This window comes from Pseudonaja textilis, chromosome 5 (genome assembly GCF_049901715.1).
Source record: "Pseudonaja textilis isolate UNSWEBS1 chromosome 5, rPseTex1.2, whole genome shotgun sequence".
Lineage (NCBI taxonomy): Eukaryota > Metazoa > Chordata > Lepidosauria > Squamata > Elapidae > Pseudonaja > Pseudonaja textilis.
Genome location: NC_141994.1, coordinates 250178 through 538535, shown reverse-complemented (window position 1 = coordinate 538535; position 288358 = coordinate 250178). Strand labels below are relative to the sequence as shown.

The following is a 288358-nucleotide window of genomic DNA, read 5'->3' as shown; positions in this document are numbered from 1 at the left end:
TGTTTTTTTAAAATTATTATTTGTAAGTAAAAAGCTGGCTGGTGAAAGTTTTGTGACAAGAGCACAGTCTGTACCGACTCAGACTGGATTCGTTCCAGTGGAACTCCTGGGCCTTAACCCATTCAATTTCCCCACCATTTAGCGAACTTGTATGACTGGATTCCTTACTTTAAGAGCCTGCATCTAAATCTTCTTTCAGAGGTAGCAGTTACCCTCTAGTAACCTCTTAACAAACTCATCATTTTCTCTGTCTTTGTCCTCATTGGAGCTTCAGAATTGGATATGTAGCTCGTTAATTTGCAGTTGTCAAATCTGCTGTCATATCCAACCATTGCTTAAAATGAAACCTTTTGAAGAAACATTGCTCTTAAATTTTCACATATCCCACATTTTCACGTTTATATATGTATATGTATATGTATATGTATATGTATATGTATGTGTATGTGTATGTGTGTATATATATATATATATATATATATATATATATATATATTATATATATATGTATATGTATATGTATATGTATATGTATATATGTGTGTGTGTGTGTGTGTGTTTTCTTAAGTTTTCGCGGGTATTTATATGTATGGTATTCAGCTTGTCTTGATTGGCTGGCAACATTGTGTTCCTGTATTGGAGGCTTTTAGTGCAGCTTGGCTCCGAGTAAATGGACAGCTATCATTTATTAGGAAGCTAGGTTTCATCTGGGTGCCTGGTTGGAGTGTGTTTGAGCTGGAGGTATCAGGGGGAGTCTGTCTGTGCCCAGGTGTTTGCCTGGCTTGTGGTGTGGAGATTTTGTTTGTTTGTGAGTGCAGGCTTCCAGATAATTGACAGTCTGGTGGAGTCATCTCTTCTATTCATGATTTCAGGTCTTTTTTCAATCTCTATGGCTTCTCTGATAATTCTGTAGCTGGAGTTTTCTATAGTGGCTAGGGTTTTTCCTCCAATACAGAAAACACAATGTTGCCAGCCAATCAAGACAAAAAAAGCCACAAAACAGACAGAAGATATTAGAAACACCAATCAAGCAGAACACAGCAAACTCCAAGACCAATAAACACAGACCAAGACTCCCAACCAATCAGGATGAAGAAAAAACCATTCTGGCACAGCAGTAGGCGAGCCCCAAATTTAAAACAGAAATGGCTGTGAAAGTCTGACTCACAGACGAACACAATACAGAAGCCTGATGATGGCAGATGAGATTCTGCCGAAACGTTGCTACAATTTTAAAAGCACAACTATAATGACGTGGGAAAATACCCGAATAAAACTGATATATATATATTGAAAAGAAGCTTAAAGAAGTCTGCTGTAAAATATATATAAATATATACATATACATATACATATACATATACATATACATATACATATACATATACATATACATATACATATACATATATGTTGTGATTGGAAGGTCCAATCCTGTTAGGAACTTTGAATCTGATGACTGTTAGATCGTGGATTGACGTCAGAACCAGGGAACGTTACTCCCTTTAGTTTGATTTGATTGTGAAATGACTGTTGAATTTCAAAAGGGAATCTTAACAGTTTTGCTTGCAGTTTTGAATGAGAATGTTACAAGGGAGGACATTTGATTTGCAGGACCGGCCTGAACCTTCAACCTCCTCGGCTTCTCAATCAGGTTATCAGCCGGGAAGTCTTCAGGTGAAAGTAATAATTTAGATAATCGCTGGGTGGATGTCAGAAGCAGGCGTCTCCTGACAAGAAGAAACCAACGGGAGCACAGGAGGAGGGCAGATCAGTAATTAGACTAATTAGCTGCTGCTCTATAAAAGGAAGAGGGATGACTCTGCACTCTTGTCGGGAACAAATTGTTTGCAAAGAGAACCGAAGACTTTGGCTTGGAGGATTTAAACCTGAAATATCTTGTTGGGACTTGGATTTATTGGGACTGTTAACTTGGACTATCTTGTGGAGGCTGGCTGCGGCTGTTATCAGTGAAGATTCCTGGTTGCTGCCTTTATTTGCGAGGACTGCTGCTTTCAGCCTTATCTGTTTATTTTTGGAAGGTGGGACATAACACATATATATACATACATACATATACATATACATATACATATACATATACATATACATATACATATACATATACATATACATACATACATACATACATACATACATACATACATATATATATATATATATATATATATATATATATATATATATATTTGTTTTCTGAGGTTCTCGCGGGTATTTGTATGTGGATCTTTGTTGTTGGGTTTTCTCCGCGTAAGATTCGAAGTATCTAGGCAACGTTTCGATGAAGTCTCATTCATCATCTTCAGGCTTCTGTCTTTGGCTCTTGCTTCTCAGAGTGATGTGAGATTGCAGCTGCTTCTTCCTTTTAACTGCTAGTGGGGTGGGACTTGATTGGGTGGGGGCTTGGCTGTGTTCTGATTGGGTGGGGTGTGTTCTCATTGGTAGGGGTTTGGCTGTGTTCTGATTGGTTGGGGGTTGGCCGTGTTCTGATTGGTTGGAGCGTGTTCTGTTCAGGTGGGGCTTGGTTATGCTCAGGTTAGTCTTAGTTGCTGGGGATTTGAGTTGGTGAGCTGTGATCTTGCTGTTTGGCTTGAGTTCGTAGTCGTGCTGCATCTTCATAGTGGGTGTCGGTTTGCTTCATGTAAGGCTCGGAGGGGTTTGAAGTGGGTAGTGATGCAGCTGCTGAGACACAACCATGGACCAGAAGCTGCACTGCAGCTGCATCACTACCCACTTCAAACCCCTCCGAGCCTTACATGAAGCAAACCGACACCCACTATGAAGATGCAGCACGACCACGAACTCGAAGCCAAACAGCAAGATCACAGCTCACCAACTCAAATCCCCAGCAACTAAGACTAACCTGAGCACAACCAAGCCCCACCTGAACAGAACACGCCTCCAACCAATCAGAACACGGCCAACCCCAACCAATCAGAACACAGCCAAACCCCTACCAATGAGAACACACCCCCACCCAATCAGAACACAGCCAAGCCCCCACCCAATCAAGTCCCACCCCACTAGCAGTTAAAAGGAAGAAGCAGCTGCAATCTCACATCACTCTGAGAAGCAAGAGCCGAAGACAGAAGCCTGAAGATGATGAATGAGACTTCATCGAAACGTTGCCTAGATACTTGAATCTTACGCGGGAGAAAACCCGAACAACCAAAGATCCATATATATATATATATATATATATATATATATATATATATATATATATATATATATATATTACAGCAAACTTCTTTAAGCTTCTTTTCAAGATGGGATTTCACAGAAAGGAAGGAAGTTATCTAAAGGTTGCAAATACACAGGGAGTAGAATAGGGAACATTCTGTAAGCTTAAGGAGTCTTGGTGAATGCTTTTCTTTTCCCTTAGGTACTCTGTGCTTGCCCGACTGACTCTTAACTAAGAAGTTAAGAAGGGCTAGATCTAAGTAGGAACAGAACAGAACAGAAGAATAGAATCTTGAACCAGAACCAGAATCAACCAGAACCAGAGCCAGAAGTTGAAAGCTCCAACACTGGAAGTTTTAAGAAAGAGATTGGATGACCCTTTGTTTGAAATTCTATAGGGTCTCCTGCCTGAGCAGTGGGTTGGACTAGAAGACCTCCAAGGTTCCTTCCAGCTCTGTTATTCTGTTCCATTCTGTTCTGTCTGTCCTGTTTCATTTAGAACAAGAAGACTAGATTAGAGATTTTAGGCTTGGGCATTGGAACTGGAATTGGATGGAACTAGAACTAGAATGGAACCAAAGTTAGAGCTAGAACTAGAAGACTAGTCATTAGCCTTCAATGTTTCAAGAATCATTTGGAATCTTAAAAGCTACGTTTGGGGTTTTCTGGTGGACAGGTAGAGAAGATAAGTGGTGTTGGAGTGTGTTGGAACTGGAATTCCTCCTCCTCCACTTCTTTTGCCTTCTACCTTTCCCAGCCTGAGAGCCTTTTCCAGAGAGCTCTTTACATCAGGTATCTAATTGGGATAATTTGAACCCGGACCTTTGACCATGGGTGAAAGGCACAAATGCTGCAATGCAGATATTGCAAAATATCAAGTCTTAGCATCAAATCCTAGTTACTCATTTTGATGGTGGAGCTCAGGAGGTTTAGAGGAACATTTAGAAAAACAAAAACATTCTCTTGTACAACTCCAGGAGCTGCTGCTTTACACATAGCTATGTAGTTACTCATGACAGAGGTATGATATACAGTGTTTTGTATCCAAATAGGCACCCAAGAATATATGATTTATTTTGCTTTCAATCTGGAAAACACGGTTTTTATTCATAAATGAAATATATTGTTTTTCTATTTTTATTCTGTTGTTTCTTTCACCTCTTATCCCAACCAGCTCCAGGAGTGTATCTTTACCTAAAATCACCACAGTAATGTATTTGTAACAGAGCACCCCAGCTTGTAGAATCTTTGTATTCCATTTTTTATTTATTTTTTATTAATGAAACTCTGGCAACACATTTATCTTTTAGACAGGAAAAATCATCTACGTGCTCATTCTTTGCTTACTGCATATTGGGGAACCTTCAGAAAAACAGTTCAGGGTATAAAGGTGTCGCATAAAAAGCAAACTTCCTACTACAATCATGACTGAGAATTACTGGTTTCTGAACTGATGACACCACCAGTTATTACTCGGTGGGACAAGGAGCCCAGAAGATTCTTCAGTGTGTCTAGAGTGCATGTTTCCTAGGATGTCGGCAAAGCGTAGTAAAAGGCAACAACAAGAAAATGTCAGCTACAAGCAGTATGATTATAGTTCTGTCTGCTTTATGCATGTCATGTAAAGTTGGTCTGTTCTTACGTGCAATTCAGATATAAAACCAGGTGAGTTTTGATTGTGCCCTGGTGACTGCCAACATGATTTGTTCAAGCATGCCTACATCTTCATGTAGACATAAGCTTCCCCATGATTCAGAATCCTACTTTGCTATCCTACATTTGAGCCAGCAATTATAGACCTCTCTGATAAATTCTAATTGGGATGTTCAGTAGAGTTGGGATTTGAAGGCCAAACTGGACCCATCCAAGGTAAAACCTCTTAACTTCACACCAAGAGTCAAAGTGTTTCTCAACCTTAGCAACTTTAAGATGTCTGGACTTGAACTTTCAGAATACCATCAGGGGAATTCTGGGAGTTGAAGTCCACACATCTTAATGTTGCTAAAGTTGAAAAATGTGAGTCTTGCGGTTCCACAACGTTGGGAATGATAGTGTTGATAGTATAGTTACAAGTTGAGTCCTACGTGTTCTCCAATTTGATTATTTCAGAAATGATGGCCTTGCTAGAGCTTTACTTTAAGAATTTCCCATTGTCAGTGGCCTCTGAATATAGGAACCATGTGGAATGTAGGACCATGTTTTCTCTCTGCTTATCGCTCACCAAGAGCCACGGGGTTCATGCAGAGTTCTGCCTTGGAGGGACGGAAGTCCTGCAGCAAAAAGGCTTCGTGCTGCCTGTTGGAGCGATGTGGCTCTCCAGGCCTGACCTAATTTCTGAAGGAAGAGAATTGCCCATGACAACTGCAGTCAAGCTGCAAGGGCACACATAAACCAGGAAATTGGTTAATGCCCATTGGGAAGTTTAAAGCAGATGTCCGAAGAACATATGGACAATCGTGTGTGGAATGGCCAGGATCAAATATGGCCGGCCCTGGCATGCACAAGTTCTGCCTGCTGGGTTCCATCTGGTTTTTCTGAATACATATATGGGGGGGGGATTAGCCCCAAAGGGCTGCCCACAGGCAGGGCATCACGTGGGTGAGGAGTGAGGAGGGTGGGAAGTGAGGATTCCTCAGTATGAGTCTCACCTAGGCATTCCCACCCCACAGCCGTCTGGCTTAGCAGCTGGCCAATAGCTCCAGTCCTCCTTCAGCCTCCATTTTGCATCTATGTTTTTAAAAATGGGGGAGAAATTAATTTGATACTCATGTTCTTATAAATCAGAGCACATTTTTCATTTAGCTGTTACATTTCTTTTATGTTAAGATGCAGTTCCCACATACAAGATCCTGTGCACTAAGGAAAAAGAAACATAGATTTGTTGCCCACAACTGATATTTTTGTTTAAAAAAACATATGACCTTTGAAACAGATATTATGCTATTTATATTTGTGTGGGTATGTGTGCATGCATGTCTTTATAGGTATGTGTGTATATATATATATATATATGTATGTGGATCTTTGGTTATTCGGGTTTTCTCCCATGTAAAATTGGAAGTATCTAGGTGACATTTCGATGAAGTCTCATTCATCATCTTCAGGCTTGTGTCTTCGGCTTTGTGCTTCTCGGAGTAATGTGAGCTTGCAGCTGCTTCTTCCTTTTAACTGCTAGTGGGGTATGTGACTTGATTGGGTGGGGGCTTGGCTGTGTTCTGATTGGGTGGGGGGTGTTCTCATTGGTTGGGGGTTTGGCTGTGTTCTGATTGGTAGGGAGGTTGGCTGTGTTCTGATTGGCTGGGGGTGTGTTCTGTTCAGGTGGGGGCTTGGTTGTGTTCAGGTTAGTCTTAATTGCTGGGGGATTTGAGCTGGTGAGCTGTGATCCTGTTGTTTGGCTTCACGTTCGTGGTCGTGCCACATCTTCATGTTGGGTGTCAGGTCGCTTCATGTATGGGTCGGAGGGGTTTGAAGTGGGTAGTGATGCAGCTGCGGTACGGCTTCTGGTCCGTGGTCGTGTCTCATCTTCTGTGTGGGTGTGAGTCTGCTTTCTATATGGAAGTGTGGTGGTAGCATCTTGTGTGGCCCTTGTGGGTGTGGGTCTGGTGTCATTCTTCATGTTAGGTACTCGTTTGTTAATGAGGGTGGGTTTCCAAATGGCTGATAGGTGGGAGGTATCATACCGTTTATTCATGCTGTGTGGGCATTTTTCTATCTCTATGGCTTCTCTGATTATTCTGTTGTTGAAGTGTTCGGTTTTGGTGATTGTTCTGGTATTTTTAAAGTCAATCTCATGTCCTGTAGCTCTGAGGTGTTGGACCAGGGAAGAAGTTGGTTCTTCTTTTTTGATTGAGTTCTTGTGTTCTTCAATGCGTGCACTAATTCTTCTGTTAGTTTGTCCGGTGTATGTGGTGGGACAGGCTGTGCAAGGGATTTTGTATACTCCTTGGTTTTCTAACTTGATTTTGTCTTTAGGGTTTCTTAGGATGGTGGATATTTTTCTGTTTGTGCAGAATGCTGTTTTAATGTTGTGTTTTTGGAGGATCTTGCTGACTTTGTCTGTAGTGCCTTTTATATATGGGAGGAGGGCTTTGCCATTCTCTTGTTCTCTGTCTTGGATTTTGGTTGGGGTTTCTTTTTGGATTAGGTGGATAATCTTCTTTCTTTGGAATCCATTGGCTGTTAGTACGTTAGTGAGAGTGTGTAGTTTGATTTTTAGGTGTTGTTCGTCAGCTAAGCATTTTGTTCTGGAGATGAGTGTCTCGGCTATGGAATTGATCTGTGCTGGGTGGTGGTGTGAGAGTGCATGTAGATAGCAGTTTGTATGTGTTTTCTTCTGGTAGATGGTGTGTCCTAGGGAGCCATTGGATTGTTTGTATACTAAGACATCTAGGAAGGGAAGTTGATTGTTAGCTTCTGTTTCCATGGTGAATTGTATTTTGGGGTGTAGGCTGTTGAGGTGTGTGAGGAAGTTGTTCAGCTTTTCTTTCCCATGTGGCCAGATTATGAAGGTGTCATCTACGTATCTGAGCCAGAGTTTGGGTTTGTGATCATATTTTTCTAGAGCTTGTGTTTCAAAGTGTTCCATGTAGAGGTTTGCGATGACAGATGAGAGGGGTGATCCCATGGGTGCTCCTTCTATTTGTTTGTATTTTTGTCCATTGTAGGTGAAGTATGCATTGAATAGGCAGTGGTTGGTCAGATCTAGGATGTGCTTGGGGGGTGTGTATTTGTTTTGGATGGCTGTCAAGGCTTCTTTTATAGGCACTTGGGTGAAGAGGGATATGACATCGAAGCCCACTGGTAGGTCGCTGGGTTGTAAGTTTTGTTTCTTTGTGATCTCAATGAACTGGAATGAGTTTCTTACGTGTGAGTTGATGGATTCTGTAGTTGTTTGGCAAGAAATTTGGCTAGGTTTTGTAGAGGTGAGCCTATGGAGCTGACTATTGGTCTAAGTGGGGTTCCTTCTTTGTGTATCTTGGGGAGACCATAAAGCCTAGGGCATCTGGATGATTTCTCTCTGGGTATGATTCTTTGCTGGATTTCTTCGCTGATGGGGGAGGCTTTTATTTTGGATCTGGTGGTTTTTTCTAGGTAGGTGGTGGGGGCTGTGTTTAGGGGTTTGTATATGGGGTCTTGGAGTAGGTTGGTTAACTTGGTTTGGTAGTCAAATGTGTTCATAACCACTGTCACGTTGCCCTTGTCTGCTGGTAGGATTATTATGCTGGTGTCTTCTTTCAGGTTAAGTAGTGCAGTTTGTTCTTCTTTGGATAAGTTGCTTTTGGGTGGTTTGCTAGTGCAGAGGATGTTGGTGATTTTGAGTCTGATTCTGTTAGCATCATCAGGGTTGGTTTTGGTCAGGCTGGTTTCAACTCCGCATATGATGGTTTCTGTGGGGATGTGTTTGGGAGCGACAGCAAAGTTGAATCCTTTCGAAAGGGCCTTGGTTTCGGCTTCGGTGAGGATCTTGTCTGAGATGTTGTGCACTGTTTGTTTCATGTGTGGCTGTGAGGGGGGAGGAGTTTGTTTCTGGCGTTGTTGTAGTTTTCTGAGTTTGTTGGTGTGTGTGTCTGTCTTGAGGGTGGTCTGTGTTTCGGCTCTCCAGACAGCGAGCTGTTTGGATTTGTCCCAAAGTGCGGGGTGAATCTTGTTGCTGAGTCTGAGGTGAAGTGTGAGGAGATCTTTGTTGATTTGGTCTAGGAGGAATCTTTTTGTGTGAAGCTCATTTCTAATTAGGGCCAATTCCGTTCTTTTTAGGATGCGTTTGGTGGCTGCTGTGTTGGTGTGGAATTTCAATTGGAAGCTTATGGGGATTAAATTTTGATCTCGGCAGTTGCATAGGAATGAGAGGTCACATAAAATGGAAGCTCTTTGGACTTCAAGTTTTTCATAAGTCCAGGTCAGATGGTGGGTTTCCTCCCCGTAGAGGTGCAATATTAGTTTTCTGAGGTTTTCGCGGGTATTTGTATGTGGATCTTTGGTTATTCGGGTTTTCTCCCACGTAAAAGTATCTTTTACTCCCACGTTGGAAGTATCTAGGCAATGTTTCGATGAAGTCTCATTCATCATCTTCAGGCTTGTGTCTTCGGCTTTGTGCTTCTTGGAGTAATGTGAGCTTGCAGCTGCTTCTTCCTTTTAACTGCTAGTGGGTGTGTGACTTGATATTGATATATATATATATATGTATATATAATGTCTTTATATATACAGTACATTTTATCTATACAAATGTATCTATGTCTCTTTATGTGTGTTTGTGTGATCTATATCCACATATCTATACATTTTTATCTCAGAATGAGCTAGAAAAATTGTGCTTGAAGCTTGAAAAAGAAGGCAAGCTAAAGAAAATAAAGTGGAGAGGCCTACACAAACTGTGACAATAATAATCCATCACACTGAAGAGAACAGCTGGCCTTAAACTCTTTCTCCACTCAACATCTGGATCCAACTCTCCTTTGGCATATTTGCTTTGAGGAAACATTATCCATAAGTAATAATATCAATAAAAATAACTTTTATTAAGCTAAAGTTAAGCAGCATGTTTATAGTAACAGCAGCAAAAAAAAAAAGTCTAGTTTGAGAGTGGCTAAATTATTTATGTTCTCTTGTCACTGGGCCTGAAGAATGTATAGAGAGTAACAATTATTTGTAAACAGGATGGATGATAAATTCTTTGTTAAAAAGAGAGAGAGTGGAGAGAGAAAAAGAAGACTTAAGAAACTTTTCTCATGCAATTCCCACTTGGCCTTTCCTTGGTACTAAGTAAAGTTTACAAATATTTATGGATTAAAGAATCAAAAATCCATTTAGGTACCCAGGAATAATGTAGGAGAGAGCATCAGTCCAGTGGTGGGTTGAATGCACGCTGAACACCCATTATATCGGAAGAGGGGGCATCCGGAGTTAGAGACTCTAGAAATATGACTAGAATTATTAAATTAAATGAGACATCTGAAGACCTTTGATTCTGTCACAAATGACTAATCAAATATATCCCAGTTATGCCATTAACAATCACAAATATGATTGACATTTTCAGCCCACCCTTCTAGCTGCCCCTCATTATATAGGGAGAGCTTTCTGCCATTATGCACAATATAGTTTCTTATAAGATCTCACATAAAATAATCAAGTAAGATAAGAAAAAGAATATATACTGGCCAGTTTATCCATTTTGACGTACAGAATCAATAGGCCTACCTAAGACACTGACAAAGCTCTGGCTTGCTTAAAAGGTTTTTCCCAAGTTTGAAAACTGCCTTGTTGAAGCTGCACTAATTAGTTTTGTGCAGCTCAAAACTAGACTGCTGATTATCTCATAATGTTGACTTGCTGTGATTTGAAGTGACTTGTTTAGATGAAAACCAGTGGCAGTTCAATGAATCCAGACTGCGGCATTTAGAACACCAGTGCCTAATTATGTCTCTCAGAAGTAAGAAGGACCCAGGACATTGCTTGCTCTGAACTGGGAAAGTTTTCTTACCGGATGCAGAACGAATGCATATTTTCTAGAGCCTGGAAATATTTTAATCTTGTATTTTTCTAATAGAATTTCCTGTTGAAGAAAGAGAGGAAAGTTTTATATGTTTCTGCCACGTCAAGTAAGGAACACATTGCAGAAAATTGGAAAATAACATTTATTCTAACCTTTATCCGAGAGGTCAAATTAAAGCCATGGCACAAAATATGATCTATAATATTCTAACCAGAACCAGATAGTAATAAAACAGGCATGTTTATAGCTGTCTGATGTGGAAAAAAAATCCTTCACCTTTTCTGTAAAACCCTATAAAGCATGATTATGCAAACGGAAAGATTTATAGACCACCATAAAGCTTGCACACATATAAGTAACTTTAACACTTGTAAATTTGTTTAAAATTCTTGCCGTAAAGTTTTGATGATTACTGTCTTTACACCATAGATACTATTGTGTGGGGATTAAGGTTTGGAAAAATGAGGGTCAGTGTAGTTTTATTCCTCACAGTCAACTTGATGTTGTCATTATTGATTTACAAATTGTGATCTGGTTATTATTAAATTATTCATTATATTTGTTTGCCACCCATCTCAACTCAGGTTATGCAGCCTGCCTGTGTCGGATCCCATTGGCTGGCCATGGGGAGGGGTTACAAACACCAGTACAGGTGGTGGTGGGGGTCTTGTAAAAAGCCAAAAGGTGAAATGAAAATTTAAAAAATCAGAGCAGATTACAAGAATGAAAATGGCAGCCAACTTGATAGTTTTATCCCTGCCCTCATGGGCCACTGCCCCTTCTTCAGCTGGTCTATCATCCCCCAGAACCTGGGAAATTTTTCACCTTGCTGGAATCTTCATTCAGCCATGTGGATGAGCAAATTTAATTTTCTGCCTCTTGCATTTAATTTAAGTGGCAAAACCTTAATGACCTGCAGTGGCTTATCCGTCATAATTGTCTACCATACAGGAACTGACAGGCCAAACAAGGATAAAAGGAAGTTCAATTCTCTCCCTTCAGACTCCTTTACTCCTCGCTTTTGAGTAAAATCTTTGTTTTGATAACAAGCAAGGGAGAGAAATAATAAAACTTCATACAGGAAAGGTTGCAACATTTGGGAGCCAACGGCTTTCCCGTGTTTCATCCCTCACAGTGTAGGATGGACTCCTCTCCCCTGGGATTAACACACAAACTGATGTTTTCTCATTCTATGGGGAGGCTATGTCCACTTCCCTTCTTTAAAAAAAATCAACCTATACGCTGAATTGGTTCTGCCAAAAATGTAAAGGATCTGCAATAAATGACTAAAATTAAGATTCTCATTCATCCAGATCAAGGTGCTTCTTTGCTTCTTGGAGAAGCAAAATGTCTTCAAGGAAAAAACGAAGCCCAGTTGCCTTTTGAGAAAAGCTCCTTTGGGACTAATGATGGCAGGTGAAACAAGCAGTTTTAGAATTGATAAGGAAGATACTGAAGGGGTGACAGGCAGATGAGACAGGAGAGGATGACCAGCTGCAGGGTGGATGGACACATTTAGAGGGCAGAGAAGACCATTGGAAGACCTGAAATACCAGTTAGGGGCATCCATCTATGGAGGAAATCTATCTATGAGGTCTATTATGATGGCACATAGCCCATTAATCAGACTGTCATGCAATAAAAAGAAGATAAATCTTGTGCTTTCAGATCTTAGAGAAAAACATATTTTGAACAAGTCCTAAATCTGCTCATGTTATAGATATTAACGACTTCATTCACTGAATTTCTCTAATTCATTACTTGTCTACTCATAGTTTACAACCTATGTCAAGAGTTTTATGTTTGTTTGTTCATTTAATGTAGTTCTATACCATCTGTTGTGCTATGTCATTGGATAAGTTCACATATAGCGCTAAGGCAGTAAAGCAAGATTTATGAACCACAGTGTTGTCTTCACACAAGATATTATGTCAAAGTCAAATAAACTGTAAATGGCTTAGCATGATGTATAAACCCAGTTAATGGATTCATACCTTAATAATGCAAAACTATAAACCATGGTTTACAGACCATAACAGTAGAAATACTAGTTTAAATCCAACCTAAAAAATATTATATTATTATATCTTTAGTTGTAACTATACTCCCTTTCTAATCTAAGACCATGAATTTCAACATAATTTTGTTTGGGTTTGTCTGTAAAGTTGGGCCACTGTTCCCAATAACCACTCAAATGAGCATTTTGAGTATTTCTTTGCTGCTGCTGAACAATCGTTTGGATTTTGCATACTCTAAATGGAATATAGAAACGGGAATATCTCCTTTGAAAGAGAAGGCTGGGTTTGTGTCTTATGGCAGAAGGCGGGGCTGTTTCTCTTTAGGAAATAATAAATTAGCTACACTGAACTCAGTCCAAAATCTCCCCTACCCCCCCAGCCCCCCCCCCCCCAAATAAATCACTTGCTATTTTTAGAGAGGATAAAGCCGTGTATGTTTGTCTTTGGAACAAGGCCTAGCAAATGCACTGGAAATCATAAGCCTTCCTAGCAAGCAGATAAAGAGACATTGCTCGCAAAGAAACGTAGATAATTTTCGAATTACATTAGGATTGTGTGACTTGATTTGACTTTCTTCTGCTTGTCCTTCTCTTTCAAAACAATAGAAGTTCAGTGCCCTTTTAAGTATCTTAACTTTATTCCCTTTAGAATGGAATGGAATGGAATGGAAAATAGGATAGGATAGGATAGGATAGGATAGGATAGGATAGGATAGGATAGGATAGGATAGGATAGGAATACTTTATTTGGCCAAGTGTTATTAGACGCGCAAGGAATTGGTCTGGTGCAGAAGCTCTCACTGTTCAAGCAAAGCAACAGAGTAATAATACTCACAATAATGATACCAATAAGAAAAGGTAGTTGAAAAGATGTGAAGGAGGATAATAATAATAATAATAATAATAATAATAATAATAATAATACACTACAGCCATACCATCATGTGGGTAAATGTACTTTAAGGGAGGAGCTAAGCACACAGGGAGAAAGCGAAGGATGCAAAGTTATGCCTCCAACTGGGGATTTCCCCTTCGTTTCTCATGGGCTCCTTTGAGCAAAACCTCCCTTCAGATAATCCAGGGTGAGTTCCTGGCTTGAGGGGGATTTCTAAGCCACGCCATTGTTCTGAAGGAATCGTCTGAGAAGGCAGAACCAACCTCCCTCCCTGATTTCATCTGCAGTTCCTTGTTTGCAAACTCTCACCCCGGATTGGATTCCTGCCTTTTAGCCGAGGGCTGGCTGGGCACCCCTCCCGTAGCCCTTGAAGATCCAGGTGGGTGGTGGGTATAATTAGGGGTCTTGGGCGAGAGGAATGGCGAGGAAAGTCACTGTGCAAGTCGCTGTAACAAAAGTGACCCCGGATGATCTGGCGTGTTGGGGAAGAGCAGTTGGTCTCCTTCCATGATCCACGCCTGTAGTAGCTGCTCAGCCTCTCCCCTCACCGTTCTTTTCATCGCTGGGCTTTTAAAACCATTAACTCCCTTTGTAATCCTAGCGAGATGCACATTTTTTGACCTATCCCAAACTGAAATCTTAGAAGATGCCTTTCAACATTTGCCAGGAACAGTTGACGGGAGGTGGGGGCTGAGGGAAAAGGGACTATTATGGTTTAAAGGTAGATGGCAGGGGTGGGGGAGACATTCAAGGCAAAATGGGGCAGATTTTGTGGAATGCGAGAAGCCTAAGAAAAAAGCCTAATTCTATAATGGGAAGGTTTGTTGCAAACTAGACAGGACGGTGTTAGGTTGCAAGGCTTCACAGGGTAAGCGTTTGGCTTGCAACTGAATTAAGCCAATCCATACATACTGCAAGACAATCTCTCTGAACTCAGTAAAAAGTAAGGCTAAGTAAATAGAGCTCAGGGGTTGCCCCAGAAAGGTAAGTACTCCCAAACTCACAGGCAGTCCAAGTGCATGCAACTGAGCCCACAAATAATTCAATAATTCAAATCCAGTGCCTGAGAATGCAGATTTTAGTACAGATGTTCATCCTTTGAAAAATGTCCATAATTTATGAGATAATCTCCTCTCTCTCCCTCTCTTTCTCTCTCTTGTCTTTTACATGAGCATGGAAACAGATGCAGCTACTTGAAGAAGTTGCTTTAAAGATGCAGTTGCTGTAACAATTCAGCTCCTTTTAAAGCAACCATATTTTTCCAGCCTCAAAAAAGCCACAGCTGCTTTAAACATCTCCTACAACTATATCTATTTCTAGTATTATGTACTGTATTTTAAAAAGGTCCTGCCCTCCCAAGCCTTTCCAAATCATTTTTAAGCCTTTTTTTAAATCTAGAACCCTCTTCATGTAAAACTTTGTCCTGTTTGTGCTTTCTGTAAACCCTATTGAGGGTTGAGAATTGAGAATTTAATAGCGATTGGTTCAAGATGAAGAGGTCTGAAAGCAATCAAATTTTTGTAAGATACACTATATAGTTTCCTATAACACAGAATTCTTGAGGGTTTTTTATGTATTTGGATTGTAGAGCAATATTGTAAAAGTTAGGAACAGGGGGTTTCAATGCACATTTTTTGTTTGAAAATATAAAGAGAGACTGTCTGGGGCAGAGGTGGTGAATTCAGCCGGTTCTGACCAGTCCTGGAGAACCGATGTTGAGTCGTTCAGAGAACCAGCCAATCCCACCTCTGACTGGGGATTTTGCAGTCTCCTTCCCCTGCCACGCCCACCAAGCCATGCCCACAGAACCGGTAGTAAAAAAACAGCAACATTGAAATCCCACCACTGGGACTCTGGGGACTGGTTGACGTCCACCCACATCTTAAAATTGTCAGAGGTAAGCAGCATGTGCTATGATATCTGGGGAAATTGCCAACACGCTTGGGTGAGTGGGGCATCCCATGGAGAAGCCAGGATGCCTCTGGTGGGGGGGGGGTGGCTTCTCCTCTGGGGCAGGATAGAGCAGCTTCCTATATTCCTAAAACACTTCTCAGATATTCTGGTGTGGCTACCAACGGGCTCTTCCTATTAGAGCTCTTTCTCTTGGAGATCATGGAAAACATTGGTAACTCAGGTGGCAGATGGTGCTGGTGGCTTGTTCTCCGAGCCAGATGTTTGGCTTCCAAACGTTTCGTCCCTTGGTTAGATAACATCACCATCAGTGGTGGGATTCCAATGGCTTTTTTAACCACCGGTTCTGTGGCTTGGTGGGCGTGGCAGGGGAAGGAGACTGCAAACTCTCTAACCAGAGGTGGGATTGGCCGGTTCTCCAAACTACTCAAAATTTCCGCTACCGGTTCTCCAGAACGGGTCAGAACCTGCTGAAGGCCACCTCTGATCACCAGGGGGACTTCAGTTGACTCATCTTCTTTCAGTTCTCCTCTGCTTTTTATGGCCATTTAGGTGGCTCGGTGGTCAGTTGGCCCTGTGGTCAGCAGGTCATGTGACGCAAAGATCATGCTGATTGGTGAGTCTGGGTCATCTTTCTGTTCCTAAACATTTGTTTAAAGGAATGTTTCTTCTTCTTTATTTCTGCTTTTGTCTCATTAACCATCATTTTTACCTGATGATAAAATCTGATGAACTTTCTTGGCCATCTGCTCACAGTTATATACAACTTCCTGGCCGATGCTTGCATGGATTTAATTAATTGTTTTGTTTGTAGGTTTCTTCTCTTTCTATTTAAGTTATGGCTAGACTTAAAATTAGCACAAGCTGATAGGAAAAGAACATGCACGAAGAGCTTTCCCGCTGTGATTATTTCTATAAGAGTAAACATGAGGTAGGGAGGCTAAATAAGAATTTGGAACATTTTCCCCTGGTTTCTATTGGATGTGTATTTACAGGTTCTACTCAAAGACCTTTATGACCAGGGGGATGACTCCCTTCATCCAAGTGACAAGAAAGGTTAGTGTAGGTGCAACGTAGAGAGTTGTAGCCAATCATGATGATTAATTTTGAACATTTTGGTGCGATGTTATGCGATGTGACTCCAGCAGAAACTCAATAGGGACTTTCAAAGTTTGCTCAGAACATTTAACCCTCCAGAAGCTTAACCTGCAAGGAGGGGAGGCTGGAGCCCCCTTTCCCCCCGAAATCCTATCCAAGCCCTTAAGCCCACCTGTCACCTCCCAAACTCTCAGAAAGTGGCTGAGCTTGAAAGGGGGCTTGTCCTGAAAGCGTTTTCCTACCAGCTTCTGCTAATGGTAAGTCTAGCCATGACTTGCAGGAGGGGGCCGGGGGAAGGACAAAAGAAAAGAAGCAAAGAACAGCTTTAAAAAAAGAAAGAAAGAAAGCTGGGGCACAAAAATGCTGTACATTATTTTTTTTAAGCAAATGTAATTGTGGGTCTGCAGTTAGCCTTAGGAAAACAATCCTTTCTATGACGTCTGGCCTTGGCATTATTCCTCTGCCTGCACAGGTGGCACCTACCTCTCTCTTCCACCACCCTCATTCTCTTTCTCTCTTTCTTTCTCTCTCTCTCTTTTTCTCTTTCTCTCTCTCTCTTTCTTTCTCTCTTTCTTTCTCTCTCTCTCTTTTTCTCTTTCTCTGTCTCTCTCTCTCCCCCCTTGTGAGTCTTGGCAAACAGCATGTAATGGTGTCATTAAACTGACGGTGTGCATGGGGGGAGGGGGGGTGGGGGCTGGCAGGGGCATGCTTTCTCTCAGCCCGTATGCATTTGGATGGTTGGTTATGATCAAAACCAGGAGGGTTCAGAGTTCTGTTTGCAAGAAGATCGCTTTCCCTGCAGAGCCTGGGTAGCAGCTATAAAAGAGCCAGAGGATGGATCGGATCTCGGGGCTGCCCTTGCTCCCCTTGAGTGGACCTGGGCTCCCCACACACACACACCCGTCTTCCTCCAGACCTTCCCTGTGTGCGTTGCATCGAGTGTCACTCGCAGAAAACACCCAGCAAGCCCAGCAGAGGCAGGGAAATACACAGCGCTTGGCAGCTGCTGTGTGTAATGTCTATGCAGGCCCATCTGATGGCCTTTGGGTCTCATCTATAAAGGTTTCTCTTTGTTTACAGACTAACTGACGGCCTCCCAGGGATTGTTTACTCTGCCCTGGTGAAATGACATCGCCCTGGATAATGTCGCCCTTCAGACGACCAGGCACCCATTTACGTCCATTTCTTCTTCCAACCGAGCCCTGGGAATCCTAACCCAAGGCCGGCTTGCCTTCTAAGGCACTCCAGACGTGCTTTCCCCAAAAGGATGCTGGGCTTTCTTTGTTTCTCCTTGAAGGCATTTCACTTCTCGTCCAAGAAGCTTCTTCAGTTCAGTGTTTGGGGCAACCATGACTGGGGATGACTGAGAATCTCCACAGACCTCTAAGGAGCCCTTCCCCAGCCTGGGGCTCTCAAGGGGTTTGGGATCCCCATTCTCAAAATTCCTCATCTCGAGTTCCTCATCTGTTGTCCTTGGACTGAAGAAGACCGACTAGACTTCCAGTGACCCTTGACCTGTTGGAGATGCAACTCAGGACGTAAAATGGAAACTTAGATGGCTTCGACTGAAATCAAGAGGATTTATTGATCTGAATCTGCATATGTATCACTGGGTGTTCATAGTATCCCTAGAATCTATGCATTTTTCTGGTCATTTCCATAATTATTTGTGATGAGGCTGCATGGTATCATTAACCTCACAGGCATATAGATAATCTTCATTTTGCAATTGTCAAGCTCAAAGAGCCCCAGAACGCCAACATTCAACTCAGGGCTACAAATATTCTTTTCCATCAGAACATTTTAAATTCACAACGAAGAAAAGCCAATAAGCCAACCTTAAGAACGAAGCAGGAGCTCGAGTTTTCTCCAGCGCTTAGGATGCTGGACCAGGAGTGGAGCAACTTCGACTCCGATCCTCACTTAGGCAGAGAAGCCAAGTTTTTCCAGAAAGGGACGATGACTAACCGCTCCCAAAACCGTTGCCAAGAAAACTTCCAAAGGGCAAGGGAAACAAAGTGGCAGAGAATATTTATAAAGACGGCTTGCTACGAAGTTTGGCACCCAGGGAGAAATATTGAAAAATTTTCCATTTCATTTTCCTGATTATGGTACAAATTCTTTTTTGTTTCTTTCCATTTGTCTATATTTAGATTCGGAGGATGAAAAGGATGGTTTGAAACATTCTTGCGCACTTCAAGATATCTTATAGAAAGTAATGCCTTATAGCTTATATTAATACGTATATACCTTATAGGGACTAATATGGGAAAGATGCCACAGCCAATGGGGGTCTTTTAAAAGTAAATAAATAAAGGAAGTGTGTTCATACAAGAGGACCTGAACACATGTGTCATTTCTGATCTCAGAAGTCATTGTTGGAAGCAATGACAGACTATACATTTGTGCCAGATCATAGGTTATATAAATCAGGGGTCTCCAACCTTTGCTGGCTGAGGAATTCTGGGAGTTGAAGTCCACAAGTCTTAGAGTTGCCAAGGTTGGAGACCCCTGATATAAATTGTTTTGTAGCCACTAAGTTTTTAGATGTATAAAACTGACTTGGAATACTTCCCAATCTCGTGGAATGGCCCCTCCTTGGGACCAGCGAAGACCACCATTCAGTACATTCTTACAGTGTCCTAAATTCTGCTCCCTGAAATCAGCTGTCACTAAACTCGACGAACTGCCTGCTACCCATGCTACATGTTGGGTACTCCAGTTTGTTAGCACTGTTGGAAAACAGTGGTTGGGCAAAGCTTGTTACTAGATTCAGCCTCGTGCTTCTCTTGGATATGCAGTGGGGGGGTGGGGTGGGGACTAGGAAGGCCGGGCAGATGTAGCAGGGTTGGCCCTACTGCTCCCTCCCTCCCAATTAAACAAAAGCTCATTTAAAGCTGAGTTTTGTCCCAGCTCTTCTGCGACTGCTTTTTCTTTCATTGATTTTTGCTCTGCCTGATAAATATTTATATTATGTTGCCCATAAATGTTTATTGCTGGCACATTGTCATTCTTATTAATATTGTCAAGGTTGCATGAATTCTATCATAGCCAGGAAGGGCAACTTCTGTGCAGAGAGAAGGAGTGGATGAGAGTAAATGTCAGAATGACTTTAACCTCCACCCTGGAGTGGAAACTGAGTAGCAGCCTGGCCTTTAGTTGATCAATTGTTTAATTAAACAGCTTTCAGCCACTCAGCTGAAAGATTATTTAAGTGGATGTTATTCTTATGTATAAATTTTATTAAAAGTTTTAAGGATTAAAAACTAACGAACTAATTCAGAATAAAGAAAACAAAGACAAAAGGCAGAAAGAAATAGAAGAAGCTTCCAACTTCCTTTGCAGCAAATACAAGCATGATTACCAAGTTATCTCTTATTCTATAGTTGTTTTTTCTATTTTCTATTTTTTTTCTCTAATCATCAGAACTCCAAGTTCTAAGGACATTCTTTCTGTGTCATGCAAAAAATCCATAGGAGGTTTCCAGTCACCCATAAGTGTAGTCGGTGTTTTGTCTTCAGTCAAGGGGTTAGTTAATTCAGCCGTCTCTGCAATTCTCTCATCTTCCCCAACTATTCCTCCATTGTGGAGTGAGAAGAACCTTTCCATGTTGGGAGTATAATAATCTTGCTACAGTTGTTGTATATAAAAACAAAATTCCACATGCTTTTTTCTAGCTGTCTGTCCATTAGTTCCGAAAGAAAAGCCTCTGGTTTCAATTGTGTATTAGGCTTTTAAATCATCTGAATTAGTCTATGTGTTTGGGTCCAACGTTTTTTGGCTTTTTTACACATCTGCTAGACATGGTAAAATGTCCAGTCCAGGTTGCTCACATTTTCAACATAAATTTGATTTTATAAAAAGTTACGTGAGTTGATCTTGATCTACAAATAATATTATTAGCACACAGCACAAATCTGGTCTATATTTGAAAATAATTTTAATTAATACCCTCATCTGAATGGCAAACGAGCAGTTAAATGGCCAAGAATCAATTTCTGCATTATCTTTTAATAATTCTTACTTCATGCTCTGAATATTGTTCCTCTTGCTTCATTTCATGTACTTTGCTCTCACTGGTCCATGCAAAGGAATCAGAAAAAGCCAAAACTTTAAAAAGTATTCATTGTCCAATGAACTCCTTTAATTGAATTCAGAACATTTCTTCCTGGTGTTATCGCTACTTTTAATTAAAATTATATTCACTAGGGCAAAATGGCTTTTGAGGTGATTAAGATAAACTACCTCTGGCCAATTCACAGATTTCTAGCAGTTTTATGTGCTTTAAAGTCGGCCTGTTAGAGTGCAGAGAGGCCACCTCTCAAGGGAGAAAGACTTTCTAGAACAATGTGTACGTTTGGGATACCATCGTCCACTTCACCGGATGCATGAAATGGATCCATTATTTGAAGCCCATACAGGTAACCCTCAACTTAAATCCTCCTGCTGCTAAGCAAGACAGTTGTGTTACGTGAGTTGTGCCGACCAACTTTATTATTTTTTTTGGCTACTGTGGTTAAGCAAATCAGTGGAGTTTTTAAGTGAATTAAGAGTCATTAAGAGAATCCAGCTTCTCCAACTAATCTTGCGGTCGGAAGCCAGCTGGGAAGTTTGCAAATGACAATCACGCAGACGGTAAGCTGGTTGCCAGGCACCTGAAATTTGATCATACAACCATGAGGATGTTGCGACAGTTTTTTGGGGGACCGATCATAAATCACCTTTTTCAATGTTGTTGGAGCTTTGAATGGTCACTAAACAAATGATTGTAAGTCAAGGACTACCTGTACTGTATATTTTTTCCTTGAAGTAAAACCATACATTCATGGGGGAAATAGCCGAAATGAAGATGTTTAAGCAGCTCCTCTGCTCAAGGCAGCAGGTTTATGGCCGCATTGGTAAACAATAATAATGAAAACAAAATGGCTTGTGGAAAAATACATATTGTTCATACTTATTATTTTGGCCTAAAGCCAAAAGGTTTGTTTGAACAAGCAAAACATTCCCAACTGTTTTCTCTCTAGACCAAAAAGGGAATCTTGATCCCATTAAAAAATTGGGATGACATCATTGTTGTTAAGTGTTTTCCTTATTTCCTGATGTCAGAAGCAACCTGTGTGTCCATCTTATCATTAGACTAAAAGCTGAGGGCCAAATATAGATGGAAATGGCAATGTGTTTATGTCAGTGAATAGGCTCTGGAGCTCTGGCCTGCCCAGAACCTGGCAACCCTTGTATCAACTGAGGCTGGGTTGCTTTATAGCCTTTTAGCCCTAATTCCATGCAAAAAAAAAAAAAAAATGGGTTCGGTTTCCAAGTTTGTATACAACTAATAATGATAAAACCTGCTAGGTTTTACAATGTGCAGTAAACAATGTGCAGTAAATGTAACATTAAAAGCAGACAACTGGAGTGGAAGAGACTTAAATTAAATAACTGTCGGTGCTATTAATTCCAGGCACACACACTGAGAGTCATGAGAATTACATTCGCAAAGGGAACAAAGCAAACACATACTTTCTGAATTAACAGTGCGCATGAGCAAGCCATTTGAAAGCTGATTGTTTTCATGGTCAAATCAGAAGTGTTAATGTTAGTGTTAAATGCCATTAAACAAATCAGCCCCATTTAAACACTTGCTCCATTAAACTTGACAAGGTCCCAGTTAGTGTGTCTGTCTCCTTTTTTGTTATCAACCCTGTAAAATGTCTTAAGGCCAACATTCCTGTTGTGTTATTTGACAACATAGACTGAAAACAATGTAGTGGTTTCTCTTTAATTCCCCGAAAAAGCCGCCAACTTATTGTTCTGGTTACAAAGCCAAAATCTTGCTGGATAATATAGTGATACCTTATGATTCTTGACTCTTGACGAATGTATCTTTTCTTTTATGTACACTGAGAACATTTGCACCAAGACAAATTCGTTGTGTGTCCAGGCACACTTGGCCAATAAAAAGAATTCTATTCTATTCTATACCAGGTGCTACTTTATTTTGATTGTGCAGGAAGGAACCTTATAGTTCTCTGGCACAAACCACCTTGCTTTGAGTGTTGAAGCAATTACGGCACAAGAGTTTATTCACCGTCATAAGCAAACCATAATTTAGATTTTAAATTTTTATTCTAGTTCTTATAAAATTGATTTGATTAAATTTACACCTTCATCTGGCCTTCAACTTTAGTCATGGAAAGTTTCTGTCTTGCAAGGATGCCATGAAAGACATACCAATGTGGGATCAGGTGGGATCAGTAAACTTGTGTGGTGGGACTTGCTGGAGAGAGATGAAAAAAGAAAAGAGATAATTATTTCCCAAACACCAAATAAGTCTAAAGTTTGATGTCTCCATGTTAACACTTTGTTATCTAAAGTGAAAGTCTGGCTAGAAAATTATATATGATGCTTCATTCCATCTTATGGAAGCCATTAAGCGGCTTCTTTCAGGTATATTATTTAGACAATATAAGTTTTATCTACAGTATCTGCAAGAAAGTGTAAATGAGGCCAATTTCAGGGACTAAGCCATAAATCTTCTCCTTCCTAGCATTATTTCCGCACTAACACAACATTCCTTTTTGATGCGACCCATCCACCTCTCCTTGGGTCTGTCCTGGGGTCGCTGGCCTTCAGGGCCCAGACAGGTGGCGGTCCTTGCCACCGATGGTAGGTCTCCGTGCCATCTAAGTCTTCCTTCCCACATTTTTGCCATGATTGACACGACTCCCCACCGATGTTGGATGTGGCCGAAGTGCATAGTCCATGGCACCATCGGAGCATTCACATTTCCATCACATGTGTGGCCTGCTCGTGCTTTGCCATCGCTGGCCAGCACTTTGGTCCGCAGAGGGCGACTGGGCGCACTTCCGTTCTGCAAAGTCCTTGATCCGAGGCATGGGGGCAACCAAGGGTCACACAGGACTCAGGCGCCACTCCATCCAGGTGGCATTGAGAGTGGCGCTGGCATCCGGAAAGCTATTGCCCTTGCTGCCTACGAGGGAGACGAAGTGCTTGAATTGGGGACTAAGCCACAAATATTGCCGTAACTTGTCCTGGTATCACTTTTACACAAAAGTATGCTGGAACTGACGTTTATTAAGCAAACCCGTACAACAGATTCCTAAGAAAAGGTTCATCCATGTGTAAGTTTCCATTCTTATTAGTAAACATGTTTAAAAAGAAAAGTTTCCATTCTTATGAGTTAAGTATGATTATTTGTGCTGCAGCTCCAAACTAGGCCCAAGTACAATCTAAGTGTCTTTTTACAACTTTTACAACTAGCACTGGTCCAAGGAAGCGTTTTTCCATTTTACTTGTTTTTTTTCCTATTTGATCAAATGGAATTTGCCTTGGGAATTCTTTCCAAGGAGAAGAGAAGTTTGGAGAAATTCCAGCACTTGTTTAGGTAGCAGATGGCCAAGAACTGTGTGTGACTGTCCTATTTTTCATTATTCTCATCTTTCCAGCAGACTGAATTCTTCCTGGCTTCCAAGACTTTAATTCAATCCTATCATGCATGAACTGCTGCTCTTCTCATTAGGAGCCTTTTCTTTTCTACAAAATAAAGATAGTGATATTATTATCGCTGCTAAGAGGGAAGAAAAAAAATCTATCTGGAGAAATTATGCACCCCATATCCCCACCCACAACCTTGGGGGTGAATTTCAAAAGCTTTGTTTAAAGTTTACCCTGCCACATTTGTCCACCACTTTGAGTTTTCTTGGGAAAATGACCAGATGAAAATTCCCGCACATTTATATTCCCCCACCCCTGGTTATGCACAGAGTAATATTTACACACTGTTACAGGCCATTTCCCCCAGTGTGCACATTTTAGTGCAGATATGTGTGCAACTCCTCTTCAAATGTATGTATTTGGCCTGAGATCAGCACAGAAAACTATTCATTCCTGAGAATACAATTTTATAATCAAGGATATATGACAGAGCCTATGCATTTATGAAGGGGCTGCTCTGTTTCTCCCCCTCTTTTTAAAACAAAGGAAACCCTCCAGAGAGACTCACCCACAAATGGGCGCACGCTTGTTTGTTTTCGCACGCTTGTTTGTTTTCTCACGCATCACGTGGTTTACACAGCAGGAGATGTGAGATCCCAGAACTTTTTTGTATGTTTGGAATTTGGGTACATCCATCATCTTAATTTCTTGGGTAGCTCTTCATTAGCGCTGGAATGTTTGCAAATCAGACGGATATTTCCAGTTGTTTTGAAACTCGTATGAGATCATGCATGGAAAATCTTGCTCAGATACTATAACAGAAGAAAAAAACCAACACAGGGGAAGTAAGCCAAGATGCAGCATTAATATTTTTAAATAAATCCATAACTGTTTTCCAACTTAGATGGCTCTTTGTCAGGAAAATCTCAATGCCAAGACAGTCTTTCCTTGCACATAAGTTGCCACCAGCCTCATATGGGGGAAATGACCCTAGAAGTGGATGTCCTTGACTGATCTGGATATGCCAATGGATGTTTTATGTTCTAGAACATAATAGAGTTCCTTATGAGGAACAATATTTTCCCCACATCCATATTTTTCTCCACATTAAAGTGGTTTTCAATGCCAATTCTCCATGCAAGCAGCTGGTCTTCACATGCTCCACAGATGACTGAATATGCCCCATTTCAAGAATGATTTATGAAGTCCCGGTTCATTTTTAATGCCACCTGTACCTGAGAAAGTTTCTTCAGCTCAATTGGCGAGCAAGGAATATGCAGGCACTTCCAAAGGCTTTGGAGGATCTTGCCCACACAAGACGTTGGCACTTGGCATGCAGTTGAAATAATATTTTTGCAGGATTTCACTGCCATTTTGTCTCCTTGAATGATCCTTTTCAATATCCACAGAACTGGCTGTGTTTTCCTTAGCTGAATGGCAATCAAGGCCGGACTGTACATCTGATTTGAGTAACAGTGAGATATTTTTCAGTGGATCTAAATTAAATTTGCACAAGGTTGGTACACAAATCAAAGGACAGCAATAAAGAACTTCTGGCATCAGCAAAAAAGAGTTAATTTGTTAAAGAAACATTGGTGCACAGCTGCAGATCCTGTCTTTTTCTCCTCTTTTGTAGCCTGAATGAGTGTGGATCTTCTTTGAGATTCTCTCATTTTTATAAAAGTTTCCAGTCTCCGTTTCATTTGTCAAAGAAAGACAGCGAAGTAAGAAAGGACTTCAACAGTTGTCCTAAGTACAAAGAAGAGATTGATAACGTTTCCTTTCCAAACCTTCACTCTCCTGTATTTCTTCTCCTTAAACCTACCCCGGCCAGAATATAAGCAGAGATTTTTGCCTTGATAATGCCTTTAGCATTGCATAAATATGGATTGCTCTCTTTATAAGTGAAGATTTTGTGTAATAATCTGTATCATTTGGGACGATTACTTGGTGATGTTGAACCGTCTCCTAATCAGGACTCCGTCCAAAGCTGCACTTGTGGTTTTTATTTTGGCTGCTGCTCGTGGAGGCCTGACAGGCTGCCATTAATCAGTACCTCATATATTACGAGAGAATTCAGAAAGATGGAATGGCTTTGGATGACCAGAAGGGAAACTCTGGGCTTATGTCTTTCTGTTTGCCTTGGCCAACATGGAAGGACAGGATGAGAGGCCTGCTTCTACTTTACTTCAACTGAACACCAGCAGATGTTACACTGGAATAAAACATTTTTCTGAGAGAATTATTCACCTACAGTATGTCAGTGTTTCTCAGCCTTGGCAACTTGAGGATTTTGAACTTCAGCTTAAACTTTCTAAGGTTGAGCAACATTAATCTGTGTGTTTCAATTGTTTTTTTTTTTTTAAAGGCAACGTTTCCTTCAACTTCTGGTGGCTTCGTGGACGTTCCCATGTAGTTTTCCTGGCAATAATGTTGTAGCAGAGGCCTTTACCTTCCTTCAGAATGACTTTTTTGGCTTTCGTGTCTAATCAGGCAACCAGTGACCAGGTCACTTATCTGAATTTGCTGTTTGCTTTTGCATCTGGATTTTCCCAAGACAAGGAAAATAACCCAGGTAAAGCAATGACTTTTGTTTTCATGCAAATAACACAACAGGAATAACTTTTCTGCAGCACTTTGTTCCATGGAAATTATTAACTATTTCTAAGTAATTTTCAAACAACACACACACACACACACACACACACACACACATATTCATTCCCCATCAGAGACCTGCTTTTCAGCACAGAAGAAAAATACAAATATTAGGTAACACACAAGTTCAGTTTTTTTTCCCCATGTATATATGGCCAAAAATAAATAAAATAACTTTTTAAATAAAATAAATAAATTAATGGATCTTCTCCCTTATTCCATAAGCCCAGCTTTTCTTTGGTTTTCTTAACCTATTTGTCCTCCAGGGCTTCTTTCTGTATCGTCATTTCACCTTTCGGCTTCTCCTGCATTTGTCCTCCCTCCCAATCTGGGTTGTCCTCAGAATGCACCGATTCTTCCTTTGTGAATCTGCAATCTGCTCCCAGCAACCCTTGGACTCTGCTGTGGTTCCTCTGTCGTTTCTCCTTTCCTGGCCTCCAGGCATCTCACCTTTTCAGGTCCTTTCTGGAAGGCACAAGTCCCTGTCAGGCCAATGGGGTTTTATCTGACTGTTTTTGTCCCCCACAAATAAAGCCAAATCTACGTGAATAATGCAGAATAATGTTGCAGGATCCAGTCTCGGTTGGTCATTGGCACCAAAGGTTTTATCTTCCCAAGTTTTGGACTGGTGCTGGAGCCTATCCTCAGGGAACAGCTCTCTACTGGAATATGTGCTTCAGGATCTTCTCTGCATGGTATTTATACGGTGCCTTATCCGAGAAATTGAATGTATGCCCTTCTCCATTGCAGTGTGAGGCCACCAATTAGTTCGGGTCTCCTCGTCTGGCCGCTCACTTGTGTTCTTGCAATCTGGTGCTTAGCTTCGTATCCATCTGCCCTACATAGTCACAGGGACAATCCAATGCAGGAGATCCAGTAGATTACATTGGAAGTATCTCCCACCTCCAAGTGATCTTTGCAATGCATAATTTGTCCTTGTATGGTAGCCTCTGGTCGGTGTGCCATGCCCACTTGCAGATCTCGGAAGCTGCGTTCTACTGATTCCGGAATGTTTTGGATATATGGCAGGGTGTGCCACATGGTTGGTCTATTATTAGTAGTAGTAGTAGTATTAGTATTAGCATTAGTATTATTAGTATTAGTATTACTACTACTACTACTACTACCCCGGACACAACCAAGCTTTTTATCATGAAAAATGATAGCCTGGAACTTAACCCTGTGCATCCCAGAAGATGTTGAAGCTCCACTAGATGCTCCGTAGGCCGTAGCTGTTCTACCCAATTGAGACCAAGGATGCGTCCCATCCATCCGGCCATCTCTGTCTCCTGGAGCAATGAGTTTAATCACCCCGGGAGAAGGTGTTTTGCTGGCATTTGAGGCGGAATATCCCACCTCTTTTTGCGTGGGAAAATATATTTTGGGGGAATGTAGGGGACAATTTCACTCCACAACTAAGTGATTAGCTACTTTGGTTAATATCCATTAAATGATGATGTTGAAATATTGAGCAAAATGCTGGAGAAAACAGCTGTTCCACATTAGGAATCCCTCTCTCTCTTTTTCCTTCTCTTTCACTGTCCCAGTTAACTCAAATAGAAATAACAGCCGCCAACATGTTAACAATATAGGGGAGTGGGGCGGGGGGGGGGGGGCAGAATTTTCCAAACAAGTGTATCCGTGGCTTTCAGAGCTGCGATGGTGCAGCTATTTCAAAGCTCATATATACATTCTAGATGAGGGAACTGATACAAAGTGATGCATTCGCATACAAAACTCACAGACACATACGTAATGGGGTCCCAAACAGGTAAATTTAGAAGGCAAATTAAATTAGTACAGAATTTCAGTCCGGCTAAAGTTTACTTAACTCAAAGCCAGTTCAATATACAATACCAATTAAACTTTCTTGTCGTCGTATTTAAAATAACAAATGCTCTCTCTTCTCTGGGGAAAACCCTGTGATTTCCTACTCCTATGCAATCCACCTAAATGAATTTTTGCTTTCACGATCTACTATAAGAGCAGGTACACTTGAACTATTTCAATATCAAACAGCTTATGAAATAAATGAAAAGCTGTGAGATCAACTATTTTCGATGGTCTCTTACAAACCAGCCTCTGTAAATTTTTACACTCGTCTCTTATAACATTCTTCAGTTGAACCACCCATTTTCCTCCACTCTGTACATTGCTATAACCTTCTCTTTCTAATTTCTTCCATATTTGTTCCGTAGATTCAGCAGATGCATTTTATGATCTTAAAACATCCTCATTAACATTTAACAAGAGGAAAGGGAAGGAAAACATCTCTATAATCCTTGTTTGTCTGCCAGCCTCATCTACGCAATCTAACGGTGTAACTGTGTAAAAGGAATCTCAATTTTCATACTTTTTTTAAAACTACTTAATGGTCCTAGATGAACAAGATACATAGAACCTGTATTTATGAAATGCTTTTGAAAAGGCACCGTCTGTTTCAATCCATTAAATACAGGCATCAATATAATTGTGGGCTCTTTATGCACATATATATAGATCTTGAAAATGTAGCAACCTTATACAAATATTTTAAAATACATGGAGACCAAAAATTTTAATTTTGCTTTTGAGCCAAGAGTCGGGTTGCTTGCTATCCTTCAAACAATTTGGACATCAATACTTTCAGTCTTCAACAGTTGCCAAAAATTGGGGAACTGTAGATATAAAACATCTGGATTACCCACCATGCTTTTTATCTATGGCTTTCCTCCACAGATGATGACTGTCTTTGTTGGCTCATCGTTGGGGAGGTGTTGGCACCGGGGTGGGGTAGAAGCCAGGCTATGTCCCAGGGGGATTATTTTAGGATGCAATGAAAGGTCAGGTTGCTCTTTTTACCATCTATTTTTATGTACTGCAGATGTTGGGCTGTGTGGTTTAGCTTTTCGGAGTTTTCTTTCCAGAGTGGGGGTTTCCAACCATGACTGACCACAACCTGACATCCAGGATCTGTTGACAGGAGCTAGTGGCACTTGCGTCTGTATCATAGATATTGTCCCGTTGTCCCTGGTCTTGCAAATCTTAGCCCATATTTTCAGGTCTGGTTCCAATCATGAAGTACATCATTGTCTTGCATTTCACTTATCCAGTGAAACTCATGATCCTTATCCAGGGGAAATTACGACAACCTTCTGAGTTAAACAAATGTATCAGCTATGATGGTAGAACCATTTCACACCCTTTTGTATCTGGAAACCAAGTCATCTTTTTTTTCAGGTTCTTTCTGATAAAATAGACGTATGCTTACATTTCCACATGTGTGACATAAATATACTGTATTTGTATCCAGAAAGGTAATGAGATGTTTGCCTAAGTGCCTTATGGTGGTGTCTGACTCATCTATATGAAATTGAAACAAGGAGTAATCTTCTGAAAAAGACAGTATAGAACTTTACTTCTGGCTATTTGTTCAGCTTTCTGATTTCAAGGCATTTAATATTCAGAATATGCAGAAGTTCACTGCAGAAAGATGGATGAATGTGAAAAGCGCCCACAGTCCTGAACCCCTGAACAAATGCACCCAGGCCTCTAGGAGCTTCGAAGGTTTTTAAGAAGAGGTGGAAGAACCATCGGTTTGAAATGGCAGGGGGTTTCCTGCTTGAGCAAAGAGCTGGGCTAGAAGATCTCTGAGGTCCTTTCCAACTATATTATTCTGTATTTATTTATTTGTTTGTTTGTTTATTTATTTATTCAGCCATCCATCCATTCATCTATCCATCCATCTATTCATTCATTCATTCATGGGAAATGGAAGGATTTACACTCCTTGTAGACAGTTGGTCATCTGCGTTCTTTTTAGAGTCATTGAGGCCACCTGGGGATTTATGTCAGGGCCACCTGAGTAGTGCAAATGGACTTGGAACCTTCTGGAACTGCTGAAAGGACCCTGTTGTAGACTGGCGATAGATGATGCCGTATCACTCCCCCTATGTTGAGGGAGGACTGTTCAGTTTGGACCTAGAGTGCCTCTTTGACCCTCCTTCAAACCACTGGTCCTCTCTGTCCAAACTGGGGGCTTCAAATGCAGGTGGACTGCTGAATCTCATCCTGATGGGTTTGTCCTCCCATTATGTTGTGCCCTGTGTTTGTGAAGTGGTTGTTTTGTACAGATCTGTCCGGTTGCTTCTTGATATAAGTTCCAACCTTCACTGAATTTTTCCACCTCTTCAATCGTATCCGATTCTTAGAGACTGCTAGATAAGTCTCTATAATTTTCTTGGCAAGATTTTTCAAAAGTGATTTGCTATTGCTTCCTTCTTAGGGCTGAGAGAAAGGGACTGGCCCAAGGTCACCCAGCTGGCGTCCTGGACTAGAACTCCCAGGCTCCCAGTTTCCAGCCTGATGCCTTAACCACCACACCAAACGGGCTCTATACCATTGGATATAAATGTTTTGGGCTGACCCTACCTATTGATGGAAAAGGAATTACAGGGTGACAAACGTGCCTGTGAGATCTAATAAAATTTCAATTTTATTAATAATACAGTGCTAAATAAGTTTATTATGCTTTCAATCACAACATGATTTAATAAAGTTTACTTCCAGGCAAATTTAAAATGATTTTCATTATTCCAATTGTGCTTTATGAATTATGCATGAAATCAACTTTTGTTTTTCTGAGTAGTTTTACAAACAGTGACATGATCTTGCATATCACTTCTGCTACAGATACATACATATACACATACGCATACATACATAGATACATATATACATATATATATATATATATATATATTCCTTGGTGAACGAGTAGCTGGGCAACGATTGCATAGCATTTTCCCTGGCTTAGTTTCACTCTTCTTTTTGTGGTGAATAAATCACTTTTATTTTTTTCATTTTTTTCCAATGGTTATTATCTGTCTAATCAGGAAAATCCAAGCATTGATTTATAAATATGGACACACTTGATACGGAGGTTCCGTGGTTTTTCAGAGGTTAATAAATGATTAACAGATGTTGCATTCATGTTGAATAGCCTGCTGTTGCTCTTACAACTTGACAGGCTGTTGCAGAGAATGTTATGGATGGGAATAACATCTGTCTGCAGTCATGTGACCACCAGCAGAAAGCCTTACCTGGGTATACTTGACATAAGTGAAGATGTCAGTAATTTTGTGAACTCAAAAACTCATCTGGCTCCCTTTAAAGAGGAGGGGAGGCTTAGGACTCCCTGGCTTCTCCTTTTCACCTCTTTATCCACGAGAACCTAACAGGAAGAAGTCAGAGCATAAATCTGGCTGATCCCAACACAATCAACCACACAACCAGCTCCATCCGTGACCCCCTCCTTTTAAAAGAGAAAGAATACAGAAACTCTTCCAAGGTAGACTTAGAGGTAACATCCATCTCATAGTTCAGGCAATAATCACAAACACAGACAGTCACAGAATCTCATGCTTTTCCCCTTCAGATCAAACCTTTGAAAGTAGAGTGCTAGTTTTAAAAAACAAGGTAACGTTCCAGTGATTCCCACCGTATTGGCTCAGGGTCAGAAGAGCCCCTCAGTCCTAGTCAACGGAATGAGCCTCTTCTCAAAGGAAGAGGCTTCCCTGGGAGGACTCTGCACTCCTACCAGCCACTTCCTTGGTTGTGTAGCCTGACAAAGCCAACTGCTTCGTCTCAATGCCATGTTAACCAAATGTGATGTGGGTAAATAGCCTTACATTGCATTTCTCACTTAAATTAAACCATCCAACTCTTCTTCGGCTAACAGGTAATCATATTGTAGCATAGTAATTGCCATGCAGTCCTAGGAAAGCTGCCTTTTGAGAGCTAAAAAACAAGGAATGAGGAAAACCAGGCCATTCTGGCAGTGCCGTAATTAAATAAAGTCATCCACATAGCCAGGCTCAGAAAAAGCTGAGCCTGAAACTTTCATAAGAGAAATAAATTTAGGGGAAATTGCTTTCCAGGGGAGGTTCATGCTAACCTTTGTCCGCCCTTGGACTTGTGCGCCCTGCTGGAATTGAAGACTTGGTCCCGCTTTGCTCTCTGACCACCTGGAGTGACAATAAGACTTCGGCTTCTGCATTACAAAGAGCATCCTTGCAAGATGCCTTGTGCAGCACCAGGATCTGGGGCATTGTAAGTGCTAACTCTGAATATTTCGACCCTTCTTCATCTGCACTGAGACAGCCAGATGTCCTCAGTGGCAAAGCATTCAAAGTCTGGGCCACAGGTACGAGAAAAGACTTAATCAACATTTCTTCCTGAGAGACACCCCCCCGCCCTTTGTCTAAGCCCATGAAGGTTGTTGAACTGACACCTTCCTTCATTGCTATGTTCCACATGAATATTTCTCCACTTTAGCCATCTTAAGATGTGTGGACTTCAACTTTCCCAGAATGGTGGACTGGCTATGCTCACTTGTTATGTTGAAGAATCTTAGATCGTGCCTACCAATCTACCTGGATTGTGATAATTGGAATTGACTGGGTTTTCCATCTTTATCAGACAGAATAGGAAGAGTAATTTATATATTAAATAAGATGGCCGGCTTATTCTGTAGCTCCAGATTTCAACGTTTGTTTGCTTTCTGCTGTCTATGAACAGCAGGCTACCAAAATCAAAGTAACCGAGTGCCATGATGTACAGAGCTTCACAACTTTCCACTTTTATTTCAATTGTCTACTGGTGCTAACTCTACTGTGTGAGACCCGACTTGCTTCATGCACACACTTCCGCGTGACATTCAAAGCAGGCATGTGTTACGCAGCTTTTCTCAATCGTTTCTGAAATATCAATTATTTGCCTTTTGTCATAATGCTAGAAAAGGAGGCCTAGCAGCCTGCTGGGGTAATTTCCTTTTCCTGTTGCTGATAGTGCCGAATAAGATTACAATCTGTTCTTGGAACAAATCCATGAACACAAACACACAACCACATGCCGGTGATGTTGTGAGCTGCTCTCCAGAAGGACGGATCTTCTGAATTGTGATGTTCAGGAAACAAAAACAACCCCTGAGTTGATCCGAGTCCTCTCAATTTCCCCTCCGTTGACGTGTGGTTTTTCTCCATCTATTTCTCATGTGCGAGTCCCTCTGCGCTGACGTCAGTCCTTTGTTTAGTTTCTCTCAGCAAATAAATGTTTGGATATCAGGTTTATCACACAGCTCATGTGGTCACCATCAATGGCGTTCTTTGCCTGGAAAACGCCTTCATTTGCAGAGTGTGCTTTTTGATCTACACACACCGAAGGGAGAGCCGTTGTTCTGAGCAGCTGGAAGCTGAGGGCAGCCCCTGGTAGGAGGGTTTTGGGCTGGTAGAAGGGTCATGGGCTGATCTACTTTTGCACACTGTGTGAGATCCCATCTCTGAAATCTTACCCATCCAGACAAATCTCTGGAATGGGCAAGGAGCACTTTATCAAATCTGACCCTAAAGTGGTTTTCAAGTTCCATATACATTACAAATTGGAAGGATAAGTAATTGCTAGTTATTGAGATGTTTTATACTCCAGATTTGGCACACGATTTGGCTCACAAAATGCCGGCTTGCTGTCCTCCATTGTTGTAATTCCTGTCACTCATTTTTTAAGCAACTTCACAAAATCAGCTTTAGATCAAGAGCAATACAAACAGGGGCAGGATATATTTGCATGTCCCATCTATGGGTGGGATTACAAATGGGGAAAACTGAGCGTGCCTAGATTAGTTTCCAGACCATCCAAGGGTAAGGCTGCCTTTGGGATAGGATGGAAAAGTCAAGGTGGCGGCATTGCACATTAAAAAGAACAGGAGGCGCTTCGATTGCAACATCACGGCTGCCCTCTTAACTTATCTCACCACATCCAGCAGACAATTCTGCCCAGCAGATTCCCGCACAATTAACCCAACATTTCTAGTAGAACTGTCAATAGAATAGTTCAAGGCAAGGGAAGAACTTTATATTGAGTTATGCACGTTTCTTAGCCTTCATAAATCAAGAAACCTTGTTGTGGGATACCAGATGACTGGGTTGTTGTTTTTAAATCAAGTAGAGTTTGGCAATTACACTTTGTGCAAATGTTTCATTTTTGTTGTGGCGGTTAACTCTACAATATTGTTCATCCTCAATAGCTTATTAATGGGATTTGCATGCCACCTCCTGTCCATCAGCCCCCACCCCACCCCCGGGCCTTGCTGAACGGTGCTCCTGAATCAGATACTGAGCAGGCCTGCAGCATATCTAGGAAGAAAGAAGACCTGATGGAGTGCCTACTTTGTGGAAACACCCCCTGTGAGGAATAGTTGTCAGGACAGGAGATTTAGCAGTCAGTTCTTGAGATCTCCAAATGAAAAGTTGTTTTATAGGACAAGGGAAGGGAATGCGGGAAAAGAGAGCAAGGAGCTCTTGCTCTACAGGTAGTCCTTGACTTACGACCACCATTGAGCTCAACATTTTTGTTGCTAAGTGAGACAATATGTTAAGTGAATTTTGCCCCGTTTTATCCTCTTTCTTGCCACTGTTGTTAAGTGAGTAACCCGGTTGTTAAGTGAATCTGGCTTCCCCATTGATTTTGTCAGAAGGTCACAGAAGGTCACAAAAGTGGGACACCGCAGCCGTCGTAAATACTGACCAGTTGCCAAGGATCTGAATTTTGATCCCGTGACCAGGGGGGTGCTGCAACACTTGTGAGCGTGGAAAATAAGTCGCTTTATTCAACGCCATTGAACGGTCACTACATGAACCCTTGTAGGTCGAGGACTGCCTGTGCTGGCCCAGAGTCAGTAGCTCCTTGAGGCAACTGAAGGAAAGGAAGAATCAAGAGGGAAACGGGCTTGGATCCGGAACTTGCTTCTTGATGTTTCTTCGGGGTCAAAGCAAAAGGGAGACGCGATGTCTCTTTCTTCTCTCGGTGCCTCGTGTTTTATTTAGGAAAAAAATCTCTGCTGGAATATGCACCAGAAGGTAAAAGGGGCAAAGCCCAACCAGTCAGCTCTTTGGGAATAATGTTCTTCACCAAGTAACGAAAGGCATGTTATCCGAGGCCATTACCCGTGCTTTCCGAGGGGCCAGGGGCACATCAGAACGGCTGCAGGAAATCTGCTTCGCTGCGCAGTTTCTGGAGAGCCTCCGGAGTGTCCAAATGTCCCTTCCATGCATGGCCCTTCCCCCTTCATAGGCTCATCTCCGTGGGAAGGAACGCGGAAACTGAGGGCTCTCCAGGAGAATAAAGGCCCCTCTTCCTTTCATTCTGCAGAAAGCAAACGCCAGCCTCGGTTTTATTGGGCTCATAAAAAATAGATTGCAATAGAAGGTGGAAGCAGCAGCCTGGAGTCTCTCCTATTAGACGTTGAAGGAGGACAGGGAAAACGCAGGCTTCGTGTGCCGGGGGTCAGAGGAGAACCCTTAACCAAGGACAAGGTTAAGAGAGATCAAATTTTAGTGTTTGAAAAGTTATTTCCTCCTTCTAGCCCTGATCTATCCGCTGCGCGGTGAAGGCCTCCTCCTCCTGTTTCCACCCCAGACGCTCCTGAGCTTTCTTTTGTCAAGACTTGCTGATGTGGCCGATCCCCCTCATTTTAGGTCTCTTTCGTGGATGCTTTTGATCCAGTGGGATCCATTCTGTGACTGCCTTGGTCCCCACCTCTTCTCGCTCTGCAACCAGCCTGTTTCCATCTCAATTCTTTGACTCTCTTGACGGCATCGTGTATTTCCGTTTGTCCTCTAATCCATCTGCAGGTTTTTCTCTCTTGCCTCGTGATGCTGAGCATGCATCTTTCTGTGGCTCTTGGAGCCTCTCGTAGCTTTTGTACCGACTGTGAGGTTAGGGTCCATGTTTCACCAGCATGTGCTAGAGCAGGTAGCACACAGGGATTGAAAACCTTTCTCTTCAGGCGTAGTGGGAGGAAGGTTGTTCTTGAAGATTAGGCTATACGTAGTGGCCTGCTATGTCTAGTTCTTCTCCAGATATGAACGTTTCTCTTTCTTTGGCGAATTTATTAAACAAAGTTATTTAATTTACATTTTTGAACCATCATGCAGAGACTATTTGAAGCAACCGTTCTACTACAGGCATTTTTTTTTAATTTAAGCTGGCCAGCATGGTTGAATCTCTGTGTAGAGCGTTTGTTTCTTGCTTCCAAGGCTGTGGAGTCATCCATGACATCATTGTCATTTATTTCCTTTGCAAGTATCAGGAGGAATGAATAGTTCAGCCTATTCTCCAGTCTCTGACCACAAGCACTTCTTAATAGGCTCACATTTCCTAAAATTGCATTCCCTTCATGCCACAGATATTCAAAGTACAAGTGCGTATTTGAGACAAAAGACAGATCCTTGTAGGCAAAAACATAGCTAAGAAGCTGATTTTTAAGCAATTCTTGCAACTCCTGGTTGAGTTTCTGCTCTATGTGGTGGACAGAGACTTCACAAATGGTTCAACTACTTCCTCTGTGACTGCTGAGGACTCAAAAATAACGGAATTTTTTTAATGGTCCCAGGTAGAGTTTTCAAATTTGAGAACAGCATGCTCATGGCTGCATGAACATATAGGCTGTAAATTTATTCTCAAGGGATGATATGTTCTGGGCAGCTGGACTATAATGGTGATCCTTCCTCCTTTGGCTTTCCTACCTGTTTCCTTGACCTTTCCTTCCCTGTCCACAAACTGCTAATCATCTGGGATTCTTCTTCTGTAGTTCCCACCTTCATCCACAATCACCTTGACAAACTTGTTTTGAGTACCAACAGATTATCTCACGCCAAGAGCCAGTTTGATGTAGGAGTTAAAAGGCTCTGTACTAGAAACTAGAAGACTGTGAGTTCTAGTCCTGCTTAGTGCACAAAGCTAGCTGGTGATACCAAATCAATCCCTCTCTGAAGAACCCTTGGAAGAAACAGGGAAGACTTGATAGAGGCCATAGCATCAGCAGAAGGTTGCAAATACGTGGGAATTTTGAAAGCTTCCAATTTATTATAGAACCAAGTAAAAAAAATATTTCTGTCAAATGTATCGTGTGAGTTTAGATTTCCTTGATATCTCAAAATATTGGATTGGTCTTTGGATTGGATTGAATACTCAAATTTTACAAATAAATCACCCTGGTTGGAACTGCCTATATTCTTAGAGGCTGCCTTAATAATTTTTGGTTATGACTTGAATTATTAAGTTTCTGCAAGTCTTAGATGCTGAACCTAACTGTAGATTAGCTAACTGCAGAGTAAAACCAGTTCAAAAATGCCTCATTCCCACAATTAGGCAGGCATCTCCTTCTCAGAGGTGTTTCAGCAACTTCCAGTATTCGTGGCTGTGTTCAAGGGATGTCTGATGGCTTCATTACGAGATATCAGATTGCACTCTGCCCATGATACAAACTGGTCGTGTAATTGCAGACCAAACAGTAATTATATATGCTTTCCTGGGGAAAAGATCTACTTTGGTGCACTAACAAATGTTGAGGAGGAATGCTGAACCCTCTTCTGTTGAGGCTGCAGCCAGGCCTTCCTTGTTCTTTATCTTCCATGGCTCTTCAGGCACAATGGCTTCTTGTTTTCCAATGTTCATTGGATCTGGCAGATAATGGAATTCCAAGGGAGTCTCTGAATGTCCTTTATAACCGTAGCTAATGTCAGATCTGAGTTCTACCTAATAGAAATGTTGGAGAACAGCATGCTAATCATGTCTGCATGCCAGCTGTGGCTAATCGTAACAGGCCTAGTCAGATCAGCCTTGTCGATCTGTTTCCCGCTTCCCAAAGATTTGTCTTATGTGAGCGGCCATCCCGGGGAGAGCTCCTGTCCCCTGGTGCAAGTCAAAAGGGGACGTCAAGGTTTAACAACCAGGGTTCGTACCCTGCGATCTCACTGGTGGAGACCAAGATTCAACACAAATATTTTCTAAACTCCAAAAATGACTACAGCAACATAAGTGCACCATCTTCTCTTTTAATAAGTATCTCTCTGAAGGAGTTGGGTGAGCATGACAAAAAACATGGCTACTTTCATGAGTTGACTCATTAACTTACCTTTGTCCTTAACTCCTTAAGACTCCAAGGTGTTTACCCCCCCCCCCCCCATCAGAAACTCCAGAACAAACCTGAGAGTCAGCATAGCTGTGCCCAATCCAGAAAGTCCTTGGAAGATCTCCCGAGACCCCACATGCACACAGCATCCCTCTGCTCTTTGTTAAAGCAAGCACGACTTTTTTAAAGGCTCCTGAACATTAACTTTCATGTTCTGAATCCCTGAAACAGCTGCACTTTTTTCAGCCTTGCCCAGAAATCTGAAGAAAGTGGGGCTCCTATAATGAATACCAGAGAAGTTGTGTACTTGCATTTGTGTGAGGTCTAAAGCACTTCCTCCAAGTCATTTTTAAGCATGTGTAGCTCTACTAGTCTGTGTAAATACACTGCCACTACTCTGTCCCCTGTCCCATGATCCTTCAGTCTTTAAAAATAAACCATACACCCAGGCACACACACACTCACACAGAGACCAGTTGTCTGCTCTATCCAAAAAGGAGATCAGGTTGGTTTGGCATGACTTGTTCTTGATAAATTCAAGCTGGCTGCAGCCAAACAACAGCCTTTCTCCCCCAAATGTTCACAGCCCAAGTGTTTAGTAATCTGTTCTACTTTTGCTCAGTATAGATGGCAAACTGACCACTCTGTAGTTAGGCGTGTCTTCTTTTTTTTATAAAAGTTGAGCAACCTTTGCTCCTTATCAGTCCCTGGCATTATTCCCACCCTCCGAGATCCCTCAAAGATTACAGAAAGTTGTATTTTCTAGGCTGCTGGATGATGGAGGTGACTTACAATACTAATCTTTAGGAAAATGTCAGGATTCATCATTCTTTTATCACAGGGAGATAAACAGCCCACAAAGTTAACCGAAATAAGGTTAAATTACAACACAGAACGATCCCATAGAATCTTTAATGAACAAACAGATGGTTTCATCTACCATTCTGCACTTAAATTAAATAACTCTCACGCTGCGACCATCGCTTCACCTGAGTTGTCTTTATGATTATGAACCCTTGAATTTTCTAAGTCCTTTTATGGATCAGCTATCCATGGCAAGAAGCCATGAGGGATCTTCATTCTTTTTTCTTGAGTCCATCAAATTGATGGCATTTGTTCCCTTGAAGAAACTTGTTAAAAGCAACAAGTTCTTGTTGCTTTTAAACAGGAATCTGATATTCGGGGATTTTGACAGATTGTTTGCTGTACAAACAAGGAGATTTCCCAAGAAAGATGTCCAGAGAGAGGGATGTTGTGTGTGTTGATCATCAAGTGGTTGCCCAGGAGACCATCCAAAAGCCCAGGCTTTTAAGCCGGACTGAAAAGCTTCCATCAGTTGGCCATGGCGAGCCCCTTCCACATCACGGCCTAGAGAATTCCACCTGAGAAGCGAAACTTAATTCATGGGCCTTTCCCTTCCAACAGTGCAACCTGAAGAGCTTGAAGATAGAAACCCTCTAAGTACAATCAAGATTTTCTCAACTTGCATTAATTAAAAGAATAAGAGGAGCACCCGTGGTGAAGGGGAACAAAATCAGGGAAAATACACTACAATTACAAAGCCGCTAAAGGCCCCTGCTAAAAATGAAGAGTGTCACCTGGAGACTAAAGGGGAAGACGCCCCCGGCAGGCATCCCCAGCGGGGCCTGGCCCACCAAGCCTCCACAGGGGCTTTTCCTAGAGACTCCCAGCAGAGTCCCTGGTCTCCCTCGCCCGCTGGGCAAAGAGGGGAAATCTGTCCAGTTACCTTTTCTTTCTCCATCTCTGAGTCTTGGAGGAGTTTTTCCAACGCCTTGAAAGTTGAAGGGATTTGAAGACAAGGCAACTCGCCTCTGTCTCATAGAGTTCCTTCTTGTCAATCACACAGAAAAGACCACACGTAGACACAAGAATTGGCCTTCGCTACTACAGTAATAAATAGCTTTTGTTAATAAATAGCTTTTCTTACAGCGGAGGGAGATAGATAGATAGATAGATATATTACAAGCAACAGTACTTCCAACAATAAGCTAGAAATCTGGATGGACGCCAAGAAGTACATTTGGTGCAGTTGAAAGAAGAGTGAAAATTTTTAAGCACAGACATACTTTTCTTTTTCTTTTACTTTCCTAGTTTTTGGTCAAATAGGTTATGATACATTTAAAACTTTTTACAAACGTGTTTAACAGAGACACAAATAGATGAGGGATCTCCCTGCACACGGCAGCTGTCCTTTCTGATAAGACTGTGCAAAGCATTTGAAAGAGGAGAGGGCTACCAGGGTTAGCATGAATTGGACATCTCTCTCTAACTCTGGAAACTAGCTGTGTCTCTGCAAGGCTTGGAAGCAGCTCCTCTCCATTTCTTAAGCGCGGATGGGTGTGCACAAATGACCCTTCCCTATGCAGAAGAGAGTGAAGAGCTGCGAGTCCCTGAACCTGGCTGAAATCATGGATGTTTTAATAATTTAGAGATTTAACTTAGTTTCATTGTGGTCATTGACCAACACAACAGAATTAGTATTCAAGTATTCAAAAGATCCAACTGACAAAGCCAGAAAGACCGTGTTGAGTCAGAGATGCAAAAGGGTTGTTCAGGCTTGAACAAGAAGGAACTAAAATTAGTAATCTGGATAACACAAAGAAATGGGACTGGCTCAGCATTAAGCATTGGCCTAGGACGGAGCAGGCGGCCTCGCCATTGTATGATATTCTATGATTCTCAGATTTGACAGGAGCGTCTGTAAGGGAAGTTTGTAATTCTTAAATCCCTTTTGGATAACGCTAGTCTTTTATTTACATACATACACATATTTTTGTATGCACATATGTCTCTGCGTGTATGTATATATGTATATGTATTTCTTTTTTTACTGGTATCGCAAGTTTATTTATTTTTATCCATATTTGATTTGATATTGTCTTTTAGCCAAAATGTTTTGTCTGTAAGTACATTTCTTAGCCATCCTGACATTGTTAATTTATTTTTGGGTTTTTTGGAATATCTGAATACCAATTCTCTTGTGCTGGTTACTGGCTGCCATGAAGTCCACAATCACTTGGAGGCAGGTGCTTTATTTGTGCAGAGATTGATGTTCTGATTGCCTTCCGTTTTGAGCCCATTCCAAGGCCATGTAAAAAAAGACGAGACAGAATTTATAAACCTAAATTGATTGGGGCAACATTTCTAAGGGGGAGAGGAGGAAAGACAAATGCAGTGGTGGCCTCCCCAGTAAACTATGAGGGTATCAGGCTGCCAATGCATGTATGGTGTCCAACTCAAGGCCTGCAGGCTGGTCCTGGCCTGTGGGAAGCTCAGATCCAGCCCGAGGGGCCACCTTGGAAACAGTGAAGGACCAGGCCAGGTTTGGTGACTCTGCCAACAAAAACAGAGTTTGGGAGTGCCACACGCAGCCCACCCCCCAGCGCCATTTTTGTTGGCAGAGGGTGTCAGGAGGCCATTGCAGCTGAAAATGGACTTTGGGAGCCTGTTTTCGCTGGCAGAGTTCTCAGCCACCACAGACGCCCTGACACGAGTGACATCGAGCTGGCCACGCCCACTCCGGCCCCCGAGGTCAAACACAACCCTGATGTGGCCCTCAACAAAATCAAGTTTGACACCCCTGGTGGCAACTTGGAAACAAGTGTAGGAACAACAACTCAGCACAGGACAAGATTTACACTAATATGAAGAAATAGTGGAATAGAATCATTAAAAAACAGATGCCAAAGGAAGGACAAAACAAAATGTGAATGACAATGATTAAAATAGTTTTTTAACTATTTTAAAACAATTAAGTTGATTTAATTGAGTTGGCCATGGTGAGTTGCTTCCATTTGATCGAGTACATAAATCACACTGTGGCATCCCTTCACACATTTTGTGGTTTGTGCCCATGTGGGCACCGGTGTTTTTGTTTCCAAATTCCCAGGCTGACTGACAGGCGTAAGGAGTCCTGATAGTTTGTTCACCATCTGCTTAGTTTGGAGATCTGTCAGATTTAAGCTGATCCCAGGGGGTATTGGGAGGGGGGAGGGGAGGAATAAAAACCCGAGGATGGTGATTATGACTGAGAATCAAAGCCCTGGATCCGTTTACTGAGGCTTCGAAAGTCAACTCGTTGCTTTCTCCAGCCCTTCGCTGGCTGAAAACAACTTTCCAACTCAGGTTCGCTTTTGAAACTAAAACTTAATCTGGAGAATACTTCTACAGTTCTGAAACAGGAGCTTGCTAAGAATGGGAGAATTTTTTAAAATATGTATGTATGTCAATTTTCACCATCCAAAGGTCACCCAGCAGGGTAATAAGTGCAGCTGTAAAGTCAGAAAGAATCAGCAAATACAGCTATCTGCAGGACATGCCTAATCCAGCATTCAGGTCAACGTTGTCCAGTATTATTAGCAAAATATTGTCAGGATCATTCAAACGTCAAACCCAGAACCATGTCAGATTATCGTAAAAATTATTTCAACCTTTAATTATGCTCAGGTAAAGGCAGAAGAAAGAAAACCTTCTGGTCTTCATTTGAATACATCTGGTGTGGCTCAAAATTAATTACTGGATCTGGAATGCATGAGTATAATACTCTACTCCCATGAAGTTCACTACCCTGAGTAGACCAAGAATGCAAGTAGTCCCACATTCTGTCTCTGTGCTGCCTGGTTCGTGGCGTAGGCATGTCCACACATTCCCAGGGGTTCGGATGAGCCCTTGAGATCCAGGACAGGTTCAGACTCCAGGAATAGAGCTAGAACCCTGAGAGGAATTTGCAGACCTTTTAGTGCTAACCCTGGCACTAAAATGGTTGTGTTGTTTACCCCAGAAACTTAGAAGAGGCCTTAGAACCATCCTAACAACAGCCAAGGAATTGTACATTTTAATATGACAGATTTTAATAATAATAATAATAATAATAATAATAATAATAATAATAATAATAATAATAATATAAGGGGCATCCTTAAGTATAAATCAATCTAATATATCCCACTCCATTATGCGTATCGTTCAAAAGTGAAATACAACGCTCTGCGCCTATCAAGCCCTGTGGCACTTGGCTAAAGCAACCAGTTTTCAGACTTACTGCAGGGTTGACTGGATCAGACTAAACAGGCCAGAATCCACTGTGGCAGATACAAGACCAGCAAATTTATTGTGGCATAAATTCTCATGCAACAAACCCCCACTCTATTCTCAATAGAAAATTGAAAATATGGGAAACCTGTACTTAAAACTAAGATCAGCTTCTCTTTCTGACTTTGCTACTTTGCTTCAAAATGTTCCAGTTTATTGTCTTCTGCTCAGCGACTCTCACTGTTGAAACACTCTTTTTTGACCCCTGTAATGCTCTTCAAACCCTCTACAGAGATTCTCGGTTATCCAGGTCAGGGCTGTCCCAGAGGTGCTTTCTCAAAAGGCAGCTGGACTTTGTTTTGTCTTGAAGACATTTTGTTTCTTTTCCAAGAAACTGTCTTACTTCAGAACCGAAGAAGCTTCTTGGATGAGAATGAAATGTCTTCAAGGACAAACAAAGAGAGTCCAGCTGCCTTTTAGAAAAGCACCTTTGGGCTCTTCAAACCACTGAATTCCTTTAAAACTTATGGCTGAGCCCAGAAGTGTTCCATATTAGCCGGCTTGTAGACCTGCATTCTTATTGGTCCAGAAAAGCCGGACTGTCATTGGATGCTTTAAACACCCCTGATTGGCTCATGTAGGGTTTGCCGCGATTGGCTACAACCAAGCGCGGCAAACTCAAAGAACTGTCATTGGCTGCCTAGCCGCAGCCGGCTCTATAAAAAGAGCTGCCGCGGCTAGGGTTTTTGTCTCAGAATTCTTCCTCTTAAATAAAGAGCTGTTTGTTCACTATTCAAGCCTCGTTCTTATGGGACCCACCGACCAGACTTAACAAGAAGTGTCTAATTTTTGTATCATCTGGGAATTTTAGGAGCCCTTTCTAAGCTCCCATTCTACTGTAGCCATTAATTATCATGAGGAACTGGAGGGGCCAAGGGCAAACGTCGACCTTATTTTATCTTCCGCTTGCTTTGACAATCAGTCATTAATAATAATTAATCTCTTTGCCATGCAGCTCTTCATGGCAGCCCCTTGACAATAATTGTCACTTTGTTGTTTCATCTCCGAAGCAGATTTTTCTTAACGATTTCGCCATGTGTGTTTCCTGCTTCAGCGTCAGTCCTCACCAATAGTTCAGTCCGATGGGTTTGTTTACTTTTCACATTCATGAACCATTTATGAGCCTCCCACCCCGCTCAAAGGCTATGCCATTATTATTTATTAAATGGCAGCCTCGCCCGTTTCAGAAAACCCTCGAGGAAGCAAATTATTTGGCCCCATAGCAGCTGGGACACAACATGGAAGCTATCTTAGTTGTGCTTGTAGATGATCTACAGAGAGATCCATGAGAGAGGGAGACAGAGACGGAGACAGAGACCAAGAGTGCAATCTTCCTGGTCCTCCAATTCTCTGAAGCTTTCAGGACCATCAGTCATGGTGCTTTTCTGGACCTCTTCCATGGAAAGGTGGCTTCCCATTGGTTCTCCTCTTTCTAGAGGAGAAGATTCCAATCGGTGTGAATCTTCACAAATCTCCCTTCTTTCCTCTATAATATCTAAATTAAACTATCGCATGTCCTTCAGCACAGGGTCTGTCATTATGAACCTCTGGAGACGTGCAGTTATGCAGCTCAGGCGGAAATGGGAATTAAATAGGAGATTGATAGGAAAACTGGCCTGCGCGGAGGGGAAGAGAGGAATAGGATGGACTTCTTCCAAGACAGAAAGGTTTGGGTTTGAATGCCTGGGGATTCCAGAGAAACGCTGAGTGGATTCATATCCTCCTGCTCTGAGGTGGTCCACTACTCAGGGGTTCTCCCAGACTCACAACTCCTGCTCAGTGGGCAGGTGGCAGCTGTGCCTGAAGGAGTTCGAAGGGCCAATCGTCTGAGATGGCTTCCGGATTCCCGCCTTGGGGAGGAGGTCAGACTAGAAGGCCTTCAAGGTCCCCTCCAACTCTATGGTTCTTTTCCCTGCCAGCTCAGTCCTTGCTGGGCCTTAGGAGATGTTTCAGGGCCCACCTGCCCTGCCCAGCAGAGGAGAAAGGAAAAGAAGGCCCCGATTGGAAGCGGCTCCATGAGTGCACCACGTTCCTAGTTTTATCTTTCCATTTCCATTTCTCTGAGCAATGTGTCATATATATTTGCTTACTTTCCTTTTTTTTTTTTAATGCATGCTTTTATCTCACAGAGTGCTTCGTAGCTGCAGAGAGCCCTGGGGATTAGGCAGCATAGAGATGAAATGAACGAATGGATCAATAACGATGACACTCATTAAGTGAGCAGAGCCTCTGTTTAAGCCTTGTGGCCTGTTTATCCCGGCTCCGGGAGAGGCCTCCTGCGCTAAGGAAACTGAGATGAAAGGCTGAGGGCCATCCATGCTTGCTTCAGAGCACTGATGGGGAGCATTGCTTCTCCCCCACTTGACTTCCTTCAGCTGTGACATCTTACAGGGCGAATAAGGTGCGGGAGCCCCATGGCAGCACATGCAGCAGCCTTCTGCATGCCAAGATGGTGTCATTAGGCAGCAACGCACCCAGGGTGTCCCTGAAGGCTCTCCAGGTTGGGTCAAGAATGCCTGTGCTGTTGGAATGTCGAATGGTCACTAAATGAATGATTGTAAGTCAAGGACTACCTATACTATCTCATGTTGAAACATAGTTGGAAGCCACAGCTCTTCCTGAGGGATTCTCTCCTTCATTTGTGACACAAACTCATATCGCATCTTAATAAGGATGCAAACGATCCATTTCTGAATAAGTTTGGAGACTGAATGCATTTTCTCTACCTGGTTGAAACTTTCCATACCTCACAACCCTTTTAAACTCTTAACTTGCCTCCAGAATTTGTGGTGCTCCAACACTGGAGGTTTTTTTTTAAAAGATATTGGACGACGATTTGTTGGAAATGGCATAATAGGGGGTTAGACTAGAAGTCCTCCAAGATCCCTTCCAACTCTGTTATGCTGTTAACCTGCCGCTGCTTTCGTTCAAGGGATTGGCATAGAGAAAGCTGGCAGCCTCAAGTCCACGTCGCTAGAGTCCCAGCGTCCTTTTGCCAGCCCCTTCCCTTCTCTGCTTCCACCCACCCATCACGTCAGACTCCCTGCCCACTGAGCATGCTCAGATCTCCTTGGGAATTAGTCAGGTGGTGGACAGGCTCCCCTTCGGGCTGGGTTTATTTTGTTGATTAAGTTATGTCTACAAAGGAAACTTCCCCAGGGCAGGTTGGCATGCTAGAGACTGAAAATAAACCCGCCAGCATAGGGAGCCATTGTACAAATCTGTAGTGAATTTGCATTTGGAATTCAGAATGCAGTTAGAATTGCTCCAGATGAGGAAGGACTTAGCAGGGCTGGGGAAAAGTGCATAAGAGGGCTTTGTGCCTTGTGGCTCCTGCAGACCTTCAGGAAGTTTGAAGCTGCTGCCCTTCGAAATCCATCAAGACTTTTGCATGAAGCTGCCTAACAGTTTCAAGCCGTCTCCTCCAACCTCAGAAGACAGAAGGCCATTTGTTCTCCATCCATCTCTTATTGTGGCAGAAATGAAGACGTAACATGGATGCTTTTAGTTAGGGCTACAAAATTATCTGGACTGGTTTCTTTGCGTGCCTAACGTCCCAATCAGAAAAAGTCTACCAGGTGCTTTTCTGCCTTCCTGTTCAAAGACACAGAAATGTTGAAACACTAGGCTACAGTTTTCAGGGACTTTTGAAAATCACAATGATATAATTAAGATGATTGTCAGAAGAATATATTTGGTCTGCAAGAAACTGCAAGTAGTAATGTGTGAATATTGTTTTAGTGCCATCTTGACTAGGAACTATTAAGAAGCTATTAAGAATGCAGAGAAGTCATAAAATTATTTCTGTGTAACCCTGAGGTTAATAGCCTGCAGTTCTCATTCTATTGGTGAATTTAAAAATCCCAAAGATTGGCCTATAATGTTTACAATAGGAGTATCTTGCAAGGATCCTACTTATGCTGCTTCCACACTGAATCGGAAGTGCTCGATGAGCTTTCATTGCAAGACGCTTTCGATCCCACACAGGACTCACGAATGTGGGATGGTGAACATTCTACACAAATTTAATGTGTGCTCTTCATGTGGATTAAATGATGCCTCTTTCACTAACCCCTATTAGTCCATCAGGGAATGAACTGGCGGGATTGAAGCAGACCTTAAATCCAAGGCAATTCCTTTCAGAGTCAGGCAGGGATAGCTTTCTAACCACATGAGAAGATGCAACTTTTTAAGGATTTCTCTGACAGAAGAGCCCCTCCCCCATCGCCCCCCCCCCCGCCGTCCCCTTGAATTTGGATTGTCACACAGCCCATGGAAGAGCTCCGGGAGGAAACAGGCTCCCATCCTCACCGTGGACATAAAAAAACTTGACTTTTGAGGGTTGGTAGAGAAACAAACTCAATCTCCAGAGCAAACACCTTTCTTAATTACTAAAATTAAATTAGCCTTGTAAAAACTGACTGGTTCACCAAACAGTGACCTCTGGTTTGGAGAGTAAAGCCCACAGTTCACCCGACAGCACAAAACAATCCTTCAAAGATAACTTCGAAAGTCTTGGATAACTCAAAGTAATACTTTTGGAAAATGAAAAATGGTTCTGAGGTCACCTGGGCCTTTGGGTTCATGCTACAGTCGCCACTTATTTCGGTAGGGGTTCAAATGTTTTGGAACCTGATTTGGACACTGAAGCCGGCTAAGGAGCAGAAAGGAAAATAAACTCTGCCTTATCCCATTTCCTGAACATTCTCATTATTTTTCCCCCAGCCTTTCATCCATGGACTTGATTTGGAAAGACATACAGCCCTGGTAGGGAACACACATGATTTTATTATTATTATTTTTTTTTGCCTGACAGCCAGTTTATTTCTCCCTTAACCTGTCAGGGGTTACAGGCCTTTCAGAGTCCCCAAAAGCAACTGTGGATGCAATCAAAGAAGCCTTTGGATTCTGGAGGTGTAAAACTGTGAAAAAGAAATAAATAAAACGTAATAAATGATGAGTGCTCAACTTTTTCCCTTTCTGTTTTTCTTTCCTCCTCCTCCTCCCTCTTTTTTTCCTCTGCATTTCACTTCTGTGTACCAAAGATGAGATATTATTAGTAGTAGTAGTAGTAGTAGTAGTAGTATTGTTGTTGTTGTTATTGTTATCGTTATCGTTATCATTATTATTATTTACTTAATAGTATAAAGTACAAGCACCAGGTGGGTGTAGTGGCAAAGGCGTTGGGCTAGAGAACAGTTGACAGTGTTGTTATCCTGCCTGAGACATGTAGCCACCTGGGTGACCTTGGGCCAGTCATTCTCTTTCAGCCCCAGAAAGGAGGCAATGGCAAACCACTTCCAAAACAAATTGGCCAGGAAAACAGGAGGACGTGTGCTCTTTGTTGCCATGATTTGAAGGTGCTGGAGAAGCTCCAGCTCTTCCTACTTTTTAGCGTGGGACCAGAATTCAACTGTACATGAAAAAGAGGGAAGTGCCACTAATCCCAAGAATTATGGCTAGTCTGCTGACATTTGGACCCTGGTTAGTTGAATAGCTGAGCCCAACGCCCTCTGGGCCACCAAAAATCAAACAAACCAATAAAACCACCATTTTTATCACCCCCACACTGAAGGGTAAACAGGTGCTAAACATAGGTTTCATTTGAGTGCCAAGCAAAGATCTAGCGGTTTAATCCAAGCTTTTGGATTTTAGTTACCATTTCTTCAAACTCACCTATATGAAGATTTTAGGCTTCACTGCCTACGTCTACAATCAGGCGGTTTTGGAGAAAAGATTGGGCGGTCACTTGTCTGAGATGGTACGGGGTTTCCTGATTGAGCAGGGGGGCTGGACTAGAAGACCTCCAAGGTCCCTTCCAGCTCTATTCTGACTCATGGCTTGGATTTAGCATTCTTTGTGTTTTGTTTTTCCTGCTTGTTCTTTGGCCTGGTTCAGTTTATCAGTAATGTAACTGAACAATGAGGATCTGCTTTTGAAGAAAAACGTCTAAACATTCTCCAGATTCTGGCCATTGTGTTTGTGTTCTCATTATGTAGACATGAAATTATGTTTAACCAAGAAACAGAAATATTCCTGACCTCCTGGATAAATTGAGTTTAAATATTTTGTAACTCGAGACTGTCAATGGGGAATAAACTAATTAAGGTTGTTACTATGCCCAATAGTTGCTTTTGTAGTTCTTCCTAACAAGTTGGGCCCAGGACGGAACTGATAAGAAGAGAACCTTTTGAGCAAAGTCAGTTCGTTTAAGCCATTTTTGATCTGAACTTGATGCCAAAGGATATCTCACCAGGAACATGTTTGAAGTTCTTTCTCCTGCTAATTCTAATCAAAATGGAAAAGGCTTGAAATACTCCAGGCCTGGTTGGTTTATATCCTGTATACAAGCCAATTTTCTTGATGTCAAAACTCCATGAACCGGCCGGGAAGGATTCGGCAGCCCTGCAATTTTTCATTTGTGGTCAGTTCCACGGCCGCCAGACAGTAGAAGCAAGGCGCGATTTAGCCAAGGGCGAGAACACACTCTTTGCTCCCCGATAAAGCCCACAACTTTTGGAGTAGGCATTTAAAACAACAACAGCACTAAACAACATACACAACTAGGGCAGAAGTTTATGACATGTTCAAGCTGCCTCTTTTTGCATAATTGGAATGCTTTTCATGTTGTTGTGTTTTGTTGTGTTTACTTATTTATGTCACAGGGGAACGTCACTTTATGAGGCTCTCTAGCAGATGTGGTACGTTGTGGAGTAGCGTGAGAGATTTTCATTCAGGCTGTGGAAATGATAGGATGTTCCATGTGGTACAAGAATATTCTACCCCCCACCCCACCCTGACATGACCCCACCCTGTACAAACCCCTGCAGCTTGGAGGGAAAGAAGACTGTTTCATCCCCGAAATGGTCTTTCGCAAATCTTCTCAACTTCACAATCTTCAGTCTATTACTTCTGTGTAGCAAGCCCTTGTTCTGAGAGGGGGCTTCCAGAGAGACCCCTCCTCACTGCTTCCCTACTTTTAGGGGAGTTGGAGAGAATCTGGGGAGCCCTCTGGGGCAGGGACCTTTGGCTTCCTTGAGGGTGGCAGGGTTGCTGCCTTCTCTGCAGTCATTCTCACTTCTGGATGGCGGCCATGGTAGCAGCCCATGGTAGCCATCCATTTTAATGGGGGGGGGGGGTAAAGGAGAAGAAATGATGGCACTCAGCCCCCCCGATCCACCACCCAAGGGAAGCATCTCACTTCATCTATGGAGGAAAAACATCTTCACTGATGACATTCTTTGCACTTCCGTAAACCTCCTGAGTGTAGAAGTTGACCCCATCCACATGCAGAGCTGCTTGGGTTGAGTTCTGTTTTCCATGGATTTGGTCCCACCAGGCTAAAATAGGCATCAGGGCTGGAAATATATGTAGGATCTAGTTTTCTGGTGCATATTTCAGTTCATCTGTGAATATTTTGAGGTCGACATCTCGCTTTTGATCCCTGCCACAAACGCTCTACAAATTGTCTTCTTTCCTTTTCATTTTGCCTTCAGCCTCAGCCACCCACCCACCCACCACGTTCCATTCAACCACGTTTCTATTTTTTCTTGGTCTTCTTCCTCGGATTTGGCTTCTGATAGGAGAGAATAATGCCAGCCCCTCCCCCCCCTTTTTTTAAATTGAATTCTAACTGAGATGCTTTGGGGGTGGAGGGGGTAGCCAGTGCCCAGTTTTGCAGCTTGCAATGAGAAAATAGGTTCAGCTGAGGTGCTTGGCAGGATATTGGCGAGGTGGGGAGGCTGAAATACTGTATAAACCCCAAGTTGTTGTTGCTATTTATTAATTTACAGTTCGACAGCAAACCAACAAACATTGGGATACAGCCAGCAGTTTAAACAATTGAGAGAAAGTGAGTGGCTCAAGGTAATCCAGCTGGCTTTGTGCCTAAGGCAGGACTAGAACTCACCGTCTCCTGGTCTCTAGCCAGATAAATAAACCAAATAAACAAGCCAATCAATACATAAAATTCACCGGCTGGTTCCTCTGGGCTAAGGTTACAGGGAGAGGAGAGTTGCCCCTATAAAATACTTGGTGTTGCGTCTTGTTTCTGATTTGAAACTCTGCCCAGGTACCTTATGAATTCCCTGCAGCCTCCAGTGAGGTGGCTGTTTTCCAGCCTTTCCCTCCGCTGGAATTGAGGTGCATTAAAGCAAATTAAAGCAGCCTTCATTTTGCTGATGAAGCTCGACATCCAAAGTGTAGCAGCGGAGAAGGTTACCAAGGACACCCTGAAAGGATTAAAATAAAAAGTGCCAAGTGAAAGGCAAGAAAGATCGATCTCTCTGCCTTGATTAAGTGATGCAGGTGGGAAAGCGGACTGGGCAGTGAGGTCACCCATCAGAATTGGAGAGTAATTTGAAAATAGATCAGTCTGAGGTTGCCGTACCTGTGGCCCTGTGGGCGTCTCACAAATGAGATCCAGGACTGCTAAGGAGCCCACAATCTGGGGGAGATTCTGGGGTTCGCCTGAAGTGCCACTATCTACTGACCGCTGACGGCAATGCATTTATTCCTGCCTGTCTTCTTTACTCTTTGGAGCTCCTTTTTATTCATTCATCTACCTCCATCAGACCAGTCTGAAGACATGGATTCTCAGACGTTTTGGTCTTTCAAATTAATCCCTTTCAAACCGGATTAATTCCAGCCTCGGTCTTGTGCAAATCAATGGAGTTAATGTATCAGTTGCTTGTAAGTATGGAACTGTGGTGTCTCTGTTTATTTTTATTTATTCCCTTATATAGATTGCCTTTCCATTCTGGTAGGAACCCAAGTGGCGAATGAAATTTTTTTTAAAAAGCAGTATGAAAAGTTAACGTCACAAAGTTAATACCAAAGTTGAGCCGATGTGTGTTTGTTGGCGTTGTTGAGAAGAGAGGTCAAATGCAGCTCCCCTAGGAATGGCTCTGTCAATAAATAACTGTTCTTACAACTGTATTAATTGAAACCCAAGCCCAACACTTCAGAAACCTTTCAGATCCAACCTTGTAGGAATGGCAGCAGTAGACACTACTCGCAAAGGCAAGCTTTAACCCATTGGCCATTTACTTTCGGGAAGCACTCCAGGTACAATAGGTGAGTTTTGCAAATCTCTTTTGCAGGCAGCTTAAGAGGGAAACTGCAGAGAGAGAGCAGTGTAAATGTGTCTACTGCAATTCGGGGGTGAGACATGATACATTAACCAAAGACATTTCAGCCTAAGCTATCTTTGCAAGATGGATGAAAATGCAAACGCTCTCTTTAGCCGTATTACTGCATATACATCATCCTTACAGATCCTACCAGAGGGATAGCGTGAGATAAATTTCAGAGAAAGGGGGAAAACACAACGGGGGTAAATAAGGGCTATCGGACTGGGATTTCACTTAGTGCATCCTGATCGGAGTTCTTTATCTCTAGCCCCGTCCGCCCAGTTCAGGTGCAAAAGTATTTCACGGCCCGCCCATCCGTCCCTGAGAGATAAAAGCCAGGCCTCCAAGTGAAACTTGTCCCCGGAATTAAGTGATGGCCTTTCTGCAGCTGAGAGCCTGCAAGTCTCTCACCTGTGCAGGGAAAAACTTCTGGTTTGGAGCAAACTTAGGCAGGGGGTGGGAAAGTGTTACAAATAGAACTATTTTCTTGTGTACCTTTTCAGGTGCAGAAGGCAAAGGAACGCGTGTGCAAGTAGTCCTTGACTGACCACAGTTCATTTAGTGACTGAAATTACAACAACACTGAAAAAAGGGGCTTATTTTTCCCACTTACAACCGTTGCAGCAACCGTTGCAGCTCCAGCATCTGAATTCAGGAGCTTGGCAACTGATTCACATTTATGACGGCCACAACATCCCTTGGGGTCACCTGATCCCCTTTTGTGACCTCCTGACTAGCAAAGTCAACGGGGAAGCTGGATTCACTTAATGACCATGGTACTCACTTAACAACTGCAGCGAATCGCTTAGCAACTATCCTAAGAAAGGTCATAAAATGGGACGAGGTTCACTTAGCAAGGGTCTCGCTTAGCAAGAGACATTCTGGGCTCAATTGTGAGCCAAGTGTTAGGAATGTAAGTCACCTAACAGGTATTTGGGTTAGAAATATATAAACCAGGATAGATATTTTAATACTGTCTCTTTAAGAGCATGCTAAAAACTGCAATTGGGTGTGGTTTCTCAAACGGCCATAAGATGGAGCCAGAAACCTGGGTTGTCTTAGTCTGAGTCTCAGAAGAGAGTGTGAGTCAGTCTCTGTTTCCTTCTGTTGGAGAGTATTGCTGTTCCTCCACTTTTCCTAATTGACTGCTATTCATGGATTTAATGTAAGTCTGATACTGAACTGTTTTTGACACTGGACTTGGTTACTGGATTATCCCTGGACTAAAAACTGACTGATCCTACCTGTGAATGACTTTTGGACTGCTTATCTTGAACTTTGCTTAAAACCTTTATTGGAAGTAAAAACCAACATTTAGTGTACAGTGTATCTGTGTGCTGTGTGTGTATTATTCCAACACTCCTCTCAAATACGTCTCCCTGTATGTGCTCGTTCTCCTAACGGGGAATTACCTCAACACCAAGGATGACCTGCATTAGGGGACGTCCCTCCTCTCCTTGGACCTTCATTAGGTTGCTCATTTATTAGACTGCCACGTACCTGTGCAAAAGACAATCATTCCCGAAGGTTGACAGAGCATGGGAAGGGACCTTGGAGGTCTTCTAGTCCAGCCCTCCACCCAAGCAGTTCAGGTTCAGGTGCAAAATGCCGCCAACGTCGACCTTCCTGAGAGCCATAAACATGAGCCTTAAGCGGCCCCAGAGGAGGCCCAAGAGTGTGAAATAAGAGGAAGGAGCTCTTCGTACGTCCTTGGAGAAGATTCTGATTTAACGGAGGGCGAATCAGAGGGACATCCAGCCGCTGCCCAGATGGGTCTCTGTAGCTCCAGGCAGCAGCCCAATTCCATGGCTGCCCACCTGTTGCTCTGCAGGCCCTTCTGCCCTCTAAGTGGACGTCGGCCTTTGGGGCTTTGCAGCCTCCTTTCAGAGCCCCTCCCCAAAGGTCAACACCTGGTTAACAAAGATAAGACTTTATGGTTATTACTCTGCAAATGAGGGACAGGTGTAATTTCCTGTCTTCAAGTTAACAAAAAGAAGAAAAGGGAAAAGAGGCAGCAGGCCAGTATCTTCATTAGGCCCCCTAATCCTCCTCTTGGAATTCCTGGTGTTGGTGGCACCAGCTCTTCAGATCTTGGGAGGTACAAGCTGAACGCAAAGGGACTTTAGCCTAAAAGCAACCACTGTGATACCTTTGGCTCTGTCCATTATGGCTTTGCAACCACCTGGGGGCATCTGTCTCCTTCACCCTGCAAGGTGTTACTGTCCAAGCTCCCCTTCATGACAGGTGTTTTTTGTTTGTTTTTCCATTTAAATTGCCATCTGGGCACTTTCAGCCGAGCACTTTCCCTGTCCAGGAACCTCTCAAGAATGGAATAATCATTATTTTCTTGCACTCACACACAGAGTTAAAGGGACACAGTTCAGTCATGACTAATCAATACCCTATAAATCCAAGCCCCTCCATCTTCTTCCATTTCCAGCAGCTGAAGGAGCCAAGGTGACCCTCCTTTAGAAGTGCTGGTGGTTCAGCACTTAGGAAGAGCCCAGGGCAACTAGGTGCTTTATGGAAAGCCTGTTGCATTCTCTGCTCACAAATGTAATACATAATAGGTTTTTTTCTAGGAATAGGTTGAAGGAGCCATTTGCCTTTACAGTCCAACAGTAAGTGAAACAGCTGCCTAAATGCCACCCCTGCCCTGCGAATCTCCCCCTGCTACAAGGTCTTCAGGAACGGCAGGAGACAGATTGGAAAAAAGGCCTTCCCAGTGGGAACTTGATGGGAAATTTAAAGAAGCCCATCCTGATTTCCAATTTAGGCCTTGGATGGAGGAGTTAATATCCCTCTTCATGTAAAAAGGCAGGTCAGTTAAGGCCATTCCTGAAAGAAAGAGAGACTTTCCCCTGTCTCCTCAACTGAGATGTTTAAGGCAGGTCTTGTTATATCATGATTAACGCAGAAGGGATTTTCACATATGAGTTGGGTGAAAACTGGCTTTGAAGTGAGTTTGCTGTGGCAAAAGGGGGAAGAACCGTAGAGTCCCTTTTATGGCACAGGGTACAGAGTGAGGGGGAGCCCCTCAGTCCATTGTGTTGTATAGATGTGCAGGAATCTGTAGTAGCAAAGATGATCCTGGTGGAAATAGGCAGAACCCATTACCTTGGCCAAAGGGGACGAAACATTGACGACCAATCTCCATCAAAAGCTCCATTGAGCCTTCTGGAGGAGTTGATTTCCTGCCCTGGTCTGTCCAATGGGATTGCATCAACCTGAAGTCTCCCCTCCTCCTAACTTGGAGTGTACAATATAAATATTGGGATCTCTCGGTAGCCTTTCCTCTCAAAATAAGAATAATAACAATCAGAATCTGTAATATAAGAGTTAATCTCTCACCGGACCCAGTGGAGATAGCACCATAGTATTATTCTGGTTTTTAATTTAGTCATGAATATTGCAAGAATGGAACTGTGGGAATTACAGAACTTCTGTAAATTAGAAACCTCCGGCAGCACTTATTAACTCAATAGATAGCTTCGGGGCACCTTGGAAGAAGCTTTTTTTAAAAAAACGCAGATATGATACAGAATTGAAGAAACGTTCACTGAGGGTTATTTCAGCTTAATTGCATAATATCAAATGGATCCAAATGTCCAAGACGGGTCCTGGGAGTATCACCTTATCCTAAATTGCATATTGATTGGATGTTGTGCATCTCACAAGCTACTTAATAAATCCCATCCCAGTTCAGGTTTACTTTTCCCCCTAAGATCTCTGATGAGCAGAGAGAGAAAATTGGGGGTGTGAATTTATTCCAGATAGCTCTTTTTTATTTTTTCTATAAAAAAAATATGTCCTTGGGTCACAGTGAGCTGATCATCCTGGGCACTAGATATTTAGAACAGGGAACGAAAAAGAACGTTTTGGGAAGCAGAGCTTTGCGTTTTGGCTTCTGATGCAAGAGGCTGCTCCATTTATAACGTGGAAACTTTTAACTTCAGTTGTGTATATTTAATTTCAGCACATGAAATGTGGTTTCTGGGTCGTCATGTTCATCTTCTCTGGCATCAAAACCTTGAGGTTCTGAAAACTGCTAGAAAATTGGTGAATTCTGACAAAATTCATAGAGAATATCAAAGGTATCAAACTCTGTCTAGTTTTCACTCTATTACAATCCCAACTTCAAGCTCTAAATTGATCTAAAGTAACTTGGCAGGAAATGTAAGATATTAAAACATTGTTCCTTTAACATTTGCAATCAGTTACCAAGCGCAATCAAGACAACTGGAAAGAATTTGCTTCAGTGGAGATTAATCTCCCCACCCGCTAGTTAAAAAAAAGAAATCAGCAAAAACTAGTAAAATATGATAACATTTTTCATGGAGAAATATAGCTTCCTACTGCCTTATAAGCAACAGGACTGGGCCACCATGTCTTTGCCTGCAAAATGAGACCTTGTTAATATTTAGAAAGAGGGGGAATCTATCAAGAATTTTTAACACTGTAGTAGACTTTGAAAAATCTCAGAAGAAGACAAATAGCAAAGCATTTCCCTATTATTGCCAAGAAAATTGCACGGAAATGTCCCTGGCATTGACCTCAGCTTAGGAGTATCTTCAGGTTTGCTTGGTAGCCACTGGAAAGACTGGGGGCACCCAGATGCCCACACGGCTGCTTTCTGTCTCTTATGTGACCGCTGATTTGCTCCAAGACTAAGAGCTCTGTTTGTGGTAAATCGATACCACGAATGCCAATGGCTTTGATAGCTATGTCTAAAAGTACATGAGGTTCTCTCTTCTTTTTAGTATTGCAAGAATATTGCCTGCACTTCAGGATCTGGGCCATCTGTTTGGAAAAGAGCGCTTATCCAAATGTTTGACTTTCAGACTTTGTGTCTGTAGGTGTACTGATACATTGTGTGGGTGTCAGTGGTGGGGTTCAATTTTTTTTTACTACCAGTTCTGTGGGTGTGGCTTGGTGGGCCTGGCAGGGAAAGGACACTGTAAAATCTCCAGTCGGAGATGGGATTTGCCGGGTCTCTGAACTACTCAAAATTTCCACTACCGGTTCTCCAGAACTGGTCAGAACCTGCTGAACGCCGCCTCTGGTGTGTGTGAATGTGCCTTTGAGTTAGGGTTTTGGTTTTTTTTAATTCTTGGCAATTGCCTAGAAAAATCCCTGCAGTTTTTAGGGGGAAAGTTTTTCAGAAATGGTTTGCCGTTGCCTCCTTTCTAGGGTGGAGGGAAAGTGACTGGTCCAAGGTCATCCACATTACTTCCGAATGCACAACATTATTTTAACTTTTGTATTTCTGGATTGACTTTCTTAATTTTATTATTTTTGGCCACCGTTGCATTGAAATTAATTTCACCTTTTATTTGTTGAATTGTCCCACAAGTTGTCCCACGGCGAGTTGCCTGTGGTGAATTGGCCACAGTGAGTTGTCCCAATCCATCCCTGTGCAGCGTAATTCAAAGTTGGGATTTGATTCATTAGCACCGCAACTCAAAGTGATGAACTTGTAATTCACTTCAAAGTTTTGATTCAATAAACCCGTCCATGAGCAAAAGTCCACTGAACGAAGTCAAGGGCATTGATTCAGTCCAACAAATCAGTTCAGCTCTAGACTCAAAGGCTCCGTTGGAATTACCTTCAAAAGAAATCTTGAAAGATTCACACACCCATACCATCTTGGGCTTGTTTTCCGTTCAAAAGAAGAATCATCCAGAAATTTGAACCACCATCATGCTTTTTACATGGTGATGGTGGGGAAGGGAAGAACACACGTTGAACCTTTGGTTCCATTAATTCTGAGTCCTTCTCTAAGAACCCCCCTGCCCCAACAGTTCTGTATGACTCTGCGTATCTGCTGGAAAGTGTTTGAATATCTGATGCCTTGCCTGGCTGTTTCCTTCCCACTTTCAGATGGCAATCAAGACTTTTTGGCAGTCTCATTTGGATGGTTCACAGAAATGCACGGAACAAATTTAGCCCACCCAGGATGAATGAAAGAGTCCTCATCCAGCTCCTCTGTCACTTCTTGGTTGTTCGCATTCCTGCAGGAACACGTTAGAAGAATGTGAAACAGCTTGGAAATACGTCCAGATTAATTTTATGGGTGTTTGAAGGAGAGAGAACGAGATGATTTAGACAGCAAATCGCCATGCAGATGGACCGTGGAATACCCAGCTTGTCTTCGTGAAACCCTGTTTGTTTTCTTATACAATTCTTGGTCAGTCTTTAGCAAGGCATGGAGAGGTCAAAGGACCCTCAGATACTGAGAGCATTTGCACCAAGACAAATTCCTTGTGTGTCCAATCATACTTGGCCAATAAAGAATTCTATCCTATTCTATTTCTATTCTATATTCTATATTCTATATTCTATTCTATTCCCCATGTCTACTGGTAGGGCCTGTTGGTTCTTCTGATCACTGATCTACTCCACCACATTGTTAAACATCCTCAGCTGAATTGAAGAGTCATCTCCCCATATTATGAAGAACTAAAGGAGATTAAAAGATGGCTTACCAATTTCTTACATCAGCTATTGATGTGTTTCTGAGCCTGTAACGTTTAAACAATAACAATCTGAAAGGATTGGGATATACGTTCTAAATGTCTTCTCAGTGGAGTTGTCTCTCTACATAGGGAGAGATAGGGTTGGTGACATTTTAATTTAGGTTTTCAAATGCTTTCTGTGATGTTTACTTTATGACATTCTTTGATTCTGTGACTGAAAAATCTGCTTTTGATCTTCTCCTTTTGGATTTAGGTAGTTACACTGGTTTTAATCAACGGCTGTTGACTATATGCTTTTTTTTTTTTCCAAATCTTGAAAAGCAAAATTTTATAGCATAAGCTGCATTGGAAGAAAACAGTCCTGGAAAACAGCTAGGAAATACCCAAAATAGAAGTCAAATGGTTGATCACTGTTTATTTGATTATGCTTATTTATAAATAAAAAGTGAAATGCTATTTTTTAATGCAAGTTTTGAAGTAAGGGAATATTTCTTCCTTACTGCATTAATTTCCACAGAGATCAGCAAAGAATAGTCTGCAAATGGTTCTCAGAAATATTTCACATGAGGGAAAAGAAGTATTTTGGGTTTATTGACATAGAAGCCAAGACTGAACCCCGTTGCACTTAACTTATAATACTTCTGTTGACAGCCTACCCAGAAGCTCTGAATCTATGGCCCTGACCCTTCCGACTGCTTTCCAAAAAGACACGGAATTGCCCTTTCAGCAATAAAAAAGAAGAACTCGGCTCCTAGATTATAATTGGCCTTTGTCACCTTTTGGAATTTCTCCGGCTACTGGTCAGGACTTCTAAAGAAATACGGTCGCATTTTATGGAGATTTTCAGCCAGGGGATGTGTTTGTTATTGACTTCTGCACAATCCATTTTCTTGACATCTTCATGTGCCTTTTTCAGGGAGGATGTTTGTGAAGACGAAGTCACAAGATGATTGCCTTTTTTTGCTCCGTGAAGCAGAACCAGGATTTGTAGAATGATTCACTCACCAAGAATAGGAGGGTTGAGTTTTCCACTTATAAAACAATATCAGCTGACACAGAACACCCAGCCTCCTCTGGGCCTTCCATGAAATGTAAGAGTTGGGCTTCTGGCATGTAATATATTTTCACAGAAATATACTGGAAACATAGTGATCAGTTTCCTCACCAGGAATTTGGCAATCACTGGCTCAATCTTGCAAGGAGAAACAAATTCCACAACAGAAGCTGGACTTTGTGGTCCTCATGCTAACCTTCTCCATACTGCAGAAACTGGAAATCCCCTTGTGATACAAAGCCTGGAGAAGCGCTTCATTTAGGACATGTCCACACACTGCAGCTGTGGTGCTCCTCTCCTGCTTCCAGGAAATCTTGGTGCCCTGGATCTTCCTGCTCTTCCAGAGCTCCCTTCACCCACATCTGAAACATGCTTGTGCAGGGCTGCTGCCCGCATAGCTTTAAGGTGCAAAGTGATAGGTGGAATTCCAGCCTCTTCCGATTGGCATGAACGACGCACCAACAGGAGCGTATAACTAGGAGGCTGCCAGAACATCTAGGCAGGTCTATTTATAGTAGTTCAAATGCTCAGCAGATGAGGGAATCTGACTTTGAACTCACTAGTTAACACAACTTCTCTGGAAAGCCAGTTTGGGGTTGTGGATGAGGGCCAAGCTAGAAACCAGGAGATGGTGAATTCTAGTCTTACCTTAACCAGGGAAGCCGATTGAGTGGCTTTAGACCACTTACTCTAAACTAGCTCATGAGACCCATTGAGTGACCAAGAGGTCAACCAATTCCTGTTGCAACCAATGGATCAACACTTGGTCAATCCACAAAAGTGGACCCTGCCCTTGTGGGAAAACAGGAGGAAGGAAAATAAAGTTAACACGACTTCTCTAGTTCTCTATCGAAGTTTAATTAAAGAATTGTGTTGAATAGTAAGATCCTGGGATGCCCAACATACTAGACAGATCAATAGAGGGTCAAACCACCTCATCCCTCTGCTTTGAACTCTTGCGAGGGGGCGAGAAGGACGGAGGGCAGCCAGAGTCTCTGGTGGAAAGCATCCATCACCAAAAGTCCATTTTGTCAGGAAATCCAAGGGCCTGTCACAACATAACAGGGCTGCGCACGCTGCACCTGACCCTTAAGGAGAAAGGTGAGGCGATGGCCTAAACTTCTGAGTGGGTCATCTGCCGTTTCCTGCCCACAGGAGGTGCCCTGAGCAAATGAAGTGCTACATACAAGTCCGCACGATAAGGGAGGCGAGCGCGATTCCTCCGTGGCTCTCGGTGAAGGAGTGCTGACAGGCAGGACCCAGAGCCAGGCTTTTGAAAGGAGGCTCAGGCCAACATATCTCTCCGTCAAGATGGAGGCAGCTGCTCTGCCTCTCAAGCAGCAGCAGCAGCAGCAGCAGGAAAATAGCAGGCTTGCTGTGGCAGCCAAGTCCCAGCACGGGACATGCCAGGAGGGGAGCTGAAGTGTCTCCAAAATGGGGGACAGCCGTCCAAATGTTGTGTCAGAGGTGCTGACATGAGGAGACTCTCCACCTCCTCCAGGGACCTTCATCAGGTGACAAGCATCGCCTGTGTTCAGTTGTCCAGGCCACACGTGCGATCCCTTTCCTGGCAACGGGTTCAGGACTTGGAACATCACCCAGACCTCCAGGCAGGAGCTCCTGCAAGGCTCTTCTCCACTCAGGACTTACACAGCAGCAGGCTTTCCAAGGCTTTTCAGACAACCCTACTTTTATTTTTTAACTGTCTTGTGAGGCTGGGCCTTCTCTAAAATGCCTCTCTCTGTGAATGGGGGCAAAGTCTCCCCTCCACATTTGGTAACTCAGTAGGCAATTTTCTTTTTTTCCAATTTCTGTTTTCTAACCTCCCAAATTTTGTTAGTGTTATTGATGCCATTTGTATTACATCTGAATGGGATTAATCTCTAACTTATTTAGCTTTCATTTGGCTTTAATTCATTTCCAAAATCTTTTCCTGCCTCTTTCCCGCTTCCTCACTTTTTACTTTGTCTACAGAGAGCAAATTTTGATTAGTAGTTCAAAACCGCAGAGTCCAGAATTCAAATTTACCATCAAATTTATAATAATCCTGATTTTTCTGTGAAAGATGTTTTTTTCAAAATCAGCCAGTGTTATTAACTTTCTAACTCTGAAATATTGATTTCATAGAGGCACTAATATGCTAGCGAGTATCAGGCTCTATCAGATCGAGCCCCTTTCTCACAATTTGCGAAAAAGACTGAACAGGTTAGAAGGAATATCATCGTATAGCATAGGGGTGGAAGGGTCCTTTGAAGGTCTTCTAGTCCAACCCATTGGACTCAGGGCCCTTAATTTCCAAGCAGGATGGCAGGATGGCAGAAGACAGTGGGGGTGATGTTGGTTTCACTTTTGTCTCCTCAAGCTACATTTAAAACAAAACCCCTTTAGGCCGTGATTCCACCTATGACAGAGACCAGGGAGGGTTCTCCGCATGAAGAAGGAAACCTGAGGCTGAAAAGCTTGTTCTGCTATTGGGAGAGACTCCGATTTGAGAACAATGTCTCAACGTTGATGTCCTCCTGTTGCTGCTTAGTTCATCCATATTGCAGGAGCCACAGATGCAAGTAACCATGAAAGGCTAAACATCCTGTTTGTGCTTGGCCGGCTGGGCCTTGGGGGACGCAGCAGCAGCCGCCGAGAGGAAAGGGAAGGGAAAGGCAGCTCAGCCGTATGTTTGGGCCCTTTGGAAACCCCGCTCTCCAATTCCTTTGTGCCAAAAGAGCGATTCTCTCAAGGCTCCAATTTAGTTATGCTCCAGTTCAGGCATACTTATGCGTTTACTTAATGCTCAGTTGTTACCAAGAATGTCCCCTTGAATCAAGGCTTAAAAAGAAAACGCAAAGCCTACAAGACTTCAGCTAATTTGAGCCCAGCAGAGGCAAAGAGGGTGCAATTTGGGGAGGGCCTTTTCTCAGAAACGTCGGGGATAGGAAACATTTCCATGGTGCTCATTAGTCCTTTACCACCAAGGGCTTGCAAACCACGGAATAAACAATGCAAACAAAAATCCTGCAAGCGTGCGGATGATTCATACAGATCACAAACCCCTGCAGCCCTTCCGGTTCTCCTGCGGCATCACTTGCAAGGGGATCGTTGTATTTTGTGCAATGCGCAGGGACAAATCATCTGAGCGCTGGAGCATGTTTGCACGCAAATCTTTCTGTGTCAACTGGATCAGCCCAGCGATTCTGTTTCAAGAAGAATCCTTGGAAAACCTGCCGAGATTTTATGCGTAGCAATACCTGGATAGGGAGGCCACCTTTGCTCTACAGAACCTGTTCTCCCTTCTTTAAAATGAACCCATGCAACCATTCAATGTCCAGTGTTTTATTTCTGACAGCCGTTCATCAGGAACGCGTCATAAGATCGTAAAAAGAAGGATATGAAGATGAGTGCTGCTCCTCTCCTTCGGCCACATGGACAAGTGCCTGTCTCCAGTGCCCTGCTCTCTCTCTCTCTCTCTCTCTCTCTCTCTCTCTCTCTCCCTCCCTCCCTCCCTCCCTCCCTCTCTCTCTCTCTTTTGCATTAGCGGAGCCATGCGAACCTCGCCCACGTCTCTCTACAGCCTGGTCACATTCCTAAACATTCCGTCAGCCGAGGCTCTCGATGTGACCCTTTCTTTAACTGAGATGCAAAAGGGGGAAGCGGGCTCCCAGGCCTTTGGTGGCTTCTGTAGAGCAACCCAGCTGGGAAGAAAATGAAGGGTGGAATTGGCCCTACGTCAACCTTGCAGAAGGCTGTGGAAGCTTTTCAGCCTTGTATTTCAAGTTCTCCCCCCTCTGCCCCCCACCCCCGTTCCACCCTTTCTCTAGAGTTTGGTCTCTGAGTGCCAGGCAGTGCCTCTTAAGGAGATGGACTCTCCTTCAGATCTCGAAACTTCGTCTTCTGTATGAAGCTCTTCCACTCCGTAAGGGCCGAGGGAAATCATGTCTTGGTATAGCTCAGGAGACAGAATAGTTTGGACAGCCCTGCTGGAATCCTGGATGCACCCACCGAGGCCATCCAGTCCCACCTCCCCTTCTGAGCAAAGATCTAAATTAAACGCTTGGGGGGTGGAGATGCTTTACTTCCCCTTGAAGAGATTCAGTGAAGAAGCCCAACATCTTTCTGCATCAATAATTCTACAGTCAAACACCTGTTTTCTCTTAGGGAGCTTTTTAGATTCTTTGGGGATCCCCTTTCCTGAACCTCAGGCCCCGATTCCCTGCCCTGCACCCTGGAGCCAAAGAGAAGAGGGAGAGATCTCTGGGTCGCATCCTGCCCAGGGTCTGACGTGGGCTTCCTCAACCGTGGCAAGTTGAAGATGCCTGGACTTCCATCCCCAGACAGCTGGTTGGGGAATTCTGGGCGTCGGGGTTATTCTATCACATCACCCATCTGTCTTTTATTCCCAACTGATTCTCAAGCTGTATATTTTTAAATTTGTACATTTTACAGAGTTCAGACTATTGTGCTTATGTGTTGCTATGTCTAAAACCGTCGCCCAAAGAGGTTCACCCCCTGTCATCATCCAGTCGGTGGTTTCAAGGCTGTTGTGGTTACCGGGATCCTTTGAGGTGGAAAGCAGCATTTTGCCTGCTGCTGCTGGGACGAAGCCCTCACTGCAATGCTGCCGTGATGCAGAAGATGGGGCTGCGCCAGATGCAGGCCATGCACGGGGGCAGAAAACGGCACTTCCATGACAGCCGCGAGGGTGAGTGCCCATCAAACAGAGGTTTCGTTCTGGGGGGGTCAAGTGTTTTTTCCAATACACATCTGTGTAAATTCCCTCTCTTTATTTGGGTTAGTCGTGTTCATTATTCATCCAGAAATGTAATAATCAATCAGAATAGAGCTGGAAGGAACCATGGAGGTCTTCTAGTCCATCCCCTTGCTCAAGCAGGAGAACCTATCCAATCTCAGACAAGTGACTGTCCAATCTCTTCTTAAGAGCCTCCAGTGATGGAGCCGCCACAATTTCTGGAGGCAATTTCTGTTCCACTGGTGAATTGTCCTCCCTGTTAGGAAATTTCTCTTTAGTTCTAGATTTCTTCTCTCCTTGATTAGGTTTCCATCCGTTGCTTCTTGTCCTGCTTTCAGATGCTTTGGAGAATAGCTTGACTCCCTCTCTTCTTTGGGGCAGCCCCTCAAATACTGGAAGACGGCTATCCTGTCCCCCCTCGTCCTTCTTTTCTCTAGACTGGCCCTACCCAATTCCTGCAACTGTCCTTTGTAATGTTTTAGTCTCCAGGGGCCTTTGATCCTCTTCATTGGTCTTCTCTGCACTTTTCCCACTTGTGTTTGGGAAGGGGTGCCCAGCCATCTCAATGCAATGTGAGCCTCTGGGCCCTTCCAGATCTGCCTTGTTTACATCTCCTCTCATCCCAGCTGAGGCCTGTAGGAGCTGCCAAGCAGGAGTCATTTCCCCTAAAGGTGCCCTCTCTGTTTGTTCTGCCCAACCCTCGGTTTAACCCTGCCTGGAGACCCCCCATTCATCTCTCAAGTGTTGACGGCCCACCCTCTGTTCATGCAGGAGAAGATTCGTGCTGCCTATTTTCCATCACAAAAGGAAAACCACCTTGCAAGGGCCCTCAATATTCTGTCTTGAAAGGGAAGAAGATTAAAACACCAACCGTGTTTATTGCCATCCAAGCAACAGGAAGGATTTTCAAAGACTCCTTTTGTCTCTGCTGCACACAGTAGGTGGAGGGTTCAAAAGAGGTTAAGTGGTATTAACATGTTTGCAAGGAGTTGGACTCTTGCAAGGAACATTGTCCTGTGCCTGAGTGTCACCCGGGCAGAATGGTGTACTCTCTGACAACCCATTAAAATTGATCGGGCAGGGTTCAAATTCTTCTTCTTCTTCCTCTTAACTCTGTATTTTTTATCATTGATGAAATTAAAACATTGGAATTCATTTTTGAATGAGCTAGCTTAAAGTTTCTTATAATAAGGAAATAAATAAATCCAACTATTTGTAGTCATAGGCTAGATTAGAAGAGGTTAAGTGCAGGGATTAACTAAAACATTAGATATCTAAACTCCAAGTCTAGGATGCTTTTGCTCCATGGTGGCCAAGATTTAATTTAGCCTATTTAGATGGTGGCATTTCAAATGGCAAGAAGACAGAAAGTTCCTCCAGACAGCTCGAGAGAAAACTAAAGGGGAGGGAGGAGAAGTCTTCTTTGGTCTTCTCCTGACAGCTGCTTTTCTCTGGACGGGCCATCCCGGAAGAGCTTACTGTCACTTGTGTCCAATGAGACAACGTGGAAGAAGAGAGCTGAGGCAGAGGTGCCCGATCGATGCTAGGCATCGATCTTCTATGTTCCTGCAGTATGCAATGTCGGGTGGCCAGTATCAGGAGGAATCAGGAGGAACTGCATTTGTGGACAGAGAGGTGTGCCTGTATCTTTGCTTGTGTGTGCACGTACGCGTTTACATCATTTATTCACTTCCTGGTGACAACGCTGTTTTAACAGCATTGAAGTTATTTTTGAATATATTAGATTCATAGCCAGCTAAGTCAACATGATGATTTGGCCAGTATTTGATTTAGTGAGGAGGCCCCAGGATTAGCCAAGAAGAGTTGTGATGGCCCCACATCACAAGGATTTCCTATGCAGGTCCTCGTTGCTTCACAGAATTTTAAAATTGTTGGAGCCATCTGCATTTCAGGGAGTGGCATATTCCAGATGTGTGGACTCCAACTCCCAGAATTCCTTGCTGGAGGGAATTCTGATTGAAAGTCTCAAAATTGCCACGGCTGAGAAAGACATCTTCTGTTCAGCCCAGAGTATATCGTATCACCAGAGTTGGCTGGCTTCACCCGGTCATTTCATCCAACCAACTCCCAATCTGACCTCCTCGAATTCAATTTAAACTTGTTTCCTGCAGTCTGGAGCTGCACAGCATCTAGACACAATGTTGAGGCTTCCACATCGCTGGAATGTCCAGGGTGATGACAGCAGGCTGAATACCATCGGCCTAGGCCCTGCTCCAGACTCATGGAAGACCTCTTTCAACAGCCTCTCGTAGACATGATAGAGTAGGGGGGAAAGAACTAGCCCTTCAAGTGAGCAGCCACTCAGCTGGCTTCTTCTCCTCCATAACCATAAATTGAGACTTCCCACCAAGTAAGGGGCAGAACAATTCCCCCCATCTGTAACTGGCTTAGGAAGACACCAGGGATGGTATCCAAGGCTTTTGAGAGGCCCAGGAAGCCACAAGGGGTGCCATCCACTGTCCAGCTCCCAACAGGGGGCCTTCCCCAGAAACCCAAACTCTTTCTGCCCAACTCCACAGACTGGATGGGATCCAGACCCTTGGCTTCTTCTAAGACAGCCTGTAACAGACTCCTCACTACCCCCTTCACAAACTTCCCCCAAAACTTCTCATGTGCAGCCAGACCCAAGGAGGCTCCGGAGGCCTGGAGAACATTACAGCTCAAACCTGGAGAGCAGTTTAGGGCTGGGTGTGTTTTTTTGTGAAGGAGGAGGAGATTGGCAAGCCTGTAATGACTCTTTCAAGTTAACTGGCCTGGATGGGAATTGACAAAGAAAATGAAAGCTTCAAAAAAGCCGAGGGGTTTTGGACCCAAAATTGCTTGAGCATCCGTTCGCCCCGCTACCTCTGCATCCTACAGATGGCAGTGATTCTACCTAATGATAAAATTGAACATGGAAGCCTTGAGCCCAAGAGTTATCTCTGGAGAAGCTGCAGTCCTGCTTCAGATAGACAAGTTTCAATAAACACCCTGTCAGGTACTGTTTATAGAATTGAAAGAATGTCCATTTTATTCCCCCTTTAAACGTCCCACTTTCTGCATCAAAGCCCTTTGATGTCTCCCTCCACCACCTCCGACCGTCCCCTCTGCCAAGCAGCGAAGGCCTTGGAGGGAATTCAGCAAAACCTCCTTTTGGGACCACAAGGCAGCAACGTTCCAACTTCAAATAAAAGCTACTTCCATTTCTAGCTAGGAAGGAGAGAAAAAAAAGGGGGCGGGATAAATTCTATGGGGGAAGAAAGAAAAAAAAAAAACCCTCATCCCAGAATATGATCTAGGTCACTCAAGGGGCTGGCCTTGAGAGAGAGAGAGAGAGAGAGAGAGATAGGGGGGGTTTGTAGAATTTCTGTCCTTTGATACAGCCATTTTTGCCTTTCTTTTTTCCCTGAACTTCCAGGGAAAGAAACGGGACCAAAGATTCTGCCACATTGTCCAGCTCAGCCGGAGGAAGAGGAAGAGGAAGATCGGCTCAAAGGTGGAAACCCCACCACCCCTTAGACAGGGTGCAAGCAAAGGGGCCTTCAACAAGCCAGAACGTGGAAGGTTTCTCCTTCCAAGCAAAACGCCGCCCCGTTTCCTGGCCGTCATGAGTGGACGCTTCCTCATCACAAACTCCCCGGAACTTCCTCTTTCCTTTTCCTTACATTTTTCAAAGAAGAAAATGGCTTTAAATGTTTTTTTTTTGGGGGGGTTAAATCTGTTTTAAGGAGACATTGGACAAGCACTTGCCTGGGGTGGCTTAGGGTCTCCTGCTTGAGCAGGGGCTGGACTAGAAGACCTCCAAGGTCCCTTCCATCCCTGTTACTCGGTTCGGTTTAAATTTGAAAATAAAGGCCACGGCCTTTCAGCGGGGGCTCCAGATAGCCTGGAAAGGCGCTCCCGAAGAAAGCCTCCCAGGCAGGGCTGCTCCGTGGCTTTGGGAGGCGAGAGGAGAACCTTCTTCGGTGCAGAAACTCACAGGCGGCAGAGTTCCTTCGGCCGGCCAGAGAAGGGAGCTCAGGGAGGAGGAGGAGAACGGGGTCGGCCGTGTCCTGGAGGGAGGCTAAGCAACCGGCATGAAATAGGCAGCCTCATGGACCCTGGGAGGAGGCCTCCGAGACAAGGAAGCCAAAATAAAAAGGAGAGAGGCATGCATGATGGGAGGTTTCATTCAGGGACGGAAGGAAAGTCCAAGATATGCTTCAGACGTGCTTTAAATGGAGGAAAGACAAATGTGAGAAATTATATACAAGGAAGGGCTTAAATGCCCCACAACTTAATGAACCATTCTGAGGGATTGGTGATAGGCCAGGGAGTGTTTTCATACGAGGGGGATCTGATGAATTCTTTTCCGTATTTTCCTTATCTTGCTACGATTTCTACACAGTTCCAGGGTCTGCACTGTTTTTTAAAAGGTGTTCTAGCATTAGAGGCTACCGTGTATACATTAGCTTGCTAAGGCACTTTCTTTTTTCTTTCTTTTTCATCCTTAAGAATGTGCTAGTTGGCTGTTTGCTTGTTTTGATATACATCCTGGAGATTTTTCAGTGATTTTTCTGCTTTTCTCCTCCCTCCAGCCTTAATTATAATTTGAGTATATATTATTGCATTATATATTATAAGCTTTTAACATGTATTAAACTTCTTATGCATTGAACTTCTTGCTTATTTTTTGAAAGCAATTATAATTCCAAAACCAAGATTATTTCCAGAAAAGCTGATCTCTTGAGTGTTGTAATATATTTCTTTTAGAAATGATGTAAAATGATTTATCCTCTTGTAAATCTTTCTGCAATCCAGGAAGTAATATATAATTTGGGTGTTTTTTTTTTCCAGAAATGAAGTGAATTCCTAAATGTGTCTCCCCACCTCTGGAGTTTCAGTGACCACCACAAGGCTCTCCGTGTATCCCTTAATATGAGGCGGATCTTCGCTATTTTTAAGCCTCTTAGTCAGGGAAACTATCCGTTCTGACACATTCTGTCCAACAACCACATTAGATTTAGATTCAATCCTGAGATGGACCCATGATTGCAAAGTCAGTAACAAATGCACTTTGGGGGGTCAATGATGGGATGAACAGATCCAGGATCTGGTCTAGAGTCCTGCCTGTTGCCGTTTCAAAAGGATACCGCTGGAAGAAAAAAAGATCCAGATAAGAAAACTCAAAATGGCTAAAAGAGTGAGTGGTGAGGTAAGCATGTGTTTATCCAAGAATATTAACCTCAACTGGATACGAGATGAAACTAGCACATTAGCAAAGTCATCACTGACAGGTTTCTAAGAAATGTGTCGGCTTAAAATCTTTTTTTTGCTGGTGTCAACATATGTTTCTCATTTACAGAATGTCACATATTTTCAGTGATCATCCCTTACATCCAAATTCTGCAGACTGGGAGGATAAACCGGCCACTTTTGTTTTGTTTTAAACAGCCACTTCAGCTCTAGAAAATTCATGGAGGAATGCTTTTATCTTTATTTCTTTATTTTGAAATGTGGGCCTGGCAAGGCTAATCTGTGCTGAGAAAGTCACCATAAACGGAGGTGGTTCGCCATAATAAATATTCATCTTAATAATGAGATGCTTTGCTTTCTGTTTTCAGCACAGCGTCTGGCCAGGCATTTCAGATTGCGGATGCATTCCTTCATTTATATATAGCTATCTATTCTGCCTCAAGAAAATGTGTATTTATTTTGGGAAATCTGAACAGTGATTTCAATGAGGAAAAAATAATTTCTCTCTCTGCAGTTCATCATTTTCTTGTTAACATATGCCTTAACTTGATTTTAACACTGATCTAATTACATGAGTCCAAAGAATAAGAGTGTAACAGACACTACGTTTAAAAAGATAATTGTTGCCAATATTTTTTTCCTTTCTTGATGAGCAAATGTAGCCTTCTCTAGGGAGTATTGTGCAAATGCACACACACACTCACACAATTTGCATGCTAATTTGGTAACCTGTATTTCAATTTGCTTTAAACAAACAATTTTTATTTTCTGAAGTGTCTATTTCAAAAATAATATTAATCATATCATTATTTCACGAGTGATCATATTCTTAAATAACAAGTTCAGTTCTAGAACAGTTGAAATTCAACTCTAGAATCATTCAGTCATTTTCTGATGGATATCATTTTGCATGGACTCATTTATAAAGTTTCATTAATTTTCATGTCTTTTGCAAACATTTTACAAAAATGTGTTTTATTTTTAGCGTGAAGTATCACTTCATGCGCCCTTTAATTTATAATGTACCATTTGGGGCAGTTTTGCAGTGCTTTTAATTTAAAGACAGCGACTTCAGAGAAGCGTGAAATCAAAAAGATAAGGCTTCCCGATTGCAAATCACTTTGAAAGGTAATGATCGGTTCCCTGTACCAGGAAAAAAGAATTCAGCCTTCCTAAAGATTTCTGCATGGGATCCAGTCATAAGGTGGGCAGATCACAAGTCAATTAAAGCTTTCTGAAAGGGAGACCGTCCTTTTCAAATGAAATGCAAATGCCTGCGTTCCCTTAAGAGCCGTATTTTTTTTCAGATGAAGTTGTCTGGGACCAGGACTTTTAGGATTCAAGGGCCGAAGTTATTGTTTGAGTCTTGCTTTCACAAGAATAGTCAGAATCTCAGGGAAACTCTAACAAGATTGCCTCTTTCAACTTCTCTAAAGGATGACTGAGTTGGATGCCCCAAAGGTGCTTTTCTCAAGAGGCAACGGGACTTTCTTTGTTTTTCCTTGAAGACACTTTGCCTCTCATCCAAGAAGCTTCTTCAGTTCTTCAAGAGGCAACTGGATTTCAGAAGGTCCAGTTGCCTCTTGAAAAAGCACCTTTGGTACAACCCTGACCTGAATGACTGAGAGTCTCCACGTGTTGGATGATTTCAGAATTTTATGGGTGGGATGGGAAATAACCAGAACACTGACAAAAGTTTATTCCCTTTTGTCTCTTTTTTTTTTTTTGCTCCTTCAATTTAATGAGAGAGGCAAAAATCTATTGCCCCGAAAAAGAAACTCCAGAAGGCTCCCTTCCTGTTTGGAGGACTGTTGGGATCATAACCGCAAGGCTTCTGGATCAACTTGGTCCAGCGTAGGAAGCGCTTCAGCATCTTCCATTGCCAGAGGCTGTTCAGAGGTGGGCAGATCTATGAATGGAGCCCCTCCTTTCCCATCCTCCATCCAGGGCGGACGCCATGACAAAAAGCCTGCCGGAAGGCTGCAAAATGAAAATTGCCTTTGTGACTCTGGGTTCCAGCCTTGCCTTCTTCATGAATTAGCATTGTGTGCTCGCTTATTCTTGTCAGTTCTATGAAACGCTGGCTGAGGTGTAGGGATGTGGTAAAGGTTGGGATTTCTGATCCTCTTGGATGCGGAAAGCCAAGGCCCACCGTAGCCGCCCAGCCTTTCCACTTAATTCCTGCTCAGTGGACACATGTGGACCTTAGCTGCAAAATCATCTATCCTTGGGTTCAAGAGGAGCCTCTTCTCGGCTCCCCCTGTTATAACCTTAAGACTCTCTGTTTGTGTATATTTGACCTAAAGCTGCCCTTGACGCACATTTTTTGCCTACAAGGAAAATATATGAGCAGAAGTAACCACAGCAAAATGACAGAGTACTGTTAAAACCCTGAGTGGAGTCCACAACCCTTGGCTTGAAGTGTCTTCCTTATTGTGCAGTTTAAATTCACATCCCCTTATTTCCCATCTCTTTCCTGCTCTGCGTTTGGCAAGGGAGATATTGAAAAAAAAAAACCTTTCCCATTTTCTGACTGAACCTGGCCCTGGATCTGGTTCTCCCGCCATGACCTACAGCTCCTCTGCAAATGGAAACCAGGAATGTAACGGGGAAAGAAATCTAGTCAGTGGGTTGCATAGTCCAACATTCATAAGTGAGGCCATGCTTCTGTTGGCATTAAGGTGGGGGGGGGATAATTTCCCCCCTCTTGGAGGACAGACACTCTCCCGGGACCCTCAGGGCATTGCAAATTCTCTTCCCTTCCCGCTTCCTTGAAAAGGAACTGAGTTCCCGATTCCCACCTTTAGCAGGACAGAGAGCCTTGCATTTTATTATAACCTCCTGTTTCCAGAAAAGAAATGTTTATGCAGAAAAACTTCTCTGGCAAACCCACTCCTAGGGAATGGCTACTGGAAGGGCCGTAAGTGGAATTTGTCATAATCCAATCCTAATTTGAAATGGAAGCTGTGCAACTGTGGGTCTTATTTTCACAAATTTGCCTCTAATTAATCGTGGAACAAAGTAGAGTTTGTGACAAGCAACATGGAGTTTGTGGTGTCAAGTGTCTCATTGCTTTCTGTCTCTTCAGTAGGACTTCTTATTTCTGCTTCCTCTGACTTTTCTAATCAGCATTTATTTATCTTTGGTTTTGAATTAGATGGTTGTTCATTTGGACCACTTCACCAGGGGGTTTTGTTTTTAAGAAAGCTTTTCAGTTACTGTTTCTTTAATGGTCAAGAAGATAACAAGGACTCAGATGAACTTTAGACCGGCAAGAAAGCTCTGAAATGGGTAAGGATCCATGAACTCATCCCTGGATCTGACTTTACACCAGGAAACATAGACGGTTATTGTAATGAGCCCATTTGAGCCTTTTAGTGCCTCTGAAGGAACTGTGGAGCAGGGACTGTGGAGAGCCCCTGACGGTCTTTTCAAGAGAATCCCACTATAAATCAGCAGGCAAAAATTCAGGTTCCTCCAGCAGCCCTTCCCAGATGGGCTTACTGGCAAATCAAGGCCTATTAACAGCTGACATGACGTCTTTAAAAGGCCTGGATATAAACACAATTACTGAGAAATTGGACATCATCACATAAATGCTAACCAGGTGTGTTTGTGTCCTAACATCTCATATAAGTAGAGAGCTGGGATGTTTGTGTGACAATGTTGACCGGCATGTGACGTTTGCCCCACAAGCTCACAAGTACAAGTAGTCTTGCCATGTTTTTAACCTTTGGCCCTGGAAGCATCAGAATCAGGGCATCTCAAGTGGATCTATGTCACTTTTCCCAGGGATTTCTGAAAAGAAGGAAGGAAGGAAGGAAGGAAGGAAGGAAGGAAGGAAGGAAGGAAGGAAGGAAGGAAGGAAGGAAGGAAGGAAGGAAGGAAGATTAGGATAAGCTCCTTCCTTCCTTCCTTTCCTCTGACCATCCTTCTTTCTTTCAATTTTTTTTTCTATTCTCCTTCCATGCTCTGATCTTCCTTCCTTCCTTCTAGTTTTAAACTTCTTTAATTAGAAGCAAAGTGCCTGTAGATAACACAAATTAAGAAGGTGAGAGCTTTGATTACACCATTGTCTCTGCCCTCGGTTTCAGCACTCAATACAGGACTAAACATTTGATCTGCAGCTGGACAAAACAAAAACAAAAACAAACCCATGAGTTGAAAATAAGTGGGAGAACATACTAATCCAAAAAAAAAAAAAAAATTTCTCGACCTGAGAAAACCTCTTGTACGACCCATAAACTGAAATGTCTCCAGCCACAACCAAAGAAACCAGCCAGGAAAACCGCCTACAAACCCACAAACAGTTTCTGAACAAGCCAGAATTTCCAGGATCTGACGGTGGTCGTTGTCTGAATCCATTACACGCCTCCCTCTCCCGACTGCAGGGGGGAGGAGGGGGCTGCGAATCCCTCTCTTGTTTGGGTGGGGGGAAGCACTGCAGATGGATGGCAGTGCCGTGACTATGCATGAGGAAGGGTCTTGTTTGGGAAATTATGTCAGTGCCCCCCCCCCCGCCCCCCCAAGATCTCATCTGGACTTTGGGGAGCACGGCTGACAAAACCCTCATCCGGTGAATGAAATGTGTTTGCACTGGCCTTGGCTAAACATGTTGGTTTAGCTCTTTTGGGTGCAGTCAGTCTATTATAAACAATTTGCACACACACCGGGCAGGATTCAGAGCGAATTAAGGCTGATCAAAGCTCGTGTTCGCCTCTCTTGTCTCCTGGCATTGTGGAGAAAAGCCGAGAGGGCTGAAGGCGGAGGCTGCCGTGGCATCGGAATTCCTCGTTTCCTGTCTTGGGCTTGTATTACAACATGTAATTTTCATTACAGCTTTTGATTTGTAAATGCTTTCCTTTGGGGATTTACTCTAATGATAGCTTCCATGAAATACTTCCTGGAATGCTCTGGATGTATATTTAAGATCTGATTCTGTAAAATGTGTGTCTCGTTTTTAGGTGGGCAATTCCACATGTCTTCACTAATAATTCAAATTTGTACAACAATTCACCCCTTTCTCCCCCGCCCCCCCCCTTTCTAATAACCAGCGTGTTGCGCTATTCGCTAATACCCACTTCGTATCCAGGATTATTTTCATTTTGCTCTGCCATTTCTGGATACAACAAATCATGACTTCTGGACTAAAAAGACACCCACACCCTGCGGGGCGAGTTCAGAGGAGTATAAAGTGCTATATAAGTATAAAGGTGGTTGGGAGTCCAGACACCAAATGGATGAGCTTAGTCTACAGAAAAGAAGACTGGGAGAAGGTCTCATAGAGGCATAGACTATGGTTAACAGAAGCCAACATAGCATCTGCTTTTTTAGCAGCTGCATCACACTGTTGGCTCGGTTGGCTCTCCTCTGCTGTCTAGATTGTTTTCACAGATACTCTCAAATGTTTATCCGCATTTAATCAAAATGTTGAACAGCACCATCATCTGTTCAGTAATATTTTCCAAGCCAACATGCAGCCATTCATGAGCGCTATTGGGATGAGGCTGCTTAGCCAATTATGAACCAATCTAATCACTGGATTCTCTAGTTACCATTTTAGTTACCATTTCATTAATGAGGATATTATTAGAGACTTTATGAAATCTTTGCAAAGATCAGAGTTCACTGTGACCATGATATCGTCTCAGTCTTGCGGGCGGGGGAGGAAAGAGAGAGAGAGAGAGAGAGAGAGAGACAGAATGAGAGAGCGAGGGAATGAGAGAGAGAATGAGAAGCTTCATCTAGCATGACTTGTTGATGACAAACACATGCTTGGCTCTTGTTAATTGCATTCCTATCCATATTCCATTCAATGAATTCTGTTTAATCATCTGTTTGGGGTCCCTGCTCACCCAGTATACATGTCAAGAGATCCAGAATTCTCCTGTTCCCCTGATTTGAAGACAGGGATGGCATTTACTCTCCTCTCACTTTCTTTGGAGGGCCAATCAATCCAGGACAGGGCCCAACTGGCACACAGGATGGATCTGTGCAAAGGCCTTCTTGAGCACAACTGCAATCCCCTCCCCAAGCAGAAGCTGAGGATCTCCAACCCAGGAGTAAAGATAGTTTTGGGCTGTCCCAAGAGCCACAGGCACTCAAGATGTATACATGATGTACAATGACAATAAAGGCTTTGAACATTGAACATTTATTGAAATGGATTTTTCCCTGTCCAAACCCACCCAATCTCCAGACATTGGGGCAAGGCTTCAATGGTGTCATTTGGACAGGCTGGAGTCAAAACAGCATAGGATAGGACGTTGTTAGACTGGAGATACTTCTGGCTGTTGACAAGAGGAACTTACAAGCTTGAATGAGCTCTGCCTCCTTCCTTGTCTGGAGACTTCCTTTGCCCAGGTCCCAACACTGTAAACATTCCCAAGCCATCAGATGCCCACACTCCGAGTTCCTGATTCCCTTTGACACGCCAGGCTTTACCTTGCAGAACTCAGGACTTTCCCTGAGCCAATTTCCATCTTCTTCTGTCTTCCTTTAGCAGCGTGTTCCGAGGAGTTCCCGGCCTGGCTAACTCAGGGTGCTTGGCAGAGCCGCCGTTGTTTGTGGCTGAAAACTCCTTGATTATTTGCATGCAATGAAGCTGCTGCTGACATATTTGCAATATGGTGCAGACAGATATTTTCATTTGTCTTGCTTGACTTTGCTGCCCGGGACTGTGCATAGTTAACTGGAAGTATTTTCCCATAATAGGAAAGTGGCTTCTGACCAAGAGAATGTTTTAAGTGCAGGAATTAAGGAAAAAGCATACACCCTCTGGGCTGGGCTTATCCAATGCCTGAGTTATGTGAGATATGGAAGTGTTAAAGTCATTACTTGGATTCGTTTGGGGTAATCTATAAAAGCAGCCCAATCTTCAGCCTGACAAGAGAATCAGAAAGTACCTCAAGTGATATCGCCAAGATCAAAGGACTGATTGAACAGCCAGATTCTCTTCATCTTTCACTTAGACTTTGGGTTACATTAAGCACCTGGGGATGGAGGGGGGGGGGGTTTGCATGAAATACAACGCAGCAAAAGGTTGGATTTCAATAAAGGTGGATTCGTTGGACAAGAGAACAGGAGTCCGTGAGATTATGCGCCATTTGCATTGGGGGTTTAAGAAGAATGCAGATTTGCTAGCTCATTTTCAAAACTACTTATTTTCTTGCTGAGTTCTTCACCAATAAACTAGTTTTTCCTGTTAAATTTCATTCTTTTCCATCAATTAAAAAAAATTCAGAGGTTATTGTAGTTACTACAATTCAGTATATTTTCAATTATATTTTATATTCTAGCTGAAGAACTCACAATATATTAGTTCCTACGTAGGGTAATAATTCCTGAGTCCATCCTCTTATATATGCGTCTTGGAACCATTTCTAATTCATTTATGTAAGGGGGAGAGGTAAATCTCATAAAATCTGTTTTTTTAAAAAAAAAAATCTATTAAAGTAACCCAAAAGTGCCTATCAGCATTGTAAGGTGCTTTGGGTTACTCTAAATGCCCAGTATTTTTAAATAAATAGAGTATTACTAAGCTGGATATCAATTAGTTGCCAGAATTTTGAAAGAAATAGTAGAAATATCTCATATTCATACATTGATATCTAAAACTCTTAAAGGATATAAAGTATATTTCTCCAAACTTAAACTGGACTTATATGTTTATTAGGTGATTTTTATCCCACCTTCATTACTTTATAAGTAACTCAAGCATACCTAAAACTCCGCCCTCCTTCTATTTTCCCCACAACAACACCCCTGTGAGGTGGGCTGGGCTGACCCAACATCACCCACGGCTTTCATGCTCGAGGCAGGAGTCGAACTCCCTGGTTGCCAGGCCAGCACCTTCAACCACGAGGCCAAAATTGGCTTTGCAATTCAATTCCGCAACGTCCCATCCAGAGAAAATCTCATTTCTCAGGAAAGGATAGAAAACTTCTGGCCAGCAGCCTCATTATTTTGCAAGGGTGAAATGGATGATGGGATTCACATGGACCTTATTATTGTCCCATCTGGGCTTAAATTGGCTTAATGTGGCATTGCAAAGATCGATATATTTTAAAGACGTGATTATGTACCCAACATTTGGAATTTATTGCTAGACGGAGGATTATAAATGTGTCGAACATGCAGGCAGGCAGCAAAAACAGCCTCAAGGCTACCTTAGATTTACAGTCTTGAATTGCCAAGAGTTGCTCCCTCTGAGCTGCTTCTCTGTCAGCGCAACAGACGGGCTGGCCCATGTTTTGCCAGGCTGACAAGATGTGCTTGAAAGTGAAGCTGAGTGATATATACCACACTATGTTTTTGTGATTTCTCTTGTCCCATCTTCCTTTGTTTTTGTGAGGTCCTTTTTCTTTCCTTTCTTTTCTTTTTTCTTTTCTTCTATATATTATATATCATCTCATATTGATTATATCATTATATTATTATATTAAGCGATAAAGTAAGGCATGTGTGACTGGATGAACTGGCCATCCATTCAGTGTTTATATTTGTTCTTATAAGACTTTGTTATTTCATTATTATTCTTATCATTCATTATGTTCAATATCTCTATCCTGATTATAAGAGCTGTGGTGGCACAGTGGTGAGAGTGCAGCATTGCAGGCTGACTCTGCCCACTGCCAGCAGTTCGATCCTGACCGGCTCGAGGTTGACTCCTCCTTCCGTCCTACCGAGGTGGGCAAAATGAGGACCCAGATTGTTGGGGGCCAGAGACTGGCCCTGTAGACCCCTTTAGAGAGGGCTGTAAAAGCTCTGTGAAACAGTATATACAGTAAGTCTAAGTGCTATTTCTATCTGGCAGTCGTAACACACATGAACCAGGCCTAAAAATCACCTTCTGCTTAACTCCATCACTTTAAAGTAGAAATGGCAGAATTCTTCGCTTTCTTCGCTTTTCGTTTTTCTCTTGCCCAGTTTATATTTTGGCTCAGTATGTACAGAATGCAGTATAAATGTCAGCTGCACTTAAGCAAAATATTATTTTATCAATACTATTGTTTTGCCAGACAAAACACCAAACAACCCAAAATCTGTCATTAAAAATATCGAAAGATAAAATAATATCAATTATTTATAGTTTGCTACAATATTTGGCAGGCAGTCTACATTGCCCATAAATGAACCGTTTTATCTGGCCAGAATTTGTGGAAGAAAACCAGTATTAACATTCACTGAATATATACAGTATATGCAGAGAAAGCATTGCAAATCAAATGTTACAGAAGTCAGAACAATGAAAGAAAGACCCTCCTTGCTTACAGTTCTGAATTTCTGAAAGACTCACAACCTGAAGCCAAGGAATTTCTTATTTACAGCAGAAGGAATTTGGTAGCCTCTTTTTCAACTTAAAAAAAGAACAGAAAATTAAAAGCTTTTGTGAGTTTCAGTCCATCCACTTCATTCAATGGAATGATTAAATCCACTCCAATGCAGGAGTTACCAGATTCCTTCTGAATTTTGGCTGATTGTGTTATCCACTGAGTTGTGCCTGACTTTTGGCGATTCTCTGGGCCAGGGCTGTCCACCTCTTTCGATCTTGCTCTTCTTCCTTGAGTTGTCCTATGCTCTGGCTGGTGTCAGCTCTGATGGTGGCCTTTTGGCTACCATAGCCTAACATACAGAGGTGGTATATTCAGCCGGTTCTGACCAGTTCTGGAGAACCAGTAGCAGAAATTTTCAGCAGTTTGGAGAACCGGCCAATCCCACCTCTGACTGGAGATTTTGCAGTCTCCTTCCCCTGCCACGCCCACCAAGCCACGCCCACAGAACCGGTGGTAAAAAACAACAACATTGGAATCTCACCACTGCTAACCTTGTTCTCCTCCTACATAGCTTACGGCAGAAGCTCTTGGTGGCTGTGCTAAACGTGGGCAGGCTCGCTACCTGTTAAAACCTGTTACTCCGAGGGGGTCCTTGCTTTCACATTGTAACCCCCCCGTCTCATTAATTCACTTCTTTGCTTGAATGGGGCCGGAGAATCGGATCAGAAGATTTGGAAACGGTGGGCCTTGCTTCCATACTTCCAGACGCTGGCTGTAACCGCCCACTGCATGGAGAAACAAAGTTCATTATTCAATATTTCTCAGACGTTGGCTTATGGTAGTTAACAGAAGGAGGTCACAAGTCTAATATTTTCCCTGAATTTACTGACAAAGACTCCTGGGAGAAAGCACAGTTTAGATCAATCCAGAGCACTAAAAATAATGTTGCTATTATCATTTTCTTTTAATTTAGACCTTTCTTTTCCTGTCAGTGTTAGTCATCTTGACATTGTTCTGAACAGCTGTTCACTTGTTTATTTTTTGTTCTTTCTTTTTCCTTCTTGGTGCCTTTGAGTTAGTCTTGAATCTTGGTGGGTGCAGAGACAAGCCCTTGAGGCTCTCTTGGCAGTCATTTCCGAAGTGCTTCATGGGCTGGACAGAAAAGACCAAAGCCACATCATGGGACCCTGATGTCCACCCAGAGGTTGTCCTGGAGTGAGATGAACTTGGTCTGTGTTGGCCTTGTCATTTTCTCTTGACACCACGTGCTGGTGGTCCGTTGAAACTGGCGTCTCCGCCCTTTCAGCTCATGTTCCTCCTTTGTCAGTTACTCCGACAATGCAATCATGGCCTGTGTTTATCTCACAAATGACCTCAAAGCTCTTAATCTTGCCAGCACACTTAACACAAGATGGATTATAAGTGAATTCCAGACTTTGTGCCATCAAAGAAACTCTGCTTCGCCACCTCATTATGGTCTCTTTTTGTGCAAGTGGAAATTCAATGCAGCTGCAGCCATTTCTGTTGCAATATTTCAAAAGGCCCCCATCGTTTTCTTTGTGAATATAGCAAATAGTTTGGCGTTTATGTCACTGCTCTTCTGACATAACGAAATATGAATCAGATGCTTAATCGCGAATGTGAAAATTTGTATTTCTTCCATTGTCTCATCAGAAAACGCAATGAGGGTTAATATGACCAGACTCATAAAGACCATTATCATGACTTGCTTGTGGCCATTGTTTTTGCACACAATATGTTTTGTATTTTTGCTGGATGGAGTGGGCTGCCCAGAGGCACCTGACAGTCAGATGGTTGGCACATAAATTTAAAACATAAACTTACGCATAAGCATCCTTAAGTTCCCAGCATATGTAAAGCAAAGCTTTCATTAATACCAAGTAACCACCATTGCTGATCTTAGTCAACGTAGCCCTGGAACGCATGTTTGATTTCAGTTTTAGGAGGTTACTTAAATCATAGCCACACTGGACCATTTTTTGCCCTGTTTATTAAAAAACAAACAAAAACCTCAGAATTTTTCGTTACTTACATTTTGAATCGAGTCTTGGTATTTTGTTTTCAAATATATTGTCAATTTTCTAATACATCCTGACACAGTCAAACTTCTAGCAAAAGGAGCCCACTTGTCTTTGTTTTCAGCTAACCACTGGATCAGAGGAAGATACCCCATGTAGTCAGGACACACACACACACACACACACTTGCTGGGCCTCTCTTTCTCTGTGCATCTGTAAGAAAGAAAAACTGAAGGGAAAATGGGCAGCCCTCTTTGTCCAGCGGCAAAAGTCTGCTTAACCCAGAATTAAGTTTTCTAACAATGGTCAGTCAGAGTTGGGGGGTGTTTGGTCTTCTGATCTGGGCCTTCAAAGGCAGGTGACTCCTAAGCTCCTTCAGAGAGGCCCATTCCAATCCACTTCATTAGAAGAGCTTGGCTCATTCAGGAGCTTTTCTTGGGAGATGCCACAGACTTTCCCCTGTTAAGAGCTCAGCAAAGCTCCCATCTTATTGATTGATTGATTGATTGATTGATTGATTTGATTTGTCAAGCAATTATAAGATAACAGGTATAAGTAAAAACATAGTTATGAATACATGGATACATATAAGAAAATAAAAAGAAACAATAGGACAGGGATGGTAGGCACGATTGGTGCGCTTATGCACGCCCCCTACAGACCTCTTAGGAAAGGAGTGAGGTCAATAGTAGACAGTCTAAGGTTAAAGTTTTTGGGGTTTGAGGAAGAAACCACAGAGTCAGGTAGAGTATTCCAGACATTGACTACTCTGTTGCTGAAGTCGTATTTCCTGCAATTAAGTTTGGTGTGGTTAACCTTGAGTTTGTATCTATTGTTTGCTCTTGTGTTGTTATGGTTGAAGCTGAAGTATTCATTGACAGGTAGGACATTGCAAAGTATGATTTTATATACCATACTTAGATCAGACCGAAGACGGCGTAATTCAAGGTTTTCTAGGTCTAGAATTTCAAGTCTGGTGGCATAAGGTATTCTGTAACGAGTAGAGGAGTGGAGAACTCTTCTTGTGAAATATTTCTGGACTTTCTCAACTGTGTTAATATCAGATACGTAATGTGGTTTCCAGACTGATGAGCTGTATACGAGTATTGGTCTAGCAAATGTTTTGTATGCTCTAGTTAGTAGTATGATATTACCAGAGAAAAAGCTACATAAGGTTAGGTTAACAACTCTTAACACCTTTTTGGCTATGTAGTTACAGTGGGCTCTAGCACTTAGATCATTAGAGATGAATACTCCAAGATCCTTGACAGAGTTTGGATCATCAACAAGGTTTTGACTATTCAGCCTGTATTTTATTTTCTGATTTTTTTTTGCCAATATGTAAGACAGAGCATTTATTTGTTGAAATTTGAAGTTGCCATTTGTTTGACCATTCTGATACATAGTCAAGATCTTTTTGAAGGGTAGCAGGATTGTCTGTGGTGTTGAATAGCTTTACATCATCAGCGAAGAGAATGCAGTTGCTCTTAATATGATCACAGAGGTCATTTATGTAGAGTATGAAGAGAGTTGGTCCTAAAAAACTGCCTTGGGCGACCCCCACTGTTGACAGGTACAGAATCTGATAGGACGCTCCCAGTTTTGACCATTTGTTGTCTGTTTGACAGGAATGCTTCTATCCAGTTATGCAGGTGTCCAGAGATACCGTAAGATTTTAGTTTTAGGAGTAGTTTGTCATGTACAAAGGCTTTACAGAAGTCTATGTAGATTGCGTCTATTGCTTTGCCCTTATTGAGTTGTGTTGTCCATATGTTTTTGCAGTGTAAGAGTTGCAGATTGCAGGATATATTTTTTTCTGAAACCATCTTTTTCAAGCCGAGCTCAGCCCTGGGTGACTTCATGGCCCCCTCTGACAGCAGAGGAGTGGCAACGATGGTTTCCAAGGACTTTGATCCCCCGTCACCTGTCAGTCTTTGGGAGGGTCACCAGTGACTAAAGTCCTTGAAATAACAAATGGGTTTGCCAAAGGCCACTGACAGCACTGATCAGCCTTAGAGGGATGGGTGTCATGCCAGCCATTTAAAATGATGCCATCGACAAGACGGAGCGATTGGTTAAATTTATATCCAAACTAGCAGCTGCATCTTACAAAAAGAGACTGAGAGACTGTGGGCCTCTTTAGCCTCTGAGAAGATGAAGGACAATGTCAAACCTCGGAGGCGGGGGGCGCATAGTAGGGGTTCTCCTGTTCTCCTCCATCAGATTGCAGGATAATGGAGGGCAGGTTGCAGAAAATGCTGGGAAGATTCTTCACAGCACAAGCAGTTTGAGGTTTTGGGGCTAAAGTGCCCAAAGAGATGCGGGGGGATGACGTGGTGTAACAGAATGACCTCGGGGGGAGGGGGATGACGGGGAAGAGGTGTTGCCTAGGGTGCCCCAAAGACAGTCAGAGAAAGCGGCTCAGGAAGGACCCTCCGAAACAGAGCAAGCAGTTAAAAGCAATGGAGGATGTCCGTACCTTCAGGCTTGCAGAGATCTCTGTTCATGGAGCCTCACAATAAAGTAGCATTAGTCTAACTACTCGTGGTTCCCGCCTGGTTTACCCTAGAGAGCTGACACTCCTTGGGTGTCCTCAGGCGAAGGAGAGCCTCCTGTTAAAGGTAAAGGCAAAGGTTCCCCTCGCACATCCGTGCTAGTCCTTTCCGGCTCTCAGCTCATCTCCGTCAAAAGAGCCAAAGAGCCAGTGCTGTCCGAAGACGTCTCTGTGGTCATGTGACCGGCAGGACTGAACACCTTCAAGGCGCACGGAATGTTGTTGCTCCCTTCCCACCAAAGGGCCCCCTGTTTTTCTACTTGCATTTTTTTTTATGTGCTTTTGAACTGCTAGGTTGGCAGAAGCTGCTGGGACAAGGAATGGGAGCTCCCTCCATTATGTGGCGCAAGGGATTCGAACCACTGAACTGCCAACGTTTCTGACTGACCAGCTCAGCATCTTAGGCACTGAGCCTCCACGTCCCTGAGCTACCTGTTAGCCCTGCTGTATTTTGTCTCCTGAAGTGAGCAGAAGATTGGATCCAGTAGCCCAAATGGACTTTCCCAAGGTTAGGATTCTAGGTCATGCATTGAAGACAGAGATTGGGGGCTGATTACGCATAAGGGCTGGATAGCCAGATATTAGCAAACTTTAATTATTTTCATGTTTTAACACTTGCACAACTATTGCCTTGGTTTCTGGTATCGTCTGCATTTCAACCTGGCAAGCTCCCCAGAGTCAGCTATGGCGGGTGGGCAGCTATGTAAATCAAACAAATAAACAAAGCGATTGAGCCAGATTACACAGAACCAGGCACTGGAGACACTGGCCGAAGGGTCTCCTTACAACATCCTACCAAATGTTGTTTTGGGAGGGTGGAGTGGGGGGCAGACAGGAGGCCCATGCAGCCTCCTGTTTCGGGGAGGATAAAGACCTCCCCACTAGAAGGTGGATAGGCTGCATTTGCCTGTACAGATCACAAACTATGATGGGATGGGATCTAGTGAAGTGCGACGGCCAGGGCCCGGGGTCCGTTGCTTCTCTTTAGATCCAAACCAGGGGCGGCTGTGCAGCTGGACTGAGGAACGGAGGAGGGGGGCGGTTAACATCCAGTTTAACCATGAAATGATATTTGAAATTTATGATGACCTCAACCAGGATTCTGTTTCTGAAATCATGTTCTCTGGTGATGATAAAGGATAGTTAATTAGATCTGATCCTTTGGGCCACATTTTTCATATATTTAAAATTATTATTAGGCACGTAGACGTCTCTCTACTGTGGGCAACATTTTCCTCTAATATAAGTTAGCCCTTGTATTTTTTCCTGTCCAAAGCTCTCCACTGAAGTGCATCTCTTCTTAAGGGATTCTTTAAAAAAATATTGAAGGTGATTTAAACATCCTGAAAATTAAATAAAGTGGGGAGGGGATGGAGAAGCCCCACCATGTCTGGGGAGGTTTCAGATTTATTATATTACTGTGTGGGGAGGGGACGGTTCCATTTCTGCAGAGAAACTAAAACACGGCTGGTTCTTATTACACCCTTTTCTATTGCAAAAGTGCCTTTGTGTTTCTGCTCCTGCACTTGGAGCCAACTGACCGGTGGATCTACCTATATCTGCTGGAGAGTGGACTGCACTGCATACCATCCAAGGTCTAAAGCTGCTGCTTTTCCAAGGTGCCTGTTTATAATTCAGACTCTTTGCTTTCGTTCCTGCCTGGATAGACTGATGGTAGTTCTAAGGTGGCTGGGTTTGGAAAAGACAGGCGTTGAGACTCTAGAAAGAGTGCAGAGAAGAGCAACCAGGATGATGAGTGGATGGCTGGAGGCTAAAACATTTGAAGAACATTTGCTGGAATTGGGTCTGCCAAGTCTAGTGAAAAGAAGGACTAGGGGAGACATGATAGCAGTGTTCCAATATCTCAGGGGATGCCACAAAGAAGAAGAGGGGGTCAAACTATTCTCCAAAGCACCTGAGGGCAGGACAAGAAGCAATGGGTGGAAAATACCTCAAACTAAGGAGAAATGTCCTGATAATTAGAACAATTAATCAGTGGAAAAGCTTTCAAATTGTGGGTGCTCCAAGAAGAGATTGGACAGCCATTTGTCTGAAATGGTATGGGGTTTCTTGCCTGAGCAGTGGTTGGACTAGAAGACCTCCAAGGTCCCTTCCCACTCTGCTATTGTGTTAAATGTTTTGATTCCTTATCCCCATTTCTCAGGGAGAGGGAAGCTATCCAAGGACCTAACAAGAGAAGACTCGGTTCTTAGGATGGGCAGTTATTAAAGAAAAGCACTGCCGGTTAGCTCACTGCAGAATCTCTATGCCCTCACGTCAAGCTGCCAGATGATGGCCTGTGGCATCCTAGTGGCTTCTTAGGTAGGCCTGGAGCAACCTTGGATGGAAGTCATGAGTTGTAAGGTGCTCAGAGAAAATTTGTGTTTTGCAGGGGCTCAGTTGCAGTCCTTCCTCTGTTTCTGAAGTAGCAACAAAACAATTGTGCCTCTTACTATATTCTGCATGGATTTCTATCCCATAAGGGTAGCTGTAGCAAAATACGAATAACTCAGTTTCTGTAGGTGTTGGTGCACACAAGAGCTGTGCAAAGAGGCAAGAAATACAACAGTATGTGTAGTTTTTGATACAGCAAGATCTATCAGAAGATACATCTTTATAGTAAAGTTACTAAATTTAGTGAATACTAAAATTATACTTTATAGTACTCAACTATCAAATATAAAGAAGCAATAAAATAATAGGAGAGCTGCAGAATTACAAAAAGGTAGATTAGAATGACTATATCCCGTATATATGAATTCTAATAATAAACAAGGATTCTCATTGTTGAACATCACATTTGGATGCAAAAATTCACTTCATTCAATATGCTCTGCTAATAATACAACTAATAATGTCTGACATTTTTAATGCAATAAAAATGCTGTTGCAGTTTTTGGCAATCATCATTGAGGGGGTTCAGTGTAAACTTTGCCATAATCTGAATAGTATTTCTGCAGATGTATTTTTATTTTAAAAAAAAAACAATCTGGAAAAAATGGAATTTGTAAGGAAATTGGTACTCAATTTTTATATTTAGAGAGTCTGTCCAGATAACAACTAGCAGGAGCAAATAAGTATAATCAGCAATTAGATGTACATAAAACTCAGAGGAAGCAGATCATGGCCATTTAAAAAAAAAAATTAACTCAAAAAGCACATGAGCCTGAACTCTGACTCTAAAAGTTGTTTTTTTTCTTATGGAAGCAAATTAGTTCAAGACCTCTTATTTTAGCACTAACGATGCATAACTATTGTCAGCTGCATAAGTGAAGAGAGGAAAAGGGGTACCTGCTATGGCTTGAGTGGTAATTGTACATCACCGCAACATTTATCCTCAACATTTTACTCTCCTATTTCAAACCGTTTGGTCTGCATTATTTATTTGAATGACAGCGATTTTAGGTAAATGTTGCTGTTTCCCCCTAAAATGGATTCCAGAAAGCCCCTCCCAGAGCGTCTCCCAGGCATCCAGGCGAACAAAGGGATGAACCACAGAAGTGGGGGAAGGCGGAAGCCCCCAAACAGTGGTGGGAATGAGGCGCTTATCGCGGGAAAGGTTCGATTGGACAGAAATGGGCATGGAAGCTCCAAACAACAACGACAATGACACCGTCTTTCATTCTGTCCATCCTTCAAGGCTGGCCAGTCAGAAGACAAGAGGCCACATGAAATGTTCTCCTTTACTGAACAGGGGCTCCAAGAGCAGAAATCTGGAAGTGTTTCCCCTTCCGTCCCTCTCAGCCAGTAAACTAGACAGGCCACATGACCAGATGCACTAAATTCACTTTATTTATTATAAATTTTTATTGGTTTTTAAGACAAACAAAACATAAAAACATCAAGCCATCTTCCATATATATATACATACAGTGTGTCAGTTGGTTTACAAATTGTTTTGTGCTTCCATTTCATAGTCTTCAATTACAATTACATTGTATATATTCTCATATTTTCAATCAAATATTAAATACATTAATATCATTGTTAATCAATCATTTGACTATACTTTTATTCATCCATGTTTTACGAAATAATCCATATTTCACTTAATTTGACAGTTTATGACAGTTCATATTATCATCTCAAATCCATCCTAAAATCATTTTGTAGATATAATAAGAAAAGAATACATCTTTATATATTTATTATTTTCTAAGAATCTACATATTTCATTACCATGTTTTATTGTCTTACCATTGATGGAATAGATCCCAAATTTTATAAAATTGTTTATCATCTTGTTCTCTGATTTCAAATGTCAATCTACTCATTTCAGTACAATCCAATATTTTCTTAATGATTTCCTCCTGTAATGGTATTTTCTCATTTTTACAGTTTTTGGCAAATACAATCCTAGTCGCTGTTAATACATTTACAATCCGGTATTTCAATTCTTTACTATATATTTCAAGTAAAATTCCCAATAAAAATATCTCTGGTTTCAAGTCTATATGCATTTTTGTCATTTTTTTTCCAACCAAGTGTGGATTTTAGTCCAATATTTTTAGCATCCGCACAAGTCCACCACATATGGTAATATGAGGCAGGTGTCTGATGACATTTCCAACATTGTTCCGATTTGTTCTTGAACATTCTTGCTATTCTTGTTTGGGGAAAATGCCACCTGTAAAACATCTTATACAAATTTTCTTTATATGCTGTTGACATTGTCATTTTATAATTTTGAAACCACAATTTTTGCCATTTCTCTAGATCAATCCCATATCCAAAATTCTTCCCCCAAGCAATCATTGTTTCTCTAACTTGTTCTTCTTCTAGTTTAATTTCTAATAAATATCCATATAATTTTTTAATCACCTTTTCATCAGTACCTGTCAAAATCTTATCTAAATCAGTCAGTTTATCATAGAAACCTTCTGTTTTAGAATCTTTATCATACCTTGAATGTATTTGCGCATATGAAAACCAATTCATCTTTATACCTTGTTCCTCTAATTTTTGCATAGATTTAAGTTCACCCTTTTCATTCAATATTTCACCATATCTAACTGTTTTTTTCTTTTTTATATATTATAGGATAAGAAAATGCTTCAATAGTCGATAGCCAGACTGGAATTTTCAAATAACATTGTCTTTTAGTCTTCTCCCAGTTTAACCACAGAGACTCCCGTATATAATGTCTTCTAAAATACCCCTGTGTTTTAGTTCCTTTACACCATAGAAATATGGTATATAGCTTATGATATATAGCTTCTATTGCTTGAATAATTTTTTTACCAAAGACCATCTGTTCCAGTTGTAATAACATGAATTGCCAATTCACATTATCAAATGCCTTCTGTGCATCTAGAAATATCAAAGCCATTTGTTTTTCAGGGCGTGCCTCGTAGTATTCCAAAGTGTCCAATATTACTCTCATATTGTCTTTAATTTATCTCTTTGGCAGAAATCCATTTTGATCAGGATGGATAAAATTGTTTAAGTATTTTTTAAGTCTTTCTGCCAATATTGAAGCAAAATTTTTATAATCTGTATTCAGTAAGGAAATAGGTCTATAGTTCTTGATTTGTAATGGATCAGCCTCCTCTTTTGGGACAAGTGTAATATAAGCTTCTGACCATGATTTGGGTATCTTCTTCTTTAAAATAACTTCATTCATAACTTCTAGCAATGGAAGGTTCAATGATTCTTGTAGCATTTTATAAAATTCTGCCGGGAGTCCATCTGGGCCTGGTGCCTTTCCATTGTTTTGCTTCTTAAGTGCTTCAGTTAACTCCATCATCATTATATTGCTTTCTAACATTGTTGCAATCTCTTTAGGTATCTGCGGTAAATTAGCATTCTGCAAATACTGTTTAACTCTTTCCTCATCAATATTCTCTTGTGTGTATAGTTTCCCGTAATAGTCTCATACGATTTCCTTCTTCTCTTTACTACCATAGCAAACTTGGTCTTGGTCATCTGTTAATTGCAATATTTTCCTTGATTCTTTCTCCTTTCTCAATTTATATGCTAAGAATCTACCTGGTTTATTTGCATCTTCAAAATAGTTCTGTTTAGCACCTCTGATTTTCTGTGCTAATTCTTCTTTTTCTATTAGACCCATTTTATGTTTGATTATACCCATTTTTAACTTCATGTCCTTTTTCTGTGGCATTTTCTGTAGCTCTTTTTCAAGTCCTTTATACTCATCCTCTAAGGCCTTAGAGGCTAATCTTTTCATGGTATTTCTTTTCCTTGTATAGTCTATTATCAAGACTCTGGCAAATGCCTTCATTGTATCCCATACATTTTGGATTGATGTATCTTCCCTTTTGTTTTCTCTAAAGAAGAAAGCCAGTTCTTTCTCCATCCACTGTGTGAAGTCTTTTTCCTTTAATATAGTATTATTTAACGTCCATCTAGATCTTCTTTTTGTCCTTTCCATTTAATTGTCATTGGATTGTGATTTGGCCAAGTATTTGTTTCAATATTTATTTCTTAAATATTAGCTAACAATTCTGTTGACATCCATATCATATCTATTCTGGACCATGATAAATGTCTATTTGAAAGGTGTATTGAATAGAAGGTGTATTGTTTAGTCTTAGCATTTCTTTCTCTCCATGTATCTTTTAAATTTATTTCATCTAGGAGGCTTTGATCCATGCTCACCACTGGAGCGCCCCGAGCTGGCTGGTTTTGGGGCTAAGCCACCCTGTAGAGGTGGTGAAGAGGGGGGAGACTGCCTGCAGGGTTGAGGAGAGCCGCATCTCTCCTCCCCCGCTGGTCATTACTCCCTTTCCCGAAGGCGGTTGTAGCATTGGTCAGAAATGGCCACCACAAAGAAGAACTCGACCAGAAAAGAATGTGCAGGAGGAAGAAAAGAAGAAAAGGTTTTGGTTGGCCAGGTCAAACAGCAAAAGCAACAAATAAGGTACCCTGGAATTTAAACTTAACAACATTGTTCCCAAAGAAGATTTTGAAGCTGCGAAGGAGAGAGAGAAGGGAAAGGATTAGGGTTTTTTTTCTTCCCTTCCTTATACTGACAGCTAAGAGACTTAAGCAAGATACTGAAAAAAAAATCCACTTTGACATTAATAGGCATCTAAGCTGAAAATAAAAGTCAAAGGGATACATAAAGATTTCTGGACATTTAAAAGTTTTTAAAAGCTGGAAAGGAAAAAAAAAAAGAATAGAAGGGCAGGATCTGGAAAAATGGAGGAGACTGCCTGGAATTAAGGAATGGAACTGTAATTAAAAGGAACTTACAGTGAAATTTTAACAAGATTCCTCAAAGATACATTTTAATGGAAACTTGGTAACAAAATAACAGAACCCCAGGAAGAGAAAGTGGAAAAAAGAAGCAAGTAGAAACAGCCTTGGATTATTTGGATTACTTGGTGATTTTTGGTTTTTGCATCTAGATGACTAAAATTAACTGGGTGGTTGTTTAAAAGTTTTTAAAATGGTATCACTCTTAGAAGAACTGAAAATGGAACTTTAAAAATGGAAAGAAGACGCACAAGAAGGGAGAAGTTCTTTTGGCTTTGTGTTTCAATTCTAAGAAATGGAGATCTGGAACTGTGAGAAGCAACAAGAAACGCTTGCAGAACAAGAAGATTGGGACAAAGAAGAAGCCATCTGTAATGATCAAATAATTTTAAGTGGGGCGGAAAAAGAAAAGGGGGGAAAGAGAGTGAAAGGTTTAAGATTAGAAAAAACAACCAAAAAGAAGAGGAACAATTTGAAAGATAAGTATAATATTAGAAAGCAACAGAAGAGGGGATTACAGATGAGAGAGTCAGAAGTAGAGAGACAAGGGGGTAAAAAGTGGAGGGAGAAGAAGAGGGGGAAGAAGGCAAGGAAAAGAAGTTGTAAAAGACTGAAACAAGAAATGGAGAAACAGGGAAAAGATATGAGGATTGTAACTATAGGTTTGTTTAGAAATAATGGGTGAAAATTTAATTGTAAAAGGGATTCTGCAAAGTTATATAAGATAGCTTTGTTATATTACAAATAGAAATAACTTTAGAAAATATGATGATGGATAAAATATTTATTGTAATGCAGTGGGATGTTTGTTAATAAATAAATGAATTAAAATGATTGAGAGAATTAAAAGGGAACATTTTTAATTATTAGTAATGATTTATAAAAATATAAGTAAGAAATATGGGGGAAAAAAGAATTAACTATGGAAAGTTTATAAGTGTTCCCAAGGAAATATGATATTCAATTGAAAAGAAATGTTAAAGATGTTAAGATTTTAATGTATATTAATGATAGAATTGAATTGGAATGGAATGTGTTTTATTTACATATATATATATATATATATATATATATATATATATATATATATATATATATATATATATATATATATATGTGGATCTTTGGTTGTTCGGGTTTTCTCCGCGTAAGATTCGAAGTATCTAGGCAACGTTTCGATGAAGTCTCATTCATCATCTTCAGGCTTCTGTCTCCGGCTCTGTGCTTCTCAGAGTAATGTGAGATTGCAGCTGCTTCCTCCTTTTAACTGCCAGTGGGGTGGGACTTGATTGGGTGGGGGCTTGGCTGTGTTCTGATTGGGTGGGGGTGTGTTCTCATTGGTAGGGGTTTGGCTGTGTTCTGATTGGTTGGGGGTTAGCCGTGTTCTGATTGGTTGGAGGCGTGTTCTGTTCAGGTGGGGGCTTGGTTGTGCTCAGGTTAGTCTTAGTTGCTGGGGATTTGAGCTGGTGAGTTGTGATCTTGCTGTTTGGCTTCGAGTTCGTGGTCCTTCTGCATCTTCATAGTGGGTGTCGGTTTGCTTCATGTATGGCTCGGAGGGGTTTGAAGTGGGTAGTGATGCAGCTGCCGTGCAGCTTCTGGTCCATGGTCGTGTCTCATCTTCTGAGTGGGTGGGAGTCTGTTTTCTACATGGAAGTGTGGTGGTGGCATCTTGTGTGGCTCTCATGGGTGTGGGTCTGGTGTCCTTCTTCATGTTAGGTACTCGTCTGTTCATGAGGGCGGGTTTCCAAATGGCTGGAAGGCGGGAGGTGTCATCTCGTTTGTTCATGCTGTGTGGGCGTTTTTTCTATCTCTATGGCTTCTCTGATTATTCTGCTGTTGAAGTGTTCGGTTTTGGCGATAGTTCTAGTATTTTTAAAATCAATTTCATGTCCTGTGGCTTTGAGGTGTTGGACCAGGGAAGAGGTCGTTTCTTCTTTTTTGATTGAGTTCTTATGTTCTTCAATGCGTGCACTTATTCTTCTGTTAGTTTGTCCAATGTATGTGGTAGGGCAGGCAGTGCAGGGGATTTCATATACTCCTTGGTTTTCTAATTCGATTTTGTCTTTGGGGTTTCTTAGGATAGTGGATATTTTTCTGTTTGTGCAGAATGCTGTTTTGATGTTGTGTTTTTGGAGGATCTTGCTAATTTTGTCTGTAGTGCCTTTTATATATGGGAGGAGGGCTTTGCCGTTTTCTTGTTCTCTGTCTTGGATTTTGGTTGGGGTTTCTTTTTGGATTAGATGGGTAATCTTCTTTCTTTGGAATCCATTGGCTGCAAGTACGTTGGTGAGAGTGTGTAGTTCGGTTTTTTGGTGTTGTTCATCGGCTAAGCATTTTGTTCTGGAGATGAGTGTCTTGGCTACGGAATTGATCTGTGCTGGGTGGTGGTGTGAGAGTGCATGTAGATAGCGGTTAGTATGTGTTTTCTTCTGGTAGATGGTGTGTCCTAGGGAGCCATTGGATCTTTTGTATACCAAGACATCTAGGAAGGGAAGTTGGTTGTTGGCTTCTGTTTCCATGGTGAATTGTATTTTGGGGTGTAGGCTGTTGAGGTGTGTGAGGAAGTTGTTCAGTTTTTCTTTCCCATGTGGCCAGATTATGAAGGTGTCATCTACGTATCTGAGCCAGAGTTTGGGTTTGTGGTCGTATTTTTCTAGAGCTTGTGTTTCAAAGTGTTCCATGTAGAGGTTTGCGATGAACCAAGCCCCCACCTGAACAGAACACGCCTCCAACCAATCAGAACACGGCTAACCCCCCCAACCAATCAGAACACAGCCAAACCCCCTACCAATGAGAACACACCCCCACCCAATCAGAACACAGCCAAGCCCCCACCCAATCAAGTCCCACCCCCACTGGCAGTTAAAAGGAGGAAGCAGCTGCAATCTCACATTACTCTGAGAAGCACAGAGCCGGAGACAGAAGCCTGAAGATGATGAATGAGACTTCATCGAAACGTTGCCTAGATACTTCGAATCTTACGCGGGAGAAAACCCGAACAACCAAAAATCCACATACAAATACCCTGAGAACCTCAGAAAACATATATATATATATATATATGTATGTATGTATGTATATATATATATATATATATATATATATATATATATATATATATATATATATGTATGTATGTATATATATATATATATAAAACTTTTTCTTTTTAAGAATATAGTGTCTATTTTAAGAATGTACCAAGCAGAATTCGATTGGAAGTTATGTATTGTATTGAATGCTATAATCTTAAAGCTATACATTGAAGCTTAAATAAGAGCTTGAATGGATAAAATTAAAGGATATAAAGGTGTCACACTCTAATTGGTAACTACAGGGAAAAATTTGTTTAATAAGAAAAGATAATGTGAAATTGTAACAGGACAGACAAAAGTATAAATATAATGGTTTGAATTGAGATAATCAAAACAAAGTTGAGAAAATTAGAAGAGGGGAAAATCTATGTAGAAAATATAAAGTGGTAATAAGATATGGAATAGAATATAAAAAGGAGCATGAAATTGAGTTTTGTGTCTGTATGAAGAAGTGATAACCTGGGACCATGCTATTTTCAAAAAAGATGTTTTATTTGTATTTTGTTTTTGTGAAAACCCAAATAAAATTTTCAAAAAAAAAATTATTTCATCTATCATTTAAAAAAAAGATTTAGGGAGAGTCTTTCTGTTATGCTTTGTTGTTTTCTGTGTTCTATAGTCCAGTTTATTATCTACAATTCCATTAAAATCTCCCTCATAACTATATTAGCATAGTCCAGTTCAATTATTTTCATATGTAATTTTTTATAAAATTCTTCTTGATTGTCATTCGGGGCATAGATTGCAATCAGGAGTGTTTTCATATTATTGTCCATTGTTTCCACCATTAGTATTCTTCCATCGTCATCAGTATAGATCAATTTTGCTGGGATAATATCTTTAATGTATAAAACCACTCCTCTTTTCTTGCATTGTGTCAAAGAAGTAAATATTTTCCCTAATTTTGGCTGTATCAGCAATTGTTCATGTTGCTTTTTGATATGTACTTCTTGTAGGCAGATTATATCAAATTTTAATTTCTCTAATTTATGGAAAGTTTTCCTTCTTTTAACAGCTGAGTTAAGTCCATTTATGTTAATTGTAATCAGCTTTTTCTCTTCCATGATTATATTTTGTAGTTAGGTTTAGCAGATCTCGTGGATCTTGGTTCATGTTCTTCTTTGACTTCCACCTTTCTGCCTATTGCACCTTCTTCTTTTTCAGTCACCATTTGGCAATCCTCTTGGAATTCAATTAGTGACTTTTCTTTTTCTTCCTCCTCCTCTTTCCCTCCAAATATTCTGTGTAATATTCTGTGTAAAATAATTCCAAAATATTCTGTGTAAAATAATTCAGCTTTCTCAATTGAGTCAATTCTATGTCTCTGTTCTTGCCATGCGAACATTAAACCTTCTGGAATCAGCCATCTATAATTCACCTCTTTTTTAAGTAGAATTTTGGTCAGAAATCTCCTTGTCTTTATATTTCAATGTTTTCTCTCTTGCCACTTGCAATATTTGCATTTTAATGGCTTTCTTTGTAAATCTGATGTGAACTTCTCTTGGTAAGCTATTTCTCATTGCATATCTTGTGAAGACTCGATAAATCTCATCTATTCCATCCATCATCTTCTCTTTAGTTATTTCCAAAGCTTCAGCCAAAATTTCTATCATCGTCCCAGCTAGGTTTTGTCCCTTTTCTTCCTCTAGTCTATGTATTGGAATCAGATAAAATTCTGATCTGTCCATCTTCCATCTCAACATCCCACTTTTATCTTGTTCAACCACAGTTAATCTGCTATCAATATCTCCAATCTTCTTGTCTCTTTGTTTATCTTCTTCAATTTTTTGGAATCTCTCATCATACTTCATCATCATTTGTTGAATGTTCTCCACCTTTTCATCAGTTGTTCCTGTTCTTTGTTCAATGTTCTCTGTTCTCTTTTCAATATTCTCTGTTCTTATTTGAATATGTTGAATTCTTTGCATAATCATCAGCAGGGTCACTTTTTCCTGTTCTTTTTGCTGTAACATTGTTTGTATTGAGCGTTCACAAAAAAGAAAAAAGTGTTAATCCTGGAAAAGGCGGAAAAGTAGAAAATAAAAAACTAAAGAAGATAAAAAAAAGTTCTTCAAGTTCTTCAACACCTTAATCCAATTAAAAAGTCTCAGGTATAAAAGAATGCATAAGAAAAAAAGAAAGCCACAAAAAAAAAACACCCCAATGTGGAAGATAAATAGAAAAAAAATACAAGGGAGGGAGAGAGAAAAAAGAGACTACTCCCTTAAAAAGAAGAAAAAAAGGAAGATAATCATTAATACTAAAGCTTTTCCTTTAAAATAAAATAAAAACATAAAAATTAGACTTAAAAACCAAAAACAAGTTCCAAAAATCCAAAAATCCAAACAGCTATTACAAAAAGTAAGCTAGTAAGGCGGGGCTTTTTTAAAGTAAAAAATAGCCCAGCTTAAAAAAAAGTAGAAAGAGCACACTGCACCTTCTTTGGTTATCCAAGGCTTTTGTTAAAGTTTATAACTCTCTTCTCCAGAGTCTTATCACCTTTTTTTTTTCTATAAACTTCAACACCAGACTCCAGCTGTTGATAGAAACCCAGAAGAGTACCTGCAATAATACTCTCCCATGCTCTTCCCTCTATCTTATCAAACAGGCTCAAAGTCCTTGAAAAGAAGTCTCAGTTCTTTCTCAGCTTTGTCTGGTCAAAAAAAAAAGAAATTGAATATTTCCAAGCCTCTAGTTGGCAGTGTTACAAAGTTTCTTCTGCTTTCACTTCCCCCCTCCTTTTCCAAACAAGATATAATAAAAATTAATTAAAAAGGGAAAAAGATATTTAAAAAGATGACTAAAAGGGAGTCTCTAGCATAAAATATTATAAAGTCAAAAAGGAGAGAAAGAATAGGTGGAAGAAGAAGAAAAAAACCAGTCCAGTTTCAAAATGTAAAATCATGTGTAGAAAATCCAGCAATGAGAAAAATAAATAAATAAAAATATTACTTTGACTTACTGTTTAAAATTGCCGCTTAATCACTTCTGTCAAAACTTTTACAGATTCTTTCTTTTCCTTAGGGTGTCCTTTCAAATCTTAAAGTAAAGAAAAAGTTCTCACCAAACCGACACACTTTCTCTTTCCGTTCTCTTTTGTTTCGGAGCTGTTCCAACTTCAGCAGCTTTTATGGCTGCCTCTTTGCTGCTGGCAAAAAGAGCTTCTCCTGGATCTACCAGGGACTTTGTGGTGTCCCTGGGATTGACAGGATGTGCTCTTTACATTCACCAACTCTTCGGGATGGTTTAGATCCATTTGGCCTGTCCAGGAGCAAAGATGTCGGCAGCGATCTCAGATCTCCAAGATCACATGCCGTATTGTCGCGACGCCAGCTCCACCCTCCACTAAATTCACTTTATTGTAAGGCTACATTTACAGAATTTTGCAAGGCGTACAGACTGGCAACTGTCACATTAAACACCTGACTCCTTAGGGCGGGTCCTTTCTACACACCTCCTTCTGGCCATGGATGCTTTGGGGGCTCCTTCCTCTCTTTTCAGATTGTTTCCTAGGACAGGACCTCTTCCCCTCCATCCCCAAGGCCAGGGGTCCCCAACCACTGGGCCCTGAACCGATACCGGTCCGTGGATCATTTTATACTGGGCCACTGGTTTGCTGGGCACCGCCATCTTGTTTCGACGAGAAAGTGCTTCCGGGTGAGCTTTTCTGGTTGGAAAGCGGCGTTTGGGTCCTGAAGGAATCCTCGTGCCTTAGTTTCATCGAAGGGTGGGGCGGCTTCGAACGAAGAGCCATCCCGATGGCGGAGGAGATTAAGAAAGCACAAAAAAGGTACAAAGGAGGAGTTGAAGGTGGCGGGGAGAAGCGGGGGATGGCTGGTCACTTGGCTCGCCTTGCCTTGTCATGCGTGCTGATGCTGGTACCGGGCCACGGATCATTTTGTGATGCCGGTACCGGGCCGTGGCACAAAAAAGGTTGGGGGCCACTGCCCAAGGCCATTCACACATTACCTTGCACTTCTATAGATAACCCTAACCAGAGGGGGCCTTCAGTAGGTTCTAACCAATTCTGGAGAACTGGTAGCGGAAATTTTGAGTAGTTCAGAGAACTGGTGGTAACCTTCCCCTGGAGTGAGAAGGGAATGGTGACTTTACAATATCCTTTCCCTGCCACGTCCACCAAGCCACACCCACCAAGTCATGCCATGCCCACCAAGCCACACCCACAGAACCAGTAGTAAAAAAATTTGAATCCCACTATTGACCCTAACCAAAGATAGGTGAGGTGGGGAAATCTTGCAGTTTTTCCTCATGCTTTATTCTCTATCCAGATTCTTTATTGCTTCTCTGAAAAGTATTCTGGTATTCCCCCCACCCTCCCTCCCTCCCTCTCTCTCTCTCTCTCTCTCTCTCTGTGTGTGTGTCTGGTCAGAATATGTAACATTTGAAATGGCCTTTGGACACCAACAGCCAATCTGTTTTCAATTTTTGATGAAGAAATGTCTCCCTCACTTCACTGTGGATGTCACCTTCTTCAAGCCCCTGATGAATCATTTATTCTGGCCCCCATCCTTGGTAACTCTTCAAATGGTGTCCCACAGCACCTTCCTCTTTAGGTGATGGGATCAACCAGTCCATTTGTATCTCATGCATAATACAAACACGGCTAGCTGGATGAATGAATTTAAAGTAAGTCAAGTCCATTGGGATGGCCCTTGAGAAATCTCCTCAAAACACGATTCAATTTTTTCTTGTCTGCATCCCAGACTGGATTGCAAGAGGCTGTTTTTGCAAGATGGAGTTGCTGTCCCGTTTCTTTAGCCTGGCTTCATCGGGACTACTTGCACAGAACGCTAGTTTGTGATTTGCAGGGAAAGTTTCAACCTCTGATTCTCTTTCAGCCTTTTCCCTAGATGTTTTGGGAATTCAACACGTATCAAAAGCAGCATGTTGGGGAAAATGAATCCAGTTGGGATAAATTTAAGGGCCGCATGGAAAACATTCTGTTTTACACCATAACTACACAGCCACTAATGATTTGGTTGAGCTTGGACTGGATGGCTTTGCTCTTTTTTACTTTCAGTCCCTAAGGCAGGGAAAGCCATAAAGACAGGGCTGCTTTCTCCGACTCTGATGGTTTTCACATTCCCTGTAATTTGTGACCAGTAAGCCTTATTATGGTGGTTTCCCTGGGATAACTTTGTGGGGCAAGCAGAACAAGTAGCTCTAATGCTCTCTTCAGTTCCAGGCCTGTGTAATCTAATATGATTCGATCGTATCTCCTGGTATTATCTATGAAACGAGTTTAAAGAAACCTAGGTTGATGGCCAACATATGCAGATTAAGATCTTGGTCTATGGCTGCGGAAATCCTTTTTGGTTTTTCTTAGAAATGACCCTTCACAGTTCTCGATCAAAAACAATCAAAAGTTTAACGCAGAGAGAGAATGCTAATCAAATGACTGAAAATTGCCTTCAGCCTGGAGAAACCCAGTTAAAGGGTATGACTGTGGAAGAGAAACACTTCAAAAGATTATTTCATAGGAATATATGTTTAACGTTTGCCTCTGAATTGATCAGGGCTTGGATGGGAGACCATCAACATATTCCAGGTGAGAAAGTTAGGAAACCAGAGAACACCCTAGAAATAGGTGAGAGCAGACCCAAATCAGCATGGTTGGTTGCCAGGAAACCAGTTGCTATGGAGTCAGTCTACACACACACACACAAAGACTCTACCTTTTCAGGTAAAACATCTACACCTGTAGAGTATCCTTATGTATTGTGGACGTGTTGCACACAAACTGAATCCCCAAACCATTGTTTTTGTACTCACATGTTGTGATGTCCATCTGGGCAAGAGAAAATAGGAAAAGTTAAAAAGCGATAATTTTAGGTGTTTGAAGGATCTGTGAAATTCCTTCCTGAGTTCTCTCAACTCAACAGAAAGGACTCTGCCAAGGTCAGGAGAATGCTAACTAGGAACTATAATTCACCTATGTCTGGGCAATTCTACAAGTATTCTGAATCACCTCTACCCCGGATAACTTTCATTCCTAAGAATTGTTTCCTAATGTTTCCCAAAATTCCATTTTTTTGATAATTCTGCTCACGCTATTCCCAGCCAGGGACCACGGTTTTTAGACTGAGGGAGTTTCTTCTCCATGGCAGTCCTTCTGAATTTTGAAAGTAACTCTTGGCCTCCGTCTTAAATAATCTCCACTTCTCACTCTGCTTATCTCATTGTTCTAGAATTCGGTTACCAAACGATCTGCCACCTAAGTTGCCCTTTTCTGGATCGCTTTGAGTTCTTTGGGCTCTTTCCTGAAATGAACACTCTCAATATTCCAGAGGCTGTCATAAACTCTGGGTAGCATTTGGTACCCCTAGTAAAAGGGCCCCCCACAGAGAGCCAGCTAAGAGTGTTGGAGAAGCCAAAAATGTCCAGATGGTGACCAAACCATGTGGACCAAGCTCTGCTCTTTTGCAGTTCTACGGTAATATATATTTTTAAAAGGAAAAGCTTTAGTTGCATGATGGTGGCCACCCATCTTGACTTTCTCTTTGTGGACATCCCTGGTCCCCTTAAACCAAATGTGTCTTATCGCAAAATTCGGCTGCAGATCCCTATTTTTGGCTTCTGGGTGGGGAAAATAGATGCTTCGTGGTATGGTGGATGGGCAGATCATTCAACCTGAAGTTCTCTGGAGCATCTACATGCCTTGGCATCCAAAACCTCAACCAACCCCAAGGTGGAAATAATGAGCTGTTCTTTAAATGCCTCCTCAGATGTTTTGGGGGGCTCCAACTTTTAAAAGTTAAAGCTATTCAGCTGTGATCCTCACTGACCTCAAAGCCCTAAGAGTAAACTGTCTATTGCCTTCCTGATGAAGATGTTAGTTCCAAGTTGTAGCCTCACTGTTACCCCTTTTGGGTAGTGTAATTGCAAAACACTACACAACAGTGACTGGTCTGATACAAAGCTTCTACGTCCTTTGCATTGTCGTCATTTTATGACTAATTCAGCCCATCCACCTGTTCCCCTTGCTGCTATACAACTTCTCTGGAGAGGCTTCCATCCTCCTGCCTTGGTTTCCCTTGAAAACCTCCATTTCACAGGTTGTTTGGAGACGAAGGAACAGAAGGTCTCTCTCCCCCAGTTGGTTGCAGAAACTGTTCAGCACGGAGGATTTTTTTTTTTAAAAAAAGCTTCTGATAAAGAGATAGGATAAGATGGAAATATGTATAGAAATATCATTTCCGTCTAAAGTTTTTTTTTAATGACACCTCACACTGCCAACCTACACATTTTTTTTGTTTAAACTGGCTCAAGAAAACCTCACGTTATTAAAAGTTTGCTCTGAACAATTTTCCTGAACAAACTCCCTTTACTCCCCACACCTGTTCCTACCAGGTTCCCCCACCTCAATTAGGGACCGATCAGTTTGGGGACCTCAGATTAATTTATGCCAATTACCTGCCTTTAGCTCATTGTGTGGCCTCCTTTGGTTGGCACACTCTTGTGCCCCCCCCCCCCACACACACACACACAATTAAAGTGACAGAATCCCTCCTTCCAATACTCCACACCCGAAAAGGCCTCATTAACCAGATTTTCTCCCTCGCCATCATGCCTAGGAAAGAGATCAGCTACAGAAAGCACTTGTGGTAACGACAAGCTGTTATATAATTTTTCTGCGGAATTTTTCCAAGATGCTCACCATGAACCAGCCGTCTGAGAGCAGCTGGAGGAGGCCGGAGCGGAGGGGGGAGGCACCCGGTGAAGTGCAGCTGTTGGGCTGAGCCTGGAGGAGGGAAGTGATGGGGGCAACTTCGCTCCGGGCCCCCCTTGGCCCTTTCCAAGGCTCTTCCCCGCAATCCTCTCGGCCAACGAGCTTAACCGTGAGGAATGGAGAATGGAGCTGATTAGGTGGCTAAGCCTGGCTAGAGCAGGTCTTTCTCTGTGGGTGTCTCCGTATGTTGCGCAAGTCCAGCCTGTGGTTCCAAATATTCCCGTCAGTCCAGAAAATGGACTCATTCAGAAACAACGTTGAGCATTTCGCTATTATTTAGTTCAGCTGGTAGATTTCTTATCCTGCCTTTATTACTTCCTATATAACACAAGGCACCAAACATACCTAGACCCCCTCCGCCTCCACCTCCTCCTCCTGCTGCTCCTTTTCCCCACAACAACAACCCTGTGAGGTGTGTTGGGCTGGGAGAGAGGGGCTGTCCAAAGCCACCCAGCCCCTTCCATGCCTAAAGTGGGACTAGAACTCACAGCTCCTGGTTTCTGGGCCAAGATCTTAACCGCTTGTCACACAGTGATGGACTGCACACCCATTGGTGATTCTCCATCTTCCCAAGTATTTAAGATAAAGAGATATTTGGGAAACTGGGAACGAAATTTCTTGCTACCGGAAACAAGCTAAAAGCTGAGGCAGGACCTGGGCAAGAGGGATTACTCAGAGGCCATTTAGACATCCCCAGCAACCAGGGTTTCCGTTCTCTAGTTTCTAGCAAGAGCAGGGGTGTAAGAAGGGGAGACGCTCACGGGGGCTGCAGATTAACCACAGCAGGTTGAACCCGTTCTTCAAAAGGGACCCTGCCCCCCCGCCCCCCCTCCTGCTGTCAAGCTGATCTTGATGCTAATGGAAACGGGGGGGGGGGGGGCGGGGGGGGTTGGATCCGCAGCTGAGAAGGAAAGGGATTATTAATCTTTCATCCCCCTGGTCCTCATGAAAATCCACGTTGATTGTATGTTCCCAGGAAGGGGAAAGAGGGTTGGAACAGCCCTTTCATTAAATAATCCGCAGGCATCGATGTGTCCGTATTTCAAAGACTTCCGCTCCCTGGTGAAGATGGTGGGTGGATCCTCCCAGAACTCCTGGAATAAGTTCTACCCAGGTCTTTATTTTCGGAGGCAAAGCGAATGTAATTATTTCAGTGCTGGCAGCCGAGCCAGAGGGGACTTTAATTTCAATGAACTTCAACCTGCAACGTCCGTCTTCCCTGAACGTCCCAGGGCCAGCCCGGTCCCTGCTCTGCTCACTAGGCCTTCCTTCCACCGGTTGGTGGTTTCCTCTTGTGTCCCGTTCCAAAGTGGATCCATGGCCAGGCTTCCCTTCCTCCCTCTCTGCCCTTCGCTCAATCGGTCACCTTGGGAAACGCTTCGCAGCTGAAGGGCCCTTGCCTGGTTTTGAATGCCAAGCATCTGCTTAAGTACTTCGCTGACGCGGGGCAGAAGGAAGGGAACTTTCTGCCCCCCTGTGGTCTAAATTATTTAAAGCTAAGTGAGCGGCTGCCTTCGTTCTCTTTTGAGGAGGTTCGGTCATTGGAGCACTGAGCTTCTTTCCGTTCGTGAGATCGCCAGAGCTTCTTTTCAGACACGGTTGCCATCTGAAAACAGAGACTGTGAGCAAGGCTTTTAAAAGAATTCCGACTTCTTCCTTTAAAAACAATTATGATCTCAAACCCACTGGCTTCAGCGGGTGGGGTGGGGGGAACAATAAAAACATTGTCTGGCTTAAGTTGCTTAGAACCATCAGGATTAGGAGCCAAAACGACTTACAGCTACTTGTCTGGTTGCTGAAACTGGATAGAAATTGTGTCCAGATGACACAGGCAAGAAAGCTTCCCCTCCCCCCCCCTTTTTTTTTTTCTTTCTTCTTATGTTGTGTCCCATAGAAGATCAAATGATTGCAAGGAGGCAGTAACTTGCTTGCAAGGAGAGCGAAGAGCCCTTGGAACACGGGGGGAGGAGAGGCTGAGGTTTACCCAGGGGGCTTCTACAGTTCCTTTGTTGAGGCAAATGAACCCCAATCTCCAGGTGTGTGGAAGGGCTGTATCGCAACCAGGGACTTCAGTCCTGCACAGAAGGAGGCTATTTATATCTCAAAGGGGGTGGGGGGGATTCTGCTTCATATACTATGTTTCCCAGGAATCCAGTGGGTGGTTTTAGGCATTTTCTCCGTGCTTAACTCCCCCCCCCCCCATCAGGTGTGAGAGACGCCTGTACAGAATAGCCAGAGAGGTGTGTCAACTGTGGGGTGCTTTGGAGCTCTCTCTCTCTCTCTCTCTCTCTCTCTCTTTTGGGTGGGGTTCAGGTTATTCCTTTTTCAAGGAAGGCTTAACTTAAAGAACACGTAAAAACTTCAGCCTTTTGTAGGGAAGAGGAACAAAAAGTGAAAGAGGCATAAATAGGGTTGTGCTGTTGCCCCGAATGCCTTGGAGCCAAATGGGTTCAGTCTGGCCTAAGAAATTCTCCCCTGACTTGGTCTCCTCAGCATCCATTGGACCCAAAGCGGAAGCCGGTTCTTGGAGTCAGTCTCCCTCCCGGCGGATTCACCGTCAGGTCGCTCTAGTTTCTCAGCCACAATTTCCTGTCACGTTTTTCCTTCTGGGTTTCTCTGTTTTGACTTCCCAATCTAGTCTGGTGCCCCGAATGTCCTCCTGGCCTGCGAAAGAGGCCTGATCCTGCTTAGCTTCCTGAGATTAGCCAAAGTCGGCGGTTGGTTGCCTGGCTGCAGCACCCATCAATCCTCCTCACCCCAAAGAAGATGACGAGGGGCAATTGGAGGGCCACGAGGAGGCGAGTTGTGGAGAAAACCCTTCATGCCTGGGCGGCTCTCCCACTGAAGATGCCCCGGGTCTTCCTTTTCTCTCCAGTCAGCAAAATTCCCTCTGCCCCTCCCCCACCAACAGAGAGGCTGAAGTCTCCCTTGGACTTTTCTTGGAAGGATGATCCGCTGGGTCAGAGAGCGGCTCCCTCAAGCCAAGGCCTGCCTGCGTCCCCGGCAGAGAAGGGGGCAGCGCCTCTGGTCACTTGCCAGGGCTAAAGCCCGGCCGCAGGACGAGCGCGGAAGCCCAGAAATGGAAATGGCCGAGAGTAACATGTTTGGGCCCCCTGGGGATCTTGTTTGCTCAACAGGGACACCCATCGCCCTGCCCAGTGTCTCAGCTGGGAATTCGGCTGGGGGGGCAGGAGGTCTGAGGGGCCCCTGGTGCTCTCTGAGCCTGGTCGTTTCCTGGCAGACGTTTTGTCGCCCAAACTAGGTAACATCACCAGTGCCCGAAAAGAGGCGGAAGCGCCCAGGTGCCTCCTGCCTGCCCTGAGCTGCCGATATGCTCCTTTATTAGAAGGGGGCTGCAGGGGGGCTTTGGGCCCTTTGGGCCATGCTTGGGGGTGCCCGGTTAGAGAGTTCAAGTGTCAGGGGGGAAATGCTTTGCAAATGTTGCTTCCTAAATCAACCATTAAGTCCTTGCTGGGAAATTGAGAAAGCTGCTCCATCTTTGTTTGGCCTCCAGATGAAAGTAAACCGGAGCGGACAGACTTTTACATGGTAAGAACCAGGGACGCTTTTAAAGAGCAGTGAGCATCCCCCCCCCCCCATTCTGGGCACAATCTGCTCCTCCTCCGCTTTGGCCGTTCCCTTCTGCCTGGCATCCACAGAAGATAAAACAGGGATCGAGCAGAAGACAGGCGTCCTTTAGGATGGGGCAAAACAGCCCAAGTCGGACTGGCATCCCCCGTAATCCCCAGCCGGACTGAATAGCCACGGGGCATTAACCCGGTTGGCCTGCCGATGTCGAAGGCCAACCTCTGGGAGGCCCCAGGTGGGTGACGGTTGAAGGCTTCCAGGTTGTGAGCCTTCAGAGCACCGGGGCCATTGGGCGACAGGTGGCTGCAAGAGAGGCGGGTGCTTTGTGTTGCAAATCTTTCGAGAGTGGGCACCCCAATCTCTTCATGAGCTGGATTGCTGCTGCATCATTTCTTCCTGGGACCCCATCGATATTTGCCTCTTTCTAAACCCAGATGCCTTGTGGGCTGCCAAGCTTTAGACGAGGCTGGTCACAATGTCCTCCTTGTTGTGTAGGCTTTTCTTTAAGAAAAATCAAATGGTTTGTACAGCTTTGCAACCTTGAGAAGGGAAGCTGAAAAAAAATGTTTTCAATCAGGAGAAGTTGCCTGCTTCTATCAGTGACCTTCTGCCCAATGGAATCGCTACGTCACTAGAGTAAAACATGTGAGGATTTTGGAACAATAAAGATGTTTAGAAGAAAATAGTCTTCTCGCAGACTTGATGATGCTGTGTATCGTTTAGAAAAACTGGGGATCCAAAAGTAGAAAATTCTGCATTCGACCTGATGCTCTTTTCCTGGGAGTCCCTCCGGCAGAATTTCCCCATTTGGGCAGCTTTAAGCTGTGTGGACTTCAACTCCCAGAATCCCCCAGCTTAATTGTTTAATGTTGCCAAGATCAAGAAACCCAGCTAGACCTTCATCCTCCTCCTCCTCCTCCTCCTCCTCCTCCCTTTTGACATCCCCACTTCAGCTGTGAGATTTCCCCCCCCCTCCCCCCCCCCAATAACCAGTCCCAACTGGCCTGTCTGGGCCCAGGTGAGGCCAGCCCAGTGCTGCCACCTAGTGAGAGGAGGGGAACACACAACCAGGAGTCCCTAAACAGTCCAGGGAGTGCCATGAAAAGCGGTTGCCTTGTCTTAAAAGGTTGGGGTGTTTGCTGTGGTGCTTTAACACAATTCTTGTCTTATGAAACCAAAAATAGTAAAGGAACCCACTCCCCCCCACTGGAGCAATGAGGTGCCTCGCAAGTGCAACAGGTGGCAAGGAAGCCTGGGTCTGCTAGTGCACCACAGCCCACCCTCTCCACCACCCCAGCAAGACCCCCAGCAGCCCCTCTTCCTGCACCTGTGGGTGTGCCTGGGCCTCTGCCTGGAGGAGGCGATTGGCTCTGCCTTTCCTGCTTGGAGCCAAGGATGCGGGGAGAGGGGCCTGAACGGGGCAGGGGAAGAACTTGGAGGCTTCCCTGGCCAACTTATTAGACCAACTGGATTCCTCCTCTCTCTTGGCGGGGCTTTTGGCCAGGAAGGCTGGCTGAGACTTCAGGAAAGGAGCAGCGGCTTCACTCAGCTCACCCTCCGATTGTCCCTGCTGGAGTTTGCAGCCTCCTTTAAAAGTCGTGTGCCTTTTAAGAGATGGGAGATAGATGATAGATGGATAGAATAGATGATAGATGGATGGATGGATGGATGGATGGATGGATGGATGGATGGATGGATGGATGGATGGATGGAACAGATAGATAGATGATAGATAGATAGATAGATAGATAGATAGATAGATAGATAGATAGATAGATAGATAGATAGATAGATAGATAGATAGATAGATAGATAGATAGATAGATAGATAGATAGATAGATAGATAGATAGATAGATGGATAGGATAGATAGATGATAGATAGGTAGATAGATAGTTGGATGGATGGATGGATGGATGGATGGATAGATGATAGTAGATAGATAGATAGATAGATAGATAGATAGATAGATAGATAGATAGATAGATAGATAGATAGATAGACTGATAGATAGATAAAGAGAGGGATAGATCGATGGATACCACGGAAGAGCGGCTCATCTTCTAGAGGAGAGAAGCCCCCACCGTTTTAAAGGGGAGAGACGGGGTGGGGAGGAGGAGGGGAAAGGAGGGCAGAGCAAGGCCGGGTCCCCGCCGGTCCACCCACCGCCGAGGTGCCCGCCTGCCTCCCCGCGCGGTCCCTGCTCTGCGCTGCCAGCTGCGCTCGGCATCTGCTCGGGGAGAGCCGGGGAAGGAGCCGCGGGGCTGCGCTCCGCCCGCCGTCCTAGCGAGCCGCGAGCGGGGCTGCAGGCGACGGGAGGGCGCGCGGCGAAGGGGCCGGAGCCGAAGCAGCGAGGCGGGGAAACTCCGCGCTTCCTCGCGCCTGCCCGTCTCTCCGCGGGGCTGCAGCTCTGCCGGCCCGACGCGCCTCGCCTCGCCAGCCCGGCTCGGCTCTGCGCCGCCACCCAAGCCGGAGAGGAGGAGGAGGAGAGGCGTCTTTAAGCCCGGCGAGCCCCGGCGGAGAGGAGCCCCGGAGCGCCAAGCCAGCGAGCCTCGAGCGAGGCGGGCGGTGGAGCCCCGGGCGAGCTGCGCTCCTTCCCCGCTGGGCACCGGGGCTCCTCGCCCTCCGCCACGGCGCGCCCCGCTCCGCTCGCCCGCCGCCGCCGGGGAGGAGACGGGCGGGAGCCCCTCCGGGTGGGGCGCTGAGCCTCGCTCCGGGACTGCGCGGAAGGCGGGCGGCGGCGGCGATGGGCCGGCCCTGAGCGCCTCCGTCCTCCCGCGCTCACCTGGCGGCTCACCTGTTCCCGGCCGCCTTCGGGGCTCTGGGCAGAAGTTGTGGGCGGCGGCACCGGCTTTTGGCACCGGCCCGACGGACAGCAGCAGCCGCCGCCTCACCATGGGCCGGGCCGCCCAGGTGGCCTCGCTGCTGCTGGGACTCTTCATGCTGGCCGGCAGGGAGCGCGGCCAGGCGGCCAAGAAGACCGGGCCGCGGCTGAGATTGTCCTACAAAGGTAAGCCCGGTGGGTCCCCGCCCCCCCCGCATCCCCAGGGGCGAGTCTCCCGGGGCTGCTCTTCGCCAGGCGCCCGGTCCGGCTTCGGCGCTGGCGGGTCCCTGCCGGGAGGCGGCGAGCAGCGCGCACCCGGGGCAGACAAAGGAGCCGCCGCCTGCCTGGCATCCCGGCGCGTCTCGGGCCAGGCTCGTATGCCCAGCCGGAGCAACTCCACGCGGCTTCCCGCACCGGGCCAAGCTCGGCCGCTCCCGGGAGCCAAGCAGGGCGGGGGCTGATGAGCACTGGGATGGGAGGCCACCAAGAGAGGCCGGGGCTGGAAGCCGCCAGGAGGGAGGGGGCCTCCCTGCTCTTTTGTCCCTGCGGCTCCGTCCCCCCCGCCCAGCCGGCCTTCCCCGCGGGGGTCCCGATCGACGACGGTTGCGGTGCGAGGGGGGAGTTGGTGGGGAAGGGGCGCCGATGGGGACGGCGCGAGCCTTCGGTCAGAGACCCAAGAGAAGCGCTGGACCCCCAACTCCCAAAGGGCGAAGGACAGGCGGGCGCGGGGGCTGCGCGCTCGCCAACTTCGTCGGACGGAGCGGCGCGGTGTGTGTGTATGTGAACTGCGCCGAAGTTGCGGGGAGCGGGCGGGGAAAGAGGAGGGGAGGGAGGGGAAGGGGCTGCAGCCTGCAGTCAACTTGACGCGGCGCCGTTGCACAAGTTCCCCGCTCGGGGCTCACCCACTTGTGCCCGCCCTCCTTGCTGGGCTGAAAAGGCTGGGTGCTGGCTGTCCCTGCCCCCCCCACACCGCCCCCCTTGTCTGCGCGAGCACCTGGGGGTCGCCCCAGGGAGTAGAGAGGGGGTGTTGGTTTAAGGGCGACCTTTTTATCTGCCCCCCCGGGTCCAGGCGAGGGGAGCCGGCTGAGGCTGGGGTCGCCCCTCTCTGCTTCGGCTTTCGGGAGCCGCCTTCCCCATTCTTCCGCCGTTGCTTTCCCCGCCGCCTTTTTACGGGGGCGGCGTGGTGGGGGGGGGGGGGCTGTGCACGTGGGCGTGCTTTTCCTAGGGTGCGGGAGGGGCGACGCTCCAGTCCCGGCTGTGCAAAAAGGGCGCCGGGGCTGCCGGTGAGAAGGCAGCGCGAAGGGCGCGTGGTCGCTGCGTGTGAGCGGGGGAAAAGCGCGTGGATCGTGCCCGACTTGAGGAACGGCGGTTAGCGGGAGTGTGTCGCCGCGTTACACGCGAACGTCTCTGCGTAAAACGGCCTCCTGTTCTTGCTGGAAGAAGGAGAATTAAAGTGCCACGAAGAGGCGGCTAAGTATAGCCTAGACAGGAATTCAGCAAGTTACCCTTTGCTGCCCGATGTTCAAACTCCTAAGTTCCTCTAAAGAGACACTTAATTGCTTCTCATCTAATTAACTTTCATGTTCCTATTGAAATGCAATTACACAGACAGGGGATTAAAGTTGCCGATTTAAAAACAATCTGTTAACAAGAACCGCGGCTGCTGCGGAGCTGCCGCCTCTGTTTAACGCCGCCGCCGCCGCCGCCGCAGTGCGATTCCGCCCAAGCGCTTCGGGCAGGTGGAGGAAGGGGCGGCCTTCCCGGGTGAGGGGATGCAGGAGCCGCTCTCTGGGATTAAGGCCCACTGAAAGCGGACCAGGGTTGCTCTGCTGCGATTTAAGCTCGGTTTTCATGCCCCTCACAATAGCGCTCGTTTTTATTACTTTTTGAAGACTTTTTAAACGACTTTTTATAGTGGCTTCCGCCATTATATTTTAATATTGATCAACTTCTACATCTAGCTGGAAGTGTGCAGTCTGCTGCTAACCACATTCCAGTTGAAACAGTTGAGTTACATCCAGTTGGATTTGCTCCCTCAAATATGAGTTTACAATTACATTACCTGGTTTACTTATTTTCCCTTTTTTCAATCTTTTAAGTCCTCCCAGCTGTGCTTTTATTTTAAACCACTTCAAAGTTCTTGGAAAGAAGCGCATACAAAATATTTTAAATGGAATAAACTGGACCCGGCACGTTCCTCCTTAGTATTGGACGGTCAACAACATCCCTTTGAGGTAGATTAAAACTAGATGACCACCAGTTGGGTACCCCTCCCACCCACCGCAAGCAGTGAGCTCAATAATGGTGGCAGCGTTAGAAGTCTACTGGTGCCTGCTGAGCTTCCAGGCTGACTCTAACTCTGCCCAACCTCTTCAGTCTGACTCTGTCACAGCACAAACGAGATCCCGGGCTCTACCTGATCCCTTGATCGAGTCCCCAAACAAAAGCTTTAACTGTACACAGGTTAGTAGAAGACCGTGGGACCTTCCGCTTCCCTGGGACCTTTCTGGAGGAGAGAGGCATCCGTCATTATCAAGCAGGATGGCCAGCCGGGGCTTGTAATGGCACCTGCCTGGGAGCACACCTGGTCTGCGCAGGTTCAGATCCAGCGCAAGAGAGGCTTCGGCAAGGAGGGCGCCGGGGGGGAGGGGGGGCTAATGCTAAGCGTGTGGTGGTTTGATTAGCGCATCACATCCCGTTGTCCTAGTTTTGTTATCTGAAGAGGAGGTTGGGTGCCCAGGGGAGCCGTGTCAAAGGGCCATAAATAGGGAGATCCTGCGGGATGAGAATCTAAGCAACGTTGGCTAATAAAACGGGGTAATGAATAGTCCTCATGCTTCGCACTGTGAACACTTTCTGTGTGGAACAAGCCCAGCCTCCTCTCCGCCTCTCTCTCTCTCTCTCTCTCTCTCTCTTTCTCTGAGCAGCCTGCAGGTTAGCCGAGAGATGCTGAGCAACAGATTCATGTGCTGAAGGCATCGTGGTGAGTTTTAGCACGACAGCTCGGCCAAGTGGGCTCCCACCCCTGGGGACAACGGTGGCACTTGGCTTCCTGAGTTGCTACTCACAGTAGGGAAACGCGGCCCTTTGGCCTGTGGGTTTCATGAACAGTGAATCTAACGCGTGTATGTGTGGGCACATCCATGTGCTGTACATGTGTATGCTAGAACTATGCCAAACCAGCATTATCTCGGTTACTGCTTTCTTACTACAGCATTTTATATGCAGTCAAGTATTTTGGGTGAGGGTTCCCAATAGTTTGGGGTTTCTGCCAAGAAAACCCCGGGGGACGTCTGTGAAGGCATCAGCATGAGCTTCACTTGAAGGGGGGTTTAGCATTTTTGCTTTTAACCCACTGAGGTGAAGGCTGGAATTGTGAACCTGCAGCTATAATAGAAGGGAAGAAATGAGGGAACCATAATTATCACCATCCTCCCCTCCAGGAAACGAGGTCATGGCGGAACAATCAGGTGGGATTCAAATTTTTTAACAACTGGTTCTGTGGCTGTGGCTTAGGTGGTGGGCATGGCTTGGTGGTCATGTGACTGGCTGGGCGTGGCCAACTCAATATCACTCACATTGAGGCACGCATCTCCTCGCCTGGCCTCTCATGACTGGGGATGCTGCAAAGTCGTAAGTGTGAAAAATGGTCATAAGTCACTTTTTTCAGTGCCATTGTAATTTTCAATGGTCACTCCACACAAGCAAAGTACCAGCAAAGGAGGGGAAAAAACTCCAGAGAAGTTCCTGAGAGAGGAAGTCTAGTCCTGCCAAGAACGTAATAAGGGTTAACAGAGAGGCAGTTTCTGTAAGCAACACCAGAATGTTTCCTTCCTGCCTTCCTTGCAGGATTAGGCCAGTAATTTCTTCTAACAACCGGTTCTCCAAACTGCTTAGAATGTGAACAACCGGTTCTAGCGAATAGGTACAAACTGGTAGAATTCCACCCTGGGAGCAATGGAGTTGGAATGGAGCTTAGGAGAAGCTTCCGAGGAAGGATTCCACCTGAGCATCACTGACACTTGACTGGACACTCTTAGAAACCCCTGGCCTTTTCATCCGATCGCTTGTAGAGTTGGGAAGTTCTTGACATCCAACCTGAACTTCCTTCCTTGTAGTTTGAAGCTCTTGGTGCTGGTCCTGCCCTCCAGGGGAAGCCAGAGACAAGCCACCTTCCTCCCCTGGGTGGCTGCCCTTCGGCTGTCCTGCTCCTCTTGCCCGTTCTCCAGAGCGCCTGATTCCCTCGCCCTCCTGGCAGCCCCTTCTGAAGCTGCTGCGCTTTCGTCTCCGTCCCATTTGGACTCCGGTGACCAGAAATGCACCCAGCCCTCCAAGGAGGGTCAGACAAGGCAGAGGAGAAGGGGACTGTCAGTGGCCTGGGATCGGCACTCTGTGTTCCTGACAAGGCATCCCAAAATGCTGTTTCTGCTACTTTATAGCCTGATTAATTTTGGTCCACAAGGACACCAGATTTCTTTCCCCACCCCCCACCCACCATATTTTCTCCTATCAAGCCAGGTCTCCTCTGCTCCACACTTGTGCCGTTCAGTTTTCTGCCTCAGGTGCAGAATGGCCTCCCTGCTGAAGGGCAGCCCATCTTCCTCGTTGCCCAGTAGGAAACGACATTCTCTGGGCAGCTTCCATGGTTATTTAAGGCATTAGAAACAAATCTGGGTAACCAGCATGGCAAAAATGCCATCAGGCGCTCAAAGGCCCCCCGGGAAGCTTGCAAGATGTGGCTCTGTGGGCGGCTAAGCAGCTACGATGGAAAGCAAAGGAGGAGGCGTGTTCCCAGGCGCCTCTGTTAATCCTCACCCCTTAACCATGGCTCGATGGGAGCTACAGGAAGCCCTTTCCTTTCCCGCTGGAGCTCTCTCCCTCTCCCTCCCCCTCTCCCTCCCCCTCTCCCTCCCCCCCTCACGCAGTTGCTGCCTGAAGCAGTCGCCAGACCACCATTGTCCCGTAACCATTAGCCCGTCTTGTTGTGACGGAGGCCTTCCTTTGGGGGGAGGGTTCCGGTCAGATTAGCCGGGGCCCAAGTGGGACGGCACACACACAGAGACACACACACACACAGAGAGAGAGACACACACAAAGACACACTGCTGCATCTGATCTCATCCTGGCTTTGCAAACTCCCGTCCCCGGTGGTGCCCAGCCCAGCCCAGCCCCAGTGGCAGCAGGACTGGAGTTCTGTCCACAGCCGGCCAGGGAGAACCGCCTGCCTGCTCCCCCTCCCTTTTTCCCTCAGGACGGAAAGGGGCCAAGTGGGAGGCATCCCCTTCAGATGATTTCGGTTGAAATCCCCCTGCCTTCCCCCCCGAGAATATTTCTGGTCCTTTTAAAAAAACTTTTGCTCAGATTCTCTAGGTATAAAGAAAAAGCTTCCTCACGTCTGCCTGACTCAACTGGGTGTTTTTTTTTTAATTTCTTGTGTATTTTATCCTGTGTTTTATGTATGATTGAGAATAGCCATCTTGTGGCTCTGATTGCCCAGTTGCTGGACCGCTGACTGGAAAACGGTGGCAGGGAGGCCTCCTTTCCATCCCCGCTGCCTTTCGTTCGCCTCTCCTGGTGTTTCCTCAGAGCAAGAGCAGGGAGAGGCACCGGAGGCCCCTGAAAATAACGCAAGCTCCCTGAACAAGAGCTGTTACTTCGTTTACAGGGCCTGTCATAAAGCCGCAGGTTTCATTGATCTAATTTTGGGTTCTTCCTTTCCAGAAAAGCTTCCTGCCTACACGGTTGTCAGAATCCCGTTGCTCACTGAATTGGGTGTTTTTGCGAAGACGAGGGGCAGCTTGTCCCGTCTCTCTTGGTCAGGGTGGTGGTTGTGATTCCTGTGACTCTTTCTGGCTGGGCCAGCCGCCACCTGTAAAGCCAGCAGCCCCTCCTCTCCTCTGGGTCAAAGCCCTGGCCACTTTAGCTGGTTTGGCAATGTCCCCGAGGTGCCTTTTCAGGAGGCGACTGGACTTCCTGGTTTTTCTTCGAAGACCTTTCGCTTCTCATCCAAGGAGGTTCTTCGGGTCCAACTGGACGGTGGGAATGGAAGGATTTATACTCCTAGTAGGCAGCTGGTCATTTGCATCCTTTCTAGGGGTCCTTGGGGTCTCTTGGAAGTCAACAAGTCTCTAAAAGCTCCGCAAGTAATATCAACCCTTCCATTCCCCACCACCCAGTCAGAGGTGAGGAAGCTCCTTGGATGAGAAGCAAAACGTCTTCAAAGAAAAACCAGAAAGTCCAGTTGCCTCTTGAAAAAAGCACCTTGGGACAAGCAGGCCCTGAAGGACAGAGAGACTCCACAGAGTTTTAGTCTGGCAATGAAACATTTGTAAGCTCAACAAATGCACCTGTTCACCCCAACATTTCATCCCAATAGAGGGATGCCCATATTCTCCACGATTGCTGCCTACCCAACAGGATCCGTGCATCCTGCAGAGCTGGGGCAGCCTTAACCCTTCCGGGGAGGCCCTGCTTGGCTGTTGAGTAATATCCGCACCCCCACAGCAGGGGGCAGCAGGAGGAGCCCATCAGGAGCTTATTTATTGATCTATTATTTGATTTGTCAATCGCTTACAAGATAATAGATATAAGTATAAGCATGAGTAAGAATACAGGAAATGGGTATGAATAAATGGGGACAGGGACAGTAGAGCTTGGCTGGGGGACCACCAGAGTTGAGGCTAAACTACAAAATGGGGGGAGGGGGAAATAATCCCCAGAGAAACCCCGGGGGGGGGGCTCTTCCATTGAGTCGCCCTTTGGGAAGCGGCAGCCCTGGTCCAACCCGTCCATGGAGGGAGAGGCTTCCTCTGCCAGCAGGCGGACAGATCCTCGTTTAGGGAGAGCGCCAAGCCTGCAAGGTCTCTCCCACAGTTGGGTTGGATGCTTGACTGGAAGGGGTGGGAGGACCAGGGAAACGCTGCCTTTCCTAGCGGGTTCCGCCTTGTAGATGGAAGGAGGGAGTAAATGGCAAGTGGGACATACAGCCCAGGGGAGGATGCTGAGTAGCCAGGTGCTCCACAGGGCTCCCAATGGCATCCCCCCGAGCACTTCCTGCCCTCTCCGGCAGAGCCCCAGAGACTGGCACTGGGGGCTTTGCCAGCCTCCCCAAGCAGGAGGTGGAGGGTCGGGCAGGTGAAGAGGCAGCTGGATGGACTCTCTCTTCCTTTCCCAAAGGCTGATAGGGGGGAGAAGGTTGCCACAGGCTTTCCTGTAGCTGCTGGGGGCCGTCTCCCTATTTAGACATTGACAGCTTGTTTTGAGCATTCCCGATCTTTAAATAGGAAGGCAGCATATGCTGGTTGAGTACCAAATCAGTTTTCTTTCTTTCTTTCTTTCTTTCTTTCTTTCTTTCTTTCTTTCTTTCTTTCTTTCTTTCTTTCTTTCTTTCTTTTTTTCTTTCCTTCCTTCCTTCCTTCATACACACACACACACACACACACACACATACATGCGTACATACATACGAAAAAGCTACATATATATATATGTATGTATATAAATGAAAAAGCTACAAAAGCATGTGTGTGTGTGTGTGTGTTGTTTGTTTTCTGAGGTTTTTGCGGGTATTTGTATGTGGATCTTTGGTTATTTGGGTTTTCTCCCACGTAAAATTGGAAATATCTAGGCGACGTTTCGACGAAGTCTCATTCATCATCTTCAGGCTTGTGTCTTCAGCTTTGTGCTTCTTGGAGTAATGTGAGCTTGCAGCTGCTTCTTCCTTTTAGCTGCTATTGGTGTGACTTGATTGGGTGGGGGCTTGGCTGTGTTCTGATTGGCTGGGGTGTGTTCTGTTCAGGTGGGGGCTTGGTTGTGCTCAGGTTAGTCTTAGTTGCCAGGGGATTTGAGCTGGTGAGCTGTGATCCTGTTGTTTGGCTTCGTGGTGGTGCCACATCTTCATGTTGGGCATCAGGTCGCTTCATGTATGGGTCGGAGGGGTTTGAAGCGGGTAGTGATGCAGCTGCAGTACGGCTTCTGGTCTGTGGTCGTGTCTCATCATCTGTGTGGTTGTGAATCTGCTTTCTACGTGGATGTGTGGTGGTAGCATCTTGTGTGGCCCTCGTGGGTGTGGGTCCAGTGTCATTCTTCATGTTAGGTACTCATTTGTTAATGAGGGCGGGTTTCCAAATGGCTGGTAGGCGGGAGGTGTCATCTTGTTTATTCATGCTGTGTGGGCATTTTTCTTTTCTTTTTCCAAGCCCCCACCCAATCAAGTCACACCCCAACTAGCAGTTAAAAGGAAGAAGCAGCTGCAAGCTCACATTACTCCGAGAAGCACAAAGCCAAAGACACAAGCCTGAAGATGATGAATGAGACTTCATCAAAACGTCACCCAGATACTTCCAATTTTACGCGGGAGAAAACCCAAATAACCAAAGACACACACACACACACGCACGCATATATATATATCCCCATATACCCAAAAGATTCTTGGTACTTAAAGAATATTAATGAGATAGAAGTCAAACCAATGTGACTGTTTTCTGCAGCAAACCTATTTTGACAGATGTTTTCCAGGACATGTACACCGCTAGGTTTATTGCTTTAAGATGTGACTGGGCCAAAGGTATATATACACGTATATATTATTAATACCAGAACATTTGGATAGAAATATAATCTGGGGGGGTGGGGGGCTTCAGCTCCAAATGGAAAGCATACTTGGCATGTTGAAGGCCCTGAGACAGAGAGCCAAGAGGTCCATTTTGCAGAAATCCAGGCGACCAGCGGACGGCAGCGAAGAATCGTAGAAGACTCGAACTCTCACCCTGCCATCTAAGGAGTTATGTACCCCTATTTTTGTACCCCAAATATGAATGTACATATGTGGCCATTATACTGCTCGCTTTGGGGGTAAACAAAGCTAAATGCAGAAAAAGAGTAAAGTAAAAAGCCAAAAGAACTAAGATTAAAAGAAAACATCCTTTGAAGTTTACCCTCCTGTCCTTGTGAATTTTTTTTTTTAGAATAGAATTTTTTATTGGCCAAGTGTGGTTGGACACACAAGGAATTTGTCTTGGTGCAAAGACTCTCAATATATATAAAAGACACATTCGTCAAGAATCATCAGGTGCAACACTCAATGATAGTCATGGGGAACAATAAGACATCGAATCATACTAGGAAACAGTCCACATAAATCTTAAGGAGACAAGGGACAAATTTACAGTCCTACAGTCACAAGTGGGAGGGAAGGGGTGATAACAAGAAGATTAATAGTAATAGTATGCAGACTTAGTAAATAGTTGGACAGTGTTGAGGGAATTAGTTGTTTAGCAGAGTGATGGCTTTTGGGGAAAAACTGTCCTTGTGTCTAGTTGTTCTGGTGCGCAGGGCTCTATAGCGTCGTTTCGAGGGAAGGAGTTGGAACAGTTTATGTCCGGGATGTGAGGGGTCTGTAGATATTTTCACAGCCCTCTTTTGGACTCGTGCAGGATACAGGTCCTCGATTAAAGACAGGTTGGTAGTAATTGTTTTTTTCTGCAGTCCTAATTCTCCTCTGAAGTCTGTGTCTGTCGTGTTGGGTTGCAGAACCAAACCCGACAGTTATAGAGGTGCAGATGACAGACTCCATCCTTCCTCTGTAGAACTGGATCAGGGGCTCCTTGGGCAGTTTGAGCTTCCTGAGTTGGTGCAGAAAGAACATTCTTGGTTGTCCCTTTTTGATGACGTTTTTGATGTTAGGTGTCCATTTTAGGTCATGTGATATAGTAGAACCTAGAAATTTGAAGGTCTCTACTGTTGACACGGTGTTGTCTAGTGTTGTAAGAGGGGGTGGTATTGTGGGAGGGTTTCTCCCAGAGTATTCCAAAGAAGGAAGAATTGTCCTTCCTTCTGCTCTTCTTCACCATGTTGCCCTTCCTTCAAACCTCCGAATGCTCTTTTTTTTTTTCCCCCCTTCCAGGATCTCGTCAGCCCCGATTTTCTCAGCCTCCCCCTTCCTCCCGTTTGTTCTTTCCCCATGGACAGGTTTTGTAATTCAGTCGTCATTCATTCCTTCTGTATAATCAAATCATCTTTTTTTCATACAAGTCAGTCACTTTTATATTCAGTTCAGACTCTGCATAAAATATAATTTTGGTAAGAATAAAAAATATTTTAAACCCTATGATTTATTATGCTAATACTTTCAAAAGATTTATAAATTGCCAACATTATCAGCAATGCTGCCAATATGCAGCCAGGACAATTTTGTGAGCTATGAGTACACCCTACTTAGGGATATTCAAAAGGATCCATGAGGACATGACAACCATTCAGTATAAAATTATACATTAGCTTCTTTCTTGAGCATGTAAAATATTGGTGGGTTTTTTTTCATTTTCCCAGCTGCTCTTTTCTATTTTATCTCTTTTGTATGTGTTTTAATCCTGTGAAATGCTTCTCACACCAAGGGAAGGAAGGAAAGAAGGGAGGGAGGGAGGGAGGGAGGGAGATGCAGAGGAAGGAAGGAAGGAAGGAAGGAAGGAAGGGAGAGAGAGAGGGAGGGAGGGAGGGAGATGCAGAGGAAGGAAGGAAGCTCAGCATGATGCATAATCCCACGAATTCCATAGTTTATGGCTTCATTCGGTGTGAGAATTAGCTAATATGGTTTATTCAGTGCTTGAAGTTCTGATCTTTAGAAGAAAACCCACAACTCGCATTGCGCTCCATTTCTGCCTGTGATGTCTAATTATGCTTTCTTACCACCCCAAATGCTGGCATAGCTGTCGTTGAGTTCCATGCTGAAGCCATTGGTGCTCTGCTTTGCCTCTTTGGTGTTGACCCAGAACCAGTTCTAGCTTCCAGGTCACCAGCACCATTGAAGTGGGTGACAAGTGATTGACATGTGTCAGTAAGCCCAGCCCTGGGCCCCCTGCATGTTCCTCCCCGTGGCTTACCAGGGGAGCCGGGGGGGGGGGAAAGGTCTGTGCGGTTTCCTGGTCAGCACGAGGTCCCTCCTGCCTCTTGGGTTGCTCTTACGGTGCTCTCCCCAGAGGCCTGGGGCAAAGGCAGCTCCCCCCTCAAGGAGCAAAGGGCGGGAGACCCACGGACACCCTCCACCAACAAGGCCATCGGGGAGGGGGCTGTGGGGGGGTCCTTCTTTGCAAAGGGTCCTGAACGGCTGTACTTTTTGCCTGCTTCCAGTCCATCACGGCCAGGTGGCGTTTGTTATAGGCTGGGAGGACCAGAGGCATGTTCGGCTTTAGAGGCACATTTGTGTGTGTGTGTGTGTGCATGCGTGTGCTCATGCAATACAACTCAGTGGCTGTTAATAATATGTTTGATATAGTATGCATTATTAATAATAGAGCACTTTTGCACAGTCGGACATCCGCAGGGCAGAAGGCAGAGGTGCCTTAGATGCAATCCAGATGCGACCCAAAAAAAGGATAATGGGAGTGGCAAGGTGCCTTTGGGCCAGGTAGGATTGCCCCGATTTCATGTTTCCACTTTTACAAAACTTGGTCCACCGCTCTCTGTGTAGGTACAGCTTATTCTTTTATCTGGGGCCACAAGAGCTGAAACTTGAGGGAAACCGCTTGCAGCCGCCAAAGGATAACTTCCCTGGGGGACCTTCTCTCTGAGGCGGTCTTCTTCGGCGCCTGAGGGATCCCAGAAGTCCCTGGAACAGGTTAAAAATGGACAAATGCTCTCTGAATGCGAACATGGAAAATCCACCCACCCGCTAAGGTTTCCCACATGAGGCCCTGGTCCTGGAGCTCTCCAGGCCTGAGGCAGGCAGGCTCCCTCAGGGCATCCCCCCAGCAGATGTGGTGAAGTGGAGGCCCAGAGGAAATGCCAGCGGGAGGAAGGTGAGGTACAGGAGGGCCATTCAGCTGCATTCACCTTGAGGAGGGTCTCCCTTTCGGGGATGGCAGGGCCGTAAATCTAGGCACAGCCTCCTTCTCTGCATGTGGGAGACCCGGCAGTGCCTTGTTTCCGTCAGGTGAAGTGGGGGAAGGTGGGAGGAGTGTCCGAGGGATGCCTGCCTGCTTCCACTGAGGCTTCCTCGATTCCTTGGCAAGCCACCAGTGCACAATTATCTGCTTGTCCTTCTGGCACAGGTTGCTAATAGAGCCAGTAAGCGTCTTCTCACCTATATTGGGCTGATCTGAGCTTCTTCTTCTTCTTCTTCTTCTTCTTCTTCTTCTTCTTCTTCTTCTTCTTCTTCTTCTTCTTCTTCTTCTTCTTCTTCTTCTTCTTCTTCTTCTTCTTCTCCTCCTCCTCCTCCTCCTCCTCCTCCTCCTCCTCCTTCTCCTTCTCCTTCTCCTTCTCTTCTCCTTCTTCTTCTTCTTCTTCTTCTTCTTCTTCAACAGACAGGCCCCCGACACCCCAGACTTAGCAACCCTTGATAAGGAAGGCAGAAACTCTGGGCAATGGGTGTGGCTGTGCCTGGAGATGGCGGAGTAGAAGAGAGAGAACCGGAGAAGATATCCATGGAGGTTCTCCATCATCCAGGTCAGGGTTGCCCCAAAGGTGCCTTTTCTAAAGACACCTGGACTTCAATTTTCCTTGAAGATGTTTCGCTTGTCATCGGAGAAACTTCTTCAGGTGAATTGTGTTGTCTTCTCTGAAAGACCTGCAAATAGAAGGATAAAGAGTAACCGACAGTCATGGGCGCTCTGGGTGCAACCCTGGAGCAACTGGAGCTCCTCTTGAACACCCATCGGCATTGACAAAATCAAAGTCAATTGCAAAAGGCAGTTTTGGTTGCCGCAGCTTACATCCTGTAACAATACTTTTAACACCATCAGATGGTAACGGCTGCCTGTCCCCAACATTTCCAGGGTAACAACCGATGTCATTGTGAACAAATCCATTAACCCAAAACGCTGCCAATGGACCCAGAAATTTCATACACGCAAAGCATGTGGTTTACTACTGAGGAATGGCGTACATACACACATACACGCACACTCATTTACTTATTTATCCTATTTAAGAACCTCCCATCTGCCTCACAGGGTGGTATGCAAAGAAACATTAGACACATAAAAAGAGTATGAAACATGTCAAAGAGGCAAGGTATGTTCAAATTAATTAAAATATTAAAAGTCACTCATTGAGAGGCTTCCGGGCTGTGCCTTTAGCAAGTATTTCCCATTTATAAATAGTCCACACTTTCAAATCTGAGGGGATCCTTGATGATCTCTGAGCTGGGTTCTTTTCTTTTCTTTTCTAAGCAACACTGGTCCTAGCACTGATGATGTTACCTAGTTGGTTCATGAAACGTCTGCAAGGGAACAACCCAGCTCAGAGAGCACCAAGGACCCCTCATGTCAGCCCTGAGCTGCAGATCTTCTTCTTGATTGGTACTTTCAAATCTGAAAGGTCTTCTTCAATATTGCGACAGCTTCTTCAAGACATTACTCTGACATATGTGCAAAAAGATGGGAGCACATCTGACAGTCAAGTCCTTTGGGATGAGCAGCAAAATTTAGAATTGGCTCTAAGTCATGTTTGTTTTACTTAAAAGGCAATGTTGGTTTCCAGCTGATACTGGTGAGACCGTTTGTGTGAAGAAATTGTTTGCTCTTTTTTGTTTTCTGAGTTTTCTTTTCGGTTTCGTAGTCAACTCTCTATCTCTGGGATTATTTTCTAATCGGGTATCAGCCAGGGCTGATCTTGAGTCTCAACTGTTGAGATGACTCAATGGAATAAAACCGTTCTCGTGTGCAGCTCTGTATTTCTTTAAGTGATGAAGGTCACACCAAGATTTGATCTGGAGAATCATTTTGAAGGAGAGCATCCAGACTGATTTGACCATTCAGATGAGGCTTTGCATTGAATCCACTTTCCAAGTTGATTCAACCCAGTTTGACGAATTGACTTGAAATGTTTGAATTATTGAATCTAGGAAGAGGCATTGTCTGCAATAGATCAGGCTATCTCCATCCTATCATCTCTGTTTCGAATAAATAAATTTGTTTTCACTGAAGCTGCACCTGACCAAGACTAGTTTCAACTCGTTATTGTGATTGTAGAAAATGACATCTATCATTTTCTTAACCCTGGAAGTCACTCACTTCAATTATAGCAGTTTAAATGGTTAAAAATGTCATGGACCTTTATATGGAGTCAAACATATTTTCCCCCTCTCCTTTCAGATGTGGCTTCCAGATGTCACAGAGATCAGGTGCAGAGCAAGTATGTGTCTTATGCAGGTTTAGGTTGTGGCTCATTTGGGTCCCCATACCTAGTGGACAACATTCTTTTCATGTCATGTCATCCTTTGGAGCTCTACCTACCATAAAACCTGATTGTTTTATGACCCATCAAACTTAATATTGCAAGAGATCTGTTGTGGTTCACTCCTGTGTGAAATCAATGGTAATAAACCTGTAACTCATAGAAATGTCTGTGCAAAGAGACCCGAGTCTAAATGGCTTAGAAATGGGACAGGTTTCTCTCTCTCTCTCTCTCTCTCTCTCTCTCTCTCTCTCTCTCTCCTGATTTTCCAGCACGATCACCTCTAATGTTTGAAAGAAGAATGCAGAATGTCCCCGTCTGCCTACTTAGAAGTTATTTCTTAAAAAAGGAAAAAAGATATCCATGGAATCTCAGAGAAGCTGGTGTTGGCTCTATGAAGGGCACACCTGAGTTATCTGAAGATTTTGCAATGGTGACATTAAAATGTCATGGACAATAATGGCTTTGCTAAGCAGGTGTGCAGGGTGGAGGCATCAAAACACAAAGTGGAACAGGTACTGAAACAAATGTCTCATTCTGCTAGTTTTGCCAGTGAGATATAAACATACACTTACACACATACACACACACACACACACACACACACACACATGATTGCATGCATGTTCACATAGCAGGATCCAATCTGGGACGGTCACTGGGACCAGAGAGGTTCAGTCTTCCAAACTTTCAGACTTGTTCCGGAGCCGATCCTCAGAGAACTTCTCTCTAGCAAAGTGTGTGCTTTGAGCTATTCTGGGTGTGGCATTTATACGGTGTCTGTTGCGTGTGGCTTTTTAGTTCTGGTTTGGGATGTTGATGGCTGTTGTTTCCTTGTGCTGCCAAGCCTTTGCTTCCTAAGTAGGAACTTGATAGGCTGGTGGTAAATCATCAGCACTCCTGTTGACTGACTGTTGAGGGACCCGTTTCCCAGGCTTCAATGACGTCCCTGGCTGTTTTTGTCCCTGCTCATCCGACAATATTAGTAGCTGCAAAATTGAATGTATGTCCTTGTTCATTGCAGTGTGAGGCTACCAATGAGTTCGGGTCTTCTTGTCTGACCACTCGCTTGTGTCCTTGCAATCTGGCGGTTAGTTTCCGCCTCATCTGTCCTACATAGTCACAAGGACAATCCTTGCAGGGGATCCAGTAGATTACATTGGAAGTATCTCCCATCTGTTTTCTTATAAAGGTCTGCATGTATATTAAAATCCTTCCACAGAAGGAAAATTAGTTTACGGAACACTAAGTTGGGCGGGGCAGAGTAGCAGAAACTGTCCCATGGGAAAATGTGCTAGCCTGCAACCAACATTATACACCTTGGAAGATTCTGGCAAAAGGTCTCATTCCAGGCAGGACTTTCTTAAACCGGTTTAGGCTTAAACTGCCATGAAGCCACAGCACCAGAACAGCTCAAACAGCAGCTGTGAGTATCTTCTAAATGCCAGGGTTAAAGGAAGTAATGGCAGTTAATCTTGTTTTAAACTACTTTCTCCTCTGTATTTTGGTGACATGATCATATTAAAAATCCTTTAGCAAAGCCATTCCTATTTCTCTGGCCTTTTTGATGTTTTAATCAACTTTTCATTTTTCTATAAAATAACAAGGAAACCTGCCAACATGCTCAAATAACTACATTTTAGACGTTTGGATGAGTTTGGAAATTCAATTACCGAGTGAAATATGGCGTGTTCTCTTTCAAACAAGTAGTAGAACACTTTTCATTAAAGCATGACGTGTAGCAGTATCAAAGGCCTTGACACTCAGCTTTCTGGCAGAATAATAAATACCTACAGAACTGTGGCTCTCCGCCATGCGTACATCCATCTGTCCAACTATAAATCAGTGCAGAAAACCAAGACACGGTGGTTGGAGAAGTGGCTGTGGGAACGTTTTGAGTAAACTGAGGCTGCAAAGCTTCAGTTCAAAGCTCCGATGCGAAGACAATTCAAGTGAATCATCAAATTGAGTCTGCTGCCTTTGCACTAATTCCACCAATTAGTGGACTTTTGTTCAGATGCATGCATATTTTTATGAGATTAACCATTCAAATGGATTCCAAAATGTGAATCGGTTCAATGCTTAGAACAGAAACAATAATAGAAATCCAATGGACTTGACATTACATCAAACAAACAATTCAAATCAGATGTTGGATGATTCAGACACTCATCATAACTGGTACATTCCACCCAAGAGGTCATCTAGAGGCCAGGATCTGACATGCATGATTTTTAAATGCTCTTTTAGTAATTTTACAGCTAGACTACTAGAATGTCCTATTTTAATATATGAGTCTGCTTCTAAGAATCCATCATTTGGAAGGTACAATTCAAAACGTAGTTTCCAGAAAACAGAAGGTTGGGGTTATCTGGAGAAAATCCTAATTCTTTTTAGGGTGTTCTTCAAAATGTCATTTAATTCAGTTCTCCACATTTTCCAGGCAAGCAAAGATGTTGGGGGGGAGAGGAACCCCACTGTTTCCTAAAACAGAGCCTGTAGCTCCCTTGGTTCAGGGGTGCAGGCTGTGACACACAGGCATCAGACAGGCACACCAATAGGAATCATCCTGTAAAACTCACATCCCCTGTGAGCTGTGTGAGCGGCTGCATGTGAAGCCACACCTGCTTGTTCCAGTGCATCTAACCTTTTCCAGGAGTTGAGGCTGGAACAATGCACCTGGGCTAGGAAATATTTCCTTCAGGTGGGCCACCTGGCCCAGCTGAGACTTGCTTTCCCCCTTCCGAAATGCCTGCGTTCGTCCATTGGTCTCCTTCCCTGATACGCAGAGCCTCGCAGTGACGGTAAGTGGCAAGCCGTGTGTTGCTCGGAAGGAAGCTGCGTGTTCTGTGTGTTCACCGCAGCCTTCAGAGACCCAAACGGGGTGTCCCTCCCAACGCGTGGAAATAAAAGGCGGCGTATGAAGCTTGAAGCCTTGCCAAGGAGAACCCCAAACTATCCGGAGTAGAAATCTCTTCGGCTTCTCCCCGGTGAGAAACGTTTGTTGGGGAACCGGTGGACGGGGGTGGGGGAACCACTAAGAGGGAAAGGAAAAAATGACCTGAGATCAATTAAATGCTTCTGACACGGAATGTCAGAATGAAAGACGGGACGAGGGAGATTTTGAGGGCTTGAAGTGTAAAGTCTGTATTTCTCCTCTCTGCTTCAGCCTTTTTGGGCAGCTTAGGTTTGTCCTGCTGGGATGAGGGTTTCCAGGAATGGAAACGGCTCGTGGGCATTTTCAGCTGGAACAATGGCTCTTCTGGAAGAGCTGATGATGCAGGCGGCGGGCAAAACTTCAAACAGGCGCTTTGCTTCAAGAGGATCCTTCCTTTGAAGCAGCTTTGCCAAGCCCCCCACCCCCAACACCCACCCCAGGGGCAGATCAAGGCTGCCTCGGCGCTTGGGTCCTGCCTCCCTCGGGTGGCTCTTTGCTCTCTCTCCCTCCCGGTAGGAAGTGGCTGCACACGGGAGCTGCCAGAGGAGGAAACGGGGCACAGTATCCTAAAATAAAGCAAAATGTGGCGACATCAAGCTCCTTGTCAAGGCAATGCCTGGCCACTTCACAGCGGAGTAACTTCTAATGGGATAAATCATCAAGGGAGGCTTGATCTTGCCATACAGTAGCCATATTCCATCAGAACAGAGTTGGAAGGGACCTGGGAGGTCTTCTAGTCCAGCCCCCTGCTCGAGCAAGAGTCCCTATGCCATTCCAGACAAACGCTTGTCCAGCCTCTTCTTAAAAGCCTCCAGTGTTGGAGCAGCCCCACCTTCTGGAGGCACCTTCCATCCCACTGGTTGATTGTCCTCACTGTCAGAAAGTTTCTCCTTAGTTCCAGGTTGCTTCTCTCCTTGGTTAGTTTCCATCCGTGGTTTCTTGTCCTGCCCTCAGGGGCTCTGGAGAATAGATTGACCTCCCCCTTCTTTGGGGCTGCCCCTCAAATACTGCTACCATGTCATCCTTAGTCTGGGTGACATTATAAATAGGGAGAATGTTTATGGAGACTTCAGGTCCTGCATAGGTACATGAATATGATATGGAGGCGACCTCCTAGTGTTGAAGTCTTCTGCGAAACAAAACAAGTGAGGCCATTGCCTCGAACTGGTGTCTCTGACTTCATGTGGGACACTTTTTTCCTGTATAACAACAACAACAACAACAACAACAACAACAACAACAACAACAACAAATGTAGACCAAGGGCTCATTAAGGAAGGTTGCACATTCAGGCAAAATACCTCTGAGGTTGGGCATAATATGATGCATTTTAAATACTCCCATGTGCCTGTTAACTTCGATCTGGGGAAAAAAAACAGAGGGCATCCCATTGTGAATTCTCTTCATGGATGCACAAATAACTAAAAACTGCCTTAAATCTGAGGGGGCCCTGAACTCATGGCAAGTTTCTTGGCTTTCCAGAAGTTGGTTCATTCAAAAGGCATTCGGGACTTGAGGGATGTGAAGCTCCTACCGCCAGGAATATCGTGCGAGTTAGAATTTGTGTCGTGCTTGGCTACTGCATTTCTTTTGTTTAGAAATGGTGGCGTGCGCCTGTTATTCCTGCATTGCAAGATCATTGCACACAACCTTTGATTGACCTTTCAGGTTTCTTATCCAGGCAACCCGGCACAAACAAATGCAAAATATTCTACTGTATTTCCAAGATCGGAATGATCATCTGTATTAAACTTCTAACACAAGGATAATAATTTGAAGGGAAGATCTCACATAAATTAATCAGTTGCCAAGGCAATTTTTTTAGCCGCCTTCCCTTAATTAAGCCATAGGTGTAAAAACCAGAGTTTTAAGACGACTGGAATATTTCCCCATTTTTTTTAATGCAATCCACACTCAGAGGTGTTTGCCAGGCACACTTTTTGGTGAACAAAAGTTACAGTCTGAGTAGGATTCATCTTCAGAACTGTAAGACATGGTATTTTGGAAAAGCTGTGGTGGTTTTCTGCTCCATTTGGTAAGCCAGATGTTACAAGAAGCTTGGTTCCATCTTTCAGACCGGAATCTTGCTCATCAGAGGAAAGGAGACCTCAGCTACGGGCCTTATGCAGTTTCCCCTCTATTTGGTCCAGGGGAATCTTTCTGCTTGGCTGGCAGGCCAATGAGTAATTATCCCAGAGAATCCACAATGCTACTTTAGTTGGGATGAAGGGACCTGGTTATGGCTAGATCCTTCCTGCCCTACATGCCAGTCGACATTTTTTTAGAGAAGCAACTGAAGTCTTCCTTCCCGGAGTGCTTCTGCCTTCTCTCTGACTAAACAGATATTCTAGATAGTTTCCTGAAACTAGAATCCTCTTCTGTCGCCTCGTAGATAAAGACAGGTTCCATTGGCTATAAATGTCATCTTTTTCTTCACTCATTTAATGTTCAAATAAAAGAATAACTGGACAAAGTGACCCAGTAAAATTCTAGCTGGCTTCAAATCAAACCAAGTCTCTTTTTGTCACTGGATTGCAATTTTATGTTATTGCATTACTTTACAAGTTGAACCAGCAAGAAAAAAAAACTCCCATAAAGAGAAAAAGGAAAATCTTACATCCTAATTTGAGAATATATAGTGTGCAAAAGCAGACTGCAATCTTACTTTACTCGTTGAATAATATCAGTGGATATGGATGACTCCCCAAAATCATAGTTTGGTACCCAAGATAACCCTCTGTGTGTTCAGGTTGTACTTCTAGTTTTTCTAGTTTTTAGTAACTCCAGGAAAATTTGCAGATGGACCTGAAGGAGGAAACTTTCTGTGACAACTTAGCTTTGTGGTTCTGCCTTCAAACATTTGTGGTTATGCTTTTTCTTGGCGTTGGCTCTCAGAATTCTTCTTGTGTTTGTAAAAATTGTGTGGTGTGGGGACTGACTACAGTTAATTGTTTTGGCTTTCATTAATGGAGAGCCATGTGGTCATTGAAGTCCATTGTGCACACAGAATGGATGTGTTCTCTTTGAAGTCCCTCGCCCACCTCTAGGTCTCTCCACTCACTGTGACATTCCCGGGCACCTTCATTGGGTGTAAATAAAAAGTCCATTAAGTGAATGGGAGTTTATGTCACTGTGGCTCTTCCACAGACGCTGGAATCTGGCAGGTTTTTTTAAAAATAAATTTTATTGATTTTACAATTAAAACAGACCAACAACATATACATAAATGTAAGAGAGAAAAAGAAAAGAAGAAAAGAAGAAGAAAATAAAAAAGATAGAAAACAATTAAAAGTATTTTCATCTTCAACAGTTTGTGAGACCTCCTTTTTATCCTTATTTCATGCCATATACACACTTAATCCTTACATATATCTGTATATCACTACTACGATTCTATCCTATCCTCTTGCCTTTTAGTGTGAAATCTATCTTTGGTCTATCCATTTGTACCAGCAGTTCCAGCTGTTGTAGTATATTGAAGTGTCTTTATCTTTTAACGCCAAGGTTAATTTTTTCCGTTTCTGCACAACTTGAAATTTTTTGAATAATCATCTCCTCTGATGGAACATAAGGCTGTTTCCAACATTGTGTAAAAGCCAATCTGGCCGCTGTCAAAATTTGTATTATTATATATTTCACTTTTGGGGGGATTTGTTTATTACAGATCCCTAATAGAAAGGACTCTGGTCTGAATTCGATCTGTTCTCTTGTCATTTCCTCCAGCCAATTTCTAATTTTCTGCCAATATTTTTGAGCTTCTGTACAGGACCACCACATATGGAAGAAAGTTCCCTCTTTTTTTTGCATTTCCAGCAATTCGGACTCATATTGGGGTGCATCTTTGCTAATCTCGAAGGAGGAAGGTGCCATCTATGAAACATTTTATAAGCATTTTCTTTGTATGCTACCAATTTTGTAATTTTATTATTTCTACCCCAGACCTTTTCCCATTCAGTTATGGTGATACTACGTCCTATATTCCTACTCCAGGCTATCATGTTCCCTTTTACAATTTCTTCTTCTAATTCTACTTCTAATAAATAATTATAAAATTTTGTTATTTTTTTTTGCCTGATCCTAATAAATTTTTATCTAATTGCTGGAGTTTATTGTTAATTCCAAATTCTTTCTTGTCCTGTTTATATCTACTTTGAATTTGAAGATATGCCCACTGATCAATTTTTAATCCCTGATCTTGAAGGTCTTGCCACGATTTCAGATTTCCTTGCGTATCCAATAGGTCCTTATATTTAATCATTTTAGTAATATCCAGATTATTTGGATGAATCATCGCCTCCATTGTTGAGATCCAAATTGGTATTTTTAAATAATGTTTTTTCCGTATTTTCTTCCAAGTAGTCAATAATGAATCTCTGATTAGGTGTCTGTGAAAATATTTCTGGCTAGTTTTCCCAACACCCCGTAAAAAAGCATGCCACCCCCTCTGTAAGTCATGGCCTTCTAAGAATAATGTTCTCTTATTGGTTAAATTCACCCATTCCTTCACCCATACTAAAGAGGCTGCACTATAATACAACTCCCAATTTGGAAGTGCCAGCTTTCCACTGCTCTTCATATCCTGCATTGCCTTTAAGCTTATTCTAGGTTTTTTCCCTTGCCAGATGAATTTTACAGTTATTTTATTAAGTTCTTTAAAAAAAAAAAGTGTACTTGGATAGGGATCGTCTGAAATATATAGAGGAATTGTAGAAGAATATTCATTTTAATAGCAGTGATCCTGCCTAATAATGAAAGTTGCAGCTTGCCCCATGTTTCTTTACCTGTTGCATCAATTTATCATAATTATTTTCCTTAAGTGTCTTACAACGTGCTGTCAACCATATTCCTAAGTATTTAACTTTCTTTATCACTTGTATTCCCATAAGTTCTTCTAGTTCTAATTTCTGTTTTTCTGTTAAATTTTTGGTCATTAATTTTGTTTTCTTCCTATTAATTTTTAGTCCTGCTACTGCTCCAAATTGTTCTAATTCATTCATCAATTTTTGTCCTCTTTCTATTGATTCTTCAATGAAAAAAATCATATCATCCGCAAACACTTGCAACTTATATTCTTCTTTCTTAACCTTTAATCCTTTTATGTCTGGGTTCTGTCTAATTCGCGTTAATAATGCTTCTAGTGATAAGAAGAAGAGCAGGGGTGAGAGTGGGCAGCCCTGTCTGGGAGTCTGGCTGTTTTTGTCTGGAATAGAATTTGGCTCAAAGGCTCAGAGAAGCAGCAAAGAAACCGCACAGGAGAAGTTCAATATTACCAGGGGAAAAGAGGATGGCACAACCAAGCGCAGGGCTCGGGGTGGGGGGATGGGGGGGTGGGGGGGGTGTTATTGAAAAGCCTCCGTCCTTTCACCGTTTGGGACTTGACCGTCTCCTGAAACTGGCAGCTGGGTTGTTCCTTGGGCCATCCGGTCTGTGGAGGAGCGAGGAGCAGTGGGGGTGGAATCGTTCCAATAAGGCCGAGCTATCTTGGAAGGAGCAGCTTTTATTTGGGGCAGCTGTTTAGGGAAGGAGCAAGCTCTTCCTTCCAAGGGAGCTTTCACCACAGCTTTAGCCCAGCTCTCACAGGCACAATACTTTGGCTTATTTATTTCTTTTTTTTTGTTCAATCTTGAATGCTGCATCTACGTTTGCTCTTTTTCTGCACTGATTTGCAAAATTTTTTAAAAAATAAATAAGAGCATTTATTTGGGTTTAATGCATATCTTTATTGTTTCCTGACATGAATGGGACTTTTTTTTTTTTTTTTTTGCAAATGATGCTTCCTTGGCATTATAAATTTTTGTTCATAATTTGACCTAACAGCTTCTGAATGCACTTTTTCTTAATATGTGCATTTTTAAGCTCTTGTGTCTAAAAAAAACCCCATGAATTTAATCATATCTTTAAAAAAAAATAGAAAAGTGCATTCTAGGTTACATTGAGAAGTATAAATTAAATATCAAGCTATGAGCACAACTGGCCCCCTCATCACACAAGCCAACCTTCTTTCTGCCACATATGCTTCTTTTTAGCTGCAGATTGATAATCACATTGAGCTCCACAAAGCTGGTCAACGTTTTATAAACTTAAGGAAACCCTTTTCATTACTGGCAGCCAGGCTGAGGAAACCCTGTTTGCTTTCTTTCACTCTCCTGAATGGCTTTTAGGTACTAATCTAAAATAACATCACTTTCTTTCACTCCGTGTTCTGCATTTTTTTAAAAATTACAGCTCCGTTTCTTGTTTCTGTCTATCTGATAGTGGGTGCTGTTATTCTACTGAGAGGCTGACCAAGGCAGCCCAGGGAAGCTTTGCAGATCTGGCAAGAAAAACAAAAGTGTTAGAAAAAGTCACCCTTGTCCTGGAACTGGAACCAGAGTTAGCTAATGCAGAAGATGTCACTGAGCGGTTTTAAACGTGCCTCTCGGAGTGGGCAAGGGGGGTTTTAATGGCTTTATTTGAAGTCCGCTCTGGTTGCAATCGGGAGAGGCCGTTAGTCACATGTGGGGAACACATAAAGTGCAGTTGGGTGCATGGCACAGTTCGCACTTTGCAGGCATGGATGGGAAGCTGCCAAGACAGTCTCTGTTTCTCCAGCTTCTTGTGACTGGAAGCACCCAAGAAATATGGCCTGGCTTTGTTGTTGGTTCCTTGCAACAAAACAGATACTCTGAGGATCCTTTGAAGTTTCCCAGTCGCAAGCTCACCTGTTGCATGTCTGGCCTCCCTGAATCATTCATTGTGACAAGTCCGGGGGTCAGAGCTGCAACTAACGTTGCCAGATCAGGATTTTTGTTTTTATATATACAGTATATATATATATAGATACACTGTAAATATATATATAAAACAAAGAGCAATCCTGGGCATCCAACCAAAGTTACTATAGAAATACAATGCTTACAGAAATGTTGTGGTTGCAAAGCAGAGGCCCACCATTTGAGCAGAGGCCCACCAAGTGCCTCCTCCTCTTCTGGCTCCTCTTCTTCAGGTGGCATTTCCCAGTAATTTGGCCCCAGGCGATCCCTTTGGCCTCCTGCTTGTGGGTCCTTTGATTGTTCCCAGTGAGAACTCGATTGCAAGCAGATGTGGCAGCCTTGCACAAGAGTCCTTTCCTGCCTGCAGCTCTCCTTGCCAGAGGTGAAGAGAGGAGAAGCTTCCACGTGTGCTCCATGGGAAATGGCAGAGAAATGGCAGGCTGGGAAGGCCAACAGCTTTAGCTGGAGGTACCGAAGACCAGGGCCAGGGCCCTCGATTGATCGGTTGGGCTCGTCAAGTCAGGGTCAAATACATGGATAGATCCTCTCCAGGAATAAAAGTCCCTTGACCTCCTGGGCCCGAAACGGAGCCCCTTCCCTCTGCTCCTGGTTGCCCTGCCCTCCTTCTTCTTTTTCCTTCCAGCTTTCCCAGCGTTAGCACCTTTTCCAGATCTTTGCCTAAACATCCAAAGTAGGTTAATTTGGGCCTGATGGTTTTGATATTTATGGAATGATATGAAAAAGGTTCCTATGGAAATACTTTTATTTAAAGAGATGTCTGTGTGTGTGTGTGTGTGTGTGTGTGTGTGTGTGTGTGTGTGTTTTCTTAAGTTTTCGTGGGTATTTATATGTATGGTATTCAGCTTTGTTCAGGTATTTTCCCACGTCATTATAGTTGTGCTTTTAAAGTTGTAGCGACATTTCGGCAGAATCTCATCTGCCATCATCAGGCTTCTGTATTGTGTTCGTCTGTGAATCAGGCTTTCACAGCCGTTTCTGTTTTAAATTTGGGGCTAGCCTACTGCTGTGCCAGAATGGTTTTTTCTTCATCCTGATTGGTTGGGAGTCTTGGTCTGTGTTTATTGGTCTTGGAGTTTGCTGTGTTCTGCTTGATTGGTGTTTCTAATATCTTCTGTCTGTTTTGTGGCTTTTTTTGTGTCTTGATTGGCTGGCAACATTGTGTTTGCTGTATTGGAGGCTTTTAGTGCAGCTTGGCTCTGAGTAAATGGACGGCTATCATTTATTAGGAAGCTAGGTTTCATCTGGGTGCCTGCTTGGGGTGTGTTTGAGCTGGAGGTATCAGGGGGGTCTGTTTGTGCCCATGTGTTCGCCTGGCTTGTGCTGTGGAGATTTTTTTGTTTGAGAGTACAAGCTTCCAGATAATTGACAGTCTGGTGGAGTCATCTCTTCTATTCATGCTTTCAGGTCTTTTTCAATCTCTATGGCTTCTCTGATAATTCTGTAGCTGGGGTTTTCTATAGGGGCTAGGGTTTTGGTGCCATTGAAGTCAATGCTATGATCTGTGGCTTTCATGTTTTGGACTAGTGAGGAAGTGTGTTCCAGCTTTTTTACTGCATTTTTGTGTTCATCCAGGTGGGTACTTATTCTTCTATTGGTCTGTCCAGTGTATGTGGCTGGGCATGATGCACAGGGGACTTCATATATGCCTTGGTTTTCCAGGTCAATTTTATCTTTGGGGTTTCTTAGGATGGCTGCTATTTTTCTGTCTGTTTTGAAGGCAGTCTTGATGTGATGCCTGTGTAGTATCTTACTGATTTTGTCTGTAGTACGTCTTATGTAGGGCAGGACAGCTGTTCCATAGGTCTGTTCATCTTCTAGGTCTCCATTATGTCTCAGTGTGTTTTTGTGGATCAGGCCTGTGATTTTGCTTTTGTGGAAGCCATTAAAAGGTCTAGAATAGGTGTTGAAAGAATAACTGTCGGTATGAGCTCCTTTCAAAATCCAAGAAAGAAATACTCAGACTCCATGGTTCAGACAAAGTTCTTCTTTTACTGGAAGATGAAAAGAAGCTACAAATGGAATTCGAAAGTGAGAATTTGGCGCAGATCACACATACAAAGAAATGGAATTGTTCCCACCCCCAAAGTCCAGAAGTCTCTGCCAATTAAAAGTTCCGAATATGATCATGTGAGCATCTTCAGGTAGTGATGAGGCCTCTGTCCGTTGACCTTGACATATTTTGATAAGACCTCGCAGCTGCGCAAAAAGGATAGAGGCTAGCAAGGAAATGGAAAGTTGGAAAGAAGAAATCCCCCTTCTTCTGCCCACAGTAAAAGAATGCAAAACACCTCCAGCTCTCTTCCCCCACAATTACCCCTCCCCCGTTGCTAATGACAGCCGAAAGAAGTAAGCCTAGTAGTAGAGATACTAAGGGAGAAATAAAGGATAATAGTTGGGGTACCGAAGAGATCTTGAGGCTGACATTCGGACCCCCTAGAAAAAGGACATTAGTCCCTGTAAAAGAAAATAAAAAGATATGTTAAGCATTGCATACATTCTTATGGTTTATCAGGATACTTAGTATAAAATTTCTTTAGCAGGTCAGGAGCCCTAACGTCTTTTCGTTCACCCACTCAGCATGAGAGGGGAAATGTTTCAGGCTACAAGATATTGTGGCGACCCTCCTTTTCGAGAGTCTAAAATCTCTTTAACTTCAAAATGTTGTTCACCCTCAATCAACAATGGGACGGGGATCAGTCTGGGTCGGTCTCAATGTACAGGTGTGCTCGGGTTTTAGCAGGCTGACATGGAAAACAGGATGAATGCGACGAAGAGTCTTTGGTAGCGTCACTTGAACTGTCACGGGATTCACAATTCGCTCAATAGGAAGGGCCCCACATACTTAGGGCCTAACTTCTTTGATCTCTGAGTGGTTTGCAGATACTTGGTTGAGAGGAATACTTTGTCGCCTACTTGATACGACTGTTGTGGGGCTCTTTTCTTGTCTGCAAACTTCTTATGGGATTGATGCGCTTCGTCCAGAGCTTTGCGAGCGACTGGCCAATTGAGTTGTAGTTGAGATATCCAGTCATCCAATGACTGGATATTGGGTTTCTCGAGGAAGTTCAGGTATGGGTACAAAATCTTGTCCCGTGGCCACTTTGAGCGGGTAAAACCAGTGCTGCTGTGAGCGGAGTTGTTATACGCTACTTGGCAAAAGGTAGCAGGTCCACCCAGTTGTCTTGCTGATAATTTATGTAACATCGGAGATATTGCTCTAGCACCCGTTAGTCCTCTCTGCAGGCCCCATTAGTTTGGGGTGGTGGGCGGAGCTTAACCCTTGGGTGGAGCCTATCAACTTCAAAAATTCCCTCCAGAAGTTCGAGGTAAATTGAACTCCTCGATCTGATATTATACGTTCAGGAACACCATGCAGTCTGTAGGCGTGTATAATGAACAGTTTGGCTAACGACTTCGCCGAGGAATCTTGGTGCAAGGTATGAAATGTGCCTGTTTGGAAAACAAGTCGGTCACCACCCAGATCACCGTGTGCCCAGCACTCTCAGGTAAATCTACTATAAAGTCCATAGAGATTTCCTTCCAAGGGGCAGTTGGCCTGGCCACATTTTGCAACAGACCTGGCGGCTTACCGGGAGGTCTCTTAGCTGAGGCGCAAACTGGGCAGCTTGCTACATAAGTTTCAATGTCTTTTTTCAAAGAGGGCCACCAGAACTGCCGTTTCACTAGGTGTAAGGTCTTCACGAAACCAAAGTGACCCGCTGCCTTGGAATCATGAGTTTGTTGTAATACTTGGCTCCTCAGTGTTTTAGGTACATACAGCTTCGCTCCCATCCAGGCTAACCCATCTCTAACAGTGCAGTTATTTGCATTTGCCTGGAACCATTCATCTGTTTTCAAAGCTTCTTTAAATTGTTCGATCAGATCATTGGACAGATCTGCCTCTTGTTTCTTCTTTTGCGCCCTGGTGACCACTGGTGCTGCCAGCTGTGTGGTGGGCACAATCGGACTTATCACTTCTTTTCGAACACTGTTGTATTGTGGCATCCTAGATAAAGCATCCGCCATAAAATTCTTTCCTCCTGGGATGTACTTCAGAAAGAAATTGAATCGTTTGAAGTACTGGGCCCACCTAACTTGCTTAGGAGATAGTTTCCGAGGCGTTTTTAAGGCCTCCAGGTTTTTATGATCAGTCCAAACCTCAAATGGGTACCTCGCGCCTTCCAGAAAATGCCTCCAGGTCATTAGAGCCCAGCAGACTGCAAAAGCTTCTTTCTCCCAGACAGCCCATCTACGTTCAGTGTCAGTTAATTTACGGGATGTGTAGGCACACGGTTGTAGTGTCCCCTTCTCGTTTAATTGAAGTAAGACCGCTCCTACCGCTACATCACTTGCATCAGCTTGGATCACGAAGGGGACATCCATGTCCGGATGCTTTAGCACTGGCTCGGCAGCAAATAGTCTTTTTAGCTTCTCAAAAGCGGCTTGGCACTCCATAGACCAATTCAACGGCTGGCTAGGCTTTGGTTTCGCTTCTCCCTTTGTTTTTAGGAGGTTGGTGATAGGCATGGCTATTTTAGCAAAACATGGGATGAATTGCCGGTAAAAGTTAGCAAATCCAAGGAAACTTTGAAGTTGTTTTCGGGTTCTTGGTGGGGCCCACTCTAATACGGCTCGTACCTTCTCCGGGTCCATCTCAAGACCCTCGGGTGAGATACGATATCCCAGGTAGTCAATCTTTTCTTGATGGAACTCACATTTGGACAATTTGGCGTACAATTTGGCAGCGCGCAATTTGTGCAGCACGGACCGTACCAGTTTCACATGTTGGTCTCTGGTCTCCGAGTAGATAAGGATATCGTCAAGGTAGACCAAAACCCCTTGTATAAATGTTCGTGGAGCACTTGGTTGATCAATTGCATGAAGACAGCTGGTGCCCCTGTAGGCCAAACGGGAGAACATTGAATTGGAAGCAACCTATTGGGCAATTGAATGCAGTTTTCCACTCGTCTCCCTCTTTAATTCGGATTCGGTAATAGGCCTCCCTCAAGTCCAGTTTCGTGAAGATCTTCCCCTTGGCCAGGTGAGCCAACATGTCCTTCATTAGAGGGAGGGGGTACACATTTTCCACGGATACCGCGTTCAAATTTCGGTAGTCCACCACCAAGCGCTTGGAGCCATCTTTCTTCTCGCGGAACATCACAGGGCCGCCACTCGAGGTCTGGCAGGTTGGATGAACCCTCGTTTCAAATTCTTGTCGATAAACGATCTCAATTCCTCTAACTCCTTTGGGGTCATCGAATACATCTTTGGTTTCGGTAGTGTCACCCCGGTAGAAATTCAATGCTGCAATCGGTTGACCGATGGGGAGGGAGCTCATCGGAGGCCTCTTCGCTAAAAACTTCTCTTAGGTCCCAGTACTCTTCGGGATTTTCTCCTCCCCTTCTATGCGTTCGGCCCCTGTGGAAGCTGTCTCAGCAGGGGTTTGGGGCTTGGGATGGGGATTCTCCCCGGTTTAAGGGGGTTTGCTCCTCCCTTCCTGGAGGTTGGTCAGTACGAATCCGTATCCACCCTTTCTCCAGTTTACTTGGGGATTCCATTTCCGAAGCCAGGGCAATCCCAAGATTAGGGAGTGTTCCATCCCGGGAGCCACAATAAAGCACAAGGTCTCGCTGTGGGTTCCCATGGTCATCTCTAAGGGCTCCGTTATAAACCGTGCAGGGCAACCCCCGCTTCAGACCCATCTAATTGGTAAAAGGATATGGGCGTTTTCAAATTTCTCAGTCCAATGCCCATGCCTTTAACTACTTTCATGCTAATTAGGCACCTCGTGCACCCGAGTCCAATAAGGCCAGCATTTCTCCCTCAGTACCCGAGGTGGGCACCCTTAATTTAATTGGAATGGTAAGGGGCCCCGGTTAGGACTTACCGGGACGTCATCTTCCGAGTCGGTCTCACTCTCGTCGGGAGGAGTCGGGGTCCCAGCTCTTTTCCGCTGGGGAGTGACTTCTCGACCTCCCCTATTGTTAGCCCGGTTTGCGAGGCCTGGTTGGGGAGGATTCGGGCTTCCTTCCAGGGCCCGTCCTTTTTTGGATCTGGTTTGACTCGACAATCCGCAATTCGGTGGCCCTCCTTCCCACAACGGAAACAGGCAGTGGATTTGGCCCTTGTCATCACCCCTCCCTTCCGGGGCTTAGGGATCTCTCGGAGCCGAGGAGGGAGCATGGTGCTCCATGCGGAGCCTCCTCTGCGTCTACTTGGGCTAGATCTATTTCCACCTCTTCCGCTAACAGGTACCACAACTGCAAGTCATGGGGATCCCTTCTGGAGATGCACATGTGGTATACCTCTTCATTTAGGCCATCTTTGTAGGCTTCTATTAGAGCTTCCTGGGACCAGCCTCGAATGCGATATGCCAACTGTCTGAACTCTTGGGTGTAGTCAGCAACTGATCTTCCCCCTTGAGTTATGGTTTTCATCCTGATCCTGGCCCTTCTCTCTGCCAGAGGGTCTTCAAACCTCCTCCTCAAGGCAGTCATAAAAACATCAAGGCTTCGCAGTTGGGGGAGTTATCATTATACAGAGTCACCACCCAGTCAGCTGCCATCCCCTCCAGGGTTCTGGTAACACATCTTACTTTGGCTGCTTCAGAGGTGAACTCCCTTTCATATTCTGCCATATAGCTTCCAACCTGCACCAGGAAAAACCCCAAGTCCTTGGGATTTCCTCCAAACTTCACATCTAAGGAGGGCAGGTGGCGTCTTCTAGGCATTACCCCGTTGCTGGGGCTCCCAGACGGGAGCTGGTGGTTGCGCCGGCGTGGGATGGGCCAGGGGGTGGTGGCAGCCCGACTTCCCAGGCTGAACTCGCTCTCTCTTCCCCTCATATGTTGGAGCCCTGCCGGGTTTCTCAGAAGCATCCTTAAAGCTTTTCCCGGCTTGATCCAGCCTGCATTCCATCTCCTCCCCCCTGCCACAGCCGTTCCTCGCACCTCTTCGACTTACAGTGATTCCAGGAGGGGGTCTTCCGGATTTTCCATCCAACTCCTAACGACCATCTGGGCATCTCGGTTGGAGTTTCTTCCAGTGTAAGGTCAGCTAACAAATCAGTGGCTGGCATCTCTGGTAACAGCATTTGCTGCCCCCACAGCTCCCTGCTCATCCTCCTCGCTGGCTGGAGATGACATGATGTGAAAACCCCTCGGAAGAAAAATTGGTGTTTTCTCCGGGTGGGCTGATGGTGACTTTCGAATAATGTCGGTATGAGCTCCTTTCAAAATCCAAGAAAGAAATACTCAGACTCCATGGTTCAGAGCAAAGTTCTTCTTTTACTGGAAGATGAAAAGGAAGCTACAAATGGAATTCGAAAGTGAGAATTTGCGCAGATCACACATACAAAGAAATGGAATTGTTCCCACCCCCAAAGTCCAGAAGTCTCTGCCAATTAAAAGTTCCGAATATGATCATGTGAGCATCTTCAGGTAGTGATGAGGCCTCTGTCCGTTGACCTTGACATATTTTGATAAGACCTCGCAGCTGCGCAAAAAAGGATAGAGGCTAGCAAGGAAATGGAAAGTTGGAAAGAAGAAATCCCCCTTCTTCTGCCCACAGTAAAAGAATGCAAAACACCTCCAGCTCTCTTCCCCCCACAATTACCCCCCCCCCGTTGCTAATGACAGCCGAAAGAAGTAAGCCTAGTAGTAGAGATACTAAGGGAGAAATAAAGGATAATAGTTGGGGTACCCGAAGAGATCTTGAGGCTGACAATAACTCTGTAGAAGGATAGTCTACGCAGTCTTTCAGATTCATTCTCAACTGGTGCTTCAGAGCATGTGGGAACAGCTGCTAGAAGGCCAAGTTGCAGACAAGCGTCACCCATTCATGTGCTCTGATATATCTTTTGAAAACCACCATCCAAAACAGGGCTTAGCATTCCACCTTGAGCCATCATTTTCATCCAGACTGTGGTCACACGGAAGGTGGTATTTTAATTTCCAAAAATACATGTTCCATCACTATACCATGACCAAAATTGGCAGCCCCCTTTGTCATACGCTCTTATTCTTCTTCCGTTTTAAATTTTAATAAAAGTTTATACATTTTAGCAATTATAGGATCATCATTAGCACACAATTTACTTTCAAATTCTGACTTAATGTAGTTCAATTCCAAATGTTCTTTTGACTACTTTAATTTTTTTTTTCCAACTCTAACCGGTTCTAATCTGATCTTTTCACAAGTGGCCATGGTTGACTAACAGCACACTCCACTCCATAGAATCCTGTTCCTCCTTGGCTTCAGACTGAGGGTAGATTGTCCCCTCTGCAATTGCCACCTGTTCTTGATTGAGTGCCATGGGTTTTCTCTAGGATCTACAACTGCCAGAAGGAAGGAGGTACTCCGTGTGTGTGTGTGTGTGTGTGTGTGTGTGTGTGTGTGTGTGTGTGTGTGTTAATGAACCGGCCCTAAATTACTGCCCTCCCGATGAGGTTCCCAAGATGATGTGCGTCTGTCATCATCATGTGTGTCCTTTGGAAGCCTCTCCATCATGACAGAGTTACCTGATAAGATGAGCTTCGGTGTCTTTCTGAAAGGCCAGATAGATGTCAGGGAAACTGTGGGGCAACATTAATTATGAAATGTAATAGCTTTTCTGGACTTGCCAGGATCAGAGGGATTTTTATAGGGCTGCCTATTTATGAATCTGAGGCACAAAGCAGGAGAGTTTTCTTGACTTTTCTTCATAGGCTAAATTTAATTTAATCGAGGTCAGTTTACAAAGCATACAAACTTCTGAAAGCTTCTTGACATGAAGGCAAGCCTGACCTGGAGCTCACTTTCATCAAGAGGGCTCCAAGTGCCCCTTGCCAAGAGGTTTTGTGTTTCTTTTCTCTCTCTTTCTTTTAAATTTGTTTTATTACGTTGTTATAAGACGTGCATAATATATCATGGTAGTTTGATACAGTGGGATTTATACAGTGTTGACTAGAGGTTATTAATGATCTAATGTTTAGATAATTTAGACTGTGGAAAGATTGGTTAAAAGGATGATATCATGGTTACTGTAACTATGATTTTAAAATGTCAGTTTTAATCAGCACAAGAAGATTTAGCTTTTAAATTCAGCGCTAATTATTACATGAAGAAAGGGTAACGTTGGGTGCCCTGGACAGAGTCTCTGCAGAGTTTCTAAAACCCGGTAGTGAACAACAGGCAACCCAGTGGCCCTTCACAGGCCTTCAGAAGCAGGTGGCAGGACCATCTCTCTCTCTCTCTCTCTCTCTCTCTCTCTCTCTCTCTCTCTCTCTGCAGGCTTATTCTAGCATTTTTAGTCCATTGTTTCAGGGAGAAGTAAGAAGAAAGTCCTCTTGCCTGGTGTCCTTCAAATATATTGGATTTGGATGATGAATATCCAACAGACCAAAAGAGCACCAACTCAAAATACCCTGCCGTGGATTGTCTTTCTCCTCTCCCTCCTTCCTTCAAAGTTTTTCTACTTTGAAGTTTGGAGCCTGTGCAAAATAGCTTCAGTTGTCCTACCTAGACTCCATGATGGGCGCCTAGAACCAGGATGTGCCACTTGAAGACTTGGCTGACCTGGGTTTCTTCTCCTGGGCCCAAAATTGCAAGAAACACTATTCAGTGGCAACATTCGTATCCACACATAACCCAGTTACCCATTTTCTAGATTCCCGCAGTACAGACTGGGTTTGTAAACGTGTTAAGCCACGGAAAAACTGAAAAAAAGTAACTTAAACCAAGACTAGAGGCATAGTTAGCAAGGATTCAGCGGCTGTGCTAGTAGAAATATCCAGAGGTACAAAATGGCTGTTATGACTGTGCAGTTCAGGGACCAAAGGATGGCTGGCCCCTTGACAGTCATTTAATCTGGGTGGCAAAACATGCAAGAGTTATTTAACAACTCCTTAGCTGATAGACAATGAGATATTTAGAATAGTGAAAAGCAATTTTTTTTAAAAAGTTGCCCTGAAAATAAAAAGATTGGAACACACATTGTGGGTGCTGAAAACACTTTTATCACACCTTGCAATGTGTAACATTATTTTTGCTCAACTTCGTTTAACAAGTTTTGCACAAAATCTGGAAATGAAACTTTTATTCAGGCCTACAGTTAAATAATCACCGGTGAAAAACGAGTCCTTCTTGTAACAGTGAGTTAACAATTTGTATCTCTGGCATATGCTGGGATATATTTAATTATAAAGGTGATGATAAACCCAGGTTGCAACATGTACCTGGCAGAGAGCTGAATAGCTATTTATGTTTGCACCTGGAAATGCCTCTTTCTGTTTCCAAAAGGTGTTTGGGCTCCAGTCGTGCTTTGCAAGTGCAGGGATTCATGCAGAAATACGAAGTTATGCAAAAGTGTGTCAAGCTCAATACACCCAGACAAAGTCCAGGGGTTAAATGGAAGGTCTGGGTTCCTTGTGTCAAAATAATATTTGCTAGTCCCTGAAACAGCTGGTAGCACTTAATGGGGAATTGGATGATAGAAATGTCCGTGTAATCAGATGATCCGTAGGGAAATGATTTCATGCGGAGCTCTTAATGAGCTTTCTCTTTTCTGTCATATTCGTGTTATCCCACAGTCTCGCTTCAAACAATGAAGGTAATGAGCATTAGGAGCGTGTCTCTGATTATTCCTCCACGGGAATCTAATCCCAGTGTCAATATTTGCACGAAACTAAAAGCATGCATTTGAAATGTATTTTTTTCCCTTCGCCTTAGTCTTCCTGCGATCCTTTGATGGGACCCAAGCAGCATTCCTTGTTGTCTTTGTACCGTTTGGAAAACCGCGTTTTATGAGCATCTTTCCTTCCTTAAGCGATGGGAAATGGATGGGGAGAATGCAGAATGTTTTCCTTCCGAGCAGATGTATAGGCTGAGTCCAGCTGAGCTTGGCCCATTGGGACAGATCCGTGGCGGTTTTGTGGAAGACTCACAGAAGTGGCTGGCCTTGCCACTTCTTTTAGGGAAGGAGGCCTTTCTTTAAACAAAACTGTTTAAACTTCACGATCTAACCTGTAGTTCTGGAATTCCCTGGTAAATACTTAATAGGTCCTTACTGTAGGTTTTTGAGATTAGTCAAGGTTCACAAGATATGGTCACCTAGTTTGAGACTCCATCAAAGTCTAAGGAAGTCCATGTCAAATTAACTTATTCTGGTAGAATATTATCACTCTTCTCTTCTATCCTGACTGTCAAAAATACCAATAATACACTTAAGTAAAACACTACTAGCTGGTCTCTTCTGCAAATCCACTGCCTGAAGTAGACCTTAGAGGCACTCTGCGAATTAGATCCCATTTCCTCCTTGGCTGTAACATTTACTTTGTGAGCAGAAACTTGCTACGTTTATAGACTAGGGAGGTCAGCTAAAAATCCATTACACTAAGAAGTTCGAGGTATTATGTAAAGGGGATGAAGGTATCTGAACATTGAACTTTGTGTTTAGTATATATGTATTTCATTACTGTGTTTTCTTTAACCTAGTTTATCTTGAAAATAGACCTTGCATTTCACCTTTAATTCGTTTTTTTTCATATGGCCATGAGAACAATCAATCAGTAAACTAGCTACCCAAGGCTGCCTGAGGTAACACTTTCACTCCATCACTCCAACTCCAGTTATAAGTTTCATGCCTCTTAATGACTCTTTCCATGCCTTCAGGCTATACAAACTGAAAAATGTCCATTATAACTGGACAGGCCATGAGACTCCATTCTGGTTGGTGCAGAACTGGGCGACTTGAAAGGAAAGTTTCAAGCAAAAGTAACCCGGAGTTTCATGCCCACAGGCCAAACTGCAGTCAGCCTTTTGACAGCCTGGAAAGGTTCCTTTGGACTTCTCTGTGTCCCCGCAGTGGTAGCAGAATATAAATTTGCACCACCATCCCTTCTGTGGTGTTAAATCTCAGGCCTCATCAGGGACCTAAATCAGGGAGCACAGCTAAATGTTGAGGAGCAGCTAAAGAAGCAGAACCCAACAGGGGTCTCCAGACAGGCCAGAAGCAAACCAAGAAAGCAGCTGTCCTTATTCCTTCACACGTTCTCAGGCCAACCTCCCTCAGTTGAGCTCAGCTCTTGGGTATATCGTGGGCTTTGCCGTCTAGCTCACAAACCTGATGCTCAATAGGCAGCCAGAAGACAGATAAGCTTTTCTCTATGTTGGGTTCACCTATGGTTGGCTAAAGTGTCACTCAAAAGTGAAGTGATGGCCCTTTGTATTTGTTGCTGCAAACAACCACACTACTTCGCTCCAATCATCCACGAGCCCCTGTGCTTGGAGAGGGGGGGGGTGCAGAAACCTCAGTGAGCCCCATGTGCTCAGCAGCAAACTGGCTTCCCCATGAAACTTCACCGAGGCCAAACGAGGCGTTTCACCGCGCTCACCGATCAGTTTGGGCCTCCTAGGCCTCGTTAGTCTCTTTAAAGCAGCATGAATTTGGACAATGTCGCTGTCACAGAAGGTATTCTTGATAGCCAGAAATTATTCTAATCATCTTTTTTTCCAATGAATCCTAAATACCTCACATCCAGGAGTGTTAGGACTGCCCCAAGGGCTGTGGGAAATGTCCAGTTTCTGGGACAGGAAGGGAATTCTATGTTTCTGACCAACATAGTTCTGATCCAGCTGTTCTGTGTGATCCAGAGTCTTCCAGAAGTGAACATTCCAGAACCAGAAGCAGTTCAGGATGTTTCAGACATGATCTGACTCCAAGAACAGATGGTCTGGAATGAAAATGGGTTTATTCTACATTCCCTGTAATGTTCTGTCCCTCAAATGACGGGTTGTACTTCCAACAGTGAAGCTTTAACTGCCCACCTTGGTGTGACTAAAATTCCAGTAGTTAAAACTCAATAATATGCAGAATCACTTTGATTAATACTATCCATAAAGAGGCAGAGAGATTACCTACCTAGAAAGTAAATTCACAGTTATAAATTCAGGTGATTCTTCTCTTGTTAATTGTAGGAGGTTCATTGTATCTATTATCTGAGGTTACTAATCTCAGCACACCTAGAGAGGCCCCACATTAGGAGCAACTGAGGATAGGGTTCAGCATCGGTAACTAAATCTTTCTCGAAAATAAATGAGCTGCACATAAATAGAAGAAAGAGAGCTAAGTTGCCTTTTCAGGTGTAAGAAATAAAAAATAAGCACTTATAATAGAATACAACTTTATCTAACAGCCTGTCCATTATCTTCTTCAGTGACACCTTCCCTATCTAAGGTATCTTGGCTGGGGTTCAGTTGTAAGGCATCCCTGCTAAGTGTAGATGTATCCACAACTCCACAAGTCACAATTCTTCTGGCATTTGAGTAGCATTTATGCCCAAGTAATGGGACCCATCCCCTGGCTGGTTCTCACAGAACGAGGCAAAGCTGTCCTCTCTGGCGCCTCTTTGACTCTGCTCTTCTCCTGCATGAATTGCCCTTTCATACATTGCAATGAGAATAACCTTGGGACTAGGCAGGAAGAAGAGGCCTCCAACCAAGAGAAGAGGAGAGGAGAGGAGAGGAGAAGAGAAGAGAAGGCCCCAAAGGAGGATCAGGGTCGGGGGGGGGGGTCCCTAGTTTTTTGGAAAGTAAAGGTGGGGGGAGGGGCATTACAGCTTTCAGGCTTGCAAGGTTCTTTTGCTGTAAACTTACCAAAACCCAGGTAGCATGAGTGAATACTGTTTTACTTCCCTGCCTGGATTGTCTCAAAGGGCTGGCATAAATACTGAATTCGCTTTTCTTTCCAGTTGTGTGTTAGTGACAGGGCCCTTTTTTGGTACAGAGCTATTAACAAACATAAAGAAGATAAATTCTCCTTTGAATTAAACTGCTGGTGCCTTCAAGGATACCTCCAAGCAATTTCCTGTCAGCAGCAGAGAAGAAGGTTGCCTTTGACAGGCTTCCATGGTTTTTTCTACTCTCTAAGGCAGCCCTGAGCCCGGGCATTTCCTGGGGGAGCTCCATGCAAGAACTGGCCAGGCTGGTAGCCAAAGCCAAGACAGGTGAGCCCAGGTCCTGCCCTCTTCTGAAAATAGCAGATAGCTGAGATAATTGATATGTTCATGGCCAAATATGCAGAAGAGGGGCCAAGTAATGGTGGTAGCAGAAGAAATGCAAGACATATGAGTCAATACAACTTTAGGTCTTGATAACCTCACCTATTACATAAATATGTCCCTTTAATGTACGTTACAGCATCCACACAAACATTTAACCAATGAGCAGCCTCCCTCTGTTGGGAAAGGCCAGCCACAATTTCTTGGGATTATAACTGTGAAGGGGAAGGGATTTTCCCTTTGAGAAGGACACGAGTCTCCTTGGTCCCGTGTTCAGGCCTTGGGCCTCCACTGAATTTCATGGTGCAAAACAAACAATTAAGGAGGAATATTTGATGCTCATTCCTAGGAGTTTGATACCAAACTCCACTGGGTATGCTTAAAGAGGGACTATTTGACAACTGGGGAGGGGAGCGGGGGAACCTTGGTGACAACTTCAAAGAATTGGACTGACAAGGAGAAGAATGAGACCAAGAGAAAGGACCAGCTATTGGAAACATCTTCATTCTCTGGCTTTCTGGTTCAAGGATGGCAGCTTTGGCAAACATCCTTTTGTGTCTGTGGCCTGTAGAAAGAGGTAGTCCATAGTCGGTTATAGCATGAATTTAATCCAAAGTATGAAGAGCAGGAAATGGCAATTTTCACCTCACTGGTAAAATATAGTGAAGCTGAGTTGGAGGAAAGTTGCTTCAACATATAAACTTGTTGTAGAATCCAGTGTGACATTGTTCCAGCTCTAGCTACTGAAATTATCAAAGGAAAGTTGATTACATGATGAGAAGTTAAGTAAGGTGCATAAATTGGATGCTGGATTAGTCAAAATATTGCTGGGTATTATTCTCAGTGTTGGAGAAGGCAACTTTTTTATCCTGAGCTTGGAAATGAATCCAGTGTGTTTGCTTCTTTGTCTAGCAGTTTATTTGGCTGCCACGTAGATTTTCAAGAGTTATTTTGACCACTTGCATCTTCTGAAAGGTCTTGTCATATTAAAGCTAAAGCCAGAACAACTGTGCCTACTTTCTTTTGAGGAGAGTCACGTCAGTCAAGCCGCTGTCCTGCTTTTTCTAGAGTATCTTGAACTGATTTTGGAAGTTGCTCTGGATCCAAAAAAAGATGCAAAACCTTCTTGCTTCCAATGGAATGAAAAGGTGTTTGAAAAGTATGTGTGCATAATTAACGGCAGTGGAATCCTGATATGCCAAGGAAGAAGATGTTTAATATTCACTGATACTTGCTTTTCTATTCTTGTACTGACACTGTGATTTATAACCTTTTTTTTTTTTTTTTTGCAGTGCATTGGATTACCTATTTTAACAGCTAATTCTCTCCTCTCCCTGGCTGTTTCTTTGCTTCTTCCTCTAATAGCTTTCTAAAAGTACTTCTAAAGCCACTTCTGTGATCCCTTCTAAACAGCCGGGAGAGCCCTTAGGGGGTGGTTATAACCTGAGACAGACCTGGGTTCAGCCCTGGAATCTCATTGGCTGATTTTGAGACAATCTCTCTCTCTCTCTCTCCCAACCCAAAATCTACATTGCAAGCTGTTATTGTTGGGGGGAGGATGAGCTTCAGGTTCTGGAGGAGATCTAGACATAAAGTGCAATAAACAAATAAATAAACAAGAAAAATGGCAGCAATCCCAGGGAAACTAGAGAACTTGGGAAAGTCAGTAATAGTTGGTCAATTATTGTATTATTTTCAGCAAGTGTTAGAATTTTTTATCTGCGCAGATAGAATTTATATTTTAAAATTGGATTATATTTATATTTGCAATTTTAAATATTTGATTGTTTCAAGCATTTTGGTTGGCTTTAGATTTTCTGTTTTCTTTTGATATTGAATATACATTTTGTATGAATGAAACTTTTGTTCCAAGGTGAATGTACAATGTACAAATTTGTAAAATAATCATAATCAACTTAATAACCTGAAATATATTTCTTTAGTAAAATGCTAGTTTGAATTCCTTGTTGGATGGTGGTCATCTTGCTTCTTTCTAGTCTTACATTCACCCTGTGTTGTTTCTGTGCCCTTCTATCTGCCGGGCCAGGGGAGGAAGGTTGGTTTTTTAATCTTAATGGTGCCCATTTTCTGGTGATTGAGAGATACTCCTTATCTTTATTACGATTTTGTCATTGTTACCAAAAGTGAAGTTTTATTAAAAGGGGGGGAGAGCTTTGGTAGGGCGGTCTTGACTTTTTTGACTCCTATCCTTTTCAGACAGCCGTGTCCGACTAAGCATGGCTACACGGTGAGTTCGAGGGGCTGAGATCGCATGCGTTCAAAATTCAAGCTGCTTTCTTGAGAGGAACTAGGTGATTATGGCCAGTAACGCAATTCGTATCTTAAGGCAGAGCCTGTTTACTGGAAGGAGCAACAACGTTGTGTGACAGTGAAGCTTTTAAAGCCTGCGTGGAAAGGTGAGAACCAATGGTGGGAGCGTCTCGTATCCTGAAGCTGTGCGTAATGATTCTGTGGATCACGTAAAGATTGCAAAGGTTAGCTGGGATGATAATCTTTCATTATAATATTCCAGGCACTTTAGGGTAGTGGTTGAATTTCCTCTTGAGCCCTTAAGCAGCTTTTGTGGACACTTAAAGACTTAAGTGTGAAATGAGGTTTAAGTGACTGTTCTGAATATTTCTTTTCAGAATTCCTCACAACCCTTGAAGAGAATTGCAGGTGTGCCTGACTCAATTTTGAGTCAAATTAGACATAATGGTTTCAAATTAGGAAGTGAGGAAGAGATTCAAATTGGAGCAGGAGATGAATTGATTCAGGAATATTCAACCTATAATTTCTGTGAATAATTGTTTATTTATTTGCAGGGCTTCTATACCACTCAGTGGAAATTGGCTAACTGTGGCTTACATTACATATGAATGAGATTAAAAAGCGCATACTCTAAAATGGAAAGCATTGCGCCAGATGTGAAAATACCTCTGCATTTGCAAATCTCCAGATTACAGGAAAGAGCAACCCAACATCTCTATCCCCAAAATGTGTAAAAAAAGAACCCTCTTTCTGAAAGCCAGCAAAAAGATGCATCCAAATCAACTTGAAAAAACAGGCTGTGCCCCAAAGTTGCTTTTGCAGGTGTACTTAATATCTTTTTATACTTGTAATAAAATATAAAAAATATCCAAAGGGATACTTTGGAGAAGTTATTTGGACCTTAGTTGGAGATGGAACATTTTGCAAGATAGGTTCCAAAATCTAGCAAGCATTTGGATTGCCTTTGTGATATTAGGAGTAAAATAGTAGGATAAAAAATAAAAAACATCCCCAAGGAACAATATTCCAAAATGATTACAGAAGTGCTGCTTACCTGGATTGCTATAATTATCATTATCTTCTGTCCAAATGAGCCTTCTTACCCTTAGCTCATTTTTGGATTACAAGTCCCATCCTGTCAGGAGTTGTGCTCTGTAGCAACTGTAGAAATGAAATGTGGAAAAGGTTTGCACTAAAAAAACATCTTTAGTGTTAAAGTATCCCCTTTAGTTTATTAATTAATTGATATGTATTAGATACGTCATTCTCTGTTGCTGGTGTGACAGCATTAAAATCCAATCTAATTTAGGTTTAAATCATTTTAAATAGCATGGAGTGAAGGAGAGGTGAAGAGAGAGAAAACTACCGTATCTGTAATTCAGTTCCCAATAAGAGGGGCACAACAAGGGTCAGGTAGACATAACTGTAATGACCCTGTCAATCAACAGAGTAACAGTGTTGGAATTGTTCGTGTAAATCTGATAGGAAAGGTTTCTCCACTTCAGTTCACGAACGAAAACCCTGCAGTTGTCCCATCTGATTCCCATCTCCTTTGACTGCACTGATGTTCCAGGTGTTTGTAGGGTGGGTGTGCCAGTAATGTGTCTGCCTAGGCTACAGTTGCTGACATGTTAATGGTGCAGTCGTGACTTGGCCTGTGTGGCAGGCAAGCCCCTTCTTCAAAACAGCTGCAGAGACTAGCTAGGTGGGTCCAGCCTTCATGTGGTGTGTGAATGGGACCTCGGAGCATTGGAAATAGGAACCACACATTTCCTATTGGATTCCTTTGGTGGGGGCCTGATCCAGAAAAGGCCCCAGAGTGTCCTTTTGAAAGAGGAGATTGGCAAGAACCTCCAAACAGGAAAACTGGTTTGTTTCACTGTAATTCGCAACCCCCTTTGGAACTTGTCTAGACGTTAGTGAGGCCGAACTTTTGGAGGAGTTGGCCCTCAACATTTCAGTTGCCGCTCTTCAGATGGGCCGAGTCTCCATCCATCTCCAATTCAGACAGACCCCTCACATCCTGGACATAAACGGTTTGAACTTCTCCCCTCAAGAAGAAGCCACTTATAGGGCGAGACACCAAGAGAGTTTTCCCCTGTGCCAACACTCTGCTAAACAGCTCGTTCCCACAGGGTTGTCTTATGCCTAAAGATATTTACCCACGTAGTAGAGCTATATTGCTACTATCCTTCTCATCTTCTCATCTTTCTCGCCTTCTCAGTGTCCTACTGGTATGTTATGATTACCACTTGTTTGTATCTTGTGATTTATGATCCATGACTTATCACTTTGTTGTTTATATGTACACTGAGAGCTTTTGCAGCTGGAAACAAATTTATTTGCATGTCCAATCACACTTGGCCAATACAGAATTCTGTTCTGTTCTGTTCTGTCCTTACCCTATTCTACTCTACTCTACTCTACATTGGCCTTTCAGTTTCACAAAATATCTTCCTCACTTGTTTCAATGTCTGGTTGGGCACTATACCCCATCATAAGGTATTTATAAAGATCATACATGTGTTAAAATAAATTTGTTTTTTAATTTCTCATTGTTACATTTTTCACTCATTTTATTTGTCCTTTAAAATACTTCTTTTTCATCAACATTTGTAACCGTTCACAGTAATTAGCAGCAGCAATAAAATTCCTCTGGATTCATAAGAGATGATACATGTTGTGCTTTTTTTTAATATATGTCTTTCCGTGAACTCTTGGGTCAGTTTAATGGCTGGGAGGTCAAAGCTGGCAGCCAATTTGCAGAACAAGTCATGTTTTGAAAATTATTTCAGTAAATCCGTATCCTCTAGATAACTGGAAAAGGAATCCTGGAGTTGCCCCACACACACACACACACACACCCAACGTTTGTCCACTTGTTGCTCTTTGAAACTTGTGCTGATATTCTTCTGCTGGTGGCCATCACACCTGGAGCCTGAGAGCCCGAGAGGAGGGTGGGGGGGCTTTCAAAGGGGGGCTGCAGGGCTAATGCGAATAAGCCCTACCAAGCTGTGCATCTGGAAATTTGATTAAAACATAGTTCGGCAGAGTGTCCAAACCCAGTCACGTTTTTAGTCAGGCTGGCAATCAGCTTCTTCAGGTCAGGTAGTCCCAGGTGACAAACTACTTTGTAAACTTCCCCCTGACCTAGTTTTTCTGAATCAAATAGATGCACAGCAGATGGACTCAACCCAAAGGTGCTTTTTTCAAAAGGAAACTGGACTTTATTTAGGGAAAACAAAGAAAGTCCAGCTCCCTTTTGAAAAAAATCCCCTTTGGGAAAACCCTTTGGGACCTGGAGGACTGAGAACCTCCATAGACAGATTGAGTCAACAAACGAATCTTAGCCCATTTGCCAGCATCTCAGTTTGTTCCTAAATCCACAATCTGAGATTGGACCTGGCCATCTTCCTTTCAAGTACCCACTCCCGCTTCGTGCCCCAGAGGGAATGTAGCCTGCCTAATAAATTGGAGCCCCCCCCCTTTCCAAAAAGCCTGAAGGTGGAATGAGGAGGAAGGAAGAGGGAGGGAAGCCCACCTTCCATAAGAGTCACGCAAAATGCAGAACGGAGGTATTTTTTTAAAAAGCTAAGTAAGTGGATTAGCTTTCATGAAGGCATGGGAGAGGCTGAGACAGGAATAAATGTTTTTATTTAGCTTGTTTCTCTTCCAATATACAAATTCACCCAATTATGAAAGCTTATCTCATTGGATTAAGGTGGAATGTGATGACAAAGCTGCAATTCTTTGACTCTGAATCTAACTGCTACTGTCATCACATTTCACCTTAATCCTATAATATAAACTTTTTATACATGTATATTCCTTTAGTATTATTTACCTTTACTCTGTTTAGCCATTTTTCCCTCCTGGCTATACATAAGTGCTGTTAGATTGGCACAAGTTCTCTAGTTGTACCATGTTCCTGGAACAATTTCTGGAAACAAATGAAGTATTGTTGTAACTCTGCAACCCTCTTAAGGATATTTTTATTCCAAACTGCATCGCGGTAGCTTTAATAGGACATTTAAAAATTAGGATCAATAACCGAGTCCATTATTACTAAATCCTGGATATTTCAGTTGGAGGCAATGGGCTTGAGGTGGAGGAGAAAATCTTTATAGAGAATGGAATTGATGGAAGAGATGCTAAGCTTTCCTACAAACGGTATGGACATGTTTTAGACATGACATTGAATGTATCTTCTCTTGCCACCCCAAACTGAATGCTGGAACCCTCCAAATTAAATATTGGTTTTTGGATTCTCTGCTACCTTATTCTATATCATTCAGTATATAAAAAAGGAGACAATGTTTAAATTGCTTAGATAACTTGTAATAGCAGTTAAAATGTTCCATTTTTTATGCTCAGCTTTGTGTAAAGTTGAGGTACATTTATAGATTGAGAAAATCAGGTTGTTGTTTCAGATACAATTAATGCTTTGAACATCAGAAAGATTTGCATATTTTCAACATCCTAAGAACTTTAGATTACTTATTCTCAGTGCATTATTGTGCATGTGGTTGAAACATTGATCAACCTTATTTCATACTGAGTAAAAGCTCTGTACGTTCTTTAAGTAAGTTTTGGTTGATGGATCTTTTAATAGAGAGGAAAGGGGAGAAAGAGAAAAGTTAGTATTTCAACTGGAAGAAATTTGTTTTAAACATTTTTTGTGTGGGGGGCAGACCCAAAAGATATTTATCCCCAAATGGACAACTGGCTTTCGGGTCAGTTTCCAAGGAGAATGAAGGAAACACAGTGCTTTTCTTCAAGAGGCAAACTGGACTTCCTTTGTTCTTCCTTGAAGACGTTTTGCTTCTCATCCAAGAAGCTGCTTCAGTTATTGGATGAAGCTTCTGGGAGAAGAAGCAAAACGTCTTCAGGGAAAGAAGAAAGGAAGTCCAGTGGCCTTTTGAAAAGCCCCTTTGTGGCAACTGGGACCTGAAAGGCTGAGAACCTCCATAGACAAAGCATTTGACTTTTCTTCTTCCACCCAATGGAAGTACAGGTTGAAGTGAATGCTCAGTCAAAGGAAAAACTCTGCAAGGTGCATCCTTTGATAAAGGCGTAACCGCTTCTGGAGAATATATTTGGTAACTCAGATCACTGGAGAGACACATGGAAGGGGTGGGGGGCACTTAATATCCTCTTTAAAAGGCACCGAGAGGAAACTGAAGATCCTCTCGTGGTCTTCTCATTGCACTTTAACAGAAGATCACTGGAAGGAAATATTGAAGACCCTTCTCGATAAAGACATCTCCAATGTGCCATCAGAGAGGCAATAGAGTTATCCTAGTGTTTGTTTTATGGAAAACCCTGGCGGATGACTTGTGGAGGTGGAAGGGTTTAACCATTTGTTGCTTCTACAAAGCTCCCAACCGCCTACGTAAAACCTTTAGACCTAGTCCCCTAATGATGTTAGAAGAATGTGAAATGTTCTGAGTTCAAAATGTATGCTCAAAACTCATTTTTCAATCTCAAAACAGCTGCTTCATCATACAGAAAATGAGCTGCTGCCATCACTTCAGAATTGTTCTGAACTCGAAACAGCTCCATTTTGACCTCAGGATATACCTTTCTCCAAAGCCTCAAAACCTCCCCAAATCAGCAGAGTTATTCTGAGTTTGAGGAATGTAGAATCCAGACGTCCCTAATCTGCTCAGGTGATTTGCAGATCCACGATATCAGACCTATATTTTGTCAACAATATGAGTATGTTATATTTAGCCTTGGACTTGGAAAACATAATTATCTAAATATTCCACACCCAACCTAATTATGTAAACTAGACAAGGAAATTGTATAATTAAAGCTTGTCTGGAAGCAAAGTTGTCTGAAGAAGGCTCGTTTTCTCACTTCTGGGTGTGCAAGAATAATTTCAGGAGTGTGAAACGAAAGTTTCAAATTGCTATTCTGGAAGGTTTATTACTGTTTAGAACAAAACATATTCAGATCAGTGGGATGACACATATATTTCCTCATGCCCTGGTACAAATTGTTTTCTGCAAATATACAGCTTTCACTGGAACCTTAGCAGTGATTTAAAGTTGATCAATACGATTCAGTGGATGGAGGTGATTGAGTTATATGTGGGCTCTGCCTCACCTGACTGTAGACATGGAAATGGATTGAGCAATAAAAAGATCCTGTGTAATGGTTGAATGATGAAATATTAAAATATAAAAGTTAGATAATAAGGAATAATAATGTCTTTATTTTCTCTTTCTTTTTATTGGTTTTTGATACTATATCTATATAATAGTTTTCTTTGTTTCTTTTTTTTCATATTTGGGATAGAATTGGTATGATTATAAGATTTGTTTTAGAATAGGATACTTAAAATATAGTTATCTCACAAAGGCATGATCGAATAAAAGTTTAGTCAAATTTTTCTTTTTTTTTTTTAATGGCGATACTAGGATTTATAAATTTGTATTGATAAGAGTGTTATGTGAAGTGACTGTAATTGTGACTATGAGGTGAATGCACAAAACCGATGGACCAACCGACTTACTGTGTGTACAAAAATATGGGGGAGCTGATACTTTTATGTTTTGTTGTTGTGTTTTTCATGTCAAAAAAAAACAATAAAAATTTATATATATATAAAAAAAAAAAGATCCTGTGTATACTAAACAAAATCCAACATGTTATAGCAAATAATAACTTAGAATGTACTAGTTTCCTGTGTGAAGAGCTTTTAAAAATATGGGAAAGCAATCAAAGATTTGATTCCTTTTCATTCTGAAGTGGTGCAGGCCAAGAACAGATGTATTGTAGGAGTCTATTTATCATATGGTTTGGCTTTTACATGTCTATGAAAAAAGAAGGAAAAAAGTCCAGATGTTAGTAATATTTGATGTATATGTAGCCTGATGAATGTTGATCGCATACAGATCCAGAAAGAAACAAAAGCTTTCAGCCGAAACCTCTTTAAAAGCCACGATGTACACAAGGCAGGAAGTATGCGGTTAACACTATGTGGCAGAAAATCACCACAAATAGGCGATTACCATAATTGTCCTTCGGCCTTGATCCTTTTTACATCCAGTTGTGTGTCCCTGGTTTTCTTTACTGTCCATCTGGTGCACCAACCAAGAAGGAAGGAAACGGGGTCACCCTGACCAACTCCAGAGATGTTTAGGAGGAAGTATTCCAATAAATGAAAATAGAATTCCATAAATTGCAAGTAAAATAAATTAGTAGAGGGGGTTGATTTAGAAAGAACTATCTCAACGTTAGCCATAACTCTCGGTCTCTTCCCAGTGGACCTTCATTCTTCTTTTTTTCTCTTTCTGCTGCAATGGAGAATATAATAAAAGCCTCTGAAGAGATCTGTCTCATCTGGCCTTTGGGGGTAATTAAGTAATTCCTGGTGGGTAGGTGAGAGAGGAGTTTGCTGAAGAAGATACCAACCTGAAAAAGGGTGTTGCTACTGAAGTCTTGAAGATGTATGAGGTCTCAGGCAGAGAGAGAGAGAGAGAGAGGCAGACAGACAGACAAGATTGGCTGCTATGTCCCATGACTGACAGCTATTGTCTTTGCATGAATTCTGTTGTAGAGCAGCGGAAGGAAGAGGCAAGAGCCAGAGTGAACAACGAACAGGCTTTATTACAGGGAATAAAGGGTTGCCGCGTCTGCCTTCTAACTAGCAGGTTAGCTGGCGGCAACGGGCTGGCTCTGCTCGACAGCCGGCTTTTATAGCCGGCTGTCAAACGGAGCCAGCCAATGGGAGCGGCTGGTGCTCCCGCTCAAACAGCGGACCTGGTTGGGGACTCTAACCAGTTCCAAAGACATAACAAATTCTTTGATGCCCAAGCATTGTTACGCACCTGTATCTGATCCTTTGCTTTAAAAATAAAGGAAACCATAATTTCTGAGTGAAAGGTGAAAAATCCATTCTTAAATCCATGGAAAGTAAAGGAATGGTTGAACTCTGAAGGCATGATTAAGATTCCAGAGAGATTCCAGTGTATTTACTCATTAAGTAAATAATACAAGCTTTAGGCAAACGTTATTAAATTGTCTACTCAATATGGAAACACCACCTGGTTCCCCCATTGTGCTAAGTGAAATATGGTTTGTTTATTCTGGCTTAGTGTACTTCACCAAATTCAGTCCTTGTGGCTTGCAAATCATAATTTATGGTTTGGCAGATTATGTGACTTAGTTTACTCAGCAAACCTTGGGATCTTAGCACATCTGCTCATTGTGTGCTAAACTATTATTTATGTAACATAAGGTCTGGTTCGTGAAGATGGCTTAGCAGCTTGAATAAATCTCAGCCCTGTCTTGTAAACTATGGCCGATGGCTAAGCATGTTGTGAAAACCTCACCCTTTGTGTTCTCTTCAAGAAGTTATGATTACACAACCATGGCCTAATGAAATATATGAATGCAGTCATTGTTTAACGTCATGTGTTTATTACCACCTTCCAGGGGCACATTGAGGGTGTGCCTCATAGTGTAACATAGGCCTGTTGTTACTTGAGATTGGTGTGGACGAGAAGTTCATTAGAGTCAAGAAAGATGGGGCTCCGGTGTCTGTAAGCATCTAACAGATCTTGCATGGGATGGCTACTTCTAATTTCTGCTTATTGTTTTAGAGGTCTTCAGATTTTGTGTCCTTGCATTTATTTAAAATACACTTTGAAGCAGATCCATGCTGGCTTATCCTGATAGACACCAGTCCCCTTTCCTCCTTTTTTCCCTCTATCTTTACACTATGAGTAGGAAGTTGATCCCCGTGTTATATTTCCTGCTACATACATACATATGTACAGTCAACATCTAGCTGACTTGAACTGATCTTGAAATGAGCCAGACCTGAATGGGAGCCCACCAAATCCCAGAGTTAGCTTGGGAAACTGGGGGGGAAAGCATTTTCCTTTTATTGCAAAAAACCATAATCTAGACATGTTCTTCTAATGACCAGAAGTTGAAGAGAAGCCCAGAAAGAATTACATTTTGCCTTGAAGTATATAGCCAGTGGGAAAAACAGCAGTTCAGGCCCTGAGAGTCATCGAATTCAGGAGCTGATGTCAAAATGGAAGCCAGTTCTTGAACGGTGCCATCGTTGTTGGATTTGACATTGAAGAGAAACGTAACTTCTCTGTCCAAAGGGATTTTATGATGCACACCTTGGACTCAGCATCGTTTCTAACAAGCAGCTCGAAATAAAGCAGAGCTTGGACAGGGGGTAGAACCCATTTTTTATAGGACAAGGCAATCGGAGGGGAGCGTTAGAAACCCACGAAAGCAGCTGTGACCAGGTGATGGAAGCCCCTCCCACAACAAAAGGGGCGGGGCTTCAATAGCACAATTGATCTCGGTGTCTTTGAACCCCTCCCGGAAGAGGGAGTTGTCCATGAATACTTCCCCAGCCCTGCCAAACAGCATCCTTTGTTCCTGATCCAACAGATGCTTGAAACATGAATTCGTTGCTCTCTGTTTAGTTCCTTGCGGTCTATGGGACTTTTACTAAGATTAAATTTTGTGGATTTTTTTTAAATAATTGCATTCTCTTTGGGAAATTACTGTGGCTTGGAAAATGACTATATGGTACATAGTTTTTTTCTGAGCATCAATGGCAAAACTCCTTTTTTTTTGGCACTTGCTAGATGCAAATTCCGGGGCCTGATGACATCCTTCCTGATTTTCTACTTTGGCTTAAAATTCCTGCTCACATTTTGCAGTTCTGTCTTTATTTTTTTCGAGGCTGGGTCTGGCTAAGCAGAGGAAAGGTGTGTTTTATGTTGATATTACATGTATTTCTTTCAACAAAACTTACCTGTTTATAACTTTGCATGATTTCTCAGATCAGTATTGAGGTATGTTATTTTACCTATATTTTTACCAACACCAAAAATTATTCTTGTGCTAATATCAATGATAAATGAATTTTTAAAGCATGGTTGCCTGTCTCAAAAGTTAAAAAGCAAATTTACATATCAATTTGGTCCGGTGCAGATGTGAGCTTTTTTTTTCTTTTCTACTTTTCAGTTATTCATGATTGGCAGTTGTGATGATAAGGTGGGATGAAAGCAGGGGTGGATTGAACAGCTGCAAAAGGTCTTTCCCCTGCTTGCATTTATTAGATGAGTGATGAGATGATTATCCCGAATGAACAATAGAGCCCACCGAGGGGAGAGACGGGAAGAGCATCAGTTGCTTGTTCTCAGGGTTTGCCTGATGTTACGTCATTTTAGTTATCTCAGGATATTCAGGGGAGACTTAAGTATTGCTAAGAATTTGTAAAGTTGGGAGGGATTCTGGCTCGGATCCATGGTTTTGGCCATTGAGTCTGCTATCGGAGGTGTTTGCACCATTTTCCAGAAGGAGGGTCACGCGCCAAAGACGAGTTTCTCTAGTCTCAAGTCTTCAGTTGAAGCCCTGCCCCGATTGGGATCAGGTTGCCTCCAATATCCCGGTCGTGAGATGGGATCAGAGGCCCTGAAATTATGATGCCCTGATCCAACGGCCTCTATTTGACAAGCATCGGTTTGGTTCTGATTTTCTAATCTGCTTTTAAGCCATGAACTGGTATGCAGGTGAGATTTTTTTGAATCATAATGAATGGTAAACTGTAGCTGATATGCTGTATATAAATACACAGATCTGAAATGTGTTCCTATTCCCTTCCCTCATTTTCACAGTTTTTACAGCGCTTTTTAGATCAAAACTTCCTTTTTCAAAAATATCAGCCTGGTGGACCAGCTTTCTCTTTATTGACAGTTGGAGTCAATGAGGAGACAAAAAATCTGGGATTTGTGCATGGTAGAATTAGTCTTAAAATATACTATAGCTTCACCTTCCCTTCTACCTTTCTCCAGCCCCCCCTGCTGAAATGGCACAGAATCTCCACCCTCCCTCAGTCCTAATAAATGCCAGAGATCGCCAGATTCCTCAGGTGGTCCTTGACTTACAATCACAGCTGGGAGCAGAGTCTGTAACATCGACCATTGTAAGTCATTGTGGACATAAGTTGAGTCATGTAGTGGTAAGTTGACTCATGCTGCCCTAAGTTGAGTCGTGCCATTGAAAGTGCAAATTCAGCTTAAACCATTGTAATATTTTTTGCTGGAAATTGCCAAAAAGTGTCACAAATTACAATCACATGACCTTGGAATGCTGCAAACATGTTTAGTCTACAAAAGAGACAACTGAGAGGAGATACGACAGAACTTTTCCAATATCCAGAAGGTTGTTCCAGGAAGTGGACAGAGAACAAAACCAGTGGGTTAAAACCAGAAGGAAGGAAGTTGCTGTCAGGAAGAATTTCCTTACTCTACAACTTACCACTCCATGAAATAGGCTGCTTCGTGACATATTTTTTTTTGCTGGAAGCCTACAGACAGGCTGGATGGTTATTTCCAGAGACCTCTAATGGATTTTGCACTCTACAGAGGGTTAAACTCTACGGTTGCTTCCAACACTGGGATTTCATTGCATAGTGGGGATTTATATGATCCTGTTTAGGTGACAAATTCATAAGGGAGAAGGTTTTCTCTTGAATGAGGGCCAGTCAATGAAACTGAATTATGGAAAAATAAGAGTAGATAAAAGGAAACATTTGTTCACCTGGTGCATAATTAACTTATTCTTTCACCATCCTAGGATTCAGCAGTGCTCCCAATTGGATCAATGTTCAAAGAATAATAAAATAAATACGTAGCACTAAGACAATTTAAAGCTATGATCCTTGAGGGCTATCTAATCCATCCAACCACGGAGGCCGGCGGTTCTGACCACCAGGGCAAGTAGGAAGAGACCATGAAAATCTATATTCTGCATATGGATGCTCACCTTAGATGGGTCCGGGGGGGTGGGGCTGGATTGGCTGGATTATGTGGGATTAGGATAGGGATAGATTTAGGTTTCCACCATGGAGTTCACCAAACGTCTCTATACTAGAGTATTTTCCTTAGCTCAAGCTGCTTCACAAGGATAATTGTGAAGCTATACTTGGAGATATTTTACAAATGCACATTATTACTGTTTTAATTTTGCCTTTATTTGCTTGAGCCGTATTTGGACTGAACAGAATACAGGAAAAAAAATGACACAGGAACTTTACCAAGCAACAACAACAACAACAGTAGCCATTTAGAACATTATTTAGAATGAGGTATTCACTTTTTTCAGCTTCCTAGCATGATTGGATAGTTTGACTCAAGGGACATTCAGTTAAATCCCATCTTCAGATCCATTCGATGCATCAAATGTAGGTTTGAAATATCGTTGTAACCTGTTTTCTGTAAATGGCAAAACTGGGAGGGATGGCTACTCCGTGCATGGTTGGATGCTGTACGCGGGATTCATTCAGGCAATTATATATCATCTCTACAAATCTTGTGGTTGTGTGTTCATGTCTCACACTTTTGCTAAAATGTGCTTAAGCAGGCTCATTTGGGAGAAGAGTTGCAGGTAACATGTTTTTTTCCCCAAAGAGACTAAGAGATTAAATCTTCAGGTGTGCTGGACTCCTTGATATTTAGTAAGAACTTACTCTGGAAATATTTTTTAACTGTTACTATTTACAAGATGGAGTAAAAGTGCTATGCTGTTCTCCCCCCCCGCCCCCCCAATTGTACTATGTGTCTTGGTTTGGTTCAGGGAGAGTGTTTTAAAATATATATATATATATACAGTTGTGCAATGAAACCTTGGGTGTTATCCATCTGAAAAGTTCTCTATTGCCTTCAAATGAATCCACCATCTGTGTTGTTCTCCCATTCGTCTCAAGGGTGAGACAGATAGGTGTTTTGGTATTTCTGTATTACAACAATGCCCATGTTTTGGTTGCATTAAATCTATTTGATCAAATTTATCTTGTCTTTGAATCTCACATTTCAAGTGAAATTTGACTTTTTAGTAGTCACTAGACGTGCTTGCTTTGGCAGAATACCTGGCTACAGGGGATGGAGGAGAGCCTTCCGACTTTTGTAACAGTGGATGAAAAAAGCATTAGGGAAAGGATTGTTTTTAAAAAGATTCAGAAATTGTCAACACACAAGCAAATTTCTTTCTGCATTAGCTTGACCGAAAGAAGATTTATTTTTATACCTGCTTGTCTTTTGGAAACGGTCCCTCGGATGAATTAAAGAAATGTTCAGAGAGATGGTGACAATCAAATTTACATGGACAGAAACAAGATTGAAACTTGAAGCAAAAGAGCAGCCTGTCATTCAATGAAGCATCAACAGGTAGAAAGGCTGCACCTATATTGTAGTTTAAGTAATATAAACCCTGAACATTTCAAAAAGAGTACATGTTGTGAAAGAATCGTTTCAGAAAACCCCATTGCAGTTTCATAATCGTATTTATTGAGAAGTATTATATCTTGAGGCAAAGCAATGATGATGGAAAAATTAATGTGACTGGCAGTTACCACTTGCTGGTATTAAGCAAGTTCTAACACAGGCATCTAATATTGGCTCCTGTTATTCTAAGTAGTTGGAATTATTCCAGTTCTTGTTTCAAAACAAAACATGTAAGTGGCATTGGTTCATGATCTGTGACTGTGCGCCCTACTTTGCTAGGTATGTGTGTGGGGTGTGTGTGGATGTGGAGTTTACAGAGACCAAAACGTACAGGAAATAAGAAGACTGTAGATCTTTGCACTTTGCTTAGATGGGCGTTTGAATGGAAGCGGCCTCTCAAGGCTTCTTCGTGATCTTCTCTTCTGGAAGTGAAGAGGTTCTTGTGCTTATTTGCTGCTCATTTGTGCATTTGCATAAATCTGTGCTGTGGCATTCTGGGTCTTTCCTATGTCCCAATGGCAGAAGAGACTGAGGATCCTCTGTCGTTGAGGTGAACAGCAGTTGATGATCCATCTCTGGGTCAGAAGGAAACTGTATAGGCAGGACCCTTGCAGACTTCTATACCAGTGGTGGGATTCCACTTTTTTTTTTTTTACTACCAGTTCTGCGGGTGTGGCTTGGTAGGCGTGGCTTGGTGGGCGTGGCTGGGGAAGGATACTGTGAAATTTCCAGTCAGAGGTGGGATTTACTGGTTTTCCAAATTACTCAAAATTTCCACTACCGGTTCCCCAGAACTGGTCAGAACCTGCTGGATACCACCTCTGATATATACCAAATTTGTGGTGCTTCTATTGTTGGCATCACTGATGCAATGATATGTGGGAAAGACTTTGAGAAACCAGGTGAGGAAATGCTGCTTAGGGAATGGTCAGTCGGCCAGTCAGTCAGTCAGAATAGAGCTGGAAGGGGGCTTGGAGATCTTCTAGTCCAGCCTCCCTAGACCATTTCGGACAAGGGATGAGTGAAATGACAGCATTTCAAACAGTCTGGAAGAGGTAGCAGAGCCCAGAACTGAACAACAGGTGGAAAAAGAGGCTGAGAAGGGACACAGAGAGAGAGAGAGAGAGAGAGAGGGAGAGAGACCGCGCCTCGGCCTGTAAAAGAGGCAGGTGGGAGATTTGTCCTTGCAAGATCCCATGAATGTATTCTCACAATGAGATAGAATTAGGACATCCGGTCATGTTTCTTCTCTGATTTACCTGGGAAGGCTAACAACTGCAAAGGATTCGGCAGTGTATCCTCCTCTTTTTCCACCGTTTCTTCATTTTAAATAAATAATCGTTCATTTTAATAAAGAATTCTGTTTTCGATTTGGCATGCATTTCCCTGCCCTCCTAGATGGGCAAGTGGAGAATGTTTCTATCCCATTAGCAGTAGTTTAAGTTGCATCAAAGGATAATTGTAAATTGGGTGCATCAGTCAGCAATAAATGTCATGCATTTTAGAAAAGTTAATATAGTGGCACATTAAAACTGGAGTTTGTTCTTCCAGTTTTGGGTTCTAGAATGGCTATTAACCAAGGACGGAAGTCTGAAAAATGCTGCATAAATAAATGAAGCAGCTCTATATGGTTCTTACTCATCTATTTACTTATTCGAACAGGTCATTATTCTGTACATTAACAATATTTTTTTTCTTTTGTCCTACAGAAATGTTTGAATCCGGCAATATAGCTACTTTCCATGGGCTGGTCAATAGTTCTAGTTACCACACATTCCTTTTGGATGAGGAACGGAGTAGACTCTACGTGGGAGCAAAGGACCACATATTTTCTTTCAACCTAGTCAACTTCAAGGATTTTCAAACGGTACTTTTCATCTCTTTTCATCTTTAGATGTACGTCCACGGGGGTAAGATGACCGGTGGGGTAGGAAGCTGAATTTTGAGCCATTTGGCTATGCAGGTCCATTTGCAACATTAGAAACACTCATTAAAAAATTATTTGGTGTGGGCAGAATGTGTGAATCCATTCTAAGACATGCAGAAGAAGGAAAAGCTGAGCAGAGTGTGCAGTAGTTTCCTTTTCTCTTTGGTCTTCTACATTTATATCACTGTAGTTGGAATTTCACCTGAAGTTTGAGTAGGATCTTCAGACCGAATTGCAGAATTGGTTTGGTGAGTTGAATTTTAAAAAGTGCATCCAAAGTAATTCAGAGATTAGATGGACTTTTGCCCAAATACCCCAACACTTGTGGAGTCAAATACCCGAAGATTGCTCAGAAGGCTCGTTCTCTGCCCCCTGCAGAGGGCAAGAGCAGAACTGGTGGGTTAAAACTACAAAGAAGAAGGCTCAGAACTTTCTCGCTGGGTAGAGATTTGTCCGAAGGAGGAGATCCAACCTGGAACTGAGGAAAAATGTGCTGACAGTGAGAAAAATTCACCCGGGGAGCAGCTTTCTCCCCAGCATTGTGAGTGCTCCATCGCTCCAGGTGCTCCAGAACAGACTGGACAGCTGTCTGCCTGGGACGGGGTTGGGGCTGCTGCCTTGGGCCGCTCCAAGGCCCCTTCCAGGATTCCAGGACTGCCTGCACTGTCAACCAGTGGAACAGCCCCCCCACAGAGACAAGTTTCCCATTACGAGAGGCCTGCAAATAGAGGCCCTGCCAGGGACGTTTTAGTGGATCCTACACCAAAGTGGAGGTTGGGGAAAAGGTGATGTCTAAGCGAACTCTTCCAACTCTGTAATTGAAGCTATTCAGCTGAGTTTACTTGACTGCTGAATCACAAAATTCAGATGGACTCTTTGAATCAAATTGCAAATGTGAATCTACTCCTGGTTGATTCAGGCAAAAAGGGTGACAGAACAGTGGGGTTCCCTTTGTAACAGTGGGGTTCCCACAAAATTTCAAGGGAGAGGAAAGAACCATTTCATCCACCAGGAATCTCCAAACAGCATCCTGGGAATCTCATAGATTTAATCTTCATCAGCTCCTGACGTTGGGCACCAGATTAATTTATGTACATCCAATCCAGTGAATGGTCATCATTCGTCAGAAGTTCAAAACGCAGTTTGTTCACACAGAGAAGGAAAATATGGATGATAAAGGCCAGAGTTGAAAGCACTAAATCGTATAAAGACAACAAATATGATTTAATTCTTCATTTTATTACTTCAGGTGCTTCCATCCAGAGGATCAAAGCTATGAATAAATCATTTTACATGGAACATTGGTGGCAACAGCATGATGGACAATTTTGGATTTGATTGAAAACAGGGATTTAGGTTGGAACCTAATAGACATTTCATTATGAAAGCATACGTGTAAATAAAATGTTAACAATAAGCATAGCATGACTATATTTTCATGAATCCTCAATCAAGAATTATTGCTTTAAAACTGGCAAGTTCTGCTTTGCATTAATCCATGACCCATTAATTCCTTGCATGATAAAGTTTTTTTTTCCAAGTCCTGAGTGAAGATTTGTATTTTCTGAAGATCAAGATCCAAATAAAATTGGCAATTTCCTATTCTCTCAAGAGCAGCCATAAAAGAAATGAGTTGTTTATTTGAATGTTCTGTGAGGCTCAGGATGTCATGCAGAAACATCTGGAATCAGTAGAGAAACAGACTACTGCTATGAGTAAAAAAAGGGGGATAAACAATTTAGGGTGAATTCACACATGGACGTTGTTCTCTGTTCACCCACCTGTATGATGGCCCCAGATCATAAATGCATGGACCATAGACTTGGATGGGGAAGGTGCCCTGGTTCCTTACTGAGATACTGGATGCAAGAAAACCAATTGGGATCGTTGGTCCTTGGCCCCGTTTGCAGTTTTTACACAGTGTTGTCCAAGATGCCTAGACTCCTCCTTCAGCAGAGCTTCAGGCCTTCCTGAAAATATTCGGGTATTTTGTTAGCGATGCTGCAGTCGCAAAATCCACCATGAAACCTGCCCCTGCCTTCGCTATCCTTTGGCCCAATGACCTTAAATGAACTTCTTCCTGCTTTATCTGCACATTGATTTAAGATGAAGGTGATAGTCCAACCACACAGCCCATTTATATTGCATGATGTTGAAATTTGATCATGTTTTATTCTATGTGCAATTTTAAAAGCTTTTCAGAAGACATAAATAATTAACTAAAAGGGGCTTGGGGGCTTTTGCACTGGAAGATGAAATTGATTGTTAAGAATTAATCCCAAACATAACCAGAAGTGAAATCTTGAATCGCTGTAGAATAGTTGGGAGAAACCCATCAGGATAACAACCTCAGAGCATCTTTAATGCAGGAGTTGACTTCTAGTGGTTATTATTATTATTATTATTATTATTATTATTATTATTATTATTATTATTATTATTATTATTAAATGGCATCTTCCATTATTTCCACGCCTGCTGAGTTTAGCGTAACTGGAGTCCGACAAGCCAGTGGGAGACGCTGGTGCCACAACGGTTTCTTCCACAGGACAAGTGACGCCCATCCCCTCTAACCTTCCGCTTTCCAAATTTGTCAGATTTTTTTTTCCAGTCCAGCAAGAAAGAATTAATTTGTCCTCTGTTTATCTTGGTATTTATCTTCCATTCACAACTCAGAAATATCCAGCATATTTAGAAACGACATTTCTAAATTTCATTGGATCACTGTGTTGTAGTGGGTTTTGGATGGAGGGATGGATGGATGGATGGATGGAGAGAGTGAGAGAGAGAGTGGGAGAGAGAGGGAGAAGGTTGTCTATGTATAAAATAGTCCACTTACTTTATTCCTTGCTTGCATCATTTTATATAATTTTTCCTTTTCCTCTTTTATTTTCTTTTACCTGAGTGTACTATATTCTGGCCATCTGCTCTCTAACTATAAATAAATTATTACTGTGGTTGTTAAGGTACAAAATGTGGTGTGTCATGCATGACATGATGTGTTCTAGGCCATCGAGGAAAACAAGACAATCTTGGATTTAAAATAACACCCCCTCTGTTGTTCCATCTACCATTTTCTAAGGAAACAAAACATCTCTATCTGTATCTGTGTATACAGTCGTATAAAAATCCAAATAAAACCCTGCCAAGTAGGAGGTGGAGATGAGCAGGGCAGGCCTATCGTAATGAAGTAAACCAATCTATAAAAGGGAGTTTCCTTTAGAGAAAGAAATCTAACCCTCCAAAGAGCCGCGTTTCCTGGGACGAGATGACAGCTCTGGATTGCTAAGTGACATGATGCCATTTTGACTTTGCCCCCTTAGATTGCTTGGCCTGTGTCGCATAGTCGGCGGGATGAATGCAAGTGGGCTGGAAAAGATGTCCTGGTAAGTAGAAACCTTCACCTGTACTCTCCCACTTTTTCCTTCATTAGGCTGGTCAGTATTTTGTGGCCTTTTTAAAGCTTTGGGTTGCTCTCCCTGGCTGCCTTTTCCATAAATAAATGAAATGTTGGGTCAAGCTTGGACACCGTTCAGTCTTGCTGTTCTCCCCATGTAATGGAGCGAGGGAAGGAGCATATAATTGTCCCCTTATTTAAGTCGCCTTAGGAGCCTGACCTGGTTCCTGTAGCCCAGCGGAGGCCCCCAGTCTGCCACCCTGGAAGAGATTGGCCTTTGTGAGGCCAGCTTTGAAGGCCTCGGGGGCCTCCCGGGACAAGGACACAAGAACACAATGCCTTCCCCGTGATAATTTCCTTCTTCCCGTTGTGGTTGGAACCCGTGGGGGGGTGGGATATTTGTTTTACGCATTCTTTCTCATACCACCACTCTTTCCTCCTCCATTTTTTCAACCCTTCCATTAGATAATACAGGAAATTGTCCGGCTGTTGGGTGCGATTGTCATGCTGGCGGATGATAAATAAATAAAGAGATGGAATTCACTGTAATTATACAGAAACAGAACGCATCCTTTCAAGTCAAAAGGGGAAAAAATCACTGTGTTTGCAACGGCAAAAAGCTTGTCATCCTGAGGTGGCTTGGTAAAATATTCATAATAGCAGCTGGCAGAAATCTCTGCTCCGTCTCAAGCCATAAGTGAAACAGTCATTAATCAGAATGTGGTTCGGAATCGGGAGTCCAATATTTAAGATGGCAAAGCTGATCTAGAATTTCAGAAAGAATTTGCAAAAATCCCTTGAATAAAGAAGAAAGGATGGCCCCTGTTTTAAAGATCATGTTGGGTTAACTTCAAAAGAAGAATGAGCCTTATACTTAAGCCAAACTAACTGCTTTTCCCTAGAACAAGCAAGAGCCAATGTCTTTTGCAAGGTCAAGTTTTAAGAATAAAGAAAATGAATTCTTCATTTTGGCCCCCAAGGAAAAAATAAAAAGTAATATTCAATAGGATTTCTCTTTCATTACTATCAAGGAGAAAATGGGAAATATGGCCTAAAGAACATTTAAATTAATATAATGAAGGTATTCTTATGATGATAAATATTCTATATGTTTGAATGTCTAGAAGTTAATAAATCACAGGTGTTTGGGGGGGTTAATGTTTTTTTTAATTAATGAAGTCATTATGAACCTCAATTATTAACTGTCCTAAAGTGAACCACTTTCTCGGCCACAGCCCTTGGCAGCCGTACTATTGCTTATACAAAACAAATATTAACTGTAACGACGTGCGTCGGGTGCATGGACCCCACTGGTAACCTCAGTCGTGACCTGAGACTGAAAGGCAACTATGCTGGCTAGCAGGCTGTGGTTTCCCTCTGCTGGAGTCCATCTCAGGCCTTCCCCGTTAACGTCAATCACGGAGTGCCATGAAATGGATATTGTTGGGGATCTAACCTTTCAAGGGTCCCCCCAGACACTGATAAATAGGGAGGCTCCCCGACAGTGCAGACGGAGGGTTTTATTTCCCCAGAAAAGAGAGTTAACAGTTGGGAGGAAATGAAAATGGGGGTGGGGCACCCCGTTTCTCATATTTCTGTAATACAACCGCTCACCTCTGTGGGAAACGCTATCCAGTGTGCTCCCTTGTGTCGTCCTGGGGTATGTGCTAAGAACATTCCAGTTTGAGTCATTGATTTGATTCCATTTCACCCACGTTTCCGATCTGATTCATAAAAAGTGATCCAATCTGATCCAGATGCTTGAATCAGATCATTGCACCAAATCAGCCCAAGAGAAGGAAACATTTCTGGCTGTGCAAACAGGCTCTCCCAAATCCTTCCAAAGGATTTGATGTTGGGTGGGCACTGGAGAGACTTAAATCCTGGTCACCGGTCAACCAGGGGAGCCCCACCAGTGGTCTTTGGCCAGTCCCTCTCTCTTAAGTTCATGCTACCCCAGCAGACATACCCATTTTCTCTATAGTAGCAGCCTTGTGAGTTGATCATGCATGAATTAATATCAGAAAAATCATGTATGCATAACATTCAGACTGCATAGGTTTCAACTCATAAAATCCTTTCTTATTTATAGAGAAGTGGCCAACCTCTGCTGCATCTATAGTGCTTATTAGGTTTTTTTTTTCCTATGCCTTGTGTGTTTGTATGAGTGTGCATGTGGGCACACACTGTAAACCTTTGAATTGGCCATTCAGAAATGAAAAATTGGAGGTACTTTGGCACTGATCAACTTGTGCATCGTGCATACAAATCTTATGCATATTTATATTCTGCCTTCCAATTTAATAGGCCTCAGAGTTGGCCATCGTTCATAATTCATCACACACATACACACATACTCACACACCCATCACACACCCACAGCCCCTGGGCCCCTGCTTTCTTGTGCTTTCTTGCAAGGAAAATAAGTGGAGCTTCTTTCTTTCACCAAGAATTAGAAGCCAGACGATCTTAATGCTTTTCCTTGGGGGTAGGGAACTGGTTTGTGGGTTAAGCCAAGATATTCACCTTTGCCGTCTCGCAGTCTTTGTTTCTGATCTTTGCAGACCCTGCTTCCAAAATAAAATGAGACCAAATAATTCAGATGTAGCACTTGCCCTTTAATCCACTGTAAATTAAGAGTCTTTCATCTCTTTGAATCTATGTTTGCACTTAGTTGCCAAAATCCTCATGTTTAACTAATGTTTCCCCAGATACGTGGACAGAAATTTGGATCTAAGATTACTGGGTTTCTCTATGGAACATTTATAAATATTGCTTTATAACAATTGTTTACAGTAATCGATTAGGGCTCTTCAGATGATGAATGCTCTGAATCAGATCCGAAGCTTCAAACGGATTTAGGAAATCAAATTGATGGATTGATTCAGTTCATCATCAAGTCAACTGCACCCAAAATGGTTGGAAATTGATGCTTTTCATAAACGGAGTTGGACTTGACCCAACTAATATACATAGAGAAGGCTTTGTATTAAAGATCTGAAGGCTTTTCTTTTTAAATGATAAAAGTGATTGCTGAAATCCATTACTGCTTCACGAATGCACATCCACTGCTTCCTTTCTGAGATTGTCAGCGGAGAGCCCTTGTCTGAACGTGATGTCAGGGAAGTGGCTATAATTGTTCTTTCCATGAAGTCAGCCCTGGTTTAATGCCAGCCTTCTTAATCCCTAAAATGTGCTAAGCTCAGAATGTTATGAGAATATGTCAATGCCTGCATAGGAAACTATGTTCTTCTAATTCCATCTTAAATAATAAGAGTCATCACAAAATTCAGGACTGCTGCTTCTTTCAGTGTTAGGAAGAGAAAAACAAAGAAATATAAAATATGTCCAACCTTACAGGCTTCAGCCTGGGAAGAATTAGTACAGCTGAGTGACCCACTCGGGGTTTCTGTCCAGAACAATTATCATAGGTTAAATTGTCCAAAGTGTAACTAGGAGGTTTAACTTTGCTGTTCAAGAAAATTTGACTGTTACAAAAGGATGTTTACATAATATGAGGCTCACACAGCTTGCAAAGAAGTTGAAAAAGATACAAGAGAGATGCATCAGAGAGTAAGGACAACTTGCACCATATATGATGGCAGGCGCTGTAACTATATAATGGGCTGCGCAGATTATCTAAGACACAATTCAAGTTTGTGACTCGGCTTAAGTATAAAGTAAAAATTATCCGTGCATCATCTGTACAAACTCCACTGGACCTTCAAACATCTTTCAGTTCAGGATATCAAAGTGATTAGCTTTGCAATGTCATAGCAACTCTAATCCCATGTCAACTTCTACCTTCTTCTTCTCCTTCTTCTTGTGCCATATCCGTCAATGGACATTGGTGATCATGTTGGTGATCCTACTTCTACCACAAACCCTATTTGTGGGGATAATTCTCCTTCTTGAGGTGCGTTCCTCTTGGATCCTGCCTGTCTTTGTGTGAGAAGATCTAAGCACACCTGGAGAACTGGCCAGGGTGGATGAGATCCTTTGTTTTACTGGTTGCGTGGACTGAAAGGAATGTGCCCTATATACCCTTTTTGGTGACCAGATGTGTAAGGTAGCACCCACAAGGGTAAAATTTCTCGTGCAACAAGAAGCCTGGACTACAGGACCCAGCTTCATGGATGCTCCAGGGATGACATGGTGTCCAACACTTTGACGGTTCTTGTTGGTCTTCTGTCATCTGTGTATCACTTGGGCAGAAGGAAGCTTCCAATAGTCCTTCTAGTGAGATAAGAAGCTAATGCTTTTATTTATTTCATCCAGCCTGATTCACATACAGGGCATGGCCTCAAATCCCAATTGCTCCTGATGTGAACATGATGCAGGTTTCCATAATTTTGTACGATTAGAGTACAAGTACATGTCTACTCAGAAATAAATCCCATTGATTTTGCAAAGGTTACTCCACTTTTCTGAAGTCAAGTGGTGTCTCAGATAGTATCTTTAACTTTTAAAAGCATTGACTGTACTGTGAAGAAAAGAAAATGTGTAGATTTATACAAGCAAAGGGTTAATTGATGCTCTTTCTATTTTGAGGCCAAGTAACCTCATCTCTGTTGCAATAAAACTTACCTCTGGTTCCGGCCTCGCTTAGTCTCCTCTGGATTAACTGATTTCCACAGCTTTAGAACCTCTGAGGATCTTAGAGGCATGTTTGAAAGAGCAACTTGGCAACTCTTGTTTAAACAAATGTGACTTGATGCCAGATCTTAATTGAAGAGAAACTTTAAACTTCCTTCTATTAAGGTGTTTTGTTCTAATTTTTCCTGTGGGAAAATAAGGAAAGGCAAAATCAAAGTTGCCTTAAACATTCTACAGTTGTGTAGGGAAGTCTATGCAAAGCTCATTGTTGCGCTTCTGTAAGGTATTTGTTGAAAACATATAGACATTGCTAAGCAACTGCTTCGCAGAGATTCACAATCTGTTGCTCTCTTTCAACACTCTGAGTTCCCCCCTCCCTTTTGGACTGAGAACTTTGAAGTGCATTTATCACAAATGGCTGCATCTGGAAATCTTTACCGGATATGTAGAAACCACCTTGGGATTAAAAGTACTGGCTCATTGATGCAAAACCTGAGTGTTTTATAAGCCTGGTCAGGCTGGCAAAAACTGCCTTATGTACTTTGCCAGGAGAATCCCTTAACATGGCATCAGGCATGATCCAAGCAGAACATGGGAGGAGACGAGGATAAAGTTAAAGCAAGCCCATTGTCTTCTATGGAGGAGGCTGCAGAATTTTGCTTAATTATGCCATCAAGATGATGATGATGATGATATCTTCCATTCAGTCACATCCAACTCTTGGCAATTCTCTAGGCCAGGTGGTCTCTCCACATCTTCCGATCTTGCATCCTTGAGTCGCCCTGTGCTCTATCAACTGTCACAAGAAGGGATCCAAAGGAACGTACTTGCTCCTTTGGGGAAGCAGAAGACAGGGGGAGAATGGATTTTTCTTTTCTTCTGAATTTCTGGCATGGAGGTGGAATTTGTCTAAGTGCCCCTCTACCTGAGAGAAACCAGGGCCCAGCTTGTCCCATCTCACAAAGCTAGTTGAATTCATCTACTGGCGCGATCTGTTTCTGAGGCAGCTACAGGAACTATTATGTTCTGCTTAGATGTAGACCTTTAAAGGCAGGTTACTTGTGGACAGGTTGGTGCTCTTCCCTTGCCCTTCCTGCTAATCGCTGTTTCAGCGGGAGAGATTGTTCCACAGTGGCCCCTTTTAAAGAGGCTTTTAGTGGAAGTGAAGATAATTGTGGCTTGGCTTCATATGGCTATTTGGAGATTAGAGGATAGAAGTGCCAGCGATATGGAAGTGGCCTAAGTGGCCTCGTGTGCAGATCCCTTGGACAGGTCGCTTGGTGGAGACCAGTGTCTGGTAGGCATTGACCCAAAGCCTTGTGCTGTTCCCCGGGCAAAGGCTCATCCAATACCCCATTGTCCACACTCACACACAACACCCCGGGGTTTTTTTCAAGGGCCAGGCTTTAGGTCAAGTTGCTCGTTGCATCACCTAAGATTTGGGCAATCATGGCTTTTTAAATGAACCCTAATATCTGGAGTCACACAATATAATAAGCCAAAATTGCAGTTGTTATTCCCTTCATGAATTGCATTTATGTGCAGTTATAGATTCTTTTCCTTATAGCTTAATTTCTTTGGCTTCAAAAGGAATCTCTCTTTCTCTCTGGAGAGGGTGAATCACAGCTGAGGTTACAGACAATTTCTAACTTTGTGACATGATGTTCAGTGAAGCTCATTTGATTGATCTGTAAATGGAAATGTTGGACATCAAAGTGATTAACTATTGTCTCTCTTACGTAGGTCTTTGTGGATTATCTCCTGTATATATTTTTTCTGTTTCTCCCTTTACCTGGGAGAATTTAAAATGGACAGAGTCAATACTTAGAAAGAAAAATCTTCCCATAAGCTCTTTTGTGTCAAGAAATCAGAAAGATAAACCTGAGTGATTTTGCTCAGGAAACACTTAAATCAGAGAGAGGGAGGGAGGGAGGGAGAGAGAGACTTAAAATGAGAGGTGCCAGACTCCAAAAATACCTCCTCAAGTTGTCGCCCCACCCACCCACCCACCCCACCCCCAACCTCAGCTTCACTCCCAGGAGCTTCTGTGAGGCAAGAAGGAAGCTCTGGTTTCCGTGGCTCCCTCTTCCACAGCCCCCAGTGGGCCCGGGTGCAATTTGCTTCCTCGGGGGGCTTGAATGGCCTATATGAGAAGCCCCTCTAGCTCCACTGTTCACCTTTCTGGAGGCTCTGCCTGAACTTGCCCTGGAGCGAATGCCTTCTCCCCATCCCGGGCTCTGTTTCTCTGCTTCTTTGGAAAACATTTCCTCCAATATATCTAATCAGCTCTAAATATACTCTGTGAATGTTGCCATATATTTACTGAATCTATTATTTGGGGTTCGGTCTATGGTTTTAAGATGCTGGGTTCTTGGGCAGTTTTACGGTACTGTATTTTTGGGTAGCTGTGTTCTTGTTTATTTTACGTTCTTATTGAATATTAATTACAGTAGACATATTAACATCATTTAATGACTTTTGAACCATCCAGCATCTTTTAATTGCAGCTGGAAGGAGGCAAATCCATCCATCCTTTTGATGGCATATTAACTTATCCTCAAAGATAACAACACTCTTGAACTGAGCCATCACTTTATGACCAACTGTTTAACAACCATTTGAAGTTACAAATCACAAAAAGTTACTTACAACTTATCCTTGAAGTTACAATTGCCACAGTCACCTCATGCGATGATGAAGTTGCATTTCAGGGGCTTGGAAGAGAGCTCACATTTATGACGGGTTGTAGCCTCCCTCGGTTACACAACTGCGGTAGTTTGAAGGGCCCTCACTCAAAACCAGCATCGTGTCAGGCATCCCTGCACTTCCAAATTCTGTGCTTGTGTTGCCCATTGGATGCCTGCACTTGGGCCAGCATTTTGCCTATTTCAACTGCTCTGTACCGCTGGGTCCCTGGTTTTCCCATTAAGGACAAATATCCTTGAGGGTAAGGCAGTAACAGTTGGAAAAACCCAGTTTGAGACAGGCTGAGCTGTTCCAGGCTCATGGCCAAGAACTTGAGTGGATGCTTTGCACTAAAGCTGACATGCCTTGTCCCAAGTATTGAGAATAATTTTGAATGCCAAATTTCACAGCTAAGACATGCCTAAATATTATCGTGGCAGTATTTGATGGAGGGAAAGGAAGAATGCTAATAAATTGGCAGAGTCTTGGAAATATCTTAATGAAATATCTGCTTACTGAGTGGCTTTCTTATACCACTTGGCAATCACATAACAAACACAATGTTAATTAGGTTTAATATCCATCTGCATTTAAATGGTTATTGTACCCATGTAGTTTGATCTCTGCCTCCCAATGAATATGACTGTTGAATCACTAGATGGATAATATGGCTGTAAAAAAACGATTTGGCAACTCAGGTTAAAGTTGGTTTAACTGACTCTTCCTTTCAATCAAATCCTCTAACTGAACTATTGAATCAACTTATTTCTTTGAATAAAACTGAATTGGGCGCCTGCCAATTGATTAGAAAATCCTATAATTTCTGTAGGTGAATCCTGCTCTTTTCACAGAACAGGAAGTAGAGAAACATCTTTCATTGATTAACTCCACAACCATTTATATTGCAATACTTAGGATCCTTATATTATCCTTTTTAGGTAAATGTTAAAACTAACGTTGTTCAGTGCAATCATTCACAAATTCAATCCGTGGTGGAAGATTTGAATGCCACAGAATAGGATCTAGCTATGTGCACCTGATGATTCCTAATAAGAAGGAAAGCAGACATGTACTAATCCTGGTGGAAAATATAACAGACAGACAGAATTTGTTCCCCTCCCCCACCTGGAGAGAAGTCACGATCACATAAAACCTCAAAAATGGAGGCTTGACAATAACGCAACTTCTATCTCTCCCTCCTGCACCTTAAAAGAAGAGCGGTTCTCTGCACACATTCTGCTCAAGCATATATGCAGAAGGTGGGTGCTGGCCGTGCAAATTTGCATTTTCCAACCAGATTGTCCTCTAGATACGTAGAACGGATTTCACATCTAGAATCCCAAATTGACCATGCTAGCCAGGGAGTTCTGGGAAGCTGGTCTGCCCAACTAGAAGGCAACTACGTTGTACAAGGCTGGAACTGTTCTTGGATCCCAGGTCAGTTGAAGCCATGTACATCCTTATAAATTAAAAACAAAACCCTTAATAACTATAAAACACTAAATCACATGGTTGGTCAAAGTGAAATAGTTAACCATGTTGGTGAGACAGTTGTGCATTGTCATTTATAAGAATATCTGTACTCAGGTATTATTGGAGATGTGCATAAGCGACAACATAGAGGCTCTGCAAAGGTTCGCCTTGATCGGAACTGAACTCCCGCCCACGTTGAGTTCGGTTTCCACAGACCATGCAAAGGGCCTCCTGATGAATTGCATGGGGTCCTTGGAAGGAACTGACTGTTATAGATCTATACTGCCGATATTTAGTATGGGCTTGGCTAGGAAGTGGGGGAAGTGTCCCTTTGAACAAATTATTACCATGGTGGAGGGGAAACAGTCGCCATAACCTTTTTTCACCAGTTAACCTCTGAATGCTCTACAAAAGCACGACTAAAAGAACTGCATCTATTAACTTTGGTCATTATTTGGCTCCAGTAGAGCTGAAAGTTTATGGGGGCGGGGTGCAAAAACAGCATCTGGAAATCGCAGGAAAGCGATTTCATCCATGAGAGATTGAGCGGAAGCTTTCAATGGTAAATAAATGCATTAATTTGTAGAAAGTTAGATCCTCTTACCAGTTCCTCTCAGAGCTTTATCAGTTCTTTCATTCCTATAATCCATAGCCAAAACAGGGTGCAACGTAGAGGGGAGACATATTTTGGGTGGGGATGCATCTTTTGCTGTCAAGTGTTGGCATTAACCGAGTCCAAAGAGTTGACAGTAACAGAAGAACATTGATGGACGTAGCTAGCCAGGGGCCCCATTCACATGCTGTCTAACGCTGTTTGTAATCTGGTTGACCTCATGGTAGCTATGGAAATGGAAACAGCCCATGAATCACTACCAAAGAATTGGGAAGGCAAGCAAGCAAGCAGCCAACTAGTCAGCTTCTCCCTGGAAGCAGGTGGAATTGCCATGGATTCCAGCCTACAGGAAAGGGGGCAGAATGCAGATAACAAACCAAACACCACTGAGGACCTTTTGAAAAGGAAACCTTGTGCATACTTGTGTTGTCCCTTTGGGGTTAAGTTGTACGCCTGGGGTCTTGAAGGCAGATCCTGGCAATGCACTAATGGGAAAGGGAGTTTATGAGGGCCTTGTTTTCTGGGATGTGAGGTTTTCCCGACTTCCAAAACTTTGTTTTACAAGGTCAGCTAAGGTCAGGTAGGGCCTTGGTTATGGCTTATTTTTAAAAGAAGTCCACATCTTTGGTTACTATTCTTAATTATAACTTTAATCGATCTAATAACATGTTCCCCTACACAGATCACAGCGTGAGTAACGATTTTTTCTAAGGGCCTTCAGAAAACGATGAAAAATAACAAATCAATGACATGCAATCAGAATATCACACAGGGAATGCAAATTCTATTCTTCCTGCCTCGATAAAGGGCCACGTGAAATCAGAGTGAGAACAGAACTGTGAAGGTTATTAAAATATCTGGAAAAAGCAGCAAAAACAATGGTGTTCCACACATCGATTGAGCTCCCTTTTTTTCTGATTGCCATCTGGGTCACTTCAGAGAAAGTCTACAAGGTCCAATATTTGAGGAAAGCGGCTTCTTTACTTGAGAACGATCTATTTCCGCCTTTATATAGTTTTGGGGTTTGGGGCGAAGATGCAAAAAGAAAGCTCCACAGCTTGATTTGCAGATGTGCAGGCTTCATTTTACTTTCTTTGGGACTCACAGCTGAATATATGAATGTATCACAACCTCAATTTACCTTACATGCCAAAGTAAGTAGAGAGCTCTGTATAAAATGCTTGTTCTGTAAGCTCTCATTCACCTGTGGACATTCCTCCAGTAAGAAACAGGAATCTGTGGCTTCACTAGCCACTTGACCGAGGAAGAGTTGGCTCAAACTTTATGTCTTCTATGGGCCTTCAAGTCTTCCATGTTTGTGTGCCTGAGGAACTTTATGCTGGCTGTTGGGCTGTCAGTTTTTCTTAAAAGTCTAAAAGGGCCAAGGACTTGATGAGGTCTAAAAATCCCCTGTTCTTGTGACATTTCTAAGTAGTTGCAAGACCTCCTAATTGGTCAATAGGAAATTCCCTTTCAAAATATCTTGTGTTACCATAGCTATAAATGTTCCTTATGATATTGTTTTATTTCAGTTGATGATTTTTTTAAATTCAGCTTGAGTTTTGTGGAAAGGGGATATGACAGTGCTTCCAAATGGTATTAAGTAGTAAATATTAAATTACAATATTACAAATTAATATGAACCACTTTTTTGATATACCAGGGCACCTAATTCAAAATTACTCTGGGTGACTAATGCAAGTAAAAGAAAGCAATCAACGTTTTATGTTGCTTTGTTGTTGTTCTTCTGCAGAAAGAGTGTGCTAACTTCATCAAGGTGCTGAAAACTTACAACCAGACCCATTTGTACGTCTGTGGAACTGGAGCTTTCCATCCTATGTGCACATACATTGAACTTGGGGGCCATCCTGAGGTAACCTAAATTTAGTCTTGCTTTTTTTTTCCAGACATGGTTTTGATTAATGACTGGCAAAGTACAATCTGTTTCGTTGTTATTGGTTCTATCGGAGTGCAATCCTGGTGGAAATGCTGAATCAGGACTGGAAAAAACTCAGGTTGAGTCTTCAAGCATGGAAGCTCATAATACCTATTTCATCCATATAATTCTGTATTTTAACCCAAGTTCAAGGCTTTTAAGCCCCATGCAAGCAATTTAAGAATATCTATAACCTTGGCAGTGAAAGTTTCTCCATGGTTGAACTGCACCCAGGAGACAACTTTCTTATATCAGGTTTAGTGTCTGTATGTAGAACTCATTAAAAAGTTTCACCCTCCCAACTGGTTTGCCAAACCGCCTGTCCATTTCCCCATTTCCGATTCACGCGTAGCTATTTGAGCATGCTCCACAATCAAGTATCTCCAGCCTCTCATGCTTGTTGCTATCCTGCTTCGTCCCATCTTGGTCCTCTCAACATAAATGTCTGGATCCATTCATCTGTCTTGGAATTCAAAATAAGAACTCCAGCTTCTTATTCTTTCAACAAGCTACAAACAAGCTCTAGTTTATTTAACTGTCCTTATTGTCGGGGGAGTTAAATAAGAGGACAAGATGGAAACTTTGCAAAGAATTTTTGCCACTAAGTCATGAGCGTCTCTTGTAAGGATTAATCACAGCTCAGGAAGACAGTTATGACCAAAAAAAGGAAGGTTTCACCTTTCTCCCATGTAACCTTTGCAGTGACGGCTTCAAGAACAATTCAAATTCTGTATTAGTTTAATCTTTCATTGGAAGGCTTGCCATTTAATTTATGGGGCTGTTTTTCAGCTAATGATTATGGAGCAGTTACTTGCTAAGATATTAGCAGCCATCTTATGGATTTGACATTCAAGATTGCAAATTAATGTTTAAAAAAAGAGAATATCATTATTCAAGCGAATAAGGCTGTGCCTAATCACTTAAACATCAGATTACCATCTGGCAGAAAAATTAACATATTAAAAGCTGTGAAGATATTTTATATATATATATATAAAACTATTATTTTTTTAAAACCCTTTTTTCCTTAGGGCTCTTTATTTCTAGGTGTTGGCTTTTATTGTATAGGAATTCAGCAAAAGTTCTTGTTACATGCTTGAATGCTTTACTTCAATACTTATTTGTTAATTATCAATTGTCCCTCACATAGACAAACTCACCCACCCCCATACACACACCCTGAGAATGTGGCTGATGGCTGCATGAATAGAATTTTATTCGTTGTACTTCATTTGGGATCTGGGAAACACATTAATTAACTTAGTTCCTTAACATGCACATCAATCACAGGTGTAGTGTCTGTTGATGGATAAATGACAAGCTAAGATCATTTATTTTTTATACTTTATGAGCATGCAAAATACACAATGTATATAACTACCATTATGTTTACTGTAGGGGTGTATATGGTGCTATGGTTAAGCCCACTCTCAGCCACTCAATGGCCACTCACTCGTTCTCATCTAACTACCCCCTTAGGGATGTTGAGTTATGTGAGAAAATTTAGAGAAAAAAGATCCCAAAGGAATGGCTTGCTTCCCTTCCCCTTCCTTCCTCCCTCCCTCCCTTCCTTCCTTCCTTCCTTCCTTCCTTCCTTCTCCTTTATCAAATTTATACAGCTACCTGTCTCATAAATGTGACTGCATAACCAATAATAAAACCAAGCCTAAAATAACTATTTAAAACAATTCAACAGAGATAATTAACGTGTGAGAGTGTGCAAATCCAATAAATGAATATATGAATGCTGATAATTAATCAACAATTTATAGAAATAAATATTAGAGAAGAGAAAAGATTTTTTTCCCAAGCAGAAAGAATGTTTCCATATGTTAGCATTACATTATCCATGAAGATTTACTCCTATATCTTTAATTTATCCATACTGTTTGGTCTGGAATGATTTTTCCCCTGAAGGTTGGGTTAAATAATTGGTGAAAAAGTTTGCAAATTATTTTTAGCACAGCACAAAAATGGTGCAAGTTTCTCCTAATCCCCACTGACCCCTCAGAAATATATCTTTTAGCCGTTCTCAGAAGTTAATGCAATTCACATTCCCATCTCTGGATCAGGTCTGGATCTTTCCGAATGAATATATTAGAAGTTCTATTTGTCACTTCAAATATTCGGTGTTTTGATGATTAGCACCTCTATATTAATGGTAAAAATAAAAAGACAGCTATTGTTGCAAAATATCTCCATCCTTGCATCCGTTTTGTGCAGTTGTGCTAACTGGCATATCTGTACGTAGCACAAGCTGTTCAAATTATACCTAAGGGTTTTATACGTACTGAAACTATTTCTAGCAATGAAGCTGGGAAAGTATCAGTGTGCCTGACAAGATAAATTATATGCCATTAAATGAACCCCATGACATTCATCAGCTTCGAAAAGTCTTTCACATCCTTCAGAATTATAGATTGCTTAAGGAGAGCCGAGGTTGCAACTGTTCCCTTACGTTCCAATTTTAGCAAGGAAATTGTGCCAGTGTTAACTCTGCCATTCACGGAGGACTGGAGTTGGGATATGAAAAAGCAATAATAGTAAAAAAAAAAAAGATTGATTGCACGCAAAATAAATCAAGTCTTTTTACTCCATGCAATTTGGGATGGTCTTTTTTTAGCAATTTCCTTTAATTTGAGGTAGAAATTCTTAGGAAAATATTTTACGATTTGGCCAACTTTTTTCAAAGAGCCTCCAAATGTTGACCAGGAAGTTGTGTCTGCATTGGCAAATGTGTACGGATGTGTATCTGGCTGATCCTGTGGTCAGCAAATGAAGAACACACTGGTCCAAACTCATTACGTAGATTAAAATGATTATTTTGAATGAAAACAGATAGAATATTTGGTGTGGCTCACCTCAGGGCTGTCCTGAGGTCAACAGAAAAAGCCAGCATGGCAGCCTCAGTGGTGCCATTGAAGCTCGGCCTGCGGTCTTACCTCTTTGACAGTATTCAGCTCTCCCCACTTCCTTTAGGGGAACCACAATCGCGCAACCAAGAATCCTCTTTCATATCTTTCATTGTTCTCAGAGAATTCCAGGGTGGCTTTCATTCAGTCGCGGAAATAAGGAATAATCTTCAGAGTCTTAGCAGACTTGATAAAAGGAAGGAAGCCACTGAGCACCAATTATCAAAGCATCATCATAAACCGTCTCCTCTTAGGGTCACCTGGGCCTGATTCAGAGAGGGGAGCAGCCTGGCATCTCTTGGCAGGGGGTGGAAGGAGAAGAGCCTAGCTACTCTGAAATAATGCTGGGCTCTCTTGTGACACCCCCAGCCAGCTTTGCTTTGATGCGAAATTTACATTTGGAGTAATTTGGGGAAGGGAGGAGAATAGAGGGTGGTTGTCCAGGTCCAGTTGGCAACTACATAACAGAGCACAGAACTGATGAGGAGAGCAATTCCTGGCGATCGATCAATCAATCGTTGTAGAGAGAAACCCTTCAAGTACTCTTTGCCTTCTCAGTCCCTGCTGTCTGTAAGGCACCATAGTAACAAAGAGGGAAGAAATTAATCCTGTCTCACTCCTTCCTCTCTCTCTCTCTCTCTCTCTCACACACACACACACACACACACACACACACACTCATGCACAAACACACATTAACATGCTGCTAATTTTCATTTCCTTGTTAAAATGTATACTCATAGAACCGAATAACAGAGTTGGAAGGGACCTTAACAGGATGGAAGCTGCTTATTGGTTGGTGGTAGCTGGACACACCACAATTCACAGCCAAATATTTACTCTGGCTATTAAAGGAGGCTGAGCATTTCTTACTCTGTGTGTGGGTGTGTGCATGCATGTGCCTTCAAATCAGTATTGACTCCTGGCCACTGCAGTTTTCATAGCAAGATTTTCAGAAGGGATTTGCCTCCTTCCCAGGCTGAGAGAGAGAGGGACTGGCCCAAAGTCACCTGGATGCCTTTGTGCCTAGGATGGAGCTAGAATTCACAGTCACCCAGTTTCTTCACTTCTATATTCACACAGCGCCTTGTCAGCACTTTCATGTGATTCCATTAGCCAAAGTGGACAGCCAGGTTGGTACAATCCCATCCAGGTTTCACTGATCCCTGTTGACCCTGGTTGAGTTTAAATGATATTACCATATTTTCTGGTGGATGTTGCTTTTCATAATTCATAAAGGATTATGTACTGATCAACATCCAGTAATCTCAGTGATCATGACTGGGAAATAATTGCTGGAACATTTAGAAGAGGAGCTGAACTTCCTGGTCTAAGTGATATTCAGAAAAGCCAAGAGCCACAAAGACGGAGATTTTAAGTACATCTGTTGAGAAACAAACCTTGCCAAGCCTGGTTCCTGCAGAAAATCCTAGACTTATCTTGCCAATTCGTTTCTCCCTCAGTGAGCAAATGAAAACACAAATCAAGCTGCACTTGGCTTGATTCTTCCCTGTGAAGAAGGAAGACGGCCTGAAACGGAGGGTGATGGATGGCATACAGGCCATGAGATGGGCCTTGATGCCTCAGCTCTTCTTCCAATGGCGCCCCCATCATGGACGGGCTGAAATCCATCCGCCTTGATGTTCTCCTTCCTCTGATTTGCTTTCCTTTCTTATCTTTCCCAGCATTACAGACCTCTTCACAACGTGCCTCCAACATGGAATGATTTGAGCTTCCTCATCTGTGCCTTTGAGGGAGAACTCTGGGTTGATTTATTCAATTATTGATTTGCTTATTTCTTGGCAAAAATAACCCAGCTGAGCATAAGCAAGCACTTACCTTGGACTTCAGAAAAGGAGATTTTTATAAACCCAATAGGATCTCTTTATGTGGGAGGTTAATGGGAAAAGAGACTAGAGTGTTCAAATCAAGAAAGATGAAAAGCACAACAGCAAATAATTCACTGGATTTTAATTCTCGTGCTTTAAACACATAGAGTGTATTGATAGTATTTCATTGGGGACAAAAAAAAGTCAAGATGGCAGCCACAAATATGTGATCAAAGCTGAGCCCTAAGCAATCAATAATCAATAAACATCAACAGGGTTTTTTTGGAAACATGGTGCCATTTGTTGCACAGCTAGATAAAGTCAGTGAATAATCATACGCAGTTAAAACTGAGCTGTCTGTTTAATAGGCTGAATGCAACCCAGCGTAAAGCCATCTTCATGAGCCCTGTTGGGAGTTCCCCCCAACTTTTGTGCTTTCACACCCAGAACAGGTATACCTATTTTCAAAACTCTACATTTTAGCCAACAGGTAACTCCATTCTGAACTCTTGCAGTAGAGCTCAGTGGAAAACCTGCTGCAAATTTATAATTCATCAACCCCCGTCCAGGGCTTTTGCAGAGGCTTGGAAGAGCCCTTGCAGGGTGAAAGGCTAAGGATTGCCTTGCCCTTCGCCTTCAGGTTAACTCACTCAGGTTGTATCCAAGGGCAGGGTAGCAATGCATGGCTCAGATATGGGATAATTACAGTACTGAAGATTACTTGGCTGTTTAACGGTTACTTTTTCAGTAATGACTTTTCTCTTTGTGTTTATTGATGGAGCTAACTCATGGATTGTGACTTATTTCTGGGGAAAGCACCCATGGATACAGAATAGGTGGCACATGGTTTATTTTTTTTCTGGGATGAATGGGCGATATTTTGGGGCCCTTACAGACAGTGGAGAACCAAAGGGCAGGCAGGACAACATCACTTATGCAGATTCATTTTGAGGCTTTTCTTTGTTCTTTAATTGTCATAAAAATAGTTTAAAGCCTTATATTAGAGTGTTTATGCATTTCTCAACTCAAAATGGAAAGAAATAATACTAATATTCAAATACATTTCGAGAAATTATACAGTTTGAAATAACAGGTGACCAGTGGGCAGCCTGACAGTTAATGTGACTTGGGGGTCTTTCTACAACACTCGGTTATCCATCTGGTGGGTTATCAATTACTCTGATAGATTATTTAAATGAAAGAAATGGTTTAATCACCAATAAGCCTCAACCCTTCGAATCCAGTCCCGTCTCCTTTATCCTTGCATCCTTTGGTGTGATCCTCTTGTTCAACTGCCAAGTTCCTACGTATACACAATAGATTTAGTGAATCAACAGATCAAATGCTGATCCCTAGGAACCACAAATATGACTTAACATTCCTTGAAATACCATGTTCGCCATACCGCCCCTTCGATGGAAGGTGTGTTATCGTACAGCTCTGTAGTCTTGTGAAAGAGGCCCACATGTAACATGTTGTAAATCACAAGGAAGTCTTAGAACAGAATTACAGGAGATTCCTGGCTTGTCTCTTCTGATTTATTCCAGATAAAGAGATTTAGCAGATTAAATCTGGAAGGCTATGTTCAATTCCACAGATTAAATCAGAGTGACTTTAATCAATGGAATTTGATTATGTAATCAACTCCTTAATAAAATGTGTTCAAAGTTCTGCAAAAGACGATATAAACCAGATGCATATTTTTGAAAAGGGGAAAAGCAAATGGCCACATAATTCAGACAGATGCCCCACACACATACACAAGTGCTCTTTTCTTTTCTTTTTTTCCCAAAATTTTATTAATTTTTAAAAGACAAACATATACAAACAAAACATGAAAACATAAAACATCTTTTTGGAAAGCAACTTAGTCCCGGGTTACATCTTTTTGCACAGACATACATTCAGGTTCACGCTCACTTTTATATACCATTCCATATCTTATTTACCATTCTACATTTTCTATATAGCTTCTCCCCTCTTTTCACTCTCTTAATTCTATTTTATTTATTTCATCTCAATTTAAATCATTATACTTATATCCTTTGTCTGTCCTGTTTCAGCCGTCTATTATCTTTTATCATTAACGCAAAATTTCTCCTGTAATCACTGATTGGAGTATGACGCCTTTATCTCTTTCCCCTAAATTTAACACTTAAGATAATACATAATTTTCATTCGGATTCTGCTTAGTACATTCTAAAGCTATGCACTATATTTTAAAATAAGAAGAAAATTATAAATATATAATATAATTAAAACAACAGTCCATACCAATTAAACTCTGTCATTAAAATTAATATTGGTTTAAGTCTTGAGCATTTTACACATTCCTTTTCAAATAGGTATCATGTTTCTATGGGAACACATAAATTTTACGTAGATACTTCCACCCCATTTCACGTATATTTTAAAACATTATGTAATTAAGATGTTCCCATTCCTTCTTAATTCAATTCTCTCATATTTTATTTCATTTATCTTGTTCAAAAAATAAGAAAATTTCACTGAATTACATTGAATATTTTATCCCATTTTATAATCATATGTTGTTCCAATTTTCTAACATTATTTCTAATACAAATACAACACTGCAGTCTTATGTACCTTTGCAGAATCTCTTTTTTAGTTATATTTTTACCCATTATCTCTAAATAAATCCTGTTTCTTTACATCTTGTTTCAAACCTTTATAGCTTCTCTTCCCTTCCTTCCTCCCTTGCTTCTCCACTCTACCATTTTTACCCCCTTGTCTCTTGATCTCCACCCTCTTCTGTATTCCTCTTTTCTGTTGCTTTCTGGCATTGTATCCACTTTTCACCTTATTTTTCCCTTTTTTGGTTGTTTTTTTAAGTCTTAAATTCTCCATTCTCTTTCCCCCCTTTCCCCTTTCTTTCCCAGATAAAGTTGCTTGTTCATTAAAGATGGCTTCTTCTTCATCCCAATCTTCTTGTTCTTGTAGTTTCTCATAAGTAGAAATCGCCATTTCTAAAAAATGAAAAACAGAGCCAAAAGAGCCCTTCCCTTCTTGTTCCTCTTCTTTATATTTTTTGAATTCCATTTTCAGTTCATCCACAAGTAATGCCATTGTAGAAAATTTTTTAAACAACACAAATGTTTTTAATCACTCAAATAATTTCCAAAAGTCCCAAAGACACCAAGCAGTCCAAATACACACAGGCTATTTCGTTTAATACTTTTTTCTTTTTTCACTTTCTCTTCCTGGGGTTATAATTCACTTACAAAGTTCCAATTAAAATGTATCTTTTAGAAGTCTTGTTACAATTTAGCTCTAGTCTTTTAGATTCCAAGCTGTCTTCTCCAGCCAAATCTTAATCTTAATTCTTTTCCTCTCCCTTCCCACTTACAGCAAAAAAAAAAAAAAAAAAGGTTCTTTTCAGTGCTCAGAAATCTTTATTGTCCTCTTTTTCAGTTTAATTACCTGCTAATGCCAAAGCGGGTTTTTCCAATTTCTCATTCATCTGCTGTCACCGTAAGGAAGTAGAGTGAGAAAAAACAAACTTTCCCTTTTCACTTTCATTCACTGCTTCCAGATCTTCTTTGGGAGCGATGTATCCTTTGCCAAAATTTAAATTCCAGGATATCTTGAATGTTGCTTGTCATCCCGGTCAACCCAAACTCTCACTTCTCAGCTTCCTCCTGCACATACTTTTCTAGATGAGTGCTTCTTTGTGGCGGCCATTTCTGACCACCGCTCTTACTGCTTTTGGAAAAGGGAATTAAGCCAGCTGGGGAGGGGAGGTGCGATTCCCCTCGACCCCTGCCAGGTCTCCCCTATCTTCAGTCACCTCTACGGGGTAACTATAGCCCTGAAGCCGGCTGGCTTGGGGCACTCCAGTGGTGAGCGCAAGCAGAAACCACTCACAATCACGGATTCCTGCCGCCACCGAAGCCTTGCAAACCAGAAGTTCCTACAAGTGCTCTTTTCCATGTCCTCACTTTGATGACTCAGCCTTCACCTTTCTGGAGACTTTGTAGAGCAACACTAACTGGATAGAAGACCTGTCAGATTAATGGCAGGGACTTTCCTTTTTCCTTAGGTAGTTTTAGCCAAAACCATGAAATGTCTGTGGTGTTTCTTTTATGCTTTTCAAAAGAAAAAGAGGAAAAAAGTATTTCAGAGTAATGATAAATGGTGCTGATTATTATCCAAAAAGCTACTCAGTCATGATGCCTTTTAGAAGAGGCTGTTGTAGGGTGAAATACACTGCTCAAAAAAATAAAGGGAACACAAAAATAAGACATCCTAGATCTGAATGAATGAAATATTCTTATTAAATACTTTGCTCATTACATAGTTGAATGAGCTGACAACAAAATCACATAAAAATTATCAATGGAAATCAAATTCAGCAACCCACGGAGGTCTGGATTTGGAGTTACACTCAAAATTAAAGCGGAAAAAAACACTACAGGTTGATCCAACTTGGATGTAATGTCCTTAAAACAAGTCAAAAGGAGGCTCAGGAGTGTGTGTGGCCTCCATGTGTCTGTATGACCTCCCTACAATGCCTGGGCATGCTCCTGATGAGGTGGTGGATGGTCTCCTGAGGGATCTCCTCCCACACCTATACTAAAGCATCCCCCAACTCCTGGACAGTCTGTGGTGCAACGTGGAGTTGGTGGATGGAGCAAGATATGATGTCCCAGATGTGCTCAATTGGATTCAGGTTTCGGGAATGGGCAGGCCAGTCCATAGCATCAATGCCTTCGCTTTGCAGGAACTGCTGACACACTCCAGCCACATGAGGTCTAGCATTGTCTTGCATTAGGAGGAACCCAGGGCCAACTGCACCAGCATATGGTCTCACAAGGGGTCGGAGGATCTCATCTCAGTACCTAATGGCAGTCAGGCTACCTCTGGCGAGCACATGGAGGGCTGTGCAGCCCCCTAAAGAAATGCCACCCCACACCATTACTGCCCCACTGCCAAACCGGTCATGCTGGAGGATGCTGCAGGTACCAGAATGTTCTCCATGGTGTCTCCAGACCCTGTCACATCTGCCACATGTGCTCAGTGTGAACCTGCTTTCATCTGTGAAGAGCACGAGGTGCCAGTGGCAAATTTGCCAATCTTAGTGTTCTCTGGCAAATGCCAAATGTCCTGCACGGTGTTGGGCTGTAAGCACAACCCCCACCTGTGGATGTCGGGCCCTCATCACCCTCATGGAGTCTGTTTCTGACCCTTTGAGCAGCCACATGCACATGTGTGGCCCGCTGAAGGTCATTTTGCAGGGCTTTGGCAGTGCTCCTCCTGTCCCTCCTTGCACAAAGGTGGAGGTAGCATTCCTGATGCTGGGTTGTTGCCTTCCTACGGCCTCTTCCACGTCTCCTGATGTACTGGCCTGTCTCCTGGTAGCACCTCCATGCTCTGGACACTACGTTGACAGACACAGCAAACCTTCTTGCCACAGCTCGCATTGATGTGCCATCCTGGATGAACTGCACTACCTGAGCCACTTGTGTGGGTTGTAGACTCCGTCTCATGCTACCACTAGAGTGAAAGCACCACCAGCATTCAAAAGTGACCAAACCATCAGCCAGAAAGCATAGGAACTGAGAAGTGGTCTGTCGTCACCACCTGCAGAACCACTCCTTTATTGCGGATGTCTTGCTAACTGCCTCTGCTTTCCATCTCTTGTCTATTTCATTTGCACAACAGCATGTGAAATTGATTGTCAATCAGTGTTGCTACCTAAGTGGACTGTTTGATTTCACAGAAGTGTGATTGACTTGGAGTTATATTGTGTTGTTTAAGTGTTCCCTTTATTTTTTTGAGCAGTTATATAAACCAATATCATGTCTAATTCGAATATTGAATCAAATAAGCCAGATGCATTTTTCCTAGAAGTCAGTCAGAAGAATACTAAGGTAATGAGGCAGTAATTTTTCTTACATAATGCAATTTCTAGAAAAGGATAGCTTATCTAACAATACCAAAACATTATATTAAATTTTTAAAAATCACCATTATCATCTTGCATAAAATACTGCACATTTACATAGATTTATTATTTTGGTAATTGAGGTAAATCTTGTCAAAGTTTGAGCTTAGTTTATATGATAGAGTGAATTGTCCTAATAACAGTATTAAGCAGTGGCAGATTTAGAATATTTCTTTTTAGCTGAACTGTCTGAAGAGTTTGTTAAGCCATTTGAAAATGAAATCGGCACATGAAAATAGTTTTTCTCAGTGGCAGTATCCTGGCTAATAACAACAAGATAATTATTGTTAACTGAAACAATTATGATAACTCAATGCATTGGCAATTTTTTCCATGAATTATTTTCATCTGTTGATTGGTGAATTGGTAGCCATGTAGAATGAATGAATGAATGAGATGATTTCAGATTTTGGCTTTAACTGCATTGATTGCATGGCTGTATTTTGTATTCTATCTTCTCCATGTATTTTAGCTGCCTTGAGTATTAGCATAAAAGTGGGGCTTTAGATTCAATAATAAATAAATTACAGAGAGAAACATGTAGCTGCAGAGAGGCAGATCTTGAGACGGAGATAAAGATGTATATAAGGAAGACACCAGCTGGTGGAAACAGCCTTGTCTCAGCCACTTGCCTCCTTCCGGGGTATTTTCTGTTTTATAGCCCCAGGAGGGGAGCAACGTAGCCCACCTGGTTGCAAAATGAAAAGCTGAGAGAATTCATGTCTCCCGGACTGTTCAGGCTGGGACTTGCCTGCGTTCTTTGCCTCATATTGACTCCTGTGTTAACCCAGCTCAGGGATTGGTTTCCATCGTGTCCAGTTTTGCCCCGAGAAATAATACCGATCCTTTATTTCACCGCCAGTGTACCGGCACATGTTCATCCCGCTGTCCATGTGGCAGCCCTAATATTTTGACTTGGGTGGAGAGCTCTTGCTCCAAAGGATCTCATGAATCATTTTTATGGGGTCTTCCTTTGGCTGAAGGCCTTCCCTCTCCTTGGCCATGATTCATGCTTAGCTGTCTTTGAAGACGAGGCTCATTTCCTTGAGGGGTGCGGGTGTGTGTGTGTGCGTGTGTGCGTGCGGTCTGTGTGTTTTGAGATAATGGACATTAAAGCCCTAAGAGAAGAAAGATGAAGTCCAGTTTTGGAGAGAAGTAAATCAAGGAAGGCGACTTTTCCCAGCCAGTGGAGGGGGGGTGGACTTTCACTTCTAAAGCGTTAGGCCTCGGAATATGTGCTGGCAAGTTGCATTTGGTGATGTCATCATTAGAGTTTTGATCTGGCCTGTTTTATTTGTCTTAGTCTGGGGAAAAGGTTTACACATAAAGTGCATTGCCAAGAATGGATGTCCATACAGCCAAGCTCTGCAGGAGGGTTTCAAGTGGCTTTGTGGGGCTCAGAAGGGAAAGGCTACATCGGAATATGTCGATTCTGATTAAAAAGTCAAGGCGGCAGCCAGGATGGTTCACCTGAAGCCCCAAAGTGACTTTTTATCCAATGCCCTGAAGACCCTCCCTCTCAATAAAAGCTGCGAATTGGAGGTTTTTAATGTTTCCTGGACCAGATGGTCGGTATTGTCTTTTCTCTTTTCTTTTTCTTTGACAGTATAGCCTCAAAGTTGGCTAAAAGATAAGAGCTGCCAAACTCCAAATGACAAGAGATAGTAATAAAACATCTCTAAGTGTTATCTTGTGCCCTCTAGTGCCTGCCTGGACTTTTGTGGTCTACATCTAATTTAAATCTAATTGTAATATAATTATCCCCAAAGCACCACTGCCGATCTTAAGGCTGACATAATGCAAGAAAAATAACAATGTGATGGAATTGACACGTAAGGAGTTTTAGCAGGAATAAAGTCCAGTTGGAGTAAGAAGATGATACAACATGCTTTTATACTGCAAGTTACATAATCCAACAAAGTTACATGGCTGACCTTGAATTCTCACATAAGCCCTTGTGTGATTTTTGTGAGTTCTGTGTGTATCAAAAAAATGTCAGACATACTAAATAGTTTCAACAGATGTCTGAAGAGCGTCAGTAAGGCAACACCTCGGAGACTGGAGGCATCTACGGGTTCTTGCTTTTGCCTAAATTGTGATACTCAGTAAGCATCTCAAAGGAAAACCAAAGTGATATGTGTTTCAAAGGTGAAGCCTTGACCATATTAAATCCTGTGAGAATTCTGATAATTATTCCAGGAAAATGTAAAATCTATATCTACTTTAGAATGGAACATAGTCAAGAGACAAACAAATTTCTGGTTCTTGGACAAAAAAGAAATGGCATCCTGGAAAAGGACTTCATTTTCCTATCCAATATAGACATCTTACTAGTAAAGATCAGGCCACTATTGCTGACAACCAAGATCATGGGCCAATGGAGAGAGAACTGGGAGCAACCTGGATAATGTTTAACTCACTTAATGTAGGAAAGATGGCTGACTAAGAAACTTGCTCCCTAACTCAAGCTCTACAGTGAAACGCTGCCTCTGATAGGACATTTGGAAATGGCTGCTACATGCCCCAGAATGCTTTTGCTATTATCAAAGGAGATCAGATTTCACAAGTAACATGTTGGTTTTCAAATTACTGCAATCCTTGTCTCTTCTCCTTCTCCTCACAACAACAGCTTGCAGGAGGAAAAGGAATTTAAAAGAAATCTCCTTTCAGTGAATGGGTTCCCCGCTGTTTTCCTTCTGCTTTTGTGTCTGTCACCTCCTTAAACTGGCTTAAGGACCACCATTTCCTTTTAAGAGAAATGCAAAGAAATGGATCGTAGATGTTTCTCACTGCAGCTTCTCTGCATGGAGAAGTGTTGCTCACTAACCCTAGCCTTATGGGGCTCTCTTCCTGAAATCTGCCAGGAATATTTCTTGGTACAGAATCCGTTTTATGGGCCAATGTCCTTCCCGCCTGTCTCATGACAGAGAAAGTATGGAGGGTTTTTTTAAAACAGCGTAAAAAAGCGTCCACGGCAGGAGGGGAGCCTAAGACCTTCTTGCCTGGTTTTGAGGGTGGCATCATGACACAGCTGATGGCAGTGGGATTGCAGACTAGCGCCTGCTTCAAGTTTTGACACAGGGGAGTGGGTGGTGATCTGAAGAGGTAGGAGAACAACCGGAAATAAAAAAGAATCGGTGGATCGCTGCAAGAGCCTGTTGGATCAGCAAAGTCTTCTGTGCTCTCCCAAAACTGCCACCCTTACATTTTCCTTGAGGAATTTCCTCTGTGCGGTGTGCAGTTAGGACTGCAGTCCAGCTGGAAATAATTCTTTGGCGTTAAACTTTGAGGACATTGAAGGGCTTTGAAATTCTCAACTTCCATTTGAGTGATGTGGTTGGGTGGTCAGTGAAGAATGGTGGAATGGTTGAATGGTTGAAAACAGGACCGATGGGTCAATTTTTGTGTGAGTACAATTATCCATGAGGCTTAATTTGAGCAGTAGTTAACCCAACAGTTTGTGTAACTCGCCAAGGAACTCATGAATGTGACTTAATTCTACAGCTATGTTTAAAACTAAAGTGCTTTTTTGGAGCAAGTCCTGAGTAATTTTCTACTTAATAATAGCAATACAAGCAAGATATGCAGAATAACTTCTTTGGGGTCCTCAGCTCTCGTGTGTGCTGGTTATGCACTGCGGATGTTCACAAGATAACAGATACGAGGAATATGGATGCCGGTTGCAGAATCACTTTAGGAGAGATGGATGGTTTGGAAACGTGATAAATAAACAGATATCAAGATGGCAGCCCCAGCAGCACCATCAAAGCTCTGCCTTCGTGCTGACTTTGTTTTTACTATACCTTTCCAGGGGGCAACAAGCGTGGTGTTCTGCTACCACCATGGTTACCACTGCTGAGAAAGAAAACAAAGTTTGCAATAATACGATGTAGCTTTGGGGGGGGGGGGTGTTTACGTTCCAAATAGCAAGCGCCTTCTCAAGAATGGAAAAATCTGGCCAAGGCCATTGATGGTACCTTTCCCACAATGATTAGAGAGTGGAGGATTTGGCTGTTTTTTCAAATTGGTTACAAAGATAGTTGGGAGATATTCCATGGCCATAAGATTAGAATAGCTGGCTGCTATCTAGAGAAAAAGTTGCATGTCAAAGGGAGGAAGGCGGAGGGGTGAGGTGCAGTCTTGGTCCAGAAAGAAGGGGGACCGACACAAATTCGACCGGCCCTTGGGTCACCCAAGGCGGCCTTTGCTTTGCTGCCAGAGCATCTCGTTTTCACCACTTTCCCTCTATCTGGGTTACAGGGGTGTTTGGTTTGATTTATCTTCCACTTCAGCCGCCCTTCTATCTTCCTATCTTCCTCCTCCTTCCTCCTCCTCCTCCTCTTCCTCCCTCTGACATCAGTGACAACTGTCAAAACAGGATAGATGAGAAACTTCTGGGGAAAATACGAAAGAGGCAGAAAAAGATCGTTGTGATCCAGCTACCCAGTTTGTTTCAACAGAGGAGCCTCCGACGCAAGTGCCCAGGGGTGGGAAGACTCTTTTCAGCTGCGGTTCCAAACATTCTTCTCAGGGTCTCTGGATTGTACGTCTCCCTTGTTTGTTTTTATTGCTTCACTGTCCAAAGGGAAAGATATACAAAGTAAGAACTACAGCAAATGACAAAACAACATTAACATAGACAAATTCCTCCCCCCCCTCAGATTGATATGCAAAGCCAATTAAACCGTGTCCACACAGACCCCTGTTTATCAGTCTTTCCATTTCATTGATAAATATCAGCTTGTTCAAACACATGTCTTCAAAGGCACTTAAGTCCCATTTTCTTGCTTACAATGCAATATATCATTTCTGCTACGTTTCTGGATTGATATATCTAAAGTCCTTCCTAAGTTGATAAGTTACATATTTTGATACATAAAAATTACGTAAACACTGCATCAAGCTTTATTTTTTTTGCAAAAATTGTAGTAACAATCATGCCAGTATTTCATCAAGACAGGGCAACCATAGAACAAATTCAAATCATATGTATAATGGTACTTCAAATATGTTATATTTCTAACTCTTAAAGGCTGACACTGTTTGAGACATCCCATAAACACAAGGCTGTGAGAGACATGTGATTGCAAGACACATATTTAAATGCATTAAAACACAAGTGAGCGTCGATTTGACATAACAGATGTTCCAGCTCTGTATTTCAAAATTCATGCAAATCGCCAATATTTATCAAGCCAAAGACTGGCAAAGAAACAAGACTAGGCTGTGCAATCTATCACAGAAGAACATATTTCGAATGAAACTGGACTGGAAGAAGATGAGTTTGATTTAAAAGTGAAGAAACTTCAATAACTTGTATTACGGTGGTAATTTTTCCCTGTTAGCTGAGAATCCGGAGTCCTGAAATTCAGAGAGCCAAGGGTGAGATGAGACTACAATTAAACTGGAAGAAGATTAAATCAATGACAATGGGCTCAGAAAAAATAATAAGGCGGATGTAATGTTATTCATCTCATCAATCACCAAAATAAACCAGAACAGAAAACTAATAATAGTTTCTCACAATTTGAATAAGTAGCCTTTTTTCTGACAAGATGACAAAAAGAAAAAGCAGACTTTTGAATAATAATAATATGGTTAAACGTTTTAGAAATATGTCTTTCAGGCCATTTTTACTATGATTATCATGAGAGTGTTATCAAATGTCAGTTGTAATTCATTTCATAACCTAAATCTATTACAATGCATACAGTTGTTCATATGACCTCTGAATCAGGAACAAATCTCTAATATAATATGTCCAGAGTCCACTAAAATACATCTTTTACTGCATAAGCTAGCTCTATTATTCAGAAGGGAACCATTTATATGTTCTTAGAAAAAAATCTATAAACTTGTTTAAAATCAAATTCTATAGAGTAATTTTAACTTGTCAAATAAGACATTGTAATTATGTCTGCTGGAACACACATCTCAAAGGGTACAATGCAGTCAATTTTTCATAGCTCGTTTTTTACTTCAACAATACTATTTATTAGTGGAAAGTTATTATTTCTTTTTGAAAAGGGGAAAGAAAAGGAGAGATCTCTCTTCACAACTCAGAGGGAGCTCAATTTAAGATTTAAGTCAGACAAGAAAAACCAGGTAGTCATAGCCATTCCCATTTGATGGCTTGATGTACAAAATTTAGGATGATCATATTGCAAATGCATAATTTATTCAGCTTCCAAATTTAAACCAAAATAACTCCTATGGCAAGACCTGAATTCAGGTTTCTTCACTCCTGCACTAGGTTGGCTCTTGTACAAAATATTATAAAAGCTGTTAAATATATTGTGTTAAAAACAAATTATTTCTGCTACAGAACTGTAAGAGCATCAAAGCCCCAAACGGTGCAAGTGGGCGTCTGGAGTGATAAATGGGTTTGCACTCAAGTGGACCTGGTGACTCACAAGTCCTTGGGGCCCCTGCCTTCTCTTGAGAGCCCCCCCCCCCCCAGGCAGGCTTGTCAGTCTTGGGGGCATATAATTGGAGCCACTCCGTTCAAAGAACTGAGTAATCTGCAAAGTCTGATTTATGGCTTTTTAGCATTGCAGGTTATTAAAGTAATTACATTGGCACTTCCCTTATTTTGATCGTTGTAGCTCATGTATTACGCTGTGTGTAAATTAGTGTGGTCATGAGTTAAATGTGGGAGACAAGACACGTTTTTGCTATATCTGGATGATTTGCTCTTAGTTGGAATGACATGCTATGCTAGGCCAGGCCTTCTGATGAGCAGCAGCATCTTTCTAAATACTTGGAGATGCATGCTACAGTTATCAAGAGCCACCAGGGATTTATCACAATAAATTGTGCCAGATTAACCTTTTATAGAGTTATTAGTTTAGTTGATCAGGAGAATGAGGCTAGTAGGGTTTAGTGAAGGTCTTTTGTGACATTCTGCTTTATGATCGAGTGAAATGATGGCTAAGCGGTCGTATGTTAGATGGACTCCCATTTGGCCTCCAACATTCTTGGTCATGGCTCCTCCTAAGTGTGGAAGAGACAGCAGAGCCGTGTGCATTTTCAGGCTTTGTTGTGGATCCTGTGAGGGTCAACACTTTTATCAAAGACCTAGACAAGCTTGTTGGAAGGAAAATGGTCAAGCTTTCAGATGACCCAATTCTGGGAGCCAACATTTTAGAAGAAGACGAACTATTCAAACAAGAACAAGGCAGGCTGATAGGACAGAATCTACAAGGAGAAATGTGAAGTTAGGCATGTGGAGAGGATACGGGCTAGGATGGGGCAGAGCTGGCTGAACAGAAGGATGTGTGAAAACGACATCCTTGGGATTCTTCTAGCAAGACCATGTGCTTAGCAGTGGGACTTGGCACCTAAAGAAGCAAATGGTTATGTTGTGATACATTAGGACAACCATGGAGACCATGAATCCTGGCAAAGAATTGCTCCATTCTGTGTCACCTTGAATTGAGATGGAATTACTCTTCTGAGCGCTAGTTGGAAAAAAGACAACAATACACTGGAGCAAGTCCAGGTCAAGAAGGAGATGTTTCAAAATGAAGACCCATGAGGAACAGCTGAACAATTTAGGTACATTAAGCTTATGGAAGAGATGGAGACCAAGGGGAAATCACAGTGTGATTTCTGAAGGCTTCACACACGAAAGAGGACATGGGATATTTCACTGGCCTGGTTGAAAGTTTTGGTTGAAAGTTTTACCTGAAGTGACGCTCACAGGCAGGTATGACAATTCACCACGGCCAACTTATCTCTTGTAACTCTTGTTTTTCTGGATTGACTTTCTTTGTTATTGTTGGCCATGGTACCATTGAGATTCATTTAACTTTTGCATTTGTTGAATTCTCTTGCATAGAGTTATTCTGTGACGAGTTGGCCACGTGAGTTGTCCTTGATGACTAATGACATCCTTCCTGCCCTGTCCATTTTTCAGAGAAAACCAAGTGATCAGACAAGGAACCTGTATTTTATTTTTTTTTATCCATCCAAAACCTGGGCAACATAGGGCAACATTTGCACCATCAGCCATCCCGCATGTCTAAATTTGGTTAACATGACTTAATCTAATACTGGTGGAGAACTACATTTTAAAGGCACGATTTACGATCATTTGGAAGTTTTCTCCTTTTGAGAAAGTTGATTGTATCTTTGAATAAAACTTCTGTAGGCTGGTCTATTTGACTGTAGCAAATTAAACTAAACTAATGGTTGCAGGAAATCTAAAGGGTGAAAGAGGAACAGAATGATATTAATGTTTAGAATCACAGTTGAAAATCATTACAATTCTGCAGGATTAACATAAGAATAGTCGCTGTAAAACAATTATACTTTATAAATTCTCGAAATGTAGTTTGAAAAATACAGTACAAGATTAATAAGTCAGGCATAGAAATGATTGCAGATCTCATTGCTTGCATCTGCCATCTATTTAATAACTTGCACATAAAAAACAGACATTTCATTACAGCCTAGCATTTATTTTTCCAGAGATTTTTCCTGTGTGGAAGCAGAAAGCAATGGAGGTGATAGATTATACATGACAAGCCTGCATGTTGTTACAGAAAGAGATTCCAATCCTCAGCGTCCTCTGAGAATTGTTCAATATTCTTGATGGTATCTTATGTCTGGGATGCCTGGGATACGGCATTTTTGATGTCCTTAGTAATCAGTCAAATCTAGCATGACATCCCCGCAGTTTTAGAGGACTCCACCTCTGTGGGATCACCTTGGGCATCCATGTACAAGGAGAAGGAGATCCTCTATTCTGATCCGATCTCCTAAATGTAAGCACTTCATTCTAAGAAATGTGATGACGACTCAGAAATATTTCAAACCAATCAAATATTTTGATTATACCAATTGGTGAGTTATCCCTCCTGCTGGGTCAGAGGGCCCATTCATCAGCTCCGCTTGCCAAGTCCTCCCTCCGCTTCCCAAGCATAGCTCCTTCCTCTCCCCAAGCGGCCCCCCTCCCCAAAACTGGCCAGGAGCCAAAGAACAGCACATCTCCCTCCTTGTCCCAAAGGAGTATTGAGTGTATTAAAGCGCACACTCTGGAATCAAGACATAAGGCATTTATGGCTCTAAAAGGAGCCAAAATGTTACGAAAACTTGCAGAGATCTACTAGAAGCAATTCGTTCCAAAACATCCTATCTAGAAGTACAGGTCCCTTAATGATTAATCTGAGAGCCTGGAAAATATTTTCTTGCTTTCTGTCTTAAGTGGAGTTTTCTGGCACCGACGTCCACTCAGTTCAATCACTAATGTAATGCTTTTAGTTGCCTACTAACCCAAAGGTGAGCAAGGAAGCCCTGGCCAGACAGAATGGTGGTCTAGCTGAGGGGTGCCAGCTATCATTGTTCTCACCCAATTTCAATGGCTTATCAAGTGGAGATAAGCCACGTTTTCTACTTTGGGCATCCTGCCTCTTAGTCAAGTAATCCTGTTCAGTTTACTACCCAAGGAGCAATTGACTAAACTACAAAAACTCTTTTCTAGATTTTACTACAAAATTAAATCCATGTGTGTGCAGTGGTGAGGCTCTCATTGAGACAAGGCTGAACAAGACTAGAAACCATATTCTTGTATTCCAGGAAATAGGTAGCATATAAAATAGGTAACAGCTTCTGAGTGAGCAGGAAGGGTAGTTCAGGATTTCGCAGAACTGTGATACGGAAGCTTCGGAGAGGCTCCTTCTAAGGACCTGGGAGTCCAATCCTGGGGCCAATGTAGGGAGATGTTACTGCAGCCGGTCCTATGGTCTGTCTTTCAATCCCTCCCTCGCCTCTCAAGGCAGCTCCGTTACTCTTAATGTTACAGCTTCTGTCCAGATAAACTGAAGCCCTTGTAATTTAACTCCATTCTTCCTCCTTCCATCTTCTGGGGAAACTCCACATTGTTTCTGCATAACACAGTCCAGCCCTTTGCTTGAAGACAGTGATCAGGTCATGCTGTGGTCTCTGGGATCTAACACCCTAGGTGTGGCCCGACCCATGAAGAATTCAAAGAACGTTGATTTTTCTTAATTTTGACTAGAACTTCATCTGATCTTTCAGCTGCTTCAACCCTGTTAGATACAGTTGGTAAATATAAAACTTTAAAAATAAAGTTGCTATTAATCAAATAAAGTTGGATGTTGACTATGTGCTGAATGATAAGCATCAGGTCTTAAAGATTGGTTGCTGGTATGGAAGGAAGGAAAGAAGGAAGGAAGGGAAAGGCATAAGGTTATTCCAGAAGAAGAAAAGTGGGAACATTTGTAGTGATGACAGTGATTAAGAACGGTAGCACTAAGGCTATAACTTAAAGAGTGTGGATGTCAGGGGTAAAAGGTTGTCCGACCCAGTTGGCTGGGAATTCTGGGAGATGTAGTTTCAACTACTTTGTAGAATATCAAGTTAGGGAAAGTTCAGTACGATAAACCAATGGGATGATGCAATATAAGGCAAGTTTGTACCTTTGTGCCTCTTTGTTCCTCTAAACATTTTCTTTACTAACAAACTTACCAACTTTTCCTTTCCCATGCAGCCAAAAGCTCGAATTCTGCTCCTCCAATCAGTGTGAGTGGTGTGTGTGTGTGTGTGTGTGTATGTGTGTGTGGGGGGGTGTAGGGGTGTGGGGGGGTGTATAGCTAAAAAAGATGATGCCTCAGTGACAAGTTGTGCATTGTGACATTATCATCCAGATTGTACAGTGGTGTATTTGTGTCATGACTTCTGATAAAGTTGTCAAGTATAAAAGTTCTACCATTTTTGTGATGACATCATTGCATTTTTCCTTGCTTCCCCATCTCTTTTTTATCTTTTACATACAGAGAGAAAGAGAGGAAAAATACACACAAGAGAGCTTTTAGTAACTCATTCCAACTTGTTTTTCTAGGAAATATTCAAAAACGCAATCTATTATCTCTGGCCTGAAATAGACCACGGTCCCAGGGGTGTCCTGTGATTTTACCAAATGTGTAAATGAGTCTTAAGGAAGAAAAGAGAATAATATATTTTAAGATCCTTAAAAAGGAACGAGAAGGAAAATGAATAATATTGCAAATCCTTTGCCCCTAACCACATAGATATATAAAATTATGCTGTAATTCAGCAAAGCACTTGATTCATCTACTGAAGTTGATTCCAATCCACAAAATCATTGAACCAAAATAGTTTTGCTAGTCTTTGAGATTTTAAAAGAGGCTTTGTTAGTTTGGTTTGGTTTCTTTTCATCCTGTAACCTTTAATCTGAGGCTTTTCTCTCGATGGATGTATTTTGTGTCCCACCCTTATGTTCCTTGGCTCTTTAAGGTGTCCCAGATCCTTTGGTTGGTTCTTCTCATTCAAATTTCTTTAATCTGGCCCTTTTATTTTGGCCCATGGATTCTATGTGTGCCTTCCCTGCTTTTTTGTTTCTTAGATGTTTACTTCTATAGATAATCAGAGTCGGAAGGGACCTTGTAGGCCATCTAGTCCAACCCCCCGCCCAAGCAGGAGACCCTACACCATTTCTGACAGATGTCAGTCCAATCTCTTCTTGAAAGCCTCCAGTGATGAAGCTCCCACAAGGCAACGTCTATTCCGTTGGTTGATTGTTCTGACTGTCAGAAAGTTTCTCCTTATTTCCAGGTTGAACTTCTCCTTGTTCAGTTTCCATCCATTATTCCTTGTCTGGCCTTCGAGTCCCTTGGAAAATAGCTTGACGCCCTCCTCCTCTCTGGGGCAGCCCCTCCCTCAAATATTGGAAGATGCTCTCCTGTTTCCCCTGGTCTTTCTCTTCCCTAGGCTAGCCAGGCCCAGTTCCTGTAATCATTCTTCATATGTTTTAGTCTCCAGTCCCCTCATCATCCTGGTTGCTCTTCTCTGCACTTTTTCTAGAGTCTCAACATCTTTTTTGTAATGTGGTGAACAGAACTGGATGCAGTACTCTAGGTGTGGTCTTACTAAGGCTTTATAGAGCAGTATTAGTACCTCACTTGATCTTGATTGTATCCCTCTGTTAATGCAATTTAGGATTGCATTAGCTTTTTTGGCAGCGGCTGCACACTGCTGGCTCATATTTAACTGGTTGTCCACTAAGACTCCAAGATCCCTCTCCCAGTTACTGCTATTGAGCCTGGTTTCACCCAGTCTATATGTGTCCTTTGGGTTTTTCTTGCCTAAGTGTAGGACTTTACTTTTCTCTACATTGAATTTCATTTTGTTAGATACTTCATAAACATGTTTGGAGATCCTCCTAAGTCTAGACCAGAGGTCTCCAAATTTAGCAACACACATCCTTCACCCTCCACACATTCAATCCCAACACCACACCAACACTGCACTATACAGCAGAATTCAAAAGAGCTACTGCCCTGGGATAGAAGCTGTTTTTCAGCCTACTTGTCCTTGTTTTTAATATTCTGTACCGTCTGCCAGATGGTAATAGTTCAAAAAATGGGTGCCCAGGATGAGATGGATCTTTGAGGATGTTTTGAACTTTCTTAAGGCATTGAGGGCTATAAATCTCTTCCAAAGAGGGGAGAGGGCAACCCAGGATCCTCTAGGCAATGACATTAACTCTCTGGAATGCTGTCCTATCTGCCACTGTGCAATTGGCAAACCCTACACAGGTGCAGCAAGTTAAAATACTCTCTATGGTGCAGCAGTAGAAGGTCACCAGCAGTTTTTCATTCAGTCGTTGTTTCCTGAGAAGCCTTAGGTAGTATAATCTCTGCTGGGCCCTTTTGACCAGGGCTGCAATGTGAGCACCCCAGGTCAGGTCCTCTTTTAGGGTAACACCCAGGAACTTAAAACTGGCCACTTGCTCCACTCGGTCTCCATTGATAAACAAGGGCTGGAGGTCTGATCTCTTCCTTCTATAATCCAGTATAAGCTCCTTGGTCTTATTGGTGTTGAGGACCAAGTTATTGTCTCCACACCACGAAAGCAACCAGTCCACCTCATCTCGGTAGGCAGACTCATCCCCCCGCAGAGTAGTCCCACCACTGTTGTATCATCTGCAAATTTAGCAATAGTATTACTAGCATGAATGGGAATGCAGTCGTGCACATAAAGAATATAGAGTAAGGGACTCGACACACAGCCCTGTGGTGTACCAGTGTTAAGAATAAGGGCTGATGAGGTATCATGACCTAATCTGACCCTCTGTGAGTGATCCATAATCCAAAGGCAGATTGAATGAGAAAGCCCAAGTGTTAAGTTTGAGCAATGAGAAGCTGAACCAGAGCATGAGTGCAACAGTACTTTATTTTACAAATAAAGGGCTGACCGTGCTTGCCAAGCCTGGAACTGGCTCGCAGCAATCAGCAGCCAGTTGGACCCCGCAGCCTGCTTTTATAGCTGGCTGCTGGGGAGAACTGACCAATGGGAATGGGGGGAATAACGCCCACACAAAGTGAGTGGACCTGAGTGAGAACTCCTTGAGTCCTCAGGACATAACACCCCTTCCCCCCAGATGCGAACACGCATAGTCCTTGAGGTAGATGGGGGGTTTGTGTTGGCGCCCGGAGCGGCGCAACTCGGGAACATTGTCTGACTGTTCGGTATCAGTCTGTGACGGTTGAGCTGGCATAGTGTCGCCAACACTCTCTCTGGACTGGGCATCCTCGGAAACCACCGGGTTGGTTTCTGGAGTCAAACTCTCGTGGGTTGGATCCGGTTGATCAACTCTCTGGGTGCTGTTGTCCGAGTTTGGGCTGACCGGAACGACGCTGGCGCAGACTGGTCACTGGGTGCGGTGTGGCTGGGTGGCGGATGGGACGGTTCCCCTTCGACTGGAGACTCTGGATTCTTGTTTGCGAGGTTGCTGAGGCGCCTTCTGAGTTGGTCTATGTGTCTCCTCCAGACACGACCATCCTCCAGCCTGACTCTATATGATCTCGGCCCGGTGACAGCGATGACCTCGCCCGGAATCCAAAGTGGGTCCCCAGCGAAATTCCTTGCGAATATCGGCTCCTGTAACATAAAATGTCTAACCCCGAAGTGGAAGCGAGGGAGAGTCAGGGCAGTATTGTGGGTGCAGTCTATCTAATACAGTCCTCAGGCGCCGGCCCATCAGAAGTTCCGCTGGGGACTTATTGGTGACTGCACAGGGGGTTGAGTGCTGGCTCATCAGGAACCGTGAGAGTTTGTGGTGCCAGTCATCTCTGCCAAACCTAGCGAGGGCCTCTTTGGTGGTCCTGACGGCCCTTTCAGCCAACCCATTACTCGCAGGGTGAAATGGGGCTGTGAAAATGTGGCGAATGCCTAGGTTGGCTGCAAAACGGCTGAATTCTACTGATGCGAACTGTGGGCCATTATCGGAGACCAAGGAGTCGGGTAGTCCATGTGTAACGAACAGGCGCGTTAACACGTTGGTGATTGCTAGTGTGGTGGTCGTGGATAGCTGCGCCACGTCTATCCACTTGGAATAAGTGTCCACGACCACTAGGAACATCTTTCCATGCACGGGGCCGGCCAGATCGATATGGATTCTAGACCAAGGGGCGCTGGCGCTCCCATCTGGTAGGGGTGGCGATGGGGGAGCAGGATGGGATTCCTGGCAAATGCTGCAGGAACTTACCCAATTGACAATGTCCTCGTCTAGACCCGGCCACCACACGTAGCTGCGTGCCAACGCCTTCATTCTCACAATGCCGGGTGTCCCTCGTGCAACGCTTCCAGGACTCGGGTACGCAGCGAGGTCGGGATGACCACTCGAGTGCCCCACAGTAGACAACCCTGCAAACTGGACAGCTCCTGCATGCAAGTCTTAAAGGGTGCGAATTTGTTATCAACATTGCCTCCCGGCCACCCTCCTCACCCAGTCGAGCACCTGGGCGAGCGTTTGGTCTGCCTTGGTTTTGGCGGCGATGTCAAGGGCGGTGATGGGCAGGTCCAACTGGGTGATTTCAAAAATGGCATTGACAGGAGCTGGGTCTTCAGCCGGAGCGGGTAAGGGCAGCGACTGAGCGCGTCAGCGTGGGATAGAGTTTTGCCCGGGCGGTGGATAAGTTTGTATGAGTAGGCCGCTAGGAAAAGCGCCCCACCTTGTCATCCGAGGGGAGAGGACTTGAGGTGTCTGTTTGTCGCCGGCCAGTAGGCCCAGGAGGGGCTTATGGTCGGTGACCAGTTCAAGAAGTGGCCAAAAGGAATTCGTGAAACTTTTTCACGGCTGCAACAGCTGCTAGGGCTTCCTTGTCTATTTGGCTGTAATTTCGCTCCGTGGCCGAGAGCGTCCCTGGAGAAAAAGGCGATGGGGGCCTCGGCGCCATTGGCGAGTCGGTGACTAAGGACCGCCCCAATTCCAAAAGGGGATGCGTCTGCTGCCAGTACTAAAGGAAGGTTGGGGTCGAATTGGATGAGCACTGCCTCTGACGTAAGTAGTGATTTGACGGCGTTAAACGCCTGGTCTTCTTTGTGCCCCCAGTGCCACGGTGACTTTTTGTCTAGTAATCTGTGTAGGGGTTCGGCTACTGAGGCTTTATGGGGCAAAAGGATGCATAAAAGTTTAGGAGTCCCAAGAAAGCTTGTAGCTCCGTTTTGGAGGTCGGTGTGGGAGCTTCGTGGATCGCCCTGACCTTGGACTCCAGGGGTGAATGCCAGAGGCGTCAATTTTATAACCCAGAAAGTCCACCTGTCTAGTGGCAATGGCGCATTTTTCTTTTTTTAACTTGAGGCCATGCTGTCTGAACCTCTCTAACACTGCTCGCACTCTCTGGAAGAGTTGGGGTCTGTCCCTGGCCGAGACCAAGATGTCGTCGAAGTAGGGTACTACACCAGGGAGGCCCTGTAAAATCCGCTCCATGAGGGATTGAAAAATACCCGGGGCAACACTTACGCCAAATTGGAGACGCTTGCATCGGAAGGCACCCTGTGAGTGACGATGGTCTGAAGTTCGCTGTTTGGTTATCAACAGGGAACTGTTGATATGCTTGAGACATGTCCAATTTAGCAAAAATACTGCCCGGTTCGAATGTGTGCAATAAGTGCTGAATGACGGGCACGGGTAGGCGCTAACTTGTAAATATTTATTGATTGTTGTCTTGTAGTCCGAGCAAATTCTCAGGCTACCATCTTTTTTGAGGGGTGTGACAATGGGCGTCTCCCACTTGGCGAAATCTGTTGGCTCAATGACCCCTTGTTTTAGTAGTTTATCCAATTCAGCGTCTAGTTTTGGTCTAATAGCAAATGGAACTCTCACGTGGTTTTAATCTGATTGGGACTGCCTGGGGGTCAACGGTGAACGAGATGGGGTTCCATTATAACACCCCAGCTCCTCGCTGAACACATCTGCGTAGTCAGCGAATAAGGAGTCAGTGTCTGAGGTTGAGACAGCATGGACTCCTGTTAACCCTAGGCCGAGGTGGGGAAACCAATCGAGCCCCAATAAGGTGGGTAGATTGCCGTTAACTACCACTAGAGGTAGGTGGCCTTTAAAAGCTCTAAAACTGACAAAGAACTTGCCTCTGCCGATCACGGGAATGGCCTTCCCCTGGTAGTCCTTCAGACCGAACTGGCATCTCTGAAGCCGGGTAGTAGATAGGCTGGGGTGGAGTCTCTTGAGGGTGTTCCACGAGATTATTGAGAGCGCTGACCCTGTGTCAACCTCCATGTGGCACGGTTTACCTTCTAGGGAAACGGAGAGAGAAATTTTACTAACAGAGTGGCAAGTACGCCTGGCAAGGCGGTGCGTGCGACAGTTTAATACTTGCCTCTGTGGTCCCGAGTGCGAGGACGGGGGTCTTTGTGCAGCGCTTTGGGGGCTTGGCAGACTCTCGCAATGTGCCCCCTCTTATGGCAGTTGTTGCAAACGGCTCCTTTAAACTTGCAGGTGGCCCTTTGATGTGATCCCCACAGGCTAGGCACAGGGTGATGTGCTTGGGTGGACCGGTGTATTCTTGTTTGGCCCCTACCTGCACCGTCTGTCATTGGTGAGGCGATGGACATCGTTCTCATCGTTGTGGCCTTCCTCCGCTTCCACCTCTTCGGAATGGACTGGGAACGCTGCTAGCTTGGCGCTTGGGCCCTGAATTTCGGTGGCTGAGTTCGTTGCTAGCTCGGCTGCTAGGGCCTCCTCTACCGCTTGCGCGAGGTTGAGGTCTTTTTAGCTAGCAGTCGCTCTGTAGGTTGAGATCCTTGACCCCACAAACCAATTGATCGAGGAGCATGTCCTCCAGGTATGTTCCAAACCCGCAGTGCAGGGCTGCTGTTCTGAGGCGGCCATATATTGGTTGATGGTCTCCTTACTTGATTGCTTCCTCATTCGGAACGTGAACCTCCTGGCGATTTGTGAAGGCCTGGGAGCGTAGTGGTTTGTGAGGATCTCAAGCAACTCGGACCACGGAACGTTTTTTAATTCTCTCGGCGCCACGAGTGCTGCAGCGGTATCGTAAACGGTGGCTCCGCAGTAGATTAGGAAATAGGATTTTTTCCGATGCTCTCCCGCATCCGACAGGCCGACCGCATCGATGTAATGATTGAAACGGTTCTTATACGATTCCCACTTCTCTTCGTCTGGTTTAAACGCCGGGAATACTGGATTGGAACTCATGGTGCTGGAACGGCTGGGCTACCTGCGGGGAGAAATCTCTCTGGGACTACGAACGCCGTGAGTTACTAGTGATATCAGCTCTGGAGAGGTTTTTGCTACCCTCTCTTTCTCTCTCTCTGGGTTACCACGTTGGCTGCTAGCCGTTGGAGGTGTCTTGATTCGCGCCAAAAAAAAAAGTGGGCGTTAGTGACTCTCTACAGCGCTGTGCTGTGATTCCTACTGGCTCGAAATTCAAATGACACCCGTTTGAATTTCGCGCCAAATGCAGAGCGGCTGCGGCTCGCAGCGCTTCACTTTCCCCGTAGCAAGGCTAACAAGCGGCTACAGACGCTTCTAACTATTTGACTCAGACCGCTTTCTCTGGCTGCGGATCTGCGTTTGCTCTTTTTGATTGCTCGTTTCGCTAGCTGACCGCTCTCTCTGGCTGCGGATCAGCGTTTCCCTTGTTGCCAGCCGATCGCTCTCTCTGGGCTGTAGATCGGTGGCTAGTGACTCAGCGGTTGCAAGGTGCTTCTGGTAGCCATCCCATCCTCGTCGCCAGTTTGAGCAATGAGAGGCTGAACCAGAGCATGAGTGCAACAGTACTTTATTTTACAAATAAAGGGCTGACCGTGCTTGCCAAGCCTGGAACTGGCTCGCAGCAATCAGCAGCCAGTTGGACCCCGCAGCCTGCTTTTATAGCTGGCTGCTGGGGAGAACTGACCAATGGGAATGGGGGAATAACGCCCACACAAAGTGAGTGGACCTGAGTGAGAACTCCTTGAGTCCTCAGGACATAACACCAAGGTCCAGAAGTTTAGAACTAGTCTGCGTGGAAGAATTGTGTTAAACGCAGAACTAAAAATCCACAAAAAGCATCCTCCCATAGCCCCCCGCTGTTCTAGATGAGTCAGAGCAGCGTGAAGAGTGATGGCTCTAGTGTTCTCTGTAGATCTATTTTTTCTGTATGCAAAAATATTTTTTTCTGTATTTCTCCTTATTTTGAGTGTGGATCTCTCTCTATAAATGCTGGGAGAATGAATCCACTGGCTCTGCCCTGTAAGAGCCCTCCCTGTAAGGACGGAAAGGCTGATTTTGTGCCTTCTTCAATATAAACATGGCCAATTCTTCCCTCTCACCTTCATAGGATTCACCTCCAAGCCCCTCGACGCCTTTGCTGCTCTTCCCTTCATTCCCCATCCCGGTGTCCCTCTTGCCTTGTGACAGTGGAAGTAGGGATGGAGGTGTGACAGGGTCGCACCTGCAAGAGGGGCACCCGGACCTCCCCAGGTCTTGGTCCCATTCCTCTCTTGTTGCGTCCTCTTCATGCCTTCCGTCATCTTCAGTCACGCCTTGCCCCAAAGAGGATCTTGGCATTTCACATTATTGGAGTTGTGCCCCCTGAGTGTCTTCAAATTTGTTTGTAAAAATTGGTGAGTTGCAAGGGGGATTTCCTTTCCTTTTCTACCACTCACATCAACCATATGAGGTAGGCTGCTCTGAGGGGATCCAAAGTGGCTCCCCAGTTCCCTCTCACTTTTCTTTTCCATCGCCCAACCCTGGGCCTCAAAAGCAGGACTGGCCTTGAAATAAAGACATGCGTTTCTGATATAGACACATTAGCGCAATTGCGTAGATATCGAAAAGTCCCTAAAAAGAGTTTGAAGACACATCAAACCTAACTGATGATGAAAGCAATATAAGAAGGGCTGCTTCACAGAAACTTAAAAAACACTTTGCAAAAACACGCAAGAAAAGAGTCTTAGGTTTCACAGAGAATTAAAAAGGAATAGAAAGATGTCTCTTAGTCCACCAAATGCAATTCACCAAGTTTTATGAAGTCATGTTTGCTTTGTTATCTAGTACATTATACATCAAATGAGAAAGAAAGAATAAGAAAGAAAAATAACAATAGCTATCTGGTGGATTAAAAATAAATGCACAAATGTTTTTATAAGTTATACATCTCCAGTAAGCAGTCTGCTAAGCTCAATTATTGGCTTCTCCCTTCTTCTCAACAGGACAACATTTTCAAGCTAGAAGATTCACATTTTGAAAACGGGAGAGGAAAAAGCCCTTATGACCCCAAACTTCTGACAGCTTCTCTTTTAATAGGTAAGTAGTATAAAGTAGTTTTAAACACACACACACGAACACAATCCAAAACTTCTACCTCTGTTCCTTCAAATTATTGGGCCCAGTTGGTGCAAGACAGCTCTGATCTGATTCAGATTTCAGATTTTGGGACAGGGACAAATGAGTTTGATTTACATCCAGTGTCTGAAGACAAACCAGATCATTCGCAGCCCCTTCAAGATCTGAGGTTGGGTTAAAAAAAGAGAAGTAAATGCCTTTCTGCTACATGCATGTACTGGAGAATAGATGGGTGCCTGGAGCAGGGGTCTCCAACCTTGGCCCCTTTAAAACTTGTGGACTTCAACTCCCAGAGTTCCTCAGCCAGCTACCGAGGTTGGAGCCCCTGGCCTGGAGACCACATCAATGCTCAAGTGCCTTTTGATGGATAAAAACGGCAAGGAGAAGGGAGGATCTTAGGCAGGTTCTGAAGAAGGCTCTGTGTCCTGGACTTAGAGTCTTCCCAGGGAGAGCTGGGCTGCCGTATTCCTCAGCTGCCCTGTGCTGCCAATTAAAACATGCAATGCAACCACCACAGCAATCGGTGGTTTCTGCAGATGAGCGCGTGTTCCTTATCATGGGGTGCAAATGTTATCCTCTGTTTGAACTAGTGTGTGAGCAGCCATCCTGCAGAGCTTTGCACCTCTTAGGCCCTTTTAGGCAACATAGTGTTTACAGATATAGCCCATGCTGGAGGCTCCAGTACTAACTGCCAGCTGCGTCACGTCCTCTTTGGCTCCCTCACAGCTGCCTCCAACTTCCCAGGAACAGAGAGCACTAAGCTACCCTGTCAATCAGAAACCTGGGCTTGGAAGTTCAACTTCACCCTGCTGGTTCCCAGCCTAGAGCTTTACTTTAGTTCATCATGGCTGTTTTCTTCTAAGCCCACCTAGGTGGCAGCTCCTCTTCAAAGTTGGCTGAACTTGAAAAGCTAAGCAGGATCAGAACTGGTTGGTACTTGGATGGGAGCCTTCAGGACGTCTTCCGCCTTGAACTGGATCGGTCCTTACCGTTGCTGAGACAAGAACACAGGGGTGCCCTTCGCCAGCCCTCCGTGGCCTCTTGCCTCCTTGGCAGCTTGCTTGCAAACCACCTGCGACTTGCCAGCTCCTGCCGGCCTCCCACTGTCTTTGGTTCTGGGGAGCTGGCAGGCTGTTGCCTCAGAATAGCAGAAAAACAGAGTTGGAGGTCTTCTAGTCCAGCCCCCTGCTCAGAGACCCTCTACCATTTCAATCCCTTGCCCAATCTCTTCCTCCAGTGTTGGAGCACCCACAACTTCGGCAGGCAAGTCATTCTGGAGGCCTTACCTGACAACCCTGGGATTCGATTAAGAACAGCAACCAGGAACTGCCATCACTAAACAGTGCCAAATGATGCGCTCATGCTTTAGGATTGCATCACTTAACAAGGGAAATTGTTGCCATGAGCCAAGGACTGCCTGTCATCCAGCTCCCTGCTCGCAATGGCGAACAGAAAGTTGCTTTTCACAGGCTGACCTAAGGCCGTGGGCCTCCTTGGGTCTCCTTTCCCTCTGTAAGGATCTTGACTGCCTCCATGCTGGAAAGGCCGGCTGTGATCTGGAGCCTCTAAGAGGGAAGTGGGAAGAGAGCGCCCAGTGCCAACCGGTACGAGGTTACCATGAAGGCACAGGAAATTCAGAAATGAGTCATAGTTGAATGCTATTTAAGCATCAGGAGGAAAGTTGAAGTATCTCTCCTCCAGATGTTATTTGAAAGATGAAAAGGATTTCAGGCTTGCTTTTTTTTAATGTGGCACTTAAGAAAAGGAAATAATTCTGTGTCTTAACAAATCCTTCATGCTTTTAAAAACGACACCGGGGAAGCGTGGAGCAGATTGCCTTCGTTCAGGAGGTTAAATGATTTGTGGGAACTACCCAGGGGGAGCTTTTTAAAATACAGCCCTTCCCTTTGCATTAACTTGCAGCTTGGATTTACTCGAGGTAGGAGGGAGAAACTCCTTTAAAGACAGGTGTATAATTGAGCGCCTGGAGCAGCAAAGATTTGTGGTGTGGTTTCTCAGGCAAGATTGACTTTGAACAAAAAATGGGATGGCAAAAATCAGCACAAAGCCCATTATGGCACCTTGCCATGTGAAGTACACAGAGTTTAGCTTTTCATCTGCACTTACACTTATCCGGCAGTGTGGTTGCCTGGCCTTCTGCTTTGATTTTCTTAAAAAACTGGAAATATTTCCCTCTTTTTAAAAAAGGCAAAGAGTTACGAGAGAGAGAGAGGCGAAGATGATGAACCTTAACAAATAGCTTGCCTCCTCAACCTTGAAGACGTCTGGACTTCAAGGGCCAGAATTCTCCAGCCAGTAATCTGGGGATACATTTTGAAGTTAATTAAAATCCCACTTTGATTATCAACGCCTCCCTTTGGCACGTCTGTGTGTCTCAGGGAACAGCTGGATGGGCTTCAGCAGAGGTTTATTTGCTTTTAAGTTCATGAGAAGGCAATCACGGATTTGTTCCCTGCAGTCTTTTCAAAATATATAATGAGCAGACGTATTTTTAAAAATATGTTATAATTAGTGCAATTGTAATGCTTTTATTTAATTCAAAATATCTGTTCCTCGGTGCAGTTGCAACTGATTTTCATTAATTTCAACCGTGCTATAAAACCCCCAGTTTGGGATGAGAAATAAATGGCTAGGAGGCCTTGTTTAGCTGCCATTTATTATTGATGGGCCGTGGAAGGCACCACTACTGTTTGCATGCCAATGTCTCTGTTTGCATTTTCCAATAAAACCTTTAAAATCTCCAATCCAGCCACAGGGGCAGGGGAATTTTTCTAAAGCGCCTGTAGGCCAGACAAGGATGGATAATGGATGGAAACTGATCGAGGAGAGATTCAACCTGGAAACAAGGAGGAATTTTCTGACAGTGAGAACAATCAACCCATGGAACAGAAGTTGCCTTCAGAAGTGGTGGGAGCTTCATCCCTGGAGGCTTTCAAGAAGAGACTGGACTGCCCATCTGTCAGAAATGGTGCAGGGTCTCCTGCTTGGGCAGGGGTTGGACTAGATGACCTACAAGGACCCTTCCAACTCTTGATTATCTGTTATCTGTTATCTATAGGGAACTCAGGCCAGAACTCGAATAAACTATAGAATATAATGTTGAAACTCTTTCTGCTACAAAAGTAGCAGAAAGGGGGCTGCTTTTCATTTCTTTCCAGCTATTCATTCGGATTATTGGAAACAAAGATCCATAATAACGATCCGGTTGGGATCTTGGCTGAGTCAGGCACCGTTTGGGACTTTTGAGCCCCATAAAAGTGTATAAAAAGGGAAGACGGAGACTGAGAAGATTTCCTACTCTGGAGGTCCTCCAGTCAACAGGATTCCCAGAATTCCCCAGCCTGGGAGTTGAAGTCCACCCACCTGGGAACTGGCACCCTCGGTGGGAAAGGCTGCCCCAGACCGGCCCCTTTCCCTGCCTCCCCCATAGCTAACCAAGCCAATGAACCACCCAGAGGCCCCAGGGAAGCCGCCTCCCTCTGCTGAATCCGGTTGCTGCCTGCAAATGAGGGGGACCAATGCCTTCAAACTCCCCAGCCCAGCCCAGCCCAGCCCTCACCACGGCCAACTCGCCATGGGACAAGAGTTACCCTCATACCAAAGAAATGGAGGAACAGAACCTTTGAAGAAAGGATGCCAAAGGGAGGGAGGGAGGGAGGGAGACAGACGGACAGATAGACAGACAGGCAGATATACACAGGCAAGTTGTCCCCTTGCATGGCCAGAGAGCCCTTGAAAACCCTGCTCAGATGGTAGAGCAAATAAAACAGCCCAGGATTGTGCAGGATAGTTTTACACACACACACACATGAGTGACCTTTCCCCCACTTTTGACAGCTCTGAGATGAAAGCAATCTTTTTGACTTTCCCTTGATTTATATTGATTTGTCCCAAACCTCTTGAGGGAGAGAGAGGCTGACGAGTGAACGGAGGCAAAGTGAAGTCAAGGCCAAGAGAGGCCTCGGAGGTGTTTGCTGGAGCTCCACACTTAATGAGGGCTACAACGAAGGGACGGTCTCTCCTTCTGAAAACATCAAGTGGCAGATAAAGAAACCAAAAGGATGAACTGGGAGCTGGTGCAGACTCAGTTTGATCATCCTGCCTTCTGTCTGCCTTTGACCTCCTCGTTCTTCCCGTCGCATCATCGTGTCGTCTCCTCTCCTAGGATTTTGCAGACTATCTGAAAACTGAACCAGCCAGGAGACGGCCGCTTGTTCAGGCATGGCAGCCACACCAGCCTCTAAAACTGGCATGGAAAACATGAGCATCTCTTGGAGTTCATGTGCTGGTTGGTTCACCCAAAGCACCTCCAATGCTCTCCGGGCCATTCATTATGGCCGTGAAAACTGACTACTTGGACTTCAATAGGCAGTCAATTCACTTCACAGTGTACGTCGTGAAAGCACACACACACAAACACAGAGAGAGAGAGAGAGAGAGAGAGACTACCCTACTCTATCCCCTCTTTAATGCTCCAAGGTCAAAACAAAGTGAACCAACTCCGCTTCCAGTTTGTTTTCCCTCTTTGCTTTGTGGGAGGAGGCAAAGAGGATGTAGCCATTTGCTTGCTACACTAATATAACTATACATATAAATATGCATTCTCTGCTCTATAAATGTGAGTATTTGTAAGTAAAGCCGGACATCGTGGCAGAGTCCCTTCCTCCCTTTCCAGAGGGGCTTGTGCCTCTCTAGCTAGACCGGTGCTTCCCCTCCCCGCCCAGCGGAGGTTTTCAGTGGGAAGCGCAACGTCTCAGCCCCGAGAAGAGCCTCTTTTTCCCTCCTTCGCTGACTCTGACCTGGTGCAATTCCATGAAATGTTGCAGATGGCGAGCTCTACTCGGGAACAGCAGCAGACTTCATGGGGAGAGACTTCGCCATCTTCCGCACTTTGGGGCACCACCACCCGATCCGGACTGAGCAGCACGATTCCCGGTGGCTTAACGGTAAGTCTCCTTTTCCCTCTATATCGTCTTCATGTTCCCCAAATTCTAGCACTATTGACTTCCTTTCGGCATCAACCGGAGGTGCGATATTAAAGCGGTCCATGAAATTAATGGGAGCCGTGGATGGAGATCGTGGCCTCTATGTTCTTTGTGGGTTTCTGGTGCCAGAGAGCGCATAAGCACCATGGCTGTGGACCTCTGCTTTGGTCTCAGAAGTTGGCCTGGCGACCGGAGGTAGACTTTATATGCGTTGGTTTCCCTGCCTTCCATCATGAGGCCCAAAGCCATTGTATACTGCACACAAACTCTCATTGACATGCAAAGGTTGGGTGGGTCCAATAGGTCCGTTTCTTCTTCTTCAGTCGGAAGGAATTGTCACCTACCTGGAGTCCGTTTCCATCTTGAGGCTCTTGAGGAAGAGGATTTGCATGCAGGATGGGGGAACAGACCTCTAGGTCCTCCCCAACAGAGGCCTTTCCCGGGGCACAGCTGGCCTCCTGTCCAGCCAAAAGGGAAGGGGAGAAAGGGGAGCTCTCCAAAACTGCTCCAGCCTGAGCATAGAGGGGACATTTGGTTCTGAAAGTCCATACAACAGAATTAGTGGGCTCTTTTTTTCTGAACGTAACTCAATCACACCTCAGGATGGGAGCGAAGGGGGCTTTTAAGCTCCAGGCCCGGAGACTTCACCATTCCTCTCAGTTCAGATCTTTGCTTTCTGCTTCACTTCCCCCGCAGGCTCCCTGTTTCAGGCACCCTGAGAAGATCAGGTTCAGAAGGGGGGCATCCACAGGAGTTCAAAAAGCCCCACCAGCTGCCACACAGTTGCAGCCAACCCCTGTTCATTGTTCTCGCTCGCTCTCTACGCACACACTTACCCTTAAACATGAGTAAAATAAAGGAAATAAACGAAGGTTCAACTCCGTGAGAGTTTTTATGTCTTGCGGGATGTTCAGTACCTGCCATCTCTATTCTGACATTTTTATTACATTTTGCAACTTATCCTTTTCATTCCAAACATGTGAATTTTATTTGCTTTAAGCCACATCTTTATGTGCAAGTTCGTCTGGGCACCCTTGGGTTTCTCAAAATTTCCAGCTGATAGTCTATAAAGTATAAAAGCCACATCTTTGAAAACCCCTGGCTGTCGTGTTGTTACAAAGAAAGTTTGCAATTGCTGTGGACTTGTACTCTAAAGTTTTGTTTTTAGAAAGCTAAAGAAGCTGGGAAGCCTTTTAATTAAATCAGCACCTGAGCCAGATGACAAACCCACTGATTGGGAGCCCTGTAGGCGCTAATGTAATATAAATAACAACGGTGAACCTCTGCCAAACATGTGGCTCTGCTTGGTGTCTGAAAAAGAACAGTTCTGGGCAGGTTTGTGTGTGTGTGTGTGTGTGTGTGTGTGTGTAAGACGCATCAGAGAACCATTCTTTTTTGCCTGTATTTTAATTTTTATCATCATCAATGCAGGCTTTAGAGCGCCCATGGAAGAGACCCTCTGCAGCTCAGGTGAACTGGGAGGTCCGGGGTGCTCTCTGAGCTTGGTGGTTTCCTTGTTTTTCCTTGCCTTCTTGCAGGTGGAGATGTTGTCTTCTCACTGGTGGTTGCTTCATTAGGCTGCTGTTTACTGCTTGCTTGATTGTTTGCCAGGTGTTGCTCCCAGTGGAAACCTTTGCTACTCTGGGTGTTGGTTGCTGGTGAGAAGGTCTTTTTGACTCTTCTGGTGTGTAAGCGTGAACACTGATTTGTCTGAGTGCCAAACTTCTAGGAATTCCCGACTGTTTTGGGATTTAGCTTGGCTTAGGGTGCTCACAGTTTCTAAGGTGAAATTATGGTTGATTCTGTCCATGTGTTGTGAGATTAAGGACTTTATGATGTATCTTCTGAGTACTGGTTGGTGTACATGGACCTTCCCTGCTAGTATGTCCTACATAGTGACTGTAAGAGTCTTTACAATGTTGTAAAAGCTCTTGGTTTAGGATTGTTATCCTAAGGGAAATAATTTGTGGAAATTTTGTCAGAAACCTGGACATCATCACAGAAGGACAATTTGCTAAGGGCCTGATGAGATTTGCATGATTCATTTAATGATGTATTACTGCAATTTACTACTGTGGTTTGCTGGTCTTTAATAAAGTTTTGTTGTTGTTATTGTGGTCTGCATAAATGCTAAATTACAGCAGGCTCCAACGACAGTCGTCTGTACCAGTGGTGGGAATCAAAAATTTTTTATTACCAGTTCTGTGGGCGTGGCTTGGTGGGCGTGGCAGGGGAAGGAGACTGCAAAATCCCCAGTCAGAGGTGGGATTGGCCGGTTCTCTGATCTACTCAAAATTTCTGCTTGGGTTCTCCAGAACTGGTCAGAACCTGCTGAATCCCACCTCTGGTCTGTACTGAGAGCAGCCCTGTCCAAGTGGACGTTGAAGGTGCAGGGCATAGAAAATATCTTTTAGTAGTAGCTAAGGATAAGCACTCGTTGAATTCATTAAACATGAATTAGATCTGGTGGGTAAGGCACCCGGGCTAGAAAGCAGGAGACGGTGGGTTCTGGTTCCGCCTCCCCTTAGGTATGAGGGCCAGCTGGGTGACTTTGGGCCAGTCTCTCTCTCTCTCTCTCAAACCACGATGCCAGGCTCAGGTGACAAGGGGGTAAATCAACACCTGCTTCAACCAATGGATCAACTCTCAGTTAACCAGAAAAAAGTAGATCCTGCACTTCTGGAAAAAAAATGCTGGGGAAAACCCTGCAGCTTTTCATTCATTTCATGACGTGTATGAAGAAGCAGGACTAGAAGCAACAGCAACAGAAGCTACAGAATAGGGGGGGATAAAGAAGGCCCCGTCACATCTGGACTGTTGGCAAGTGGGCCCGGAAACCCAGTTTGATCATGGCTTGAGTTCGCCAGGCCAGCCACTTTGCAGCCATGTTCTCTCGTTGCAGAACGAAGCCAAAGGCTCAGTGGGAAAATTTTCCTTTACCACATTTGGAATTCATTCTCCCCAATGATCCCCATTCAACAAGCGCTTGTCTCCCAGAGAAGCCACGGGTGCAGCCACGGGTGCCTGGCAGCTCAGAAACATTGGCCATCCATCCATCTAAATCTGGATCCGTTTGTATGTTCCTGGAGGTTTGGCTAGCCTTAAAAGCAAAGTATACCTAGTAAGATTAAGGTTTCCGGTATTATACCATTCACACCAGGGGAAAAGTAAGGGCTCTTTGTTTTTCCAGCCTCATGCACCGTTTATCAAACACCCCCCCCCTCCCCCAGGAAGGGAGCTGTAGAAAGAGGGTGGTTAGGTTTCAATCCTTTGCTGGCACCCTGCGAGAATTCTAGCTTTAGGTACAACCTTTATGCCCTCATTTCTGCCTGTTTCACTAAGTCTAAAGTCCCCTGCTCGGTTCTGTGCCGCCCGGCTCACCTGTTTTCTTTTCACACACAAACACAGATAAGTAGAAACACACATGGGGTGCTAGTGCTAGTATTGTCTACATAGCTGACTGCCATAGGTTAAAGATTTTAAAATACAGTTTTAGCAGTTTTCAAATAGCTTTAAAAATCAGTGCAGTGCTAATTTGGCTCACGTGGGACCTGCTCAAAAGCTTTCTGGGAAGAAGAAGCAAATGATGGTTGGAACTCGAATGAAAGAAACAAAATTACCAAGCACATCTAAGTTATATTGAAGTAACCAAAAATTATTTACAATCCCCAAGGCCTGTCACAACTTTTGAGCACCCCTAAGGTCTGGAAATTGTTTGGAAGTTGAAAAATCTGAGATGTCAAGAGTGCAGGTTGTGCAGACTTAAAAAAATTAATTCAGAAAAATTGCTTTGAGCCTTGTGTGAGGAATGGGCAGCTCAACAAGGCAACTTTCTGCCAGTTTTCAGAGTTTTGTGGCTGAAAACTGTTGTTGCAGGAGGATGTTTATGTTCGAGTAACAACAAATATAACTTTAAAGCAGCTGCAACCTCTTGTTTTCAAACTGAAATCTGGAAAAACGGTACAAAGCTTTAACGAATAGCAGAAGTCCAAAAACATTTCTGCAACATACTTGTGAATTGTGCACTCCCTTTATTTGGATGTAGAGGCGGGCCAAGAGGTAATTAGAATTACAGCTACATATATAGTTGATAAAAAACCTTCATCTTTTTTTGCCCCCAAATGGTTCAGAAGTGCGTGCGCTGACACCTCTCTTTTTATCCCAACCTTTCTCCTCTTTCCTTTTTCTCTCCAGGTGCCATTTGGTCACCTCAGAGGTTCAAGGGGGGGGGGGCCCTCCTGCCTTTCCCGGTTCTATCAAATAAGGCAAAGGAGGTGGCAAATAAACTGAACCAAGAAATAAACACAGTGATGGAAAAATACAACTTGCAGCTAATCAAGCTAACTAAGCTAGAGAGAATGATTGCTCAGAAGGAGCCCTTTCCTAAAGAGGAAGGCCTCAATCCGCCTTCCGGGGGATTCTCAGAAGAGTGGAGGCGTTTCCCTCGGAGGAGAGGCTGGGAGCCCACAGAGCCTCCAGAAGCTTCTCCCGATCCCCAAGGTTGGTCTTCCAGCTGAGCAAAGGAGGAGGAGAAATTGATGGGCCTTAGGCTCTCTCTGCCCCCTTGTGACAGGTCTCTCAGGGAGGAGGCACGGCCTGACCCAGCCTCCGCGGGAGGATTTCTGCTCCCAGGACTTCGTGGCCGTGGGAATTGAACAGCCAACTGCCTCAGCTGAGGGTCTGTGTGGGATGGGAAACAGGGAGGAGAATTGCACAGAGAAGGGTCTGGAGGGGTGGCTGTCCCAGGAATGCCACTCCTCTCCCAGCCTGGTCACTCTTGCTGAGTCCAGTCTCCGGACTGGAGCTCTCCCTCTGTGGAAACTGGGGCCGTTTGCAAAGTCATCCGTTCCTGGCAACAGCCTGATTATCAACCCGGAGTGCGTAGAAGGGCAACAGTCGGATTAGTGCATGTGGCACCAAGGCGCAGGGAGAGCCTGGGAGGGAGTTTGCCCAAGAGGGACCAGGGCGTGAAGGGAGGGAAGCAAACGCTCCTTCGGAGGCGCCGTGGTGGAGGTCAAGGGCGATCAGACCGCAGCGCATGGGCCACGAAGGAGAGGGGTGAGGAGGAAAGCCCTTGGCTCCCAGGGGGAGGCCCAGAAATCAAACCACCTGACTGAGGAAGCTCCGTTATGGGGCACACATGCAGCCCCCTTAAGCCGCCAGTCCTGTTCAAGCAGCAGCCCACTTCCCCACTGGGGAATCCCAGGTTTGGAGAGCCCCGTGGCTTCCGACTGCAAACAAGTGGGCATAAAATTGCAATTCTAACATAGCTTCAGGCTCTGGGGGCTGTTGCAAGGTTTACCAAAGAGAAGATACTGTATTCCCCAACTGCTCAAATTGCTAGCTACCTGCTATATTAAAATAATTATGAAAATAATTCCACACATCATTCATTCTGCAAGTTAGCTAAAGGTGTATATATCATTCATTTCTTTTGTGTTTTTAGGGGTTCTTTTGTTATTGCATAATTTCATTGAATGTATTGAGGTTGGTGTGATTTTATGGAAAGAAAGGTGTTTTTTAATATAGTTCCTTCTTTGGAGTATGGATTATTATCCGATAGTAGAGATATAGATGCTTCAGGTCTCCCCATAATTCTCCTGAGTGAATCCAAACGAGATTTCCAAGCTCTATACGGTACTTTAGCACCGACCCGGGGGAGGGCTGGGGAATTCTGGGAGTCGAAGTCCACACCTCTTCAATGATACTGGAGAGGAACATTAGATGCAACTGTGGCTTGTTCCTGGAAAGCCCCAGCATCCTTTGCAGGTCCTGCATGTGCTCCACCAGCCCTCTTGTGTGCAAGTGCACTCATCTTGATTGGCCAGGAGATCAAAGGCTCCCACCAGGGTCCCATGCAGGAAATCAGAGGACAGGAATGAGAAGAGAAGAAGTAGGAATCGGATGGAAAACATCTCGCGGGAAGTGATAGAAGGAAGATACGGGGGTGGAGAGGCAAGTAGCGTGAGCTTTGAAGAGTCCGAGTGCTGCCTCAGAGGAAGAGGGCAGGGAGCCCCGTCTCTCTCTAGACTTTTCCATTGTGGTCTGACAGTGGTCGGAAGTTGCGCTGCTGCTGCTGCTGCACTTTCACGGCCCAGGAAGTTCACCCACAGTGGCGCTGTCAGGATGAGGCATCTGGTGATTTATTTCCTTCCCTGCACAGCTTGTCTCGGTTTTGTAAAGAAAACGTATTTTCAATTACTTTAACGGCAAGATAAATGAAGAGGGAAGAGGACAGCGTGATTACCTATCTGGAGGAATATTTCCACTTTAGAAAAATAACCCCTTCATTTCTAGCCTGTAAGAGTGCTACTTTTTCCACACAGCCAAAGAACTGGGCTGCAACAGAGAGGGATTCGTTGTTGTTGTTGTTGTTGTTTTGCAGAAACCTTCCCTGTTAGTTGTGTTATCTGGGAGGTGGGATTCCTAATTATATCTAAATAACGATTTTATTTTATATTTCCCTCTCTGTTTTGCCCTTCCTTTTTTTAAAAACCATCCTTAAGTCTCAATTTGCCCTCCCTCGTCTTTGAAAGGGGGGACTTGATCCACAGTGGGTGGGGGCTGCCAGGCTGCTGCCTGTTTTCCATTCCCTTGTTTCCCTTGCCTCCGATAGGGCGGCGGGGGGGCTGAAATGCAGAACCCCCTGGCATCAAAATGTACCCAGGACGGACAGCTGGTCAGTGAAGGTAAAGTTGCTGAGAGAGGCCTCTTCCCAGGGACGATGAGAGGCAGTTTCTCAACAGTCCCCGGTCTGCCTGACAGGACGGCGCTTCTGGGGGAACCGCCCAGGTCCTCACCTGGAGAGAAGTTCCTATTATTACCTTTATTGTCAGAGTATAACATGTGTACAATGAGAGTGGCTGAGCCTCCCTTCGTGCACCCCCCCCGACACAACTCCCAGTGAGGACAGAAGCCCCTAACCCAGTCCCATTCACATTACACCAGGTGACCTTGTTGCACAAGTCCATCCTACTATGTTGACATGAAGGTATTTTCCGTCCAGAAGTCTGACAGCCACGGGTAGAAACTGTTTTTCGGCCTGTTTGTGCAGCTGCCTATGCTTCTCTGTCTCCTACCTGATGGCAGGAGAGTGAAGAAGGACTGGCCGGGGTGTGAGTCGTCCCTGAGGATTTTCCTCCCTCTTCTAAGGCAGCGAGCCCTAGCAAGGTCATCTAGCAGTGTCAGGGAACAGCCCACGATGTTTTGTGCTATCCTCACCACCCTCTGTAATGTCTTTCTATCCATGGCTCTCAAGCCAGCATACCACTCCGTCATGCAATGTGGGAGGACGCTTTCTATGGTGGACCGGTAGAAGGAGGCCATCAGTCGTTGCTGCACTTTATTCTTTTGCAAGACCCGGAGGAAATGGAGTCTCTGTTGGGCCTTTCTGGCCACCTGGATTGTGTTGATTTTCCAGGTGAGATCTTCGCTAAGGTAGACTCCCAGGAATTTAAAGGAGGAAACTTTCCACACAGCCCCATTCAATGTAAAGTGGGGCAGGTTCCTCTCTCTTCTTCTGGAAATCAAACACCATCTCTTGGATCTAAATGTATTTTTCCAAAGGGAATCTGTTGAAATCATTTTCCCCCTTAAGCTGTTCATCCTGGATTTACTAGCAGACCAGGGCCAGCCTTCCCTCAATAATGACAAGGCCCCGGGGATTCTTCCTCTGGGGAAACGGGAGGCCAACGTACCCCGATTACAAACACTGAAAACTCACCCATATTAGAGGATCTACAAAGGTGTGAGAGTGGTAAGATTTTAAAGAATGCAGCAGGGTTTGTTCATGACAGACTTTGGTGAACTATAATTCACCTTTAAAGTACAAAGAAGAAGAGCACACCTGTAGTGACAGGAAGATGGATGGAGCGATCAGGCACCCAACTCTCTTTCCTTCTTTTTCAGGGTAATTCTGCCCAAATTAACCTCACTCCCATATACATACATACATACATACATACATACATACATTTAGCGGGGGGGAGTCAACAATATAAGAGATCCATCCATAAATAATGAAACTGCAAGCTAAAACACTGAGGTTTATTCCTCACATTTTTACTGCTAAATTAAATTGGAAATTACACATTCTGTCGACATGAATACCAAGCAGGGCTGTCATAATTGATGCAAAAACACTGAATACCAAGAAGGGTAATGAAGATTATTTTTTTGTGCTCATTTCTGCCAACTGTTGTTTCTATGCTGTGATGAATTTCAGTTACATGACAAGTTAGTGTAAAAAATAATAATGAAAGCAAAACAAAATCGTTCAAGCAGAGCTTATTTCAAACTTTACTCTGCCATGGATTTAATCTTCCTTTAATAGATTTTGTGTCAAATTTGTCTACACTAGCTGCGAAAATTAATTATAAGCTCCACAAAAATATATTCAATGTGATCCCAGATTTGTAGCTGTCTTTGTCTCTACAAAGTAGTGAACATTTAAAATGCAGCAAGGAACAGGGAGGAAATATATCTGAAATGAAACATCGGGAAGTAAAGAATCAGTGCTTAGACGGGTGTAGAAGTACTTCAAGTACTTAGACGGGTGTAGAAGGACCTCATGTCTGCTTGTCTGAGCAGAACTTCCCTTCCATCTTCCGCCTCACCTGAAAATCCTTCATGATTTCAGGTATTGATGCAAAGCCAGTTTAGTTTTTGTACTCCTGTTCAAGTGGAAGGGGTTAAGTGCATTTCCTCCCACGCTTCCCCCCACCCAGCTTTCAGTCTGTTTAGGAGTAGCACCAGTCATTCCCGTGACCGATGATCTTCCAGGGCTGAACACCCGGGTGAAGAAGTCAACAGAACGTGCGCACGTACATCTGTCTGGAGAGGTCCCTGCAGTTTTCATGGCAAGAGTTCGGAAGAGGCTTTGCCATTGCCTCCTTCCTAGAGGTGAGGGAGAGAGACTGGCTCAAGATCACCCAACTGGCTTCGTGCCTGTGGCGGAATTAGAACTCCCGGTTTCCAGCCTGATGCCTTCAGCGTCACCCCAAACTGGCTATCTGAGCATGACCAGGCCTCTTGATTCCAGTCTAGCATCTAACAGTCTCTCACCCAAGGCATTGGTGCCTCTGGGCCCAGACAAAACCTTAATGGGACTCCAACAGAGGGTCTGGGATTGAGGCTCCCAAACTGACAGGGCCAAAATGGCAGCTTCTCCGTGGACCCTTCCTAGCTACTTCTGTGAGATCCTGCATATCTCACCCAGGAGAACTACCTATTATGGAGACTACACAGGCCTCCTACACAAAAACCATCTGGGCTTCTGCTGGGATACAGAGGTAGGGTCAATAACCAGTGTATTGCCGGGCTGCCCATTGTATCACCCATGACGTCTGGCATTCATAAGCCCAATTTTAAGAAATCTTAGTTTTCTTTCAATCAAGAAATTCCAATCTTCCTTCGACAGCACCTAATTCAGACAAACCATTAGCAATAGCTCTAAAGCACTTAGACGTGTATACTGTTTCACGGTGCTTTCCAGCCCTCTCTGAGTGGCTTACAGAGTCAGCCTCTTGCTCTCGCAACCATCTGGGTCCTCATTTTACCCACCTTGGAAGGACGGAAGGCTGAGTCAACCTTCAGCCGGTCAGGAACGAACTGCTGGCTGTGGCTACTGAGCCAGCAGTAGCCGGCTCAGTAATACTGCGCTACCCAGGCTCATTGAATAGGTTGCCAAGTTTCCTGCAATGGCTACAGTTTGCAGAAGCTGGGTGACATCCTTTTTTTGTCATTAATTATTTCAGATCATTTTGTTTTCTTTTTGTTCTGTATTTTAAATTTAACAGTTGTGTTCTATTGGTATTTCTGAATTTTAAATTCTGTACGTCTCTTTTATTGGTCTGTTTTGGGGCATTCTTGTCTTTTCTGTGCCACTATAATTGCATGCAGAGCTGAAGGAAAAGGAGATGATGGTCAGTGCTGGGGGGTAAATTGCTGGTATATCTGGGAGGCAACTGAGTAGATCATACACAGGGCCCTCCTCTCTATATGGGGTGCCTGTTTCATATTGTGTGTACACCCTCAATTCTTAAGACGACAAGTGAACTATCCAGTGGGGCCCACTGAGAAACATCCCCTGAGCCACCAAAGGGACCTTTGCTACAATAACTGAATTCACCAAATTGCATGCAAAAACCCAGCAACCTTCTTCACTCCTGAAGACCAGCTGGCCCTGGCCAAATTCTTTAAGGTTCTGTGTACACCTTCAGATTTCCTCTTTGCCTTTCTTGTTGGGATTCCTAATCTCTACGTGGCAAAGAAAATTGTCTCCTTAAAATTAAACAGGCTGAGCAGCTGAGAAGAACTATTTTGTAAGGAATCTAATTTACTTGGAGAATTACATATAATTTCACACTTCATTTTTTTTCACTTCATCGTATAATTAGTCATTACCGAGAATCAAAACTATTGTTTTCTGCTTAAGAACAAAGGCCTTGAAAACTGCTAATTATACCACAGCTCAACATTTTCGCCTTTCTTTCTTCTTAATGGGCTTTTCTGAATATGGAGCTTTGCGTTTGTCAATTTTCCAAGGAAAGAAGGTTTTTTTTTCCTTCTCGTAAGAAGCATTAGAACAAAAGAAAAGATGCTCATATTACTTTGAAATATGTATACAATCTCCCTTCACTATACATCTACCAAGGAGTTTTGGCTAATTGTACATGAATGACACTCCCCCCGATAACAGCTACAACCGTTGGTTCCAAGCAAACAAATATGGTCTTGTTAATTCTATTTTTGGTCTTTCGCAATTTCTAATTCAGTAGGGCTTTTCTCAAGAATGAATCTGAAAATAGCTCCTGAATAGTGGAATATTTTGAGCCAGTATTTGCCTCAAGAGTAACTCCATGTTACTCTGAACAGAAATGGTGAGACATTTTAACAGAAGATCCACTTGATCTGATCATAATATAGGTAGAGGATTGGAGCATTAGGGTGGCTTTTCTGTTTGACTTTGGGTTGCTCAGGATTTGCGTCTTGCCTTGTATTTCCCTTAGGACTCAGACAGCCTCTAAATGGCATTTTATTTTACAACACTATTTCTTGCTTTGTTTGAAGAGAATTTTTAAAGGTCTATATCACTTTAAGTTCATATTCCCTGGAGACAGTCTTTGATTTTAGTCAGATGTTTCGTATTGCACTAGTTCATGAATAGATGCAAGCTTTCTTGTTAATGTGCTTTTTAGGTTGATATTTGGATTTATTACTTCAACACTTGTTTGTAGCATTTAAACATTCACTCCATTGGACTGAAATAATATAAAACACATGAGCTAATAATTTTAAAATGAATTATCTTAATTGTTTTGGTAGTGACCTACAAGTTTTAGCCTTCTGGCAGATAGTTTTCCATAAAAGAGTTTTCCCTCATTAAAATGTTTTGGGAGATTTACATGCTGATATATATATGCGTGTGGGTATCTCCTCGTAGTTTTGAGAGGAGTATTTTGTTTGCTTTTTCTTTAATCATTGCAACAGAAAAAGAAATGCTCCAGGGCAGAACAAAGAGTTCAACAGGATACTGATGGTGGACAAGGAGGCAACTTCTCCTTCATAGGCGATTTAGTTATGGGGAGTGGGAACTGGGGTCTGCCCACCCCTGGCAAGGAGAGGGAGGAGATGGCATCTGCTGGCCAGAAGACCATCTTCATCATCATCCATCATCCATCATCATCACCACCACCACCACCACTGCAACGATAAACAATTACGTCTTGCTTGCTTCCCCGCACCCCGCCTTGGTTTTTAGTATTTCTTTCCCTCCCTTAAACTTAGCCGAGTTCTATTTCCAGCCTCTGCCCTGAGATCAGAGGCCGGCTGGAGCTGAGAAAACTCACCAGCCTGCTCTTAAAAGCAACTGGTGGCTTCATCCTCCTTTGATCAGGCTTAATCATGTCGAAGAAGGGTTGGTGTTGCTTTAAAAAACGCCTTTGTTATTTTTAGCACACTTCACCACAGATTGAAACTGGGGAGGGGACAGATTTTGTCAACTCTGTAATTCTAACATTGTTTTATTGGGTTGGTTCTTTTTTAATACATATCAATCAATTGTCTTCTCCGCAGTCTAGTGTGGTTGATGAAAGCTGATGTATAATTGGCAGCTCCTTACTCCTGCTGTAGTCTACTTTGATAAATTGTTCTACAAATCTCTCTCTCTCTCTCTCTCTCTCTCTCTCTCTCTCTCTCTCTCTCACACACACACACACACACACACACACACACAGACACACAGTTTAACAAGATCAGGATTAAAGGGAGTGAAATGGAAAGTTGCTGGAAACAGAGCCGAAGTGGGATTCCCACCCCCCAAAATAATCTGATTGGCCATATAGAGAAAAGAGACCTGATGAAAGAGAAGTCTGGATAAAAGAAGTTTTGTTGTTTTTAGCCTTATTTCACTTTTCTATTTGACTTTTTAATGGCTAAAGATTTATGTTATTCATATGGATGTTGCTTTTGTGGTTTTATTTGACTGGCTATTGCTTTTGTGATCTTGTGAAAGGGGTACAATAGAAACTCTTCAATAAACAACCAAATAAGTCTTTTCATGGTGGAGAAGATTCTTAAAAGCCTCTGAAATGCACAAAACAATCTTTACCACAAACCACATACCCCAAATGTTGAAGGAAGGTTGCTTAGAACACTCAACAGCCCATCAAGATCAAACAGAGCAGGGCAAAAATGGGGCCACTAAGCTTGCCGGCTGAAACACCCTATATAGATTTGGAGCCATTCAGTTTCTGTAAGTTCAAGAGAAGAGACAGATCAGAGCTAAGGAGCCCATCTGCTTAATAATGCCGTCCTATACAGAAGTGCTCAAAAATAAATGGTGCATAAGGGAATTAAACTTACCTACTGTAAAGATGGGTTTGCAACCTACCTGGTGTCTCATTTGTTTTCTTCTGTTGTGTGTAAGCAGATTCCAAGTGTTATTTGTAATTCTCATTACAAAAAGCTTTTATACAGCCCTGAAGATGTTACCTAGTTGGGTAACAAAAACTCTGCAAGGAAACAACCAAGCTCAGAGAGCATCAAGAACGCCATAATTTGTACTTATGTTTTTACATGCATTATATGTCTTGAAGAAACCCATATAAATCCATGAAAATCATATTATTTATATTCGTACTATGAGAATTCAGTCCAATTTAGAATAGTTTTTTAAAAAAATCTTATGTACATAGAAACTTTTCCTCTCAATTCCTTAGCGCTTAAATCATAGTCAGATTCTTCTCAGACTTAAAATTGAATTAATGAGAAGTGAACTCCTCAAAAAGAATGTTTATTTTCCCACACACTTGAAATTATCTTACAGTATTTGCTGTCTCTTCGGCCAGGGAAATGTAAGATCAATTTTAGAACTGAATATGAAGCATTGCATAGTCCTGAAAACTTCATCCATTTCTTTCCAGGTCATTTATATCAATCATGGTTGAAATAACGTCCAAGAATATGGTGAAAGTTAAATATATAGGGGAATAAACAAACTCCAGGAAGTTGGGCACTGTTGGGCTTTAGTGCTTAGTGCTGGGCTTTTGAGTTTGGTAATCAAGTTCTAGAGAAGAAATTTCCAGATGTTTCATCAGCTAAATCCTCAGAGGCAAATGGTCTATAGAAACTTCTCATCTAGACCAGGATCACTAAACTCTGAAGCTCAGCAATACCCTGGAGATACTGGCCATGAAAGCCAACAGCAGTCAATTCCAGAAAACTCTAGAGTTTTGGAGAAACGTCATTGTGAACTTCATCACCAGAGTTTGAAAGATCCTAAGGTTCTGTGTGAAAACACCTGATGCTCAATATAAACTTTGCATTTCCTTTACAGATCCCAGGTTTATTACTGCTCATTTGATCCCTGAAAGTGACAATCCAGAAGATGACAAGATATATTTTTTCTTCCGAGAAAATGCAATCGATGGGGAACATTCTGGAAAAGCCACACATGCCAGAATAGGACAGATATGTAAGGTATAAATCATGTCAGGTGCAAAAAAATAGGTCTGAAATAAAGTACCCCTTTGAAATCTCATGGCCATAATAAATATATTTATCTGTCTACTATTTATTTGTTCATTCCTTTATTCAATTCATATGGTCTCCCAATTCAATTTTTATGCTAATTCTGCTCATCTTGGCTTGGTGGTAGCAAAGCCATTGGAGAATTCCTGTGATGAAGAACTCCAGAGTAACTTGTGCTCTGATGTTCTGCTTGCCCTTACTCTGGAGGCATTCCTCCAGTGTAGAGAGTCTCCCACGTGGACATTAGGCAAAGCAGAAGTCAAGTCTTAAAATTGTAATTTTAGGTGTCACAATCAGGAGGGAGACAAACAGGAGGCTCTTAAAATTCTGGTGTGAAATTTTTATTTGATAGAATGACTTTGGAGGACATAGAAGCCTTGTCAACAAGTGGACAACTTTTTTGAAAGCACGGTTGATGTGTTCTGTGCCAGGACCTAATGGCATCGACACCCATTTCGACGAACTCCGTAAGTGACAGAGCCAGTTGTGAATACAGATTTATTCTCTGGTCAGCTACTGTATTTGTTTTATTAAGAATTGACCAAGTTGCCTTTCCTTCTTCCTTTTCTTGACAGAGGATGTGTTTCTAATGAACTCAAAAGATCCTAAAAACCCAATAATCTATGCAGTCTTTACCACTTCCAGGTATGTTGCTTGCTGCTCTGTTTATACAGGACCTTACAGGGTGTGGCTGTTTGGGGAAGCTTCCTTTGTTAGGTGGGGCTTGGGGAAAAAAGGGAGGCATTTTCTTAACCTTTGAACTGGGAGAATCCAGGCAATGTTGATAGGTTCATGAACTGTAGTTTTCTTATGGAAAGTCATAAAAAGAGTGTGGACAGTACAGTGCATGGATCATAGACAGATGCTGTATCACACAAATTTCACATTGTCTTGTTTCATTGCCAAGATATACATTCTGTTGAGGTAATTCCCCATTAGGAGAATGAGCGCATACAGGGAGACGTAGTGAGAGCAGTGAAGAATAACACACAAACAGCACACAGATACACTGTAGAGTAAATGTAAGTTTTTACTTCCAATAAACGTTTGGGATGTTGGGAGAATACAGTACACTAGAAGCAACACCAAAGGGGTTTTTTGGAAGATTCGTGAGGTCAATTGGTTGTGTGGCTTTCCATGACTCAAGGGAACTGAACCTGAAAGCCATCTTTCCATGTACCCAGAGTGATATGGGAGCAGGACCAGTAAGGCTCACTGGTTTAAGTGAAAAAGAAATCTGGGGGGGTGGGAACCAGAGCAACGGCAAACAAGCAAGCAGGCAGACAGAAACGAGGATAATGCTGTGTCCATGCGGGTCATGGGGACGTTCCTGAAACCTTCTTAATTTAGAAAATGAAATGCCTCAACTTTTTTTCTTCTGCTTTTCCCCAATGCTAGCAATATCTTCAAGGGCTCTGCTGTCTGTATGTACAGCATGGCCGACGTGAGGCGGGTGTTCCTGGGCCCCTACGCCCACAGAGACGGCCCCAATTACCAGTGGGTCCCTTACCAAGGACGGGTGCCGTACCCTCGGCCAGGAACCGTAAGTGCGCTTCCTACTGGAGAATCGGGGGAGCAGAAGGGTTACTTGGTGTTGAGTTGGGACATCAGGAATAACTTTAACTAAATGGAATTGGGGGAATTGGCCCCCCATTTAAACCATAGCTTTTAGGAAGTCCTCTGCTTGAAGGTAGGGTGATAGCCTTTTGAAGGCAATAATCCTACAAATTATATATTTTATGCAAGAGATGGCCTTTTAAAAGGTCTGTGCGACTCTTGCTGCTCTCCCCTTTATCATATTTCTACCCCTACCACCTTGCTTTCGAGGAGCCTTTAGGGCCAACTTTTCCAGAAAATACATTTTTTTCGTGGAAAACTAGCCTGAAATTTAGATGAAATAAGAATGTCTGTAGCTGAGCACGGAGCAGGGTTGTTGTGCTCACCTGGTGCCTCAAAATGGGATGACAGACAGCTGGCACAATACAGTCGACAAGTTAGGTTTTAATTTGACTCTATAGAAAAGGTTGAAAGCAAGCCGTCTTTTGGAGCTGAGCGTGACTCAAAGGTACTTTATGGACTTAATCAGAAATTGTCCTGGCAGCAATATGGAAGTGATTTGCTACTGTATTATTCTGGGTTGTTGTTTTTGTTGTTTTTAACTTCCCAGGCTCCTTAGTTGTGGTCTCTCTCCTAAGCCCAAAACAAAGCTGCTTCCCAGTGGGAGACAACCAAGTTCCACAGTGTTGTTTGCTTACTATTAGACTATTAGACCTCTTTAAGTCATTGAGTAATGGGAACCCTTTCGACAGAGCATCCAGGTGCAAAGAGTTAAGCTCAGCTGGAGAACTGGCCGGCAGAGTAGAAAGGCTGCCTATCAATCCCATCAGTCAGTCGAATCCAGAACAGTTGAGCCACTTGTGGTAAACACCAGAAGCAAGGTTGGGTTTCATCTTGCACATGAGAGGCATGGGAAGAGAAAATGCCTGCTTTGGGAAGTCCCACTGTGTTTTTATTATACATTTAACATTTAATGAGCATCTACTTGCTTGTAAATTACAAAACTGGATCATTTAAATTACAAAATTGGGTCATTGAACAAATGAAAAAAATTCAGAACATTAGCCACACATGCTCTTGCAGGTGGCTCTCCCACTGTCTGGTCAATACCTCCTTGTGCTTCTAAATGACTTTCCTTGTTCAATCCTCTCCATGCACATTAATCCACTCCAATTAATCATTATCTAATTAATGCAAGCAATCCGTGTTGCACTCCATCTGGAAAATTAGGGTCTGCCTTGGGGACGGGCTGTGTGGAATCCCCTTAAGCAGGGAAGAGCTGCAGGGAGAAGCCTGGAAAAGGGGACCGTTCCCCCTGTTCTGGCTGCGTAAGTGCTGAAATGGGGCTCCGGAGTTCTCCAAGGAAGGGCAGCCTCTGTGTCTTTAACCGCATTTGGTCTGAAGTTCTCCCAGCTTTGATAGTCACCAACAGATAGGAACATTGCAATGTTGCTAAAATAAACATTGGCTATCTCAGTATGAACTGATGCCCAACACTTAATAAAACATACAGAACTGGCTTGCTGGACTCTTCTACCTCTTTTTCTTTTTGTTAGAAGGCTTAGAAATTAGACTTAGAATAACTTTACTGTCACTTTACACATACACTAATCAGCATACTGTTCTGACCCAAACCCTTTTCCAAGAAGACAAACAATAACCAAAGGGAACAGAAACCTTTTAATGATTCTTACAAATCTCGGGTTAAAAGACTGCTGCAAACTAATTAGCTTTGATAAGCACAAACCTCACCCAAACTGTGCGAGACTGCCAAGAATCACATATAAGAAATATTTCACAACACAAGAGTCTTCAAATACCAACTTGAGATACTGTAATGTCCACAAGGCTGAGTTTCAAAACATCTTTGCTTTCTGCAAAGAACATCCGATTCACAGCTGGCTTTTATCTTCTTGAAGGAGGGGCCATTACCTTGCAGCCTTACTCCCGAGTCGCCCATGCTGTTGCAATTGCTCTTTCCTGCAAGGAGCCCTGCACTTGGCACAGGCTCCTCGGTAACCTCCTCATCGCTGCTGCCAGCCCCCACAATCTCTGAAGGCAGCACTCCCTAATGGTCCTGGCCCCTCATCTGAGTCCTCGCTCTCCTCAGCTGTCCACACCTACTGCCAGCTAACCACAACACATACATTAAAATGAAGTTTCATTGTATATAGCTCTCACGGGGTCACTCCCTTCAATATACACTACATAAACATGACAAGGAATAAAGGAATAAAGGAATAAATAAAATTTAGGAAGATATGTATTTGTGGGTGGTATATAGGTCAATATGTGTATGATTAATTTTATCTCGGATGAACTAAGACAATGTCTGTAGTTATATTTTTCTGAATTGATCAAGATTATTATCTAATTATAAGAGTCAGTTTGGTGTAGTGGTTGAGGCATCAATCTAGAACCCAGGAGGCCAGGAGTTCTAGTCCTGCCTTGGCAGCAAAGCCTGCTGGGTATCCTTGGGCCAGCCATTCTCTTTCAGCTCAAGGAAGGAGGCAAGGGCAAATTGTTTTCAAAAAAGTTTCTTTTGTCAAGAAATCTACGGGCTTGTGTCCAAGAAGCATCCAAGAGTCAGACATGATTGAACAAAAGGGGGAAGCATATTTAATTATATGTTGCCTTTCAAGCAGTATATACACATTAGGAATTCAGAAATTGCCAAGCACGTTGCAAGAGTTGCACATTTGAATTCATAAAGGGAGCAAGCCTAGCAATTTAGTTTGAAACTGATTGAATCCAAATTCCAAATTGGATTAACTTCCCTAACACAAGTCATATTACTAAATCAAATTGGCCTCCACAGTGATTCGGCTTCTTAGAAAGACCTTGGCACGCAGTCGCAATAGTAAATGGGCCTCTTGAGCATCTGAGCTGCTGCTGGATGCCACCTGGAGAGCTGGAGAAGCAGAGTAAAATGGGGCATTCCCCCCCCCCCCCTGGTCTGGGTGCCGCCTTCCTGCTGACGATCTCGTGTTCTTCCCACTAGTGTCCAAGTAAGACTTTCGGAGGCTTTGACTCAACCAAGGACTTGCCCGATGAAGTCATCACGTTTGCAAGAAGCCACCCGGCCATGTATAACCCTGTCTTTCCCATCAACCATCGGCCCATTATGATCAAGACAGATTTGGACTATCAGTTCACGCAAATCGTGGTTGATCGCGTAGACGCAGAAGACGGCCAGTACGACGTCCTGTTCATCGGCACAGGTGAGGCTGACTGATATTCACCTGTTTCATCTGGCAAACCTGCTAGGAAGTGAAAGGCAAAAACAATACCAAAGTCTGCACACCCAGTGAGAAAACCGGGGGAGGAGCAGAAAAGGGAGGAAGATCCCACTTGTGTCCTTCCTTCTGGAAGGGCCCCCCGTGTGCCTACATTGAAACTTTTGGGGGGGGGAGGTTCTTTGAGCAATGGGTTAATTAAAAGGGAAGGGTGCTAAAGCATGAGAACTAAGCAAACATTTCAACGCACAAAGCGGGTTGTTTTCCCCTGAGAAAACGCTGATCTAAACCATCTTACATCATAAGTGTATGAATATCAAACATCTATTAGGGCAATGTCATTTATGTGGTGATGTGGCTCAGAAAATGGATACAAATCATTGGGATTGTTTTAACTGATTTCATTTCATGCTCCAGTTCCATTCAAAGAACTGAATAGAATCAGGTCAATTGGATTTTGCTGCCCAGATCAATTGGATAGTTGTCCTGGGAGGCCTCGGAGCTCCCTTCCAGCCCTGAGGCTCCAGAAGGGCCTTTCGAGCCAGGAAAATGGGAGGCCGCTTCTCTCTCCTCTGGGGGCAGGGAAAGGCAACAGCGCCTGTGCGGGGATCTGCATGGAGGCCGACCTCACAGGGTCCAAGGGCTGGCCGGAAGGGTTGCTCTCCAGAGCGGTTTTGCAGGAAACAGATTCCCAGTGGCCAACTACATAACAAAATCAGGGTTTCAGAATACGTGTTGACCCCGTAGGCCTACCGATTTAACTATGATTTATGATAAACCACCTATCACTTTGTTGTTTGTATGTACACTGCGAGCGTCTGCACGGGAGACAAATTCCTTATGTGTCCAGTCACACTTGGCCAATAAAGAATTCCGTTCTGTTCTCTTCCACTCCATTCAGTCCTTACTTGCTTATATTGAAGCAGGGGCCCTTGTGCTCTTAGGTATCTGGGTTTAGAATTGCGGGCTAAATTAATAGGCTAAAATGAATTCTTACACAAACAAAGGTTTGTTTCATCTTCTCCAGCAAATGCACCTTTTAGTCCCTCCCATCTGCACTTGTAACTTAATGGGGAAGTAAAGAAAGATCATCCAGTGCACTCTGGGTCCGTCCGCTGTCAGCACACGGGCGTTCATCACACTACGTCTCTCCTGTAAATTAAGTTATGCACCAAACACTTTTCTGGTCTGAGAAGAAAGGACTGATTCAGTGGCATGGAACTGCTTGCAAAATTACTCAGCTGAAGAAGCTGATCCTGAAGGCAGATAAAGTTTCATTTCAGATGCTCAGGGCTCTAATATGTAATGTGTTGTAATTTGGACCGACGTTATAAAATAATCATCACGGAATTTCCTTAAAATATGCAGGAACACATCCCACCGCGATCCCTTCTGCTATCAGAAAATGTTTTAGGAATAGGATTCTCTCCCTGCCGCTCCTTCATTTCAGAAAATGAATCGTCTTTTCATCCCTGATTCCCACAGATCGGGTAGATTTTTACCCTGGAATGCTATGTTGTTGTTTTCTAAATTCTAATGTATTAAATTAAAAAAATACTTTACCTAAATATGATTTGTGTTTTGTGCTGTTGCACAACCCAGGGACTGCATTCAGCAATGTTGTACCCCACATGCATCCTATTTGTTGTATTTTAATGGGAGTCGTGGTTAATTAGATGCCAGTGACTGCTTTGGGTTGTAGAGAATTCCCTCTGTCCTCTTTAGCTGGTAGATCCTGAGATGTTTTGGAAGATGCCATTAAATGTTCTTATTTCTTCCATACTTTACATCACTTGCTAGTGTGCCTTGTGAATCAAGCCTAAAGTGTAAACAGTACTTATCAGGAGCCCTTAGACTTATACACCGCTTCACGGTGCTTTCCAGCCCTCTCTAAGCTGTTTTACAGAGTCAGCATTATTTGCCCCCAACCATCGGGGTCCTCATTTGACCCACCTTGGAAGGATGGGAGGCTGAGTCAACCTTGAGCCGGTCAGGATGAAACTGCCAAACTCATAGAGTTTATGACTGTATTTTTCTGAAAGATGCTAATCGTAATGTGAAAAACAAGGTTTCTATTGAATTTTTAAGAAGTCCTCCTATTTAAACAAAAATGTTCATTTCTTTCTTTCAGATATTGGAACGGTTCTGAAGGTGGTCTCCATCCCAAAGGAAACCTGGCATGACCTGGAGGAAGTCTTACTGGAAGAGATCACCGTCTTTCGGGTGAGGGGAAATTTTGTGAGCTGCCACCCCTGCTGCCTGCCTGCCTGCCTGCCCAGGTAGCTGCAGGTGGAGCTTAGGAGGGCCGGGCCCAACCGAGGGTATTTCGCGCTGACACTATTTCCCTCCGTTTGCTGGAATGTAAAAAAGGCCGGGAGATACAACTGTTTGCAATTGAAATCATCTGTATGTTTGAAGGTCTCATTGCCCATCTTTTCACTCCCAAAGATAATATACAACATTTATTCTACAGATGGGCAAGTGATGTTAAGGCCAGGGTGCAGCAGAAGGTCCGTTGTTCAGATGTTGGAGGGCTCCCATGACAGAGCAATTAAGAGTCCCAGTTTGAATACTGTTGATTACTGAGACATGGATTTATTTATATAAACTGGCCCAAGGTCCTTGGAAAGATGTGGCAAGAAAAGGAGGGGAATAAAATATATCTATGCTGCAATTGCAGTGGCCGGAATGCAGCACTGCAGGCTGACTCTGCCCACAGCCAGCAGTTTGATCCAACTGGCTCAAGGTTGGCTCAGCCTTCCCTCCTTCTGAGGTCGGTAAAATGAGGACGCAGATTGTCGGGCGGGGGGGGGAGACGCTGACTCTGTAAACAGCTCAGAGAGGGCTGTAGAGCCACATGAAGCCGTATATCAAGTCTACGTCCTAATGCTATTAGGGAATTAAAGAACTTAATACTTAGACTAGCCCTGAAATTTCAACACTGCATTTCTACCAGAAAGGAGCGACCCTGAGCCTTCCTCCTCCTCCTCCTCCTCCTCCTTCCTCCTCTACATTTTTCTCTTACCAGTTTCAGTAGCATTGAGGGAAACAACCATTGCAAGAGGCTTAGAAATCCTAATAAGGTGGAACTTATTTTTGCTAAGTCACAGTTAACAAAGAAAGAAAGAGGGAATCTTTACCCTGGAGATGGTATTGATTTGTTGGTTTATTGATTGATTGCTTTTATTCCCCATCATAACTCTGGGGTTCGCAGCCACATTATGCCTCCCCACAGACTCTTTTCCATATTTCTGGAAGGCTAAAAGGGTAGAAGCCAATTCATTCCAAGCAGGGGGCTCCTGCCAGAAGCCCCCGTGGGACGAACCCTGTAACAGGGACCAGCTAAGCAGACGAATTCCCACGTGAGGAGACATCCCCGTGCAGGGCCATGTTGCTGAAACTCAGTTTGTAAGCCTCAGGGACGCATCTGCCTACCTGCTTTGTAAAGACACCCTCTAACTTAAGAAGATACACTGAATTTCACTGTGGGAACCTTTGAATACCTCCATAGCAACCACACATGCAACGCAAATGTTTTAAGACATCCAGAAAGCATCCCGTTAAGCAGAGCAGCTCCTGAAATCACCTTTGATGTTAACTCTTATTTTTTGTTTCAGGAGCCCACGCCTGTTTCAGCCATGAAGATTTCCACGAAGCAGGTAGGTATAAACAGCACCTCAAAATTCTTCAGTATTTATTGAACTTTCAAAGGGCTTAATTTGGCTTCCCACTTGTGAATTCTGCCCCACCCTGTTTCCTCTTCATAAATATTTGTGATTTCTCACATGGAATCCTATAAGCAAGAAAGCGCAGCGTTCGTTCCTATGCCTTCCCAAGAGGGAAACCACCAGCCTTCTCTCTCTTGTAAGGGCTGCACTAACTTTAATGTACTTAAAGCAACCGCATCCTTTTTCCCCCCAGGCTGTTTAAGTATCAGGGTTTCCCAGTCCTAGAGGAACCTTAGAGCCCTTCAGCTGAAATCGGGGCCCTCTTTCCCAGCCTCCCCCCCCCGCCCCCCGATTGTCTCGCTTTCAATGAGGTTCAGGGCACCGAGGGCAGAATGTAGAAGGGCCCCCTTTCAGCAAACCCTGTTAGACATTCAACCCTTGTGGTCAGGGCTCGTTCCGGCCCTCTGGCCTGCAAGCAGAATCAGGGGGTTGCTTCTCAGTGCAGATGGGAAAAGAGAGAAACCGCCTAGAACTAAGGAGAGGCGTCCTGAGAGTGAGGACAATCGATCGGCGGAATGGCCTCCGGAAGGTGTGGCTGCCCCATCCCTGGAGGCTTTTAAGAAGAGGCTGTCTGGAATGGCACAGATCAGGGGGCTGGACTAGAAGACCACCAGGGTCCCTTCCCACTCTGTTATTCTGTTTAACTTTTTCAAGAACGCCAACCTTTCACCATGCGGGGTGTTCCCAGAAGGCAAGGCTAGTCCTTGAGGGGTTGCTTTCTGGGTCACCAAAAGGTGGCTGTCTCTGACTCGCTGCAGGGCAGGATTCCCTAATGGTTGGGAGCATCTCTCGGGAGGCCGGCTGAGGGTTGGTTGCTGGAGAGTTATCCTGGGGTCTTTGGCGGGCAAAGGCAGAGGGCCTGCGGAGTCCTTTCTGGTGTTACCACAAATCCCTTTTTTAGTGTTAAATTTAAAAAGGCAAGAACGTGTTTCTTTTATTGACTTTGATTATAATGATTTATGATGTATTGATCATAAATGTGCTGGAAACCCCATTCAATATTAGGAACCTGTCTAAAATGAATGTATTTGACATGAAGTATTTTGCCTGGAATTTCTTCCACTGCAGAAAGGGAGAGAGAGGGGGGTTTAAATGAATGTGCTATTGTGAGAGGAAAAAAACTATGCTGCAGACTTTGCTGAGGTGCCAAGGGTGTGTGCGTGTGTGAATATCAGAGTGCTCTGCTTTTGATTATTTCCACATTCTTTTTTAAGAGAGCCGATTCCGTGTATAACATGGAGCCCAGCATTTAAGGACGGCTTTTCCGACCCAAGTTCTCTCCGTGTATTCAGGAGGGATTACACTCTCCCCCCGCCCCCCCATCTCTGACAAATAAATCCCCAGCATTAAAGCGCCCTTCATCTACGGAGGCCCAAGTCATGTGTGTAAAGCGGGGCCTATAAAGTGTCAGTCTGGCTGCAACACAGCCATGCAATGCGCTCTGACGGGCTTCTGGCCTCACCCACCGCTTGCACCGAGGGGGCCTTGGAGAGCAGGTTGGTTCCTGTTCCAGAACCTTCGAGGTTTCAAAGTCTTTGCTGCATCGCCGTTCCTCTTCCGGGAAGGAGGAAACTTTCTTGGGATGAAATGATGGATTTATTATCTCGTGGTGTGCAAAATATTAGGGTGAATTTCCACCCGTTGGCTGAAAGAAAGGCCTTTCTCCTCGTGGTCAGGGAAGAAGCAGCGAAGGGTCCCCTGCAGGGGCTTCCAGGCATCTGGGCTGAGCCCAGGGCCTTTTCCTCCCTCGTTTCCAGGGCTGTGCAGGGCTTGGATTTCCTCTCCAGAGTAAGCCTTGGCAGGGAGAGGAGCAGCTGACTTAAAAAGCTGCAGACCAGGGGAAGAGTTGTGTCCCCAAGTAGTCCGAAGCTCTTCTGGCAGGTTATCTCTGCAAATCTGCTCCTGCACAGCCCTCCGAATTTCTGGTTCCATGAAGTAATTTGTAGCTGGCCGCGGTTGGCTTGAAATGAAGCCTGCAAAGCATTTGGCACCTGAATATCGGAGCTCACACATTCAAATGAGGCCCAATAAAGCAGATTAAAAGATACTGGGTGCACCATGCAGGATGGCGTGTCAATGGATGGATTGATGGGTGAGAAATAAAAACGGGGAGGAGGACCTCTGTAAGTAGACTCAACTGCCTTGTTTGCTGCCTCTAATAATGAGCAAAAAGATTCCTTGTGGAGTTCCACTTCCCATTAAAAAATTAGGAGCTTCTCTTTCTGGGAGGGAGGGGCAGCTGCATAATTCTACAAGTCCCACAATATATATTGTTTGTGTTGCCTGAAACCGTGGTAGAAGTTGCTCCTGCACAGCCTTGAGTGCAACCCTTGGCCCCGCGGAGCACTTTACGGTTGCCTCCTTCTTCTCTTTCCAACCGTGCAGCAACAGCTCTACATCGGCTCGGCGGTTGGAGTCTCCCAGCTTCCTCTGCACCGCTGTGACGTCTACGGGAAAGCCTGCGCAGAGTGCTGCCTGGCCAGGGACCCCTATTGCGCTTGGGATGGTGCTTCCTGCTCCCGCTACTTTCCCACGGCCAAGAGGCAAGTCCGACCATCTGACCCCAACGCTCCCTCGGTCCCACGGGCAGCCTGCTCTGGGCAGCTTTGGGAGCTCTGGGACTGCGCCACGGACACCCATGTGACAAGCGGTGTTCATAAACCACCAAGGCTCCAGTTCACCCTCCCTTAGTTTTAGTGCCAATACCTGGTGATTCGGTGGTTCGTTTCTTCCAGGAGCGCCATTGCCTGGCACATCAGTAATCTGGGCGACGTGGATGGAAAGAAACACACAACTCATTTTATAGTCGGTGGAGGGGAGGCAAACTCTTGTGGGCCGCCCCTCCACAGCCCCACTTGCCATGGGATGCGCCAACTTGGAAATGTCACATCAGATGTGTTTTTTCCCCCAAAGGTCCTTGGCCAGGTCCTCACACCCTCCTTGACTGTCTCTTTGGAGCCGCCTTGCTTCTGGGCTAAAGGGGGTTTGTTGTTTACTGAAGCAACTAAAAAGTAGCCAAAGGGAGAAAGCGGGGAGGCCTGGTGACTTTGCCTCTGCCGGCTCCTTAGATCCTTCGCAGGCCTCTCCGTCCCCTCCTCTGCCCTCCATTAGGCTTGGCCTATTCCTGGGGGAGAAACAAGTGCTGTTTAAGCGGGGGGCTTCCATCACAAAAGGATCATCATCATCATCATCGTGACATTTCTTGGGCCTGCAGCCCTGGGCTTTGCAGTTCCTGCTTGTCCCTACCAGGCCTTGCTAGGCCAACCATGGAAAAATCCGCCTGCCTCAATCCACATGATTCCTTAGGAAGATCCCAAGCTCTGAGTCCTGTTCCTATGGCACTAACTCAAACCATGACTCATGCCGTGAATTGCTGCTTATCAGAGCCTTTCCTTATTTACGACTATTATATAATTATTTTCATAAAGGAAAAGAGGCTTCTTCTGGAACCGTCATGAGAAGTGGAATTTTGCATTTATTTATTTCAGAAACAAATACACTCCTTTCAGAGAAAAGCCTTACAAAAACCTTACACCAAGATGAAGAGAAAAAAGTTTTTTAAAAAATCACAACTTAAAACTAGAACCTGTCTTTAAAAGGCAGGAGTAAGCATGGGCATAAAACAACCACTTATTTGTTAACCAATTTGATCCTTTTTGCTAATTTAAGGAGTGGTATGGGGACTGGATGTTGGTCGATATTTTCCAGAGCAATTGATGAATGTTCTAGTTCCTTTTGAAACAATGGGGCAAAATGTTCTTTCTGACATCTGTTAAGCTTTCCAGAAAAAAAGGCAAGGATGCCTGAGCCGTGCCCCTTTCTTCCTGGCCTTTGACTTCCGATGTGATTTCAGGGTTTGCAGTCCCCCCACCTCCTCTTAGCCCTCTCTCCTCCCCTCCCCTCCCTTTGGCTGCCTTCTAATTTGCTCGGTCTCCCTTTTCTTCAGCTTCTAGCAACCTCCCTGTTTTCTCTCCTTTTCCTCAAGGTTCCACTTGTGGGGACTGAACGGGGATCTTGTGTCTCTGGTCTTTTGCAATAGGAACACAACAGGAACAGTGTTTGGTGGTTTTTTTAAAATTATTTTTGCAACATCCTCTTTTAAAAACAATAATAACATACGAAGTTTCAAAACAAAACTTAATTAAGCCTCTGGTAGCTCATCATCGTGCTCAGGACTTCCTATGTTCCCAATAATTTCTTTTAACAGACAAAGATTTTGCAAAGGATGCCCTCAAGTTGGGAGGTTAGAGTTTCAGAAAAGCCCAAAGAAACCTCTGTTAGAAACGGCTGTTCCATGAACAGGACGGTTCTTAAATAAGCACACCTTCATTTTTGATGGAGGCTACCAGTATGCTTATCAATCTAGTTCTGTTCATACTAGGTCCTAAAGCTAAAATGAATATAGGAAAAGGAGAAGGTGGCATCCTGGCTGAGCCTCTCTTGATCCTCCTGTGAGAACGCTTGCCAGAGAAGAAAGTGCAAACCCAAGACTGGGAAATCATCAGAAGTTCACAGGGGACATGTGGGGAAGAACAAGAACAAAAACGCAGAGAGGAGACGTTAGGACACATCAATGGAATTTCCTTTAGCGGGAAAATCAAATTACTTGAGTTAGCGAACGCTTGGCTGGTCTTATTTTCAGAGGCAAGAAGAGGCACTTTAGATTTATTTGTGCATTCATAAAAGTTACACCGAATGTGCGTGTTGTGCTCTTATTGATCCAACTGTCTACAGATCCATCTGTAACTTTTGTGATAAGCAAAGCACATTTACAGTCTTGGCTAGAATATTCCTAGAAATAATGAATCGGAAGCATTGATTTTTAAGCACAGCCCTGCCTGGAAATTATTTATGATATCTTTTTCACAAATGTTGATGGATTAATTCTTCCGTTTTTTGGCACTGGATCAGATTCCTGAATGTGTCCTTTGTTTTAATATCTTGACACGTTTACTGGGCGAATGAGGCTTCATCCTATGGCCCATTTGCATTTTGGAGCAGTCTAGAATGTCAATTTCATTTTTAAAAGTGCCACAAATGCCATGAATGTGATGAAACAGTGTGGTTTTTTCTCTCTCTCTCTCTTTCCCCCCACCCCTGATTCCTGCAGGCGCACCAGGAGACAGGACATCCGGAATGGAGACCCTCTCACCCACTGCTCAGACCTCCAGCATCCCGGTGAGTTTGGATTTGTAAGGTCAACACACAACGGACACAGTTCACAAGGCTGGACGAGGCTGGAGCCAAACAGCTGAGCGGACTCTTCACTTTGGTCTCCTGGAAGTCCATAGCGGGGAAAGTGACACACCCACTCCCTCAATTCTCTGCATTTTAACTTGATGAAACTCCAACTCCAAACTCTTTCGTGTGTGTGTGTGTGTGTGTGTGTGTGTGTGTGTGTGTTCCCTGCTTCCCTGAGGTCATCCCAGGCATAAAGAGAGGCCTCCTGCTCTCTCTTCCCTGTCCTCACCTTCCAATTCAGAAGGAAAGCATTCTGCAAAAGGCAGCAGCTCCCTCTGCCAGATAAAGGAGGCCATTGCCACATTTTGCTGATCAATCCCAATGCCACGACTTGAGTTTGGGGGAGCCGAGACAGGAAGCTTGCAGGTGGGCAAATAGGCAAACAAGGCAGGGAGCAGAAAAGTCGAGGAAAGGCTTGTCACAGCATCCGGGAACAGAGGGATCCTTCTGGTCCAAGATTTAGAACGTCGACTGCTGGCTGCCTTTGAACATCGCTGTGTCTAATTCTTCCTTTCAACTCTTTTTCCCGCTTGGTGATTTCCAAGCGCCTCCCCATCTCTCTCCAATGAATCAGCTTTGCTCCAAACAACCGCCTTTTTTAAACAAAAAAAGTCATCCCACTTGCATCCCGGAACAAACAGTGGGGACATCTGAATGGCTGACTCCCTAAAGGTTTAATATCGGCTGATTTGCTTAGCTGTTTCTTCCCTGAGACTCTCCCTCCTTGGACTCTGAAAGCTGAAGCTCATTAAGGTGATATGTTGGATTAGTCTGTCACCGAGATGAAAGCAGCCGGCCAGCTTCTTGGCTTCCTCCTGGGACAGCAGTGTAAAAAACAGGTTTTCTTTGCCAAAGTGGGCCACCGCCAATGGGGTCTACAATGGATGGCCCTGTAGGAGGCAGCCTATCTTCCACTCGGAGAACGACTGCCAAGCTCTTGGCCCCTGAAAGCCCCTAGGAGACTGCCATTAATAAAGATAATCTGGGATCCAGACCCTGCCATGGACTCAGAAGGAAGAGGAGGAGGAGGAGGAGGAGGAGGAGGAGGAGGAGGAGGAAGAAGAAGAAGAAGAAGAAGAAGAAGAAGAAGAAGAAGAAGAAGAAGAAGAAGAAGAAGAAGAAGAAGAAGAAGAAGAAGAAGAAGAAGAAGAAGAAGAAGAAGAAGAAGAAGAAGAAGAAGAAGAAAGACCCCGTGGAAGCCAAGGGGCAGGGCAAAGGTTAACTATTTTATCTTGGGATTAGCATTCACCAGCATCTCTGACAAATGACAGCCGCAGAAAATGTGCCACGAGAAAGTGGCCCCAGCCCATGCAAAGCCAGCCATGCCAAGCAAATGGGCTTAGACGTGCCTCAGTCTGCGCAACATTGAGGTGGGAGTCTTTCAGGGGCCAAGGAGGATTCGGGGGTGGCCAAAGATGCACCAGGGGAACGGAAAGAGCCCTCGGTGCCATTCCAAAACGGCCGACCCCAGACCATTGGAATAGGCTGGCAAATACACAACCCACGTCCACCTGGGAGCTGGCAGAAAAGGGCTGGCCTAAATCCTGCCACTTATCAACGGCTGGTCTCCTACCTCTTTTGAGGGCAGGGAATAGGGCTGGCCTCACCTACTGCAGGCCAGGTGATGAAAGGGGTTGGGGATCCCCCTGGCTTTGTTGCCTCTTTGAACGAGCACTACCTGCAAGGGGGCAGGTAGGGAGAATTCGTGGGGTGCTTGGAAGGGCGGGTTTGCTACCTGTATCAGGACCAGCTAAGCAACCAGGACAGGCTTAAGAGGAAACTCAGGGTGAAGCAGAAGGAATGTCCTGCTCGCTGCCCCTGTTGCTTTGGGGCTGTTCCCTCCCATGAGAAGAGAATCCAGCTTGGCCAACTCCCACATTCTGTTGGATGCCTTCAGCTTCCAGCTCTGCCTCGGCTGCGGTGGGCTTGCTTTAACCACTCGGAGGTGAAGCCGGAGCTCCTGCCGTCTTTACCAAAGAGAGTCTCCAGGGTCTGAGAAGACCCCACAGGGCACCTTCTGATCTTCACCTCCCGTGGGCTCCTCTGGCTCTCCCGCTACGGGTGATCCTGGCAGGTGGGATGATGGGCAACGGGAGGCAAATGCCCAAGTGGTCCTGTGGTTCCTGAAAGTAGGAATGGGGGGAAGGTTCAGCCATGCGAAACGGGCCAGTAGAAGCAGTGGGAGCACCATAATGTCCCCAGGGGCCACCAAAGCAACCAAGGCCCTGTGTCCTTATGCAGCACAGCACCAGCATTATTTCCAAAAGGCATCTGCTCCATGCTTGGAAAACAAGCTGAACATCCTTGGGCTTGTTGTTCTCAGGATGTGACAAGGACTGGCGGGACAATACCTGGTCAAATTAATTCTGGTGTCCCATCTGTCCTGAAAAGCAAGCCAAATGTCCACGATGGGCCGGAGGAGATTGGCCAGAGCAACTGAAACTGGTTGCTTAGAGCAGTGGTCCCCAACCTTTTTTGCACCAGGGACCAGTTTCACGCAGAAACGCTTTTTCAAGGACCCGCCAAGAAATTGCACACATAACACCAACACTACACACCTTTCCTTTCCAGCCGGTCAGGTGTGGATCAGCTCCGAAGCTGGGCAGCCGCTTCCCTGGTGGTGGGGCCGAGGCTGCCGCCCGGGGAGCGTCCGCTGCTTTCCCTCACCAGGGCCAGGTGGTGGCATGTTGCCCTGCGCCGCGTGGCTCCCGCCTGGCAGCGCGCTTCTCGGCACTAGGCAGCGGGGTTGCCCAAGGAGCCCAGCCGGCCAGGCGAGGGGAAGGCAGCGAGGGCCCTGCTGGGCTGGGGCGGAAAACCTGCTTGGCAAGGGGCCGGGGAAGCCTGCAGGCGGAGGACCAAGCACGCTGGGAGGCAGAGATTTAGCCAAGGCCGTCAGACGGAGAGACGGCTGGTCTGTGGCTGCCCAGCTCCCTTTTCCTGCTGCTCACCTGAGTGGCCTGTAGCCGCGTGTCGGTGAGGCGATCGAAGAAGAGCTTCACCAGAGCCTTGACCAGGTCACCGGCCGCTTCCGAAGAGAGTGAGGGCAGTTCGTGCAGGCTGGGATCAAGGTAATCGGTGGCAGAGTAGCCTCGCAGAACTCCTGGCATAAGCCCGGTGAATCGGGAGCCTCCTTCTTAGAGAGAGCAGCTTCTCCACAGCTACCACGTCCCCCTTTTCTCCAGCCACACACAATGTGGAGCTGACGTTTTTGGTCAAGCGAGGCTGAGGGACAGCATCAAAGCCAGCGCTTGATCCAGCACGTTGGAACAAGATGGCACCAAAGCAAAGTAGGCAGCCCGGTCCCAAATGATCCACGAACTGGTACCGGTCCGTGGACCGGTGGTTGGGGACCCCTGGCTTAGAGTTAATCCCAGATCCCGGCCTGCTACATGCCTCTCTTCCTTGTCCAGAGTGGGTAGCAATCAAGGTTGCTCCTTCTACAAACAGCATCAAGTTATAGCTGTGGCAGCTCCTGGCTGACAAGAGTAGCACAAGTCCTGGATTTATGTTATTCCAGGGATGAGGTAAGTAACATAAACCCTAGATTTTATTTGCCGCAGCCTCTGTGGCATCTAGTCAGCTCCTAGCACAGACATTGAAAAACATCCCAGGATAAGGTAGTGGCAAAGTGTCTCTGGGCTTTTTATGAAGCTACCAGGAGCTGATTGTTTATTTTTTAAAGAAGAAATGTACCCACAAGCACACACACACACACACACACGTTTTCCAAGTCAGATGTACATAATTGTTGCAAAGCATCACTGCTTTGCAAGACCTGATTTTGCTCTTTTTCCAACCGCATTCCCTGGATGGCAGAGTCCTCTTCTACGTACAGAGGGCTCTGAAGGACCGCAGGTGGCCAACTTGCAGCTTAAATAATGCCTCTTCTTACTGCTTTTTGCAGATAACCCAAGCGGGACTGGGCTGGAAGAGAAGATTATCTATGGAGTAGAGAACAGCAGTACTTTCCTGGAGTGCAGCCCAAAATCCCAACGTGCTTTGGTCTACTGGCAGTTTCAGAAGCAAAATGAGGAGCGGAAAGAAGAGGTAAGCGCAGGTGCTCAAAGGTTGTGTCCCTGAATTCTGATGGTCTTCATCATCATCATCATCATCACCATCCCTTATCTCACCTCCCTCTGAGAACTTCCATTTAGCCCGAGACCAGCTTAGCCTGCATCCTGCAAGGGCAGCCATAAAAGCTGCTCATTTCGTCCATTCCAACGTCCAGTGAGAGGAAGGAAGTTCTCCTCCTGGGTGATGGAAGCTGCTCGGCAGTCGTCTCTGACGCATCTCCCCACAGACCGGTTGCCCCCAGAATGCGGTTGGGCTCTGTGTGTTCCAAGGGGGCTTAGCGAGAATGCAGGGGGCTGAGCAGCCCGGAAGGTCCCATCCTCCATCACCTCACTGGCAGAGGGGAAGCCCCTTTTCCAAGCAAGCTGGAGAGCTTTGCCTGAGCTGGGGAAGGAGGCGGAGGCAAGAAGAAAGGAAACAATTGTAAAAGGCAGAAACCCCTATTTTATATGAAGGATTCATCGTTCATTCATTGCTTGGCAATAGCTACGCTTTTTGTGGGACTAGATTCCCACAGTCTTCTCGGATTCATTTTATAAACCATGGGAAAAAATAGGCCGTCTTTCTGTTTCCCTCCATGTGTTGGGCAAGGCTCCCATCAGCCACAGCCATTCCGTGCTGACTCAAGATGGAACTCAGAATCCCATCAGTCTGGATGGCATCAACGATTAACATCAATCACAGAACATCGATTTTGTTCTGAACCATAAGGAAAACGTGGATTGAATGTGTTCTATTCTTAACATGATGAAATATATTGATTCAAATACACACTGTAGCTGCTTTAATCCAAATACACAGACGTATCTCCTTGCCAATTTAATTTTGCTTATGGAACAGTGGGAACAAAAAGGGAGAGAGATGGTGTTTTGCAGGGTGAGTAACTTTCCCAATGTGTGGACTTCAAGAATTCTGAGCATTTCACTCCCTTCTTTTATAACGTTGTAGGGTTTGTTTGTTTTATATACTATTAATAAAAGGAGGAAAGAGAAAGAAAAATAATTCTCCACAATAGCTGAGATCAGTAGGAACCCACCGTCCTGGATTTTCCTTATTTGGGGAACCCAGGAGTAGAAGTTGCGAGGTTGCAAGCCCAGCTTGAAAGTCACTCAGAGGGATTGTTTTGATTATTAGGTCTCCTCTGACTTCATATGGAGGAATAAATACATCCATTTATCACCATGATTGTTTGTCTGTAGTTTGACACCATGCTTTTATTGCTTTCAAATGTTCTTTTCACATTAAAGATGGATATTGTAACATTCAGTGGGTTAAATAAGGTAGTTCTGATCATTTATTGTGTATGCAGAACAGCATCACAACAATGTTACTAATGAATTTGGTTTATTTATTGTTTAAACATGTCCATAAATATAGAATAAGGGAAACACTGTATTTCTAACACTAGCGTGCATTCATTTTTCGAACTATCCAAGTACCTTCCTTCCTTCCTTCCTTTCTTTCTTCTCTACCTCCTCCTCCTCCTCCTCCTCCTCCTTCTTCTTTTGTTCAAAAAAAGCCTGAGAAATAGCCTAGAGCGGTAGAAAACCTCATCCAATGAGCCTATCACGGCCGAACATAGTTCCGGGCCCTTCTTTTCAGACTCAGACAGAACGGGGGTTCCCTGCTTAAACAGGAACATTCTTCTTTCTTCTCCACAGATCAAAGCAAGTGACCGCTTGATCCGGACCGAGCAAGGTCTTCTGCTCCGGAGCTTGCAGCGGAAGGACTCGGGGCTCTACTTCTGCTACGCTGTGGAGCATGGCTTCATGCAAACCCTCCTCAAGGTCACCTTGGAGATCATAGACACGGAACACCTGGAAGAGCTTCTTCATAGGGAAGAAGAAGGAGACACCTCCAAGGTCAAGGAGGCCTCCAACGGCATGACGCCCATCCAGAAAGTGTGGTATAGAGACTTCATGCAGCTCATCAACCATCCCAACCTAAACACAATGGATGAATTCTGTGAGCAGGTGTGGAAACGGGACCGCAAACAACGCCGGCAGAGACCTGCTAATGCCCAGGTGAACCCAAACAAGTGGAAGCATCTACAGGAAAATAAGAAAGGTAGGAACAGAAGGACCCACGAGTTTGAGAGGGCACCACGAAGTGTCTGAGCGACAATTACCTCCAAAAACAAAACCTTTGATCCAAGTGAAGCCTTGCATAACTGGAAATGAGATGCAATACAGATGAACGTTTTCTATGGCATTGATGTGGATGTTTACAAAGAGCTGGGAAGCTTGAATGATTTCTGCTTGGCTGAAAATGGGCCCAGTTTGCTGAAACATTTCCCATTGGGCTCGTCTCGTTGACCCCTGACATTTCTGGAACATACGCTGACTCCGAAACCAGCATATAGTTTTGTGGTTGCGCGGTGAGATGAACTTGGCATTTCTCTTTGGACTGAAGTGAAAAGGGCTATCATTGGTCAGGCCGCCATTTTGAAAAAGGATTATGAGGAGAGCAAATGCTCTCTGGGACCTTCTCTTGAACTTGACTGAAGAACTGCATGGGCTTTGGAAAGCTAAGAGACAGAACCTTCACACTTGGTTGTATGCAAGACTTATACACCCTTTTTGTCTTGTTTATAAATGTGCTGGAAGAATGGAATTAATACTGTATGCAATTAGAGTCACATGGACCTCAACCATTCAATACCTGAAGCCGTGGCAACAGCAGAGGGATTACTCTGGCCCTACTACTGATGACTTCCCTAACCTTTGACTTAAAGATGTATTTTATTAAACAACTATTTAAATATACCACAACCAATATGCAGTCAAAGATAGCTCTTTTGGGGGGTGGGGAATAGAATAGGCTTTTTGTCTGATAATATTCTGATATTCTAATTGTTTTTTGTTTTTTTTTAATTAGGAAAAAAGCTCCAGGTTTACTTTTGCTCAGTTTTAATTTCCCGCTTATGAAATTGAGTCAAACAATAAGCAAACTCAACTAAACTGCAGGTGATTTATATTATAAGTACCTTTTATCTAGTTCCTTAGCAGAGCTATTCTGACAAGGGTTTTGCCCCGTGGAATATTTCTCTTCCCTCATTTCTCCCATGTTCAGCCTGTGCTTCTTCGTCTTATCTTATGCTTTGATACAAAGAGAAACCGATTGAAACAATGAAGGGAAACTCAAATGACTTAAGCTGTATATTTTCTTTTTAAAAAATTTTGAAAGACTGTGAATAGCATTAAAATATTTCTTCTGCTCATGATCTTGTTATATGGATGGGAATAATAGAACACCGTCGGATGAAAAATCCTTGATTTGTTGACAGATTATAGCGGTGGCTTTCAGTTGGTCTGGAGAAGCAAAATATCCCTCAGTTAATAAAGCACCAGACTTGCTTGCCCACAGTACGAAGCAGGCGATATTGCGTCATATTTGCGATAAGACACAAATCCAAGTTAATGCGTGAAAATTTGATCTGAAATAATCATTGTAAACGGGACACATCCTATGTCTTGGGATGTGACACGGGGTCAAAGGTGAATTCCCTGAAGATTAAAAATCTGTAAACCACTGAGTTAGCAAAACTAGGATCCTGTCCAAGCTACCCTAAGAAAGGTAAAACATGACAAACATCCCATATGTCATATCCACCCTAATGCGCAGTGTGTAATGCACTGACCTGTAGTGAATTAAAAGCGTATGGAATTAGAAACTGCACTATTGCATTGATGGATGCAAGGTTTCTCCTCTCTATAATTACTATCAATTCATCATGACTAATAAAAGTTCCACTGATTTCCACTGAGATCTATCCAAATTTTGCTCATTTTGAACCAAACCCAGTATACTCTTTTTTCCTTGGGCATCTCTTTTGGATCTTCCAAAAATAGCGTTCCCAGAATCTCATACATTTTGAATACAGGAAGCATCTGTATTAATGCTTGAACTTGCAAACCTGTTTGGATTATTTAAAGTGTACTGAGAATTTCAAAAGTTATGAAGATTTTGCTCTGCACTTCTCATGATAACAAATAACTTCTATCAGCAGTTTTTGAACAGGAGGGCTAACTCCACAAATCTTGATGTATCTTCCAGTAATGAGCTTTTTAAAAAAAATGACAAAATGCACCATATTTTTTATTCTTCAGCAGGCATTTTAAGTTGCAGTAATTAAATCTGAATGTGAATATTAGTGTGTGTGTGTGTGTGTGTGTGTGTGTGTGTGTGTACATGACTATTCTGCAGTCCTAACCTAACCAATTTATTTTGGCAGAGTTTGCAATGAATTTACTGGATTAAACAGGATTAGAAATGTGGTCCCAGGAGCAGATTCGAGAAGGCAGACATTTGATTGTGTGGATGAAATGTTGTGAGTTCACCCATCGCCCTCAGTCATGGTTTTAATGATGGCTTGTTGTTTAAACCACAGTAAACACAAGAAGCTACGGAAACTTGATTGTACCTTAACTCAATATTTGAAGTCAGCTATAGTTCTCTTTATAAAATAGCTTGCAATTCATGCACATGTTGGACTGAACTGCAGCAGAACCGTGCAAAGCAGCAGCCTGAGCTCCCCTTGGGCTGAGGTTTTGTGTCTGCTGAAGAGCGTCTGTCTTACTCAAGGAGTGTCTGTTTCACTCCTTGCCAGCCAAATGAGCCACAGGTGTGGTAGTTATGTCAACCTGTGAACTTTATCCTAGTATAATGTACTGATGGGCCATGAGGTGAAATGATGATTCCTGTGAACTTACTGCTCAGCTAGAAACCCCTGAGAACCTGCAAGGGGGGACTCAGCAAGATCTCCTGGCCGGCTGGAGAACCACAGTCCCTAACATGAATAACTAAGTTTGGCTTCTTGGCTTAGATGTCTCCGTGGGCATCAGTCTTCTCACTTGGATCAAATGCTCCTTCCCTGGTTCAGGGCACTGTTCCTAACATGGGAAAGAGGCCCTTTCACGAGGATCCCATCCCGCTGGGCACAAGGGCATTGTGGGATCTGTCCCAGACCCTCAGCCTGGGCTGGATCCTGTCCCCCTTAGAGACATGGACACATTCTTCAGGGCCTCACCCCTCCAACTGAGGGGAAGGGGAAACCTCAGCTGGCCAAGGCAGACTCCCCAGATGGTGGAGCTGAGCATACGGACTCAATGGCAAGCTACCATGGGGGAAAGTGTGCAAATGGGGCAACCTTTGATTCCCCAGATAGAATGGCCATTAGCAACAGATGGATCTCGTGGCCCTGCCTAATACATAATTTGGACTCGTATCGGGAAGAGAGGAGAAGGCATCGGTGGCTCTCTGGGCATCAGTCCGATGAGGATCCTAGACCCAATGCCCGTGGCTCGTGTCAGCACTGGGACTGTTGTGGTTGTGGTTGTTGAACTACTTACTGACCGGTGTGCTTCTGAAGTCATTTGAAAATAAATAACAGCCAAATGCAGCATTTTCCAAAGGGGCTAATTCTAAAACCATTTACGTTCTATCAAAATGGTGTAAAGAAAATAGTGCAGCCAATTGGAAATTAACTTTCTGAAGTACAGACATTAAACAAAGAGTGATCTCGTACCTCTCATAGTCTTCCTAAAAGTTCTTTTTCTAACCTTCATTTATTCTCTGACTTTTCATTTCTGACTTTTGCCTGGCACATTTCTGCAATTTTCTCATACTTTCTTAAAGACTCCTAACTTGTTTCATTTCCTTTCCAAGCTGTCAGAGTGTTTTGTGTGGCCTCATCCATCTTTTGCTGGGTCTTTCCATTGCACTAGCAGGAAGTTCAGCCACCGGCATTAATTCATCTGGATTTTGCTGGAATTTTTACAAAAACATATACATTCTTTCTCTCCAAATTAAAACTTCACTGTCGCAATTCTTAGCCTGCATATTTGAAATACCACAGTGCTTAGGGTTCTGTGATAGTCTGATGTACCCAGGTTCCTTCACTTCCTTTCCATTTTTACAGTGATTTTATCATTCAAGTGATAACTTAATTCTCAAGAGATATAAATTCCGTATTTTTAATTTTAAATAAATATTGAACACTATATTACTGTAACTTCATAGATTTTCCAGTAGAGGCTTGAAACATAACATTTAAAAAACCATAGTGGGGTAAGGGTCGTCATATCCTCATTGGCACTCATATCCTCCAAAACTGACGCATTCATTCATTCATATAATCCTCCCACTCAGATTCTGTGACTGGGTGAGGTATAAAAACTCAGGAATAATTAATACACAATAAGATAGCACTTTAAAACACATAAAGCAATAAAATAAAATAATAAAATAAAAATAAAATAATAATAAAAAAATTAAATTAAATAATTACACTGTGATCCCAAAGCCCAAAGGGAGAAGAGCCAGGCCTTCGCTACCTTCCTAAGGGCTTCCAGGTCTGGGGCATCCACATGTCCCGGGGAACCTCCTTCTTCCGAAGGGCAGGGGCTGCCATGGAGAAGACCCCCCCCCCTTTCTGGGTTGCATAGGATGGCCTTGTTTCAACAAAGCGATCTGAGCTGCATCTTCCCTCTGAGAATGGATGGGAAGGGCAGTACCTGTCAGTCGGAGCAGCCCACCTGCAAGTGTCCCACTTCTGAGGGCTTTAAGGTCACAACCAGTGGCTTGAATCACACCCAGGAGCCTCACAGGAGCCCAAACGACTCCCAGAGTAGAGTTACTTCGTGGGCAGAATGAAGAATGTCCATTGCCACCTGTGCCGCCCCCTTCTGGACCAATTGATAGCTTCCCAGTGGCTATCAAGGGCAGCCCCACATAGACTGTATTGCAATAGTTCAAGGATCTAAGGCGCCAGTGCTCCTGAGCAGCCCCCCCCTTGATTCAGGGATGGGCACCATTGGCACCCAAGATGGAGCTGCCCAAGGGTGCCTACCTGCCTTCTGGGGCCCTGCTTGCTCTTGGAGGGAAGAAAACCTTGTCTTGAGGCCAGACGGGCTCGCCTCTCCTTGCCCCTCCTGACCACATTGGGTCAAGTGCAGGTCCAGGAAACTAATCCATGCCCCAAAGTGGTCTCTGAGCAGCCATGGCCTTCCTCGTCTCTGGGGCCACGATACCAGGCGGCACCAGAGAGGACTCAATGGAACTTTCCCCCACCCCCTTAATCACAGCAAAACATGTTCTGCTCTGGGAAAACAATACTGGCGTTATTTTCACGTTATAAAAGAGAACAAGAATCCCCTCTGGAGATGTGGAACCCGTCCATATGGAGATAATTTCTTGCTTAATTTACGTTCCCCTTTTAAAGTCACTAGACCTTTTGTTTGGTTTGTGGAGGAGAGTTTGAAGGCCCTGGAGGCTGTCCCAGACCCAGGCTGAGACGATTGCTAAGGTTTTACGGATTGCAACACACAACTCTAGTTATGTCTTCCTACGGAAAACTTGGGTCGCTGCAGTCAGTGGGCTTTATAGCCATCTAATGTGTGTCACTTCCTATTGAGTTCAAAAGGTCTCGCTCCAGGTAAGTGTGCATCAGTCTTTAAAAAATTTTTCATTTTGACTGCATGGGGCTCCTTATTTACACTCTCACAAGCCCTAATGAGTTTGTATCTGAACAAGGTTCACTTTTTAGAGAGTCCAGAATAGTTCCCTTGGGCACTGATACGTCCTGTGGCTTCACATCGTCCACGTTCTCCTAAAAAGCAACAGCCTTTAATCCTTGGCCCACAAAGTGCTCCCAGACACAATGGAGATCTGAAAACATCTTAGTGGACTTGATTTGCCCTAAAAATTGTTGCCTCCACTGGGGGTTCCTCCCTGAGGCCTCCTGCAAAGAAAAAATAGGTGCAGATCTGCAGGGTGGCAGCATTCTAGAATCAACTATAGAAAAATTACGTTTTCTTCAAAACTTGCCATCAAGTAAAATTGCATATCTATTGAGTAGCTCTCAATCTTGCTTATGCTCGTTTAAGGCTGTAGAAGCAGATTGGGTCCATTTTCTTCCGTGGAAATAAAGTGAATTGCGCCTCCTTGAAGTAAGAATGCTTTCTGGCAGGGATGGTAACGGCCAGCAGTGCCAGCTGACCAGTTCGGCCTCCTGCAGCCAGCCGGCCTTATGCCCTTGGAGCTGCAAATGGATCTCCTAAAGAGAGAGGTAGGCAGGGCTTAGCCTTGGTGGGAAAGTCGAATAAAGGTTTTTCCAGTTGTTTGGTACCAGGGCACAAAGTGCATTCCTCATCAGCCAACAAACAATTTCACTTCTGTATTTATTTTGCTCCATTGCAGGTGGGAGCAAAGAATCCAGGAAGGGCAGGGAGAATATTATGAAATTGCTGCTGTAAGTTATTTCTTTTAGCATGTATTTGGTTGTTAAATAAACATGTCTTCAAAATATTTGAAGTTGGCTGTCTGGGCTGCTTACCTAGAAGTGTTCCCCGTAAGCCTAACGGGAGCTGCGTGCAGTGCATGAAATAGAATGTGGGGGGGGGGTCCCCTTAACTCCATACAGCCGGAGGGGCCTCCTCCAGCCCCTCTGGTGGCTCTTTGGGGTGCCCAAACCAGGAAGAGAGAGTTCCCGCATTCTCGGGCGGCTGCTACGTACCTCCCCGTGGAGGAGGAACGCATTAAAATAAGTTACTGCTCAAGCATGAGACCCTCTACCATTCCAGACAAGGGGCTGCCCAGCCTCTTCTTAAAAGCCTCCACAACTTCTGGAGGGGAGTGTATATCATCACTGCACATTTCCAAAGGCTACAACACACACACACACACACACACGCTGCATGTTGCTGATTGTCCTTTGCCTTTGCCCTTGGAGGGAAACGAACAGGAGACCCTGAAAGGAAGCTGTGAGTTGCTATGGAAAGAACGAAACGTTGCTGAAGGCAACTGGGAAATGAATGAGACTTCTGGGGGGCTGCAGCTTTCACCAGGATGCTGGATTCATTGGCCCTAAAGACAAGCAACTGGCCATTATTGATTGCCCTTTCGGGCTCGGTTGTTCCTCCAGACAATTCTCTCTTTGAGTCAAAAGAGCTCTGAAAGAGTTCAACAACATTTTGACATTGAGCAGCATTTCCCTGTCTTCGAATGAGATCTGTGAAAAATGTGAACTGAAAACCTGGGTATTCAATTCAGTGCTCTGAATTATTGCTTATGAACGGAAGGGAACCTCTGAAGGGAACCTCATAAATACAAACACATCTTGTTTTACAAAACTCTTATTTGTAAATGTCACTAATCAGAGACGCCATCTTTGGCAGAGACCAGAGTTTTCCCTCAGCCTTTCAGCTGGCTAGAGCTGGGCGCAGGAGGGTGGCCCTGAGGAGGGCCCTTCATCTCTGGTCACAGGGCAGCGTGGCGCCTCCCAGGCCTGAGAGCGGAAAGTCCCCCCCACCCCCCCACCCCAAAGTGGTGGACAGCCACTCCCAGCCAGCCTTTGAGAGGCAACCTTTCCTGCTTCTTTCAGAAGTGCCTTCGTCTGCCAGTAAGAGGGGAATGATAAAACTTGCCTCACAAAAAAAGGATGGCAGTATCTAAAATATGCCGCGGAGCGGCAGTAAAATAGGTTAAAGGCTAGTTAAGTCTTTAATATACGCATGATGGTGGTGGGTGGAGAAGCATCCCATCCATTCTTCTGCCTCTTCCTTTCCAACCCTAAGAGAAAAAAGGACATTTCAGGATGTCAGACTTTGGAAGACAATGTAGAATTGTCTTTGCTTCTGCAGGATACAAGCTCCCCTTCCTTCACCACCTTTGGGTCAGATGAACATTCAGTGCTGACGTTTGTATAAGCAGCAAATCTGAGGGTGTTTTTTTGTGAGTTCCGAAGAGATTTTGGGCTGCCTGCACCTCAGGCCACTGTCCCTCCGGAGGGCAAGCAGGCATTTCCTCAGGCGCCAGCAAGGAAGAGCTCGCCTGAGAAGTGCTTGCCTGCCATCTTGTGGTTCTAGCCAGCAGCAAATTTAACTCTGAGGTTGGAAACAAAGCAGTTTTAAAGCATTTCCAACATTTAGAAATAAAAACATTGGGTCCGGCAGTTCCGCCGTGCAGCTTTGGGCATTTCCAGATGTTCTTTCTACTACGGCTTACTGGACTGAATGAAATGGCCGCATGAACTGGATCCTCAGAGCTTTTTCTCATCCAAAATCCCAAAGCTTTGCATGGACTGGCAATGCCACAACTGGAAGAAAGCAAGCACCCCCCCCGTTAAAGAGAGAAGTGCTCCGAGGATGCCATTGGCTACAGCCGTGCCCCTCTGGAAAAACCGCTGAGTGGCACTTTGCTTTGGACGCGGATAGGAAAGAAAACAGCTCTGTTCTGTCCCACCAGAGTGAAGTGGGGCACTTTCTCCCCAGGGGAGAAATTCTAGCACTGGTTTAAGTCTGTCTGTCATGCGCATCCTCGAGCATTTAAAGCAAGCAAGCCCTCATAGAGATTGGTTCTTCTTTACCTTCCTTCTTTCTATTTTACAAGGCTGAAGAGGCTAAAGGAAGACATTGGCTCCCCTGTGGCTCTAGAGGGTTTAATTCGATTTGGCAATTGAAGGACTTCCTTCATTTCCATTAAGTCCTCCTTAACGACTTCAAATAGCAAGGATAGGCCTCAAGAGACAGAAAGCCCTCCTGCGGAGTGAACATCTGTGGACTGCAAAGACCCCCCCCCCCATGCTCCTACCCCAGATCCAGACCCATTTCCCAGCAGGGTTGTTGTGACCCCCAAGCTCCTCAGGGTTTTCTCTTCCCCCTAGCAATAAATGGCAAGCTTTGGTTATATAAAAGGAATTTAAAATGCAACAAACACATGGCTGACAGGGGCTGATTTACTTCTCCTACCTCCTTTAAAGATTACTACCAACCTGCCTTCCATGGAGGACCTGCATCCTGCACGAGTCAAAAAGAGGGCTGGGAAAATATCTACAGATCCCTCACATCCCGGACATAAATTGTTTCAACTCCTTCCCTCAAAACGACGCTATAGAGCCCTGCGCACCAGAACAACTAGACACCAGGACAGGTTTCCCCCGAAAGCCATCACTCTGCTAAACAACTAATTCCCTCAACACTGTTCAACTATTTAATAAGTCTGCACTACTATTACTGTTAATCTTCTCACCACTCCTTATCACCCCTCCCCTCCCACTTGTGACTGTATGACTGTAACTTTTGTCCCTTGTATCCTTACGATTTATATTGACTGTTTCCTAGTATGATTCGATGGCTTATTGTTCCCTATGACTATCTTTAAGTGTTGCACCTGATGATTCTTGACGAATGTATCTTTTCTTTTATGGACACTGAGAGCATTTGCACCAAAGACAATTTCCTTGTGTGTCCAATCACATTTGGCCAATAAAAGAATTCTGTTCTGTTCTATTCTATGCTAAAGCCAGCTGTCCATGAATATAGGTTGTCCATGAAGAAATCCTTGGGATTTCATGGGAAAATAGAACAGAAGGTTAGCTTTATTTTTCCTTATTCTTTATTTCAAAAACAGTGCAAAACATAAGCAAGCTTCCAAGATGCACATCAAGAACAAATTTAAATTAAACAATCTATACAAATAAAAATGATTTAAAAATGATAGGGGAAAGGGGGAGAAGAAAAACGAGAGGAAGAGAAATTTAGCAAACAAAATCTAGTAAAAACTTACAGGTTTTTACACAGACCAATAGTTCAGCAGCTTTCCACTTTAATCCGGCATTATCCATCTGTGTCTATTTTCTCCACCAACATGGGATCCTTTTTCAGCCCTTTCATATCCCTTTAAATTGTACCCTTTTTGGACATATCTGTGGAGATATTTCAGAACCAATTTTTCAGTTCTCCTACCGTATATAACATGAATAATTGGGGAAACTAGGAAAGACCTGCTGGCTGGAAGAGGACCAGGGGGCTGGATTAAGTTGGGGGATAAAATAATTTTCTTAAGAAGGATTCAAAAACAAAGCATTCAGGAAAACAAAAGATTCAAAAACAAAGCAGTAAATCATCATATAACTTAGATTATTATACTAATATACCTTCCCTCTATAAATTCCTACATAAATTCAGAAGCATGGAACCTGAGGGAATAAGTAAAGTGCTTTAAATTAAATTTTTCACTGAAAATAAATGTTAAACGTTGAGCAGAGAGAGGTTCACCTAACTAGGGGAAATCGGTCTGAGACAGCAGGTGTCAAAGGCCCCTTCGTGGTGGGAGGTATGGACCTCTCTAGGCAGAAGAGCTCAACACACCAACATTTGGAGTAGAAAGGACACCCCAAAATACCTTTCTCCTTCCCCCTGGGGACATCACTGTACAAAGATGGCTTCCCTTGTGGAAATGCACGAACGAGTTATAAAGCTAGTATTGTTAAATTGAAATTGATTTAACAGAAACAAAAAAGTGACTTTAGTTTATATTAGCTTTAGGTTTCAACCTGCAGCTGAAAGAATTTGAAGCCAACTCTCTTTAAGAAAACTAGGTTGCCCTCTGAGATCTAAGGGAATGTTAAGTTTTAGCCTTCCTCCCATCTCTCAAATCTTGTTTTGGGGTTGCAAGATTTCAACATAGATGATACTATATAGTTACACTTTGGGGAAGAAGTGAACTGTATGAAGGCACAGAGAAGAGCAAGACCCAAATCCTTCCTGGTCTAGCCTCTATTATGATGTAATAGGGGAGCTATTTCTTAATTCGTTTTCATAACTGCCCACTTTACATGGTCTGTTATATTTATTTAGTCTGGGTCTATCAGACTTTGAAATTGGCAGAAATCCACCAAGACAGAATGAAAATCGTTCAGATGTAAGCCGGATAGCCTCAGTGCATTAAAATCCTCAGCTTTCTTCGGCTTTGCCCATAATCTTTTTTTTAAATGTAGCTTTGTCTAAGAAGAAAATCAATGTTTAGCACAGAAGATTTTCTGCTTCTTCTCTTGTAGCCTTCTCAGATACTCTGAAGCAACACATGGGGAGAAATGCATTCCCTCCTCCAGCCTCTGCTGCCTTGAGACGGGGAGTGGGGAGCTGAAGGCTCTGTTGTGCCCATAGGCTCCCAGCCTGAGCCTCCCACAGCCCCTGGGCCGGCTCCCAGAGCTCATCCGTGTCCAGTCCAAAAACGTTTCTTTCTGCAGATCGGAGTGGATAACTCTGGCCTTCGCTCTGGGGGGTTTCCCGGGATCTTTGTGGCTGCAAGTCGGTGGTGCAATTTCTTAGTGGTCTGAGACAGCAAGTAAACAAAAGCTGCCATGGACGAATAAGGCTCATTTCATCGCAGGTTTTAATTCATCCCAGGAAAAGCAATCAGGTGCTCTTCCGCTGCACAAAACCCTCCCAGCACCTGCCAATCCCAGTCCTTGACTTCTTCCCCCTTGAACATGCAAGTGTTGCCCACACACACACACGGGGGGGGACGACTGCAGGGCACACGGGGAGACAGAGGTCAGAAGGGGCCAATTAGAGCCCGGGGTTCGCCTTGAGGGTCCCTGCCCTCCAAGTGAAAATGGCAAAATGCAGGCTGATGCAGAGGCCTTCAGAGCTACGTGGAGGAAGGAATGCAAGAGACACCCAGGAGGCAGGAAAGAAGAAAAGGACAGCTCAGCCCTGGGAAAGGGGAAGGGGAGGAGAGCAAAGAAAGACGTTCTGGAAGAAGATGCCCAGGAGGCGGTTGTCCTACTCCATGGTAGTAGAGGAATTCTCGTAGGGCCTGTTTCCTGGGCTGGGCTGGCCCAGAGGACCTGCGGAAAGGAAAGGAGCATGAACTCACCACACCTGCACGGATGGGGGGAGGCAGGTTCTCAGGTGCCAGTCCTAAGTCCCCACCCCAAAATCCCTATTGTTGCTCCCACCCATCATCTTGGGGGGGAGGGGTTTTGCATAAAAATGCCCCTTGCAGCTTCATTCAGGGGGCTGCTGATGGACCCTCCTGAACAGGTCCTTCTCTAGCTAGGAGGGGGGGATTGTCCAAAGAAGGCCAAAGAAAACGGGCAGGGCTTTGACGGGCAAGGGTCGCGGCTGCCATCTTGAATTTTTCACCGCCTCCCCACAGATGTCCTGGCTGAGATGAAGCCCCCGTCAGAGGAGGCTGCAGGTAACAGATGGCAAAGACAGGAGTGAAAACGAAGGGGATGGAAAGAGGAAAAATGAAACCGCCACAAGTCCTGTGGGCTTTTTACTCACAAGTATTCCTACAGGCGGAAATTCATACCCGTAGAGCATCTCAACTCTACATTTCCTAGCTGGGTTCTTGTTTCTGAATCTTCTCCGTCTGCCTAGATCGATTCCCCGACGGCTTCTTTTCTCTCTGAACCGCTGGCCCCGTTTTCTTCCCCTTGGCCAGACATTTCCACATCCCTTGGAAAGACAGCTTGCACAGGCAAAGCCGGCAACTGTTTTGTTTGAGTGTTCATGTAAAATATTTCTCTTCTCCCACAGCTTAGGCACTCCGCCCAGCTTACAACAATATTTACTATGGTACAGAAACATAATAAAACACCACAGAAAAAAGAGAATATTCCTCCCCTTGCAGGGATCAAAATGAATTAGCTGAGCTACTTGGAACCCGATGAATGGGCGAGTGATGAATACCAGGAATGGCTGGGGAATTATTTTAAGATCTGTGAGTCCCTTCTTTCTTTCTTTCTTTCTTTCTTTCTTTCTTTCTTTCTTTCTTTCTTTCTTTCTTTCTTTCTTCTTCTTCTTCTTCTTCTTCTTCTTCTTCTTCTTCTTCTTCTTCTTCTTCTTCTTCTTCTTCTTCTTCTTCTTCTTCTTCTTCTCCTCCTCCTCCTCCTCCTCCTCCTCCTCCTCCTCCTCCTCCTTCTCCTTCTGACCAGTGATTCCACCCCTTGAAATCTCCTCCATGGCCGGCCATTCCAACCACAGGGTCAGGGGGAACCCAGGAGAGTCCAGCTGAATGGTAAGGGTTCCTCCTGGACTCCCACCTTCTCTGTCAGGGGACAGGCTGACCAGGCACCGCTTCGTTGATGGCTGGTTGATTTAGAGGGAAATCAGTCGAAACAGACCCCATGCAGACACCGCCTGACAGGGCTTCTTGATCTCCATCTGGCTGAATCCCCATCAGAACCAGGAACTGTCTTGGAACTCAGTTAAAGTTAAAGTAACTTGGTTAAAGTTAGTCCTGGCTTACCGGTTGAGGATCAACTGGTCTTCTGATTGATTTGGTGACCTGAATTCGGGATTCTTCCGTGTGGGTTGATATAGACCTCTGCCCGGGGCACATTTTATGGACCAGACCAATGGCCTGAATCAAACTTGATTTGTTGAGTTGAAGCTGATTTGAATTTAATCAACAGTGCAAAGCAGATCTTGAGTGATTCATGTACCTAATCTTGCCTTCAATTAACACATTATTACATAAGAACAACACATGCAGTACACAAACACCACGGGCTCATATAGTTAATAGCCTCCATTCCTATAATTTATGCCAAAAAACTAGCCTGGAACTGCACGTCGTTTAGAAAGATGGCCAATATTATGAACACTTGGAAGCAGGGAGCCTTTATCAGATGCCACTGAGCTCCCAAAATGTTTTCTGAAGAGATTGGTCTGGACACTCATTCTTTCAGTCTTTTCCAAAGATTGGTCTGAATTAAATTGCCCTGTGAATTGGCCACTTGCTTTTAGAACTAAAAAGTTGCAGATGTTTTAACATTTCCACACAGAACACAGAAATGCCTTCGTGGTGGTGAGGTGCTCTACCCAATTTCAGAATCCTCTGCTGCTTAAAGGGGAACAAACAAGCATATTCAGCCTTGATCTTTGGGAAGCAGCTATGGGATAGGAAGGTCTTGCCAAGCCAAAAAAAGAAAAAGATCAATCAATTCACGTCCAAATCCTCTTTCAATCAAGTTTTGTGTCTTTGCTGAAGTCTGCCCTTATCAGGCTCCCTACAGCCTCTCACTTGACCCTGATACCTGCACCGCAATAGCATTTCCTGCACACACACGCACACACACACACACACAGAGCATGGGTCATATGTGAGAGGACTTCACAAGGTCAAGGCTGTCCTTCAGAGCACATAAGTGAACGGGGAAAGGATTATGGCCCTTCCTCAGTGTTGAAAATCGCATCCATTTGATTCTTCAAAACATCTACCCTTACAAATGTCCAAGGAAAAAGCCAGCCGAGGGGAAGGAGGGAGGCCTGAGCCTTCAGCTCCTCTTAGAAGTTGCTTCTCACTTGAGACAAAACCATTGATGTGGGCTGGCAATTCGTGATTTTATGGTTTTGATATGTTTCATCTCCAGTGAGAAACAGATTCAAATCTTGTTTGAGGCTTGAATGGGAGAAATCATGTCTGAATCATTGGGTTCAACTCAGATAAAATAGATTCTGTGAAAGGTATTTTCGTGCCTATTCATCAGGTCTCAAGACCAGCCTGGAAACATCACCTGGCTTAAAATCTGTCTCGCCCTCATTCAGCCATTCATCCTCAATCAGCTTCACTTATGCTGGGCTCACAAAATGAACGTTCATTAAACCAGATGCAATAACACACATTATTCCTTAGCATAGTGTGTGTGTGTGTGTCTCAGTCCTTTAACAGTTTGTCCAGCAATATGTGTGACACAGAGGTGGTCCTCGACTTACGACCAGAGTTGGAACCAGACTCTCAGGCCCTGAGTGAAGTTCACCCACCTGCGTCTCCCAGCAACCGCAATCCTGGCCCTCCCCGTTGTGGAAGTGCTGGCTGGCAAGCAGACCGTCCCAGCAGCTGAGGAGAGGGGGGACAATCCAAGTGGGGCTGGGGGGCCCCTGGGATGAAGCCCAAGCAGGAGGCTCCCTTGGGCTCTCTGCCTGGCCTCCCGGGGCCTCCCCCACCTGCCCAGGTCCCCCTGAGCTCCTCCCCTCAGCTCAAAGACCCTCCGCCCTCCGTGCAGAGCTCAGCTCCCTCCTGTCTCGGGCGGGGGGGGGGGGCAGAGGCTCAGGGCCCCCCACAAAGCAGCCTTTCTGAGGCCACCATAATCCTGGACTGTTGTTAAACGGACAATATGCTGGAGCATGGCTTACCCTGCTTCGGAAGCCGAGGACCACCTTGTATAGCATGGTATTTGTGACATGGCTGTATGTATGTAAGCTTTCATATTTTGTCCGCTAAGTGGCAGCACTTTGCCGAATTTCACCTGTCTTGAAAATGCTCCGCCAGCCTGGTCTGGGATCGGAGGCCTCTAGAGGATTCCAGGGCTTGGATCTTGACACCGAACACACACACACAAACACACACACACACACACAACACAGAGAGGGTGGGTGGGGGCAGGCAGTGGCAAACCAGTTCTGCCCACTCTGGGTTAGAGCACGCCATGAATGTGTCCAAGTAGTTGACGGGAGTCAAAGGGTGGAGAGCAAACATCTAATTCATGTCGTTTTCTAGATCTCTGGTGGCTTGTAGTGAATGAGCAAACTTGTCAGCTTAGCCCTACCTTAACCCTTCTGGAAACTTAGGCTCCCCAAATAAGTGAAGCTTGGAACTACCTGAATTCAACCGAAAGGTTCGCTGGGTAGGAGCATAAATCTAAGTGAGCAGAAAAGGGGGCGAAATAAATTAATTCCTTGAACCAAGTCAATCAGGATGGAGCTATTAATATAATGTCCTTTCCAGAAGAGAGTTTTCCCCATAGATTAAGGGGGAAATGCTAATTTCCCCCTTGTTTTTCTCATCGGAAATTAAGTCTGACTGCATTGCTGACTCCCTTCCCTCTCTTTTTCATGTGCACAAATCTGACTTTCGTCTATTCACTCTTTTTTACATGGGTGGGTAGCTTTGTGGCCTTCGTCCTGACTTGTGTGGCATTTTCTTGAATGTCCAAGATTCCAGTATAATATATACTTTGTATTTCAAAAATTGACCAAATAATGGTTGTTTTAAAGGAATGTGTAGAACACCAGATATTTTTTGTAACAGATTAATCTTATTCTTTTAAATTCTTTCTTTCTTTCTTTCTTTCTTTCTTTCTTTCTTTCTTTCTTTCTTTCTTTCTTTCTTTCTTTCTTTCGAGTCAGTGCTGACTTCTGACAACTATCTGGATGAGTCCCTGTGGTTTTCTTGGCAAGGCTTTTCAGAAACGGTTTGCCCTTGCCTGCTTCCTGGGGCTGAGAGGGAGTGACTGGCCCGAGGTCACCCACTTGGCTTTGTGCCTAAGGGGGGATTAAACTTATGACCTCCTGCTTTCTCGCCTGATGAACACCAAACTGGCTTCGGTCCAATCAAACACACACACAAGAACTGATTCTACCAGGACATATTGTCCACATCTTCTCCTCCCACCTCCTCTCTCTCTTACTCTCATCACTTACACAAACATATAAATATCTTAGAAATCTGGCATTTTTGGATCGGGTTCAGTCCAATGCAGACTTTTCTATATTTGCTTACAATTTCATTAATGTAATAAATGAAATGGAATTTAAGCGATGAAGACTGGTGGATTATTTCCTGCTGGAAACTTTGCAGGCTGAAATTTAGTTCTGCAGTGCTGCCCATAAATTACACTTATATTTTCTGCTACATGCAGGAGAGAGAAAAAAACAAATGTGAAATTACCTGCTTGAAAGAACCCTCTAAAATTCCTATTTGTTTCCAACTATAATAATGAAAGCCAAATGTTGAACAGTGGGATAAGTGTGCAGGCATTATTTTAATAACAAGTAGCTAGAAAGCAGATCCATTTTCACGTTTTTGCCCAATGTGAACAGGCAGAAATTCCCAAGCCAGCTGAAGGGAGGGAATTCCAGTGCCGTTAGGGACAAGATCTCATTTAGGGTTGGAAATGCATCCTGTGCCATCCGGAGCACAACTCCAAAGCTTCTGAACGCTGTTACCATTCTCGTGTTTGAGGCATGCGCTAAAGACCCATGCTGCGCGGCTAATCGGCGAGACTTTGATTGAATGAGCTCTTCAGGGTAATCCTGCCAGACAAAGGAAGGGTCTGAGGCTAAATTAGTAGACCAGCAAAATACTGTGGACATAATATATTTAGATTTCAGCAAGGCATTCGACAAAGTAGACCACAACCTACTTCTTAGTAAGCTAGAAAAAAAGTGGAATAGATAGCACCACCACTAGATGGATTCGCAACTGGCTGACAAACTGTACTCAACGAGTAGTCCTTAATGGGTCTAAGTCTACATGGAGGGAAGTAAGCAGTGGGGTGCCACAAGGTTCCGTTTTAGGCCCAGGACTCTTCAATATCTTCATTAACGACTTAGATGAGGGAATAGAAGGGGAACTTACCAAATTTGCAGATGATACAAAGTTGGCAGGAATAGCCAACACCCAAGAAGATAGGCTTGAGATTCAGATGGATCTTGACAGACTAGAACACTGGACCATATCTAACTAAATGAAATTCAGTGTAGAGAAAAGTAAAGTCCTACACTTAGGCAAGAAAAACCCAAAGGACACCTATAGACTGGGTGAAACCAGGCTCAGTAGCAGTAACTGTGAGAGGGATCTTGGAGTCTTAGTGGACAACCAGCTAAATAGGAGCCAGCCATGTGCAACAGCAACCAAAAAAGCTAATGCAATCCTAAGTTGTATCAATAGAGGGATACAATCAAGATCAAGGGAGGCACTAATACCACTCTATAAAGCCTTATTAAGACCACACCTAGAGTACTGCATCCAGTTTTGTTCACCACATTATAAAAAAGATGTTGAGACTCTAGAAAAAGTGCAGAGAAGAGCAACCAGGATGATGAGGGGACTGGAGGCTAAAAACATATGAAGAACGGTTGCAGGAACTGGGCCTGGCTAGTCTAGGGAAGAGAAAGACCAGGGGAGACATGATAGCATGATAGCAGCTGTGCATCTCTGTCTTCCTCCTGAAGAGGAGGAAGACTTGCCCAGTTCAACCCATTTCATTTTGACTCAGGACCACCGAAAAAAGGCTTCATGCCCTCGGCCCTTTGGCACGCTCTGCACTGAGAGCTTCTGAGAGCTCGTAAGTTTCGGTTTAGTTTGGATATCACGTAATTAATCCTTATCAGGGCCACATCCAGTTGGTTAACTTTTGGCAAGTGACCTGGAACTGCGATCTGATATACAGCACTGAATTCAAGGCATTTGGAAAACAAACAGTAGGCGTTGCCATGTATTTGGGGGGAAAGCCTGTGATGCGAATATCCCATAAATGCCCCCGTCCACGTCTTCTTTTATCCCAGTGGCTTTGGCTAATAAGATGCCCTAATCTGTTTTCCATTCAGGGAGGAAGTTAAGGCCTCACGGCTCCACTTAACACACCAAACTTAAACCACCATTCGGAAGAGTCCATTTGATTTCGCCTCCTTTCTTACTGCCTACTAGGCAAGTCTGCGTGTATTTCACTGAGGTGGATTTCCCTCCCAAGGCCTTCGGGGTGCTAGGAGAGGCTCCTCCTTGGGGTTAGGTTCATTTTATAGGCAAGGCCTATAACCGCGTCTTTGCACAATTCCATTCTGCAGCACAGTTTTATATAAATCTAGACCATTATCACTTGCCTAATTGTCTCTTGGTATTATAAAAATATTTCATGAAAACAGCTTTAACTTCAGAGTAGGAAAAGAAACAAGCTGCCCCACAGCCACGCCCCCGAGGATGAGAAAACAGAAAGCAGACTGGGAAACGAACTTCAGTTTAGAGGAGATGTTTTTTTTAAAAAAGTCCGTTTCCCCTGAAGCCACAGGGGAAGAGAAACCCATTCTGCTACCCTAATATTTGCTTAGTTCCAGCCCTTTCTTAAAATAAAGATGGAAAGGTAGAAGATTGAAAATTCCATCTTTGTTTTGCTTGGAGAAGAATTGCCTTCAATGTACTCATCCCCCTAAACATGAAAATAATCTAAGCAATTGGCTGAAGAGAGAGAGTGCCCGAAAAATAAACAGCTAGTAAACAAAGTCAAAGAATAAAGAGGGGCACATCGCCTCTGTTTACTCCCAAGGGGAGTGAGGCAGCTTCTAAAAACTCAAATTAAGCCCTTGCGTTTCCCAGGCTCTTTCTGGCTCTAATCAGCAAGATTATTTTCTCTCTCTCTCTCTCTCTCTCTCCTGCTTTCTTCTGATATCAGAAATGGAAGGGAAGAGAAGCTTCTAGCATTTGTTCTTTTTTTTTTTGAAAATTATTTTATTGGTTTTTAAAGACAAACAAAAACAAACAAAACATAGAAAACATCTTTCGTAAATATACAAGCAGTATGTCGGTTGGTTTACCAATTTTTTGGGCATCCATTTGTTCTTTGAGGAACAGAATCTTTGGTCTCACAAGATCTTTCCTTCTTTCTTTCTTTTGCATGTGTTTTATATTGCTTTAATAATAATGTTGTTACTATTTTATGTCATTTTGGTAACATTTCAATATTATTGTAGTTACGTATTTGTGTACCTTGCATTCCTAAGGCTAAACAATCCACACGTATTTTGTGAAGCTGTCCCCACGGAGTCATTGCCATGCGGGCGTCAGGGAGGAGGTCCATGGAGGCCAGACGCAGGAGGCCCTTGTTGACCACGAGATCCACAGGGGAAGGGCATCCTCCACAGGCCCCTATCGATTGGCCCAGGGGCTCCGCCACATGCCGCCCCCTGTCTGGCTGGGGCTCTTGTGTGCCTCTGAGGTGGCTCTGGGATTGCGCAGCTCCGGGGAGGAACTGAGGGGCTTCCGGAGGTGAAGCCCCACAAGAGCACCCAAGGGGAAGGCCCTGCCGGGGAAGGAGGAAGAGTGAAGCTGCTGACCCGTCTCTAGAGCCTTCGTGAAGCCCCTCCACCACTCGGTGCATCTGCAGGCGGCCAATTGGTGGCTCCCCTGGGTAAGGAGGAGGCCGGGGGATCCTTTCCAGGGATGCTTTGAGGAATATTCTCAGCCCCTGACAGGCAAAAAGTTGCCCATCTTCAGTTGGGCTCCAGCTGGGCAAGTCCTTGGGAAGGGACCGACACACCTCTGAGCTCCCTTTTCTTGGAGGCCCACCTTTTCCCGAGTGACTTCTGCCCCGTGGGAAACTCTCCCGCCACCCCACCCAAATTTAGCCCTATGGAACTGGCTCTCTCTCCCAGGGATTGGGACGAGGGAAGGTTGGGGGCCTGGGGGTGGTTTTGTGGCACCCACGATAGGATTCCTCTTCTATTTGTTTCCTGGGTTCCTGTCCCTCTGAGTTCTGAGGCTGCCGTGCGGTGCAGCAACCAATGGCCTTGGGGCTAATAGGCCCATTGTTAGACTTTAATCCTCCCCCAAATAAATTCTGTCCGAGTGCAGCGCACAGGGCTGCATTAGGAAGCCTTGATGGACTCTGAGGCTGCGTCCGTTGCGTGTCCAAGGGCTGGTTGGCCATTGATCTGCTTTCCAGGAAACTAAAGCTCTTGCCTTTTGCATTTCCTGGAATACTTACTGAAGCAAAAAATCCTTTTCTCCCGTTTCCTGTTTCTGTCTTCCCCTTAAGTAAGGCAGGCCAAAAAGTGGAGGGAGACAGCAGAAAAGGCATCCGCTGTGGTTCAGAGCAAAGGACAGCTGCCCATTAATCAAATCTGCCAGGCAGTTTAGCACCTCCCTTTATTGCTGCTTTAAGATACCGAGGGGAGTTTTTAGAAGAGGGCCCACCTGAACAGAACGGGACAACTCGGGGCAGCTGACTTGAAGTGGGAGAACTTGACGTGGCCAGCTCCCTGCAGGACAATGCAACAATTCAATTTAATTATTTAAAATAATTTTAAATATATATTTTAACTTTTGTCATTCAGGTTTCATTTTGTCTCTCCTTTGGCATCTATTTTTAATGATTCTATTCCACGATTTCTTCCATATTAATGTAACTCTTGTCCCAGCGAGTTGGGCATGGCGAATTGCCTGCAGTGAGTTGTTGTAGACCCCGCCTGAAAAGCAATGTAACAAAAAGCTTGGATACCTCCCAGTTGCTTGGAAAGAAGAAAACTGTCTACAAAATCAGCCCCCCCCCAAAAAAAATATGAGTGTTATTTAAACGGGGTGACAATAGACGTTGACAATAATGTGTCATGTTGGGTCTTCAGAATGAGATCATCCAAGTACTTCATAATCAGGATGTGCAAATGCCCCTCTTACGAAACAGGGCACCCTTTCCACACCACAAAGACAGAACCCAGGCAAACCACAACGCCAGCAAGAAGGGCCATCCTGGCCAAAGCTTAGGATATCTGTAATTATTTCCCAACTATAGGAGGGTATAAGGAGGGCCTGGTGAGAATGAGTCTTTGTATGATCCAACCTGGGTGCTCTTTCCAGTCATTAAATAGACTCGTCATAGAAGGGTCAACCTTCTTATTATGGAATAAGCCATGTGGAAAAAAAACTTGGACAGCCTTGAAATAAGCATAGGGATCTTTCGTTCTCACAATTAACATTTCTCATATCAGTCAACTTTGTATTTTAACATAAACTCGGCATATAAAGCTTCCAAATAAAACAGAATATCTTAATAGGAATGAAAAATATGCCTCGTAATAAAAATAATGCCCCCAAGCTACCAAATGCAATATTCCGTGTCATTTTCGAAGTCGGCACCCCTGGCATTTCATTTCCCGTAGGGCAGCTTACAGCCAGCTCCTGTCGACAAGGATTACATAGCTCCGTTTCCCAAATAAATGCAATATTCTAAAGCCAGTGAACCAAAGTCCCCAAGGGCTCTGCTCTGTCCCTCCTAGAGGCCTCTCTCTGTCTGCTTGTGGGTCTCCCAGGCTCAGGGGAGCCTGTGAGGAAGGCTGGGCTCAGAGAAGGGGGGGGGCAAAGAAGTGCCCCCCCACCCCCAGCATCTCATCAGAGGTTTTCTCCCTCCCTCCCTCCCGAGGGGCAGCTGAGGGAGGGTTTCCCCAGTCTTAGTCCAGCCCTTGAAGCCCTCCCTGCCACGTGGCCATCAGCCTGGAAATCTCTTCCCCCGGGAAGCCTTGGCCTCATCTTTCCTGCACTTGGGGTCAGAGCGACCGCTCGCTCGGTCGGAAGTGGCCCCCTGCCCCAGCCCTGCAAGGAGCCGTTGGAGGATCTGGGTAGGATGGCATTTTTCCCTCTTTCTTTCTTTCTTTCTTTCTTTCTTTCTTTCTTTCTTTCTTTCTTTCTTTCTTTCTTTCTTTTCTTTCTCTTTCTTCTTTCTTTCACAAAAGATGCCAGGAGATACGATAGAAGCCTCCAAATACCTGGAGGGCTGCCATGCAGAAGAGGAAAGGTTCCCTCTTCCGTTTAAAACAGTTCCCTACTTCTGCCCGCCTGCCGGGCCCTCCGCCGTGCTCAACCCGATTCAGCAGTTGGGCCCCCGGTTGTCACGCCAGGCTTGCCCCTAAATGAGGCCTAACAAAGGGCAGATTCTTGGTGCCTGTTTTCCAAACACCTGGTCAGAAGCAAGAGAGTCGCTTACCAGAAGACGGAGAGATCATGTGGCTCTGCTGAGACACGACTGGAGGTGTTCCTCTTCTTTCTTGTCTCTGTGTCAGGTGGTTTTGTTTAAGTGCTGGTTTTGCACTCTGATATTATGTGGAATAATCTTTATATTAGAGGTTGGTGAAGGACAGTATTTAAATACTTTGAATAAACAGTGACATCAAGTCCTTGGTCCCTGACCAGCACTTTCTACAGTTTCATAAGCAAATATTTAAAACACAAAGGATTAGGGAATTAAGAGGAGGGGAAGGATAAAATACTAAGCACATGAAATATGCATAAAATGGGCCTTAAAATAATATAAATATACACAATTAAGAAATGTAGCAGCTAAGCATTGACATTGTACAGTGTTCAACACTGGTAAAATTAACACTTATCTGAGCACTGTAACACTAAATAATTACCTTCCAACATGTGAATATATTAAGATATTATCAGTATACATGTAAACCAATAATCTTCTAGTAAATTTTATGGGAAGCTTTTATAATTTCATAAAATAGTAAAAATGCAATAAAAGGAAATGGATGCAGTTATCTTATATCTTGTGCTTTTTTTATTCAGCTGCACCATATCTGACAAGTTGCCAAGTATTGCATTATTGCAGAGAAATACATTGCTACAAATAATATAAAATTCATGAATTATTAAATCACTTATTATCAGGAGAGTGAGGGAAAAAGGAAAGGATTAAGTTATGTTCCACTGTCCCCCTGCAGTGAGCAGCTTTGACATTATTTTCTATCTGACACTGAAAACCGTGGCACAAAACGTATTATTATTAATAATAAATATCATCATAATAACTTGTTAAATTGCTTTGTACGTCACTGAATTGCTTTAGCACTTGTAGTAAGCACATCATAATATCATGCATGAAATCAGAAACAGCCACAAAAGAGAAGGAAAATAGCCCTAGACGGCCTCAGGACCCTCCCCGCCCCCTTCTCCACTGCGATGGGGTGGCCTTTCCCGCTTGCTGACACAAACACCGGCGCTGCCAACGCAGCCAGACACTGAAGAAGGCGACCCATCCACGGGGCGGGGGGGGCGGGGGGGGGAACCCCCATGACATCCATTACTGAGCCCAGCGCCTGGACGGGAGAGCCAGACCTGATTCCCCTGCTTTTGAAAGTCTGGTGGGAATCCAGCTCTGCTTTGGGCCGGAGGGGAGAGGCAGGCGGCTTTTGCTTAAGACCTTTTTTGATGTCCGTCAAAGGAGAAAGCAGCCACCTTTCGCATCAGAGCTGCTTCCCAGCCGAAGGACTAACTGACGGGTCAAAAGCTAATCCGGGTGGGATTGACATGCCTTTTCTGACACCTGATTCTAGGGTAGAAAACAGCAAAAGATGGCAAAAAAAGAGAAACAATTGCGATTTGCCTCTTTGTCCTGAGCATAATTTGCCAGTTATGTTGCTATTGTTGTTATCCTCTCCATCATCATCATCATCATCATCATCATCATCATCATCACGGTTTTCAGTCCCTTCGTGATTTTCAGTTACAGAAAATTCAGGGGTTCAAGAAAACTTTTCTCTCCGAGGCACTTTATTGTTCCTTGGCGAGGCAAGAGAAACTTTGCTTCAGGCCCTCCCTCAGCTTTGTGACACTGGGAGCTGGAAGAGTGTTCAGCCGAGTGCCAGCAGTCCTCACTTAATGACCGCAATTGGGACCGGCAACTTGGTTGTTAAGCAAAGCATTTACTAAGTGAAACCCATGGAGGTGCTTACAACGTCCCTTCGGCTTTCCTTTCCTTTCCCGAGCTGTGAAGGTTGCAAATGGCTGGGATTGCTCACAAGGCTACTTTTCCCTCACTGCAAAAAGGTCATTGTGTACAAGGCAGTCACTAAATGAAAACTGCCTGTATATTAACGGGTGTGTATGCATAGATACTGAGTATTTAAAAAAAAATCACATGCACGATGGAAAAGGACTCTTTTTTCCAGTTTCACAACTGCTTGTCCTATCCTGCCTGGGCCAGGAGGGGATCAGCCCTGGAAAGGCAGCCTGGAGGGTTCAGGAACGAGGTTCTAGACCAAGGCGGAACATTCCAGAACGTTTTGACCGCTGGGCCGGGAAGGTGGTGAACTCTGTCCTGACTCTGCCAAAGCGGACCGAGTTGGAGCCAGCGGCTTCTGCCCCTCTTCAGAGAGAGACTTTGAAAACATTTGCCCTTATGACTTCCGTGAGGAATATGAGATGCCGCTTCTTTCGTCTTTTTTTCCCCCTCTATTTTTCAACTTTTTTTTCTTTCCTCGCCCTTTTTGATCTTTCTTTGATTCCTTTCAAAGTCATGTGAGGCTTTCTGAATTTAGGATCAGAAGCCTCCTCTGCGCTGAGAGCTGGTCAGGGCGGCAAGATAACCTTAGAAGCTGCTTGCAAGCCAGGACGTTCCTTACGGGAGGATTATGAACCTGCCTGTTTTTTTAAAAGGGGTGGGGCTTTTCTATCTCTGTATCTTATTATTGTCTGAACTCGCAGGATGATGAGAGCGGGAGGAACCTTGTGAAATCCGATTCAGGGCCCCGGTGACTCTGAAGGTTTAAAACTGCAGGCCAAGCAAGCGGCTTTTCTGAGGTGATTCGGAGGAAGAGGCTCCTGCCGCCATGCTTGTGAGGGCAGGAAGGATGCAGAGGGTGGGACACGCGATGCGCACCCAGCCAGAACCCAGGGCTTCTTTCATTACACGTTCCCTGCAGGCAAAGATACAAAGGAGAGTTATAAGTGGGCCTTATTCAAGGAGATCACGGAACACTCAGCACTGTGCGGGAGGAAACCGCAGAATGTTATTAATAGCATGTAATTGGGGGTATGAACAAAGCCTTCGTTATGGTCCAGGACCAGCATTCGTGCTGTTTCACATGGATGAGGCCCATTTAAAAGTCAGCAGAAGTGACATGAAAAGGTAGAAAACCACGCAGATCCAAACTGACAGCTACTATAGGTGCTTCACCTACACATTCCCTGCTGTGTTTAGGAGAGCAGTATGGCGATAGCTTATAGATGGATTGGAGAAAGGCCCTCCAATCCCCAGGAAAGAGACTGGTAACCAGTCCGTGGCCCATTAAAAACTGGGCGGCACAGCTGGAGGGGAGCGGTGGGTGTGCAGAGCTGTGCGTGCCCTGGATCCAGGTTGAGTGCTCGTCTGCCCCCCTCTCCCGCAGTTCCCCCTCATGGTCTCCTTCGAATCGGCCCCTGAAGTCAGAAAGTTTGGGGGGAGCTGACTTAGGGCCCCAAGGAAAAGGGGATAACAACCTGAGGACCATTAGGTTGCAGTAGAGTTTGGGGGGGGTTGTGTCAATTGAAAGGGTGCATGTCATGAATTGTGGGTGTTGTAGCTGTAACTGTGAGGGTATGATTGGATATGGCTGGTTGTAGGGAAGCTGTTGGGGCCGTGTTCTGGAACTAACCGGCATGATGGTCCCCAGTTGAGGCTGGTTGCAAGGGAACAAAGATGAATAACTTGGCGTTGATCTTTTGGTGTACACATTTAGTGTGGATTTAATTGATCAATAAATAATTTCCCTTCAGGGTGAATAGAATATCAATTGCTATGCATCAAATTCATGTTTTCTCCAGAAAGTTGTATTGTGATGCCACCCTAGGCCCCCTCCTATCAGCACTGGATTCAAGCCACACATCTGGCTTGCTCCATTTCATTTGTTTAGGGAACGAAACACCATTCCATTGGAAGTGAGCTCGGCTCCTGGGGAACTCCACGGACGGGTGAAATCCATGCGAAATTCTTGGCAGCGACTTGGAGATGCTTTTCTGTTGCCGTCTGGGAAATTTTCCAACTTCCAGTCTAGCCACAGCCTTGGGATTTCCTGGGATTCCTCCAGTCCAAGTCCTGGCCGGGGATTAATTTGGCTCCTGAGTGAAATTAATTTCCACGGGGCTCCAAAATGAGCAAATGTTTCTTTTTTCAAAAATCCATAGAGAGGAGAGAGGCTTTTGCAGTCTTTTCCATTAGGATAAGATGGGCCTAGCCTTGACTAGCCTGTTTTCCTTTATTGCAATAAAGGAAATTTCCATAAGTGCTGAACAGGCGAGAAGGCACATTGCTAGTCTGAAAATGCATCTATTTCCCTCCTCAGAATACGATGCTGCAAGGGTTTCCCTGGCTGCATCTGACCAGCGAGTCGGGTATGCTCAATGGGTGCCTTTGCGAGTCCTCCCAGGGAGTTTTCCCTCAGCCAGAATGTTGGAGGAGCTCATCCCTATGTTAGCTAGTTGCGACTTTAACCATCTGGGTGGGAGAGAAAGTCCGTATCTCCTTCCTTTGTCATAAAGTCACACTGCAGTGAGACCAGGAATGGTCTGGGGTAGCTTCCACTAGAGTTGGATGCACACTTGAAGAAGGAGCCTTCCTCTCAGGGGCTCCCGTGAAGGGGGGAGGGGTAAAAAATAAAGATGGCAGCTGCGGCCCCTTGGTTGCCCCTCAGCCACCCCTTTTACAGAGAGAGGTGCTCTGCCTACCTCTGTCCAGGGGAGGTTGAGGGGAGGCTCTCCCTGGTCAATGTTTTGCTTGGGAAAGAAGTTAGAGCCGCCAGGAGACAAGGCAGCTCCTTCTCTGCCAGGGCCCCCAGAATGAGGCCCTTGGACCACTGAGAAGCCAAAGGGGCCACAGGGTGGAAGCTGGGGTTAAGGGCTTTTTATGGCCAGTTGCTGAGGAATCCCCTTCGGCCATTTCTGGCTGCTGTTTTCATGATTGGTTTAACGCCCCATCATTCATATTCCATGATGCACTTTGGTTCTGTCGAGGTTAATATCTTATTAAAAGAGCCTCTTCTCAGGCCAGTGTCCATCGGCCTGCAGCCTTAGGCCTTCGGTCTGATTTATAGCCACCCTTCTGCATAAACAGTACAAGCTGAAGAAGTTGGGTATGTAGAGGAACAGGAAGTATTCATTGGCAACAAGCTTGAAGGTTCATGAAAGTGACAGACAGGAAAAGAAGGGTGGGCAAAGCCATTGTTGTGAAAGAAAGAAAGAAAGCAACCCCAGGGGGACCATAAATGCCAGGGAACTTAAGACTCTCCTGGGGGAGTTTGTTTTGCATTTCCCAGGAAGGAGAAAGCAGGGCCAAGCAGAGGACAGTTTTAATCACTTAGGCTTGCACCGTGCCAGAGCTTCTGCGAAAAGCGAGAATTTGTCCTCCCAAAAGATAAGATCAAAGGATACAAGCCAGGACAGGGAGGAGGAGAGGCAGATAAAATTCCAGCTCTCTCCTGGCGTTATTACCTGGGTAGCCTGTGCAGTTTCTCCCCCCCCCCCCATGAAATACAGTTGCAAGATTTCGCTTCCTGTCCAGCTGGTCTCCGTCTCCTTCCAGGTTTCTCTCTCTCTCTCCCCACTGCCCGCTTTTCTTCTGCTTCCATTTCTTTGCCTGCATTTCTCTGCGCTGCCCCCTTTCCAGCCCCCCAGTCATTCCTCTTTTCAGGTCCACTCATAGACCCAGAAGCAAAGGGGCAATTCTCAAGAGAGAGGAGCCCCTGCCTCTCCCCGCTCTCTTCTACCCTGGCAATCAGTTCTTGTCGACATTTGGAGAAGCACACGCATAAGCGCACCAACGTGCCTACCGTCCCTGCCCTACTGTTTCTTTTATTTTTCTTATATGTACCCATTTCATGTATTCGTAACTATGTATATGCTGATACCTATTATCTTGTAAGCGATTGACAAATCAAATCAAAACAAACAATAAAACAAAAAGTTCAACCGGCTTTGGATCTTAAGGACTTTGGTCTCCACCTCTTGCTCTCCTGGAACATTTTAGACGTCAAGGGATCTGTGACTTTCCACCCACGATGCAAAATGTCAGGGAGATGGGAATCCATCCTTTGCCGGGATGTCCTGAGAGGCTTGCCCAGGTGCTACACAACTTGCCCAGGTGCTACACCCACGACCTGGATGCCCTGACATCTTACCCAGCCGTCTAGTTGGGGGGCTCCTTCCCCCCCGCCCCCCGTCTTCTCTAGGAGGGCTCTGTGCTACGGACAGCTTTCACTTCCCAGTCTTGAGTTCCACCAGGATTAATTCAGGCCTTTGCACTTCTTGGTCCAGCCAAAGCCTTGAAATGAACGTTTTGCAAGAGAAAGCAGATTGTCTGGCGGATCCAGAAAACGCTGCAGCTTTCCTGTAAACAGCGAGGAAAGTCATTATTTCTGGGACGGATCGATTCTGAATGCCATCTTCGGGGGAAAGAAGCGAGAGGTGACTTTGCTGAGCTTGTGGTGATGCCTTCTATTTTGGGAGCATTGTCTTAATTGCTTTTCCCCAAGAACAACAACACACAATGGCTTATTTTGCCTTTGCTATAACGCAGGGCTGGTATAACTGGAACAGCAGCTAAGCCGGCAGCTGCTTTACCTCCGTGGAAAGGAAGAAACCGAATTATCTGGGTTTTCCTCAACTTTGCCGTCTCAGCTGCTCTTTTTTTAAAACTCAGTGATTATCCTTTCTTTCCTCTGCGGAATAATTTGCTTGCCAACCAAGTTTGACAAAAGAAAGTTGAAGATCAAGGTATTTCCTTACACATTAATGCACACCTACTAATTTTCTGTCCATTCTATTATAAACAAAAATTAACATTTTTTTAGCCAGCTGGGAGAGAAAGGCACACGCTAGAGATGTCTGAGTTATGGGATCTTTACAAAGATCATGTGTTCAGAAGTGTTTCAAATCTCTGAAAATAATTAGGATCACATTATTCTAGATATTCCGTCATAAGGTGTACAGTCATAAAAGGTCTGTTGTTTTGGTAGAGTCAAGTCTGGAGGCAGATGTGGCCTTTTCAGGAGTTGTGGCTTGGGGGTGGGCAAAATGGTGGGTGTTTGGGGCGATCAAAGCGCTGCCTAGTTATTTTGGAGGGAAATCCATCCAAGAAGGAGTCGAGCTCTCTCCTTTGAAGCTCTCTCAAAGTCTCTCTTGATAAAAATGCATCCCGTGGCAGGGCTCCCCTCCCTCCCCCCCCCCCCTCTCTGGCACAGTTACAGAGTTCAGAGACATTTACCATCTCCTTTCAGCTGTTCCTAAAACAAACCTTCCTCAGCTGGCTGCTATTGCAATGATTTAAAGCAAAGGAGAAGTGACAAGAGCTGGAAGTTGTTCGTGGAAGACAAAGGACGGGCCTTCCCCAAGCCAAAGCCCACGTCAACAGAAAAGATCACTGACTTCTAGCACAAGGGATCGTGGTGACCAAATACCTTCTGGATCGGGCTGGGTGGGCTGGGCAACCCTATAAATCTTCTGGCAAGCACGCCACAAAGGAAATGTACATGAGAGGACCTGCCTGCCACGTCCTTCCTGTTTTACACGCACACACGCGCACACACACACACACACACACATTGTGATTCTGTTAAGAATGGAAACTGGTGCAGAGAACTGGGCATGGAGGGGGTGGGGGAACTGCTGCTGACGGTGTTTCTCTGAACCATTGCTCTGCTGGGAAGCGAAAGGACTGGAACTGGAAGCGACTGAAGATGCCGTTGCAGCTGCAAAGAGTCAGTGGAACCATGAATAATAGATCGTGGCTCCCCCGCAGGCAGGTGGATCGTAGAAAAGGGAGCAGCCGTGTATCTTCTACTTTACCACTTGGATGCTTAAATGGAATATCTAACCCTAAGTAGGACTGACTCTGCTTAGTTCCACCTGCCAAAAAGAAATTAGCCCAAACCAGCGAGAGGCTTTTCTTTAGCCAAATCTACCCCTTGGATTCACTGACATGTTCAATTGCTTTGAACCACAACTCTTCCAAAGTCGGCCCTTCAACCTCTGAGGAGACCCAAAGTTTCATATCCACGTCGATTCCAAATTCATCAGTTTTAATATTTTAAAGTAATATATAATATTTATATATCAGTCAAATATATGATGGAAGAAGGCTGAGAAAACATTTCCTATAAACCAACCAAAATGTGTTTGTTTTTAAGATGATGGGTGAACTTACTTTTTTTAAAATCAGATTTAAAGAGTTAAAAAAAACCTAGAAAATTGGGTGGAGAGGTGTTATGTTATCAGGTAATACTAAATATTACTAAAGGAAAATAAAAGAATCCATACAGAGTTGCATAGATTGGAGTGTTTGTAAAGCAAACAAACAATGAATTGATTCAGAAATAATATGAGATCAAGTTATGTTCTTGACAATTGTTTAAAATGATTTATTGAACTCAGTATCCACCCTGGACATTCAATGATTAGTGTACTTGTGAAATAACAACAATGGCGCACAATCCAAGAATGGATGTGCAACATTCCCTATAATTTGGACAGACCATTTCTTTTGGTCCGCGTTGGTTTTTACAAGATTTTTAGCCTTAAAGGATGGAATATTTTTAGAAACAATTCTGTGGGGAGTTTTTCAAATCCCCCCCCCCGCCCCCCAGCTCTGCCAAGACGACTCTGGTGTCCGGGCTTTTGTAGCAGAGGCCGGACTCTTGAGCGGCAGTCGCTGTTCCTCCTGAAATGTCTTTCAGAAGGCAGTTAAAAACGATGGAGGAGGACCGAGCCGATCCCCCTCCTGGCCGCCTTTGACTCTTTATGGACAGGGGAGAAGGGAAACAGCTTCAGAGGCTGCATGGCCCACCTCTGGCTGCCAGGCCCGGCTGGGGCCATTCGGCACTGGGGCCCCCAGGAAGGAGCAGGCCAAGCAGAGGAAAGGGGAGGATTGGGTTCCGTTCAGGCGAGGGGGAAAGGCCTTTTCCCCCAAGGGCGATGGGAAGGCAAGGTGGGGGGGGGGGAAGGGCTTCTTTGAGAACAAGGAGGTTTTGTCAGGTGGTTCCCAAAAACGAGGCCAAAGAGAAAAAAAGGGAGAGCGGATTGTGAAGAGCTTTCCAGGACACAGACCAGGCCAGGCCAGGCCGGGGTCCTCGCACATCTTCCCCCCACCCCACCCCCAGCAGCAGCAACCTTGCACCTTTCAGCTCGACCGGCCTGGCTTCCCTGCAGATGGGGGCCTAACACCCCATGGTTAGTCAGTTAGAGAAAGGGGGGGGCTATCATTACATGCTACCCCCAGAACGGGATTCCTTATTTTTCCAGGAGGAGCAGGTGGCATTTGAAACAGGAAGGAAGGAAGGAAGGAAGGAAGGAAGTCAGCCAAGCGTTAGGCGTCGGGCATTATGGCCAGCATCTAAGCCAGCCCTGCTGTGGATTTCCTTGGTTGTGGCTGTTTTTGTCGATGAGGCCTTATCCTTACCCTGAAGCCAGCCCTGCTCTGGCAGACACACTGGTTGGATGGGTAGTTATTGCTTGCTCAGTTAATAAGTTTCCTAAAAATGATCTCTGTTGGTTTGTTGGGAGTTTTAATCCTTCATTTCATTAAGATGACATGGCAGCTGCATGGCTTGGAGGTCTACAATTATTTTTCTTCTCTGTCAATTTACTTCAGTTCTGCCTGATAAAAAGTTCTTAAATCAAACCCGGGAGGGAAGCCAAAGAGACTGACCGAACACAGAGCTGGGTTGCTTGCTTGCTTTTCTGCAGCCTTTTCTTCCAGTTAATCTCCACGTCTCCCAAACCTGAAGATGCCCCCCTCCCCCCCCCGACTTCTTTGCCTGAAAGGTTCGGAAAATTGAATGCACTGCAAACAACGGAGCCAAAACTCCAGAGGTGAACCTGCTGCTTCTGTGGAACGGAGATCCGCAACGGGAAGGGGATAAATGACTCCGTCCTTTACGGTCCTGGGGTGAGGATGAGCCAGTTGCGGAGGGAGTTTGTTAGCGTAAAGAGGGACCTCTGTGAAGCGACCCCTCTGAGGAGCCCAGCGGTGGAAGGCAGCCTTAATGGGCATCGCGCACTGTCATGAATGCAGGCCTTGTGCTCCACACCCTGAAGCTGCCTGCACAGGGCGATGCTGCTTGGGCCCACTGGTGTGCTCAGAAAAGCCGGTTTTCTGGGATCGTGCATGCCGGTTGAGAGGAGAGCGGGGCCCCGATCCTCAGTGGGCCAATCAACTCTTCAGCAGGCACCAGCATGGGGAGGCAGTGGCAATGGAGCCAGCAAAGCCAGTTGTATGTGTCTCAGCACATCACCGGTCATACCTTTGGCTAAAACACCCCTGGTACAGTTACTGTCCATTTTGTCTCTTCCAGCAAAACTATTTGGGGATGCACAAATGCAAGAAATGAGACCTTGCGCACAAACGGAATTCACGCAAGATGCTAAACCATGGTAGGACCTTGAGCGGGTGCAAAACAAGAACGGTTGGGTAAGCAGAGGGAGCCGAGCCACCCTTGAGTCCAGGGGGAAGAAAATGCTGCCAATGAGTAACGACGACAGAATTGATCTGCTTGAAGACACCAGCAAAGGTCAGAGGAATCCCCTGCTGGGAGGAGGAGGAGGAGGAGGGGAGGGAGGGAGGGAGATGGAAAGATTTTACCCATTTGGTATCTCTCGACTTCAGAGGGGCAGAAAACTTCCTGGGGCCTCTGGAAATAATAAGATGGCTCTTTTCAAGACACTTGAAAGGCCTCCTCCCATTCAGATGAACCTGCGGCTGGAGGCCCCGCCAGCTCCTCCTTCACCCTTGCTCCGGCCGGAGGAGCAGCAACCCACCAAGGCTGCTGAAGGAATCAGCTCACAAGCTCTGCCAATATGTCCTCAGAAGAAGAAGAAAGAAGAAGAAGAAGAAGAAGAAGAAGAAGAAGAAGAAGAAGAAGAAGAAGAAGAAGAAGAAGAAGAAGAAGAAGAAGAAGAAGAAGAAGAAGAAGAAGAAGAAGAAGAAGAAGAAGAAGAAGAAGAAGAAGAAGAAGAAGAAGAAGAAGAAGAAGAAGAAGAAGAAGAAGAAGGAGTGTTCCATTTGCAGACTTTCCCTTCTAAAACCCGGCCTTGTTTCTTCTCCAAGAGCAAGCAATGCTCCTGGCGTCTGAGTCGTCAGATTACTGAAGAAGAGACTGGGCTGCCATTTGTCAGAAATGGTGTAGGGTCTCCTGCTGGGGCGGGGGGTTGGACTAGATGACCTACATGGTCCCTCCTTCCAGCTCTGCTAATCTGATCTAACCTCCAGTCAGAAAAGCCCCCTTGTTTCTGCCACCAGACAGACCTGGTCACCACAGCTGCTCTTCTTCCAGCAGGTGTAATGTTTGAACTGTCGGTTGACATTTTTATTGAATAAATTTCAGAAATACCTAATTTCCAGCCAAGACAGACTTGCGATTAAACAAATAAAAAGCCACTTAGTGCTGACTCCTCATATACATGACCGTAGCAGGCCATGACAATCTGTACGTTTTGCAGCTAATGGAAGTCAAAATATGCATGATATACGACTTCCTTATATTGCGCAAGTGAAAGAAAACCCCAGATCTGTCTGGGAAGGACGGTCTGCCGATCCAAGACATAGACCCAAATTTCATCTTCAATAATAAGAAATGACATCGCAGTTCATATCATGAAGAAATAATCATCGATACATTGATTGTAATTTCTGTCATTGGTATCATTATCAAGCTAACTTGCCAAAAATTTAAAACGTTGAAAGGAGACGTTGAATGGGGGGGGGAGGGGCAGGATTTGTATCCAGAGACAGTAAGTGCTGGGCTCCAGAGGGCTGCAGGGAGGAGTCCTGCTCAAGAGCTGCGTGGATCCCTGCGAAGAGCACCGGGAATGAAGATGGGCCCAGATTCCCACTCCCAGGAGGAGGCTGCAAGGAGTCTCCGCTTACTCCAGGGAGGAAAACGAGAGTACAAGAAGCAACGTGGGGTTGGCCTCTACGAGCCACTTGCAAGAGCAGCAGGAGCCGTGCACGGGGGCCACAACCGGCTGCCCCCTTCGTGTGCTGGGGGTTGGCGGGCGATGCTTTGACTGGGGATTTGGCTCTTGGCCGCAGGAGCCGAATGGCTGCTTCTCTCTCTGGGATTCTCCGGTCTGGGCTCCAAGAGGGTCTGCCGGCTGGTGACTTCTGGCCGGGCCGGGTGGCTTCCAGGGGTCGCCTCCAGGCAGCGTTAAAGGGGCCCAGAGGCTGACAGGAAGCTCCCCCCCCCCAGGGACACGGCTGTTCGTGCTCATCAGGTCCCCTCAGTTGATGGGTTCTCGTTTGTTTGTTTGTTTACTGATATGACCAGATGAAAAAGTCCGGCCAACGGTATCAGTGGCTCTTATCTTTCTAGACATGAACGTTCTTTATGAAAAGTTACTTTTTATTGTTTCCATCGAGTTTTATAACAATCATAGCCGTGTAGTTTTGCCTTTTCAGGTAGACAATAGATATTAAACTTTCCTGCCCTTCACCAAATGCACTGTGACATTTCTTCCTTGTTTCACAAGGATCTATTCCTGAATTAGTTTCTGCTTTCCATCCTGCGCCAGAAGAAGGAAGAAGTCAGGAGAAGGGAGGCGGCTCAATTCTTGCCAGTTCCCCATTCCAGGGACCTGTGCTCGAGCGGGGGCCCAGCCGCCGCCCCCAGCCCTCCCCCTTTGGGTGCCGTGCCCTCTCCCTGTTGAACCTCTCCTCCCCTTGGCAGGGACCCCTCCCGAAAGGGAAGCAGCAGCTTTGGTTTGGAAAGAGAGCGGAAGGGAACAGGCAGAGCCGGGGGGGGGGGGGATGGGGAGTCACCATTTTCCTTCCTATGCTTCACCCCAACTGCTGTGCACGAGGAGGCTTCACCTCCAGCCCATCCCTTGACCCAGGAACAGAGTCATGCTGACCATAAATAGGTCAGAAGAGGAGGAGGAGGAGGAGGAGGAGGAGGAGGAGGAGGAGGCTGCCATTGCTCAGAGGGGAAGGCTTCCAATGAGAAATCCTTGGGCGTTTTGAACTCTGGCTCTCTGCCACCTTCGTGGTTATTCTGAAGGCGTTTCTGCTGGAAGCCATGGAACCAACCCTGGGCCAAACTGCTGCCTTACTAGCCATCATACGGATTGCGAGGACATCTCAGAAGTGTTGGAAGGCATGGCGATTGTTAACCACCTGTTATTCTCTTAATCCTTGTCCATATAATCCAGTTTGATCCACCCGATTCCTTGATGTCTCCGGGTAGCATGTAAAGGAAAGCCGTATTGGTCTGGTGGGGAAGGCAGAAACCAGGAGACGGTGGGTTCTAGTCCCTCCTTAGGCATAAATCCAGCTGGGTGACCTCAGGCCAGATGCTCCCTCCCAGCCCTAGTGAACAGGTGAAGGCAAACCCCTTCTGGAAAAGCTGGCCATGGAAACTGCAGGGACTTTTGCTCAAGCAGTCACCTCAAAGAATAAAAATAATACAAAATGGTGGCTTTAAAATGTTATGAACATTATGTTTGATATACCTGATCGATAACAATTTAAAAATTATTATTTTTTTAAAATAGGGAAAGATAAACCTAGCAAGTTCTTACTTTGTTCAACTTGACAAGCAAAAAGATTTGTTAAATTTTTTATGAGTCTTTCCTTGTTACACTAAGGCTAGAAACTCAGGGAAAAAGTGGACGTTTATCCTGTGTCCCTGATAAAGGCGGAAGCTAGAATAGATGGGTTTGAGCTCCTGCGCTGTTTCCCCTGGCGTCTTTCACAGCAGAGCCAGGCCCTCTTCCAGCAAGCCCCCTGCCCTGACACCTCCCCTCGCCTCTTTACATAAGTGTGGGGGATTTGACAAGAGGGAGGAAGTGGGGAGATCTCTTCTTTGCTGCTTTGCTCCTTTCAAATGGCCCCCGTTTCAGCTGCTTTTCATTTCAAATATGTGGCCCTCATAGAGAGACTGTCTGGTGGAAGATCTCTCGCCAGTGGCCAGAAGGAACATGTCTTGTGAAGTCCTGGGGGAAGGTTCTGGAGATTTAGTTTACCTTTTAAAATCTGTTCTGCAAATGTCCACACACACTCATGCACACACACACACACACACACACACACACACACACATTGACCTATACCTGGGAAACAAGAAGCTGTGTGTTGTGTCTCTTCTTGAAGCCTGGCACAACAGGATTATTTGAAGTCAGTTCCGAAGACTGCAGTGTCTACTGAAATCACCTTTGAAGCTCAGTGAAAATAGCTCGTTAAGATACAGCAATTTGCACTTGATTCAGTGGAAAGGCAGTTCAGCCACCTAAAAGGCTGGAAAGTTTAACAAAAGCAAACTGAGGAAGAGAGAAAGAAAAATAGAAAGAAAATACAAAATAAATGGTGATAAAGGAATAAAAATAGGCTGTTAAACAATTGAGCAAAAACATATGGGAAAGAGTGTTGAAGATTGCAAAAATGAGTCCAGCAAACCCATATTCATTCATACAATAAACACCATTGCAAAATCCAATCCCACCCATAAAAAACTTCACTCAAGACCAGACTTATCCATACTGCAAAGAATCGGCTCCCATGAACTCCACGCAGAACTCAAAAACCGTCTAGACAATGTAGAAAAGGATCTGTACATTGACTACTGTGCTGATTGCATCAAAAGAAAGTCACACAAGCCACAACTCCACATCCAACCCCACCCCATCCAATCCAACATCACTCAAAACTAGGCACACAAGCCCCTAACTACCTCTATTCCAACCACAACTGGCCTTAAATGCAAGCTACTCAATGCAAGAAGCTTTGTAAATGAAATACCTGAATTTCTCCTCTTACTAAATATGGCTAAATTCAACATTATATTTGTCTGTGAAACATGGCTCAACACACCTCTCCCTGACTCCATTACCACCGTAAGAGACTATCATGTTTACCGATCAGATTGTGAAATCCGCAGAGGAGGTGGTGTTGCTATCTTCTATAAAAAGTCCCTACATCTAAAAAACTTCCAAGTTACCCAGGAGTTGCTCTTCCTGAGACCATCGTCTGTGAACTGTCCTTAAATATCACATTTCAGTTCTTACTATGTTACAGAGCCCCAGATTATGACATCAAACATGTAAACAAGCTAAATACACTACTAACATGGTCAGCATCCTGCCCACACGCTTTTATCTTTCTTGGTGACTTCCATCTATCTGGATGTTAACTGGACCCTTAACAAATGTACAACTGAACCACACATTCAACCAACTAGCAGCCAACAACACTAGACATAACAGCCTCGCTCTCATCTTCTGCAATAGTTTGAATTCAATTTACGGAATACAAATTAAAGAACCCTTTTCCAACAGTGACCACAACATGATTGACCTCCCCCCTTTCCTAAGAGGTTTGTAGGGGGCGTGCATAAGCGCACCAACGTGCCTACCGTCCCTGTCCTATTGTTTCTTTTATATATTTTTTATTTTTCTTATATGTATCCATGTGTTTGTAACTATGCTTTTACTTATACCTATTATCTTGTAAGCATTTGACAAACCAAATAAAATAAAATAAATTGTAGGGGGGAGAAAATAATCTGATTTATTATTCAAATCTGTAATTTCAGTTTGACTCATCAGTTCAGACTTGCTGTTCATCCAAGTGTCGGTTCAATTCTATTTAAATTTTCAAATCAAGCAGTTGAACCAAACTGCCTTGGAGATTTGATTTGATTCAGTACAAATGGAGATGCACAAAGACAAAAGTGCCTTTGAATCAGCTTGAAGGCGCCCGAGTCGGTCAGTGGAGCTGAATTCATGTTGAGTCACATATTCAATTGAACAGAGTGGTTTGTTTAAACTGCAGTTGGATCCAAGCTTTAAAAAGAGGCTTAGGACAGCACTAATACACGCACACACACAGAGCAGGACCCCAGTGAGGAAATGACGGCCACGGTAGGTATCCCAGTGCAAATTCCATCTCTCCCATTCTTGTCTATGATGTCGTGACACCCATTTTGGCATCCTCAAGATTAAGAGCAGATGCCTGGACTCCAAGGGTGGCTGTTGCTAGGGATCTGAATTAATTACTTGGAATGAGTTCAAGGGCCTCCAGAGATTCTCTATGCCTGCAATTTGCAACCTGCTGTGTAGCAACGAAAGTTCAAGAACTACCTAGCAATCATTCTTTTCTTTTCAGAGCTCGAACCCCTTTTAATCCCTGTGTGGATCCCAATTTTAATAATGTTCAAATATGCATGTATTTAATAATAATACTTATCTGTCCATCTCTTCTGTATGGTGATGTAGTTCAGAGAATAATTACAAACTATGTATGGCACAAGAAACCTCTTGCAAGTCAGCAACATTAATACTCTATACACATCCACCCAAAGTTAACAATGGCAGCTGTAGATACTTCTCCAAATCTCCCTTCATTGGATCTCAGTTTTCTCCAGGAGCTGATGGAGAACCTTCATAAACGGATTCAGAAAACCAGTTAATTGTCCTCCTGAGCCAACAAACTTCCCCCAGTGAGCTTCACGCACAAGAAGATAATTTAGGAAATAAAATATGCTGAAAATATGAAACTATTACAAGTTCTAAATTGAACATTGCCACCCTCTAGAATTGGAAAGGAGATTTAAGCGACAGCGTTGTGTGGATCAGCTGGTGTGTGATGCTTTGCATACATTTTGATAGATTGCAAGTGATTTTGAGGGGGGAAACACGTGTCACCTACGACAATGTGTACAATGAACTTCTGTGTAGAATGCATCTCTCCGTCTCCATGCAGTCCAATGACTAGGTAACTTAAAAACCCTTGCACCTGCTCAAAATAATCCAAACTTGCTTCCAAATTTCACTGTTTTTCAAAGTTGGCAACTTTAACATGGGTGAATGTCAATTCCTTGAATTGCTCAGCCAGCACGCTTGAAGTTGCCAAATTTGAAAAACACTGGATTGGGCTTTCCTGTTTTTGCCATGCACAATATGAGGAGAAGGGGGCTCGGCCCTGGGGGGAGGGCCATGGGCTGGGTTGACGGAAGGTGGCTCTGTTGACTTTGGGAAAGAAAGAGGCTTCTCAAAAGCCGGTTTGGTGATGTTGGCACACAGCTGGCTTGCTACAGACACACATGTGGACGGACGTCAATGCTGGCACACTTCAGGAGAAAATGAAAAATGTATGATTTTCTGAAGGCATCTAAAGCCAGGTATGAGACAGGTTTCCTGCTTTCTTGGAAAGGAGACAAGGGAGGTCCTGGGAGGAATGAGTCAACCAGAGCTGTGCTCACATTTGTCCTTCCCTGCTTATGTTTAAATCTGGGGAAATGTTCCTATGTCTCCGGCTGAAAGAAAAAGACATTATTCCTTTTCCCAGAATATGTCAATCAAAGGCTGCTGTACTCCTAAGCCAGCAATAAGTAGACATTGTAAGCTGTGCTTCATGCTTGACTCTTTCATTCATGGACCAACCGCTTCACCTTTTGTTAGAAGGATGTTTCTATCCAAACTCCAGTTCCAAATCGTGCCTGCATTTCACGTGCAGCTGGTTGCTTCCGTTAAAGGCTGAGGGAAGCCGCCTCGGATGTCAGAAGAACATAAATGAGATGTTGCTTCTTGGCACCAGTGCTAACCTTTGGTGGGCTATGATTTCAGGCCAAGGCAAACATTTCATTTGGGCAACTTTCTGAAATCAAAAGTGATCTTCATTACTCATCCCTGTTTTTCTTTTTAGGCATATCCATAGGTGTTGGAACTGAATAGTCTGAGGAACTCAGGGAACCAAAACAGTTTCTGAAGGGGCAAATAAAACACTGGCGGTTAAGAAAGATGAAGAGATGGAGAGGGGCAGTTCTCTTCAGATCAGTCTAGGGTGGAATTAAATGTTCTTATTTCTTACTTCTATAGGTAACGAAGGTGCACCGATGGGAGAAGCATGGTCACTTTAGCCTGCCCACTCTTACCTCTTGGGTCAAATTCAAGCAGGGCTCTTAGAAAACTCCCGCCTCCTTCTCCCACTGCTCTCCCACATCTGGATCACAGTTCTCAAGGCAAGAAGAGCTGCAAGGAGAGAGGGGAGGAGTCAACTCACCCGGCCTAAAGTTCGGAGGGTGATTGGTCATCAAAACCTTAGGAATCAATAGAAGAGTTTTTACCAAAAAGAGTTTCACAGTAGAAAAAAATTGAGGATGCTTATAGCTCAGCCTTTTGTCCCACCATCCTGTTTTCGAGATCCAAGATTCTTTTTCAGTGTAAGTCTACAATCAAAACAGACACCTTAGTTAGGGCCT

General features: G+C 43.9%; 1 protein-coding gene across 1 annotated transcript; it reads left to right on the top strand.

Annotated features, from left to right (window-relative positions):
• Nucleotides 1–108118: 108118 nt before the first annotated feature.
• SEMA3A (semaphorin 3A) lies at nt 108119–248842 on the top strand. Its single transcript, XM_026713110.2, has 17 exons — nt 108119–108958; nt 163942–164099; nt 167483–167545; nt 178677–178796; nt 209069–209162; nt 214049–214168; nt 228045–228187; nt 228591–228705; nt 228814–228883; nt 229637–229781; nt 232797–233016; nt 235163–235254; nt 236649–236690; nt 239145–239302; nt 241870–241937; nt 245905–246047; nt 247733–248842. Exons 1-17 carry the CDS (start codon nt 108844–108846, stop codon nt 248186–248188), a joined length of 2322 nt encoding a protein of 773 aa, XP_026568895.1. The 5' UTR covers nt 108119–108843; the 3' UTR covers nt 248189–248842.
• The last annotated feature ends 39516 nt before the right edge of the window (nt 248843–288358 follow it).

Coding starts and splice junctions, on each gene's coding strand:
- SEMA3A (XM_026713110.2), top strand. CDS start 108,844: ATGGGCCGGGCCGCCCAGGTGGCCTCGCTGCTGCTGGGACTCTTCATG. Junction 233,017..235,162: donor CGTCCTGTTCATCGGCACAG/GTGAGGCTGACT, acceptor TCTTTCTTTCAG/ATATTGGAACGGTTCTGAAG. Junction 241,938..245,904: donor CTCAGACCTCCAGCATCCCG/GTGAGTTTGGAT, acceptor TGCTTTTTGCAG/ATAACCCAAGCGGGACTGGG.